The 264494-nt window shown below is 40.0% G+C and overlaps 2 protein-coding genes across 10 annotated transcripts; one reads left to right on the forward strand and one right to left on the reverse strand.

The window, feature by feature from the left end:
- Window positions 1–51536: 51536 nt before the first annotated feature.
- On the reverse strand, window positions 51537–110602 carry ILDR2 (immunoglobulin like domain containing receptor 2). Of its 8 annotated transcripts, none has more exons than XM_012527625.4 (10): window positions 110304–110602; window positions 96304–96636; window positions 95299–95418; window positions 75552–75608; window positions 72700–72846; window positions 71424–71600; window positions 62347–62460; window positions 57522–57738; window positions 55726–56401; window positions 51537–54580 (listed from the first exon to the last, which is right to left on the reverse strand). In XM_012527625.4, the coding sequence occupies exons 1-10, from the start codon at window positions 110347–110349 to the stop codon at window positions 54545–54547; spliced, it is 1923 nt and encodes a 640-aa protein (XP_012383079.3). In that variant the 5' UTR covers window positions 110350–110602; the 3' UTR covers window positions 51537–54544. The 8 variants fall into 8 exon arrangements, 7 of the variants coding, with proteins under 7 accessions (XP_012383079.3, XP_071063655.1, XP_058166046.1 ...); XM_071207554.1 differs by lacking the exon at window positions 110304–110602 and adding an exon at window positions 108040–108837; XR_011645478.1 differs by lacking the exon at window positions 71424–71600 and having other exon boundaries at window positions 51993–52531; window positions 52852–54580.
- A 308-nt stretch (window positions 110603–110910) lies between these two features.
- Window positions 110911–188181, forward strand: MAEL (maelstrom spermatogenic transposon silencer). Of its 2 annotated transcripts, XM_071207314.1 has the most exons (13): window positions 110911–111265; window positions 143684–143767; window positions 144013–144105; window positions 145335–145434; window positions 146389–146544; window positions 147734–147775; window positions 156056–156180; window positions 156902–156956; window positions 157076–157217; window positions 175285–175347; window positions 176110–176242; window positions 187211–187286; window positions 187825–188181. In XM_071207314.1, the coding sequence occupies exons 3-13, from the start codon at window positions 144049–144051 to the stop codon at window positions 188010–188012; spliced, it is 1137 nt and encodes a 378-aa protein (XP_071063415.1). In that variant the 5' UTR covers window positions 110911–111265; window positions 143684–143767; window positions 144013–144048; the 3' UTR covers window positions 188013–188181. The 2 variants fall into 2 exon arrangements, with proteins under 2 accessions (XP_071063415.1, XP_004464779.1); XM_004464722.4 differs by lacking the exon at window positions 110911–111265 and having other exon boundaries at window positions 143578–143767.
- Window positions 188182–264494: the final 76313 nt, after the last annotated feature.

The raw sequence follows: 264494 nt of genomic DNA on the forward strand, positions 1-264494 counted from the left end.
TTACTGCTTTACCTCCTTTAACCCGAGCATTACCCAATGAGCTATGCTGCTCTCCCTGGATGTCACAGGTGAGGAATCTGAGGTTTAGGAAGTTAAGTGACGCAGATTACACGATAAATGGCAGCTTTAAGGCTCTGCCCAGTCTTAACCAACACCAGGATAATAACAATATGGACTTTGCCACTTTGCCATAATACCAATAATGATTAACATTAACTCCATAGCACTTACTATATGCCGGGGAATGTGAGTAGTTTTTTTGTAATACTGTATTTAATTCAACAACACTGAGAAGTAGGTACTATTATTATCATTCTTGTTTTATTATCATTCTTGTTTTATAAACTAAGTCACAGAGAGTTAAGAAACTTGCCCAAAGTCACGCAGCTAGTAATCAGTGGAGCTGGATATGAACACAGGCAGTCCCACTCCAGACCTCACACACCACCTACAAAACTCTATCACTTGCCCCATATAGGTGCCACTGCCCACTTCTTCCCAAAGATTGCATCTAAGACTATCTGGGAAGGTGCAGAACTCGTTGATGTCCTCCAAGCAGTGTAGGTGACACCATCCTTGAATCATCCTCATTATTCCACAAAACCTCCCTACACCCCATGACTCTTGTGCCCTGGGGGGATGGAGTTCACCCAAGGCCTTGCGCTTACTCCTTGGGAGAGCCCTCTGTACTACACTGGCCTCAGCAGGTTCACATCAGCTAAGTTAGGAGATTAAAGCAGAATAAATTTTCTTTTTTCTCTCTCTCTTTTTTTCCCTTCTCTTTTAACACAAATGTCTGATGCCTTAGTTTATTGCCTTACCCTAAATATGTTGAGGAGTCCAGACTGAGAAAACAGTATCTAAATGGTGGACTCAACTTCCGAGAGATGAGGCAGGTCTCACCCAGGCTTCTTCCACATGGAAGTAGGACTAGTGATACTTCAATGTGTTGTTTGAAATGTGTACATTGTGAGATTGTGTCTGTATGATAGAGTCCTATCCAGTTGGCTTTACTCTTACTGATACTTAGTAGAGCCATTGGGGCTTGGGACTTCAAAAAATAAGACTAGAAGTATTCCTTTTGCTTCTTTTCCACCATTATGACCTGTTGGGAGCCTATAACCTTAGATTTGTCTGTGAAGTGGGTTATCTCTGGTGTAAACCAGGCTCATGAAATGTGGCTGCTTCCATGGCAAGCTTTCTAACCTTAGGGATGCTAGCCCAATACAAATAGACAGTAACTGAGGTCACTTCTTCGCTAGATATGAGGAACTACTGGGTAGCCTCATGCCTCACAGTAGTTCTGTGTAGTTCTGTAAGGCTTGGATGGCAGATTTTTGTGGAACGTCTATAACAGAGGCTTCAGCCCTCTCTGCTATTTGTCAAGAAAAAGACAGCACCATCTGTGAGTACTCTAATGTCCCCTAGAGCCAGTTCTGATCAGATAATAATGTTAATAAGCATTTACCCATCACTTAATATGTCCACACAAATTACTGTAATGTCTAGTCTGTTCCAACATTTCCATGAAATGTAGGGAATACCTAGGGACCGACTAGGCCAGGACAGTGCAACCAATTCCACCAGGGCCTCTGGAGATCCCAGAGGGGCCTCTGGAGGCACGAGTGGTTTCTGCCCTCCTGGAGTCCATCCATTTCAAGAACCTGATGTGATCAAATAAGATTACTGGACTTCACATGCTCTGAATTATTTTTGTTTAAATTGCCCCATTGGAGCTTTGATAAGAGCAGTGGTTCTTGGCCTTGGCATTAGAATCAGCTGAGGAGGTTTTAAAAATCCTGATGCCCAGGCCACACCCCTGGCCAATTAAATCAGAATGTCTGAGGAATAGAAGGCAAGCATTGGTATTTTTCAAAGTCCACCCCCACAAACACACATACTCAGGTAATTCAGATGTGCAACCAAGGTTGAGATTCACTGGTTAGTACAATTTGTGAGAGCTGCTTTGACACGTGCTACTTTCTAGTGTCCTCATATATGTTCCCCTCAGCCCCATTAGGTGATCCACAATGCAGGGCACCCACAGGGTCTGCCAGGACAGAAGGACCCATTTGGGCTGTGGACCCCAAACCATCCTGAAGTCTCTCAATGTTGACTACACTGAATTAAAGGAGGCAAGTTCCAAGATGTTTGATACAGCTCAAATTTCAAATGAGAAATTGGTTTTCCTAGAATCACTCTATTAAAAGGAGTGCAGCCTTGTTGAGAGCATTCCCAGAGTGCCATTAAGCTGACCTCTGTCACATGGAATGAGGCTGAGCCTCGGTCCCAAAAGCAGTCTCATCTGGTCACCAGCTATAAGTTTCCCTTTGGTTATCCCTGAGCTCTAAGTAAATTTACACCAAAAGACTAACCTGGTTTGAGCTGTGCTGTGGGGAATCAGGAAAGGGTCTCGGGTGGGAGTGGTAAAAGCGGAGCAGTAGCCTTGGTTAACTTGGTGGCCAGGAACTGCAGGGGAAGGTCAGTAGAAACATAAGCAGTGACCAGAGGCAGAGGCAGGAGCAGCCTTCAGAGCCAGGTGGGGTCACAGACTGACTTAGGGCCTGTGTGAACCCCTTCTGGTCCCAAGACTGCCCAAAGGCCCTGACACTCCCAAAAACGAGGCTCTTGGCTCAGAATGAAACATGTGGGCTGGGGTTGGGAGGAGCCATAATAATTTGGACATAGTGATAAATGTGACCTTGGATGTACTCATGAGCAGGCAAAGCCTGTCACATATTGTTTATAATCAAATAGCTCAAGAGTATATAGCTCAAGCCTGGATAGAATTTTCCATTAAAACTAAGCCCTGAGTGACAGAAAAGTTTTGGAAATGGATGGGGGTGATGGTAGCACAGCATGATGAGTAATTAACACCACTGAATTATATATTTGAATGTGGTTAAAAGAGAAATTCTAGGTTATATGTATGTTACTAGAATACATTTTTTAACCATAAAATTGTACAATATAGAGAACCCTATTGTAAATGATGGACTATAGTTAATAGTACAAAAATAAAAATGCTCTTTCATTAATTGTAACAAATGTACCACACTAATGCAAGGTGTTAGTAGAGTGGTATATGGGAATTCTGTATTTTATGCCTAATTTTTAAACCTACAACTTCTCTAATTTAAAAAAATAACAATAAAAACTAAACCCTACTCCCAACCACATGTTACCATTTGTCTATAGTCCTAGGTCTTAAATTTTAAAAAAGGGGCTTGATGGAAGCCCCTCAAGTTTGTCTTGGGCCTTACGTGTTGGGGAGACTTCCCTGTGGTTGCTGCAGGGAAGACCGTGTGTGAGCAGTATCTTCAGTACTCTCGCAGCCTGGGAGTCAGAGGTCCAGGACGCCAGGACACTTCATATATAATGTGTGTTATATAGTAATTCCATTGAATAAAAGGCTCTTCCCTAGCCAGTGCATTCACACAGAGCAGTGACCCAGTAAATCTTGTACTTGTCTTAATCTGTGTTGTCTTTGAACTATTTTGTCTTCATCCTTCCTGAAACAAAACACTGGGAGAATGTAAGGCAATAATGTCAACTTAGTAAGAAACAGTGTCATTTTGAAACATCTGTAACATGACTGTTTACCTTTTTCAGAATCCTCACCAATGGATTCCCTTCATCTCTCTAGTCATAATTTCAAGCACTCTGTCTCCATAGTGATGGTTCAGGCTCCTGTTGCCATGGTGATTGTTCTAGGTGCTAAATGACTTCCATCAATCCTTCCCTTCCTTCCCATTACCGTTGTCACTTCTTCAGTCCAGATCCTTATTATGTCTTCAGGACCTAGCACAGGGTCTGACAAATAATAATAAGTGGTCAGTGTGTTTCACAAATGTGTCTGACCAACACTATTAAAATAGCTCTTTTCTGGCCCTTCTGCCTCTAGCTTTTGTTCTATGAGTTATTATGTTTTCTCTTTTTCCTTTACTAGACTTTTTAACTTTCAGAAGTAAATACACACTCATTTCAGAAAGCAGAAAGCAACTGCCAAAAAGCTAACTTCCTCCATTTACAAAGAATTAATATAAGTCCATATGAAAAAGATATTCATCCAGCAAAATGTTTGTTTCTAAAAGAAAAGGAATACAACTGGCTAAAAGACATATGGCAAGATGTGTAGCCTCACTCATAATTAAATACAGGTAAATAATCAAAACAATAAGGAATAAGGAAATAGCAGATTTTCACCTTTCTGATTGGTAAATATAGATGTTTAATGAAACCTAGTGCTACAAGCCACAGGGAAAAATGAGCACTCTCATATGTGACTGGTGGAAATGGAGATTGGAACATTCTTTCTGGAAGATAATTTGGCAATGTCTGTCAGAAATAAAAAGTCACATCCCCTTTTGCCCAGCAGTCCCTCTGCTAGGAATTTATAGTTGCAAATGTTTAACAAAATGTATGTACCAGAATATTTATTGCTGCATTGTTTTGCAACAGCAAAATCTGGAAACACCTAGTATTCACAAGGAGGGAAGACTTTAACTAAATTACAGTTAATCCACAGGATGGAAACAGGATGCCCTTGACAAAAAGAATAAGGTAGTTCTGTATCCTCGAGTCAAAAAAGCAAGTTGCAGTACAATGTGTAACATTTTTTTCAAAAACAGATAAGTAGATGCGTATATGATGTAGATAAATGCATTAAAACATTTTTGGAATGAATTATAGGAAATAGTTATCAATGGAATGGGAGTCAATGTAATGAAAAGGGACTTTCAGTTTCATCTGTATCTTTTACTCTTTGTATTTTTCACTTTATATATGTTTCATATATTACATTTTTAAAATGTCGGCAGGGGTTTCTTGCCAGGGAAATAGGGGTCTTTGTTTTCATTTATTTTTTTCTTTATTTAGCTTGTGTTTTGTTTTTTCAAACTCCCAGTTAGTAAAATATATATTTGGAAATCCCCCTCTTTTCTACTTCCCCCAACTGAAATGCCTAGAAATACTGTTTATCATTCAGTCTTTTTCTATATGTATATAAGAAATATGCAAATATCAATGTTTGAATATGCACAACTACAGTTTTCTGTTATTACAAAAATGGGGTTATATGTTGTTCTACAATCTGCACTTCTCTTTTTAAATATCATGCACGTCTTTCCATGTAACGATGCAGCATAAAAGTCTATAGTAATACCAAATTTATTTATCCATTCTTTTATTGCATCCCTTCCCTTTTCTATACCTTGATTATCAATTCTGCAATGAACATCCTTTTGCATAATTTATTTGCATACATATATTTCTGTAAACTCAGTGCCCCAAAGTAGAATTCTTGATCCAAAGGTAGATGACAGAAGTGTGAGTCCAAATCAAATGAGACAAGTCATTTAAAGCCTCTGGTCTTATCACATCTTTTAACCTTCCATTGGACATAGCAGGTCCCACTGCCAAGCCCAGTCAGGGTGGGGTATTACTCTCCACCCACCATTCAGCCACGGCAAGGGCAGAGGAAGGAAGAATTTTAGACATATAATTCAATCTAGCTTAGTCTGCCATATTACTGAAAAGGATGTCTGTGTTTTCATCTTTGCTTTGTCTTTAGTGGTAATGATTTCTTCAGCAGATACTGTCCATGTTCCTTGCCTCCCCCCTTAACATCACCTCTCCAAGCCAAAGCTGCTGGCTGTGAACTTCCACAGCACACTCAGCCCAGCAAAGCAGGCAAGCAGGAAGCTCTGGACACTAAACGCCCTGGGAAGCAGCTCCCAACCAAAGATGGACTGTGAGTTGAGGAAAAAAACACTCTAGATTCTTTACCTTTCTATTGGGAAAACTGAGGCCTGCCTACCCAGTCTCCCAGATTCCCCATTAGGATGAGCTGTTATTGCCATAACCACCTTGACAATGCACTTTTTATTGTCTTTCTTCCTTTCCCTGCTTCACTTCTTACTCGTCTACCATGCTTCTTAGGATCACCACTCCAAAAAACTACTTTTCTTCAAACTCCTGTCTTGAGGTTTGCTTCCTGGGGGACCCACACCAAGACTGCTCCACACTAAACATTCATAAATTGATCTCTTATATGTTGAGATTTGGATGTAAAGATAACTACAGTCCATCTCAGGTAATTCTAATTGAAAAGATCTAGGGTAGGGCATACAAGCAATACCTTTTTTTGAACAAAACAAAAAACATCTGAGATGATTCTAATATACTTGACATTGATGTCTATTTGGAAGAAACATTAAATTCACAAGAGTCTATAACTTAACTGTAACAAGTGCATGCTGACAAAAACAACACTGACAAAAATGAACCAGACATAAGATGTTTCTAGTTTAGAGAAAAGCAAAAGGTTCATTCTTCACCTCCTGCCTGGCTTGCATCTTTACAAACTCTCTGTCCAGGCTCACTTTTACTTCTCACCAGTTATTTTCCAGGAATAAAAATTTTATTCTCGCACTGTTTTTTGAACTAAATGTATATTCAGTAACTCAATCCATTATAATAGGGTCTTTAAGGCACTAAGAGGCTAGTAAGAAAGGAAAGCAATTACCACCTCTATGCAAAAGAGACAAGGGGAGGAAATAGTGTAACCAAGTATAAAGACTGGAACTTTGCGGGAGAAGTTATTTCTACGAGGCACAACATCAGAGCAGGTACAGTGGGTTGAACTGAGACCCCAAAAAGATATGTCCAAGTACTAAGCCCTAGTACCTGTAAATATGAACTTATTTGGAAATGAGGTCTTTGCAGATAAAATTAAGTTAAAGATCTCAAGAAGAGAGCATTCTGGTTTTAGAGTGGGTCCTAAATCCAATAACTGGTGTCCTTGTAAGAGAAAGGAGAGGGAAATTTGAGACACGAGACACATAGGGGAGAAGGCCCCGGGAAGATGGAGGCGAGACTTGGGTGAAGCGTCTACAACTCCAGGAATGCAAGGATTGTCAGCAGCCACCAGAAGATAGGAGTGAGGCAGGGAACAGATTCTCCCTCACAGCCTCCGGAAAGAACCAGCCCTATCAACACCTTAATTTTAGACTTCTGGCCTCCAGAACTGTGAGAGAATAATTTTCTGTTTGTTTAAGATACACAGTTTGTGGTAACTTGTTATAGCAGCCCTAGGAAAGTAATACAGCAGGGAAGGGATAAGGAGGAAATCCCTTGGCTTCTCTCTCCAGCTACTGTCTGATCTCCCAGCGCTGTCCAGTGGCAAACTCAAAAGGCAGGACAGCGAGATGGTGCAGTCTGCAGAGAAGAACAGAAATTGGGGGTGGGGGCAAGCTGAGAGTAATCAGCACTACAAATGAAATGAAAACTATTATCAGAAATAATTATTTTTAACAAGGTGACCAAAGGTAGCAGGAATAGCTGGTGGATTGATTCAGAGAAGACGCAGACCATGAAGCCTAAGAGCAACTTATTTGCTGTGAGTCTTTCTTTGCTTTCTTTTTTTAAAGATACTTCAATTACATAAATGTTACAGAAGATATATAGGGGATTCCCATACGCCATGCTCCCCTTACCTCCCACATTTTCGCACATTAGCAACATCTTATATCAGTGTGGTACATTCATTGCAATTGATAAACACATTTTGGAGCATTGTGACTAAGCATGGATTATAATTTACATTGTAGTTTACACTCTCTCCCATTCCACTTTGTAGGTTATGGCCAGATATATAATGGCCTGTATCTGGCATTGTAACGTCATTCAGGATAATTCCCAAGTCCCTAATCTGGTATTTATGCTACCCAGTATGACAGATTTAGACTCAGCTGTGGTTTCCCTATGCATGACTCTTCTGTCCTTCTGTTTGAACCTATAGTTAGTACTAGAGTTGGTAGGTGTACATCCAAGACACTTAAATCTTGGGCTATCCATGTGCCAACTGAGCCTTGAATCTCAACGGAGTTGCAATACCTACTCTCCAGTTCAATGGACTCACCCAGGACAACTAACAGGGAGGAGATGATGGACAAACAACACATCAAGGGACCAAGAGTGCCTACAACTACAAGCAAGAGAGTTCCAGCCATCAGATGTATGGGATCAAAGTCCCCCTCAGTTAATGGTAGAATGGGCATCACTTCATAGAGTCCTCAGAATTGAGAAACAAACTATGGACTAAAATAAACTAGTATTCTACTAAAGACAAATTGTGATTCTAGCAAGGGAAGAAATACCATTGTTGTGGAGGCAAACCCATGGATGTTCTGGGGTTAGGGAGAGGGAAAAACAGGTGTAATAGGGGGGCATTTTCAGGACTTGGGAATCATCCTGTAGGGCTTTCCTAAAGCGCAAAGGTAAAAGAAAGCATAGAGGTCATCCAATCCAAGTGTTTTCTCTTTCTATTCAAAAAGCTTACCGAAGGTGATGGCTTGTTCACCTTCACATGCCAATAAGTGAAAGAGGTGAGCATGAATTGAAATCAGCCACCCAAATCCCAGGCTGTTTTCCATTGGCTGGTGTAATATTTTTCTCCTCAAGAGAGATTTCTTTCAGTTAAGAACTCTCTCCTAATATTTTAAAACTCTCCCCTTTTTTTAAACCCTTCCTTTCAGAAATAGAAGCTCTCTTTTCTAATGGTCTCTCAAGCAGAACTCAACATGATACCATAGGAAGCGGTTGCCCCTTCTTCTCAGGAGAGATTGTTACCTGAAGCACCAGGAGTCACAGATTCTAAGGTTGCTTTTTTGAAGGCTGAATTGAGAGATGATCCAGAGCTATGGCTGGACTCGAGTATTCTCTAGGGCAGCTAACTAGCACCCCACACTCACTGATTTGTAGATTGTGCACACATGCATTAAGCATCTACTAGTTGCCAGGCATTGTGCTAGGTAAGAGGGGTACAGCACTGAATCAAACACAGTCCCTGCCCTCAAAGGCTCATTGTCTAGCAGAAGAGATGATTACGTAAATGGCAGGAGGTGGTGGTGGGGTGGCTGTAGTGAGTACCTGCCTCACTGAGCCTGGAATTCAGGGAGGTTTCTGAGCCTTGGAGAGCCCATAGAATGCTTTTTCCTCAAGCACCACAGAAGCTCCTCAGGAACAGAAGTGCTCCTCATTCTATACAGCATTTTTTACATTTACTTATTTTTAATTGTAGTTAGGTATACTTAACTCTGGCAGTTTGAAAGTATTTTATGGATCCCCAAAAGAGAACCCTTACATTTGTAAACTAATCTATTCCTCGGGGTGTGGTACCCTTTGATTGCATTAAATTCAGCTGAGGGACCTTTGAATCCATTGCTTCATAAAATTTCTTTGGGGTTTTTGATTGGACTATGGAAGTGAGGCATGATTCTTGTTGAGTCCCCGACCCCTTGCTGGGTCTGATAGAAATGGAAACATAAGAAACACTTACTAAGACAGACACAGGAAGTGAGAGCTCTGCCATTTTTGATCCTGCCATGTGACAAAAAGGAGAGGCTCAAACAGCTGAGCCCTGGGGAGAAATGAACCATTTGCCTGATAGTTTACACCTGAACTTGGAAAGAGCATGGCCCTGTGCCAGGAGAGACAGGACTACAGTATCACTTAAGCACAAGGCTGGGCCCATGGAGCAGCTCAAGAGGAAAGTGTGAGCCTGAAGGGGAAGGCAGAAATCTGGGCAGAGATGAGCAGCCATCTTGCTTCACCACATGGCAACACGCCAGGATCAACAATAGCTGACTTTGGTGAGAAAGCATTTCTGATTGTGCCTCAGTCTGGACTTTGTATGGCCTTGGAACTGTAAGCTTTTACCCCAAGTAAATCTCCTTTATGTAAGCCAACAGATTTCTGGTACTTTGCTTAGGCAGCCCTTTGGCAAACTAAAACAATAACATATAAACATCATTTGAACTACTTAAAGTGAAAATTCCTTGACATTGAGTACATCGACAATACTGGGTAACTTTCAGCACCATTTCCAGACTATTTTCAGCAGTCTAAACCAAAACTCATACTCATTAACACTAACTCACCCTTCTTGCTACCCCTGGTAACCACTATTTTGCTTTCTGCCTCTATGAATTTGCTTATTCTAAATATTTTCTATAAGAGCAATGATAAAATATTGGCCTTTGGTGTCTGGCTTTTTCATTCATTTCAATTCAAATCAATAATTCATTTTAATCTTGATATTTTCAAGATTCATCCATGTTATAGCATGTACCAACACTTTACATCTTTTTATGGCTGAATAATATTTTATTGTATGAATATATCACAATTTATCCGTTTATCCATTGATGGATACTTCTACCTTTTGGCTATTGGGAATAATGCTGTAATGAACATCGGTGAACAAATACCTGTTAGAGTTCCTGGTTTCAATTCTTTTGGTATATACCTAGAAGTGGCATTGCTGGATCATATGGTAATTCTATGTTTAATTTCCTGAGGAAACAATCTTGGGGTCCAAGCCAGGCCCCTCAGTCAGAGTGAGGGAGTCAGGGCTGTTAGCAAAGATAAAGGCACAAGGAGTTGTGGGGAATTTATGCATACTGAGTTTATTCCATGCTTTTTACCATAGTTCTCTGCTCTCTCTCTGCTCCTGTTCCTTTAGGCTTTCTTTGTTCTCTCTGCTCCTGTTTACATGGGAGCTGCTTTTATGTTACTACTATCAGAATATATGATTGGCTCTTACAGTGGCATACCTATCATGTTACATACACTGATTAGCTGGCATATGGGTCAGCAGGGACCAAGTTCATCCCCAGAAGCTAAGTGCAGTTACGCTGTGTCACTGCATCCGGATATAACAAAGAAGTATGTATCCAGGACGCTTAGGCCGTTTAACTATTGGGCTCTAGCTACCCCTACATTCCACTCCTTAAACAGGCAGCATCTTAAGGGCTTGCTGCCACAGGGCCACACGCTGGGCCCAAAGACCACAGCAACAATACAAGGCACAACAAAACATAACTAAGAAAATTATAAAATCAATGCAGATTAGCACAACTCATTTCCAGATGGATCTCAGATGTTCCCTCCAATACATGGTTTGACTATTGACTACAGTATGATTACAAAGAAACTGGGGGTCCATCCTCTATTCTCCAGGAATCATTGGCACGTTGTTCAATACACTGGGGTACTATTTCCCTTAATGTTACATGTTCAGCTGGAAGCCACCCCCCACCCATTATAGGTAGCATAACCCACTGGGGGGTGGATATTGTCCTTATCTCTGAGGAGCAGTGCTTCTACTTGTCTTTGTATTATTTCCCATTCTGGTGTGGACTGGTTGGTTATCTGAAGCCATGTCCAATTAGCCTCGGTCACCAGGGCAATGGTCCACGGAAGGTCTTCTGCTCCTTCTGCTGGCAGGTCAGTGCATACCCAGCACTGGGTTATGTTGTGAACATGGACATAGGTATGAGCTCAAGACAGTTTTGGCTGCTGTCAACCTGGGTGGAAAGACAGTAGGGCCAAAGATACCATGAGAGGTAAATCATGTCCCTCAGGCAATATACATGCAACCTGTTCATCTTGGGACAGAATGGTGGCAGGCACTGGTGGCCTGGAATACCATATCTTGTCTTCCTGAACTAAAGTTGACCAGTGGGGATAGCTCCACTGGGAGCAATGGTATGGGCCACATCTGCAAGACAAAAGTTCCCCTCAGAAGGGTTCCCCCAGAGTTTTCAGGCAGTACAACTCGTACCTCAGATGGCCATTTACAAACCCACGGTGTCACAGTCAATCACGTCTTCACACCATCACCATATGGTAACAGGATAGCTCTCCAAGTGGGGACTTCAGTTATAACAATCCATGGCCATGTCCACACCACTGTTCGTCCTGACCCCAAGGTAGTGGGGGCAGGCAATACCAAAGTTCCATCTAAAACTTTAGGAAATGCAAGAAAGTCTGAGGTATTCACTATTATATGTAAGGGTAAAGCACCTCCCCATACAACCAAGTCTAGGAGTGACTGCCCTGTTCACCGCAGCTGCTCACTTAGAAGGCATACTGCCCACGACAGGCAGGTTGCCCACCCCTGCAAGGTCAGCTCCTTTGGAGACATCATACGTAATTTGTCCTTTAATAAACCATTATGCCATTCAATCATGCCTGCAAGCCTGCGGTTGATATGGAACATGCAAATTCCAATTAATGTCTTTATTTTTTTGCCCAGGTTTGCACTTTGGAACCTGTGAAATGGGTGCCCCTGTCACTCCACACTTCAAGGGAATCCCATACCAGGCACTTAAAATATTCAATGCCACAATAGTACTCTTTTGTGTTGCTATTCAGAATGGGAGGGCAAAAACTAAACCTGTCTTAGTATCCAGAGCTGTGAACAGGAACTTATATCCTTTATCAGAGGGCAGGGGTCCATTATAATCTACCTGCCATACCTGTAGGGGTTTATCTCCTCACTTTACAACCCCTTCTTTTCATGGGCACCCAATGTCTATGTGGGTATTGTTTAACACATAACTCACAGGCTGTTAACCATATTCATTGCATCTGAGTTGTTAGTGGGATACCATATCACCTGGCTATGTGCAGGAGGGTTCAAGCCCCAATATGTCCCATGTGCCTATGTAACCAGGTTGCCCATCTGTCCATTGGGTGGTATAAAGCTCTTTCTTGTGCTAGACTGTCTACAGCATCATTTCCTGGCCTTATGAGAGGCTTAAGACCTGCAACATGATAAACAGTTATACTACACTCTTGTTCTTTGGACTACAAGTCTTTTCACAAATTTTGTCCTCAGAGAGGTCTTTTACAAATCATCCATTCTTGCTGCTCCCACTGGGCAGCCATGAAGTTAGTCCTTTGTACATGGCCCAAATGTCTGTACACACAGTCGGGGGCCAGGTTTGTGCATTATCACTAGCCACACAGCTCTCAGTTCAGCCCACGGCTGCTTTGACAAAATCCAATTTCAAACCAGATATCTTCTGTATCCACTTGGATACTTACAGCAGTCCAAGACATCACCATGCCTTTGCTGGACCCATCAGTATACCAGGCATCAGCTGGTATAGTGCCCATTCCATCCATTTACGGACTAAGGTCTAAAACCTGGGGAACAGGACACCCTCTGGCCAAGGGGTCAACTCGACACTCTACTGATCCTAACACTTTCTGCAACTGTACAGACGGGGCTAGTACTCAACATTGCCCACTGTTCCAGATATGCACCCCACTTAGCCAATGAGGGCATCTGAGCCACCCCAGTTCTGGGGGCATTCAACCACAATGTACCCATCCTACCACAGGGAGGGAGGTTCATACTAGTACTCATTGTGTCCTGTAAGCACTTCATATGCTTGAATGGCAGCATACACTGCTGCTAACTGGCACTCAATGAGAGAATAGTGGGATTCTGTCCTTTTCCATAGTAGGGACCAGGACTCTTTGGGTACCCTGTGTTTCCCATGTGTTTGCCAGAGGCTTCAGCTGTACCTGGCATCAAGACAGATGACATCAAGTTGGAAAGGCATGGAATGATCAATAACTTGCAAGCCTGAGCCTGTTAACTGCCTGCTTGACAGCTTGAAAAGCATGTTCATGGGTATCAGTCCAATCCCAAACACTTCCCTTCTTCTGGAGGGCAAACAAGGGGCCTCTGTGCCAAATGAGGTATAAATACCTTCCAATATCCTAATAGGCCAGTAAATGCCTGTAACTGTTTTACAGTAGTAGGTCAGGGGTACGCTTGTACCTTATCTATAACTGCCTCAGGGATAACTTTTACCTTACCTGACCAAACAACTCTCAAGAATTTGACAGATACTCCAGGCCCAAGGACCTTTGCTTCATTGACTGCCCAACCCCACATTGCCAGCCTAGGTCCTTGGCTGCTGCTTCTAAATCTGAAAGAGAATCAGAGGTTAGCATGACATAACAGGGGATTTATGTATCCAAGTAGAGAGATCCTGTTCACTCAAAGCATGACAGATGGTTGGGCTATGAATATACTCTTGAGAAGCATCAAAAAAGGTCCACTGGCATTCTTCCCAAATAAAGGCAAATTGTTCTTGACTCTCTGGGGCAATATCTACAGAGAAAAAAAGCATTAGCCAAATCCACCACGTAATGATATTGTCCCAACACATGTGCTAGCTGATCCATGATCTCAGTCACTGATGGGACTGCTGCATGTAAAGGTGGAGTCACTTATTCAGTTCACAGTAATCTACCATCATGTGCCATGGTCCACCAGGCTTTTTGACAGGCCATACAGGGGACTATATGTGGCCTCCAGTCCACTGTCCTCCCTAATCAGGTTCCTTGGCCCACTTGCCAATTTTCAAACACTGTCCTCTGGTTCTGCCCATAAAACATCTTGTAAACAGAGAAGACATCCTGTTAGTGGAGGCTTTTCCCCCCAAAACTTAGTGTACTACTCTTCTGGCATCAGCTTTTTCCAAAGAGCTGGTAGTACTTCATTAGGTTGCTGCTTTATCTTATCTGGATTCACACTGGCATCAATGAGGTCTGCCTACATTTGCAGTCAAGACTCTTTCAGCAACTTCAAGGACATGCTCCCCTGGGTCTGCACTGGGCTGGTCTCTTGCCCTCCCATACAGCCCCCTCCTCATGCTGCTTTGGAAGGGGGAGGGACCTTTTGGACTCTACAGTCCTGTTTCATCCATGTATGAGGCTAAGAAGGCTGCTACGGAACCAAAAGACCTAGTGTAGCTGTAGCCAGAATCATGTCCTTCATACGGGTAGAAAAGAGTTCACTGTCTGGGCCCATATAATTTGCCTGGAACATCATTCAGTGTGTTCCTATCTCATGCACAGTCTGAGCCAGGTCCATGTAAGTGGCCCATTTACTCCCAAAGATTCCAGTGCCTTTGCAATAAACTCCAGAGTGGTATCCCAGCTCCCTGGAGGGACCCAGAACACTGCCACTGGATACCAAAGACCCAAAGGGGGCCACAGCCCACCCCCATCATGCACTGTTGGGTCTGCCAGGGCTGAAGATCCACTCACCGTGCTTGGTACATCCTGCCAACAACGCCAAATGTTGGGGTCCAAACCAGGCCCCTCAGTCAGAGTCAGGGAGTCAGGGCCATTAGCAAAGATAAAGGCATGCAGAGGCACAGGGAGTTTATGCGTTTTGAGTTTATTCCATGCTCTTTTCCATAGTTCTCTGCTCCCTCTCTCTCTGCTCCTGTTCCTTTAAGCTTTCTTTGTTTTCTCCACTCCTGTTTACATGGGAGCTACTTTTATGTTGCTGCTATCAGAATATATGATTGGCTCTTACGGTGGCATACCTATCATGTTACATATATCGATTAGCTGGCATACAGGTCAGTAAGGATCAAGCTCATCTTTTTTTTTTTTTTTTTATTGACTTTGTAATAATATTACATTAAAAATATATATGTGAGGTCCCATTCAACCCCACCCCCCCACCCCCCCTCTCCCCCCCCAACAACACTCGTTCCCATCATCATGACACATCCATTGGATTTGGTAAGTACATCTTTGGGCACCTCTGCACCTCATAGACAATGGTCCACATCATGGCCCATACTCTCCTCCATTCCATCCAGTGGGCCCTGTGAGGATCCACGATGTCCGGTGATCACCCCGAGGCGCCATCCAGGGCAGCAACACGTCCCAAATACGCCCCCACCTCTCATCTCTTCCTGCCCTTCCCCATACCCATCGTCCACCATGTCCACTTTTCCCAATCCAATGCCACCTCTTCTATGTGGACATTGGATTGGTTGTGTCCATTGCACCTCTATGTCAAGAGGAGGCTCAGATTCCACATGGATGCTGGCTGCCATCCTCCCATTTTCAGTTGTAATCGCTCTAGGCTCCATGGTGTGGTGATTGTCCTTCTTCAACTCCATCTTAGCTGAGTGTGGTAAGTCCAATAAATCAGATTGTAGGTGCTGGAGTCTGTTGAGGCTCAGGACCTGGCTATCACATTATCAGTCCAGAGATTCAAATCCCCTAACTATATCTTAAACCCCAACGTTAACTGCACCTCCAGCAGATTAGTATGAAAGTCTTATGAAGGGAGATCCCATCTGAGTCCAGATTCATCACACATAAACACCATTTCCAGAGAGGGGCCATCTGCCCTGGTAGTAAACCCCATCGGCCATGACCATAACTCTCATGGGTCTCTTTAGCCTTCATAGGAACCAATATCTGGGGGTTGTATCTGCTTTATCTGTCTCTCTGACTCTGCTCAGTTGTGCATGAGGGCAATCCTTCTGCCAGCCTCCAGACTCTTTTTTAGAAACTCGTAGCCATATAAACTCATTTCTCCTTTCCATTTCCCCCTTACTTTAGGTCAAACAGCATTTTAAAGTCATGTTATTTTATGTAGACATGGATATTCTGCTGATCCGCATTGAACCTTCCATATAAGGTCCTTTTCCAGTTGCATCATCAGTTGGTATTTGATAGTGGTCCCTCGTTGCCAGGGAGGCTCATCCCCGGGTGTCATGTCCCACGCTGGAGGGAAGGCATTGCATTTACATGCTGAGTTTGGCTTCGAGACTGGCCACATTTGAGTAACATGAAGGCTGACAGGAGGAAATTCCCAGGCACAATGTTGCTCTAGGCCTTGTTCTTATTTTAGGTTTATCAGCTCACAAGCATAGTCATTAGCATCAGGGGCTCACTGTTGAACCCTCACTCCCTCCCGGTCCCCGCCGCTGTACCTGGGAGACTATCGCTGCTCCCCTAGGGACCACGACAGAGCACCACTGGCCAGGAACCCAGTACCCCCCCTGCTGGGTTTTTAATTGTTGCCACTATGAGTATATCCAATCATTACCATGCACCCTGGACATATGTTCTGTACAGCTCCCTGTCAGCCATATATCACCTGTCATTGGTATCCCATACCAGTATCCCTCCATTGCCATTGTTGAAACACTCTGTGATCCAGAACTCCCCAAAATTTGAAGCCCAATATAATGTCATGGTCCCTTACTAGGGAATGGCATATAGCGATGGGTTTAAAGGATAGATAAAGAACTTGGATAAAGTTAGATAAAGAACTTAGATAAAGAATGTTGACTTGAAAAAATTCCACATCCTATCCTTTTTTTTTTTTCCCCCCCCCCCTAATTATTCAGCATTTCTTCGTAGGAGTCCTAGACCACAGCAATGCATATATATAATATACAGCACTCCCATACATCCACCACAACACCTTTTTCCTTCCACAGCGATACTCTTACACCCTATTCACATCATATTTACTTAAGGTGATGTACAGAGTCTGAGATATTAGCTTTCTAACATGGTAATATCTGTGCTTACATTATGGTGCATACTTTAGGATACACAGTTCTTTACATTTTTAGTTCTCCTATGTTTTACATTATGGTTTACATTATCAGTCTGTCGTCTCCTATATGTTATGGTGTAATATTACATGTTTTATATCCATCCTTGTGTACTCTCAAGAAACTCCTCCCTTGCCCCCCATTTACTTTGGTTCCACACATTTAACGTCCATTTTCCCTTCCACCTTGGTGCCCACATTGACAGCCAACCTCCGTTTCCTGAGGAGCCACTTCCAGAGATAGATGGAATAGTGTTTAGGGCCTAACTTGCTCATCTGCCCCAATGCCCTGGGAGCCACCCTTTCTCTCGAGGGATAGAGTTCCCTCTATTTGGTGGCATTAGTCCTCCCCAGGATGTGGGTCCACCCCCACTCTCACTACTTGGGATTCTACCCCATGGTGTCACCCACTCTGGCAGAATGAGCATTTAGACATTCCCCAGGAGCCCGTCCTGCATCAGACCCTCCCCTCCGAGCATTCTAAACAGGTAACCCTCTTTATTATATTTTGATATTATTTTCTCGGCATTTTACTCTCCACCACCTCCTAACCCTCTCCTGTGTTCGTATGCTACCCCTCCCTCCCCCCTCTTTTGGGCAACATTACCCAACCGTCCCTCCCCAGCCACCCTCAAACCCGTAAAGCCCCAACCAAAGGCAACCCCTTGCCCCCATTTTATCTCTTCTTTGTGTTCATACTTACCACCATCTCGTCTTAAGTTCCACCCCTGCAGACATCGGCTCATATCCTTCCTCCACCCTCCGATTTCCTGTAAGCCTATCGTTCAGTCTCTTGCTATCTAGGGCAGCTTGTTTATTTCATATCATTGAGGTCATGTAGTATTTGGCCTTCAATGTCTGGGTTGCTTCACTCAACATAAGGTTCTCAAGATTCATCCATGTTATCACATGTGTTTGTAGTGTGTTTGTTCTTACAGCCGAGTAGTATTCCATTGTGTGTATATACCACATTTTATTGATCCACTCATCTGTTGATGGGCATTTGGGTTGATTCCAACTTTTGGCAATAGTGAACAATGCTGCTATGAACATTGGTGTACATATATCGGTTTGTGTCCTTGTTTTCAGTTCTGCTGGGTATATACCCAGCAGTGGTATTTCTGGGTCATATGGCAAATCTATGGCTAGTTTTTTGAGAAACCGCCATACTGTCCTCCAGAATGGTTGGATCCTTCTGCATTCCCACCAGCAGTGGATGAGTGTTCCCCTTCCTTCACATCCTCTCCAGCACTTGTATTCTTCTGTTTTTTTCATAGCTGCCAATCTTATGGGTGTAAGATGGTATCTCATTGTAGTTTTGATTTGCATTTCCCTGATAGCTAGAGATTTGGAACATTTTTTCATGTGCTTTCTTGCCATTTGTATTTCTTCTTCGGAGAAGTGTCTGTTTAAGTCTTTTTCCCATTTTTTAAATGGGTTGTTTATCTTTTTATTTTCAAGATATAGGAGTTCTTTATATATGCAAGTTATAAGTTTCTTATCAGATATATGATTGCCAAATATTTTCTCCCACTGTGTGGGCTCTCTTTTTACTTTCTTGACAAACTCCTTTGAGGTGCAGAAGGCTTTAATTTTGAGGAAGTCCCATTTATCTATTAGTTCTTTTGCTGCTCGTGCTTTTGGTGAGATATTCATAAATCCATTTCCTATTACAAGGTCCTGTAGATGTTTCCCTACACTGCTTTCTAAGGTTTTTATGGTCTTGGCTCTTATATTTAGGTCTTTGATCCATCTTGAGTTGATCTTTGTATAAGGTGTGAGATGGTAATCCTCTTTCATTTTTCTACATATGGCTATCCAGTTCTCCAGACACCATTTGTTGAATAGGCCACTGTCTCCCAATTGAGAGGGTTTGGTGGCTTTATCAAATATTATGTGGCTATATATGTGAGGTTCTATATCAGAGCTTTCAATTCGATTCCATTGGTCTATGTGTCTTTCCTTATGCCAATACCATGCTGTTTTCACCACCGTAGCTTTATAGTATGTTTTGAAGTCAGGTAGTGTGATTCCTCCAATTTCGTTTTTCTTTTTCAGTATGTCTTTGGCTATTCGGGGTCTCTTTCCTTTCCAAATAAATTTCATAGTTAGTTTTTCTAGTTCCTTAAAGAAGGCTGCGTTGATTTTTATTGGGATTGCATTGAATGTGTAGATCAGTTTTGGTAGGATAGACATCTTAATAATGTTCAGTCTTCCTATCCATGAACAAGGAATAGTCTTCCATTTATTTAGGTCTTCTTTGATTTCCTTGAACAATCTTGTATAATTCTCGTTGTATAAGTTCTTTACCTCTTTAGTTAAATTTATTCCTAAGTATTTGATTTTTTTATTTACTATTGTGAATGGTATTTGTTTCTTGATTTCCTCCTGATCTTGCTCATTATTGGTGTACAGAAATGCTACTGATTTTTGCGCATTGATCTTATAACCTGCTACTTTACTAAACTCATTTATGTGTTCTAGAATCTTCGTTGTAGATCTCTCAGGGTTTTCTATGTATAGGATCATGTCATCTGCAAATAATGAAATTTTGACTTCTTCCTTTCCAATTTGAATGCCTTTTATTTCTGGTTCTTGCCTCAGTGCTCGTGCAAGTACTTCTAAGACAATGTTAAATAGGAGCGGAGACAGTGGGCATCCTTGTCTTGTTCCTGAGTTTAGAGGGAAGGAGTCTAGGATTTCTCCATTGTAAACAATATTGGCTTTAGGTTTTTCATATATACTCTTTATCATGTTCAAAAAATTCCCTTGTATTCCAATCTTTTGGAGTGTTTTTATCAAGAAAGGGTGCTGTATTTTGTCAAATGCTTTTTCTGCATCAATAGATATAATCATGTGATTTTTTTCCTTCAATCTGTTTATATGGTGTATTACATTGATTGATTTTCTTATGTTGAACCATCCTTGCATACCTGGGATGAATCCCACTTGGTCGTGGTGTATAATACGTTTAATGTATTGTTGAATACGATTAGCAAGTATTTTGTTAAGTATTTTTGCGTCTAGGTTCATCAGAGAAATTGGTCTGTAATTTTCCTTTCTTGTGATGTCTTTGTTTGGCTTTGGTACTAGGGTAATGTGGATCAAGCTCATCTTGATCTGTGTACAGCTGTGTTATGCTGTATCTCTGCGTCCCAGATGAAGCAAAGAAGTATCCAGGGTGCTTAGGCCATTTAACTATTGGGTTCTAGCTACTCCTACAAACTTCCAAACTTTTCCACAGTGCCCACACCATTTTACATTGCCACCAACAATGTATACGTGTTCCTATTTCTCTGTATTTTGCCAACACTTGTTATTTTCAGTTTTAAAATAATACCCATCCTTGTGGATGTAAAGTTGCATTTCATTGTAGTTTTAATTTGCATTTCTTTAATGGCTAATGATGTTGAGCATCTTTTCATATACTTATTGACCATTTGGGTGTCTTCTTTGGAGAAATATCTATTTAAATCTTTGCCCCTTTTTAAAGTTGTGTTGTTGGTCTTTTTGTTCTTGAGTTGTAGGAGTCTCTTACAGATTTTGGGTATTAAACCCATATCAGATATATGGTTTCTGTCTGACATCTCAGCAAGGCTGCAGCAGCTGCAACTGCTCCCTGAGCTCAGCCATGCCACCTAACAAACGCAAGAAGAAGAAAGGTATGAAAAAGTCAGCCAAGAAAGACAAAGACCCAGTGAACAAATCTCGTGGCAAGGCCAAAAAGAAGTGGTCCAAAGGAAAAGTTCGAGACAAGCTCAATAACATAGTCTTGTTTTGACAAAACCGCTATGACAAACTGTGTAAGGAAGTTCCCAACTACAAGCTTGTAACTTCTGTGGTGGTCTCCGAGAGAGTGAAGTTTTGCGGTTCCCTGGCCAGGGCAGCCCTGCAGGAGCTGCTTAGAAAAGGACTTACCAAGCTGGTTTCAAAACACAGAGCACAAGTAATTTACACCAGAAACACCAAGGGTGGAGATGCCCCAGCTGCTGGTAAAAATGCATGACAGGACCAACCAACTGTACATTTTGAAAAATACAGCTTTATTAAATAAAGAACAAAAAGGTCATCCTTTCACTTTCTTGATAGTGATGTATAAATGTTTTAAAGTTTTATGCAGTCCACTTTTTTTTTCTTTTATTGCTTTTATTTTTGGTATAAAATCTAAAACTCCATTGTCTACTACAAGGTCCTGAAGATATTTCCCTACATTTTCATGTATGAGTTTTATGGTATTATCGCCATATCTCTACCTATTCTCCTTGTGTCTCTTGTTGAGTCATCTTGTTGTAGAGTATTATCTTTACAGTGTGTTTTTGAAATGATTTAATCTCGTTCCCAGCAGTACCTATATGAGGTAAACTTTCAGAGAAAACTTCCCACCTCTTCCTAATTGGAAAATGTCTTTTTCCTGTCCTTTAAATTTCATCTTCTTAGTTTAAATCTTTGAACTTGGTCAAAATACAAATCCTAATTCAATTGGTAACAATTTTCCTTGTCATCAATTATGTATACCTTGAATAGGCATAAAAGTTCTAATAAAGCAAAATGGAGTAAAGGTTAAGAAGATACAATGTATAAAACTGACTTGGGGAGCCCTGTGGTTGGAGCAGGTGAATGCCTGCTTTCCACATGGGAGGTACCAGGTTCAGTATCTGGTACCCCCTAAAACAAAACAAAAGAAAAACAAAAAAGCCTGGCTTATATACTTCCTCTCCCAGGAGTATCTGCTGTATCCAGAGGGAGAGATTTGTCCTGTTTAATCTAATTGGTGGGGAGGGAGCTCACATTCACCAGGCACTGAACTAGAACCAGGGCTACAAGGTGAAGAAGAGCTGTCTGCGTCCTTCAGGATTCACCACCCAGGCATGTACAAACACAATTTTAATATAACATGGTAAGTACTATCATCAGGAAAACATTTATCCTTGATTTCAAACAGTCTGCCTTGTTGTCAGTTGATGTGTCAAATCATGTGTTGCAATCTTTGATGCAGACAAGATGGTTAGTTATAATAGAGGCATAAAGCATCACAGAAGCACAGAGGTGCACGTGCTGGACTCAGCTCTGAGGGCCTGAGACATTTTCACATAGGAGGAAAAATTGGGTTGAGAACTTAACAATATATTTGGCTTTTCCAGGCACAGGGAAGAAAGAAAGAGCTGTTAATGCAGTCTGGTCAGCACACGCAGAGGGCTGGGAGTGTGAAAGAGTGTGCCTGTGCCTGAAGGCTGGGGTGGCAGGAGATGGGATGAAAGGTAGGTGGGAGTCAGTTGGCATGCAAAGGAGTTGTACACTATGAGAAGGAGGTTGACCTTCTACTTCAGGCCTGTGCTGTTGGTAGGCTAGCCAGTAACTGTATATGGCTATTGAGTACCTGAAACATGACTAGTGCAATTGAGGAATGGAATTTTTAAATTTTGATTCATATAAATTTAAAAATAGAAGTACTGTAAAATATATATTATTGAGTCCATGTTGAGATGACATTTTGGAAATATTGAATTACAATATTGGATTAAAAATATATTATGAAAATGAATTGCATCTTTTTAAAAAAAATTTCCCCCCTCGTTGTTTGCACTTGCTGTGTCTGTTCATCTTCCATGTTTTTTTCTAGAAGGCACTGTGGACTGAACCTGAGATCTCCAAGGTGGGAGAGAGGCACCTAATCACTTGAGCCACCTCTGCTCCCTGCTTTGCTGTGTCTCTTATTATGTTTTCCTCCTTCTGTCTCTTGTTGTGTCATCTTGTTGTGCCCACTCAAGTGGAGTTCAGGCGACAGTCTGGGCTGGAGACAAGAATTTGGGAGCACTACCCTTATGAGATGTCAAGATGGGAATCATTCTACAGTAGTTTCCTCTAAGGCTCTTTCCTACCCCCATCCTCTTCCCACCCACCCTGAAGATTTTCCTGAGCTCCTCACTTTTCCACCAAACTCCCACCCAAAGTTAATTATTTATTTTCATGCTCTGCCCATCCTGGCCTGAAATGGCCCCCAGATGTGCTGAGGGTCAAGCCAGTGACCAAGATAACCAGGTGGCTCTACTCACCCTGGGTGCAGTTCCTCTTCTGCTCTTACTGGTTTTCATCTAACAATCTGTCCACATGATTCTTGATCTTTCCACCACTTCTGACTGGGGAAGGCACAGCTGTGAATCTTTACATGTTAAGTTTATCTTATCATGTATACTTTATATAATACTATGAGATGCATCATTCTATTTTTTTCCTTTAGAATATCTTTATTTTATTGTGTTAACATATATATGCATAAAATTTGCCCTTTTAATCATTCTAAGTATATAATCCAGTGGCATTATTACTTTTGCAATGTTGTACTACCGTTACCCACCTTCCATTACTGAAATTTTTCATCACCCAAAACAGTAACTGTTTACCCTTGAAGTAGTAACTCCCCATTCTCCCTCCCTGCAGCCCCTGGTAACTTCTAATCTACTTTGTGTCTGTGAATTGGCTTATTCTAGTTATATCATATAAGTGGAATCATGCAATATTTGTCCTTTAGGGCTGGCTTATTGCACTTAACAGAATGTTTTTAAGGTTCATCCGTGTTATAGCAGTATCAGAACTTCATTCTTAAATGCACGAATATTATTCCATTGTATGTACATACCAAATTTTGTTTAATGCCAAAGACATTCATTTTATTCCTCCAACAAATATTTGAGCACCTAGTATGTGCTTAGTGTTGAGGATATAATGATAAAAAGACATGGTTGCTACTCTCGGATTGAGGGAATTTGAAACCTTGCATGCGAACCAAATTCTTTTGATCATGAGGGTGTGTATAAGTTGTAATTGAGGAGGTAACCTAAAATACACCCATCTTATAAACTGATGGGCTAGAATATTCCAAGATGAGCCACAGACCTTTTTGCTGTCCTCTCCAGGATTTTGCTCACAGAAATAGCTCAATTTCAGAAACCAAATATTTCTGCATGTTTTTATGGCTTACAAGTTGATACAAACATTTATGTCTGCTTTTCTTTTTTAGCATTTTTCATGTCCTTTCTTTTTATATACTTATGATGCTAGCTTTCCCCTATATAATACTCTTTCCTTTGGACTAGCAGTTATATGAATATGGACAAGAGGTCTAGGGAAAGATGAAGAATCATTCTGGGACAAATTCCATGAAAACATAAGGCAAACGGATCTATGAAAGTTTCAGGAACAGCTGTTCAAGTCAAAGGACAATGCAAGGATTGGGTTTATTCCCTTGCTGCGGTAGCAAATACCATGCAGTGAGTTGATTGAAACAGTGGGGTTTTATTAGCTCACAGTTTTGGGGTTAGGAAAAAGTCCAAATCAAGGTGTCATCAAGGCAATACTTTCTTCCTGAAGATTAGCATTCTGGGACTGACTGCCAGTGATTCTTGGTCCTGGCCTTCTCTGTTCCAAGGCAATGCACAATGGTCACCTCTCCTGGCCTCTTTCTTCTTTTCCAAGGTCCATTGACCTTCACCTTCTTGCTTACCATGGCGTTCTCCTCTCTATCTGAATTTTATTCCACTTTTAAAGGACTTCAGTAATAGGATTAAGACCCATCCTGATTGAGGTGGGCCACACCTTATCAGAAGTAACTTCATCAAAAGATCCTACTTAAAATGAGTTCATACCCAGAGAAATGGATTAAGTTTAAGAACATAGTTTTCTGGGGTACAGATAGCTTCAAAAAACCACAACTGGCTCCTTTGTTCTACCTACATAACTGTAAACTCTGATTTTTAGAATTCAGTATGCCAAATGCTTCCTGAAGGAATGCAAGATGATCAGTAGAGTACACCTATTTAGTTTCCTAGGCTGCTCAAGCAAATAGCATGGAGTGGTTTGGCTTAAACAGTGAGAATTTATTCCCTCACAGCTTTGAGCCCAGGTAAATATCCAAGTCAAGGCATCATCAAAGTGATGCTCTCTCCCCAAAGACTGTAGCATTCTGGGGCTGGCTACCAGGGATTCTTGGTTCCTCTGTCACATGGCAAGACATATTGCTGCATCTACTGGTCTCTCCCTTCTCTTCAAGGTTCCATTTCAGCTTCTTGTTTCCTGTGACTTTTTCTCTCTTTGTCTGAATATCATTCTCTTATAAAGGACTCCAGTAATAGAATTAAAAGCCATCCTCATTGAGATGGGACACACTTTAATTGAAGTTACCTTATTTAAAAGGTACTACTTACAATGGGTTCACACCCACAGGAATGGATTAACTTTAAGAACATATTTTCCTGGGGTATATACTATTCCAAACCATCACAATACCCAAGGCAGACTCAAAATCAGAAATGAAGCACTAACAATTCATAGCTTTGCCTGGTCTCTTCAGCCACTTTCCAGCCATTACAATTGGAATTGATGGTATGGGGGCACAATTGGGGTTAACTCTATATGTCTGAGCAAATTAATTGAGTAGTGCCCAAATGCTTCATTTGTAGCTCCTGAGATCTTTAGATTCTTGGCAGTGACACTTGTGTCAGAGAACAAATCCTGCTCTCTCTTGGAGAAGAGACAGAGGGTTCCAACCCTTATTAACCTCACAGGCATCTGGTACTCTAAGGTCACTACCAAGGTTAACTAAGAACTCCTGAAAGCTCCTCTCCATGACCAGCTCTGAGCAGCTTTTGAACAAGTTTCTTTTTCACAGAATGGCAAATAAAGAACATCACCACCCAGAGATCGTCACCTTAGAAGATGAGGCTTTTGATACAACATCTCTTATCCTGGACCAAGGCTCTTTTTTGCCCTCAAGAGCATTGTCCCAGTTAGTTTTTCATAGTCAAGTTCTGATTTCTCAAATATCATAGGCCTAACTTAAAAAGGGAGACAGTTTTAGAATCCTTTATGATCATTCTCTAGCAGACCAAAAGACTGAGTTTCTAAGACATGGAAACCAGGACCAGCAAGAGTTTTATTTTGCTGCCTTCTGTCCTGGCTCCCCTCAGGGCTGCTTGGACTCATTAGTTGCAGACTTTGCATCTGTGTCACCAAAATATAGTCACTCTTATTCCCATTACATCATCCATGCAGCACTTTTGCTCTTTGGGTCCCTTTGATATCAGGAGGGATCTTCACCCTTGGTGTTAGTGAGATTTTAGTTGTAGTTTTCTTTCTTCTTACAGTTGCAAAAATCTCTCCTCATTTCTGAAACCCTGGTAAAATGAATCTTCTGGTCATGCTCTGTTTGCAAAGGCCACACATATGTATTCCTTCCACTCCACAGATTAGGAAGAAAGAAAGAGCCGAAGCTCATAAACATCAATTCTTAATTAATTCTTCCTCCTGTCCTTCCCAACAGTATCTGAATTCGTTTAGTGCCCACTGCTCTCCATGCAGCACTCATGACTCAGAGGACACTGACTTAAGCCTAGTTGTTATTAATCTCAGCCAATCAGAACATGGCAGGTTTAAATCAGCAAATACAGGATAAGGGGAAAGACTTGTGTACAAGCTTAGAGGAATGGCTTCTCTTTCTTCCTTGTTGAATGTGAGTGAGCAAATACATTATTCCAGTTGCTGACCACAAGGAGAATCAGCTTTAGGATGTAGCTTAAACTTGGATGGCAACGATGAAAATAGAAAGAGACTGCTAATAATATATTTAAGCCATGGAAACAACCACTATTGTAGCCTGTCCTACATTTTGTAAGCTAATAAATTCTCTAATTGTTCTTGTCACTTTGAGTCAGGGTTTCTATTTTTTACAATCAAAGCATCCTATCCCACCCACCTCAATTTTCTCCACCCCTGGAAATGGTATCACTGTTTCTTCAGTTATTCAAGTCAGAAACCTAGGAATCATATTTAGTTTTCCCTTTCCTTGACTCCCTCCAAAATTTAATCAGTTAGCAAGCTTAGTTCCTCTACCTGCAAAATATATTAATAATCAACACTGTATCTCCATCTCCACTGCCACCATCTTGTTCCATCATCTCTCACATAAAATCTGCAATAGCCTTCTGACTGTTTTCCCTTCTTCCACTCTTGCCTTCTGTTTAAGTTTTCTAGCTGTTAAAACAAATACTATCCAATGGGTTTACTTCCTTTTTTTAAAAGATTATTTATTTCTCTCCCCTTCCACCCCCCCCTCCCCACCCACTTGTCTGCTCTCTGTGTCCATCCACTGTGTGTTCTTCTGTGTCCGCTTGCATTCTCATTAGGCAGCATCAGGAATCTGTGTCTCTTTTTGTTGCATCATCTTGCTGCATCAGCTCTCCGTGTGTGCAGCACCACTTCTGGGTGGGCTGCATTTTTCACACTGGGCGGCTCTCCTTGCAGGGTTCACTCCTTGCATGTGGGGCACCCCTTTGCGGGGGACACCCCTGTGTGGCACGGCACTCCTTACATGTGGCAGCACTGCGTGTGGGCCAGCTCACCACATGGGTCAGGAGGCCCTGGGTGTCAAAACCCTGGACCTCCTATATGGTAGGCGGATGCTCTATCAGTTGAGTCACATCTGCTTCCCAGTGGGTTTACTTCTTAACAACAGGAATTTATTGGCTCACGATTTCAGAGACTACAAGGGTTGTTTCTTGTGGTTGGCCAGTAATCTTTGGGGTTCCTTGGCTTTTCCATCACATGGTAATGCATAAGGTGGCATTTTCTCTTTTCTCTTCTGGGTTCGGTTGACTTTCAGCTCCTTGCTGCTCCCCATAAGTTCTCTCTCTGTGGCCTTCTTTATAACGTCTCCATTAATAGGATTAAGACCCATCCTGATTCCACTGGGCACACCTTAACTGAAGTAACCTCATCAAAAGGTCTATTTACAATGGGTTCACACCCATAGGAATGGATTAAGATAAAGAACATGTTTTTCTGGTATACATAATTCCAAGCTACCATACCTTTCTATCATCTTTTTCTGTACAAATATCAGAATACTCTTTCAAAAGATAGACCAAGTCACTCATCTGCCGAAAACTTTCTAATTCCCCACTTAGGATGAATTCTATATGTCTCACTGATTTAATTTATTTCAGTGAAGACTAAGTTGCTATAAAAAAGATGTCAGAATACATTCACTTTAAGAAGATAGACGTTTATTCTTCCTCCACATAACAATTCAGGCTTCCAGGACAATTCTACTCCATGAGGTCATTCAGGGACCCAGGCTCCTTCCATCTTGTTGTTCCGCCTTCCCTTAGGCCACCATTGTCCTTATTTGCATGGTTGGTAACTCAAGGAAAGGGAAAAGAGAATAAGTCAAGGACAAGCACTTTCCCTTCAATTAAGTGAGATGAGTATTGCACACTTCACTTCTGCTTTCACTCCATTGGTAAGAACTTCAGTTGCATGGCCACATATCACTGCAAGGAAGCCTGGGGTACTCAGTGTCTGGCTAGGTGATCATGTGCCCAACTAAAAGCCTTAACCAAGAAAGAAAAGGAGAAAAGATTTTGGGGTATGACTAGCAATCTGCCATTCTTATCATGGCCTTAAAGGCCTAAGCGATCTGATCCCTGACTAGCCCTCCTCGTGATCGTATCTTACATTCCTCTTCGTCATTAACCGTGAACCACAATAGCTTCCATATCAGGGAAGCCATTCTCCTCTTTGTCATCTTCATATTCCCATCTATAGAATGGAGAAAATAATACCTGTTCTGCTTTCCTCACAGAGTTGTTATGAGGATGTTATGAGGATCAGGTAAACAATGCGAATATACATGCTATGGAGCAATCTAAAATTCTGAATAGAAGGTGATATTCTGGGACAGACAGGGCCAGATAACAGGAGTCAGGGAATGTCTGTGTGACATGAAGAAATTATGGGGGATCCAGAAGCCACAGCATGCAGCACGTCACCAAAACTACCAGATCCCTCTCTGCTGTACACAGTGGAGCATCTTGGTCTTTCCTCGCCTGGTTTTCATGCCACGCATAAAGGCACCTCCTCAAAGAAGCCACACAGATATACACCAAATCCCTTTGCACTATTTCACAAGGTAGAGGCCTTGCTGAGAAGGGAGATCTCATAACCACTTTAACTCATGGCCTCATCTTTGCACAAGATAAAGTCTCTCAAAAATGCCAAAGGGGACTACGTTCATAGCAAAAATAAAAGCCTTAAAATCCTCCCCACCCCACCCCCACCATCTCTCTAAAATCTCATCTGCTTGATGGGTATTCCCCCAAATCTACATTATTTTTCTTTACAACCTCTCCTAGCCCTTCCTGGTCATTATCTTTTCCCTTTTTTCTCTCTCACTCTTCTCTTTCCATGTAAATCAATTCAAACGGCCAGGCTCCTCCAGGTTCTTTACCTCACTCATTACCCTGTTTTACACCATAAAATTACAGAAGCTGAGCTGGCTATTTAGAATTTAGTGTGTATTGAAGAGGAAAGACATTGGGGAATGCTCAAAACATTGATATGTTCTACCTATCAGGTTGATTTGTTGCCTTTTATACTAAAGAAATTGAGGATCAAATATGTTGGGGGGTAAGGGAGAAGACCCAGGGACTACCAGAGACTGAGTAGGTGTCTCTATTGCAGGGGCTCTTTACCAGGGGTCCATGGACCCCCAAGGGGTCTGTGGAAAGATTTCAGGAGGTCTGTAAGCTTGAGTTGAAAAAAATCTATTTATTTTCTCTGACTTGTAACTGAAATCTAGCATTTCCTTCACTTATGAATGTATGCAATAAATTACAGTAGTGTTCATTTCATATTACAGTTGTTCCATATCTTGAAAAATTGCTTACACTCATCCATACTTCAAAATTATGGTAGTTGTTAAGACCCGACACTAGCCGAGTGTCCTAAAACTATCTGCCACTACATTCTGAGAAAGTGTCCATGGTTTTCACCTGACTAGCAAAGGAGTCCATGGAACAAAAAAGGCTAAGAATCCCTGTTCTAGTGGTTCAGTTGCCTCATCCTCACTACTGCCTGGACAGGATCATTTTTGCCCTCCCCATGCTACCCCCACTCCCCACCCCTTGATGTCTCTATCATAGGTCTACAATGTGGTTCTCTTGAGCTTGGGGTTAGCAAGTCCGAGTCTAGGCGCTAATGAAAACATCATTTGGCTTATCAACTGATTGCCTCTTCCATGCTTGAGCCACACACCATCATCGAGAACCCATAAGGCTGTAGATCACAGGTGGGAGTGCCTAGCTGAGGTTTAGGGCCTCAGGGGTTTCTCCCTCTAAAATCTGTGGCCGTGTGCCTTAGTTTGACTGAACTGCAATGATAGAGGCCACCCCCTGATTGATTTAAACAACAGGAATTTAAAGTCTCACAGTTTTGGAGGCTAGAAGTCCAACATCAAGATATAGACAGGCCAAGCTTTCTCCTGGAGTCTGTGGCCTTCTGGTGCTGCCTTGCCACAGCCCGTGGCTTGTAGATGCATTTCTGCCCCTGTCACTTGACGATCTTTCTCTCCTTCTCCGGCTTCTCCCGACTTACTGTATCCAAATTTCCCCTGCTTAGAAGGACTTTGGCCATGCTGGATTAAGGCCCATCCTGACTCTGTTTGCCCCCACCTTCACTACGAACATCTTCAAAGGTCCTATTTACAAATAGGTTCATACCCACAGGACTGGGGTTATGACTTGAACATGTCTTATGAGGGGCTGATTCAACCCTCAACACTAGACTATCTCTGAACCTCTTGCTCACGACTTGTAAGTGAAAACAACTCCCGTCTCCTATCCCTTCCAGGCTTGCATATCACTATAAAAGGGACCAGCTTCTTGGCAAATCCCACTGAAAAGTTTTCCAACCTCTACTCCAGCATATGGTTTAGAGGAAAGTCTTAAAGTGACTTACTGGCATTATTTATACTGGCTGATATGTGACCTGGGTATAAAAACTAATATGGGAGTTTTTTGCAAGTGCTCTCCATCCCTCCTGAGATCAAAGCTTTCAGGATATCACAAAGCAATTTCACTTTGGTTCAGTTGAGCTAACATTGGAGAATCTACCGTGTATTAAAGATACGAAAATGAGGAATACTTTCAAAGAACTTAAATTCCAGTAAGTACACAGATACAGAAAGAAATCATTTCAAATGAATGTGTTAAATGTAGCAACAGTGTGAACACTGCTGTGGCAGCATGATTTGGGGGCTCTTAGTTCAGGGCTTCCTAAAAAATGTGACACCAAACTGAATCCTAAAAAGTATGTAAGAAAGTACCTGAAGAGGGGGAGGAAAGTATTCTGGAATAAATACAGGGAGATATGAAATGACACAGAGTGCTTAAGGGCTACAAATGATTCTGCATATTAGAATAAAGCAAAAAAGTCCAGACTGGAAAGTAATTAAGTTGAGATGGCAGGAAGGGGCTGGGCCACAGAGAGCCTTGTGTGCATGCTAAGGCACATGGCATTGTGTTAGGAAGACTGTGGAGCAGCAAAAGGATTTTAGGCAGGGAATGACAAAATCATATTTTAGTCTTGCCAGGTATCTTAATTTCAACTGGACTGTTTGTTATTTGCGTTTTCTGCTTAGGAAATATTTGCATGTCTGGGGTTTTATAAGCGAGGGTCATTGTCAAGGTATATATGGCTTGTGTGTGAGTATTCAGGCATGCCTTCTTGGATGCACTATGTGCTGCTCTGATTTTTTGCCTGGATACAGGAGCCCAGGCACCCACCCATCAGTTCAGGGCCTCCAAGCCACTCAGTCCAGTGCCCAAGATCTCCCGACCTCTGGGCAGGTCAGTGCTGTCCACAGCCAGGCCTCCCTCTACCTCAAGCCAGTGTTAAGTAGCTCTCTTTTAACACACACCCCTTATAATTTTTATAGTGTGATTCTGTAATCATGTGCTAAGTGGTATTTTATTTATTTTTTAATAGTAAACTTTATTTCACCTTCAAAGAATAAAATAGCAGACAAAAGGCAGCTTAAATTGTGGAAGCATTACTTTTAAAAAATTCTGTCCAGGCACATTTATCTCATTTAATCCTAAAAACAAACTCAGTTGTTTCTCCAATGTTCAGAAAGATACACAGATGAGCATAGATTGGTTAGATAACATGAGCAAATTCTACTGGTCAATTAAGAAAATGAAGGAAAAAGTGCTTAATCATATTCATATCTCATAAAACTAAACCCCATATTCTTTTTTTCCTTTAGCATTGATATAGAACCTTCTTTGCATTTGCTGCAGAAATATTACAATATTACCGTTGCCCATAGTCTATAAGTTACATTAGTTATATCTTTCCCATGTATCACCATATTCTTAACACCTTATAGTAGAAGAACATTATTGTATTTATGTTAATACCCATAATCCTCATCTACCACCAAAATCACTACATTATACGCTCCCTAGGTTATCCTCTAACTTTCTTTCAATTAGCATTAAGCTCCCTAGATTATCCCTTTGAGCCACAATCACATTTATAAATCGGCAGTGTTGGTTAAACTCACTATAATGTGTTATCATCAACTCTATTCATTTCCCTACTTTTACAATCAACCTTATTAAACATTCTGCATGCACTCAGCATCAGCTCCCCCTTCTTAACCTGTCTCCTACTAACGTATACTCTATAGATGAACTCCAAAAGTTTACTTCATTATATTTAGTTCGTATCAGGGAGACCAATATTGATTGAAGTACCTGGCTTACTTCAATCAATATCCTCAAGGTTCACCCATGTTGTCATGTGCTTCCTCAGTTCGTTTCTTCTTACAGCTGAATAGTATTCCATTATATGAATATACCACATTTTGTTTATGCATTCTTCTGTCAACAGGCACTTAGGTTGTTTCCATTTTTCAGCAATTGTGAATAATACTGCTATGAACATCGATGTGCAAACCTCTGTTCATGTCCTTGCTTTCAGTTCTTATGAGTATATTCCTAGTAGCGGGATTGCCCGGTCATACGGCACTTCTATATTTCGTTTACCTTCCTGAGGAACCACCAAACTCTTCTGCAGAGGCTGCACCATTTTACACTCCCACCAACAGGAAGGAGTGATCCTATTTCTCCACATCCTCTCCAGCACTTATAGTTTTCTGTTTGTTGTTTTTAAATAATGGCCATTCTGTAAGGCGTGAAATGATGTCTCATTGCAGTTTCGACCTGCATTTCCCTAACAGCTAGTGATGCTGAGCATCTTTTCATGCGCTTTTTGGCCATTTGTATTTCTCTTTGGAAAAATGTCTATTCAAGTCTTTGTGCATTTTTAATTGGGTTACTTGTCTTTTTGTTGTTGAGTTGTGGGATCTCTGTATATAACATGGAAATCAAACCCTTATCAGTTATGTGGTTTCCAAATATTTTCTCTGAGTGGGCTGCCTTTTCACTTTCTTGATGAAGTCCTTTGAATCACAAAAGTGTTTAAGTTTGAGGAGGTCCCATTTATCCTTGCTTTCTTTCATGGCTTGTGCTTTTAGTGTAAGGTTTAGGAAACCACCACCTACCACCAGGTCTTTTTTTTTTTTTTAAGATTTATTTATTTATTTATTTCTCTCCCCTTCCCCCCCCCCCCCCCCCCCGGGTTGTCTGTTCTCTGTGTCTATTTGCTGCGTCTTCTTTGTCTGCTTCTGTTGTTGTCAGTGGCATGGGAATCTGCGTTTCTTTTTGTTTCGTCATCTTGTTATGTCAGCTCTCCGTGTGTGCAGTGCCATTCCTGGGCAGGCTGCACTTTCTTTCGCACTGGATGGCTCTCCCTACGGGGTGCACTCCTTGCGTGTGGGGCTCCCCTACATGGGGGACACCCCTGCATGGCAGGGCACTCCTTGCGCGCATCAGCACTGCGCATGGGCCAGCTCCACACGGGTCAAGGAGGCCCGGGGTTTGAACCGCGCGGACCTCCCATGTGGTAGACAGACGCCGTAACCACTGGCCAAGTCTGCCGCCTACCACCAGGTCTTGAAGATGTTTCCCTACATTTTCTTCTAGGAGATTTATGGTTCTAGTTTTTATATTTAGGTCCTTGGTCAATTTCGAATTAAATTTTTTATAAGGTTTGTGGTAGGAGTCCTCTTTCTTACTTTTAGATATGGATATCCAGTTCTCCTAGCACCATTTGTTGAATAGACTAATCTGACTCAACTGGGTGCATTTGACATAGATATGAGGGTCACATCTATGGCACTTTACCATAGATGTGAGGGCCTATTTCTGAATGCTCAATTCTATTCCACTGGTCAACTTATCTTTATGCCATGTTGTTTTTACCACTGTGGCTATATAATATGTTTTAAAGTTGGGAAGTGAGAGTCCTCCAAATTTGTTCTTTTTTTTAAATATATTCTTGGCTATTCAGGGGCCCTTACCCTCCCAGATAAATTTTATTATTGGCTTTCCCAATTCTACAAAGAAGAATTAGAGTGTGATACTTTGTATAACTTTTATTGTTCCCATATATTCAGTCATCTTTATTGTTAGGAACATTTGGCATCTTTAAAAAAAAAAAAAAGCTGGGTCTCCTTAAGTCTAGAATTTAAAACATTTAATTTAGCTCTGAATTTCTTTGAGAGAAAAATGTGTGGGCAAGTTTCTTGGAATGAAAGATATATTTGCTATGATGAGGAGCTGCTTTCCAGTTCTTGAAGACTAGTCTGTTTGAAATACTGAGAGTATACACAAGAGCCCTCACATGCCTGGAGAGGTTTCCTTTTGAAAATTCCCCATGGCTTGCTCTCAATGACTTGATCATTATGAGAATTTGCCTACATTTGATAGAGTTATTTAAAAGTGTAGAAACTTCATGGAAACATGACTACTCTCCAGATTCTCATGAGGAGTGTTTTGGACATGGTGTTCACTTCTCCCGAGGGAGCATCTCTTAATAAATGGATTTTTTTTTTTATCCAAGAATCTGCTACTCTAAATTTATTAAAGCTTGTTCAATATTTTGCTTGAATTCCTGTGCCAGTGCTGAAATGGAAAGAAAGTTTAGTGCCACGGATAATATGAGGTCAGATGAGAATGACATATTGGTTGCTTGGAAGCAATTACCAAGCTTTGGGGGAAATATATTTAAAAATCATAACCAAGTGTAAAAATAAAAGATATTGTTGGGGATTGAATCATGTACCCTACAAAAGGCATGCTCAAGTGTTAATCTGTGTTCCTGTGGGAGTAAACCCACTTGTAAATAAAGCCTTTGAAGATACTGTTATTAGTTAAAGTGTGGACTTGTTTGTGAATGGAATCTTCAAAGATTCTATTTAGACAAAGCCAAACTGACTACTGTGGATCTTTTTGCATATGACCACAGTCCTTAAAAGCAAGAGAAACTCAAATGCTGTCAGAAGTCAGCGGGAACCAGAAGAGCCGACATGAGGACAGAGAAGTGGCCATGTGACAGAGTGCTGGAATGCTACAGGCTCCAGGAGAAGGCAAGTCTTGCCAAGGCCTTGATAGTTGGCCTTCTCATCTTCAAAAATGTGAGAATAAATTTCTGTTGTTGAAGCCAACCAATTGTGTGTGTTATTTGCCATAGCAGCCCTAAGACAGATTATATATTCTTATCAATAAATTTTCCATAGCCTGTACAATATTTTCTGCTCAACAGTTGTCCTGTTATGGGTTTGGGGTAGCATAGTCCTTTTTTCCATTGCCCAATAATGCATACACATAAGAATTATAAGCCAAATGAGGGCTCACCGAGGACCAAATAACTCCTCCAATGTAGGGCTTCTGGTAATTACATTAAATATGCAGCTTTGGCCTTAAGTGGAAATGCACAGGAAAGACCCTGCCCCTGTGCACTTTCTTCTTGGGAGAAGGAAACAGAAAGGTGCTTACCATCCAGACATCAGTAAATGAAAGGGTATTTGGGGCTGGAAAAGACAGCATGCAGTATGAGAGCCCTCACCTTTACATTGTGAAATGTGGCAAATTTACTTCAGACTCTCACTAATGAAATTACTTATTTTCTGCTTTGGCAGAAAAGAATGAAAAGGTAAATTGGGAATCAAAAAGTCTCTGGAATTCGGATTGGAAGGGGGAAGGCCCCTTGCCCAACACCCAAGTATTTTTTTGGTAACCTCTGGCAACAGGGTATTATGAAAATACAGCACTGGAGGTAGGAAGAGAAGGAAGGAAAGTATTGAAATAATCCAGGAACGTAAAAACTTCTAACTAGGGCAGTGACAGAGATGGATTTCTGAGGACAGGAGATGCTGAGTGTAACGAAGGAGATGGGCTGTTCTGTGGAAGGCTTTGGTGGGATTTGTCATTGAACTGTAATGAAAAATAGCCTCCCTGAAGCCCTAGATGGAAATACTATGTCTGAAGAGTTTGGTGACAAAAAGAAGCCAGAAGGGATGGTTGTTCAGGGCTCTATGACTATAGGAGAAGAATCTTTTTGGATGCAGTAGTGGATACCTGTTGTTGTGTGTGTGTATGCACGTGTATTTTGTCTATCCAGCATCCCTTCCCCTAATTCTAACCATAACACTTCCCTTTCTTCTTTGGAGAAATGTTCCTAGCCTGCTATCCAGTCCATAGGACAGTTATTTAAATCAGAAAAGTTACCGTGAAAGAATAAGTACTCTCCAAATTTGCCTCGTTGGGGTAGAGCCTTGGACAAGGTGTTCACTTCTCCTGAGGGAACATCTCTTAATAAATGAACTTTTTTTGTGCCCAAGAATCTGCTGCTTCTGCATCTGCAATTGCAATATCACACCTTCCTGGCCACAAATGGACTTCCCTTCTGTCTGGCCACAATGAATAGTTTGAAGATGGGCACATATTTCAATATTGGTCAATTATAGTCTCCCCCCAGATTGTTCTCATGAAGAAGGGCCCTCAAATGTCTGTTCACAGAAGCTGGAAATTGTGACTTTCAAACTGCTAGTGGCTATTCCTACCCTGTAGGAAGAAAAACCTGTCCTCACTGGGGAAAATATAGATGGAAAAAAACAAGTACAAGTGGGTGATGGACAGTGAAAAAAATCCTATGTCAAGACCCACAAGCGCGCTCGGTTCCTGTAGCTCCCCTCTCATCCTGTATACAACTCCAGCTCCTAGGATTCTTCTAATAAACTACTCCATTCCCTCTACTTTTTTTTTTTTTTTAAGGTTAGCCTGCATTGGCTTTCCATCATTTACAGCCATAAGATTTTGTTGGTTTGTTCATTTTTAGGTACTGGGAGCTAGGGATTGAACCTGGGACCTCATATGTGGGAAGTCAGTGGTCAAACACTGAGCCACATCAGCTCCCCAGCCATAAGACTTTTTACTAATGGCTTTAGCTGAAACTTAGTGACTGCTTCTCTGGCATAAAGAAATGAGAAAAGCCAGATCGCTAAAACATACCAGCAACAGAAAAAGGCTATTAGGAATGGGGGTGTGATAATATCTATTGTAAATAAATCCTGTTCATTTGAACAAAGGGCTTTTCTATGAACGGTGCTCAGTAGAAGTCAGCGTATATACCTCTCTGATTTTGCTGTCCTGGAGACTGAACATCTCAGGGAAAGAAAAAATTGAGGCAGGAAGAATACATTGGAGTCAGAATGAAACAAAATATAAGAAAAGTTTCCTGAGAGCAAGGATTATTTTTTTAAAAATAAAAATACAGTGTTTTAAAGTAAAATATTTTGTGATCTTCTCTTCTGCTTGTTTTTAGAAAATGAGACCAAGAACAAGAGAAAGATTGATTCAGCTGTTTAAGAGCCAAAGGCCAGGGAATGGACTGTTTAGATTTTTGGTTGCTTGGTTCTATAACATAGTTTTTGTTTGTTAACGAGAAAATGTCTTCATTTAAATTCTGAAGAATCAGAGTCTGAACTGATTTCAGAAAGCACTTGTAATTCAGGGGTGTTACAAAGCACACTTTAAAAATAGCTTTAAGTCAAGGGAGGTGTGTGTTTCATTCCCATTTGGTCCCAAGCAAGAAGCATGATGTTTTTCCCCACGTGGTAGAAACCCACACAAGTCTGTCCTGAAAACATAACATGGCAAGTTCAAAACTTGCAAAACATACAGAAAAATCATCATTTCTAAATAAACTCCTGAGTGCATTTAATTAATTTGATTTTCCTAAAGTGAATTCATACACAGCTTTTCAAGCATACATCTCTAAAGCAATGTGAGAACACCTTTACACCACACTGTGAATCCTGAAAAGCTGTTTCCTGGATGTGAGCCACTAGATGGAGCCTCAGGCTAAGTAACTCAACTCTGAACCTTGAGAGCCACAACCCCAAGCCACATTTGGTGAGTCATTTCAGGCCACCTGATAAGCATTCAGGAAATGCTGCAGAAAATGTAACTTCCCCCTAAATGATGTGATAAGATATTAAGGCTGTCTCTGCTAAGGCTTTTCAAGGGGAAACTGAATTCAGTCTACCTCTTTATTTCTTGAATTGAAAGTATATAAAAAGATGACTTTTACATGAAACAAGTGGAAATGGGAAGATTTCAAACATAAAATAACATTTTCTCCTACAGTCACCTAATTCTAATCCATTTTTAATTAAGTTCTTCTTCTTGGATGAAATCTAGATATGAAATTTCTTGTTTCATTCAAATAATAGTTCACTTTTACTTCCAAGAATAGTAATTAAACTATCCATTCTCTTATAATGACCGAACTCTAAATAATATGAAAAGTTAAAATTTCTTTCCTTCCCCTGACTTAAACTTTTTTCTGTCTAGAAGCCTGCGTTAGAGAGATCTGTTTGTGCCTTCTTGATTTTCCCACTTGGAACTCCCACTCTTTTCCTCTTGGCTTCTCAGCACTGATGTGTATTTTGGAGTTATTATGTAAAAAGAAGGCAGGCAAGGAGCAGTAAAAGTGTTGACTGGTCCCAATGTAATCTATCATTCCACCAAACGTGTTCACAATAAAAACTAAAACATAATGAAACAAGAAAGCATAAATGATAGTCAGCAGAAGAAACAAACTTCAAAATTAGATGGACAAAGACTGCAAATATGGGAATTAGTTAATATAAAATATAAAATAATTATGGTTAATATATTCAAAGAAATAAGAGGGAGTTGAACAAAAGGGTAAGAACTGGAAAGTGTAATGAAAATGGGCCTTGAGGGATGGACAAAATTTAAACAAATCATAGAAACTGGAGAGAAAATTCTGCACAAAAACAAACAGTTTAGGATTCCTGGAGAAAGAACAGAGGAAAGGAAGCTTTCCCCTGGAGGTGATACAATCACACATAAAAGGACAAGCTTAAAAGTTACATATCTAAGGCAATAATTGGGTGGAAAGAGGCTGAGAAAATCTGAACAGTTAAACACAGGCTATTCTAAATGTCCAATGTAAGTTGGACCAAGCATCAAAGAGCCTTAACACAGACAATCTACAATAAAACCCTAGGCAAAAGGGAAAAACTGACCCTCACAGTTAGCACACGAAAATAATAAGATGCCTAGACATCAAGAAAAAATTACTAAGGAAAAGGAAGATATGACTCAGATCAGGGAACAAATTAAAATTTTAGAAGAGACAAAGAATTTGGAACAACTTATCAAAGAAGTTCAGACAAATCTCCTCAATCAACCTAAGGAGATGAAGGAAAATATGGATAGATAGAAACTAAGAGTGGATATGGAGCTAAAGGATATTAAGAAGATAATATGTGAACATGAAGAATTTGAAAATTTAAAGAGAAACATAACAGAAATTATGGGGTTGAAAGACACAAAAATGGAGATTGAAAATACACTAGAGGCATACAAGAGCAGATTTCAATAGACAGAAGAATCAGTGTGCAAGAAGACAGGATAATGGAGATCATACAGTCAGAAGAATGGATAGAGAAAAGAATAGAAAAAATTGAGCAGTGTCTCAGGGACAAGAGTGACAGCATGAAGCATACAAACATATGCAACATGGGAGTCCCAGAAGGAGAAAAGAAGGGAAAAGAAGTAGAAAGAGTATTTCAGGAAAAAAGGCCAAAGTTTTGCCAACTCAGAGATGTAAATTAAATATACATGTCCAAAAAGCACAACATATTCCATACAGAATAAATCCTAATAGACCTATCCCAAGAAATGTAATAATCAGAATTTCAAGTGTCAAAGATAAAGAGAATTCTGGAAGCATCAAGAGAAAAGCAAATTTGTCACATACAAGGGATTCTCAATAAGACAAAGTGCCAATTTCTTATCAGAAACCATGGAGGTGAGAGGGCAGTGGTATGATATATTTAAGGTACTTAAAGAGAAAAACTGCCAGCCTGAAATTCTTTATCCAGCAAAACTACCTTCAAAAATGAGGGAGACTTTGAAACACTCAAAGATAAACAGAAACTGAGAGAGTTCATATCAAAAGACCTGCTGTACAAGGACTGCTAAAAGGAACTCTTCAGTTTGAAGAGAGAGTGCCTTGGAGCAGTGTGAAGAAATGAAGGTCTTCAGTAAAGGTAACTAAAAGGGGAAATGCAAAACCTAGTAGTACTGTATCCTTAATATACAACTCTACTCTCTAATTCCTGTAAGAGTCAGAATACAATTAATAGGAAAAAGTCATATTTCCCAATAATGGACATGCAAATTATAAAGAGATGATGTGGGACAAAACAACATAAAGAGGGGAAGTGGAGGGATATTGTACCAAAGAACCTGTATGCTATTGAAGTTAAGTTGTTATCTTTTCAAATTAGTAGGTTATAGACATGGGTTATGTAATACAAACACCAGGGTAAACACAAAGAAAGTACTTTAAAAATATACGGAAACAGAAATGAGAAAGGGATTGGTCAGATACATGATAAGAAATCAACTATACATAAAAGGTGGCAGCAATAAAGGAAAAGAGAGCAAAAAAAGATAAGATATATAAAAACTACAGGACAAAATGGCTTAAGTACTGCCTTTACAGTAATAACAATGAATGTTAATGGGTTAAATTCCCCAATCAAAAGACCCAGATTACTGGCAGAATGGATAAAAAAAGCATGATCCAACTATATGTTGCTAACAAGAGATTCACCTTAGACCCAAAGACAGAAATAGGTTGAAAAAGAAAGGGTGGAAAAATATAATCCATGCAAATAGTAACCAAAAGAAGTTAGCTATAGTAATATCAGACAAAATAGACTTTAAGTCAAAAGCTGTTATAAGAGACAAAGAAAGACACTATATATTAATGAAAGGATCAATCCACCAAGAAGAAATAATAATCATAAATATTTATGGATCTAACCACAGTGCCCCAAAATCATGAGGCGAACACTGGCAAAACTGAAGGGAGAAAGAGACGCCTCTACAGTAATCAATAGATAGAGCATCTAGACAGATGATCAAAAAGGAAAGAGAAATTGAATAATATGATAAATGAACTATGAGTAACAGACATATACAGAATACTGCACCCCAGAACAGCAGGAGATACTCTTCTCGGGTGACGATGGATCATTCTCCAGGAAGAGTCACATGTTAGAGTACAAAACAAGTCTCAATAAAATTTAAAAAGATTTAAATCTTACAAAGCATCTTCACTGACAACAATGGAATGAAGCTGGAAATCAATAGCAGGCAGAGAACTAGAAAATTCACTAGTATAAAGAAGCTAAATAACACACTTTTAATCAATGGGTCAAAGAAGAAATTGCATAGAAATCAGAAAATATCTTGAGACAAATGAAAACAAGAACACAACATATCAAAACTTATGGGATGTAGCAAAGGCAGTGCTGAGAGGGAAATTTATAGCCCTAAAATGCTTACATTAAAAAAGAAGAAAAAGCTAAAAATCAAAGACATAAGTGCACACCTGAAGGAACAAGTAAAAAAACAGCAAACTAAACTCAAAGCAAGCAGAAGGAAATAAAGATTAGAGCAGAAATAAATGAAACAGAGAATAAAAAGCAATAAAGAGCATTAGCAAAATTTAATTTTGGTTCTTTGAAAATATCAATAAAACTGACAAACCTTTAGTTATATTAACAAAGAAAAAAAATGAGAGGATGTAAATAAATAAAATCAGATATGTGGGGGGAGTGTAGGGGGGTGGGGAGCATTACTATTTTCCCCACACAGAAATGGAAAGGATCATAGTGGATACTATGAACAACTGTATGCCAATAAATATGTCAACAAATCAGACAACCTAGATGAAATGGACAAATTTCTAGAAACATACAATCTACACTGAGTCTAGAAGAAATAGAAGCTCTCAACAGATCAATTACAAGTAAAGAGATTGAATCAGTCATCAAAAACCTCCCCAAAAGGTCCCGGGTGCCTCCTAAAAAAGAAGGCAAGCTAGAGGCAGTCTCCCACCACAAAAAGCTTAGATGCCACCTTCTACCACAATGAGCTAGACTCTGCCCTGCCACAACAAGCAGATGCCACAAGCCAGCAGACACAACAGCTCGTGAGGAGAAGATGTGGCTCAGACTATTGGGCATTTCCCTCCCCTCTCAGGTCCTGGATCCCATTTCTGGTGCCTCCTAGAGAAGGTGCGCAAACAAAAAGCAGACAAACAAGAGAACCATCTGGGTTGGGGGGATAAATAAAATAAAATCTTAAAAAAAAAAACTCCCAACAAAGAAAAGCCCAGGACCAGATGGCTTCACAGGTGAGTTCTACCAATCATTTCAAAAAGAACTATTACGAATCCTGCTCAAACTCTTCCAAAAAAAATTGAAGAGGAAGGAACACTACCTAGTTCATGCTATGATGCCAACATCACCTTTATACTAAAGTCAGATAATGATACTACAAGGAAACAAAATTCTAGGCCAATTTCTCTTATGAATATGATGCAAAAACCCTCAAAATGTACTAACAAATCAAATCCAACAGCACATTAAAAGAATTATATACCATGATCAGTTTGGATTTATCCCAGGTATGCAAGGGTAGTTCAACATTAAAAAAATCAATGTAATACACCACATTAACAAAATGAAGGCTAAAAACCACATCCATATGATCATCTTAATTGATGCAGAAAAGACATTTGAAAAATTCATTATCCTTTCTTGATAAAAAACACATAGTAAAATAGGAATACAAGGAAATTTTCTCAACATGATAAAGGACATATAGGAAAAAACCCCATGGCTAACATCATACTCGGTGATGAAAGACTGAAAGCTTTCCCTCTAAGAACTGGAAGAAGACAAGGAGGCCCACTGTCACCAGTGTTATTCAGCATTGCACTGGAAGTTGTAGCTACAGTAATTAGTCAAGAAAAAGAAATAAAAGACGCCCAAATTGGAAAGGAAGAAGTAAAACTTCCACTATTTGCAGAAGATATGATCCTGAAAAATCTACAATAAAGCTATTAGAGTTAATAAACAAATTCAGTAAAGTGGCTGGGTACAAGAGAAACACTCAAAAATTAGTGTTTCTATACACTAGTAATGAGCAATCAGAGGAGTAAATCAAGGGGAAAAAAACCTCATAATAGCAACTACCAGAAACTAAATATCTAGGAATAAATTTAACCACAGATGTAGAGAACTTATACATGAAACACTACAAAACTTTTCTAAAAGAAATCACAGAAGATCTAATTAAATGGAATGGCATTCCATGCAAATGGATTAGAAGACTAAATATTGTCAGGATGTCAGTTATACCCGAAATGTCTGACAGATTCAATGCAATCCCAATAAAAACTCCAACAATCCACTTTGCAGAAATGGAAAAGCCAATCATCAAATTTATTTGGAAGGGCAAGGGGTCCCAAATAGCCAAAAACAGTGTGGAGGACATATACTTACTAATCTTAAGATTTATCACAAAGTTACATGGTCAAAATAGCATGGTACCGGCATAAGGATAGATATATTGACCATAGGAATCAAAGTGCAAGTTCAGAAATAGACCCTTACATCTATGGCCAATTGATTTTTGGCAATACTGCCAAGTCCACTGTATTAGTCAGCCAAAGGGTATTTATTTTGGGTAGGAGCTTACAGATACCCGGTCATAAAGCATAAGTTACTTCCCTCACCACAGTATTTTCATGTGTTGGAGCAAGATGGCTGCTGACATCTGCAAGAGTTCAGGCTTCCTGGATTCCTCTCTTCCAGGGTCTTGCTTCTCTTCAGGCTCAGGATACCTTTCTTCCCACGGCTTGTTTCTCTTTCCTCTATGTGCTTACTTCCTGGGGCTCCAGCTTAAGACTTCAGCATCAAAAAGCCTCTAACTCTGTCCTTTACCATGCCTTTTATCTGTGAGTCCCCACCCTCTAAGGGGCCCTAATCATAATTTAATCATGCCCAGGTACAGACCAGTTTACAAACATAATCCAATATCTATTTTTGGAATTCATAACTATATCAAACTGCTACACTCCACCTTCTGAATTCTGAAAAGACATTAAAATATTCAAGAAAACCTTAAATCAGAAACAATGCAAGTACTAAATCATATCACAATCAACTTAAAGAAATACAGTTAGTCTTGGAGCAAAGTCCCTTCTGCTGTAGATCTCTGAAACTTTTAAAACCGTTTATCTGCTTCCAATACACAAGTGGACAAACAAAGGATAAACATTTTCATTACAATAAGGAGAAATTAGGAGGGGAACATGAGTCACAGTTTTTCTACTGTTCAGTAGACCCGCAGGGAATCCTCTGTTGGATTTCAAAGTCTGAGAGTCATTCTTAAGACAATGGTTTCTTCTCCTTGGTGCTGTATGGGAACCCACCCTTTCCACAGGCTTGCCTAATGGCCATTTTCTTGGTTCCACACCTCGTCAAGCATCTGGGTGTTGACCAAGCTCTGGACCTCATCCTCCAAGAGTGTTGGAGTGATTGCCACACTTACCCAATCTTTGAGTTAGAGTCTTAGCCCCCCCCCCCCCCCCCCCCCCCGTCCCAGTACATTGATGTGAAGTCAACATCTTCCCTAACCTTTGGCATACAGGCTCAACTCTCTTAGAGCAATGAGTTGACCACCTGGCCTTCCCAAAACCATGGGGGAGAGGTCCACTCCTCTTAGACCTATGGAGTCCTGACCTTAACTGCCCTAATCCTTGAGGAATGTGCTCCACCCTCTCTGTACCCTGGGGTGGCAAAATTCTGTAGAACATTGGATGGGAACATCTATCCTCCTCAACTGCTGGGGCAAACTCACCCTCTCTGTACACATGAGTAGGATTCCTCTCTTGGGCCAAGGTGATGTCTTAATTCCAGATCTCAGTTTCCATGGTTTTCCTCTTAAAGATGTTTCTCCTTCAATTTCTCCTTTCCATGTCCCTTTTAGTCCAAGTGACAATGGTTTTGTTCATCCAGTTCTCTCAAAAATCTTGTTGGTTTGGCATGCAGGAAGCAGGGGTCCAAGCCATCAGACAGTAATACTTTCCACAAGTCTTTCCTAGATAACTGCATCTTCAATCCTGATTTGCAAGTTCCAAGTTTAGTTAAGTCCTCAAATGGGGTACTTTCATCTAGGAGCTTGATTTCCAGAGGCTTGGAATTCCTGGAATCAGTTTGTTTTCCTTGTGCCCAATAGTTCAGTCCTCAGCATCTCTCTCTCATCTACCATTTTGCTATGAGCACAAGAAGAAGCCAAGCTGCCTTCTCTGGGTTTCCTTTAGAAATTTCTTCAACTAAATGCCCAGCCTTGCCATTTTCAAATTCTTCCTTCCATGAAACACCAGGAGTTAATCTTGCTAAGTTCTTTGCAACTTTAGAACATAGATCACCTTTCCTCCAGTTTCCAGTAATAGTTTCATCATTTACTTCTAAGACATCATAAAAAGTCTCTTTAGCATCCATATTGCTATCAACAGTCTCTTCAAAGTGATCTAGGCCTTTTCCATCAAGCATCTCACAATTCCTCCAAAAAATACCCCCCACCCATTTATAAAACTGTTCCAGAATTTTGGTAATTGCAAAAGCACTACCCCACTCTAGGTACCAAATTCTGTATTAGTCAGCCAAAGGGATGTTGATGCAAAATACCAGAAGTCTGTTGACTTTTATAAAGGATATTTATTTGGGGTAGGAGCTTACAGATACCAGGTCATAAAGCATAAGCTATTTCCCTCACCAAAGTCTATTTTCCCATGTTTGAGCAAGATGGCTACCAACATCTGTGAGGGTTCAGGCTTCCTGGATTCCTCTCTTCCAGGGTCTTGCTTTTCTCCAGGCTCAAGGTTCCTCTCTTCCTGCAGCTTGCTTCTCTTTCCTCTGTGTACTTACTTCCTGGGGCTCCTGCTTAAGACTTCAGCATTAAATTCCAACATCAAAACTCTAGTATCAAAAAGTCTCCAAGTCTGTCCTTTGCCATGCCTTTTATCTGTGAGTCCCCACCCACCAAGGGGCCCTAATCATAATTTAATCATGCCCAGGTACAATCAGTTCACAAACATAACCCAATATCGATTTTTGGAATTCATAACTATATCAAACTGCTACAGCCACTTAATTGGGAAAGAATAGTCTTCAATAAATGGTGCTGGGAGAACTGGCTATCCATTGCAAATAAATGAAGGAGCAAACCTATCTCACGCCATGTACAAAAATTAACGCAAAGACTTAAATATAAGAAATAGGACTACAAAACTTCTAGAAGAAAATGTAGGGTAGCATCTTCAGGATCTTGTGTTAGGAAATGGTTTCTTATACTTTACACCCAAAGCACAAGCAACAAAAGAAAAAGTATTTAAATGGGACCTCATCAAATTTAAAAATTTTGTGCATCAAAGGACTTTATCAAGAAATTGAAAAGATAACCTACTCAATAGGAGAAAATACTTGGAAGCTATGTATCCGATAAGAGTTTAATATCCAGAATATAAAAACAAACCTAACAATAAAAAGACAAAGAGCTCAATTAAAACATGGGCAAAGTTTTGAGTAGACATTTCACCAAAGAGGATGTACAATGGCTAAAAGCACATGAAAAGGTGCTTAAAATCATTAGTTATTAGGGAAATACAAATCAAAACCAGAATGAGATAACATTTCACACCTACTAAAATGGCTACTATTTGGGGAGAAAAAAACAGAAAATTACAAGTGTTGGAGAGGATGTGGAGAAATAGGAACAATCATTGCTGGTGGCAATGTAAAATTGTGCAGCAGCTGTGTAAGACAGCATGACAGTTCCTCAGAAAGCTAAATATAGAATTACCATATGATCCTGCAATCCCACTTCCAGGTATATACCCCAAAGAATTTAAAGCAGGGACTTAGATATTTTCATACTGACATTCAGAGCAGCATTTTTCACAATTGCCAAAAGATGGAAGCAACCCAAGTGTCCATCAACCAATGAATAAACAAAATGTGGTATATACATGCAATAGAATATTATTCAGCAGTTCTAATCCATGTGACATGATGAACTTTGAAAATATCATTTTGAGTGAAGACAGGCATAAAAGGACAACTCACTGATATGAAAAAATTAGAACAAGCAAACTCATAGAGCAGAATCTAGAATGTAGAATACAAGGGGCTTTGGTGGGGGGGTAATGGGAAGTTAATGTTTAAATTGTACAAAGTTTCTATTTGGGTTTATTGTAAAGTTTTGATAGTGAATGGTGGTGATGGTAGCACAACACTGAACATAATTAACAGCACTGAATTATATATTTGAATGTGGTTAAAGGGGAAATTTTAGGCTGTATAACTGTTACTAGGATAATATTTTTAAAAAACACCATTGGACTGCTCAACACAGTGAACCTTACTGTAAAAAAACAAAAAAGGAACAGTGAAATCCAGAAGGGAGTGGAATGATATCTTCAATGTGCTGAGGGGATGTAACTGTCAACCAGGATTTGTATACTTGGTAAAATTATCTTTCAAGAATACGAATAAAATACTTTTTTTAGATAAACAAAAACTGATAGAGTATCCTATCAGCAGACCATCACTAAGTAAAGCTTTCTTCAGAAGGAAGGGAAAAGGTTTTAAAAGGAAGCTCAGATATGTAACAAGATGTGTAGGAGAAAAAAACCTGGGTGATTCTAAACAAATATTGTATAAATCACTAACTATATATTTTATAGGCTGGAAAAGAAAAAAAAAAAAAAAAGAACTAAAACAATAAAATAAAGTCCAGTGGAGTTAATCGTAGGTAAAGTGTTTTAAGATCTATCATTTAGTTAAATCTGTGTTGACTTTTTTAAGTTAACTACTAAAGAGAATTCAATCTAGATGCTTCAGAGAAAGTCTTTAGCCAATTTTCCATTCACTCAGGACCTCAAAGTCTGGAGTGGGACTGGCCATCAAGAAAAGATTAATAGTTCCCTCAGGTAATTAACACTTTTCTTCCTAACAAAGGCTTTAAATTGCCTTCTTTTCATTAAGGTATTCTGGAATTTCTTAACTCTCTCTAGAACTTAAAATGTCCTCCATGAATGGTTTTCTTCGTCACTTTCCCATGTGTAATTTCTAGCAGTGAATACTTGTGTCCTTGAAAATGAGCACGGTACCATCACGTTATCTAACCTTCTTTCCTACTCATCTCCTCCTGAATGCTGGACAGTTCTATAGAGAACAGTCAGAGTGGCAACAGAATTTATCCAGGTTGTAGCTTATTAAAATCTGTAAAAACATATATTATGCTGTCAGTACCTGCCTTTCCTATAATCTCGCAGCATTTTATTCCTCCATTTTAGTACTTAAAGCAATCTGAGCAGTCTGTGTATTGTATGGTTATTTTTCCTGCTGAGGTCATTTAATGTCAGATCATGATTAATCATTCTGTGTTAATTATGAGTTCTTGATAACAAACATAGGTGAAAATGCTTTATTTAGAGAATGTAAAAGATTACAACCAAATTCACTTTATATGTCTGACACCAAAAAACTCATGGGCAACAGTGATACAACTAATTCAACTTTGATGCCACAGACAAGGCACAAAAACAACTGGGCAGGTGACTTTCATGAAGCAGACATCTGACCCCCTCTTTGTCCCATTGTTTCCTCTATTCTCACAGGAAAATCTCACCTTTGTTAATAAAGTGACTTTTACTTAAAATCAATGTGAGAAACTATTTGTGTCTCCTTTAGTCTTCCCAGAAGAAACAAGTCACACCACACTTGCCTTGTGTTCAAACCTATCAAGAAACTCTAAAATAAACCTTTTAGCTAAATTGCTGCATTTTCTCCTCACCTTACTTGTCTATATAGGTCCCATCTTCATTCTATCTAAAATCCCTACAAGTAGTGAAGATGCCAGATATTTCACTCCTAAGCAGCCTCCTCTTTTCCCTGGCCCAAATTCTGAGCCCAGAAGAATCTGTAGTTTGGCTCAGAAATTTCTCTTCAAGAAGGATTTCAAAATCTGAAACACATTTTTTTCCATCTTTTCCCCTCACAGCATGGCTCCTGAAAATGAAGTTCCCCTTCAGCAAAGTTGACTTCCTCTCAGCATATGAGAATTGGTGCTTGGCTGGGTGAAGCAGCAGCTGCATCTGTCTTCAGAGCCTCATCCCACTGATGAGAGATGAAGGATGTTTAGCTCTGAAGAGAATTATTCTGATACCAGTCCCACAGGTATTGTAGGGGTTGGAAAGAACTCCAGTCAGTCAGAAAGCCTGGCTCTGTAATTTTTAAAATCATTTAATTATAGGCAAATCACAGCCTTTTCAACCATGGTTTTAAGTTATGATGGACCACAACATTTGCCCTGACTATATCAAGGGGGTTGCTGCAAAGGTCAAATGAGATAATGCATGTGAAAGAGGTCTGTAAACAGTAACCCACCATAAAAATAATACAAATATTATTAACTTTCTTATCACAGGCAGTGTGAAAGCTCAGGCCACTGTCTAAAGCAGCTCAACATTATTCTTGCTCCACTCTGATGTTAAAAGCCCTTTATTTTGGGCTTCACTGATCGTCTTTCCAGGTGACTAGGAGGTAGAATCCTGGCAGATAAAAACTAGGCACTTTTTCCTTCTGGGACTTTAAGTATCTGGGCCACTGTCTAAGTGAATTTGAAGTTCAATACAGCAGCATTTAAATCCACTTTTGGAAGGATATATATATATATATATATATATATATATATATATATATATAGTAGATTTTTATTATTCTTGCTCACCTGACTTTGGGTTTAAGGTCGAATTGGATGTTGAATAATACTTTGAATGTTTTAAAAAGCATTAAAAAAATTTTTTTTCCCATTTCCCCAAATGCCTTTTCTTTCATGATCTAAGGGTTTGCTCAGAATGGCATCAAGGGAATGAGATAACTACTATAAGACTTGTTGTTTGATCTGAGGCTGTCACCACAAATTACTATTCTGGGAATGGAAACATCTAGAAGAGGCTCCTGGGGAGTGCCCCCTAGCGCTCCTTTCTCTTGGCCTCACATAGTTCTCCCACCACGGGACTCTGGTGACCCAGTCATGAGGGTGACTGCTAGACTGCTGCCTCCAAGGTGAGATGGACCTCAACAAGGCATTTGAAGAAAAGATTCCAGAGCCCAAGGAAGCATCAGGACAAGTAATCTGGGGTACACCAGAAAGTTATCCTAGTGCAGCATTTCTCAAATACATCTGATCATAGGACTCTCCTGAAATGCATTTTAAAAGTACAAATCCTGGTCCCAGACTCACCTAACCGCTTTCCAAGGTGGGGCCCAACAATACATGTTGAACAACAGCAATTAAGTAACTCTTATGGTTAGGTAATTTGGGGGAAACACTGATTCAGAAGAAAAGACCTAAACTAAGGATGGGAGTCTAAGGACTTATTTAGGTTTCTGACTTCACAAATGACAGTGATGGTTTTTTCCATCTATTTTTACAAAATGGGAATTACTATAATAATGTTACTCCAGTTTCTCTCAAAGGCTGCCTAAGGTCTCATCAGATTACCTATAGGAAGTTTTGCAGACTATTTAGAAATATTTACAGATGTGGCTGGGTGTGTTCAGCATGGAGTGCCTCGGGCTTGGGTGGCAGCCCCTTCTCACTTGCAGTGGGCATGGCCCTGTGCCAGGTGCAGCGTGAGGGTGAGAAGGGGGATAAGAGAGAGGCCTGGCATCTCCACGAGACCTGCCCTCGTAGGGGAAAGTGGGCAGCGGCACTCAAAGCTGTAACACCGAGCTCCTGGGAAGCAGCTGCCAAGCTCCCCGGTAAGTGTGCTTGTGGGAACAGCTGATGTGTTCCACCAGGTCCATGGAAAATGTCCCCGAATTCCTAGTGAGACTGTGCATGGCACAGAGAAGTGGCTCATCTACCAGGGGACACCTCCTGACACCTTTATCCACTCTTCCTCCTCCAGCACATCCCTGACTCAGCTGTGACTCACAAACATCATCCCTCTGGGTCCTCTGCCTCTCCCTCCTCCTAATTCACATCCCTTAAGTTCAAATTTTCAGATCACTGAGCATATCTCTAAACGGGATGGACAGACACATATAACACTTAAATATCAAAATATTCCCATTGAAATAAAAAAATCCCTTAATTTCTGGGTTTATTGTAATTTATCCATAACACTTTTTCACAGACATATAAAGTCTCCTAATTCTTCCTTGGGCATGTCTCATTTCCTCTGTTAAATTGCAGGGTCCCAAAGGGCAGAGACTATGTCTTATATAAGACTGAGTTTGCACCACCAATAAAACCTAGAAAGGAAGCTAACATGTATAAGCACTTGCTTTGCAGGACATGCTTTTTAGGGGAAAAAACAAAGGGGCATGAAGAGAAAAGTTAGGGGAGCCGATGAGCATCAGCTTTGCCGTTACTTTTCTATTCAGCCTCTCTCCTGTCCACATACCCAGAAATTTCTATTTTTCTCCCTTGACTGATGGCCCGTGAGTCTGAGTTACTTAAGCAGCCCTGCAGAGGGGAACTTGGTTCTGCCCCCACCCCACACACATAGGTTATATCAGAAGCCTGTTATCTTCTTTGTATTTTTTATTCTGGCTATAATTTTATTGTCTTTGGAATTGCAGGTTTCCAATTATAATAATTCTTTCCCATTCCTCCCTTCAAACTTAACCAAAATCATACATGCCCCCTGCTAATAAAGTAATATTTTTGGTCTCTGCAGCTGGTACTATGGGGCTCTTTGGTGGTAAGAAACCTGACACAGTGCTCTGTTTAAAGAGATAATAGCTACTGCAGCTACCCAACATTTTCCAAAATTGCCTGAGCAAGTTGAAATCTGAAGCTGGTGACTAAGAAATGATGTTTTTATCATCTTTTCCATCTGAATTGGGGCCCAAATGAACAGACTATACCTAGGCTTTCAGAGGCCAGGGAGACCAGCAAGTCTAAAACTCAGCACCAGGGTTATGGCTTGTGTCTTCTAGCCCTTGGGCTTGCCAACATTGGGCTTCTGTCCTCCTGGTTTCTTGGGGACAGGCCAGAGCCACCATGAAGTCCTTTGATAGGCCAATTCTCCTCCCAGCAATGATAGCAACTCATCCCCTCTTGATTCTCACCCAGCCTCTTCTTCCTGTCATTGCACACATAGGTCTTTTTTGGAAATGCCATGAAGTATAATGGAACTAATGGGATATACTTGGAAAATAGGGTCTAGCTCCAATCAGGTAGCTCTGGAGACCAAGTATATGCTAAAGAAGAAAGCTTTTCCACAGACTGTCCACAGATCCATAGATAGAGAATGGACAACTGCTGGGAGTAAAGGAGAGCAAGGTCAGACATCATTGCTCTCTCGTGATTTAGCCCATGCATGTATCCTCTCCCAGGAGCATGATGTGGAAAGCTCTGACAAGTCTGTCCAAGAAAGTAGAGGCTGGGAGACACCCAGGGTTGGATGGAGTCAGGGACTTAGGGCTGAACATTGAGACAAGATTGGAAAGTCAGTTTTGTCCTGTAAAAGTGCAACAACTTCTCACACCTTTAACAGGACTCAACATTCTGGTTGGGCTCAGCTAGGCAGTTCTGCGGGTCTCAGCTGGGCTCACTGTGATCGGCGGAGAGTTGACAGGCCATTGGTTGGGTGACGGGGCAGCTGGGCCCTTTTCTCTCACCATGCAGCAGGCTAGCCCACGCTCGTTGACCTGGTGGCAGTTTCAAGGTTCCAAAGAGTAGCAAGAAGGGACAAGGCCTACGCACTGGAACCTTTCAATTCTTTGTTTGTGTCATGTTTGCTGTTGTGTCATTAACCAAATCAAGTCACAGGGCCAACCCCAGACTTAAGAGGTAAGGAAACAGACTCTACTCCTCAATGAGAAGGGAAGAGTTTGTGACCATTTTTGTAATTTACACAAACTACAAAGTCAGAGAGATCTAGCTTTGGGATTTAAGTAAGGGTAGGGATGGGGAGTGCTCCTTCCTGAGAAAGCAGTATCTGTCTTCTCCCCAAATCATCTAGACCAGCCTAGTCAGGCCAAGAGATGCATGCTCCACATCCCTGGTATCCTGGAGTGGCAGAACCAGAATGGCAGAAACAACTCAGGGTAAATGGAAGTACTAAACCAGAGATTGAGTGGGGTTTGTGGGAAAAATGGCCCACAGTCAAAATATAATGAGAACATATATTACTTTCTTCTTAAATTTCTTCTCATTCTCCTCCATCTTGCATTATTGCTTTCTTCTCTTCTTTTTTAGACTTCTTTTTCATGTGCGTATTTCAAGCATTTATCAAAAGGCACCTGATGACATCCTAATCAGAGCAAAGGGAGGGTGGCACCAACCTGTGCAAAGTCCAGGAGAGGAGAGGAATGAGTAAGAAGCCCTTAAGAGCAAGATGCAGATGTTGACATGTACAGCTGAAGGGAAAAAAGCCATTTTTGTTCTTGGAATGGAAAAAGAAGTACCACTTAGATGGCTTTTCAAAAAAGTATACTCTCTTTCGCTTTGTTCCTGCCACTCAAGAACTGTCATTCAGAAGAGCAAATTGAAGTCATTTGTGTGATTGTCCAGCAGGTCACTGTCACTGAGCTCAACAAAGGCCTTCTGATTTTAGCGCAACAACAGTCATTGACTAGTGACTGGAAAGTGATGGGGATAAAAGGTATATTTTGCCTTGAAGCTATCTTCCGTTGTCAGCAGAAGGCCTTCTAAGAGTAGTAATAAATTCTTCTGTCTCTAAGCACAGCACAGGAGGTATGGAAAAGCATACAGTAGGTGTAGGCAATTTCTGAAGATTAGCAGTCCAGAGCTAACTCCCTTATGGAACAGGAAACAGAGTCTAGGACCAGCTAAGGAGGGGGCAGGATAAACTCTGTGGAGGTAACCAATTATGTATGTGGGGCTGTTCTCATGCTTAGGTAGTTTCTTGGTAACTTTCTCGAACTAGTTTGTTGGGCACTGAGGTTTGGAATCAGCCTCCCTTCAAGGCTGCCTCCCATCCCTTGCCTTTAAGATGATCAGCAAATCTTCCAAGGTGGTAGCCAGAGAAAATTCCAGGCCTGCTGGCTCTTGGATTTGTGTCTTATCCCCGTAGTCTCCTTCTGATTTCTAGTCACCCAGAGAGATGTCTTGAAAACAAGCATCAGACCACAAGGGACATCCTGGTTGGAAAGTCATTCTGGGGAAGAGCAGAAAGAACCTGACATTAAACCACAGTCTGGTTGAAGAAACAACCCACACGACAAGGGGTTCCATGGCTAGCATTCATAACCTGCTCAGAGCTAGCACACCCTGACTCTCAGGAAATTAGGATTTGATTACTATTAGGCTCAGTTGGTGCTGAAGCCAACACAAACCTGGTAAAACTTAGTTCTGTGACATCACCTTAGGGATAACTACATTTACCACTCCACAAACAGCAAGTGTGACTGGAGCACCAGAAATCACCTCAAAGTTCTTTCCCTACTCAGTGCATTTTTCTATGTAAGGAAATTTTTAAAAATTCACAAATGATGTCAAAACATTTTTTTTTCTGTTTCTTCTCCCTTTTACTACACACTGAGGAAATGCCCAGCTTGGAATCATGAAAACAAAATGGGACAGGCAGGGTAATTGAGGGGGAAGAAGCATTTGTCATTGGAAAGTGGCCTCCAAAGCAGACAAATAACTGGGCAGGCACCAAAGGATTTTTTTCCCATATACAGGGCCCAGCACTGTTTACACTCAATAAAAGTGTCAAAGGAAGAAAGACTGTAGTGAGTTGTCCTTTGTAAACAGCAGCGGCTCCTAGTCTTCTCTAGGTTGTGGACTCTTGGGAATTTGATGAAAGTTACAAAGCTCACCCCTTGGGGAAAAGTGCACATGTAAACATGCATAGAATATTTTGCACAGAGCCTTCAGAAGCTAAGCTAAAGGCACGTGGTGGTGATGGTGTCTAGAATCCCTGAGGACAGGAATAAATGTGCCTTAAGCTCTGCTTTAATTAACCTACCACTCTCTGTAAAACCATCTGCACCTCTTCTGTCTGCTTTCCGCCCTTTTTTCAACCCTCCAGGGTTCGTGCATTATTACTTCCCCTGGTCTTGAGTATAGTGGAGTTGAAAACAAAGCAGCCAATCATCCGTAGACAAATTCCCCAAAGCGGGACAACCCTGCTCCCTCTGCCTGGGTCCCCCAGCCGGCACCCTCTGCCGCGCCCCTGCTCCGCTCTCCCCCGCTGCCTCCCCAGCCCCACGCGGGCCCTAGCCCCAGCCCCCGACAGCGACCCAGCCTGCGGGTTCCCGCTCAGCCCACGTGGAGGAGGAGCGCCAGGCACGGCCTCACAGTTTTCTTGGCGGGCTCCTTTTTCCTCCTCTTCTCCGAGTTGCTGTGGTAGGGCAGGTCGCGGCTGCGGTAGGATGGGCCCCGGCTCAGCTCGCGCTCGCTGTAGGGCGGCAGCGCGTCGTCGGACGCGTCCTCGTCGTCGCCCTGCGCCGCTCCCACCGATTCATAGGTGGCCGACGGCGACCAGGCGTAGTAGGAGGCGCTGCGCTGGCTGAGCTGCGCGCTCAGCTTGGACGGCGTCTCCAGGCTGCCGCCGTGGCTGCCGCCCTCGGCCCGCGGCTTGCGCTCCAGCACGCTGCTCAGGTACGAGTGGTCGTACTTGGGCGCCGTCCCCGGGGTCCGGCTCACCAGCCGCGGCAGGTGCGCGTCCTCGGTGGGCCGACGGCGCGGGGGGCTGTAGGACCAGCCCCGGTCCGCGTCGGTCAGGGGCTCTCGGCTGCGGCTCCTGTGGCCGTAATACTCCTCCAAGGAGCCGTCCTGGTAGAAGCCCCCGTGAGCCCGGGAGTCGGCGCGTTCGAAGCGGCTCCCGCCCCGGACTTCGTGGCTGTTGCCTTCTGCCCTGCGGGGCCGCTGGCCGTAGGAGTCGGCGAAGGCCACCAGCTCGTCCATAGAGACTGCGGGCACCCCGGTGGCGAAGTTCTTCCGGGACAGCATCTCGGATTTGGAGCGCTGCTGGCTGCTGGCAGAGGAGTCACTGGTCAGTCGGCCAGTTAACACACACATGCGTCAAACATTTGTCCTGTGCAAGGCAGAGCTTGAGGCTGGGAGATAAGAGGACCGCAGTGTTCCTGGGCCTGAGTCAGAAGACCTCCATCCCAGCCCCAACTCTGCTCCTTGCTGGATGATTCATCTTGAGCAAGTCATCACCCCTCAGGCCTCAGAATTTCACATGCTTCGGTGAGGGAAACTGCATTTGTCTATCTCAGGAGGTTGTGCTAAGAACCAAAATTGATTGGGATCGATACTTTCCTGTCTAGGGAGTGCTCAAACACAGTTAGGCCAACTTTCAATCATTATGTGACCTTTAGTTGACAGCCACATGTCTTACTCCACCTACCTTCAAAGCCAGGCAGGTGGTGTGGTTTGCAAGACACACAACTATGGCCCAAGGAGCCCCTGTAGTATTCAGTGACACCAAGAGGGCTGAGAGCCAAGTTATCTCTTGGTGGTTAGAGAGAAAGGCGATGTCTACTGGTCTTGCCAGGTGAAGGAAGCTGAGAGGTTGAAGGTCCTATTCAGGAGGGGGAAATGGCCACACAAAACTCAGTGCAGATCTTGGCCTCCCACATTCACTTGCTAAGTTCCTTAGCATCTGTAAGTCTCATTTTTCCCAATGTAAAATGCAGACATTAACAGGACCTACCTTTTAGAGCTATTTGAGAATGAAATGCAACAGTATAATTTGTACCTTTCACATAAGAAGTGATCAATAAATGATAGAGATGATGGGTAGGATTTTTTTTAGAGGCTGTAGGATAAAATACATGGGAAGGACAGGGAAATGTAACCAAGGTTCAGTAAGAGGTCTAGAACACTTGTTTCAAAGGGCCTTGAATGATTTCTTCTATACAGGTGTCATCAGGCTTCCCATGTTTATTATACATGAGAAGAGGACGTTCACTAGCCCAAAGAGAGATGTGGCAGGATAGCTTGGAATTAGAGAAATGCTCTCGGGTAATAACAGCTGGGTGAGCTCTGGGAAAGCAGTCTCAGATCTGCCTCGCCTTCCAGCTCCTATATTGACATCTACCTCCCTCACATCCAGCTCCAGAGCTGCCCCTCCACAGTCATTTTACCTGTGCCTAAAGCTCTCCCGATCCTCTTTGTTATACTCCATGGCTGAGGGGCCCCGGCTGGCTCCAGTGCTGCCTGCCATCACACCTGACCAGTAGTCAGGATTGCTCTCCAAGTCCCCGGGCACAGGGAGCTGCTTGCTTCGCATCTGATGGTAAGACTGGCGGAAACTGCTGTCTTCTTCATGTAGAGAGCTGAGTTCCGAGATGGTGTTGTTATCTGCAGGAACAAAACCAGGCATGACAGAATTTTCTACCTGTTAGACAGGAAGAAACTCTGCCAAGAGTAAAGACGGGTGGTGGGTTTGGCCCAGTGGGTTAGGGTGTCCATCTACCACATGGGAGGTCCGCGGTTCAAACCCTGGGCCTCCTTGACCCATGTGCAGCTGGCCCACGCGCAGTGCTGATGCACACAGGGAGTGCCGTGCCACGCAGGGGTGTCCCCTGCGTAGGGGAGTCCCACGTGCAAGGAGTGCACCCCATAAGGAGAGCCGCCCAGCGGGAAAGAAAGTGCAGCCTCCCCAGGAATGGCGCCGCCTACACGGAGAGCTGACAGACACAACAAGATGACGCAACAAAAGGAAACACAGATTCCCGTGCCGCTGACAACAACAGAAGCAGACAAAGAAGACACAGCAAATAGACACAGAGAACAGACAACCGGGGGTGGGGGGGGAAGGGGAGATAAATAAATAAATAAATAAGAGTAAAGATGAAAGACTCTGAGAAACTCCCACCTGAGGGCCACAATCCTGTCCAGGGTGGGTTGTAGACCTGAGCTACTGCAGTAGTGTTTGTATTTTTAGGCAAGCTAGAGACCCACTTGCGTACAGATAAAGAGGCTTCCTACTTGCTCTGTTCTTAGAATTGTTATTGTTCCACCCAAAGCAGGCTTCCCAGAACTCGAGCTCTCTGTAGCTGGCCTCCTCCTGGTATATTATCATCCTTGTTCAAATGTTTGTCTTCTTCCAGTAAAATTCTGGGATAATCCATGCTGATCCAGGTATGTTGGGGCCAAAAGGGGCAAAAAGAGAGAGATGCCCCAAAGTGGGGCTTTCACAGTCAGCATTGCCCTATGCTTTAGAGGCACCCTGTTCTGCCCTCTTTTGGCTCTGCTCCCACGGAGCAAGGAGTACATAGGACCAAGGAGATGTACCCACCTAATGCCCATCTCCCCGTTCTAGACCATACTCACCCACGTACCTGGAATATCCTGCTCAAATGGCATCAAGTCACTTCTGGGACCTGTGTAGACCTTTCCCCCTCCCCAAACAGTATCCCAGGTGTACAGGGCCATGAGGGGTCAGGCCCATTGTTTGGGAGTATGGGAAGAAAAGGGAGGTGGGTTATACCTATGGCCTGTGGATCTCTATTTGTACTCTTGACCCAGGTCAAAAATGGAAGGGGTGGGCCTTGTCACAGCTTTCTCATTTCCTTAGGTGGCCCTGGTAGGTTTTTGCAAAAGCACTTGTAAACAAGGACTAGAATCAATATTTGGAAAGAAAAAAAAATATGTCTATTTATATATTTATTTTTAGAACTTTGAAATGAATTGAATTTTACTTAAGAAATAAATGTAGTGAATCTATTTGCAAAGTAACTGAATCCATTTGTTTTCTAAAACCCTTTCATTAGGACTTCAAAATATTATCAAAAGCAACAACTACAAGGTTGAAGGCCTGGTCTGTGACTGAAAGGTAAACCAAGATAAGATGTGGGAAGCACGAACATGTGTCTCAGGTTCCCCTCAACTTTTTCTCCTCCATATCCCCGACAGAGAAGTTTTGGAGGGGCAGAGAAGTTTTGCTGGCTCCCACCCACAAAAGGGAGGCAGGGCTTGCCTCCATGGTGCAAACACAGCCCACTAATCCTGTTTCACCAAGGCACAGGGTTCACCCAGCTTAGTTTTGAGTTATAATCTAGCTTTTGGTTTTTTTAAAGAGTCACATTTTCTTCCTCCTAAGGAGAATGGACTAGTTTGTACCTGTTTTAAAGGAAAATAATTCAGATACTATTGAAAGGTAAAATCCAAAGCCTTCCCTTTCCTATGGTCCCAGAGTATTCTAATTTCCTGGGAACCACACAGACTACTAAAAAGTAATGTCTCAAAGCTTTCCTTAAGCTTCAGGGAATACCTGACCTTTTTCACTTCTTCAGATAATAAGGGCTATCTCTACTTCACTATTCATGGTAAAGGATTGTCCAGGCTGTATGCTGATGTTGCACTAAAATTTTTACCAAGTCGAACATGAACATCAACATTCCTTGCTTCACATGAAATGATGTAACTCTAGGACAGGGGCAGGCAAACCTTTCTCTGTAAAGGACCAGATAGTAAATATATTTAGCTTTGTAAGCCATACTGTCACAATTATGCAGCATGAAAGCAGCCATAAGTAATAGCAGCGTATGGGATTTTTTTCTTTTGGACTAAAGGAAAAATTTCAAAATTCAAAAATTTACTGAGGCAATGACTGTACAACTCTGTGATGAGCCACTGAGAGTGTACACTTTAGATAGATTGTACAAGGCATGGGACTGTATAACAGTAAATCATATGGCAGAAGATGGATTGTGGCTAACAGTAAACATATGAGGGTGTTCTCTCATGAACTATAACAAATGTACAATACAAATACATGGTGTTAATAATAGGGAGTATATGGAAAAAATATACCACATGTACACTGTGGACCATAGTTAATGATAATAATCTGATGGTGTTCTTTCATAATCTATAACCAATGTTCCACAACAATGAAAGGTGGAGGGGTGATGATGGGAATTCTGCACATCATTCTTGATTGTTTTATAAACTCACAACTTCTCTAATAAAAATCTATATATTAAAAAAAAGAAAGCAGCCATAAGTGACTTGGCAGGCTGTACTCCAATAAAATTTTATTTACAAAAATAGGAGTCAGATCAGATCTGGCCTGGGAGCCTAATTTGCTGGCTCTCTAGGACTGCCCAGATTAAAAAGATCCTAAGAGTGATCTCCCACTTACAAGGGCAAGCAAATGAAGCGCATATTGGCTAGCAAATTCATGACTCTTGATCTTAAAGAATCTATTACTCTTTTGTACCAACTTGAAGCTATGAAATACATTTTATAATGAAATTTTCAAGACTGTCTCACTTCCATGAGCCATCCTAGGATTCACTCTGCTCTCAAAGTAGAACCTCGCACAGTAAAGTGAGTTATATTCCTACTTCATGTCTATCCAGTTATTGTATGTTGACCAGCAGGTTCTAAGAAGTCTGGATTCTGGTTGTAGCATTAGCACTGAGTACTGCCACTGGTTACTTTCCCTCTTGGCCTCAGTTTCCTCCCATGTAAAAGGAGGGAGGTGGGTTCATTAATCTCAACAGCTATGACATTTTCAAATTCTAAGAACTAGAAGGTGTGGTTTCTGAACAGAAATTGCTGCTACAGCCTTGGAACCATCCTCAGTCTGCTCAAATATTTCTTAGGTAAAGAACTCAGGACTGGGAATGGGACGAAGTGGGTGCCAGTCTTACTTCTGTCGCTTCACCTCCCTGGGCTTCAGTTTCCTCATTTATACACTGCAAAGGTTGACCTCGCCCATCTCTAAGGCCCCCTTCAACTCTGAGTTTCTATTACATTATGACCAGCCAGCCCCTCGGGACCTCTTTAATCCAGGTAGACAGACAAACTACCTCACCAAAATCAGAACCCATCCTTCAGTTTTAATCCTTTTTCTCCAAGCTGTGAGACTCACAGGTTCCCTCCACAGGCACCTAGTCCTTGATCGCCACGCTCTCTGTGTCCGGCCCCTTCCAGGGATCCATGAGAACACTGTTACAACCAGCTTGTCAAGTGCAGTGACATCTGCATTCCTGACATTCCAATCTGGAGATGGTCTTTTTATAGTCAGGGTGGTGGGAGGAGGCAGCAATGGATGCAACTCAGACAGGATGAATTTAGAATTGCAAACTGGGTGGAATATGTTGTCCTTAATCTGAATAAAGCTCCTCTAAACTGGGACTGTTTCCCCAACAATTCCATCAAGTCTCCTTGGTTCCAAGGCGAGGAAGGTTCAAAGAGAGAGATATAGTGACCTCACTGCCATGCCTGCCAGCACCCTCTGATAATTAGCCCTTGTGTCAGACCTGCCCTATGCTGTCTCTCATGAGAGATGGCAATTTGGAACCCACCCCAAAGAATTGGCTGTGTCAGCTGCAAAGGCTCCACACACTGTGGGTGAGTTAAGGGTTGGGCCCTGCCACCTACAGACTTAGTAATTAAAAAGTTCTTTGACAACAGGGGGCAATCTCTTTGCTCTCCCCTCAGTCTCTGCTATTGGGCAGCTCAGAGGAAGGTGGGCTTCTTTTATTTTTACCAGATTCATTTGGGAGACTCATTCTTTCACTTTCATTAAGGCCTCAATTCAGCAATTTGGCAGCTGGATTGTTCAATGTAGGGCCCTCTACGTTGGAAAGACCTGATACTTAAGGTTACATATCTTAAGTCATTATTTTGAATACATATTTAGGGTGGTCATGGGGAAAAGACTGTTTTAATAAAATATTTCAAGCCCCAGGATTGCATAGTCCCAGCAAAACTGGCTGCCCATGGACACAACAAAAAACAAAATGATACATGAGTGCTCTACTATTCACACCAGGAGCCCTTTCTTCTCCCCTCTCTGTACTACCAGAGACTTTCTTCAGGGCAGCATCACCAGCCTCCCTGCTAGTTCTGACCCTGCAAGCTCAGTGTTGCCCAACTTTGATAACTCAAAGTCCCCTTTAGCAACTAATATCTGCATCATGCCCAGGTGACATAAAACTAACAGATGCTCACATCTGCTTCTCATCCTTCTGGCTGGATCGAACTGAGCCAGCTCCTTCTCCACATAGTACAAGACCTTCATGGAGTCTCTTTCTTTGTCCGCTTGGATTCGGTAGCCTTTGCGAACTGTTGAGAAAAGAACAAGAAGGTGAGCTGGAAAAGGAAAGTATCAGGAGAAGGCGGCCTCTATTCATTTTGCAAAGTAGGAAATATGGCTCCTAATTACAACTCTTTTTGATCTTCAGAAGTGATAATCTATATTTATACATATATGATCCTTATCTGAGTTCCCTCTATCAAACAGTGTCATTGGAATGCAGGACCAGCAGGTCTACAGCGGAATCCCATTACAGTATATTTTTAGAGTTGCTTTTTAACCTCTGCTTCCTATCTTCTCAGCTCCTACAGCTCCACTTCAAGCTCATCTTCTTAAAGCATTTGAGTTCTACTAGGAGAGTACAGTCACAATGAAAAAAGACCATTTTCTAGATTAAAGACACATGTCCCTTTACAGTCTGTAAGAATAATACCTCCATTTGGTGGAAACGAATTTGATTGTGGCTCTAAAACAATCTCCAAACTACAATTGATTGTAGCTTTAAAACAGAGACCTTGACAAAGGTGGCCCAAAAGCCCCTAGTTGCCTGGGAGATGGTGCAAAAATTCCTTAAACTGTGTGGTGCATGAAAGCTAATTTTAGATTCTGGACCATATAGACAGTAGTACAAAACAAGATGCCAAATACATGGATTTCCAAGCATGGCTCCATTTTATTTCTTCAGCATCTTTCTTTTTAGAAAGGGAATATCATGTCTTGGATATGAATCCAACCTGCTGCTATTTGGTCACAGCAGGTATTATTTTTAGGGCTTTACAAAAAAGAAAACCTAAAGCATGCGGGATAATACCATCTCCTACATCCTCATCATTCATATTGTCAGGGACAAATACTGTTTAAGCCCCTTATCACTTAAGCATCAGTCTAGCCCAATACCAGCCCCAAGGGTGACCAGATATAGGCAGTTCTAATGCACAGATAAGAGAGAGAGAGGGAAAAAAAGAATGGGAAAAAGAAATGAATGAGATACAGACAGAATAATACTAATAAGAGACATTTACTGGGTGCCGAAAATGTGCTAGGTACTATGCATGGGCATTTGTTTCTCAAAATCACCTAAGGAAATGACGGGCATTAGCCACATTTTACAGTTGAGGAAACTTTGGATCAGAGGGGTTTAATAATTTGCCTAACTTGCCGAAGAATAATTGGCAGTGCTGGGGCTAGAAACTTGCAGTCTGACTGAAGCTTAACCGTAATGCGTAATGCGTCATCTTGCCTCTCTGGAGTCTGGGATGAGAGGTAGTAAGGAAAGGTAGATGGGAAGACAGGAAAGCAAAGCCCAGAGTAAGAAATGCTCTTATGTATGCCGTGGGCTGTGCAATCTGCTGTGCAGTTTTCTTTTCCAGCCGTCAACACTGTACAATGGGATGGAAGCCAGTGACATCAACTCCAGTGGGGCAAACGCCGTAAAGAACCTTTCATGTGCCTCCAGAGAAAGCCTGTGCATTCTGCAAACTGGCCACGTTACCCTGAATGTGGACAATCCCCACCCCACCCCACCCCCACCACACACAGACATGCTATTTACATTGAAGATTAAAATATAAAATTGCACAGCACTCTAATCACAGCCCAGGCACTGAAGACAGAGAAAGCCACCCACACACCCATTTGCAGGTGCACTAATTTTTCTATATGAGAACATGCTGGGCAGTTCACATTCATCTCACAAGGCTGAATTACTTTAAAAAAAAAAAAAAAAGAATCTCAGCACAAGTATTTTAGTGGCACCTTCTCCCAGAGGTTAGATCCATAACCCTTATGTGGAAGCAATTATTAGCAGAAATGATTTTATTTATCAAGCTACACACTCTTCCATCTCTGCAGAGGCGTTCACAGAGTAGTACAGACAGTTCAATTAAAATGCAATTATCCCACGGAACTGCTAGGTCTGTTGTGAGGCAGTTTATCTGATGGATGAGCCCTAGGGCTGGGAAGTGGGGAACTGGTTACCTTGTAGACGGCTGCCACTAGTATGTTGAGGGACCTCCGAAAATGAGGACTTGTCTATGACTCAATTTTCATGTCTATAAAATGTAACCAATACTGCCCATTATTTAAATAATCTCTTAAAGAAAAAAGGACAACTAAGGCCAAATCAGGGAATACTTTGAGTTTTCTGTTCATTATTAAGGACAGCACAAATGCCACCTCATCTACAAGGCTTTCTTTGATTCTTGTAATTAGAAAAGTCCCTTCCCCTCCCTTCCTGCCTCCTTCCCTCTCTGCCTCCTAGCTTCTAAATCACTTAGTTTGAACTTTTATTGTGACTCTTAATATGTTCTGGCTTGTTTCAAGTTATCTGTACAAATGTCTAATCTTCCCTATTAAAGATCCTGGAAAAGAATCCCTAATCATTCTGGATCTCCCATGAGCCTAGGACAGTGCTTTACACATAGCAGGCACTTCAGTGTTTGCTGAACTGAACTGCCGCCAGTCTGAGGCTGAGGCTGGGGCCAATGGTTTCTTTGGAAAGAGTATTTTCAGAGTCTCCCTATGCAGACTGTGAACCTCCTGAGGTCAAGGACCACATCTCTTCTGCTCACCTTTGGATCCTGGCACCTAGCACAGTACCTGGCACATTAGAGACACTTACCATCTGTGTTTGTATGAATGAATGAAGGAGAAATCAGGAATAGAAACCTTGTAACAACGGATTACAAAATACAGCAGATGAGGCCATGGGGGTGGTTTGTTGGAGAATTAGGACCAGGAAGGGGAAGGTTTAAATGGCACCTTGAGGGAGCAGCAAGGTTTGGGTAAGTTCTGTGGTTATTATGATGGATGATTTTTTAAGTACAGAAAACGAGCTGGTTTGTAGGCAGTAGGGAAGGGGCCTATTCTACCTGCAGCTGTGGCTTTATCTAGGTGTTGCTGACACGGGGAGCACTATTATATTAATAGTAAACAGTAAAGCCAAGACAAACGTGGTGGGGGATGGACATGTTGCTCTATGGAACAATGTACTAGCTGTTCCCCAGCAGTGACAGATTCCTAACCTGAACAACAGCTGGTGGCCCCCGGGTTAACGGCGGCTGGGACTGAGCTTAGATGGTTCTGTCATTCTGACAAATTACACTCCTCAGAGGACACGGACTTGATTATGTATGCATAGTTTACCATTTCCCAGAAAAGTTACAGTAACTATTTACAACCTCAGAGGAAGGTGGTAGTGCTGCCTTTCAGTCCTGGCAGTATAGAGTTCCACTGTACTTTCAGCTTTGACTCTGTCAACACCAGCCCATCAATTCCAAAATCTAAATTTCTCTCATTTGTTGGACAAGACAGAGGCTAGGTATTGATCTTTAGACTTTAGCAGCAGCATCTGTTTGGTTTCAGCAGCTAAAAATCAAGGAAATTCTCCCTTTGAAAGGGATTAGGTTTGATTTTTAATTGTTTGATCCAATCCAATTGTGTGTGTTTTTTTTTACAGATTTATTTATTTATTTAATTCCCACCCCTCCCCCGGTTGTCTGTTTTCTGTGTCTATTTGCTGCGTCTTGTTTCTTTGTCTGCTTCTGTTGTCGTCAGCGGCACGGGGAAGTGTGGACGGCGCCATTCCTGGGCAGGCTGCACTATCTTTCGCGCTGGGCGGCTCTCCTTACTGGGCGCACTCCTTGCGCGTGGGGCTCCCCTACGCGGGGGACACCCTTGCATGGCAGGGCACTCCTTGTGCGCATCAGCACTGCGCATGGGCCAGCTCCTTACGGGTCAAGGAGGCCTGGGGTTTGAACCGCGGACCTCCCATGTGGTAGATGGACTCCCTAAACACTGGGCCAAGTCCGTTTCCCTTCAATTGTGTTTTAACTAAACTTCTTCTCTTATCCAGGGAGATTGTGCTTAGGAGCATATAAAACGCCAGAAGATCTTTCTTGATTCCTCCAAGCAAGTGAGACTTTCCTTCCCTGAGCCAGCATCCAGGGATGATTCTTAATAAATGCAGCCTTGAATTTCCTATTCATTATATGTCTATTCACAAGCTCCCAGTCACCACCATCCCACCCTCACCCCCAGACTGTAAATTTTTGAGGGCAGGGAAAATTTGTAGGCATTCATAAAATTTTTTCTTGACTCTCAAATGGTAAAGTATCAGATTTTTATCTGTAATTTGTCTGAAGATCAGAGAACTCTCTGAGGTGTATTGATATTTTAATAAGAAATGTCCCAGACTATTGGCCAAAGTCCAGCATATTTGGAAAATGACTTTTTCTTGGTGATGTTTCAGTTTAAGATCAATGGCTGATTTATATCTCTTTTCAGCTCAGTCTAGTCCAAGTTCTTTGGTTTGTGTGGCTCTTATGCTTCGGTGCCTCTAATTTATTAACCTTGCCAAATTTGATTTTAGTGGAAAGGAAATATGAGAATATTCACCTTGAGGCCAAAATATAATTTCAAAAATTTCATATTGTTAAAGGATTCAAGCTGATACGTTTGACTCAATTAAGGCTAAACTGTTTTTCAGCTAATTTCTCCTTTACAGCCAAAATCCAACTTAGAAAACTTGCAAGAAGACTCTCTAAGGCAGATACCCATGAATATAGCCTTGTTCTTCCTGTGCTATCTTAATGAGCTAAGTCAGGCTGTATATGGATGATGGAACAGCTGCCAGATTCCACCCCCAGGATGACAGCAGCTCAGTAGTGGGAGAAGTGATGCTTAAAATATGCGTATTCTCTGTATACATACAGTAGGCATATATATAGACACACATCTTTATTAGTTTTGAAAATGCCATTTCAAAAACCTACTTGCCTACTCAATTCTTTTGTAGGAAGGATAAATGGGGGCCAGGTAGTTGTGAAAATAAAATAGATTGGAACAAGGCAAGGGGAGATGTGAACAGACCAGGTTGGAGATAGCTGCATTCATCACAACTGGAGATGGTGGCAGCTGGGACTAGGATAGTTGCAGTTGAGATGGAAGAAAGAAAAAACTAATTCAAGGTTATTTTAAGGTAAAAATCTAACGGACTTGGTGGCCAATTGGATGAAGGAAGTGAGGGAGAAGGAAAAGAGGAGGAGGATGTCCCTGCTTCTGGACTGACCAACGAGCTAGATAGTGGTGGCAGCTGCTGAGATTGAAAATGTAGAAATTGCTTTGAGGTAGAGAACAGCGGATTAATTAAACTTCCTGAAAGTTGCGTCCAAATTGTTTGTGTGACATTCAAATGAAGATGTCCAGAAGGTACCTGGACATATGGGACTGAGGCACAGAAGAGAGGCTGAAGATGAAGATTAGGAATCATCAGCATATAGATGGTGACTGAAGCCATGGGATTTGATGAAATTTCCCAGGGAGAGGAACTTGGACAAAACAGGAGCACCAACATCTGGGGCTGCATGGAGGAAGAGCAGCCAGCATATGGAAAGACAGAAGGAAACACGACAAAAGACGGTGTTGAGAAAGATAAAGAAAGATTACTGGGTCAGGGTGGCAAATGCTTTTGAGAAGTCAAAGGAAGTAAGGATTGAAATGCATCCATTTAGATTGAGAAATAAGGTGATCTTGGCAAGAGCTGATTTCTGGAGTGGTAAAGGCAATAGCAAGAGGGAAGTGTGTTGAGTTAGCGAGAGCAAAGAAAATGGAGACATTATTCAAAACTCTTTTGGCTTGGATGAGGCAAGTGAGGGAGAAGGAAAAGATGCAGCTGTTAGGAGAAAAGGGATAGGGAAGTAACATCAGAGGACCACAGGTTTTGCAAATTGTATTTTAATGGGAGAGTTTTGAGCACCTTTTGGATGGTGTTAGAAAGGAAAAAAAGGAAAGGCTGGAGATGTGAGGTGGGAACAGGTGGAAGGTGGATAATCAACTAAGAATACAACCTTGACAAGGCTGAGGGAATATAGACAGGAGGAAAGAATCTTCCTTCACTGTAACAGGAGGAAAGATGACAACAAAGGATGGAGAAGGAGGTAATTGGATAGGCAGGGTGCAGGAAATCCTAAGGCTTCTCTTTTCTTTGAGAAGAGATGAAGTTATCAGCTGTGAATGACAGGAGAGAGAGCAGGATTTCGGTTTGAGGAAAGGAGAGGTCTTGAATAGCTGTTGTGAAAAATGGGAGAAGGAATCAGGGTGCCTCTAATCGCTCTCCCATTCAGTAATCAACTGCATACACTATATATATATAGCTCTTGAAAGATGCCTTTTCAACTACACAGTGTTCAAAAGGAGTATTGTGTGCAAATGTAATCTGAAAAATTACTGTTGCTTGATGATTACCCTCAAATTGAAGTAGCATATAAATAAAAAACAGGCTAAATTTACATTTTTATAAATCAGCATCGCTTCACATTTTTAGCTGGCATTCTTTAACATGGAAAGTTGGCCTAAGCCACCTTTCTTAAAGGGGAAGTAGCCAAACTCTGAGTTCGTGGCACCGTAAGTATAGAAATGTCCCTGTGTGGGTCATGAAGAACTCTGTCCTCACTCAACCAGCCAGATGATGATGACAGGGGCCAACTAGCGATGGCCAACACTGGTTGCCTTCTCACCCCTTTTCCTTGCTAATAGGACCCTGATTTTGTTCATCTCCAAGGTGTTTAGGCTTAGGAGGTGAGTTTTGATTTGTCCCAGCCAATCACAGAAACTCCATTGCCCTTACCAGTTACTGGTTTAGGAATGGGCATGGCACACAATTCTTGCCAATGAAACTGCAAGAGGAAGTCTCCGGGTGGGGCAGGGGCTTCTGGAAATGTTTTCCTCAATCTTGAGAAGAGCAGCACAAGGAAGGGGCATACCTTTTTCTGTCTCTGAATGAATTTTTCTTTCTTTTTTTTTCCTCTATTTTTTTAAAATGTTACATTAAAAAAAATGAGGTCCCCATATACACCCCACCCCCCTCTGAATGAATTTGATACCTGGAACTCAGGCCGTCATCATGGGATCATGAGAGGGACGAGCCCAAGAGGACAGAAGGATGTGCTCAGGATGACAAAATGAAAAGATGGGAAGAACTAGGTCCTTCAGGGATGCCACATGAACTGCTGAATTAACCCACTCTGGAATCACCTCACCTTGGGATTCCTTGCTATGCGAAATAATACATTTTCCTTCTTTTTAAAGACAGTTCAAATTGCAGGTTCCATTCCATCCTGCGCAACCCAAGAGCACCGTCCAGGTGGCTTCGTAAAAGTTCACAAATACAGCAGGATGGGCCAAAGTGATTGAATTGAAGTAAGCAGGGAACTAGAAAAAGACTGAAAACAGAAAATAGGAAGTACTTGCCATTCTATGAAGAATCATTTATTATGAGAATCCATTAAATAAAAAGGAAGGAGGAAAGGATTCGAGTAGGAAGGAAGGAAAAGAAGATCAGAAAAAAAGGGAAGCAACATACACAGGGTATGAGACAACTTCCATTAAGGTTCCTTTTGCCCACTCCGTCCTTCAAGGAAATGGACTCTTTCATCTTTAATTCTCTAATTCCCTGTGTGTCCTTGACCATTAACTTCTACTTGTTCTACTTGTCTGTGACTCATTTCCCTTCTCAGACATCAGAATTCTACAAATAGTTCCATGGAGAGAAGAACACAAATACCAATTACCCTCTGAGGATATCCACTCCGTCCAGTAAGGCACTGGCCAGACACTCCACCCCACCCCACTTAGAGGTAGTCCAGATACTTCCAGGGGAGAAATGTCTGTTTTACCAACACTCCACTCTAGCAATTTAAAAATCACCACCTAAATCTCCACTACATGCACAGTCCTACTCTTCACCATCCTGTAATCCTGTTCATAGGCCTCCAGAAATGCTACATTTTAAAGTCCCTCCACGTGTCCACCTCTTCACCCTTCCATCCCTGCCAATAATGACAAATTCATCATGCCCCAAATGGGGCTTATCATTACAAATCAGCTCTCCTTACCAATTCTTTCATTTCTATGATTTGCAACATCATAAACTAGGCAACTTGAGGTCATCTTGAAGCCTTACTTTCGTTCATTCCCTAAAGTCTCATTGCTACTTCTTTCAAAGTATCTCTCAGATTATCTACCTATTGATTTCAACTCCTATTGCCTCTAATCTAATGGAGATGTTCCCCTTTCACAGTTGAACCACTTCAATCACATCTCATATCGTTGTCTCTGATTCCACTCTCTCCCACTTACCACTCACCTGGTTCACTGATGCCAGATTACGCTGATGCCAGATTAACAGTCCTAAACAGCTGTCATCATGTCATGTCTCCACTCAGAATCCTACCTGCACGACCTCTCAAGTGCTCGCTAGACTGAGCCCCACTCTGATGGAGGACTTTCAAGATCTTCCCTATTCCGGCTCCACCATGTCCTTCCACCTTCTTCCAGTCAGGTCAGACAGATTGGACGCTGTCAGAGGCAAACACTATGTTCTCCAAGCTCTGGGCTTTTGCCCTCCTGACTCTCCTACATGGGGTGCACAGCACCCTCTACTCTGCCTTCCTAAATCTTATTTTCTGCCTCTTGGCCTAGCTCAAATCTCACAGCTGCCCTTAAGACTTTGTAATGACTCCAGCTCTCTCTTCTTTGAACTCCCAGTAACACGCTCTTCAGCACTTAATTGTCTTCATAAATTGTCTCTCTCTCTGCCTAGGCCATAGTCTTTGTTAGTAGAAACCATGGCTGACATTTCTTGGGATCCCTCCTGATGCTGATCACAGGCCTGAGCAATAAATAGGGATGAGAGAAGTATTTATGACCTGAATGAGCAGCATGAACTATCTAAGGAACCCCTGCCTCTTTTTCTTATGTTTTTAATTTTTAAGAAGCCTGGGAGGAAAGCAGGGGGCAGCAATGTCCCACCATCCTTGGAAAGCCTGACATGCATGCTAGGAGATTTCTGATACAGTTGGATGGCTCCCATTTCTGGAATGAAGACAAACATTTTCCAAAGAAGCATCACTGAACTGATCAGCCAGCTGAGCGAGGAATCAGAAGTGGGGGACCATGAGGAGGCTGGGACAGGGCAGTCTGGAACTACATTTACCACTGTGGCTTCCTCCAGTGGAGTCACTTGGTGCCAGGGGAGGTGGATGCGGCTTGTCCATCAGCATGCCAGATGAGGGGGCTCCTCCCAAAGGGACAGGGGGGATGGAGTAAGGGCCGGGGACACCGGAGACAGAGGGAGGGTACCCGGCCTTTGCTGCTTTCCCTGCTTCATACACTGTGAAGGGAGATGAAGAGCAAGAAAGATTATGTAGCCCCGCCCTCCACAACCCTCACACCCCAAATCCCTGAGGACGCTCTGAAGGAAGCGCCTGGTTTTAAAGCCCAATAAGGAGTGCCTGTGGGTGTGTGTATGTGTGTATGTGTATATGTGTGTGTGTTCTCCTAGGCCTGAGCTGATTCATCAGACCCACTCTCCCCCACTCCCTTGTACTTCTCCAGCTCTGCCAAAAGGGAACGACATAAGGAATTACAGTGTTTAGTAGCTGGCAACTGCATCATTAAGTGGTACTGGGAGTTGTCACAGCAGCACCCCCAGTGACAGTAGCAGCCCACTCCTAACCACATTGTCTGGAAGCCGCCTCGCCCTCTGGAGGAGGCCTGGCACAGGGGGTCCTTGACCTCCTCCAGAGGAGCAGAGCAGAGATGAGCTTGCACGTGGCCCCTGCTCCATGATCCCAGAGGCACAGCAAACAACCCGACTCCTCCTAGAAACTGCTTTATTCCTAAAGACACTAAAGATATATATTGTGTGTCTCTCTCCTTCAAGATGTGTAAAACTTAATGCTTTCCTTGGCTCAGTAAAGTAAAACTGTGAATCCCCAAATGAGGACTATCCCCTATTTGGCCCCTTTCATCATGGGAGTAAAAAACATCTCCCCTAGGGCTGGATGGTACCCAAAGGCTGCCAGATTGCACACTCTGGTTTTTAAAAAGAGGAGGTTCCTAGCTTGCAAGGGGTATGGCCAGAGAAGGTTGTCTCTGGTTTGAACGCCCTGAGAAGAGGGCAGAAGCCTCACCCCCAACCTTACCATCCTAAACCTGCCCTTCCTTCCATCAATAGCATCAATGAGAATTCAAAATGCAGGGGTGATGGATGTGATGAACGACGTGGCGAGGTGTGTGCGGGTGAGAAGGAAATCAGGAATGGTCATTTCCGGAAGCCAGGGGCACCCAGCTGAGGTGAGCGTCTAGAACGACCAAATTATGGGATGGAGGGAAAGGAGGTGGAGAGAGAGTTGGGGACAGACAACTGTCAGATGGAGTGGTAACATTTCCCGCGCTGGCCCCAGTCTTCCCGCAGGGGCTCCACTCACAGGCCTGTGGGCAGCAGCAGGAATCCGGGCAGCACGGGCAGCGGACGTAGCAGCAGCAGCTGTGAGGGCAGCACTGGCACCAGCAGATCCCCACCAGGACGAAGAAGAGGAAGGCTCCCAGGATCACCAGACCAACAAACACCCACTCTGCAAGGACACACAAAGAAATCCATGCTCCAGGCAGCTGGCCCTCGGGGAGCGGCACATGCTTAGCCGTAGCCGGGTCTGCTCTGGGAAAGGAGGTGAATGGGGGGGGCCTGAAGGGGAGCGAGCGTCTCGTTACAGTGCCCAGAGCCTCCAGACTCAAGGGGAGCTCTGGGAGTGAGAAGCACAGGCCCTGCCAAGGCTGGAACATACAGACGAGGGCAGAAGTTTACCTCTCCAGTCACACTAGGTATGACGTAACAGTCAGCGCAAAGTGAGAGGAGAGCTTCAGGGTCACCTAATGGGGAAAGGGTTTACCAAATTGATGGTAGCATCAGAGCAAGCACAGGACAAGAATGACTCCCGGTTGGGGAGAGGGAGAACCTTGCTTACTGGGCTATGAAGTGGTGAATTCTTTTAATACATCTCTTTTGTAGTCAAGTTAATTCTGTCTATTCAAGTCTAAGTCCTGAGAAAAAATTCTCTGTCTGAATGGTCTAAATGTAGAACATATTTAGGTGGCCCCGTGTAATGTACTCATCTGCTTCCCCCGCTTAGCACCTTTCCTGTATTTAGCCTATACCTACACAGAGAAAATGGGAGACATCGTATTAGAAAGAGAAGACCTTGCCCCCATCCCAAGAGAATGGGTTTGGCTTGATCACACTCAAGCCAACCATGCTGGACAGCGCCCCAGCCAAGGGCTGCTGTGGCTTACAGCTTAGATGGATGGCAAGGCTGACAAGGGTATATGTGGGTATGTATGTTAATTTCTGCCCTTTTAATAGCTCTGCCAGCGGTCGAACCAGAATTCTACTTCATTTGCTCACCCAAAAGATCAAGAGAAAGGAAACCAATTTTGTTTTGGCTTAAACAAAAATGACCATGGCTCTCAAGGGATTGAGTGTCTGAATCTCATGCTTTTGGCAGTTGGTTCCATGGTCTGACTTCCCACAGAGACTGGGGACAGATTGGAATGAGCCATGCTTTCTTCAAAAAAACAAAAGATAAAAGTGACTCATTTTAGTTGAAAGCCATCTACCCCAAACCCCTTTACAATGATCCCCAAGTACACAGTGCTTTTCTTGAATTTTGGTTATTAAATATTCCTTCATTAAATGGCCATTCCATTGGAACTTGAGAATATGACATTTGTGTCATATAAAGGGCTTTGTGATAATAGTTAAATTATTTGACCTTTGTTTGGAACATAATTTCCTCAGGGAGAAAAGAAACAACTTATGCTTCCCCAAAGACGCCTCATTCATCCATCTGAAATTCATTGAAGTTAACCAGATCAAACCCTCTCAGGCAGGGAATAAGAAGGCCTTGTTTCTGGCTGGGATGGCATGGAGAGCATCTGGGCTGAGGACAAAGAGAGCTGAAGGCACTGGCCTGGACCTTAGCAGTAACATCACATACAATGTAGCCTGAGAAAGATAGGAGCCCTGAAGATTAGGTAAGCTGTGTCTATGGGTGGCTACAACTTGGGCCAGGCAGTCGAGGATAAAGACCAGCTGAGTACCTTTGAGAAACAAAACAAGGTTATCCCTGATTGGATACTTAGAGTCAAGGGAGGGGAGTAGATTCAGGCCTCCAGGATTAGATGTGAAAAATACAGTAACTTTTCCTTGAGACTGGGAGCATAACATCTAATTTGAAGCAATGTAACATTGTTTTTCTGTGATGAACAAATGCTTACAAACTGAGGGAACTCTGGTTAAAGACATAGGTATATGTGTCCTTGGGATCAACACCAATAAAAAGAACGTCAGTATTTTGTTTGGTTAGCAGATAGGAAAGGACTAGAAGGATTCGTGGAAGAACAAGCAGTGAAGCTCAAATGTGCAGAATCTGGATATTTCTTATAATTTGAATCAAGTCAAAACCAATGGCCAGGAATATTTTAACTCCCAAATACTAGGCAGCTCTGAAACCCTTAGCCAAAGCTCTCCAAAGCAAGAACTGAATCATACCCTTTCCTACTCCTTGAGTATGCCATCTCCCATGGTTCATTTTTGCTTTCCTGTGAGACTCCTTTATTATGGACTATAGGGCTGCCCAAAACTGATGCTGGCTTGTCTAAGCTGACATTCAACTGAAGCTGCCTAAGGAGACACAGGTGGGCATTGGCATATGGTACCTTTGACATTTGGTCCATAGATCTCCTGGGAACTTGGGGGAAGTTCCTAAGAAGCCATCCTGAAATTTTATGCAAAGCAATATAGATCTGTAAATATGTATTTTTCAAGGGAGGAGGGATACAGGCGCATAGCTTTCTTAAGATTTGAAAAAATGTTTTGATAAAGTTATAAATGGCAATTCAGAATAAAAGAATTGTACAATAATGAATGGGTAAATATCTAACTAAAGGAATTTGGAATACAGATAATAATGACTATGTTAAGGACAGTACTGCTGAGATACTGAGATGGCCATGGAAATTGCCAAAGAGTCTACATGCCTGACACTAAAGGACTAGTCCCCATTTTAGCCTATTTTTATTTCTTCTTCTTCTTTTAGGGCCTAGTTAAAAAGGAATGACATTTAAAGGCTCTTCCAGTGGCCTTAGTTCATCCTAGAAAAGATCACAGATGTATTTAGACAAACGTGCAAATAAATTAAAAGAGCAATTAGTGACTAATGCAGAGGCAAGGTAGATGGAACAATAGCAAATTAAGCAAATAAAGAGTTAAATGACTGAATACCTGGCATAATCTCCACAGCAAAACTGGGCAAGAGATCAGCAAGCAGCCCTGTCCTGCCTAGAAGAGGTGGAAGGAAAAGAAGAAGGAAAGAGGTTACTCCAAAAGAACATACAGCCTGAATCCTGGCTCCGATTGGTACCATCCCTGTGCAAGGCCAGTGGTCCACTCTTATTCCACTATGAGAGGCCCAGTCAAGAGGCTGGACTTCCCGCTGTCAATGTTTAGCAGCCATGTCACTGAACCTGCACCTAAACCAGGTGGAAGCAGAAATGGAACTTTCTCTCCAACTATTTCCTGGAGGAAGAAATCTCTGCTTCAATATGAGAACCACTGCTTGAGCAAATTGACATACAACATCTCCATTCATTTATACATCTTTGCCTCCACACTTCACTGGAAAGTCAAACCTGTCTGTATACAAATGTTCAGTCTACATTTTCATATATCCATACACTTACACAGACAGTCCTATGTCCATATAAAAACAAAAGTACATATTTGGTTTTAACTCAGAATTATCTCACCACATGGTTCTATTTAGGTCCTAAAGACATTTCAGTGATTAAAATTTCAAATGCAAGGAAAAGATAAAGCCAGATGAGTTTCTATACTCCTTCTGGCTTCAGAAACACTCTGCACATATGTATATGGTATGGCTTTTCCATACGGTACCCACAGCTGGCATTGCACAGACCTGAGTGCCTTATGGATGGCACAGCATAGAAGCTTAAAGGCTGATGTGAGAACAGATGCCCTTCAGGGGCTCTGGAAAGCAAAGAACTGTAAAGGAAACAAGACATAGAGAGATGCAGGGGGGATCACTCCTTTTTAAAAATAGCTTGATTTATAGGAGGAAGTACTGAAGCTTTCACCGTGTTCTCACATCAATGTAAATGTGAAGGCCCTGATAGGACTTCTGCCCCTGTAGATTTCTCTACCACACTGAAGCCTTGCTAATGAACTAGAAAGTTGCACTTACAAACAACTCGCAAATGGCTGTCCCTTCAAATACGTGATGGTAATAGTTCACTGTGGTACATAAGTATGCAAATGAATCCTACTTTAAGTACACGGTATATGACTCTAAAATAGCACTGTTCAATAGAAATACAACTCTAGTCATATGGATAATTTTAGGTATTCTAGCAGTCACCTTAAAAATTAAAGAGAAAAAGATGAAATTACTTTAATAATATTTTGTACTTATACTGGTATAGCCGCAACATCATAATTTCAAGATACGGCACTAACCACATTTCAAGGGTTTAATAGCCCCATGTCACTGTGCACAGCACAGCTCTAGATGTATTTTATGCATATAGATTTGGCTCATTTAGAAAACAACGTTTTCCTATTAAAGTTTTCTGAGATACCTTAGAGAAAAAAATTGCTCATGTCTGTGGATTATATTTTGAGACTAAAGGTCATGGCTGGTCACCAGGTCCCCTCGTCATTCAAGCCACCCCACAGAGAAGCAAAGAAAAAGTGGTTCCTCCAGGACATAGGGGAGGATGCTGTAGCAGGGGCAAGAAGTTAGTGAGTGGGGTAAAAAGGATCTCTGCTCACTGTACTTTTTCTTGTCTCTCCTCAACTCCATGAAGCTAGTAAGGAAAATGTGAACTGCTCATGTCTCTCATATGGGTGATGGCCTCATTTTTGGAGTACTAATTGAAACCAGAGTGTATTCCAAAGGAAAAGAAGCATGGAATGAGGGACGTAAGCCAGCTCTGCTTCAGTCCTTGGCAAAGGGCTTCCTTCCTTCTGTCTTCCATCTTGTGTAGCTGACATGGTAAGATGGATCTGCCACTTGGGAGGTCCCTTGGAAGGACATGTGGGAGCTGAGGTGAGGGAGAATTGGAGAAAGGGTTCCTAAATGAGGCTTCTCAGGCTAAGAGATACACTTAAGACTCACACAATTCCCCAGGGTAATAGACCAAATAGGAATTTGAGGCCAAAGTCAGAGGAGGGATAAAAAACAAGTATTTCTTGAAAACTCAACATGGCAGTAGAGAGCTGGTTGAAGATTTGGGAATTTGGGAATCTCAGACATTTCTTAAAGATATACTTAATGTGCATTACCAGACAATAGTAAATGATCAGGAAGTCAATGTTACAGTGTTAATTTTTTAACAAGCCAGTTATCTGATACTTAATGGTATTTTTTGTTTATTTGTTTTAATCTGAACCATTAGCACTTAATAATATATCTCTTGCTGTTTCTAGCAAATGAGGAGTTTGCTTGTGTTTACTCTCTAGTTCTCAAGCCTACTGATGTTCTAAACATCTCTAGATATGCGGGAGCCCATCATTAATTAGACTCATAAGAGAAATTGCCATAGTTTATATAAACTACCAATTTTGTAGGCTCTCACAGGAAACTATGTGACATCGAACTATAAATAATCCATACATTTAAAGGAGAATATAGTACTCATAAATATAAGAGAACAGCATGTTATATAGGAAAAAGCAGTAGCCTAGGTATTAAGGCAATTTGGGCAGCTCTATCCTTTGTCATAAGACAAATGGTTTTACCTTTCTGTGTCTTGATTTTCTTATTTGTAAAATGAAGGCATTGAATGAAGTGGTCTATAAATGAGAAGACCAGAGATCCTTTTCACTCTCAAAAGAATCCTAGTTTGGACAATTAATTATATATGGTCACCCTAACTATAACATTTCTAGTTCTCAAATCTAAGAGTTGGTGACTGGAGTTACAAACTCAAATGCTTATAGAGGCCAGCTGGTAATGCAAATGAGTCCAGCTGGCCAGATGCAAGATAGAGGGGAGCAAGGAGGATATGGTAGACTACAGAGTATGTGTTTCGTCTATAGATGGTAACTATTGCTTACCTATAGCCAATTGTTGCCTCAACAGGAATGTGTCCTGAATAGGTCATCCCATGAATCAATATTAGCCAGAATCACAGATTTTTATATGAAATATCCTGATTTTCAAATGCTGGCAACTAAATCAAATATTTTTAGAAACACTGGGTAATCCAAACAAAATACGTCTATAAGCTGGATACAGCTCAGGGATTACACATTAGCAACTTCTGCAGAGTATATATGTACAGATATATTTATGGGATAATAAAACAGAAAAGTTGGGTTTACCCATAGGCTGTTTATGTTACCTTCATGGTGTTATAGTATTGCCTCCACACACAGAATGATAATAATTATAAACTCTAGGCACTCATGTTCAAATTAAAATTTGAAAGCTATAGTATGGCATTAGATTGTTAGCCCTTCTTTCTGGAGAGCTGGATTGAGCATCATGGAAGAACCATGAAAGTGCTTTCACTTTTTACTTTCAATTTTATTATTTTTATAGTTGAAAAACTAAAATAAGGATAGGGTGATATCAGAAATATGGACAGTAGACTCACAAAGCTTGTCACTCCAACAGGAAGACGTGCATCGAGCTTCTCATTTTCCCTCAAGCAAGTCAGTAGTTGATGCTTCAGAAGGAGGTGAAAACATCCCATAATGCACCTGCATAGTGTTAGCCTTAGGGTGGCGTGGGTGACAGACTCTTGCAGTAAAGTGGATGAAATTAAATGTTCAGAATTCAGAACATAGTAGGAGTTTTGGGGTAGCAGATAATACCAGTATATCATGTCAATAACAGAGAATGTGCAAAACTCTCTGGCTTTTACACCATGATTTGTATTTTATTGGTGCTAAAGCTGTTCAGAAAGTGGATTTATACTGGAATCCTATATTTCTGAAAGTCAACTTGCTTCCAGCTTCTTGCCTAACAATTCCTAAGAAATGCTGTCAGTTAGAAATGTTCTGTTCCTTCTTTCTTATTCTATTCTATCCTATCCAATGAAGGTCTGATCTTAGAGAGTCTAAACAATTGCAATAAATATTCAAGATTTCAGTAGCACTTTATAACACTTATGAATCACTGTCATTCTCCCAGGATTCAGTTTGAAAGTGGTAAGTACAACTTACTTTAACATCTGAGAAAAGGATGGAAAGCAGACCCTGCAAATAGAAGGCCACATTTACTCTTTTCAAACACTAGCTCAAACTATCAGTAGAAAACACAGTTTAATGTAAACACTCAATAGTTTTTCCCAAACTTTTGCAGATCCATTACTTTAGAGAAAATTTCCACATGAATAGATCAAACAAACCAGGCAGACGAATAATATGTACAGGCGCACACATAAATGCCAGTTTTACAACATATTCCCACCAACTTCATGGCCAAACACACTCACATACTTTCGGTTGCATGACTACGGTAGAAACTAGCACTGTGAATAAAACAATCTATATCTCTTACTTTTCCCATTCCCTATTTCAGCTGTTTCCTGCCACTGACATCTTGAAGTTATCCCCAGTTGAACTCCTTGTGCATATTCCTGGGAATAAGCTCACTTCTGGGATGTCTCCAATTCTGTCAATTCATTTAATAAACAAATGTATATTGTGTCAGGTGCTGAAGACAGAGAGAAGAACAAGATTTGGTCCCTGTCCTTGAGGGGCTTGCAGTCTATCCCATGCTGCTTGTCCATCAGGCTGAATTTAAGAATCAGTTTTAGTTATCTGCCTCTGAAAGACAAGACTTACTTAGGACAGAGGACTTTCTTCCTGCCAAGTCCAATATTCTCATCAACCCTCTTTGCACTTTTTGAAGCCAGTTTCCACCTGGTCATGAGCCTTTTCCCAGGGACAGAGTCCTTGCCTGGTCTCCTACTCATAGCATTATCTTTAGGGCATTTCACAACAAACCATGCCCTAGTGACACTTCCCCCAAGGTTCTAAAAGTCTTTTTTTTCTTAGTAGACCAGGCCCTTTAAGACAGAGTTTACTTGCCTTGTTTACTAAAATAACCAGCTAATCCAATTCTCCAATGCTTACCACACGCAGTCTACAAGACTTTGAAATATGGTCTGATAAAGCCCTATAGGCATACTGCACTGAGAATGAGCTTCCTTCTCCCTCGGACCACTGTACGTGCCTCCTTCATTAAAGCATTCATCTGTGGCTGCAGTGATTCCTTTACAAGTGCCTGCACTAGCAGATCTGAACCCGCCCCCCCCCGCCCCAAGAAGGGATTGTGTTCTGCCCTTGGCACCTCCAGTCACCTGGCATGGGAAGGCACCTCACCCGTCAGGACTGTGAAGGGTTTCCAGCAGCAAATCCCCACTGTTGGGTAGGCTGGGTTTCTGGTTGGACTTCTTTTTTTTTTTTTTAATTAGAGAACTTGTGAGTTTACAAAACAGTCATGCATTCAAAGAGAAGATTCCCATACATTACCCCACCACCAACACCTTGCATTGTTGCAGAACATTCGTTACAAATTATGAAAAGAATATCATCAAAATATTATTGCTAACTACAGTCCATGTCTTAAATTTGATGTATTTTTCCCACAAACCACCCTATTTTTTTTTAGCATTTTAATTTTTTTCTTTATTTTTTAAAGTTTTAGATTACATAAATGTCACATAGAAAATTCAGGAGGATTCCTATATACCCTTCCCTCTCCCTCCCACAATTTCCTCCATTAACAACATCTTTCACTAGTGTGGTACATTTGTTACAATTGATGATCACATATTGAAGCACTGTTACTAATGCTATAGCATAATGTCTATAGTTTACATTATGGTTTATACTTTGCACAGCACAACTTATTGGTTTTGACAAAATGTATAATGACCTGTATCCATCATTGCAACAAGTAGAACAATTCCAATGCCCCCAAAATGCTCCATGTTATACCTATTCTTCCCTCTCCCTCTCCTCAGAACCTTGGTGATGACTGTCTTTATATCAATATTACAAGTTCTTCCAATTACTAGAATAATAAGAAGTCTAGTTTAGTCCATAGTGGCATTCCCAACTTATGTTTGTTCATTCGTCAATCTTGAGGATATTGGGATGGTGATGTACACTGTTTCTGTTTGAGAAATCATCAGATTTCTTAGATTTCATGGGGCAGATGGATGGAATTGTCTTGCTTAGTTATAGATACTCTGTTTTTTGGGGGATGGCCATTGTCCATCATCATCCTTTTGTTAACTGCACTCATCCTGGGTGAGTCCGATGAACTGGAGAGTAGATGTTGGCTGCAACTCTGCTGAGATTCAGGGCTCAACCAGCATATGAACAGACTGAAAATTTAAGTCCCTGGAACATACATTCAACGGATATAGTGCTAATTACAGGTTCAAATAAAAGGGCCAGAAGAACCATGTGTAGGAAAATTATAAATGAGCCTAACTGATAGATCGGGGAGATAGGTTATCATATATTCCAAGGTAAGACCCACCAAGAGGGTGCTGGAATTTCCTGGGGTTGCCTTCCCTTCATAGTGCCTAGATGGCCCTAGAGCCCTCAGGAGCACCCTGCTTGAGGCACTCAGCAGTTAGCGAGAACCTTTGAGATGTGCATAAGCATAATCTCTGGAATAGCCTCCTGATTCACTTTGAAATCTCTTAGCCATAAAAACTAATTTGTATTTATTATTTCCCCCTTTTGGTTAAGGTTTTTTTCCAAATGCATCACTAGGTGGCGCTTGGTAATAATCCCTTGGTACCAGGGAGGCTTATCTCTGGGAGTCACGTCCAATACTGGGGTGGAGGGGGCGGGAAGGTAGTGACTTTATATGCTGCATTTAGCTTAGAGAGGCTGGTCGGATTTCTGACCTACCACTCATTATAATGTCTTCTTTGCAGATGGAAGTAGGTTCTTAATATTGTTATTATGAAGGAACCATTCATTCATATAGCATAATTCTATGTATTATATAATGTCTAGTTTCCATGACCTCAGGGTTTAATGCCAAAGAGCCAATGAGACATCTAAAATGCCACCCTGCTATCTAAGGAGATGGAAGTGCTTTCCCTCCAAACTGAGAACCACCAGACTAGGATATTTTTAAGGTAGCCATTACAGAGTTACAATAAGAACTCACATTTTAGCCAAAAAGATTGTTTCTGTCTCTACTGTCACAACTTAAATCCAAGCCTTGATTATTAGTGCAGCCTTCAATCCTAAGAAGGTATAGATTGCAATGGAATATACAGAAGTCCTGGACTCAGGACAGTCTTGCTTTCAAATCCTAGATCTGCTTCTGAATCATTTGGTGACAAAAGACATGTTGTTTAATGCACTGGAACTTATGAATAGTAGGGATAACCATACTTCCTTTGTACTTAGGATGTCACCACTGCCATTCATTCACTTCTTTGAACATACTAACTTGGAGTCTTTCTGGGGTTTGCCAATATTCTGTACAAATGAACCTTCTGTTCAGGACAATCAAGTCTGCCTTTCTACCACAGCTCCTTGTGGTTCCGTTCTTCTCCGTTCTTTTTAATGCACATCCAGCTTTATCCCACTTCCAAGCTTTCCTCAGATGCTCTAGATCTGTTTCCAGGGATCTACCATATCTACCGCCTGTTCTCTCAGTTCCTTACTTCCCAAAACGCTTCTTTCCACTTTTTTTTTTAGGAGAACAGATGCTTTCTCTGGCCCTTTTAAGTGTTAAGTTGTTTCTATGGCTATACTTTTAAGTGTTGTTTCTATGGCTATTTGGAATCCCAAATTGATTGGAAATTTCCCAACGGCACATACATCCCTATTTTTATGCTATTTTCCCATGGTAACCATGCATTCAATAAATATAGTTTATGACTATCCACCATAATTGTGGATATAGCTTTCCTATATATATATATGTGTGTGTGTGTGTATATATATGTATATATAAATGTTATATTTAAGCATTTCATGTGCTGAATTTTTTTGTGTATGTCGTCTACATTTTAGTTCACTTTATATTATAAACTCCTAGAGGAGAATAATTCTGACAGTGATTTTTCTTTTTAAAACGGCTTGCATTAGACTATCTGCAATTAACTGTTAATACTTTGGGCTTTTTGGCAGTGCTTATAAGTCACATAGAATTCTAGAATCAGTTCTCTAGCTAGAAAGGAGCCCAGAGATCATCTAACCCATACCCCATGCTATATTTTCAGGAACCCGAGGGTCAGAGAGGTTAAGGATATCTCCAAAGTCTCACAGCTGGCTATCAAGCCAGGAATAGAATCTGAGTCTCCTCACTCTCATTACAGTATTTTTCCCCCAATACCTCACTGTCCTTTGACATTTTAAAATGTGCAGCAACTGCTTTCTAGTCTCTGAGTATTTGCAGTGAGCAACCCTTAAATTTGTGTTTGTGGCATTATTGCTCAACTTACATAATGAAAGCATAATTTTTGGATGTAGGAAATGAAGATCAAGGAAAAATCTCCACACCTTTTAAAGTAGTGACCAGAATGATTACTGAATACATCATAACACAGTATGATCTAATTAAACGGCATTCAGCATGCTGCTACAAACTAATAATAATAAAAATGACTGCGAAAATACTCTGTATTTGCAAAGTATTATAGTAATTCAAACCCCACCTCCAGTAAGTAGATGCAAAATAGTATTAATAATACAACATGCTGAGCTTGGCTTCAGATGAAATGGTGATGACAACTAGATATGACTCAAAATTGATGCGGAGGAGGCCGCGATTTAATGGAAGGAGGAAATTGCGGTTCTTGGTGCCCAGTGTGATATCCTGAGTTCACTACTCCACCCACCAGGCTCGCAAAGCCACCTCAGACACAAAGCTATGGAGAATGTCTACCTAACAACAAAGCTCTGGCGGCCTCGGGCAGACATGGGTTGTCAGATTTCCTGTCCTTTCCTTCGCGGCCAGCCCCCTCGCTCTGTGAGGGGCTTCGACCACGAAGGATTTCCCAAAGCCCTCTCATGAGAAACCTGCTCAGCAAACCCGGAGGCCCAGCTCCCGCGTGAACGCAAACCTGCACACTTGACTAGCACCCGCTGGCTCTGGAGAAAAACTGAATGACTGTCTCCTGACCAGCTTTCAAGGGCTGCTGTGCGTGCTCTCCAGAGGCTGAACCGATTTCTCGGTAACCCCCACTCTCCCACTTGCCCCCAGTTTTCTCCCACTTTGCAGACCCCAGTCCCTCCCTTCCCCGCCCCTGGCGCCTCATTTTTAAGGCTGCCGCCGCGGGCTGAGGCGACTACAATGCGGCGCGCGGCTGACCCAGCTGCTCCCGCGCTGCCTGCCGTAACCACGGCAACCGCGGGGCGGGGGAGGCGCGGGGCCGCCAGGAATGCGCACTAATTGAAGGCCGAGTTTCCTCCCACAGGGATGAGCAACAAGTGAAGCAAAAATAGTGAGGCGGGATAAAGGCTGGGAGCAGGGGGAGGCGAGGGGGAGCGGCGCGGGGGAGGGGGCGGCAGAGTCACCGCGCAGGATTGGGTGGCTCACGGATTAGGTAAGGGACGGCGCCTTCAAGACCTCATTGGTTCTCCTAACGACCCAGGGCAGTCAAGAGGCGCTACTGTCGTCCTTTACAGTTTAGAAATCTTCCGGCAGATTTTTCAGTGAACAACTATTACGTCAAACCTCCATCTCTTTTTTGGGGGTTGGGGGGGGGTGGGGGGTGTCTTTGCTTTGTTCAGTAGATGAATGGAGATGCAGACATCCAGTGAATAAAATGCCAGCTATCTGCAAAGGTTCAGCAAGTGAAAGGGAGCTGACACTAATTTGGCCAGCCCTCTCAAAGACCTCTGGATCTTCTGTTCTCAAACAAAAGGAGTCCCTTCAAGGTGGTCATTATCTAAAGATGGAGAGACCATTCCTACCAGTTTGCCTGGATGGTCCCATTTGATGCCCATTGTCTTGGCATAATTATTAAGAGCCCCCATCCTCACCCCCCCAACCCCCCCCCATCCCCGTACACACACGTTTTCAATCTCAAAAGTATCCTAGTTTGGACAATAAATTGCAAGGTCACCCCATCTAAAGTCTTCTCATCCAGACTTCAGCCAGATCCTAATCCAACTCTTAGGTGTTCTCCACACCCCTCCAAAACCTTCAGCTAATGGTCTGTGTGGCCTAATTGTTGCATTCAGGTTAGGCAGCAAACTTCCTGTAATTAACTAAGGGTCAACCACAGAGAAATGGGGGCTTCCAACAGCAACCAAAGTAAAGCATGCTGGGAGAGAATGCCCTGAAATCTATTAGCAGCAAGACTCCCACAGGGCTGATGAGGGTCACCTCTGGCAAGGCACAGCACAGATGTCATTGAGAAAATGTGAATCTATTAGTAATAGGCTTGCCAATTCACAAATGGCCCATTAAAGCTTCTGCCCATGGAACCGGCTAAAGGAAAGTCTGCTCTCTAGCAAGAGGCCCTGAAAACAATTCCCTAAAGAGGGTTCCCTCATTAGGGATGACACACTGGCAATGAGATGTGCGGGGTGGAGGGGGTGAAAGAAGGAAACTAGCAGTCATTGAGTTCTTAGGATGTGTCATTTAATCCTCACCATGGGTATTCCATGTTACTCTTTATTATCCCTTCCTCATTTTTACAGATAAGGAAACAGAGGCTCAAAGGCACTGACTTGTCAAAGGGCATATTGCTATGCTGAGTCCAGGGCTCTCTGACCCCAAAGCCCATGCTGTTCACATTGAACCCTGTCCAGCATCCAGACTGACCTTTGGTCAAGATCAGGGTTTCCCAACCTGGGCACTATTGATATTTTGGGCCAGATAATTCTTTGCTAGAGGTAGGGGTGTCCTGTGCATTGCAGGATGTTAGGAGCAATAGCCAAAAACATTTCAAGACGTTACCAAATGTCTCCTCAGAACCGATGACCTAGATCGTTTTAAAATCCAAGTACAGTTGTTAATCTTCTCTTGTATTGTCCTCTAATTGCTTCAGAGATATAACTTTTATCTTCACCCAAAGCCTGTTATTTTAATGGGGACAAGACAGTGTCATTTATTTTCTATCCTCACTGTGCTAGGGACATAGTATGCAGAAATTACTAGTTAAATTCAAACCATATTTGAAGCAAAACTGACTCCATTCTACCATGCCTTTCAGAGAGCAAGTCTGAGATTACACAATAGAGGTCTGAAGCCCTAGAAAACTTCTTAGAAAGATGAAGGGGCATACCACAACTCCACTTCATTTCTCATACAGTAGAATGCTTGTTACTGACCATAATTAACTGGAGCCACATTTTAGATGATGCCTGGCTAACTTTTCTGGCACACAATCCCCATCCCACTTCCCATCCCCCACTTCTCTTCTGTCCCTTACTGCTTCATACATTTTAGCGGTTATTCCGAAAAAGAAAAAAAAAAAAAAAACAAGGCCAACAGAGGCAGAGCAGGTGAGGACCAGGAGTGGGCTGAGGAGAAGATATTGGGGGCTGAGGCCTGGGAAGCCCATCCCTTGCTAGTTTTCTGTCACTCCTTTTGTGTAAGGCTTGGGGTTAACTGTGCTCTCCTGGAGATCTGAAGGCACAGGTGTCTACTGAATACAGAAAGGAGGATTCCCATTCTTCCAGGGGAATAAAACTCTTTCCCGTGGGGCCAGGACAACCGATGCATAATCCAGTCTACAAATGAAAATGTGGGCACAGCCCAAATCAGAAGATGTTCCAAAGAAGTAATCTCCAGATTTATGGGTAGAGTGTGGCTCTGTAATTAATGCCTTCTCTCCCTTCTGCTGGGAGTAAACTTTTTCTTTCTTTTCCCCCAATTCTTTTTCCCTCTTCCTCTGTTTGTAAATCTTCAGGAAAACAGCAGCAGCCACTCTCAGAGATCAAAGTTTTAGCAGGCAACAAAGACCTCCAAGGAGGCTGTTGCCATGGGAACTCTTCGAGCGGAGGCCCTTTTAATCGGCAGATCTCCTTGGTTAGCAGCACCGGGGCTTGGGCTGGCGAATAGGAAGAGGAGGGGGAGGGGGAGCCTTGGCAACAAGTAGCCTTTCTAAACAGCATGAACTAAAGTCACGGGGCTGGGAGGTGGGACGGGATTCAAACTGAGGCAGCAGTGACACCCAGGGAAATGCTAGAGCATCTCTACAACAACCGTAGGAAATATGTTCCCATCAAAACTCGCTAAAGGCAAACAGAAGTTCTGAGATGGCCCCTCCCAAGAATTCACTGGTTTCTTATTATGTCCTGAATGGGGTGTTTCTGTTTGTTTGCGGTACTGGGGATTGAACCCAGGACCTCGTACATGGGAATGAGGCACTCAACCTCTGACCTAGATCCACTCCCCAATGAAAGTTGGTTTTTCATTTGTTTTGTTTTTCTTTTAGGAGGTACCAGGGATCAAACATGGGACAGGTGCTCAACCACTTGAGCTACATCAGCTCCCCCTAAATGGCTTTTTAACACAAATGGGCTGAAAAGTTTATTTTCAACCAGAATAACAATTTCAAGCATAGTGTTTTGAATAGCTTAATTTTTAAAAATTCAAGCACAGCTCCAGCTTTCTTTTCTAGCCTGTTTCTTCACCCTTTGTCTGGGTTATATACTCTATACTTCTGGGTAAGTCACAGGAGGAGATGGAAGGGAAAAAAGAAGCAGGAAAAGAAAAACAAAGGTAATTCTGTCACATTACATTCATGGGGAAGAATCAATCCCAAGTCAGTGCCTACTCACAAGGACCTGCTGGGAGCATTCCTATTTCTGGCTTCCTGGAAGAGCACTCCATTTGGCCCATAAAGAAACAGAAATTGATGTTTGTAATAAATTCCATAAAATGTTAACAGTGCTTCTTTTGCCTGCCTGGCGTTCTTCTCTTCATTTGGAAACAACAACCCAATTTTCCTTTAGGGAGGTACCCCTTTTCCCCTTTCTTTTCATTTCATATGGTTGAGTTGGGTCTCATTGTATACTATGTTCCCACACACACACACACACACACACAGAGCCCACCCCCAGCAATAGGACAAGTGCTCAAATTAGGGAGAAAAAGGTGCTTCATCCTCCTGAGATAGAAGTTGCCAAAGGCCATAAGCCTGGACCTGCGGAGGGCCATCTTTGACCCATATGGAGAAAGCCTGCCTGGGAAGGAAGTTAACACGGGAGAGAACAGAGCCAAGAGATAACAAGGCAGAGAGTCTTAAAAACAAAATTTGAACACCTGGATTCAACCATGCTTGAAGCTGGGAATACTCTTGACTCATCGGTTTCCTGAGCCACAAAGTCCCCTCAAGCCAGTTTGAAGGTCTGTTCCTTGCAACCGAAAGAGTTCTGAGTAATACAACAGTCACCTCTGAATGAGATGAGGCAAGACTTTCTTCTTTTGTACTGTTCTGCTTTATTTGAAATTTCTGCAATTAGCCTCATTTTTTTCTAAAACAGAAATGATATCAAAACAAAAGAGCAGTATTTGAAGCATCACTCTTCATAGAGAATTAATTCTGTAATCTGTGGATCATGGATCATTAAAGTCAGAATCATAGAAAGGACTCTGAAAAGCCATCTTGTTTATCCTAATATGTGAGACAAGAGAACCTGCTTTCATGTTTAAAACTCGTCAGAGAGGGAGTTTCTATAATTTCCTTCAACCGCCCACAATTTCCAAAAATTGTTATTTACCATTAGGGAAGTCTTCTTTCGCTTTATTCTAAACACCCTTTGGCTCACGTCCTCTTATTCTATTCTCAGTCAGTGCAGGGGCAGGAGGAGTGTTCATCCAGCCACATTTCCACCAGGGCCCTATTTTCTACTTGAAGGCCCTTAAAAACAAGCTACCACGTGGAACATCAGAAAGAAGGGGTCAGGCCCTCATATTGTACGTAGAAAGAAGTGAGAATAAGGCAAGCTCCTTTTAGATTTTAAAATAATAACTTCCCTGCTGGGGCCTTCCTGAAATGGTGAGTCCTTTTCCTGCCAGCTGGAGCTGTCCCAGGGAACTTTATTCCTATCCAAACAGTGGCATGGTTCCAGGGTATAAACAGCCTGTCCTGGCCAGTGATCCTAGACCAATGTCTAATCTCAGGATGGCAAATTTTTGGACACTCCTACCTGCTGTGACTGTCTGCTGGTATGGCCCTCCAAACCCAAAAGTCTGTCCAAATATTTCTAAGGTACCTGTCGCTTCCATCTCAAAGCACCCAAAATACTGTGTGCATTTCCAGCTTCAGAATGATTTTACCCTCTGAATCATCAAAAAGAGATGAAAGGGTGTTGGTACAGTTTTTGTGTTTAGTGTTGAATCAGTGGTTTTCCTCTCATTTCTATGAATCACATGTCTGTGGATATTTCTAAAACCTGAGAAGCATCTATAGTGATTTGTAGATGGTTCAGAAATAGAAGGTGGAAGGAGGGGTGGGCCATGTTCAAGGGAGAGGCATACAAGGGAGACAAGAACAACTAGACCTTTGAAGTAAGTATGGGCCTAGGTCAATGGTTATAGGCAGTTTCACTAAGAAATAAAATGAAATACTGAAGTAAACCTGGGGCAAGTAAAAATCATGACCTGTGGCCTCAGGCAGCAACTGCAGTTCTGACATGGCTTTTGCAGGGGAGTATTCGATAGCTACTTAATATAGACAGATAGTGTGGAATTGTGGAAGGAGGATGAGCCTAGAAATCAAAACATTTGGGTATGACAATTAACAATCTTCTTTAATGGAATAACAGTCATAAAACCCGAACATTAATTTCTTCACTCAGAAAATGAAAAAAAAAATGCCTACTCTTCTACCTTGCAAGGTTATTACAGAACAGTTTTGTGAAACATAAATTATTATTAGTTTATATTAAGTGGTAGTAATGGCATTGCTTTGGTGGACATTTGCTGCTTTTGGGCATCTCACAACCATTCTTCCTTTTTTTCTCTAACAGTGCCCTAATTTACTTTGGGGAATTAATTCTTCTCTACATTTTGATGGATTAGCCATCAAGAGCCTCTGATCTTCCAAGGCTGAGCAGTGGATACCTGCTCAAACTGGGCCAGTTGAATTCTTTCCTGAGATTTTAATTTTGAATGGGAAAATATAAGAACAGAAAAAAAAAGTTGAGTCGATTTTTCCTGGCTATGCATCCCTAAAGAGACTGTCCATTATTTTCCTGCTACATTGACCCTGGGTCATTGTTGGTAGGTCAGAGACTGTGCTGTCTTAATCAAACCATTTTAATTTTCTTCCTGGGCACACATAAAATTACAGCAGAAGTGATCCATAGCATCATCAGACCTGGCCCCCCAAAGTCCCACAGGATCTTCCTTTCTTTCTTTCTTTCTTTCTCCCTCCTTCTCTTTCTCCCTCTCTCTTCCCTGTTCATCTAGGAGCAAATGTGTTCAGGAGCCAAACAATGAGAAGTCTAGATCCCTTTAACACCACTTGAAAGGGAGCCACCCAGTTGAACCGCCAAACTCAGAGAAGCTAGAAAGTGTAACCCTAATATATAGTATCCTTTTCCGAGGCTGGTTCTCTGGCCTTCCTTTCCATTCTAATATCCTTCCAATAAATTCATGTTCTTATGTCAGCCAAACCATAGTACCTGATGGATCTATCATTAGTAATAATAACTTAAATCACCAAATAAACAATTTTGACCAAAGAGATTAAACTATTCTATCTCATTTGAGTGTGTAGAGGTTTATAGTATTGACACTTTACAAATCAATAAATATATACTCGACATTGGCTAACATTTAAGAGACACAAGGTAAGTATAATTTATAGATCTTACCCATTTATCATTTTTAAAAATATTCACTAAGGCTTCTATATTATAGACACCATGCATGACATTGCAGATATAAAGATGAATGAAAACTGGTCCTTGTCTCTGAAGAGCTCACAGTCCAGTGTTATTGAAAAGGTTCCAATTTTGTAGGGAAATTAAGACAAGTCCACATGCAGTATCAATGTTACTATTTGCACCGAGTAAAACTGGGATAGAGGCCCAGGAGGCTCTGTCCTCGGCCCTCCTACCAATGATTTTATAAAATTTTCCTGAGTGACTCATCTATTCTCTTATGGTTTTGAGTATCACTCATGATTCTCAAATCTATCATCTCTAATTCTTACTTCTCCCCTGAATTTCAGGCCTACATTTTAATTGTCAACTAGACATCTTCACATTGGTGTTCCACAGGCATCTCATATTCAACACGAGGAGAGACAAACTTATTCTCCTGCCTTCCAGACATGCTTTTCCACCTAGGTTTTCTTTCTCAGTTAATAGGATGGCTACTAGCTAGCTAGAGATCATAGGATCTGCTGACTCCTCTCTCTCCCTTCCTTCCTTCCGTCACTAAGAGCCAGCGTTTCTTTGTTGTCTCCTCTCAATTCACCACTCTGGTTCAGAATCTCCTAACCACTCAGCCGTAGTGCTGCAGGAGCCCCATAACCAATCACTCTGTCCTAGTCTCCTCTCTGCAGTGCATCGTCCACTCCACTACTAATTATTGCACTTGACCCTGAGATCTAACCTTAATGTTTCTTCACAGGCTTCCCCCAAATCATCTGGATGATGTCCAAACTTCTCAGCCTGATTTTATAAGACACTTCACAGTCTTGCTCCATCAACTTTTCTATCTTCACCTCTGTTAGTATAGTGAGGAAACCAAATTCTTCTTAACGTTGCCTCTAACTTATCCCTTTAACTCATCTTTCCTTACTGATTTGTTATCTGAAATTCCAACCAATTTTCTATTCCCCATCTTAGGATCATTTCCAGAAAAAGCTAAAGTGGTAAACTCTTTCAAGTTACCATCAACAATTCCTTTTTCTCACTCTGGTGGGCTTTGTCCATTGAACCCTGATCTACTGCAAAAGATCACAGCTTATTTCCTCTGGTGTTGACACTGGAGAATATGCATCATCCCGTATTTTATAAACCAACCTGTATCCCCTTTTATCTCTATCATGAGGACAGAATTCCTGGGAGGTCATTTTCTCATTATCAAGAGAGCCACATCATTCATGTTCATCTACTTTTAAATCCAAGGATTTTAGAACTGAAATACAGCCCAAAAGTACCTTAGCTGAGTACCTTTTCCTATGCATAAATGCCTGATGTAATAACTCTGATAAGAAATTTTCCACCTCCCTGAATACCTCCAGGCACATGGAATTCTCTCCTTCTGAGACTACCTATTCCAGTCTCAGATGTCTCCAGCTGCTAAGGGTTCTTCTTCCTTTACACTGAGATGGTTCTATTTTACCTGGCCACATAGTCAGAGCAAAATTCCAGTCCCTCTTCTACACAATTTCACTTCCAGGTCCTCCTTCACTAAAGCAAATTCTCCCTGTAGCACACGGACATTAAAATTAGCAAACTGTGGACTCTGCTGTCTTCCCACCAAAGGTCCTCATCCTTGTGGGGTTGACCTCTTAAGTCAGGTTGCTTTCCTAGTTTCATATAAAAAGAATACCTATCAAATAGGCCTGTAGGATATAACTAAACAACTAGAATTTTTAAAACTGCAAAAGTATTTTGAAAAGTTTTATAAAGGAGTGTCAAGATAAAGAAGACTAAGAATTGACTGAGATGGAGACAACATGACATCCCTGTGTAGGACTGATGGACTGTGGTTAACAGTACAAATATGAGGAATGTTCTGTCATCAACTGTAACAAATATACAATACTAATACATTGTGTTAATAATAGTGTAGTTAATGGGAAAATGACACCAAATGTAAGCTATGGACAATAGTTAGCAGTAATATTTTGATGATTTTCTTTTGTCATTTGTAACAAATATTCCACAGCAATGCAGGGTGTTGGTGGTGGGATAATATATGGGAATCTTGTGTGTTATGCATGATTGTTTTATAAACTCACTACTTCTCTAATAAAAAAAAATTAAAAATAAACTTAAATACATTTTGTAAAGGAGTGTCAAGATAAAGAAGACTAAGAACTGTGATTACTCTAAGTGCATTTGGAAACTAAATGCAGTACTTTATGCACCCAAAAAATTCCCACAGATTTTATACTAACTCCTTTAAGTAAATAACACAACTAGTGTTGCCCTAAAAAGTTTACAAAGCAACTTTACTCTGTTTTGAATATTTCTAATTAATGTGAATCATAGCAGAATTATGTGTTTCCCTTCCCCAAGAATTTTAGCACATATCCATTTATCTCTTGGAGATCCTGCTTCAACTGTGATGAGTTTTGATTTGCATCCTCCCAGGTTTTCCTTTGCAATTCTTTTGATTTCTGTTCTTCATTTTCCTCCCATCATTGATGATCATTTCATCTGTGCCTTGCTTTCACCTACCTCTCTGCTGTTGACCTCTTTCCATCCCAGGAATAGCATTTTCACACAAGTTGCTTTGTATGTTTGGCTTCAGAGAAATGTCCTTCATACAATTTAGCACATCCTCAGATGACAAGGCTTTCACTCTATTCATTTCCCCACATTTGCAGAACTGGGATCAAATTATTTAAAGTGGTTTTTACCTGGCCTCCTTTTCCTGCACAGACAATTACTTCTCTGAAAATGGCTGTATTGGCCAAATAACTGTATTCACAATTAGCTAATTGCAGGCTCAATGAGCCACTTGTTCCTTCAAACTTGGCCATTACAGTTGTGTGATTAAGCAGAAATTTATCTTTATATTCTCTTCTGGTTTACAGAGTCACAGCAGATCCCAAATCTGATTTTCCTGTGTTCTTTTGCAACACTGAAATAAGACTTTCACTTCATTATTTCCTTTTAAATATCTGTAATGTTTTCATTCCTTCACAAATCACAGCATACATACTTGATATATCGGACTCAAGGATTATGGAGTTGAATTAAGACCACTCTCTAATAATGTAGACCATTATTACCTTAATCCATTTCGCAAAAGATAAACTAAAGTGGCAGAAGAATAATTGCTTTGCCAAAGTCACACAGTCATGATAGAGACTAAACCTAAAAATCCTAAACAGCAAATATCACTTTCTCCCTGAGGATTCAGTTCTCTACACAGGATAAAAATCAACCTCCAATCCCAATTGCCTTTAAAAGAAAGTACCATTTGAATAAATTGCTTGATACCTGATTTCTTGGAAGCTACCAAAAAATGTATTTTCTTTTGAAAGATGGCTGAGCTGTATATTCTGAACTACCTTTCCTCCTACAACTAACATGGTTTCTTTTTCAATTTTTGTCTGTTTTACTCCAATTTTCTTTTTCAACCAACATTTATAAAGCATGAAATATATGCTCAAGTTTCAGTTTCATATAATGAGATAATCTCCCACTGACACGCCTCCAATCCATGACAGAGGCAAAGGAGCTAAAAGTAATGAATCTTCACTTATGAGGAAATTAATATTAATAAGGATTAGATACATTTGATCTGAGAGTAACTCAGATACTTTTAGGTTTCAAGAAATTTGCCTTCCAATTAAACACCAACATACTTCCCAACAGTTCTCTTCACTGGGCACCTTTACTTACAATAAACTCTCCCATTTATAGTCATCTTTCATTATAATTGTCTTAAGTGGAGGTAATTGGATGGGGAAAGAGTCCAGAGGCTCCGAAGAACCTGACACACAATGAATTCTTATATCTCAGTAATCTCTAACCTGCTTCAAAGGCCTCTTGCATTTTCTTCAATAATTAAAAAGACTAGTAAAAAGTAAGAGAAGAGAAATACCAGGATTAAGGTGAAAGTGGAAGAGAAAAAAAATAAGCAAGCAGAAGAAACATTCAGAACAATGCTAAAAAGGGGTCCATAGCCTCCAAGAAACAATATATAATAAATACAGCTACTGCTCATAAAGAGCATATACTAAAATGAGTTTATTTCTGCACAAAGTTAAAGACTGTGTTTGCAGCCTACTGAGGTACACAGGGAGGAGAATAGACATGATGCAAGCTGTCTAAGATGAAAATGTTGCTAGTGGTTTTCACTTACCCAACACAAGCATTTCCACTGAGTCCTCATTTTTGCCCTCTAAGTCATCAGGGGTGGTGATTATACAATAATAGAGTCCGCTGTCTCCCCACATGAGTTTTCCAATCTGAAGATCTGCATCTGATATCACAAAAAGAAGGGCTCAGTCCTCAAATTCTGTTCTCTAAATGGCAAATACTGAACACAGAGAAGCAGGGGTGGGTGTAGGGGAGGGAGGGTGGCGGCTTCTGGTGTAGCTGCAATATTCTATTTCTATATCCCAGTGGTGGTTGAAAAGGTGTCTACTTTAAACAAGCAAACAACAACAACAACAAAATAACAAAAACTAGAATAGCTGAGACTGGCAAATAAGAGCAGACCTGAAAACTGGCTCATTCTAGCCCAGTGTCAGGAGTAGAAGACTGCTTTGAACCAGGCCTGAAGAGGCTCCTGAGAGGCAGATAAACTCCAGAATTATTCTGGATTCCTGGTAATGAGCTGACTTCACAGGAGTTCTTCAAAATTCGAATAATCCAACAAGTCATGCCAAACCCTGAGGGCCTTTTCTTGTCCAAAGCTTTAGAAGCAGGAGAAAGGGTAGAACTGATGCAAAGCCACCTACAGCTGGGGTCCTGGTACCCACCTGTACACATTCCTTCTCCCAGTGCAGAACCTTCTAAGGGAAGTCTGCTTTCTGAGATTCGGGAAGAGCCATAAAGGCTGATGCCAAGGTAAAGGATGTTTGGCTGAAGGAGTTCTTTCAACAGAAACCATCTCGATTTGGTTCTGAAAACAAGTCTTTGAGACTAGAGGTCAGGCCCTGTAAAGACTAATTCCAAAGCTTACCTTGGTCTTCTCGAGATTCAACACCCTCCACCCTTCTTCCCATCTACTGGATCTCTTGATGCTTCTGCCTTCCAAAAATCAGTCTTGAGGGGTTGAAGGGGTGAGAGGCAGATAGCCCCTTGTCTCTGGAAAGAATGGAACTAACCTCCCCCATTCCACAGGTTCAGGGGGCTTTCTTACCATGGACAATTGTGATCTCTCTGCCCCTGTAGAAATCTCCCAGGGTGACAGTAGAGCCCTGTTTTGAGGCAACCACTCGGACAGTCCTTCTGCTATCCAAACAATCCAGGTAGGGGTCCCATTCCAGGTTTCTCTTGCTGAGAGGCTGGGCCCGGGGAGAGGACATGCCCAAGGACTCCCCCATGCGATCCTGGCAGTAGGATTTGAACTTCCACTGCACAACTGCAGGCTGATGGGAGGATGTGGAGAAGTGGCAGCGAAGCACGGTGGGCTGGAAGAGCATGGCCACCTTCTTCTTTTCGGGCACTGTGACCTGAAGGCCTTCAGCCATGGCTGCAAAACAGAATGAACGTGTCCTAATGGGATCCATAATTCTGATCTCACCTCATGCCACATGGTCACTCATTTCCATCTCACCTCTCTAACTTGTTCCTCCTCCAGTTTTCTCCATCACAATTAAAGGCATCTTTATACATCAGGTTACCTTATCTAGACCTCACCGCCCATTTCCAATCGGTCACTAAGTCATGTCAACTTGATCTCTTAACATCAATATTTTTTCCCTCCTCTTCAACCTCACTACCATTGCTTTTGCTTAGGCCCTCCTCATTTCTTGCCTACAATATTGTAATCATCTCTTGTCTGGTCTCCCTGCTTGCAGTCTGCCCATCCTATACATTCTCCTTGCTATAGTTAAGATGATTTTTCTCAATTTGGCTGTTGTGATTCTTATTCTTAAAACCCTTCGCTCATCCTCCATGGCCTTGAGGATCAATTCCAAATGCCCTGGCAAGGCATCCGAGGTGCTCCATCATCCAGCTCCTCTTGCCTGCCTGGCCTTACCCCTTGTGACATCTCTATTTGAACCCTAAGATGCAGGAATACCACACAACTGACGGTTTCCAAGTGGGCCATGCTATTTCCACTTCTTTCCCTGGGAAATTCTTTATATCTTTCACAACCCAGTTCAAAGGCTTCTTTTAAAGCCTTCTCAGACCAACCAATCAGAGTTTGCCACTTCCTCTTTTGTGTTGTAAGTAAAACCAGCACTCCCCACTAGACATTTACTATAGTAATTTTGCAAGTATTTATTTTCATGCAAATAGGAAAAAAAAAAAGCTCTGTTAGACTCATCAGGTAAGGACTGGTCTTATTTTGCTGCCCTGGCTTATGAAGCACATAGGTACCGAAAAAATATGTGATAAATAATGACAATGGAGCCAGAGGTGTGACTTCTGGAGGAAGTAACTTCCCTTCCAGCTGGTGACTAAGCAAAGGGGACAGAGATGAAGGGGGAAGAAGGATTTGACAGAAATAGAAAATTTCAGATCAAAAGCAGCAGACTAAGTTCAGAAGCTTTGAAGGGTAATCAAAAAAGAAAAAAAAAAAAAGGCTAGAAGGTTGATGAGAAGTTTAAGTGGTAAAAGGAGCCAGCCTGAGGCTTGATGTCCAAGCAAAAGGGAAATTTCCATGAATGGAAGACCAGAGGAGTGTTTGAGAGGCCAAGTGTCTTTATGAACTTAATAGTAAGATATAGAAATTCCTAGAAAAGAAGACAGAACTTCCGCCAATGAATGGTAGAAGTCAGAGAGTTTCTACCTGGATCTGAGGTTTGAAGCAGAAATAGACTCAGGATGAAAGGCAAAAAAAAAAAAAAAAAAAAAATCAGAACTGAATAGCAAGACATGATAAAGAGGTTTCTGAACTGAATCTGGGAACCTGCCAAATCAGCTTCAGGTAAGTTGAGGAAGACAGTTTCCTCCTAGAACCACAGGGTGGAGTTGGGACTTGAAAGAAAGGGGCACTAGTTCCTTGGGGTGTTTCCTTTCCTTTCTTAGTGCCAGCGTTCCCAATCATATCCCATAGCACAAACTCACCCTCACAGCTCAAATATACTTATTTAATTTATGAATTCACCTCCTTACTGAAGCACCTTTGACAAGAGCAAGATGTTTGTGCTCACATCTTCTGATTTCCAGACTACAGTCTCTTTTCAATGGGACTCTTCCTATGAAAAAACTAGGTTCTAATTTCTGTAAGAAAAGGTTTCTGCATTCTGTGGAATTTGAACTGAATGCAACAGTACCTGAGAGGTATCAGCAGAGTGTTTTGGACCTACCAATAGCTTTCTGTGGAATGAATGGACGGTTGAGCTAATGAATGACTACTAATAAGGGAATTTCTAGGTAAAATGAGTCATAGATAGCACGGCATAGTGAGACAGCTTTGGCATCAAACAGGCAGGGCTTTGTCTCTTACCCAGTTATATACTAGCTATGAGGGCTTAATGAAGTCTCTAACTCTCTGAGACTTACTTTCTTCATCTATAAAATGAGCATCATAATCATTACTCATGGTTTTGCTAACAAATATTATTTTATTAGGTGCCTGCCGAGGACTCTAGAGCAGAGCCCTGCGACTGGCAGAGAACAGGGTCTCAAATGCTAGTCCTCCCTCTCCTCGCCTGACTGCCCTTCACCTCCAGTTCTGCAGCTCCTGAATCTCAATGACCATCCAGCACCAAGAAGTTACAGCCAGATTATATAGATCAGTCTCATCAAGGGGAAATAATTTCTGTCTGGAAGCTCACTGGAGAACACCCAGTTCTCTGGCACTTCTGCTTCCGACCAGACCCCTTTCCCACCCTTATGTTGATGGGGCCCATTTCATTCTCCCTGATTCACAGCTGGATTAGGAAAATAAATGTCTTCTTTGCAGTGTCTCCTTAAATTCTATTGCAATAAAATTTTAAATTAATTGCAATTCTTCAAATACTTAAACACCTATTTTTCTGAGTGACAAAAATGGGACTGAGATGGAGTGACTTCAATTAGCAGGAGCTGAGGTTGGGTAATCACAGATATTGTTTCCCATACAATGCTGTACACTTGACCACACCACCTTTCTGTTCTGCTACCTAGTCAGGCTCTTCTTGGGAAACCACATGCCCTCGCCTTTCTAGGATAAATAAAACCAGCAAAGAAGGCAGGTGCTATACAGAAATGTGGCTGGTTTTATGTTGTTGTCATTCTTTCTTTTTTGAGAGTTAAGAATGGTGTTTTGTTCATAAGATTACTAAGAATAACCTCAGTTCTGTTCTCTGTTAATGAGATTAGCCACTTGGGCAAGTTGTTGGACTTCCTTAATTATTAACAGAGGCTAGTCAATTCTCAGCTTCTTCCATGACATGCACATAAACTCATTGTCCAAGGAATAAGAAGTTCATTCTCAGAAACATCTGCCTTTTTCTAGCATGATAGATAAAGGCATGGATTTTGGAGTAGACCCTAAATTAGAATCCAAGTCCTACCATTTCCTAGTTGCAGGCAGATTACTCACCTCTTAAGTTTCAGTTTCCTCACTGGTAAAACCAGGATAACAGGAACTACCTTATGGAATTGTCTGAAGGTTGAATGAGATTTTATCCTCAACACTAAGGATATGATGTGGATTTATGGTAAGTGCTCAAACATCACTGATGCTGTTGACTGGGCTAAGCACTTCTGTGAAGATATAAACCTAGAGCTAACCAAGAATAGATAGCAGGGCTTGAGACACTATGTGTATATAGGGCAGAAGGGCACAGGGATGCTAGAATATGTAATCAGTAGTTCAGGGACAGTTCCTTCATGTGCTCATCACTGCACAATCACACATGTACTCCTGGAAGTCAGAAATAGAAGAGTTAGTGTGTGTGTGTTTTGCCTAGGGATATGTACATGTGCAGGCTTAATGGGAACCCTAAGGATAGATCTGGATAGATACAGAGGATGAGGCTAGAAATTCTGAAGGTTTATTGAATCTTTGGAGAACACAAGATCAAAGAGTTAGAGATAAAGTTGAAGAATGCCAACCCCTGTCCCAGCTCTAAAGACATCAATTCCCAAGCACCCTGACCAAGCTTCTTAGGAACCCCATTCCTTCAGCAGGGTGTGGTCTAGAACTGCTCTTCTGGTCCTAACCCTGGATCCTGGGTGAGGGGTTGGGTAACTTGTACCCATTGAGCTGCATCTCTTTCCCTTCACCTATTCAGAAGACTGTGTTTCCATTTTGATGTCCTGATTTGCAATCTGGTTGCCCCACTGGGACTGAAGCCTTGCTCTGAACTCCAGTCTGCTTGCCTAGGGCCCCAATACCAGCCCCTTCTCAGGTGAGTTGGGTATTGTTTTCCATATTCCTCAAGCATGGCTGATCCAAATCTGAAACAGTGACACTGCTACCCACCCAACTTCAAAAATACATTTCCCAGGGAAGTGGCTGTGGCTCAAACAGTTAGGGTCCCATCTACCATATGGGAAGCCCTGGGTTCACATCCCGGGGCCTCCTTGTGAAGGCAGCTCACCCTCATGCTGCGGAGAGCCGCTGGCCCGCAAGCACCAAAGAGAGCCCACTCAGCAAGGTGACCCAACAAAAAGGGAGACAAGTTAAAAACACAGAAGTGTGCGCAGTGAATGGACACAGACAGCGACAATAAGCAAGCCACAAGGGGGTAGGAATTAAAAAAAAAATACATCTCCCTGATCAGGCTGCTCAGAGATGGTAGTTGATTGGGGTGGGAATCAGAATTTCCAGTCCCCTATGGACACTGAGATTTGGCCTGGGAACACCCTCCCTTTGGCTGCCACTCCAAAAGATCTGCACTATAACAGGTCAGTGTCCTGAGCTTGGACCCCACCTCTTAAGGCTTTTTTGTTTTTCTAGTTCACAGTTTGACAGATGCCAAAAACCTAGTGGTTTAGAGTGGACTTACTGGTATTCTACTATAGAGTAATTGTGACACTAACAATGGAAGAAATTATATCATTGATGTGGAGGCTGTGGCCACAGGAGTTACTGAAGGCAGGGAGAGGGAAAAAGAGGTGAGATATGGGGGCATTTTCTGGACTTGGAGTTGTCCTGAATGATATTGCAGGGACAGATGCAGGACATCATATATCCTGCCATAACCCACTGAATGGACTGGGAGAGAGTATAAACTATAATGTAAACTATATTCCATGCTTAGTGGCAATGCTCTAAAATGTGTTCATCAATTGCAATAAATGTACCACACTAAAGAAAGAAGTTGTTGATGTGGGAAAGATGGAGGGTGTGGGGAGTGGGGCATATGGGAACCTCCTATATTTTTTTAATGTAACATTTTGTGTGATCTATGTATCTTTAACAAATAAATTAAAAACACATTTTAAAGAAACCTAGTCCTTTATGCTATAAATACTTCTCACAGCCTATATAAGTTTTTATAGGCTAATAAGAATATATAACTATAACTTAGAATATCAGGTAAATATATTAAAATTTATCAGCCTCTTTGTAGTTTTAATCTGTGCATTTGATCTAAGAAATCTTATTCATTTCCATGTTTCCAGCTACCATTTAAGTCTCAGGCCCTCTACTCCCTTGAGCATCATCACCTGTTTAACAGACATTTGAAGTTTAATGCATCTAAACCTCATTCGTCATCTCATCTTTATCCACATCTAATATTGCTTATAAACAAGTTCTTCCCCCAGTCCCAGCTCTTTTGCTAGTATACCACTTATCCTTTCACTCCTGACAGAACTCTTAGTGTGTTTGAAAATTTCCTGTCGCTGACCACATTCAGTAAGTCACTCTAAAAATCTCTCAAATTTATCCCTTCTCTATTCCCACTGACACTCCCTTAAATCAGGTGTCTATGCCTGCTGCTGGCTAATTGTTATTAAGTACTTATTATGTCACAGAGACTGTACAAAGTGCTTTTCATGTAATATCTCAATTAATTATCTCAAATCCTATAATGTAAGCATTATTACAATTACACCCATTTTATAGATGAAGAAACTGAATCTCAGCAAATATCTATAACTTACTTAACATCTCAGAGTTAACAGGTGCTAGGCAGATTTGAACCCAGGCTGACTGTTTCCAAAGTTCTGAACCATCACTTTACAGAGGTCCTCATTACCTCCTAGGTTTTATACCACCCTTTAAGTGGTCTCCCTACCTCCAGCCCAATCCACTCTCCACATTCTTTCCAGAGTATTATTTTTAAAATATGTATCCACTTATGTCATTCCACTGCTTTAAGGTATCCACTGACTCTCCATTCCTTCCAGGATAAAATCCCAATTCCTTGACAGGGCACACAAGGCCTTTTCCATGATGTGGCCCCAACCACATTCTAGCCTTCCTGAAATATTTTCCATCCCTTGCCTAAGAACATGTTATTCTCTCCACCTCAGGAAATATTAGGGAAAGTGAAGGAGTTCCAGGGAGTCCAAAAGAAAGAAACACTGAGTGTGGGTCATTCACACATGTGAATGCACACCCGTGCCAGCACAGTGGGTAGGTGGGACTTTGAATCCAGGCACTGGTGACACCATAGAGGGTCTGAGTTTTCAAAGTTCTTATAAAGAAAATTACAGAGGTACAGAAAGAATCTGTGCTTTGTCTTATAAGCTAAAGCAGATGTTCCAGAAACCTGGAGAGTCAGCTTGTGGAAGAGAACAAAAGATAGCAAAAGCAGTGGAGTGAGGCAAGGGATTATACTGTATAGAACACACCTATAAAAATTAGAACCCTTTAAAAAAGGGGGGGGGGGGGGGAACTCCTAAAAGAAGCACTAGATGGTATATTATGGATCACAGGTTATGTGCTATATTTGCAGAGGAAGATGTCACTGCTGATAGGCCACAAGACCATTCTTACCATTTTTATTGTACACCTGCAGAAAACTGTCCTTAGCTATCTAATTTAAATCCAGTTAAAAACATATTTGAAAACACTATGCTAAGTGCTGGGGGAACATTCAAAAGACCTCTCCCTGATCTTGAGAAATTCAATATAAATTTGGTTCCTAACTATAAGGTCCCTGAGGGCAGGGATTTAGTTGGTCTTAAATCCCAGTGTATAGAAAAGCCATAAAACATAGATGCAGCTCAAAAAATGTTTGTGGAATGACTGAATGACTGAATGGATGAATGAATGAATGAACGAACAAATGAATGAAAGAACAAGTGAGTCCAAGGGGCCTTTCTTAGGCAGTACTGAGTGCAGAGAAAGAACTCTGGCCAATAAATTCAAAAGCTGCCTAAAGACAGAGTGGTGAGTGACAGCTCAGAGCAGCAGCCCCAACCTCAGCTGTGGGCTAACTAACTAGTCACCAGGCCAGGGCAGATGAGCTCCAATTGCAGACAATGCTTCCCTGTATGTGGTAAAATCAGGTCCTGCCCCAATTTTCATGTAAAGAAAAGGATTCTATATATGACAAACTATGTTCTTGAGAGAATAACAAAAGCAGTATCTAAAGCAATGCTGTTCTTATTTTAGCACTTTCATTTTTTCAAAGCAAGTTCCTTTTCCCCACTAGTTGTAAGCTATGCCTGCCAGCATCTTTGAGAGGCAGATCCATAAGCACAGCCCCATTTTAGAGAAACAGAGTTTGCTAAAGGTCATGGAAAATTATCATCATTATAGACAGGCATCTTTTGAAATTTTGGATAAAGCTCACTCTTACCTTAACCCTTTAAATTTCAGAAGCAGGATAAGACCTCAGAATTTGCTCATTCCCTAGCATATCTTGGCCTTTTGTCTCCTAAGGTTTTCCTTCCACTCAGTGTAATAATAAAAATCTTCTCTTTCTCGCCTTCATGTTAGAAGTTCTTCAAGAAATTCATCTTTGTCTTCATATTTTTAACCTATTTGCCCAATTTCCTAAGGCACTTTTTAGGAACAACTGATAGGCAGGACTTCTAAGCAGAGAAGATGAATAGAGTATGTCCAAACATCTCCACTAGATTTGGTGCACAGTCCAGACAAGAATAGACAAATTTGTCCATCCCTTAGTAGTACTGCCAAGATAGGAGCAAAACATTTTGGAGAATGCTGACCTACAGGTTCAAGGTTTAAAGCCAAAGGGAACGTAGCTGCAGATCAGCTGTGGAATGGGTGAGCTGCTGAGATTTGGGGGCTTTTTGTTGCTGTACCAAAATGCTGACTAATACACCTAGTTTGGCTGGGATGAGGTCAGAGATAGAGATGGGGAGGTTTATAATAGGTATTGAGGGCCTACTGTGTACCAAATGTTATGCTAGGAATTTTATATAATTTCACCTTAATTATCACAACAACCCCACAACATAGGTAAGCTTCACATTTTAAAGCCAAAGAAAATAAAGTTAAAAGAGGTTAACTCTAGGTAACTTTGAGTCCATGTCCATCCTATGTGCCTGTAAGCCTGCCTCCTGATGAGCCAAGGGTATGGAAGATACAGGATTTCAGCTGAATGCAAGGATCCTACTTCTAACTCAGAACTGTACTTCCTGCAGGGCTCCAGACGCTGAAGCAGAACAGAGGAAGCAGCATGTTCCTCTGAGTTCATCCTTGTGTCTTGGCCCATAAAGAACTCTAGGCATCCAAAATTTCTCCTTTCATTTTCAGAGAGCCAAAACCTGTCTCAAAAACCAAGATTTTAAGGACACATATGCCACAGCTTTATCTTGCATGGCTCTTGGGTGCACAGCACCAGCTGGGCTCTGAAGTGCCTCAGTATCTGCTTTATCACTGGGTCACATCCTCTGTCCTCCTGTGACTTGCAAGCAAACTCCTTTCCCATGTGTGATAGTTCGAAGCTGTCTGTACCTCAGAAAAGTATGTTCTTAAAGTTAATCCATTCCGGTGGGTGTGGCCCCATTATACGTAGGATCTTTTGGTGAGTAGGATCTTAAGTTAAGAAGTGACCCACCCAGAAGAGAAGGGAGAGACCAGCAGACACTGCCATGTACCTTGCCATGTGCCAGAGGTATCCAGAATCACTGGGAGCTATCTTCCAGAAGAAAGCATCACCTTGATGATGCCTTGATTTGGACATTTTTCTCAGCCTCAAGCTGTAAGTTTGTAAGCTAATAACTTCCCATTGTTAAAAGTCAACCTATTTTATGGTATTTGCTTTGAACAGCTTCAGCAAACTAGAATACCGCGTATCTCAGAATTTAATTAGAAATACTAACTGCCATTCTTTCTCACTTTTTTTCCTGCAATATTTCCCTGAATTCTATGAACTTTAAGCCTTAATACTCAATGCCCTGTAATAGACACCATGTGTATTCATCTAAAGTTCTAGTATGATCCTCTGTAAATGAAAAATGTTTCCCTTGGATCCAGGCACTTGAAGCAACCAAGGCATATTAAGTCAGTGACACTGTTTGATAACCAAGAAGACACTGTGATAGCATGAGCAATGAAAGAAAAAAACAGATAAATGGGACCTCCTCAAAATTAAAGACTTTTGTGCTTCAAAAAAAAAAACAAAAAACAAAACAAAACGAAGAGGATACCATGGACTTGGACAAGTCACTTATTCTCTCTGAGTTTTGGTCTCATGTATCAATAGGTAATGCCAGCCTTGCTTACTTAGAAGGGTCAAATGGGATATTGTACACAAGGGCCATTTAACACATAGAAAAGAATTAAAGTATGTTAAAAAAAAAAAAAAGTACAGCAACCTTTTTCATACCTCTCTTCATATTCCTGATTGGGAAAAGGGATGTGTAGGAGATAAGATAGCTGGAAGGAATGAAAAAGAGAGTAAATCTGGAGCAAAAAGTTTAGACTGAAAGAGACATTCTAGGGCCTTGTTGGCTAGAATAGGAATTGTGCCATTTGGTCCCCAACATGTCTTTACCAGTCCCCAACATGAACACAGTTAATTACCCAGAGCGGACCCTATCCTGTCCACCAAAAACTGGATGCTACTCCATTTATTCCTCCAAAAATTCTAGTAAGAGCCTAGCTGATATTTTTCATTCTAATCATTAATGGTCTTGGAAAGACTGAAGAAAATTGGGGTTCCCTGAAGGCTCTTCACTGGATGAATTCTAAAAAGAAGCCTGGCCTGTTGCTCTTTAGTTTGGATTTCCAACTTCCATATGATCATCAAAATGACATGGAGAAAAGCTCAGAAACATAGGATCTTAAAGCTGAATGTGACCCTAGGAGTCATATCATTCAACAGATTATAAGACCAAGACCCCAACTTGCCCAAGGTTATACAGTTAATATTTATAGGAGATGGGACTGGAACTCAGTTCTCAATTCCCAGGCCAGGGTTATTCCCCACTAATCAAATACTAGTATTAATATTAAACATAGTACTAGTTTATTCCATGACTACTAGTACTAATACCCAAGGCTGTATAAACTAGCTACCCAGCAGAATCATGTGAATCTAAAATCTAAAGACTGATGGAAATACTGAAAACAATCCCTCTCTTCTAGTCCAGAAAGAAGCAGCCAGGCGGGAGGGGTGGTGGGGAGTGGGGAGAGCTGTGAAAAAGTGTTGAAAGAAGGTGCTCTAGCATGAACAAGGCCAATTCCATGGGGCAAGTAGAACAGAGAAGGGAGAGCAAATGGAAGGTATATAGGACAGGAAAGGAGCTCATGGAAGTTGAAGTGTCAGCAATCTCTAAGGGACTCTTCATTCTCCAGGGCTAATAACTTTAACTCAGATTCATGCCTGTCCTCACATGGTCATCAGACATCTACCCAAATGCAACCAGACCAGGTAACAACCACTCCCAGTTACCTCCATCCCTGCTTTAGGAGCCCCTCTGAGGCACCCCATTATACTTGGTGCAGATCTCTATTAGTGCTACTTCATAATTGTCTCCACCACTAGACTGTGAGCCCCTTGAAGGCAAGGCTTGTGTCTTAGTCACCTCATTAACCCAAGTACAATGCCTGGGACATGGCAGAAATTCCATGACTGACTATACACGAATAAATGCCTTAACCCTGCCATCATCTCTTCTGCTTTCAGAGAGGATCCACCCACCCCTGGCTGGGGCTGGATATGCCTCCTCTATGTTCTCATGGCATGTGTGGCTCTCACAATAGGCCTTCCACCACCATATCAAAATTACCCGCAAACTTGTTTGAGTCATTTACTAGACTGACAACTCTTTGATCACACGAACTGTGTCTCCTTAATCTCTTTAGTCTCAGCACCTGTCAGAGTACTTAGAAATAAAAGGAATTTAATACATACTTGTAGAATGAATGAATGAATGAATGAATGAATGAAACCAAAAGAAATGCTAATAGAAAAAGCAGTCTTCATCAGAGAGAGACCCAAAAGAATCTCCAGGAAAACACACTGACAGTTTAGGGAGTATATTTCCAGTGTTGCTACAGCTCTAGTGTTTCTCACAGCCTCTGTCTCCAGGAATGGATGAAATACCACCCATATTCAGGAACAAAGAAAGAGTGAACCCTCCTTCAAGTCTGATTGCTTGATGGCACCTGTTGCTAAAATAGCAGCTGGTAAGCATTTTGCTTTATTCAAAACAACAGCAACAAAACAATCTATTACAGGAAACAGCATCACAATGACAATAAGAAATCATGAGGCTAAATATACAGCAGAAAGATAGGGAATTTTAGCAATGAAAGACAAGGAAGGAGCTGCTAGAGCCTGAAGAAAAAACTGAAGTGTTGATTAGAAATTGCTCAGCCTGCATTAAAAGAGAAGCAAGTGGAGGGGGGTGGAAGTAGAAAAAGAGAGAAGGGGAGAAGGGGGAAAGAGAGAGAAAAAGGAGGAAAAGGAGAGAGGGGGAGAAAGAAAGAGAGGGAGGAGGGAATGAATGTGTTTCTTCCCTGGCTCTGTCTCATTTTTAACCTGTATTTTCCTTTCTCCCTCCCTTTCTACCACCCCCTCAAGAAAGAATTCATTGATTGAGCCAGGCTAAAATTTCTTACCTTTCCTCTGATGGTTTCTCTGTGAAGAATGAGTCCAAATCTATCTCATCCTTGACTGCTGCTCCCTCCTCCCTCCTCCTCTCCGGTCACCATTGTTAGCTCCTCTACTTTGCTCCAGCTAAGAGGCAGCTTGTCCACTGGCACCTCTGACAACAGTGATGGCATGGGGCGGGGAGCGGAAAGCTAGGATTGCGGGACACCAGGGGGTGATGAGTGGGATCTCTGAAGCCAGCCTCACTTGCAGAGCAAAGAAGCCAGGACCATCTGACAGCTGAGATGGCCCTGCCAACTAACCTGTTGCCTGCTTCAAGGTAGAAGCAGCCTCTCCAGGTGCAGAGGGCAGAAGTCATGGAGAAAGTATCACCTCCCCTCAAAACAAAAACAAAACAAAGCAAAAATCCAGAGAGGCAGTTAAGAATACAAACAGGACTGGCCTGGGATTTGAGAAAACCGGGCCCTAATGCCTGCTCTACCACAAGTCCGCAGTATGCATATGGCCTTGTTGGACTAGATTTCCTGTGCTTCCTTCCAGTGATAAGATTCTACTGCACTAAAAGCTGTTAAAAGTCTAGCAAGGTCTGTGGGTTCCCCTTCTTCTCCCCCTCACCCCCTCCTAGCAAATGCCCAGAATGCTTCCCTTGGGCAGACCCCAGGATGACTGCAAAAACATGTTCTGACCTGGAGATACTTCCCCAAATGCCTGGCTAGCCTCAGTGAGGTGGTGGCCTGCTGGCTTGAGTCCTAAGTTACCCTTGAAAATAACTGAGAAGTAGAGGCAAATTAAGGACATTCAGAATCAGTGAGGGTGGAAGTGGAAAGCACTGGGCCAGGGGAGGGGGAAGGCATGGATCAGCCAAACCCTGAAATTAGAGATGATTCATATTTGAATAATGTGGGAGGGATGAACTCAGAGCAGCCAAGAGAAGAGGCTATGCTGAGTGTCCCCCACCTCCATCTAAACTCAGCAGGGAACAAGAGCCAGTGTTAGGGGCCCTATGTGTGAAATAGTAAAAAAATTCAGGCAATCAATAATCTCAATCTGAAGCTAAGGGAAATGCAGTTTGGCCTTTCTTTCTTCTTTAATGTATTTTCCTCCCTTGCAATTACTTGCCTTCAATATTTCAAAATTCTTTTCTCTTTCTCCCGTTGACATTTTTCCAAATCTTCTGACTGATGTCCCAAGAGGGGGAAAACTTTCATTTTTCTGGTGCAATTTTCCATTTTCTCCCCTGCCCTTCACTGTCCCTATCCTTTCCTCACAACCTTTCTGACCCCCTCACCCTTGTTTCCTCCAACACTTCGTCTCCTTGCTTTGAATTGTTTCCCTGATCCAGTCCAAGCCTCCAAGCCACCAAGTTCTCCTCACCCTTCCTCAGCAGGAAGGAATCTCTCAGGGCCCTGAATCTCTCCCTGCGGTCCACCTTGCCCAGCCAACTGTGCCTTAACTGCACAGACTCATCATGCAGGACATGTTAGGGGTAAGAGCCTTTCTTGACCCCAGGAAGAGAGTAGAAAGTTCACAAAAAGAGAAGGGGGAGGACACAAAGGACCCAGCTGGATGCTGTGACTGGTTCTGGGGGAGAAGCTCAACTGCTCTCCCAGACACTTTGAACTGTCACCCTGAATCTCTCTGCAAATTATCTGCATCTATTAGGAAAGCTCTTCTTCTTTAACTGTAGGACCATTCCCCAAGTGATAGCAAGTGAGAGAAAGCCGGGCCCTAAACTCACAACCAATCAAGTCCCCCATCCCTGTCTCTTTCCCCTCTCTGCTTCCCGGCACCCCTCCAGAGAGCCACAGAACAAATGCCCAGGGCCCCCCATTTCTTTAGGGAAGGAATTAATGAGATCTAAGTCCCCTACCCCAGGAATTTCGTTGTCTTAATTAATCAGTCTCCTCCGAGCTTTCGTTTTTCCAGTCAGGTTTTCCTCCGGACTCACGGCATTACAAACTCAGACTGAGGAAGGACCGTTGCACAGAGGGAGAATTGCACGTTCGAAAGAACCATCTAATATCGTCGAGTTAAACACCTGCATCTCGACCGTCTCCCTTAGAATCGGGCTTCTCCCTCGCCTCCCCCATCTCACACACACACACACACACACAGCCCCCTCCCCCACTTAACACCAATCTGTTAAGCAGCTTTAAACGCAGTCTGTGGTTGGGGGGAAGGAATTGGGGGGGTGGGGGGGTAGAGTGGGGTGAGAACATGTCACTACAGAATACACATAAAGTTATTCGTCTCTACAGAAAATGACCCTTACCTGTTAGCCAGAAGAGAGCAATCCACCCCAACATGACCCCGTCCATTTTCCCCAACTTCCCATCCAGGTTAAGGAGTGAGGAAAGTGGGAAATAGCAAAAATGTACGGATCTATAGAACCGAGAGGCACAAGGCAGCTGCGGGGCTGCGGGCGCGGGCACGAGCTTGCCCCGGGCGTCCCTCGGCGCCGCCGCCCGCCGGGCGGAGCAGGCGGGGCCCGGGGCTGGACCGCGCCGACCGCCGAGCGCGTGCTGCCGCGGGCTCCCGGAGACCGCGCGGCGCTCGGGCGGTGCATTCCCTCCCGGCGGCCCGCGCCGACGCCGCCGCCGCCGCGGCGCACCCGCACGCCCAGGCAGCGCGGCGCGGAGCGAGCGCCTCCCCGCCGCGCAGCCGGCCCGCGCGGGGGCGCTCGGCTGTCGCGCCGCCTGCTCCCTTCCCGGGCCGCCCCCCGCCCGCGGCGCGGGGGCCTCCAAAGTTCCTCGATCATGTGCCCGCCCCAGGCAGCCCAGAGGTCACCGTTGAGTAACAAGAACACAGGGCCTGAGGGAGCCAAGGGGGTCAGGGGCGGGCAGAGGCGACAGAGAGGACAGAGCGCAGGGAGAGACACGGGGGAGGCGGCCCGTCCTGCTGCGCAGAGCAGGAAACTAACACCGCGGCTTCCCGCGTGCAAGCCGGCGTTCGCGAAGACTGGGCGCTTGTAACCAAGCAAGTCCCGGGATTTGTGTGCCTGATGGGAGACTCGAGAAGGGGGGAGTGCTATGTATGCATGTGGCTCCAGCCATGCTGAGCTGGGAGAGAGAAAGGCGGGGGGCACCTACCGGGACTTGGCATAACTGTTACGGGACTTAGACTAGCATGTCCTCTCTGCAGGATTGCTAGGTTTTGTTGCACACCCCTCTCTTCCTTCTGTCTGGTTCCCTTTGACAATGCAAGGAATCAGGAGGCTCAGCAGAACTGAGAAAGGTAGGCGGGAATACTGCGTGAAAACTTTTTTTCCTGTTCAAACATTAGGAGGTAGAATAAGGGCATACAGCCCTGTGACTGAAAATTCCTAATACTGGAATGAAACGATTATAACAGCTTACCTTTGTTCAACACTTTATAATTTGCAGGACACATTCACATGGATTGTTTCGCTTTTTAAAAATGGATTTGTTTTCTTTATGTTGGAAAGGAGTTAAAGTGCAGGTGTTATGAGAAAGCTGAGAAACGTAGGCTTTGGTTAATGAACTTACATTAAGCATCTACTATGTGCTCAGAACCAAGGCTACAAAGATGAATGACACAGCCTGCCCTTAAGGAGCGTCATCTTGGATCTAAGGAAGGGAGGAGGTTCAGACCATTAAGCATATAATACATATTCACAGAAAAAAAGGGGTGAAGACCATAATGAAGTTATAGAGAATGTGAAGTGGGAGCATTGAGGACAAGGCAATTTATTCTGCAGAGATGGAAAAAGCACAACAATAAAGAAGGAGTTATACCCAAATTGGCACTTGCAGAATGAGCAAGGTTTGGGCAGTTCAGGGATTGGTGGTGGAGAGAGGGCAGGGCAGGGAGCTTCCTGGGCAGAGGTGAGAAAGGAGACAAAACAGAGAGGTATAAAATTGCCTCTGAAGTCCTGAAAACAGAAGAGTTAGTCTAGGCTTGAGAGAAATTCCTGAAGCAGAAAGACTGCGCTTCAGAATGATTGCATGTGTGAAACAGGGATGATAAGTGAATGTTTGAGAAAATGAAAGAAAGAAAAAGAAATTTTTTGTTTTTGTTTTTACCATTATGGCTGCCTGGCATCTGAATTCTCTTTTTTATTTTTGAAAAATTCCAACTACAGAAACCAAAAGTCTAGATAAACCTCCCTGACAACCCCAGCTGGAGTGCAGGCCCAGGTCCCAGAAAGGGCTAGGCTGGGCCAATTGCTCAGAGCTGTTTGAATCTAGAGCAGGTCATGCAACCGTGAAAAATCAGTGCTGCCACTGGGGCTGCAGTGACATCCAGTGACCAGGGTCAGCAGTGGGGGAGGTGCAGCCACCACCCTGCTCTGAGTTATGATTTTGGCTGTGATCCTGGTTGTGTAGCGTCTCTACGTTCCAGCCCATTTTCTGAGCCAGGTTCTTCAGTCTTCCTGGCAATTCTGTGAGCTATCCAATATCTTCCCACAAACTATGCTTATTTGGACCAGAGAGATTTCTGTTGCTTACATATGAGAACTCTAATAAGCTGTGTGAGAGAAATCTGGAGGACTGTTTCTTCTCATATACACAAAAATAAAAATAGAAAATTAAAATGAAGGAGGTAACAAACATTTGTGGGGTTCCCATTAGGTTCTAGGCACAGTTCTAGATATTTTACAAATTTTTTCATTTTCTATTAATGAGGAAACTCCAGCCCAGAGAATTTAAATGACTTATCTAAGAGGACATAGTTAGTAAGTGGCAGAGCTAGGATTTGAACTCAGGTCTTCTGATTCCAAAGCCTATCCCTTGTGCATCATACAGTAAGGCACCTAGACCAGAGAATCATTGTGATAATATATTTATTTGTATTATATTCTGTCATTTATTGTGCTGTATGTGCATTTGTGTGAAAGACTTTGGATAGTGTTTTGTATATAGGCACACATAAAGATTTCTACAAAACTTGGACGTAAGGACAAATTCATATGGCTGAGAAATTGGAAATGGGAGATGGACTAAGTGAAGAGATGTGCGTGTGAATCACACAATGCAGGATGCCTTATGCACCATCCCCAGAATGTGTTTTCTGGGTAGCACCTTGCATGTCTACCCTATATCTAAAGAGGTATATATAGCTGGTCTATCCTGTACCTTCCCAAGTGAGTGGACTGGAATAAACTACACTGTGTGCCCCTCCCAAATACATACTTTTAACAAGGTGATTAAGGGATAATATAAATCCCAAACTGTAGTGTTTTTTCAAGTATGGTTTTTGAACCTCCAGCATGAGAATCACATTAAGTATTTGCTTAAAATACAGATTCTTAGGATCAACCAAAAACTGTTATCAAAATTTCTGAGTGGGGACCTGGACATTTGCATGTTGACTGCCTTCCTAAATTGTTTCTGATGCATATTAGTGGTTTAGAAACTTTACCTAATCATCTTTTAGTTCTCCTGGAAACTGTTAAGTTGATAATTGCATATGAGCTTCAAGTTTCTCATTTGCCCATTTATCCTGGACCCCCAAGTAGAGACTGATTTATCTAACTGCGGGGGAGGGTGGGATCTGGTCTCCAAAACTTCAAACTTTTGGCTGAAACCAGAGACAGATATGTCAGAGCATGGTCCTGTGTGGGACTAGAGCAGGAATCCCAGGAAGCCACAGCTGGGATTGTGTGCACTAAGGAAGGGGAGTGGACTAACACGCTGCTTCATCAAAGATGCACACTTTAGAACAGAATTAGAACATGGAGAAAAGGGAACTGTACCATCGCAAAGAGACATGCTGGTATCTGGTAGCAACCACACAGTTATAAATATAATGCAGCTGAATCCTCTTTCAAACATGATTTCATTACAGACATACAGGCATGCATGCACAGGAATTCTGCTGAACGTAGGTCTTTTTAAAGCATACAAATAACATCAGATTTCTACTTCTCTCTGATCTTGAGCTTCAAGGGGAATATATGAGGTGTGACTTTAAAACAGATACTGTGTTTATCCAAGTTCTGTTCATCTTTCCTCCCCTTGTGCTACTTTTAGGATGTTTATCCTCCCCATATCTTCAAAACCTCTCTCAATGAATTACAAATTAATATATATAAATTAAACCAAGGAACTAAAAAACCTGGAGACTATAGGCACCATATACTGGAAACTGGAACATATTTTCAATCTGGAAGCCCTTTTGTAGTGAGGAATAAATTGGTTCATTAGGAAAATAGTTTAAAGAAAGGAAATGCAAATGTAAAGTATATTATGAAAAAAAAAAAAAAAAAAAAAAAGCTGAACTGCCAAGAAGGGTGGTAGATATATAATAAGTAGAAGATTGAAAGAAAGTGCTGAAAATTCCACTTACAAACCTGCTGTCTCAGGTTTCAAATCAAACTGCAGTGGTGCTGGGTACTGAATTAGGCAATATTTGCTGTGCCACATCCTGGAGTTTGATCCCACTGGAGAACAGGGCAGCACAGCCTCCACCTGAGTTAGCTCTTGAACAATACTTTCCCTGGGAAAGTCCTCATTGGAAATTGAATCAAATCCCCCACATGAGGTATGTTCAGGTTCCAACCCCTGGGCCCCTGTGAACCCATTGGTAAATAGGACCTTTGAGGATGTTCTTAAAGTGTGCCCAAACTGAATGAAGGTGAGCCTTAATCCAATAAGGCTGAAATCCTTATAAGAAAGGAAATTGGACACAGAAGGAGAAGCCTCGAGAGAAGCAAGAAGCTGGAAGTCAATAGACCCCAGAAGAGAAAGAAGACAAGGCCATGGGCATTGCCATGTGATACCAAGAAACCCCAAAGATTGTGGCCAGTCAGAAGATAACAACCTGGGAGGAAGCAAGCTTTTTAGCCTCTGAGACCAGGAGCCAATAATTTCCTGTTGTTAAGCCAACCCATTGTATGGTATTAGTTAGGAAACTAAAACAGTCTTCCCAAGGATACTGTGAAGAAAAAGGGACAAAACATAAAATTATATTTATGGCAAGATCTCAAATATGGAAAAAGAGCATTTTAAAGAGACAAAAGGAAGCAACAAAACAAAAGAGCAACAGTGTTATCTCTAGGTAATATTGCCATTCATTCATAGTCTTTATAATTTTCTATACTTTAATATTTTGACAGTGTAAAAAAAATTCTGGACAAAAAAGATATTGTGCCAAAACTGTCTCTGGACATCCCTGGAGAAAGGAGAGAGGCAGAGCGAGTGGGTGACAGGTGTTTTGTTAGGCCTGTATCTATAGACAGATTCAAAGCCCCCAGATGCACACCTGCTCTCCCTTGGTCTCATAATCATGAGCAGTTTATCGAGGTAATTATGAGCAGGTGAAGCCCTGGACACCATTCCCAAACTGACAATCCAACCTAGAATTTATAAGTTACACAGCCAAAGATGAAGTAAGGCTGCTTCTCTTGTGAGCGTTGCCTTCGATTTTTGCTTTTGCTCAATGTTATCATCCTTTGGAGACCAGAACAAAATTGAAAACCCCCAAAATGAGCAGCAGAGCTGATTTGATTCCAGTGATCATTAGCATCCTTCAGACCAAAGGGGAAAGAAGAGAAGAGGCCTGGCTGCCTGTAGGTCACCCAGGCCTTGGGCCGTAGGTCTTAGCGATCAAGCCAGACGTTTGCTACACAGAGCCCCGAGTTCTCCAGAGGCCTTCTCCCTGGCACTGACAGAACTGAAGGGAGGGAAGTGAGCCAGAACAGGTGTGCCATCTGATGACCTCACCCTAGAGAATGGGCAGCCAAGGGAGCTGGAATGAGAAGTACAGAACATTGAGCATCATGAAAGGCAACAGCTCAAAGAAGAGAAGGCTTATTAGTGGGCTCTCAAAACCCAGTGCTAAGGAACAGCAGCCTCGACTTTTGTGTTGGAGTTGGGGTGATAATGTCTAAGAGAAGTGTTACTTCTTTACCTCTATTCCAACTCTGAGTGGGTTCCTTACACATAAAGATGATCAGTATTCATTTGTCTAATTCATTCCAAACTGCTTCCAGGTTTTCATATTACATTTTCTTCATCTTCTCTTCTCTTCCCTGAATTCATTCACTTATTCCACATACATTTCTTGAGTGCCTACTATGTGCTGCCTTGAAATTCAGGGTTAATAGGGATTCAAAAATGAATGAACTACATCAAAGAGTTTACAGGTGAGTTGTAGCCCTGGTGGGCAGGCCTGTGGTCTCTAAGTGTGATTATGCAACAGAGCCTATGTTACGACATGTACCAGGTGTGGTATCTGCACGAAAGAGGAGAGTCAATTATCTGTGAGGGGTGCTGGTCAAAGATGCCTTCATGGAAAGTGTAACCCCTTAGCCAAGTCTTAAACATGACCTATGCAGAATTTCTTAAGGCAGAAAGGGAGCAGGAGGTCATGCAGGTACACAAGCCATTGGCAGAAGTGACAGTGGGGTGCGCTGGCCTCAGCATGGGCTCACCAAGGGTAGAGTCAGCAATAAGGCTGGCAAGGTAGGCAGAGATCAGACCAAAGGAAGCAAGACTGTCAGGTCTGGATGTCATTCTACAGGAAATGAATCACTCACATGGATTTCTGTGCAGAAAGCCAATTTCATACCTGTGTTTCAGCAAAATTAGTCTGGCCACAGGGCATAGGATGGATTGGTGGAGAACAAGACAACAGGCATAGGCCTTTTCCATAAGAGAACCCTTTATAAGAACTCAGGAAGAAGGAATGAGCACCAAACTAGGCTTTGGGGTAGCAGGAAGGGAAGCAAGCAGCAAGCAAAAGAGACATTACAGGGAGGCATAAAAGGTAGAATTTGTACAACCTGATAAGAGTTTGCATGTATGTAGATAGAGCAAGCTAGAAGAATCAACCAGACCTCAGGTTGTGGTGGTGCATTCAGGAGATGTCCAGAAAGTACTTGAAAATTCCCATTTCTGCTTTGGCAAATAATGATGTAATAAACATGCATGAGTTTAGAATAAGAATTACAAAGAAGCAGGGATCTCATAGAGCTCCAAGCCACTCACTAGCTATGTGGTCTGGGAAAGTCTTAAGCCTCAATTTCCTTTTCTCTAAAATGGGATGATCATAGTATCTATTTCATGGGGTTGTTGTAAGGAGGAGATGAGGTAACTCTTGAGAAGTGTTTAGCAGAGTCTTACACATAGCTTTCAATGAATGTTTGTTATTGTTATGATTAGCACAGGTTGGAGGATGTATTCTGAATAATGTCAGGAGCTTAACTTAAACTAGCATCAGGGAAAAAATTTTTAATTCTGAGGTCTTCTTGGGTGGTCTCCAAATTATTCAGTCGAAAATCACATCATATTTTATATGAAAAAAAGTAGAAGCCATCCAAATCTACAATGGCTTTTCACCTATTTAGTCTAAAATCCAAAGTCTTTAAGATGGCCTTATAAGCCCTGTATGATTTGGCTCTAGTTCCCTCTCAAATATCCTCTCTACTTTCGCTCTGGCTCACTTTGCTTCAGCTACAAGACTTGGTCTGCTGTTCCTCAAATGTAACAGGCATGCTCGGAGACTTTGCGCTTGCTGTTCCCTTTGCCTGAAAGGCCCGTTCCCTGATATCTTAATGGATTGCTTCCTCACTTCTGCCCAGTCTTTGCTCAAATGTCATTTCTTCAACTAGAGGCTCTTCTCACCAGCCTTAAGTTGCACCCATCATCAGTCCCTAATCCTTATCCTGCCTTGTTTTTCTTCATTGGACTTACTGTTACCTGATATCATCTTATACATATATTTGTGTATGTCTTTATTGCCTGCCTTCTTCATGATGTTATAAGCTTCATGAGACAGGAACTTTGTTCCATTTAACCTTTTCTTGTGCCTAGAATAGATTCTGACACTTAGTACACTCTTAATAAATATTTGCTGAATGAATGATGAATGAACCACTCCAAAACACTCCTTTCTCCTGGCTTCTCTGATTTTCTTCCTGCTTCTTCAGATCATCTTTCTCATTCACCTTAAGTGGGTCCTCCTTCTCTACTTGACTTCGAAATGCTGATGTTCCTCAGGACGCCATCCTGGAGCCTTTTACTCTCTCTTCACTCTCTTCCTAGGTGATCCCATCCATTGCCATGAATTTAAATCCCATCTTTATGTGGCTTGTTTCCTAATTCCGTCTCCAACCAGGACTCCAGGCTTGCATGGCTATTTGCCTAATTGATATCTCCACTTGAATGTATTATAGCCATCTCAAAATTAACATGTCTATAACTGAACTCTTGACCATCCCCCACATGCACATACCACCAAAACCAACCAAAACCTGCCACCCTCTAAACTTTTGGAATAAGAATATCATTTGGTTGGAAAGGGGGAAGCCTGTTCTGTTTATATAGGATTTGACTTAAATAAAACTGGAAAAAATAAATTACCTGTATCAAATAAGAGGAGAAACAGATCATGGAAATTATGGGGAGCTTTGAACCTCCCTTGTCATTACCATTGCCCTGTCCCAGTCCTTCCTATTTTGGTTAAGTACACCACTTTCTTTCTGTCACTTCCTCATCCAATCCATCAGTTAGTTCTTTTTCCCCAAAATACATGTTAAACTCTCCATTCCCATCCATCTCTGCTGCCTCTTCTCTGTTCCAGGTCACCATTATCTCTCCCATGAACTCCTAGAGGAACTTTTTAACTGGTCTCCCCATACTTATTCTTGCTGTTTTGAATCCATTCCCTAAATATCATCAAGACTGAGCCTCTTAAATTGTAAACCATATCATGACACTTTAATTTTTAATTCTTTAAATGACCACCCACTGTACTTGAAGTAATACTTTAACTCCTTAAAACGGTTCTCAGTGCCATGCCCAAATCCTACTGATCACTCCAACCTCTATATGCCCCATTCTCCTCCAGACTCACTACTCTAGAGCAACACCAACTAGCCCTCCAGCTGTTCTGAGGATACACCCAGGTTTTATTGTCTGAGGCCTTTACTTATGCTGTTCCCTCATCTGGAATGCGCTTCTTTCAAATCTTCACATGACTAGTTCTGATCCTTTGTAGCCTTGATCATTTTAAATGTCAATGGCTCTTCAGAGAGGTTTGCTATGGTCACCTATCTAAAAATTAGCTGTTAAATCTAAATATTGTTTTAAAATGTTAAGATAAAAATAGTCTTAGCCCAGAGGGAAAACTAGGGAACTGATAAATTCAGCAATGTGAAATAACTAAAAACTGGACTAAATATTTGAAACAGTGTTTTCAGACACGGGACATAAGGGAGCACACGTGAGTAATCCCTGAAAGAACAGAAACAAAGTGAGCCCTGTGATTGCCCCAGCTTGCTGCCTGGAAAGTTTCCAGAATGCAGCATCAAGCGGAGTAAAGTTGGCTGAGCCCGGTGGTCTCCTTGGGTGGAGGAGATGGTGTCCGGTGTTCAAGTCGGCTACAGTGTTTAGAGTTCACAGCGAAGAGTATCAGAAAAGAGTCAAAACAAAGAGCAAGCTCTGGAAATCTGCTGAGGATCTCCCTTGAAGCTTCAGCTGAATACTGATCAGTGCACATGTGGGAGGAAACCAAACAACATCAACGAAAGAACAACCTGAAAGGATTTTAAGGAACAATCCTTGGAACTCACACCGATCCAGAAATAGTTTGTGTTCTCATAGGCCAAAGTGAAAAATCTCCAGATTCATCAGATAGTGGGTAGGATACTCAGAAAGGGGTTACCAGGAGGGGAAAATTAATCCTAAAATTTGCTCTGAGCCTGAATGGCAAAGTATAAAAGCAAGCCTCAAGAAGAATAAAAAAGCAAGTCTCAAACTGTTTCTGAGTATTGTAACTGTGTTTCAGAACAAAAGAAGAGGATATTTATAAGAAAACAAAAATATCCAGCATTCAACAGGGTAAAATTCATAACTAACATGCAATCAAATATTACCACACATGCAAAGAAGCAGAACAATACAACCTATAAAAAGGAGAAAAGTCAATCAGAAAAAACAGACCCAGAAGTGACATAAATGTTTGAATGAGTAGACTAAGAGATTTAATGATTACTCTAACTTTATTTTGTATGTTAAAGAAAATTGAGGAAAGCTAGAACATGTTAAGTAGAGATATGGAAGACATAAAAAAGACCCAAATCAAACTAAGTCATCTGATATGAAAAAAATATGCTGAATGGGATTAATAGCAGATGAGATATAAAGGGAGAAAAGATTAATGAACATCATGACATAGAGTTTATGCAAAATGACACAGAGGAGAAAAAGGACTGAAAGTAAATGGACAGCGTATCAGTGAACTGTGGGGCAACTCCAAGTGGTCTACAGGGGTAATGCAGAAAATTTTGCAGGTGATGGATATGATATGTTCCTTATTCTGAAGGTGATGATGGTTTCACAGAGGTATACATAAGTCAAAACTCATCAAATTGTATGCTTTGTATATTTATGCAGTCTTTTATTCATCAATTATGTCTCAAATTTGGCTTGAAGAAAGTAATCTGGAACTAAAATTCCAACTAGTTTCAACATGTGTGATATGGTGGAGAGGTGGAACATGAAACAGCTTGGGAAGAGAGAATATGGATACCTATTTACTATAGAAGTTGTTAGAAAAATGTGTTTTTTAAAGCAGTTTTATTGAGATATATTCACATACCACACAATCTATCCAAAGTGTGCAACCAGTGGTTTTTAGTACAATCACAATGTTGTGCATTCATCACCATGAAAATTTTAGAACATTTTCATTACTCCAAAAACAAAAACTCCACACCCCTTAGCAGTCACCTCTCAATCCTTCTATCATTCCCCAGCCCTCCATAACCACTAATCTAATTTCATCTTTTAAATTTATTTATATTTACATTTTACACAAATGCGATCATATAATATACAGTATTTTGTGTCTGGTTTCTTTCACTTAGCAAAATATTTTTTGTGCCTGATATTAACATCTTATAAATTAATATACATTTGTTCAGGTTCAAAGAAAAATAGTCTTATAGATGCAATATTACATGTATTCACATTTCACATGAGGTTTTACTATGCTATATAGTCCCATGCTACACTTTTTAACTTTCTTTTTCATAATATACTTGACCCTAGACTTTCCCTTTCCACCAGTCATACCCATATAATAACACTGCTAGTTACAAACATTATGTTGTGCTTTCACCTTTGCTATTAACTAGCAAAGATTAACACATACCCCTTTAACCAATTCAGCACAAGTTAACCCTAAGCTTTCCATTCTCTAAACTCATTCTATTTTCTGGTGACCCATATTCAAGTTATTAACTCTATGAGATAACATAATATATTTAGTCCATAGGAGCACAATCATACAGTATTTGTCCTTTTGTGTCTGACTTGCTTCATTCAACATAATGTCCTCCAGGTTCATCCATGTTGTCACATGCTTCATGACTTCATTTCTTCTCTTTCAGGTGCATAATACTCCATTGTGGGTTAACCACATTTTATTTAACCATTCATTGGTTGAGGGACACCTGGGTTGTTTCCATCTTTTGACAATTGTGAATAACGCCACTGTAAACATTGGTGTGCAGATGTCTGTTTGTGTCACTGCCCTCAGTTCTTCTGGGTATATACCCAGTAGTGGCAAATCTATATTTAACTTCTTTAGGAACTGCCAATCAGTCCTCCACAGTAGCTGTACCATTTTACATTCCCACCAACAGGGAGTAAGTGTTCCTATCTCTCCACATCCTCTCCAATACATGTAGTTTTCTGTCTTTTTAATAGTTGTGAAATGATATCTCATTGTAGCTTTGACTTGCATTTCCCTAATACCTAGTGATGGTGAACATTTTTTTCATGTGTTTTTTGCCATTAATATTTCTTCTTTAGACAAATGTCTATTCAAGACTTTTGCCCATTTTTAAATTAAATTGTCTTTTTATTGTTGAGTTATAGCTTCTCTTTATATATCATGGATATTAAGCCCTTATTGGTTATATGATTGCCAAATATTTTCTCCTATTGAATCAGCTTCCTTTTTACCCTTTAGACAAAGTCCTTTGAGGTACAGAAGTGTTTAATTTTGAGGAGGTCACTGTATTAGTCAGCCAAAAGGGTGCTGATGCAAAATACTAGAAATGGGTTGATTTTTCTAAAGGGTATTTATCTGGGATAGGAGCTTACAGATACCAGGCCATAAAGCATAAGTTACTTCCCTCACCAGAGTCTATTTCCACGTGTTGGAGCAAGATGATTGCTGACGTCTGTGAGGGTTCAGGCTTCCTGGGTTCCTCCCTTCTGGAGCTTGCTTCTCTTTCCTCTGTGTGCTTACTTCCTGGGGCTCCAATTTAAGGCTTCAGGATCAAACTCCAACATCAAAACTCCAACATCAAAAACCCTCAACTCTTTCCTTTGCCATGCCTTTTATCTGTGAGTCCCCACCCAATGGGGGAACTCAGTGCCCTGATGACATGGCCCAATCAAAGCCCTAATCATAATTTAATCATGCCCAGGTACAGGCCAGATTACAAACATAATCCAATATCTATTTTTGGAATTCATAACCATATCAAACTGCTACAGACCCATTTATCTATTTTTTCTTTTGTTGCTCATGCTTTGGGTGTAAAGTCCAAGAAACCACCACTTATCACAAGATTTTAAGATGTTTCCCTACATTTTCTTCTAGTATTTTCATTGTCCTGACTTTTATATTTATGTCTTTGATCCTTTTTGGGTTGATTCTTGCATAGGAAGAGAGATAGGGGTCCTCTTTCATTCTTTTCATTATGGATATCCAGTTCTCCCAGAGCCATTTGTTGAAGAGGCAGTTTTGTCCTGTTAACATGGATTTGGGAGGGTTGTCAAAAACCAGGTGGCTGTGGAGGTAACAGTTTATTTCTGGGCTCTCAATTCTATTCCACTGATAGACATATCTATTTTTATGCCATTACCATGCTGTTTTGACCACTGTCGCTTTGTAATATGTTCAAGGTCAGGCAGTGAAATTCTTCCAACATCACTCTTCTTATTTTGGCTAATTGGGTGCACTTTCCCTTCCAATGAATTTGGTAATTTCCCTTTCTATTTCTATAAAGTCATCTGTTGGAATTTTAAATAGATATTGCATTGCATCTATACTATAAATCAGTTTGGGTAGGATCATCTTCACTATATTTAGTCTTCCAATCCATGAACACAAAATGTTTTTCCATTTGTTTAGGTCTTCACTGATTTCTTTCAGCACCGTTTTGTAGTTTTCTGCATATAGGTACTACACTTCTTTGGTTAAACTGACTCCTAAGTATTTGAGTCAGTTGTTGTAAATGGATTTTTTTTTCCAGAATTTTCTCCTCAGATTGTTCAATACTAGGGTACAGAAACATTACTGATTTTTGCATGTGGATCTTGTATCCTACCACTTTGCTGAATTTGTTTATTAGCTCTGTCATAGACACTTCAGAATTTTCTAAATATAGTATCATGTCATCTACAAATAGTGAGAGTTTTAATTTTTACTTCCTCTTTTCCTATTTGGATGCCCTTTTTTTTTCTCGTCTAATTGTTCTAGCTAGAACTTCTAGCACAACGTTGAATAACAATTGTAATAGTAGGCATCCTTGTCTTGTTCCCAGTCTTAGAGAGAAACCTTTGAATCATTCCCCATTGGGTACGGTGTTGGGTGAGGGTTTTTCATATATGCTCTTCATCATATTGAGGAATTTTCCTTCTATTCCTATCTTTTCAAGTGTTTTTTTATCAAGAAAGGATGCCAGATTTTGTCAAATGCCTTTTCTTCATTGATTGAGATGATAATGTAGTTTTTTCCTTTTATTTGTTAATGTGGTATATTATGTTAATTGATTTTATGTTGAACCACCCTTACATACCAGGAATAAATTCCATTTGCTTGTAGTGTATAATTCTTTAGATATGCTGCTGGATTCAATTTGCAAATATTTTGTTGAGAATTTTTTCATCTATATTCATTAGAGAGATTGGTCTGTAATTTTCTTTGCTTGTAGTATCTTTATCTTGCTTTGGGATTAGGGTGATGCTGGCTTCATAAAATGTGTCAGGTAATTTTCCCTCCTCTTCAGTTTTTCAGAAGAGTTTACAGGATTGGTGTTAATTCCTCTCAAAATGCCTGGTAGAATTTACCTGTGGAGCCATCTGGTCCTAGACATTTCAGTGTTGCCAGATTTTTGATGATGGATTCAATCTCTTTAAATGTGATTGCTTTGTTAAATTCTTGTATTTCTTGTAATATCAGTGTAGGTTGTACATTTCTAGGAATTTTCCTCTAGGTTGTCTAGCTTTTTGGCATACCGTTTCTCATAATATCCTCTTATGATCTTCTTTATTTCTGTGGGGTCATTTGTAACTTTGCCCCTTTCATTTCTGATTTTATTTATTTGCCTCTTCTCTCTCTTTTTCTTTGTTAGACTAGCTAAGGGTTTTTCAATTTTATTGATCTCAAAGAACGAGTTTTTGCTTTTATTGGTTTTCTCTCCCTTATTTTTTTTTCTTTTAAAAAAATTTATTGAAGTATATCACTCATACATAAACATACATAAACAGTAGTGTATAGTAATAGTTGTGAACTTATAAAACAAACATACGTAACATCATACAGGTTCTCATATCCCAACAATACTTTGCATTGTTTTGAAGCATTTTTAACTAATGATTAAAGAGCATCCTCAAAATATTATTACTAACCAAAGTATATGATATTTGGTGTATTTTTCCCCCAACACAGCCTATTATTATCATTATTTTCATTATTCCTCTATCATTTCTACATGAACATGCATAAACAATGTGTACAGTAAAAGTTGTGAACTTACAAAGCAAACATACGTAACATCATACAGGGGTCCCATACATCAGCCCACCACTAACACCTTGCATTGTTGTGAGACATTTGCTACAAATTATGAAAGAATATTGTCAAAATCTTACTACTGCTATAGTCCTTATTTTACATTTGGCATATTTTTCCCCAACCCACCCTGTTATTATTTTTTAAATATATTTTTATAACAGAAGATGTAAACTTACAAAACAATCATGCACATGTGCAGGATTCCCATATAACACCTCACCCTTTTATCAACAAACCACACCGTGGTAGAACATTTGTTACAGATTGTGAGATAATATCATCAGACTATTACCCGGTCCATAGCATACATTTGGCACACTTTTTCCATACTCCCCCTTATCAACACAGTACATCTTTAGCATAGATGCATGAATATTACATTATGACTTTTAACCACAGTCCATAGGTCACTCCAGTTGTATTTTTCCCATGCTTCTCCACATACCCACCACTCTGCAATAGTAATGGACACCTGCTCTAGCTCACAAAGGACACTCTTGCATCTGTACCATCAACCACAATTCTCATCCACCTCTCTGTTTACTGTTAGTCCCTAGATTATTCTCTCGCTATCTTTCAAATGGAATTTATATCTCTAGACTACCCTTTTCAGCCACAATCCCATTTATAAACCAGCTATTACTCACTATAATGTGATACCATCACCTCTGTACATTTCCATGCTTTTACAGTAAAGTTAATTAAAACTTCTACATACATTAAACATCAGTAGCCCATCTCAGTCCTCCTTTTATCTCCTTTAAGAATCTCCCACCAACCACCAAGCCTTAAAGATATATTCCTACATTTTCTTCTAGAAGCTTTATGGTTCTTGCTTTTATATTTAGGTTTTTTTGTCTATTTTGAGTAACTTTTTGTATAAGGTGTGAGATAGGGGTCTGCTTTCCTTCTTTTGGCTATGGATATTCAGTTCTCTCAGCACCATTTGTGGAGTGGACTGTTTTGCCCAAGCTGGGTGGGTTTGAGAGCTTGTCAAAAGTCACTTGACCATAGATGTGAGGGTCTGTTTCTGAACCATCAGTTTGGTTCCATTGATCTGTGTGTCTGTTTTTATATCAGTACCATGCTGTTTTTAACCACTGTAGCTAGGTAATTTGATTTAAAGTCCAGAAGTAAAAGTCCTCCAATTTTGCTTTTCCTTTTTAAGATGTTTCTGGCTATTCAGGACCCCTTACCCTTCCAAATAAATTTGATTATTGTGTTTTCCATTTATTTAAAAAATGCTGGTGGAATTTTTATCAGGATTGCATTGAATCTGTATATCAGTTTGAGAAGAATTGACTTCTTAAATGTTTTCATTCTTCCAATCTGTGAGCATGGAATGTTCTTCCAATTATTCAGGATTTAGGGCTTTTTAAATTTCTTTAAACAATGAGTTGTAGTTTTCTGAATATTTGAGTTTTATCTGTCATATTTTATTTTCACCTCTCTTTTGAGAGTTTTAGCTACTTTTACTGATATAATCTTCATTTCTAGACTTTCTTCCAGGCCTCTCTTTCCTGTCTTTTTTTTCATACAGTAACACATCCTTTAATATTTCCTGCAATGCTGGTCTCTTGGTTACATACTCTCTCAGCTTCTGTTTATTTGTGAATACTCTAAATTCACCCTCATTTCTGAAAGACAATCTTGCTGGATATAAGATTCTTCACTGAAAGTTTTTCTCTTGCAGTATCTTGAATATATCATACCACTATCTTCTTGCCTCCATGGCTTCTGATGAGAAATCGGACTTAATCTTATTGGGTATCCCTTATATGTGGATGCACTTCTTTTTGCTTGCTGCTCTCAGAATTCTCTCTTTGTCTTTGGCATTTGACATTCTTATTAGTATGTGTCTCAGAATAGGTCTATTCAGATTTATTTGGAAGGGAGTAAATTGAGCTTCTTGGACATGGGTATCTATGCCCTTCAATAGGGTTGGGAAATATTCTACCAATATTCCTTCAAAAATTCCTCTGCCCCTTTTTCCTTTTCTTCTCCTCTGGGACATCCGTGACATGTATGCTTGCACATCTCTTGCTGTAATTTATTTCCCTGAGAACTTGTTCAATTTTTCCATTCTTTTCTTCATTTGGTCTTTCTATGTTTGCTTTCGGAGGCCATTTCTTCAAGCTCACCAATCTTTCTTCTGCCTCCTCAAATCTGCTATTATATGAGGCTTATTCTAGAGCTGCAATCTGATCTGGATGGAAAGAAGCCAGTCCCTATCAGCACTGTCATTTCAGTCTGCTCTGCTTCCCCTTGTGCCAGGCACGGAGTTAAGATGGTGGCTACTGGCTCTTTCTGACTTGGACAGGTTCAAACTTTAGCTGTTCCTAGGATTATACTTTAGCCCACAGAATTTACTCATCAGTAGCTGAAGTTGGTGCCCAACCATCTCTTCTCCCCTTGTTTTTGGGAAGTGGAGCTTCCAATTCCAGCTGCAGAATGTGCCTCCAGTGGAGGATGGGCACCGGCCTCCGTGGAGTGGAGAGCTCTACTTGTAAGTCTTCTCTGCAGATGGGCAGTCTCCTCCTTCTACTCCTTCAAGGATGTTGCAGGGTGCTCTTCTGGTCTCCTGGAGCCCCCAAACAGGTGCTTTAGATAGCTCTGAGTGTTTGCTAACTGCCCTGTAGCACAGGCTAACTCTAGGAGCTCCTTACTCTGCTGTCATCTTGCTGGTTGTCTGTCTCCCTTGTTTGTTTTTTTCCCCTCAAATTCATTACTGCTCTAATCTTTATTATTCCTTTCCTTTGCTTGCTTTTGGAATGGTTTGCTGTTCTTTTTCTAGTTTCTCCAGTTGTTCACTTATATCTTTGATTTTAGCTCTTTCTTCTTTTTTAATATAGGCACTGAGGGCTAAAATTTCCCTCTCAGCACTACCTTCTCTGTATCCCATAAGTTTCGATAAGTTGTGTTTTCATTTTCATTCAACTGAATATATTTACTGATTTCACTTACAATTTCTCTTTTGACCCACTGCTTATTTAGGAGTATGTTGTTTAGCCTCCACACATTTGAGAATGTTCCCCTTTCCTGTCTATTATTGATTTCCAGTTTCGTTCCATTATGATCTATCTTGGAGATAGGTCTATGAGCACTTGAAAAGAATGTATAACCCGCTGATTTGGGTGCAGCATTCAGTATATGTATGTTAGGTCCACCTCGTTTATCATATTGTTCAAGTTCTGTTTCCTTTTTGATCTTCTGTCTAGTTGTTCTATCTAATGACTATTTTGCCTGCTTCTTCCTTTGGTTTTGCCAGAGTTTGCCTCATGTATTTTGGGGCACCCTGGCTAAGTACATATATATTTATGACTGTTATTTCTTCTTGGTGGATTGTCCTTTTTATTAATAAATAATGGTCTTCTATATGTCTTATAACTTTTTTGCATTTAAAGTCTGTTTTGTCTGATAATCAGTATAGCTACCCCTGCTCTTTTTTGGTTACAGTTTGCATGGAGTATCTTTTTCCAACCTTTCAATTTCAGATGTTTGTACCCTTGGGTCTAAGGTGAGTTTCTTGTAAGCAGCATATGGATGGCTCATATTTTTGTATCCATTCTGTCAGTCTATATCTTTTGATTGGGGAGTTTAATCCATTCACTTCAATGCTATTACTGTAAATACATTATTTACTTCTACCATTTTATTCTTTGGTTTTCATATGTCATATCTTATTTTTGTCTTTTTACACTTTTGGTTATCCTTTCTGCTATTCTTGCCTTCTGTTCTCTCCTCTAAGCCTTTCTCTCCTGTCTTTTTCTTTCATGCTGTAAGGCTGGCAGTTTTTCTCTTTCAGTATCCTAATTGTATCATACCACTATCTTCTCCTCTTCATGGTTTCTGATGAGAAATCCACACTAAATTTTACTGGGCTTCCCTTGTATGTGAAGGTTTGCTTCGCCCTTGCTGCTCTCAGAATTTTAGCTTTACCTTTGACATTTGCTTAGTAGTATGTGTCTTGGAGTAGGTCTATTTGGATTTATTCTAATTGGGATACACTGCGTTTCTTGGACATGTAAGTTCATTTCTTTCATGAGAGTTGAGAAATTTTCAGTCACTATTTCCTCAAATACTCTTCTTCCCCTTTTCCCTTCTCCTTCTGGAACTCCTATGACACATTTGTTATTGTGTTTTGTATTAACATTCAATTCCCTGAGCCCCTGCTCAGGTTTTCCATTCTTTTCTCTCTCTGTTCTTCTCTCTCTTCAATTTCAGCTGTTCTTTTTTTTTTAAAAGATTTATTTTTCATTTATTTCTCTCCACCTCCCCCCCCCCCATTGTCTGCTCTCTCTGTCCATTCACTGTGTGTTCTTCTGTGTCGGCTTGCATTCTTGTCAGTGGCACCGGGAATCTGTGTCTCTTTTTGCTGCATCACCTCTTGTGTATGTGGTGCCACTCCTGGGGCAGGCTGCACTTTTTTCACGTGGGGTGGCTCTCCTTGCGCGTGGGGCTCCCCTACATGGGGGACACCCCTACGTGGCACAGCACTCCTTGCATGCATCAGCACTGCACGTGGGCCAGCTCACCACATGGATCAGGAGGCCCTGGGTTTGAACCCTGGACCTCCCATATGGTAGGCGGACGCTCTATCAGTTGAGTCAAATCCGCTTCCCAGCTGTTCTCTTCTTTATCACTTATTCTTTCATCTATCATTTTGAGTCTCCTGTTGTTGCCTCTAATGTGTTTTTTATCTCAACTATCATGTCTTTCATTCCCATGAGCTCTGTTACTTTTTTATTCAGGTTTTCAAATTCTTCTTTATGTTCATTCAGTGTCTTCTTGATGTCCATTATCTCTTTAGCCACATTATCTTTTAACTCATTAATTTGATTTTGGAAATTTGTATGAATCTGATTAGTTTTCTCAAATCCTGTGTCTCATTCTTGGGCTTTGATATATTCCTTTGCTTGGGCCCCTTCTTCCATTTTCTTACCATGGCTAGTAATTTTTTTCCTGATATATAGGCATCTGATTATGACAGTGAGTGTACTCTGATGCTCAATTTCTCCCTCTTTCATAGGGAGTTAGTGGCAGGAGGCTGTGTGTTACTGCTGTTCTTTGATTCTTGGCTCAACTTGTTCTTCATTTTTAGGCTTGTCCATGTTAGTTGCCCAAATCAGGGGTCTGGACCCGGTAATGGGTTTCAGACCTGCTTCCAAGGGACTTGGGAAGGAAGGTTGTAAAGACTGGACAAAGCCTGTCTTATTTACTTTTAGTTTCTTCACACACAGTTCCTTGGTCTACCAGCAGATGGTACTCTTTGGCAGGCATCTAAATTCAAAGGCTTGCGGGAGTATGTTCACTGCAACATGGACCAGATCAATGTGACAGACAACTGCCTGGAGACTAAGAGCCTCACAATTCAAACTTTCCTAGATGTTGCTCTCCACCCACCTCTGGCAGCCCCCTCTCTTTTCCCTTTTTCTCCCATTTCCTGAGGAAGTGGATCCTTGCAGCCCACTTTGCCTGTAGTTGCTAGCAGAAGCCTGAGAATTCAAAATTGTCTATAGGATGGGGGAAGGCACTGGCAGCTGCAAGTAAAGCTTTAACTCAGTTTTGCTATTGAGATTCTTTTCCTTTGTCCCCTCTCTTCTGGGAAATGTTCACCCTACCCCTGATGTCCTAAACCCTAGAATATTTTTTTCCTGGCCACTTCTACCTGTTCTCCAGCTATTTTTCAGGAGGGGGACAGGAGCCCTGTGTCTTTCTAGTCCACCATCTTCCTGGAAATTCTCCCTGAAAAATATAACTTTTTAAACAAGTTTCTTAAAAATTAAGGGTAACCACTGAATGAAGAAAAACAGAATGTATAACTTTGAAATTAGTGGAAAAGAAACTAGAGCAAGAAATATTGATCAATTCAATTATAGCAGAAAAGGGAAAAATCAGAAACCTAGAAACATGGTAAATAGACATTGAAAAGAATTGAATTAAATTTTTTATTCAAGAAACTAAAAAACACAAAATAGCCTGACCTAAGTGATAGGAAGAAATTAATAACTCAAAGCAGAAATAAATGAAAATGTTACTGTAATAGTAGGGCCTGCCTGATCTGGCTCCACAAAGGAGAAACACATCTCTCAGTGCAAGGTAATGTATTGCAAGTGCACAAGCAAGGAACTGGGAGAATCTTTCCAAAACCAGTTCAAAGTGGGAATGGGAGCTACAGTTTTTATAAGCAAAAGGAAAAGGGTGTGGGAGAAGAAAAGCAAGTTATGCCAGGGTCTTATGAGGTCTATGCAATTTCCTAGTCCTGCGTCGCCTCAAGCATGTTCAACTTGTCCTTGGTTTCACTGGCTAATAAATCACAGTTTAGATATTGTTGTGCAGGTGCAAGGTTTTCATGGCTCCTTTCTCAGTGGACCACTCAAGGATATCAAGCTTTTTGTCTCTGAGAAAAGTTACAGATCTACTTGGTTCATAAGGTGCTTCTGACACCATTCTGTCTGGATTTTCTCTGAGACATTATCTTATTCCTGTAAGCAAAACTGAGAAGTTCTGGTTAATATTCTTCAGTGAACTAAGTGAAAAGAGTAAACTTCTAACATTAGATTAATAGAAAAACAGTTCAATTAGTGTTTTAGAAATTTCAGAACTGCTTAAGTGAAGAAAGGTTTAGTAAGCACCTTTTCCAGCTATCAAAAAGTAAAAGGAATAAAAAGTTTAAAGTTTATCAGCAAAACCAAAACCTAGTTTTTCTGAAAAGATCAATAAAATAGACAAACTTTGGCAAGTATTAAGAAAAGATGGAAAACAAGTAACAGTAAGAATGAAAAATATGTTATAGTATAAATTTATAAATAATGAAATTATATATTAGAATGTTTTAAAAATGATAAACCTATACATGTATTTATGTCAACAATTTGTTTTGCTTTATATTTCAACTTTATTGAGGTATAATTTATACACATTTATGCATGCAATAAAAGGCACATGTTTTTTCAAATATATTTTTTACTGAAGTATATCATTCATACATGAACATGAGTAAACAATAAGTGTATAGTAAAGATTGTGAATTTGCAAAAGAAATATATGTGACATCATACAGGGGTCTCATACATCACCCCTCCACCAATACTTTGCATTGTTGTGAAACATTTGTTACAAACTATGCAAAAGCATCATCAAAATATTACTACTAACTATAGTCCCTATCTTACATTTGGTATATTTTTCTCCCCAACCCAGTCTATTTTTTTAAAATAAATTTTTATTACAGAGGTTGTGAACTTGCAAAACATTCATACACATGTGTAGAATTTCCATACAACACCCCTTCACCAACACACCACACTATGGTGGAGCATTTGTTACAGATTATGAGATAATATCATCAGACTGTTACCACCAGCTCTGGTCCACAGCATACATTTGGCACACTTTATCCATAAACCTCCATTATCAGCACAGTACATCTTTGGCATTGATACAAGAATATTATAGTACTGCTGTTAACCACAGTGTATAGGTCACACAAATCGTAGTTTTCCCATGCTTCTCCACATTCCCACCACCCTGCAATAGTGATGTACATCTGCTTTAGCTCACAGAAGGACACTCTTGCATTTGTACCATCAACAACACTTCTCATCTGCCTCTGGGTTCACTGTGTTATTCAGTCCTATATTATTCTTTAGCTTTCTTTCAATTGACATTTACATCCCTAGACTACCCTTTCCAGCCACATTACCATTTATAAATCAGTTGCTATTCACTATAATGTGTTACCATCAAGTCTATACATTTCCATGCTTTTATAGTAGAGTTAATTAAAACTTCTACTTACATTAAGCATCAATTCTTCTCAAGTCTCCTCTTATCTCCTAATAACCTATACTATAGGTTTTAACTCCCCGTGTTTAGTTCATATTAGTTCATATTAATGAGACTATGTAATACTTGTCCTTTTTGTCTGGCTTACTGTGCTTAGTATTAATGTCTTCAAGATTCATCCATCTTATCATATGTGTCCCAATTTCATTTCTTCTTACTACAGCTTAGTATTTCATTATATGTATATACCACATTTTGTTTATCCATACATTGGTCAATAGACACTTGGGTTGTTTCCATCTTTTGTCAATTGTGAATAATGCTGCGATGAACATTGGTGTGCAGATGTCTATTTGTGTCATAGTTTTTAGTTCTTCTGGAGATATTCTTAGTAGAGGAATTGCTGGATCATATGGCAATTCTCTATTTCCAAATACTTTTTCCCATTAAGTGGGCTGCCTTTTCACCTTCTCAATGAGGCCATTTGAACCACAGTAGTGTTTAAGTTTAAGGAGGTCCCATTTATCCATGTTCCATTCATTGCTTGTGCTTTCAGTGTACAGTTTAAGAATCCACCACCTACCACCAGGACTTGAAGATGTTTCCATACATTCTCTTCTAGGAGCTTTATGGTACTTGTTTTTATATTTAGGTCTTTGATCCATTTCGAATTCATTTTTCTATAAGGTGTGAGATAGGGGTCTTCTTTCTTTCTTTTGACCATGGTTATCCAGTTCTCCCAGCACCATTTGTTGAATAGATTATTCTGTCCCAGCTGGGTGGGTTTGACCGGCTTGTCAAAAATCACTTGACTATAGATGTGAGGGTCTGTTTCTGAATCAACAATTAGGTTCCATTGGTCTATGTGTCTATCTTTCTGCCAATACCATGCTGTTTTTACCATTGTAGCCAAGTAATATGATTTAAGGTCTGGAACTGAGAATCCTCCAACCTCACTTTTCTTTTTTAAGATATTTCTTGCTATTTGAGGCCTCTTACCCTTCCAGATAAATTTGATTATTGTGTTTTCCACTTGTTTTAAAAAATGCTAGTGGAATTTTTATTGGGATTGCAATGAAACTGTATAACAATTTGGGTAGAATTGAGGCCTTAATGATATTTAGTCTTCCAATCCATGAGCATGGAATATTATTCCAATTGTTTAGGTCTTTTAAGATTTCTTTTAGCAATGCATTACAGTTTTCTAATACAAGTGCTTTACATCCTTGGTTAAGTTTATTCCTAACTATTTGATTCTTTTAGTTGCTATTGTAAATGGAATTTTTTCCCTGACTTCCTCCTCAGATTGTACATTACTAGTGTATTGAAACACAACTGATTTTTGCATATGCATCTTGTATCCTGACATTCTACTGAAATAGTTTATTAGTTGTAGCAGTTTTCTTGTAGATTTTTAGGGACATTCTAGATACAGGATTGTATCATCTGTGAATAGTGAAAATTTTACTTCTTCCTTTCGGATTTGGATGCCTTTTATTTCTTTTACTTGCCTGATTGCTCTAGTTAGAATCTCTAGTGCAATATTGAACAACAGTGGTGACAATGGACACCCTTGTCTTGTCCCTGATTTCAATAGGAAAGCTTTCAGTCTTTCACCATTGAGCACAATGTTAGCTGTGGGATTTTCATATATGGCCTTAATCATGTTGAGAAATTTTCCTTCAATTCCTATCTTTGGTAGTATTTTTTTCAAGAAAGGATGCCGTTTTTTGTCAGATGCCTTTTCTGTGTCAATCGATAAGATCATGTGACTTTTCTTCTTTGACTTATTAATGTGGTGTATTATGCTGATTGATTTTCTTGTGTTGAACCACCCTTACATGCCTGGTATAAAACCCACTTGATCATGATGAATAATTCTTTTAATGTGTTGTTGGATTCGATTAGCAAGTATTTTATTGAGGACTTTTGCATCTGTATTCATTAGAGAAATGGGTCTGTAATTTTCTTTTCTCGTAATATCTTCATCTGGCTTTGGTACTAGGGTGATATTGGCTTCACAGAATGAGTTTGGTAACATTCCTTCTTCAATTTTTTGGAAGAGCTTGAGTAAGACTGGTATTAAATCTTCTCTGAATGCTTGGTAGAACTCACCTATGAAACCATCTGATCCTGGGCTTTTCATTTTGGGCAGCTCTTTGATGACTGCTTCAATGTCTTTACTTGTGATTGGTTGGTTGAGGTCTTCTATTTCTTCTAGAGTCAGTGTAGGTTGTTTGGATGTTCCTAGGAATTTTTCCATTTTGCCTATATTGTTTGGTTTTTGGCATAAAGTTGTTCATAATATCTTCTTATGATCTGTCTTATTTCTGTGGGGTCAGTAGTAATGTTCCTGTTTTCATTTTTTATTTCATTTATTTGTATCTTCTCTCTTTTTTCCTTAGTCAGTCCAGTTAAGGTTTTGTTGATTTTATTAATCTTCTTGAAGAACCAACTTTTGGTTTTGTTAATTCTATTGTTCTCAATTTCATTTATTTCTGCTCTGATCTTTGTTATTTCATTCCTTGTACTTGCTTTGGGATTAGTTTGCTGTTCTTTTTCTAGTTCCTCCAGCTGTGTAATTAGGTCATTGATTTTAGCTCTTTCTTCTTCTTTAACATAAGCATTTAGGGCCATAAATTTTCCTCTTAACACTGCCTTCACTGCATCCCATAGGTTCTGATATGTTGTATTCTCATTGTCATTCAAAATATTTATTGATTTCTTTTGTAAGTTCTTCTTTGACCCACTGATTATTTAAGAGTGTGTTATTTAATCTCCATACATATGTGAATTTTCCCTTTTTCCATCTCTTGTTGATTTCCAACTTTATTCCATTATGATCAGAGAAAGTGCTTTGTATAATTTCAATTTTGTTGAATTTATTGAGATTTGCTTCGGGACCCAACATATAGTCTATCCTGGAGAAAGATCCATGAGCACTTATAAAGAATGTATATTCTGCGGTTTTGGGGTGTAATGTTCTGTATATGTCTACTAGGTTTACTCCATTTATCATATTATTCAAGCTCTCTGTTTCTTTATTGATCCTCTGCCCAGATGTTCTAGCCAATGCTGAGAGTGTTGTATTGAAGTCTTTAACTATTATTGTAGAGATGTCTATTTCTCCCTTCGGTTTTGCCTGTATTTGCCTCATGCATCTTGGGCATCCTGGTTAGGTGCAAATACATTTATGATTGTTATTTCTTCGTGGTGAATCATCCCTTTTATTAATATATAATGTCCTTTCTTGTCTCTAATAATAGTTTTGCTTTTAATGTCTATATCATCTGATATAAGTATAGCTACCCCAGCTTTTTGTTGTTGTTGTTGTTACTGCATGCATGGAATAACTTTTTCCAGTCTTTCACTTTCAATTTTGCAGGTAGCATATGGATGGCTCATATTTTCTTATCCATTCTGCCAGTATGTGTCTTTTGATTGGGGAGTTTAATCCATTAACCTTGAATGTTATTGCTGTAAAGGCAGTTCTTATTTCATCCATTTTGATCTTTGTGTTTTATCTGTCATTTTATTTTTGACATTTTTAGTTACTGTTACTGATACAGTCATCATTTCTTGACTCTCTTCCAAGCCTCTCTCTCCTATACTTTCTTTTCAGGCTGTATGACCCCCTTTAGTATTTCCTGCAAAGCTGGTCTTTCTGTTATAAACTCTCTCAGTTTCAGTTTATCTGTGAATATCTAGTACTCACCCTTATTTTTGAAAGATAATCTTGTCAGATATAAAATTCTTGACTGGCAATTTTTCTCTTGCAATATTTTAAATATATTATACCACTGCCTTTTTGCCTCCATGGCTTCTGATAAAAAAAAAATGGCACTTATTCTATTGGGTATCACTTATATGTTACGTATTGCTTTTCTCTAGCTCCTCTCAGAATTCTGTCTTTGGCATTTACCATTCTAATTTTTATGTGTCTCAGAGTTGGTCTATATGGATTTATTTGGATGGGAGTATGTTGTTCTTCTTGGACATGGATATCTACGTCCTTCAATAGGGTTGGGAAATTTTTCACCATTATTTCTTCAAATATTCCTTCTGACCCTTTTCCCTCCTCTTCTCCTTCTGGGCCACCTATGACACATATGTTTGCATGTCTCTTGCTGTCATTTAGTTCCCTGAGACCCTTTTCAATTTTTTCTCTTCTTTTGTCTTTTCTTTTGTATGTTCACTTTTGGAGGCCATATCTTATAACTACCGATCCTTTCTTCTACTCCTCAAATCTGTTGTTATAAGCTTCAAGTGTATTTTTTTTTTTTAATTTTTTTTTTTATTGACTTTGTAATAATATTACATTAAAAATATATATGTGAGGTCCCATTCAACCCCACCCCCCCACCCCCCCTCTCCCCCCCCCCAACAACACTCGTTCCCATCATCATGACACATCCATTGGATTTGGTAAGTACATCTTTGGGCACCTCTGCACCTCATATACATTGGTTCACATCATGGCCCATACTCTCCTCTATTCCATCATGTAGGCCCTGTGAGGATTTACAATGTCCGGTGATCACCTCTGAAGCACCATCCAGGGCAGCTCCATGTCCCGAAGACGCCTCCACCTCTCATCACTTCCTGCCTTTCCCCATACCCTTTGTCCATTATGTCCACTTTTCCCAATCCAATGCCACCTCTTCTATGTGGACACTGGATTGGTTGTGTCCATTGCACCTTTATGTCAAGAGGAGGCTCAGATTCCACCTGGATGCTGGATGCAATCCTCCCATTTTCAGTTGTAATCACTCTAGGCTCCATGGTGTGGTGGTTGTCCTTCTTCACCTCCATCTTAGCTGAGTGTGGTAAGTCCAATAAATCAGATTGTAGGTGCTGGAGTCTGTTGAGGCTCAGGATCTGGCTATCACATTGTCAGTCCAGAGATTCAAATCCCCTAAATATATCTTTTTTTTTTTTTTTTTTTTTTTAAATTTTTTTATTTTTTATTGACTTTGTAATAATATTACATTAAAAATATATATGTGAGGTCCCATTCAACCCCACCCCCCCCTCTCCCCCCCCCCAACAACACTCGTTCCCATCATCATGACACATCCATTGGATTTGGTAAGTACATCTTTGGGCACCTCTGCACCTCATATACATTGGTTCACATCATGGCCCATACTCTCCTCTATTCCATCATGTAGGCCCTGTGAGGATTTACAATGTCCGGTGATTACCTCTGAAGCACCATCCAGGGCAGCTCCATGTCCCGAAGACGCCTCCACCTCTCATCTCTTCCTGCCTTTCCCCATACCCTTTGTCCATTATGTCCACTTTTCCCAATCCAATGCCACCTCTTCTATGTGGACACTGGATTGGTTGTGTCCATTGCACCTTTATGTCAAGAGGAGGCTCAGATTCCACCTGGATGCTGGATGCAATCCTCCCATTTTCAGTTGTAATCACTCTAGGCTCCATGGTGTGGTGGTTGTCCTTCTTCACCTCCATCTTAGCTGAGTGTGGTAAGTCCAATAAATCAGATTGTAGGTGCTGGAGTCTGTTGAGGCTCAGGATCTGGCTATCACATTGTCAGTCCAGAGATTCAAATCCCCTAAATATATCTTAAACCCCAACATTAACTGCACCTCCAGCACATTAGCATGAAAGTCTTATGAAGGGAGATCCCATCTGAGTCCAGATTCATCACACATAAACACCATTTCCAAAGAGGGGCCATCTGCCCTGGTAGTTAACCCCATCGGCCATGACCATAACTCCCATGGGTCTCTTTAGCCCTCAAAGGAACCAATATCTGGGGGTTGTATCTGCTTTATCTGTCTCTCTGACTCTGCTCAGTTGTGCATGAGGGCAAACCTTCTGCCAGCCTCCAGACTCTTTTTTAGAAACTCGTAGCCATATAAACTCCTTTCTCCTTTCCATTTCCCCCTTACTTTAGGTCAAACAGCATTTTAAAGACATGGTATTTTATGTAGACATGGATATTCTGCTGATCCGCATTGAACCTTCCGTATAAGGTCATTTTCCAGTTGCATCATCAGTTGGTAGTTGATAGTGGTCCCTCGTTGCCAGGGAGGCTCATCCCCGGGTGTCATGTCCCACGCTGGGGGGAAGGCATTGCATTTACATGCTGAGTTTGGCTTCGAGACTGGCCACATTTGAGTAACATGAAGGCTGACAGAAGGAAATTCCCAGGCACAAAGTTGCTCTAGGCCTTGTTATTATTTTGGGTTTATCAGCTCACAAGCATAGTCATTAGTATCAGGGGCTCACTGTTGAACCCTCACTCCCTCCCGGTCCCCACCACTGTACCTGGGAGACTGTCGCTGCTCCCCTAGGGACCACGACAGAGCACCACTGGCCAGGAACCCAGTACCCCCCCTACTGTGGTTTTTAATTGTTGCCACTATGAGTATATCCAAACATTACCATGCACCCTGGACATATGTTCTGTACAGCTCCCTGTCAGTCATATATCACCTGTCATTGGTATCCCATACCAGTATCCCTCCATTGCCTCAAGTGTATTTTAAACTTCATTTATTGCACCTTTCATTCCCATAAGGTCTGCTACTTTTCTTTGTATGCATTCAAATTCTTCTTTGTGCTCCCCCAGTATCTTCTTAATATCCTTAATCTCTTTAGCCAACTCAATGAATTTGTTAAGGAAATTTGTTTGAACATCTGTTATTAGCTGTCTCAACTCCTTTATATCATCTGCAGACTTATCTTGTTCCTTTAAATGGGTCATATCTTCCTGTTTCTTGGTATGGATTGTAATTTTTTGTTGGTGTTTTCACATCTGGCTTGTTAGGTGTATTTGTTCTGGGTGCAGTTTCTCCCTTTAGTTTAGGGATTTCTTTTCTTTTCTCCCTTGCTTGTTGTGTAGTGGGAGTCGGAGGATGTAGTTGGTACTGTAAGCTATGGAGGCTGAAGCTGACCACTTTGCCCCAGGAATTGATGAAGCTTCTCCCACCTTTCTCCTCTGTCAGGGGTAGGGAGAGAGCTGCAGCTGTGTATAATAATCCAAGTTGGACAGGACAAGTCTACCTCTAGTTGCCCGGAGACACTGATGAAGCTTCACACTCCTTCCTCCTCTACCTTGGGCAGGGATGGAGCTATAGTTGTGAGGAGCAATCTATGCCATCTGGGTCCAAAGTGACCACAGTTGCCCAGGTAAATTGATATAGCACCAGACCACCTCTCTGTTGGAGGTAGGAATGGACTCTCTGGAGTGCCCAACAGTCTTATCTGGGTGGGCCGAATATGCCTGCAGTGCCCTGAGAGGCTGAGGGAGTTCTGTCCCTTCTGCACTATAGGGGGTGGGAAAGGAACCACCAACACCCAACAGTTCAGTCTCTGTAGGCTGAAAGTACCTGCCGTTGCCTGGAGAAGCTGAGGAAGCACCAGTCCCCTCCGATTCTATTAGGGCATGGGGTTGGATCCACAGACACAAAACAGCTCAGTCCCTGTGGACCAAAAGTACCCACCATTGTCAGGACAGACTGTGGAGACACCAGACCCCTCCTATCCTATTGGGGGTGGGGGTGGATCCATAGGCATCCAACAGTCCAGTCCATGCAGGCTGAAAGTGTCTGCTGTTGCCCAAAAAAAGGCCGTGGAAACACCAGGCCCCTCCTTTTCTACTGGGGGGTGAAGGTGGAACTACTAGTACCCATCAGTCCAGGTTGTGTGGGCCAAAAGCACCTGTAGTTACCTAGAGAGGCTGGGTAAACACAGTCCGTTTCTTGTCCTATTGGGGATGGGGGTGGAGCCACAGGTGCCCAATGGCTGGGTTTGTGTAGGCCAAAACTGCTTGAAGTTGCCCTCAGAGGCTGGGGGAACACCAGTTCCCTCTTATACTAGTGGGGGGAGGGACAGAGATGGAAATGGACTTGAAAGCATGCAACAAACCAGTTCCTGTGGGCTGAAAACATCTGCCATTATCTGGAGAGACCAAGGATACCCAGCTCCTCTTCTATCCTATTAAGTTGTGGGGATGCAGCCCCAGGTGATTGAGTATTCAGTCTGTGCCTGCCAAGAGCACCTGCAATTGCCTGGAGAGCCTGGTGCAGATCCTGCCAGCTTCCTCTCTGCTGGAGGTGGAGCTGGAGCCTAGGCTAGGGCTGCAGTCCAATCTTGGTGGAAAGAAGCCCGTCCCTAACTTCACTGGCTTTTCCGTCAGCCAGGCTTCCCCTCATGTTGGGGGAGGAGTCAAAATGGTGACTACCGGCCTCTTTCCAATTTGGACAGGTTCAAACCATAGCTGTTTCTAGGACTATACTTTAGCCAGCCGAGTCCACTAATCAGTAACTGAGGTCAGTGGACAACTGTCTCTTTCTCCACCATTTATAAGAAATGGAACTTCTAAATCCAGCCACGGAATAGCTGCTGAGGCTTCTTGCACCGCTGGAGTAGGACAGGCACTGGCCTCTGCAGCGTGGCTTGCAGTTTCCCAGAGAGGTAGTGCAGGTCCCCCCACTTTCCTCCCTGCAGGAGGTGGGGCTGGGGTTTAGGCTAGAGCTGCAATCTGATCTGGGTGGAAAGAAGCCAGTGCTTAACAGCGCTGTGTTTCAATCAGCCCCACTTCCCCTCATGCCAGGGGCAGAGTCAAAATGGTGGTTACCAGCTTCCTTGTGAACTGAATAGGCTCAGAGTTTAGCTGTTGCTGGGAATATACTTTAACCTGCCAAATTTACTAATCAGTAACTGAAGTCAGTGCCACATTATGTCTTCCTCCTCTGTTTTCTGGGAAATGGAGCTTCCAACTCCAGCCATGGAATAGCTCCTGAGGTGGCACTGACCTCTGTGTGTGCGGAAGACTCCACTCACGAATCCTCCCTGCAGACGGGAAGTCTCCTCCTTGCCTACTTCTGGGGCCCGGGGCCCCCAAACAGGCCCTTTACATATCTCCGGGTGATTACTAACTGACCTGTAGCACAAGTTGACTCCAGGACCTCCTTACTCTGCTGCTGTCTTGGCTTCCCCCAAAAGGCACATGTTTTAATGTATAGCTTGATGACTTTTGACAAATATATAATCCTTGTAACCATGACCATCACAATCAAGGTATAGAATATTTCTACCACCCAAGGTGTATCCAGTTCTTAGTCAATACAATCTCCCTACTTCCTGGTCCCAGGTAATTGCTGATCTGATTTCTATAACTACAGTTTTACCTTTTCTTGAGTTTAATACAAATTAAAATCATACACTATCCTTTCATATATGCCTCTCTTCACCCAACAAAATTATTTTGAAATATATCTGTGTTTTTCAATAATTCAATTTTTATTTCTGAGTAGTAGTCTACTGTATGGATATACCACAATTTATCAATTCACCTATTGATGAACACTTGGGTTGATGCCGAGCTTGGGACTCTTATGAATAAAGCTACTATGAACTCTTATGTATAGTACAAGTCTTTATGTGGATATATATTTTCATTTCTCTTGAATGAGTGAATTGCTGGATGCTAATGTAAATATATATTTAACTTTATGAGAAACTGTCAAGCAGTTATTCCACCAGTAATGTATGAGAGTGCCAGTTGCTCCACATCCTAGCCAAGATTTTATACCAATACATTTGAACTTAAAGGAAGCAACTTTCCAGGAAAGAATAAATTACCAAAATTGGCTTGGAAAAAACAAAGAAATCTGATGAGACTAACAACCATGCAAGATATTGAAATGGTGGTCAATGATCTACACCATTCCCTCCCTTCATCTCTCTCCATGAATACCAGAATCAAATAGTTTTATTAATAAGTTCTACCAGTCAAGGAATAATTCCCATCTGTTCAATCTGAGTAAAGATGGAAGTTTATTTTATAAGGCTTTCATGACCCTGAGATCAATACCAACATCTGGTAAGGAGAGCACACACATACAAAATCTATAATTCAATTATCAGTATGATCAAAGAAGTAAACTCTTAAATATGTTTAAAAATATGCAATGCCTCATTATCAAGAAGTGTTTATACTAGGAATGATAGGATACTTCAACGTTAGGAAATCTGTATCATTTATTATATTGAATTAAAAGGTAAAACCATATGCAGAAGATGCAGAAAAAGCATTTAATACTTTTCAATTCCCATTCTTGATTTTAAAATATATACATAGGATGTGTATAGATGCAACGTGTATACTGCATGTATAGTAAAGCAGAGAGGAATTTTCTCTGGGAAAGACATTTAATAATAAAATCCAAGTAAACCAACTGGCACTATTTGAACCAATATGAGAGTTCAGGAGGGTGGCTAAATATACAGATTTCTAAAATCAATACCTTCTCTCCACACCAGCAGTAATCAATTATAAGATATAATAGAAAACAAATCTCTTTCAAGGCAGAACCAAAAATAGGTACCTAGAAATAATACCAGGTAATGAAACAGACCTTTATGAGGAAATCTATAAAACTTTATTCAAGAATATTATATCTCAGTCTCTTACTGTACATGTTTCCTTCCTAATACTTATTAAACCTGCATTTAAAAGTATCTGTTGGTTCACTGGCTTTTGTCATCTATCCCCACCACCACCACCAGGCTGTAAACTTCCCGAGGGTAAGGCTCTTGTTTGTCATGGTACCTACTCTATCCTCCATCAGGCACTTTTCACAGTATTTGGCACAAAGTTGCCTTTCTATGATTATAAAATGTGGAAGAATCTAAAACACCTGCTAGTTTCCTTCTCTCTGCCTACTTTGGTGAATATTACGCAATAATGTACAGAAATTGCTCCAAGCCGTCCACTGACACCGCCCCCTCCAACGACTCATCCCAGCCAATCAGGATGCTTCCCACCTGTGCTCCCCCTCCCCCGCTCCGCCTCACCCAGCTGCACGAGGCAGAATCTTCCGGCCTCCGGCTGTTTTTCTCTGAGCTGCGCCAATGCGGCTGCGCGCCGCGTTCTGATTGGTCGAGAGCTGTCAGCCCGCGCGTGCGGGCGTCTGCCGCTGTTACTAAGGGTCGGAGCCGGGCCAGGGCCGGCGGCTGGTGCGGTCCGTAGGCCTACGTCGAAGCTTGATCGCGCCCGCCATGCCGAACCGCAGGGCCAGCCGTAATGCCTACTATTTCTTTGTGCAGGAGAAGATCCCTGAACTGAGGCGGCGAGGCCTGCCCGTGGCTCGTGTAGCTGATGCCATCCCCTACTGCTCCGCCGACTGGGCGGTAAGGCCGGAGGGGGTGAGCAGACCCAGGAGGGGCAGTTGGACCAGCGGGAGGATGACTGCGGGGCGAGGCGGATAGAAAAGAGGTTCAGGAAAGCCAGTGGTGGCTTGGCCCCTGCTGGAGGGAGAGGGATCCCCCCTCCTCCTCCCGCCTTGTTCCTGGCCCAGGGCAAACGCACTCCGGAACCGCCTCCCGGGGGCTCATGTGTTGCTTCTTCTCTTTAATTCCCCCTTTGATGCTCCAAGCTCCTGAGTGAGGAAGAAAAGGAAAAATACGCAGAAATGGCTCGAGAGTGGAGGGCCGCCCAGGGAAAGGAAGCTGGGCCTTCAGAGAAGCAGGTAAGGTTAGCCAGAGAAGAGCAGCCACCTGCCTGGGCACACAGGCTTGCTGGAGGAGTGAGTAGAAGAATGTCGAGGGTAGACTACTGGGTGAATTGGGCTAAAGAAGAGTATTATTTTTTCTCCCCTGGTGTCAGATGTCTGTTTAAAATGAACAGAGTCCATAACTAGGACACATCGTGATTTCATTTATTTGGTAAAAGGGCGGGAGACTCCTTATTAGGAAACCTGCTGCCAGTAAACCATGATGAGCCATAGCAGTGTTCGGTATTTAGGAGTTCTTATAGATAACTTCAAAGGATCCCTTTCAACTCCTCTGATTAGAGTCTCGTTTAGATGCTTAAAGGCTGTTTGGACCGTTCTCTCTTTAAATGACATTTTTGGAACCAAGCCAGCTACTATGTTTAAAATATTGAAATAAAAGGACTTGGAAATGTCGGTGAATGTTTGTTGCATGCCTTTCAGGTAAAAGAGTTGAATAAAGTTTATTTCGATACGTTTCTGTGTAGTAGAATGTTAAAATCCTAGATAAAATTGATTTTCTTATTTTGTATCAAGAAAATGCAGGGTAATTGTGGCTTTTTTTTTTTTTTTTTTGCTTCTAAGTTGTTTCCATTCTTACACAGTAAAATTCCATTCTGCTCTTTCAAACTGTCAACACTGGATCGAAATTCAAGAGAGCTTTGCTTGCTTTAGGTTTGAAGGGCTTAAATTTTGGGTGGACTTATGTTTGAGTAGAACTTCTAGTTGGATGAATTTGTACTTGCAAGCTTTGATTTTCTTCTTCTTCGATTTCTTACGATATTTTTTCTCAATTTAAAATGTTGCATGTGTAAGTCATATAAGACCTGGAAATCAGCATGATATAGTTCTTATGGTAAGTGAAAAAACAGCAAAAGAGTACTTTAGCAAGTGTTTTGGCCATCTGGCACATAATAGGTGGTTCAGTGAGATTAACTATATCAGTATTGGCCAAATGACTTTTAAGTACCAATTGAATTGGTATTTACCACGCAACCTTCCAATTTAAAATATTTCTGGATTTTGCTTTTGTCTGCCTTTGGGTGTTGGTGTTATTGACAAATATTTATTTACTTATTGGGTTCATTGGCTTGGAGAGGTTACTGAAGTAAACTGGCTGTTTTGCATTCATTTGCTAAATTAAACATACAGTATAAAGTGCACAGCATGAGTTTAAGTATATGGACAATCATCTTCTTCCTCTTTAGAAACCTGTTTCCACACCGCTGAGGAGGCCAGGCATGCTTCTGCCAAAGCAGAATGTTTCACTCCCAGATATGTCAAGCTTGTCTCTAAAAAGTGACCAAGGTACAGTAATCCCAAAATATTTTGCTTAAATTTGCTGGCTGAAAACACTATGACGCATTGATCAGTAAAAATTTTATATCTATCCTGCATTTCAAAGTAATTGAACGTAAGTATTTAAATATGATGGCATTAAAGCTATAAAAGAGTAGGTAATCTCCCTTTGAGTAATACCGGAGAGTTTTTAACAGAAATCCTGGGTTCTTGGTTTCTACCACTTCATATGTTATTAAATTAGATAATTTTTAGATTTAAGTGATTGTAACTTAACACTTAAATGTATTATAATTAGGAAAATAAAGATGAGTTCTTGGTCTGGTCTAGAAAAGATGATAACTAATAAAGATCCTTACTATTCCTTCTTGCTGTTTTTAATTGTATTCTGACTTTTTAAAGATTAATAAACCTTTAACAGTCTTAAGTGTGGCCAGTCCTGTAAATAAAAACTCCTTTCACTGTTCTCATATTTCTTTCTTTAGGGAATTTGTAGGTGGTTTCAGGTATATTTAATGGTAAAAAGTAAAGAAGAAATGAATTAAATTGTCAGTAATTATCACAGAGCTTTTCTATACTGATTCTGTTTGGCTTTATATCTCAAACCCTGCATTTGTTAAATGTGGGTCATAGCTTTTCTTTAGTCATTTCTGAGATTGAGGGTTTGTGTAGAGCTGAATTTTGTAGAGCTGGCTCCAAGTTTGAATAATTTTGTTTCATTCAAAGAATGGTTGGTACTTTATTCTTGATAAGTGTAATTATAAAAAATTCAGTTCATTTGTCTGCTATAGCTGATTAGTTTTCTCTTTTCTAGCTCATTTGAGAATATAGGAACACAAGGAATATTGTTCTAAAACTTTTGGTTTTCCCTGAGGTAAAGAGACTTTTGTAGAAGGGGTATATTTGAGACATTTATTTGTTGGTTTTATCTTATGTTTTTGGTGTTTTGTTTTTTGTTTTTAGCCCTCCTTGGAGGCATTTTTTATTTTTTAAACATTTTTAGCCATGGCGAGCTACCTCCTCATTGTGAACAGCGCTTCCTCCCTTGTGAAATTGGCTGTGTTAAATATTCTCTCCAAGAAGGTATTATGGCAGATTTCCACAGTTTTATAAATCCTGGTAAGTAGCCAGATAGAGTGGATAGGTTGGTTGTGTTTTCTTTTTTCTTTATTCTGACTCAGTTTGATAATAGTATTTGTTTTCTTGATAGCTGATGCACAGCTGAGTCCTTAGAATGTAACAAAGCTTCATAAGAACAATTGAAAAATGGTTAGGAATGAGGTATTGCCAGAGGGTTTTTTGGTTTTAGGCTTTAGAAAAGCTTTATAGACTTGGGTGGACATTTTACTACCTGTAAAATGCATAGCCTATTCTTTCACCTGGGGCCTTATACCTTGGGATTTCTAAAACTTTGCCTTTTTTCTCTACCCTTTACCTCAGCTGGCACTAGTTTTTTGTTGGTTTTTTTTTTTAATTGTTACTGCTCTGTGACCTTGAGCAAATTATTTAAGCTCCCCAAACCTATTAGCTCTTCTGTAAATGTTTGCTGCCCTAAGGAATAGATGAGAATCTGTAAATAGCTGAGTACTTGATAAGTTCTCAGTTCTGTTGGTATCTCCTCTTCCCACTGTTCCATCCCATTAAAAACAAGATAGTTGTGAAAAGGAAGGATATGATTTGGTTTCAAGAGTATGGGCAATGGTAGGGGAACACCTTGCCCTCAACAGTATGTAGGAGAAATATATAGGGGAGAATACATCGGGGAAATAATTTCATCTTTAGTTTGTCAATTGCTTTAAAATCCATTAGTATGTCCCAGGATTTTTTTTTCTTCATTATTTTAAGATGCCCAAACTACTAATCATCCTACTCACACTTGTGAGGTAGCTGCTTAAGACAAGTAAAATAACTATTCTGTTAATGTTGATACACATAAAGCAAGAGAGAATTTGGAGACTTAGTCCCCTGAGAAATGCTTCTTATACCTTACTATGTCAAGCGCCTAACGACCTCTGGAGCCCCATTCATACTTCAGTCCTTTAGCATACAATTTCTTGACCTAGTGTTTCTTTCTCTGTAAGGGATATTTTTTTAAGGTAGCTTAGGCAATATGCTAAAATTCTTTGATAGCCATACCTTTGGTTTAAAAAAACAAAAAACAATATGAAGGCTTACTCTGTATTTGCACATTGCAATAAAAATTACCTTACTGTGTTATGGCCTGGTCATCTTATGAAATGTTACTGTAATACAACTAGAGACTATTCAGATTTCTGCTTATTTAGTAAAATAATTTATTGTATTATAGGTGAAATTCCACGAGGATTTCGGTTTCATTGTCAGGCTGCAAGTAAGTATAAAAGAATGGAGTACAATGTATGTGCTCCTAGTAAAGACTCACTGTTTTATGTAGACACACAAAACATAAGTTGGGAGAAATTATTGTTGAAACTATCTTCATAGAAGTGGTAGATAATGCATGTTGATCTTTAAAATTTTTTAACTTTTTATAAACTTATCCTGTTTTCCTTTATGGGGATTGTGGTTTTATTTTCTCTCTACATTTATCTTTCGCCCTCAATGGAAGCTGCTGTTAGTCATCAGGTACTTAGATAAGCCTTCTAAGAGTTCTCAGATTATCTAGATCTAGGGCTTTTTACAGGGATATCCTTTCATAATTTTAAAAAAAGAGAAGAAAAAGTTGATGCTTTAAAAATAGTCTGATAGTGGTAAAGAGAAAAAACTTAGCCCTGAATTAGTTTTGTAGATGAGAAAAGCAGGTTTTTATTTTGTAACCAAAAGACATTGTATGTACCTAAGCTCTTGAAATAAACTGTTTTCTAAAAATAAGTTTTTTCTGTTGTATTAGAATGTAAATGATCATGGGTTTTTTTTGCTTAAAATTAAAACAAAAACATAGTTTTTAAAACCTGCCATGACAGGCAATTATATTGTAATACTTATGACACTCTCTTGTTTAGATGAAGATATTTTAGATTCATTTTTGGTTGTGAACTTTTAATTTTTTTTCCAGTTTTAGTGTAAAATATGCCCATTTTTGTTTACTTGGAATTGGTGTTGGAGGTTCTAGTGTTTAATGGTGAGTTTATCTGGTAGTTCCTCTTATATAGTTTTGAGTGAAATTTGTGATAAGATTAATTCTATAGTTGCTTTGTACTATAAACATAACTAATCTCCCCAGTTGTTACATTGGGGACATTACTGAATTAAATAGATGGTAATAAAAATAGAAATTGACCTAGCTGGTGAATTAATTTCTATTTCTGGTTTGTTCATCTCTTGAATTCATTTTAATACCCACTGTGCGCCAGGCACTCATTTGAGACACTCACTGGATTTACTTTTCTTTGCTATTTGATTCTGATAAAATTTTAAAAATCATTTCTTTTTTAAGGGCTTAATTTTTACAGCCATTTCAGATTAACCAGATTAACAAAGTGTAGTTTAACCAGAAAGTGTGGTTATTTAAAAAATACGTAGTAAAGATCTCAGGAATGTTTTCTTAATTTATTATTCAAACTTAATTGAAACTGAGCACAATATTTCTCATTCAGGAAACTTAAAATATTTGGAGCTCACCAGTTTAAGCATGTGTAAATTGCCAACTTGATAACCCTGGGAAATGTGCCTATTAAGATAAATGAATGTGAATATATTTAGTGACAGTTATATCGACATAATTGAAATTACCTATGCTAGTGTAATCAAACTGATGAGAAGACCATGTTTCATATACTTAACACTGAAGCAAATTTACATATGGGTATCACTTTAAGTATTAACAGTAGTAAATGACATGTATATAGATTTATCACAAGCTCCTGTGCCTTCTGGCCTTTTATGAAGTTTATGTAAGTGAAGTCAAGTGAATGCTTTGTGTATTATGGTTTAGCACATTAGAATCAAAGAATCTCAGATTGGAAGAGATTTTGATATAGAGTTTAGTGGTTCCCTTTCTCCTCTTCCATCTGGGTTCCTTTAGATTCCGTATGAGTGGGGCAGGTAGGAGATCTTAGCCCTTCTCCACTTATACAGGGGGAGCTCTGCTTCTGTCCATTTCTCTGTAGAGAATTTCTGCTTTAAATTAAGAAAAGCTTTGAAAGCTGCTTGCTTTCAGTTTCCCATAAAAAGGTCCATCAGGTTTTAAAATTCGGCTTTATACACAAAAAGAATGACTCATTTAAGGTATCAAGTATATTAGTGAACAGCAGTGCATCAGCTGAAGAAATAACACATTGCCACTACCATTGAAGGTCACGATATCTTTTCCTGATTGTGTCCGCTTCCCTTTTTATGAGAGAACCACAGTGTTGAATTTTGTGTTATATATTTCCTTTCTTTTCTGAATAGTTTTAGTATGTATACATATTTATATAAATGATATGTTTAATGTTGCTTGTTTGAACTTTATATGTGTGTTTTTTAATATCAATGATCGCTTTCCTCTTCTCAGATTGTTTTTTATTAGCTTATGGAAGTTTATTATATCTGTTTATTGATTTTTTAAAATTGTGTGCATGTGTTTGTTTTGTTCTTTGTATTTCTTACTTTATGATGTCTTTTTATGAACAGAAGTTTTTATTTTAACTTAACAAATGTATTGATCTTTCCCCTTATTATTTGTTATTTCCTGTCTTAAGAATTCTCCCCTACCTTGAGGTCATGAAGATAGTATGGATTTTCTTCTAAAAGTTTCAGAGTTTTATTTTTTGTGTCTAAGTCCTTATTCTACCTGGAATTGACTTGGTATGGTGTGAGGTAGAGATTCAGTTTCATTTTTATCCCATGTGGATAAAATTGTCTCAGAATCCATTCCCCAATATGTAGTGTCACCTGTATCATGTTTGTTTATATGTGGGTCCTTTTGGTTTCTCTCCTGTTCTATTGAACTACTTGTTTTTGGTGTTAATACCATATATACATATTTTTTAAGATTTAAAAAAAAATTTATTACTCCCCACCCCCTTGTTATTTGCATTTGCTCTGTCCATCTTCTGTGTTTCTTTAGGAGGCACCAGGAGCTGAACCTGGGATCTCTCTGATAGGAGAGGAAGGTACCTAATTGCTTGAGCCACCTCCACTCCCTGCCTTGTTGTGTCTCATTGTTTTTCTTCCCCAAGTCTCTTGTGTCATCTTGCTGTCTTCTTGCTGTCTTTTTTAGGAGACACCGGGATCTGAACCAGCAACCTATGGTTGGTGGGAGCCCAGTTGCTTGAGTCACATCCACTTCCCCATACCATATTCTTAACCACAAGAGTTTGATAATATATATTTACAGAAATCCCCTGACTTTGTTCTGTTAGATAATCATAGCTTTCCTTGAACCTTTGCTCTTCTGTATGCAGTTTAGGATCAGTTTATCACATTTCACAGAAAGCCTTGTTGAGATTTAAATTGGATTCATCTTTAAGTCTATAGATCATTTGGGAGAAAATGGACATCTTCATGATATTGAGTCTTTCAGGGAACATGAGGTTACTCTTTTTTTAGGTCTTTAATGTCATATATATATATGACATTTTAGGTATGTGATTTTTTATCAGGATAAACGAGTTACCTTCTCTTCCCAGTTTGGCTAGAGCAGTATCAGTTGCAAATTTTAATGAATGCTCTTTCTGTAGCCAGATGATTTTGTGGTGTTTTCGTTGTTGTTCATATGGTGACTAGCTAATGTTAAACTAATCTTATATTATAAACCCTCTATAGTCACAATATATGTTTAATTGCTGAATTTGGTTTGCTAATATTTTGTTTTAGGATTAGTGCATGTATATTTAAGACTGAGATTACCTTGTCCACTTTTGTTATGAAGGTTGTTTTGCTGTCTTAAAACTGGTTGGAAAGTGTTTTCTCTTTGTAATCATTGGAAGATATTTTTAACATTAGTATATGTTCCTTGAATGTTCCATACAATTTACCTGCAAAACGTTGTTCTAGATACTAAGATCTGGGGAGGAACTTTTGAAACTTGGAAAAATTTGTACAAAGTGCCCAGTAAGCAATCAGAACCTTTCATATGAAGAAGTGTTATTGTCTGAAGATAAAGGAAGCGGATGTGGCTCAAGTGATAGAACGTCCGCCTACTGTATGGGAAGACCTGGGTTCAATCCCTGGGGCCTCCTGGTGAAAGGAAGAGAAAGCGTGCCCACGCATCAAGCCAGTGCCTGCGCAAGTGCCCACATGGTGAGCCAGTGCCCCATGCAAGTGAGTCACAGAGGAGGATGATGATGCATTAAAACAGCAAGGGGAGAGTCAAGGTGAAGTGCAGCAGAAACCAGGAACTGAAGTGGCACAAGTGACAGGGAACCTCTCTCCCCATCGGAGGTATCTGGGATTGAATCCCGGTGAATCCTAAAGGAGAGAAAATGAGAAGACAACACAGACAGCAAAAAAGCAGCAGTAAATAGTAAAACAAAACAAAACAAAACAAAACCCTAAAAAACCTTTATTTGTAAAGGAAAGTCATGATAACTTAGAGCAATTCTGTCTCTACCCTTTGGACTAGTGGAAAGTGGTCCTTGGCTCTAGTAGGTATTCAGGTTTGGAATAAGTGTTTAGAAAAGAACATGCAGAGTCACCAAGAAATGCTTGCAAAAAGAACCATAATAATTGGAGAAAAGGTTTGACTATCAAGCCTTAAAACTGTAGAAATTTAAACACTGTGAAATGGGAATAGGAATTAATAAACAAATCAGGCACTCTAGATTTGATTGTTATAAGACCATGTAAATATGGGAACTTAATTTATTATAAAGTTGGCATTTCAAATTAATGGAAAAGGAAGGAGGACCTAGCTCAATCCATTTGAGAATAAAAGACTTTTCTACCACATGCAAAGTAAATTTCAGATAAAGAGTTAAATGTTTAAAAAGAATAAAGGGGACATAATGGACAAAGGGTATGGGGAAAGGCAGGAAGAGATGAGAGGTGGAGGCGTCTTCGGGACATGGAGCTGCCCTGGATGGTGCTTCAGAGGTAATCACCGGACATTGTAAATCCTCACAGGGCCTACTTGATGGAATAGAGGAGAGTATGGGCCATGATGTGAACCAATGTATATGAGGTGCAGAGGTGCCCAAAGATGTACTTACCAAATCCAATGGATATGTCATGATGATGGGAACGAGTGTTGTTGGGGGGGGGGGGGGGAGAGGGGGGGGTGGGGGGGTGGGGTTGAATGGGACCTCACATATATATTTTTAATGTAATATTATTACAAAGTCAATAAAAAATAAAAAAATTTAAACAAAAAATAAATAAATAAAAAGAAAAGGATTAAAAAGATTAAAAAAATAAATAAATAAAAAATAAAAAGAATAAAAAATTAAGTGTATTTAAGAGACTTTAGGAGACTGTTTATAATCTTAGGATTGAGAAAACTGGAGTAGGCCATAAAGGAAAAGACTAATTGATAGACAAAAAATGTATATGCTTATGTTATATTCATTTAACAAATGTTTGCGACTACCGTGCATTAGGCAGCTGTTCTAGATATTGTGAATAAATCAGTGAACAGTAAAGTCCTTGCCTTTCTGAAATTTACGTTCTCTTGGAGGGGGCAAACTAAAGTAAATATATGTTAATGTGATAAATGAGAGACAAAAATTTTAACAGAATGAGGGGGTAGGAGGAGATCAGTGGTATCTAATCATCCTGTTGGAATAATTTTCATTCTGTCTGAAGAACATTTAGTATTTCCCTTAGTGAAGAGTTTGGTGATAAAATGTTTTGTCTGTCTATAGCAGGGGTTCTTAACCTTTTTTATTCCATGAACCCCTTTGCCAGTCAGGTGAAAACCATGGACCCTTTACTAAGTCCACCCTATACTCTGTATTATTTAATAAATATATCACACTCACCCAACACATCCCCACAAGAGTAATGTGTTTTTTTAAAATTTTGTTTCAAGCTCATGGACCACAGGTTAAGAACCCCTGGTCTAAAGTGTTTTTATTTAACTTTTATTAGAAAAATGTTCACTTTTATTCTTGAAAGATATTTTTTCATTGGTTTAGAATTCTAGGTTGGCAGTTATTTTTATTCAGCACTTTAAATACATGATGGACTTGTCTCCTGGCTTCCTTTGTTCCTGCTGAAAATTTAACTATTTTACTGCTGCTCCATTAGAGATAATCCTTCTTGTTTTTCTGGTTGCTTTTTTGATTTGGTATTTGGTTTCCAGCAACCTTTCTTTGATTTACCTAGATGTGGTTTTATTTTGTAATATATCATTCTTGAGGTTTGTTGTAGTACTTGCTATCTTTCATCAGTTTTGGGAAAATTATCACTATTTATTGAAATACTGCTTCTAATTTCCTGTCCCCTTCCCTTTGAGATCTCAATTATAGTGAAAAGTTCTACTATATACGTATCTACTCCCTTATGTTGTTTTCTGTTTTCCATTCTTTTGTCTCTCCATTATGCTGGATGTTTTCTTCTGCCCTATCTTCTAATCTGACCATTATCTCTTAATTGTGTCAAGTCATCTATTAAATCCAGTCTTTGAGTTCTTAATTTTTGTTGTGTTTTCTGTTTTTTAATTTGTATTGGTTAAGGCTCTGCTGAAACCGATTTTTACTTCCCTGAACATAAAAAGCCTAGTTATTTTAAAGTTTTGTGTTTTATAACCCTATTAGAGGGATTTTCTTTTTGGATATCTTTTATAATCTGTTGGTTATCTTGATGTTCTGTGAAGTTCAGATGTATTCATATGTCTGATTATTTTTACTTGAGTGCTAAATAGTATATATGAAAACTTATTTTTCCTCACCAAAGAAGATTTATGATTGCTTCTGGCAGAAAGCTAGAGTCTCTTGCCATCTGAAATTACCTTAATCCAATTTCAAGAATTGAGATAATTTAAAATTAGGCTTCAGGCCTTAGAAAGGGTCAGTCTATTTCCAACTGAACTTTATTAAAAGTTGGGGAGGGCAACGGACTTGGCCCAGTGATTAGGGCGTCCGTCTACCACATGGGAGGTCAGAGCTTCAAACCCCGGGCCTCCTTGACCCGTGTGCAGCTGGCCCATGCACAGCGCTGATGCACGCAAGGAGTGCCCTGCCACGCAGGGGTGTCCCCCGCGTAGGGGAGCCCCACGCGCAAGGAGTGCACCCCGTAAGGAGAGCCGCCCAGCGCAAAAAAAAGTGCAGCCTGCCCAGGAATGGTGCTGCACACACGGAGAGCTGACACAGCAAGATGATGCAACAACAAAAAAAAAAGAAACACAGATTCCCGTGCTGCTGACAACAACAGAAGTGAACAAAGAAGTCGTAGCAAATAGACACAGAACAGACAACCAGGGTGGGCAGTGGGGGGGGGGGGGGGTGGAAGGGGAGAGAAATAAATAAATAAATCTTAAAAAAAAAAAGTTGGGGAGGGTGGACTGATTTTCAGCAGAAACAGTGGAAGCCAGAGGAAAATGGAATAATATTTTAAGTATTTTTTCTCTCCAGCTCTGGGTCTTTGGAAAACTCGCTCGGTTTCTCGGCTTCTAAATGTTTTCTTCCCGACTTGACTCAGGCACCTATGGGGAAAAACAATCACAAATGCCAGATTCAGCTCTCTAGGATCTCTTCTCCAAGATCTTGGACACATAATGCCTTATTGCATTATTTTTGCAATATTTTCAGGCAGGTGTTTTCTTCTATTTGTCCAGCTTTTACCTAGTTTCTTGTTATCAGAAGCAAAACTCCTCATCCTTTTTTATAGTTTCCAATTCATAACTTAATCTCCTCAATTATAATGACATGATTTTTAAAAATCTGCACTAATAAATTCAGTATCTGGATTTACTATTGAGTCCCTTTCTGTCCACTTTGTTTTGGTTCTTGTTTTTTTGTGTACCTGGTTATTCATGTTAAGTATTTGGGGGGAAAATGATTCATCACTTGAGGCTTGTGTTGTTAACCTTCTTCCAGAGAGGATTTATATTTGCTTCTTCCAGGCACATGGGGACACTAGCAAGCCAGGTTCCAAAAGCTGTCAAGCGTGTTCCTCATATATTCACCTCTCTGTTCTGGAATGGGAAAATGACACCAGGGGGAATAACTTCCCCCAAATCTAGGCTCATCTATCTGGATTTCTTTATCCACTTCAATTTTGACCCAATAATTTCTCTTTATGTCTGCTCTTAATATCCTTAAGCTTTTTTATTTTTTTTGTGGGAGGATTGGTCTGAATTACCTGGTCCTTTCTGTTTTTTTTTTTTGCTGGAAATCTTTTTTATCATACCACCTTTTTAAAAGCATAAAAATTACGAAGTTCTCTGGCCTTATAAAACAGATTAATAAAAGGTGGTATGGTAATAGTGAAAACATTTTACAGGCTTGGTCGCTTAAACTGGGTTGAGTCCTGACTCCACTATTCACTAGCTGTTACTAACTTATGTGATTCTCAGTTGTCTCTTTAACACGTGTATACTGCTTACCTCATGGGGTGACTATAAGACTATGGGATAAAATAGGTAAAGTTCCTAACCATAACCAGACTTTTGCAAATGCTTGAATAAGAGTTACCTGTTAACCTCTTCCTGTACCCTCCTCCCCATACATACCCCATAATCTTTGTTCTCATTGAACTTTAAACTCCTCCCTCTTCTTTATTTCCTCAGGTGATTCTAGTCACAAGATTCCTATTTCACACTTTGAATCTGGGCATGACCAAGCAACTGTGTTACAAAACCTTTATAGATTTATTCACCCAAATCCAGGGAACTGGCCACCTATCTACTGCAAGGTAATTTCAGCCTGGGAATTTCTTTTTAGATATCCAGAAAGCAGTTTTGCCTGAGTATTAGCTGTGTGTGTGTTGAAATATGTTCATTCAGAATAATTTTAAATGTAATTAGGTATGATGCCTTTTATTTTTTTATGGTTTGGGAGGGATTTTGGAGATTGCAAAAGCTGAACTTCTTTCTGCTTTCATAGATCTCATGGTTTTGTTTTTGTTTTTTAAAGTTCATCTTTCTGCAATATCTTCAATATCTTTATTAATACTTTAAAGAGTGGATGTTCTAGTCTGTACACCCATCCTTCCAAGCAAGATCATCTTATATTCAAAACTGTCATTGTAGCAATCCTGTGCCCCTCCTTTTATAACCTTTAGAGAGATTATATTCTTATTTTGTCTAGATTCTTGTAGGTTAAGAATTGAAGAATTGGGTTCTCCTTGCTGCTGATTAGTGTAACCATGAACAGATTACCTAATCTTTTTCTGAATATTGGTTTCTTCATTTGACTACTCTAAGTCTCACTTGCTTTTCATAAAATGTTAATTGTTACATAAATATAACTGGTTATTAATAGCAGTGGTCTTTTCTAATGTTGCTTGGTTTTTTTTCATTCAGTTGTCACAGACTCTTAAGTTCCTTCCATCCCCAGTTTGAAAGGTCAGAATTAATTAAAAGTAGCTCAAGACTGAAAAAAAGTAACAAGTGATTTTATTTTTCCTTCTCCAGTCTGATGATAGACCCAGGGTTAATTGGTGTTTGAAGCACATGGCGAAAGCATCAGGTAAGAAATTATTAGTCATTTCTAAAGTGTGTTATATTATCTGTTATTTTCATTTTGATCATGTTCTCAGTGCTTAAGTTTGCACTGATTGTGTGTGTTTTTCTATTTACTAATGGAAGAAATCAGGCAAAATCTAGAACTTCTCACCGTAGAGGACCTTGTAGTGGGGATCTACCAGAAAAAATTTCTCAAGGAGCCCTCTAAGACCTGGGTTCGGAGCCTTCTAGATGTGGCTATGTGGGATTATTCTAGCAATACGAGGTATTTATAGTGATTTTATATTTCTGAACGGAGAAAATATAATGGGACTAGTTGTTTGCCTTTTAATGCATTATTTTCCTGTAAAACTTTAAAAGTAAATTTCCTTGAATATGCCACTGTAGAATACTTTTATTTTTGTACCACTAAAAGAGTTTTTAAAATTGTCAAATTGATACTTTATCATTAGAATTTTTATACTGATAAGAGTTTAAGATTTCTTTACACAGATTTTAAAAAATTATTTAGAACTCTTGTAAAAAAAGAATATAGGTGAAATGAAAGTATTTTTCGTTGTGAAATATTTCAGACTTACAGAAATACTGCAAGAATATTGCAAAGAAGTCCCATATACCATTCTATAGGATTCCTTAATTAACATAATATATTTTCTTTATAATTTTCTCTATAAATATGCACTTAATCCCCTACTTCTAAATACTTCAGGGTGTGTTTCTTAAGAACAGGATATTCTCCTACATTACTACAGTACTATTATAAAAATTGGTGTATTGCCGTGGATGAAATACACTGTAAATAATCGGAGGAACATACTCATATTTTGCCAGTTTCCTTAGTAATATCTTAGTAGCATTTTTCATTTTCACATTTTTTTATAAGTCTACAAAGTAATTTCTCATGATTTTTAAATTTTCTTTTTCAATGGTTATTTCATTTATTTTGTTTTCTTTCAAGTTAGTGTTTTGTCTATTTCGATTTTTTTCCAAAATAACAGAATTTTAATTTATTACATCTGCTGTTTTTGTATGCTCTGTCTTGTTAACTTCTGCTTTTATCTTTTCTCCTTGGTACTTTGTGGGGTTTTTTTTCCCTAGTTTTTTGCATTAGGAATTTAATTAAACTTTTGTTTCATTTTTATTAAGTGCTTAATAGGGTGGATTTTCTAATAATTGCTTTCAGTATATCTCATAGATTCTGACAAAATATTTTCATTGACATTTTAAAAAACTTTAGGGAGCAGATATAGCTCTAGCAGTTGAGCGCCTGCTTCCCATGTACAAGGTCCTGGTTTTGATCCCTAGTACCTCCTAAAAACAAATGAAAAACCCAACCCTCATTGGGAAGCAGACGTAGTTCATGGGTTTTACTGCCTACTTTCCACGCACAAGGTCCTAGGTTCAATCCCTGGTATCTCCTAAAAAATAATAATTATTTCAATTCTTTTAACCCAGTAGCTGTTTAATAGAAGGCTTTTAAATATCCAGTTGGAAAAGCCTTTCTACTAAAAGTTTTGTTAGTAAATTTTAGTGTTTTGTGTTGTGATCAGAGAGTAGTGTTTGCGATATTTATACTTACGGAATTTACTGGGTTTCCTTTTATTTTTCCCTAACCTAATATATAATCAGTTTTTGTGAAGGTTTATGGGCATGTGTGGAGAACATGTATTCTTATGATAATGTAGAGATTTATATGTTTGGAATTAGGAATTAGTTAGGTTGGGCTTTTAAATTTGGGGTCTAAGTAGAAGTCAACATAATGGGCAGCTGAGACCATGAGATGATCTTGGGTGGCTCAGCCAGCATGCAGGAGCACACAGGCAGAACAAGAGAGACCTCTGGGCTTCTGCTTTATTGTGGTTCAGGGATGGAGGTTAGTAGATTTTCTGTAGGAGCCAAGGATTGGTTTAAAGCGAACATGTACAAAAAGAGAAAGGGTTTGGGGATCTAAGGGCAGTAGGGGATGGTTAGCTTACCATTTGGGGCCATCTGTGGGTTCTGGGTGTGGGTGGTGTGGATGGTGTAGGTTGTAGCCACAGATGTGGGTTGAGCTCTGGTAAGTTGAGGCCCCAGTGGTGGAAATAGGCTTATTAATTAGGTCAAAGGTCAGTGTTGAGGCACGTGATTTAGCCGAAGTGAGATGGAGGCCAAGGCAGCACACAAAAATTTTGATAGTTATGATATTTCACCCCTCAGTGCCTCAGCAATCATTTATTTGGAGGGTTTTGGCAGTTTGAGTAGCTGATGTATTTACTGTCAGGGGCATAGCTTTATTGAGCCAGTGCATAAGACATTTGATATTGGTTATTATAAAAATGCCAGTAAATAGTAAAACCAAGAGCTAGAAGCCTTTGTGTAGCTATTCCCCCTCACCCTTCAGGGAACAGCCAGAGAAGATGTTGGAGACTTTTTAGGGTCTAAGGTATCTGTTGAAAACCCTTAGTTATATTGTAAAATGCCTTAATCTCTTGAGCCCTCTTTTATAAAGTGATTTTGACTTGTCCCAAATTATTAATATATACGCAGCAGAAGGTGCTTCTTGCGGCTCAGACAACTCCTTCTTTGGCAAAGAGATAGTCTAAGGCTAGACTATTATCCAAAACTACCTGGACTAGGAAATTTGTTGTATCAGGCCCTATTCACATACAGAGAGATGGGCTATCAGGCAAAGGACTGTGGGTGGCCTCAGATGTTAGGAGGTTGTCCCTATTGTGTACAACATTTAGCTTGTCAGTGGGGGGCAGCAGAGCTCAAGGCAGTCCTGCAGGATGCAACTCAGGTGACTAGCATTGCGTAAGGACTACGGCCCGTGATTAGAGAGTCTCATTTCAGGCAAGTGGTTATCTAACAGTTCTCCCATTTCTCAAGGCAAAGTCTTGGTTCATAGCGTAGGAGTGATTCTGTTTTGTTGGTGTTACAAGAGTAACTGTGGGTGGCTCTATGGTTTGGGGTGATGTCTCTATCTGTGAACATCTGGACTGAGGTGATGTCCTCTGAGGTGACGCAATGATGCTGGAGCTGTCCTAGGGGGTGGGTATCCTTCCAAGTAACCAACTATAAAGGATAGGGAGTTTTGTCATGTGCTTTTAAAATACCACTGGACAGCTCTAGCCTTGATATTTCTGCAGGTTTCTGTAAAACGGTTATCACAGAGCTCCATGACTTTTCAGGGGTTTCCTGGGATGCACTTAGCAAAGGCAGCTGCATGTTCTTGCATGGCCCCACTTCTTCCCTCCACAGGGAAAATAAGTTTTGTACATGCATATATGCCAGTTGGATATTAATTCTCTGCAAGTCCCCTTAATAATCCAAGCTCTTGCCTTGAAACAGTATATCTGGCAGTCTAGAGCAGAGGGAAATTAGCCATGTAGTCTTGATTTGATTATATTTGTGAAGCCATAGGTGCTATATGAGAATCTTATTTAGGTTACGCTCTGGAGTGGGAATCATTAATGCATTGGTGTCAGTGGGTAGGTATGTTGGATAGGTGTAACTATGAGCCATTAGCCATGCTTTATGGGATGCTGTGCACAGACAGTTGAGTGATAGCCAGCGATCTCCTCTTTCCCATTCCTGGGTACAATTTTAGGTTTAGCTGAGTACTGTTTGAGCGTTCCTGGGTTTGCATGGTGAGGTCTCATGTATTGGTAAGTAAGCCTGTGATCCATGGAGCCAGCAAAAATACTAAAATCCAGAGCCAGGGTGATCATTGACATTACATTAGTCAGCAAGGACCAGTTTCTGAGGCTGCTATTTGTATCATGACGTCCATATGTGGTTGTGTTCCTCTTGAAAGAGAAAAGTGAATGAAATACATGATCTCCAATCGGATCTAGAATCCCCTCCCCCATAATGTTTTAAAGGTCATGTATAAATTGGAGAAATTGAATTTGGAGTACATTTATTAATATTAGATAATATTCTATTATGGTTAAACTTCTTGGGAGTGTTAATGAGATAGTGATTATATAGAGAATGTCCTAGTTCTTAAGAGTTTTACCTGCTGAGTATTTAAGGGTAAAGTGTTGTCTGCAACTTCCGTTCAGGGAAGGGAAGTGGGAGGGAGATTGTACCCTGGTTTCTCTCACAGCTTGCTCTATGTCTGGACTTGTCAGCCAAGGCATTTGTGCTTTGTTTAGGTAATAGGCACTCATGGCAGGGAATAATGAGGTAGTTTTTTGTGTGTGACTGACAGCTTCTCTTCACCTGTAAAGGTGACAGAGACAGTTACACTGCTTGATCTGGGAACAATCATCTATACTTCCTGGTCGCTCTGGCAGTGTTGGGAAGTGGTCCTGTGTAATTAATATGGCAGCAGGAGAAGGGTTTATTGCACTCCCATTCTCACTCCTTCTGTGCAACATGACCCATCTGTGCGATACCAGTGTTTGGTTTGGAGCACAAGTTATGTAACGATCTTCGTCAGTGATAGGCCTAGAGACAGTCCCTTTTTATGTGCTAATTCTACCAGGGCCAAAGAGCCTCTGAGCCCTGAGGTATCATAGGCCCAGACCACCAATTGGTGGTAGAAGCTTTGGGAGCCTGAGTGGGCAGTCTGAGAGACCTGCTGGGTATGCTATGTAGGATAGGATGTTTAGGTAGTTTGCCAGCAGTGTCATTGAACAGTGACTCCAGTGCGGTGAGTTGAGTGGGTGGAAATGGGTGAGGATACAAGCTGTTTCCAAATGTGGAGCCCCTCACAAGGGCCTTCCTTGTGTGAGAAAATTGTTTCCAGTGGCCCCCCAACACTGCCAACCCCTTGGCTGCCACCCAAGAATCAGTGAAGATTCAGAGATTAGGCAAATGGCAGCATAGCCTTTCTTGGAGGGCTAATTGAACTACTTCCAGCTCCAGCAACTGCTCAGACTCCAAACACCCATCTTTGGTTAAGCTAGGTGTTGAGACCAGTGATATACTATGGCCCTCCGGTAAGTTGTGTCATGTAGTACAATATTGTTGTCATTAGTGAGTTATATTGACTCCCTTTCCATGTCAGTTTTCCCAAGGGGCTTCTCCCTTGGCTAGAAGAGGCAATGGGGGCATCTCAAGATCCATGGGCAAGAGACTGAGCATGTGAAAAGCAACATGCTCTTATTAATTTGGAAAGACCCTATTTGTTATGTACCATTTCTGTATTACCATTGAGGCTTCAGTGGCCATGCTGAGCTTCTGCTAGAAATTATCTCTCACCTACTACATTATGGGAATTTGTGTGCACAGGATGACTGGTGGTGGCCCTGTAAGCACCTTTGTCTCTAGAAGAGAATAAGCATCCAAGATCTGCCCTTTCTAATGGGGTATGTCAAGTGGCAGACAAGGGGAGCCGTTTAGTCCAAAAAGCCCATAAGGAGCTAATGTTGGCTATGCTTTGTCCAAAAATTCCAAAAGGTGTAGTTGAACATAGCCAAGATCTCTGGTGTAAAATCTATTCCTGGTGGGACAAGGAATATGGCTTGAAAAATGGCCTTTTGTGCCAGTTCTGAAGCTTATTGTTGGGCTCTTCAATGGAAAGCAGCAGATCGACTTGTGATTTTGTATATGAGCTGTAATGAAAGTACCAGGTGTGGGATGTTACCTCCAGAACATGAAAATCCTAATAGTTTTGCATGTCTTAGTTGGCTTGTGTTTGGTGATGGGACTCTGTCTGCCCTTAGGGGGGGACCAGGTGATCTTCAGGAATTTGACAAGAGTTTGGCCCTTGAATTTGCTGTGGCTCTGTTGCCCAACCTCATTCCTATAAATGTTGTATGACTGTGGCTAAGTCTTCAGAGGCCCTCTTTAATGTTCCCCTTAATTGGGTTGGAGGTCAGTTGTATAGTATCAGTATTTAGTGGTTTTGTTTTTAGTGACAGTTTATGATCTTAGTGGCAGAGATTAGGATTCTGTAGTTATTAATAACATATTAGCCAGGTCTTTTATGTCAAAGCAATTGCTTATGTTCCTGTGTATCTCTTTTATTAACTAATGATGATAGGATTAGGAGCTTTGGTTTGAATCTCCAAATAAAGTAAAATTTCAAGTTTCAGTTACCAATTCAGTCTCCCTTCAAAGGCCTTGGGGCCCTGCTTAACCTTACATATGATGATAGGGAAGATATATAGTTCCCCCTGTCGAACTCAGAGGCAGCCACTTCTCACTGGGCTTGTATTGAACCACCTCTCTCTTTAGGGTGTCCCAATCAACTGCTTCAAGTTTGGGGACTGTTTCCTCTAGTGTGATGGTGGTGGGTTATTAAGGAGTAGTTCTCCTAGCCCACAAGAGCACAGTACTAGGGCCTTGGTGTGCTGCTGGCAGCAACACTTAATGGAACCTGAGCACATTGCATGGGCATTTTACTTTTTTTTCTTTTTTTTGTAATTTTGAGACCTTGAGTTGTAGGGAAGAGCTGGCACCCAAGCTCAGCCTCTTTGTTTTACCCATAACTCTTTAGTCACCTTGTGCCAGGGATTAGACTGATAATCAACCCACAGAGTCAGGAGACAAAGAGTAACAGCAGAGACAGCAACAGCGACAGAGGGACCACGGGCCCCAATGACACCATTATCAGTGGGTGCCATGTTATACAACTTGTGGAGGGGATGCCTCTCTTGCTGTTATATATGTACATGTGTATGTATACTATATGCACACACGTCTGTATGGTCTCCAATGCACAGTCCACCAAAATAGTTCTTGGTTCCTGGTAGCCCACCAGATACTACAGACCAGGCCTCCTAATGTCTATTGTGTTTTTTCTAGAAATCTAGGAAGTAGCATTTTTTGGTTTTTTGCACTTCATTTTTTTTCCCCTCCAACTCCCCTGTCCTGCTATTTTTGCTGTGTCCATTCACTGTGTGATCTTCTGTATCTATTCCTCTCTTTTTCTTCTCATCTTTCTCCTCTAGGATTCACCTGGATTCAATCCTGGGGACCTCTGATATGGAGAGAAGTTCCCTGTCAATTGTGCCACCTCAGTTCCTGGTCTCTGCTGCGCTTCACCTTGACTCTCCCCTTTGTCTCTTTTGTTGCATCATCATTTTGCTGCATGACTCATTTGCATGGGCACTGGCTTACCATGCAGGCATGCTTTTTCTTCTTTTTACCTCGAGGCCCCAGATAGCGAACCTGGGTCATCCCATATGGTAGGCGGAGGCCTCATTCCTTGAGCCACATCTGCTTCCCTTAACATCTATTTGTTTCTTGCCCTAGCAGCCCTAGCACCCCCAGCCCCAGGGTGAGGGTTGCCCAACTTCTGCCCCTGTACTAACTGTGGAACCAATTGGACTTACAGATACTAGTCAGTTTGAATAAGTTAAAGTAAACGTGTAAAAGGAAAAGGGACTGGGGTTCCAAGGGCATTGGGGGTGGATAGCTTATCATTCGGAGCCAGCTGTGGGTTTAGGGTGAGGCATGTGGATGGTGTGGGTTGAGCTCTGGGCAGTCAAGGCCACAGGGGTAGAAAACAGTTTATTAACTACACAGAGGCCAATGTTGAGGCAAGTAGCTTAGCTGAAGTGAGATGGATGCCAAAGCAACACACAAAAAATTCGAAGTTATGACAATCTATGTCTGTAGAATGTAAATGGATTGTTGTTTGGTTTACCTGTTTCTTTAGTTATATTTTATCCACTTCATCTGTCTTATATTGAGAGTGTTGTATTAAAGTCTTCTGTTATTATTGTGTAGCTGTGTCTCATTGTTTCTCCTGTAGTTTTAAGCTGGTTGCTATATAACTTGGTACATAAATCTTAAAAAATGGCATCTTCATGTTAGAGTATGGCTTTTAACTTTAAAAAGTATCCTTTGTCACACTTAATACTTTTGGATTTGAATTCCATTTTGATGTCAGGATTGACCCCTGCTCCCATTTTGTTTCCATTTACCTGAAATACCTTTGTCTATGTCTTTTTTTTTTTTTTTTTTTAAGATTTATTTATTCATCTCCCCTTCCCTCCCCCCACCCCAGTTGTCTGTTGTCTATTTGCTGCATCTTGTTTCTTTGTCCACTTCTGTTGTTGTCAGCGGCACGGGAATCTGTGTTTCTTTTTGCTGCATCATCTTGCTGTGTCAGCTCTCCATGTGTGCGGCACCATCCCTGGGCAGGCTGTACTTTCTTTTGCGCTGGGTGGCTCTCCTTACAGGGTGCACTCCTTGTGCGTGGGGCTCCCCTACGCGGGGGACACTCCTGCATGGCATGGCACTCCTTGCGTGGCACTGCACATGGGCCAGCTCCACACGGGTCAGGGAGGCCCGGGGTTTGAACTGCAGACCTCCCATGTGGTAGACGGACGCCCTAACCACTGGGCCAAGTCCGCCGCCTGTCTATGCCTTTATTGTTAGCCTTTCTTAATCACTTTGTTTTGGGGGTTTATCTTGTAAACAGCATTTAGTTTGGGTTTGTTTTTTAAGTCAAATTGAAAATTCTTTACATTGGTTAGATAAGCCTGTCTGTTATTATGACTGATATGTTTGATTTCAAGTCTATCATAATGCTTCATAACTATGTGCATTTTGTTACATTGCTGATGATTCTTTCTCTATGAAACGTGTGTAATTATTAAAAATGTAAGGTCAGTGTCTTTGCTGTAGTGGTTACTTTGCACTTATATATTTTTAATTGCTCTTGCTTTTTTTTTAAAGATTTATTTATTTTTATTTATTTCTCCCCCCACCCAGTTGTCTGCTCTATGTGTCCATTCGCTGTGTGTTCTTCTGTGACTGCTTCTGTCCTTATCAGTGGCACTGGGAATCTGTGTTTCCTTTTGTTGTGTCATCTTGTGTCAGCTCTCTGTGTGTGCGGTGCCATTCTTGGGCAAGCTGCACTTTCGCGCTGGGCGGCTCTTCTTATGGGGCGCACTCCTTGTGCGTGGGGCTCCCCCTACACGGGCGACACCCCTGCGTGGCAGGGTACTCCTTGCATGTATCAGCACTGCACATGGGCCAGCTCCACACGGGTCAAGGAGGCCCAGTGTTTGAACCGTGGACCTCCTATGTGGTAGGCGGATGCCCTATCCATTGGGCCAAGTCCACTTCCCTGCTCTTTTTTTAAGTCCCTTTCAACAGTCTGAAAAGTTTTCATTCTTGGTCCAGTTTCTTAGTTTAAGGTGTGTTCTAGTTTGTTAAGCTGCTGAAACCAGATACCATGAAACATGTTGGCTTTAATTATGGGAATTTATTAGCTTACAAGCTTACAGTATTGAAGCTATGAAAATGTCTGAATCAAGCATCATCAAGATGATGATGCTTTCTTCCTAAAGACTGGCTGCCAGCAATCCTGGACACCTCAGGCACATAGCAAGGCACATGGTGGCATCTGTTGGTCTCTCCCTTCTCTCTAGGTCTTGTTGATTTCAGATTCTTGCTACTGTATCTTAATTCTTTTCCTTATAAAAGACACCAGTCAGAAAGAATGAGGTGGGTCACATCTTAACTTAAGATCCTACACATCAAAAGATACACTACTCACAATGGGTCCACACCCACAGGAATGGATTAACTTTTATAACATATTTTCTGGGGTACATACAGCTTCAAACCACTGCAAAGATGGGAGAGTAAGTCTGTTCCCTTCTACTTCATCATGGCCAGGAATAGGTGTCTATGATTTGTCAGTTTTCCAGTGCTATCTTTTGCCTCCCACCTATTGTGTGTACAATTATCAGTAAATTTAATCTACTTCCTCTTCTTACTCTCTTATTTAGTTGTTCATTTCTGCCTTGTTAGAAAATTTTTATCCCTTCATCTTAATTCACACTTTATTTTAGCTTATATTCTAAAAGCTCACTATTGGTTCTTTTGCTGAACTTTTCCTCAGTTATCTCTTGGTTATATGAAGTTCATTAACTAGTCCAGGGGTCAGCAAACTATGACTTAGGGGCCAAATCCATGTCACCAGCTTGTTTGTTTATTTGTTTAAGTGAAGTTTTGTTGGAAAATAGCCACACTTATTTGTTTCCATATTGTCTGTCACTGCTTTCACACTAAAATGACAAAATTGAGTGGTTCCTATAGACTGCAAAACTTAAAGTATTTACTCTCTGGACCTTTACAGAAAAAGTTTGCTGATCCCTGATCTAGTAGATTGATGAAAAAACATTCACGGGTATGATATTCCCTGCATTCTTGCATGTTTAAAATGTTATTGTGTTGATACTTGATTGGAGATAAAATCCTTGGTTTACATTTTATTTCCTTGAGTTTCTAGAAAGTGCAGCTCCACTGTTGAATTGCTTAGTGTGTTGCTTTTGAGAAGTTTAGTTAGTTAATTCTCTTAACCTTTTAAGTTATTTGCTCTCTATAGTGGCAGACCTTAAAGATTATTTTTTTCATCTCTAAAGTCTAAATCATTATACTAGGATATTCATCGAGTTTATTACAGATCAGTTTTCCCAAGTACTTGGTGAGCACTTTCAATATGTAGAATTTGGTCCTATTTCTGGAGATTTTTCTAAGTTTGTCCTGTTGTTTAATTTTTCTTCCTAAGGGAGTCCAGTGTATGTACATTTGATCTTTCTTATCTGTCTTTCATTTCTGTCACTTCCTCTGACCCTTTCTTCTTTATTTAATCTTATTTTTATTTTCATGATTATTTTCTACTTTAAATTTCTCATTAACTTTTCATTTAAATTTCTTCTTCCTTGGAAGGCTTGTATTTTAGTTCTTTTATTTTATGATATGATTTGTGTCTTCTATTTCTTTCCTGAGTTTATTCAACTTTTGTTTAAGCTCATCCTATTTTTTGTTCATTTCTCAGTTTTAAAATTTCTTATTCAGGTGTGTGTTCATAAATTCACAGTCTTGTCTGAGGAGATTTTAATTCAATATGGACTGTTACAGGGTTTTTTCCTTCACTTTTTTGGGGGGAGGGGTGTAGATTCATTATCAGCTGAAGTGTTTCAGTTCTCATCTGTTTTCTTGTACTAGCTTTCTCTGGATGAAGATGAATTTCCTTTGCATTTCTTGGACAGGGATGATGATTTGGGGAGATTTATGAGATTCTTAGTTCAAAAGTTCCTTCTACTAAAGTGGTGAAGTAACTTTAATGGATGGTTTCAGAGGAGGTTATGGATTCTTCCATTTCTTTTATTTTGTCCTGCAGGATCCTAAATTTCCTCACTCCTCCTTTTTTTCCGTTTTGGTTTTTTTCCCCATCATGTGCTTTAGTTTCCTAAAAGCTGCTAACACAATATACCAGAAAGGGGTTGGCTCTTAGAATGGGGACTTATTAAGTTGCAAGCTTATAGTTCTGAGGCCATGAAAAGTGTCCAAATCAAGGCTACATTATGCGATGCTTGCTCTCTCTGAAGACTGGCATATAGAGACATCTGCTTGTTTCTCCCTTCTCTTTTGGGTTTTGTTGTTTCAGCTTCTGGCTTCCTCTTTTCCAGGTTCCTTTGATTTCAGCTCCTTGCTAACGTGGCTTTCTGTCTGTGCTCCTCTGGCTTTCTCTCTCTCCCTGCTCTTGTGGCTTTCTATGTGTGTGTCTCTCTCTATATTCATCCCATTTATAAAGGACTCCAGTAAGAGGATTAAGACCCACTCTGGGTCACACTTTACTGAAGTAATCTAATCCAAATAGGTTCACAGCCACGGGAATGGATTGGCTCTAAGGACATGATTTTATTGGGTCCATACAGCTTCAAACTGTCACACCAAGCAGTTTCCAAATGGCTCTTCTCCCTTCTTCTTACCATCTTCTCTCCAGAAACACTACCTTCAAAACTGCCTCCTTGAGTTCCACAGGCACATTTAAGTTCCTTTTCTGTAGTCATTTCTCTGATCTCCAATACTGTTTCAATATTTACAAACCTAGAATGAACTTTGTCATTGCAGAGATGATTTTAATTAAATCTTAAGTGCTGCATTTCCTTTTTCTCTCTTCCCCACAGTTTCTCCTGACTCCACTTTCCTTATAAAGCCTATAAAGGCTTGAGGAATGTGGCAGTTTGACATTATTTTATGAATCCCAAAAAGAGAAATACTATGTTTTTAAACTAATCTAGTCCTGTGGGTGTGAGACCCTTTGATTTTATTAAAGTCAGTTGAGAGTCCTTTGATTAGATTACTTGATAAAGCCACTTTAGGGCTTTTGATTGGACTAGTCAGTGGGGCACCATTCCTGTTGAGTCTTGCTGGGTCTGTTAAAAATGGAGACAGAGACAGACACAGGAAAAGGAAGCTGCCATTTTTTTATCCAGCCATGGGAGTTAAAAACTAGATGATTGCTTAAGCACAGAGCCCCCAGCCCAAGAAGCTGGGCCCATGGAGCAGCTCAGGAGGAGATGGTGAGCCTGAAGGGGAAGGCTGAGACCTCAGCAGAGATCAGCAGTCATCTTGCTTCGCCATGTGCCAAGACAACAGAATCAATAGTAGTTGACTTTGGTGGAAAGCACCTCTTATGGTACCTCGGTTTAGACTTTCCATGGCCTTGGAACTATGAACTTTTACCTCAAATAAATCCCGTTTATAAAAGCCAACCCATTTCTGGAACTTTGCATCAGGAGCCATTTGGCAAACTGAAAGAGGGGAGGAGGTTGAGAAATCACTCCACTTGAAATGAAGATTTACATTTTTCTAATTATAGGTAATTGAGTTTTGTAGTGTTCTTTTAGTTAGGCTATCAGTATAGATTTTGGTTTGGTTTTGTTGTTAATCTGTAAAGTTTATGGATGATGTGTTAGTGGCTGCATAAATCTAAATACCCTATAACCTCAGTTACTGGCTAATGTATTTCTAAAACTTCATATTCAATGTCATGCATTGTCTATGTTTTTTATACGTTGTTAAGTCTTTTGTGCCATGAAGAGTGTTAGTAATATATCGTTTTTAGTGAAAATACCACTATTGTCTTAGATTTTCTTCCAAGCCACTGACATCCTTTCTGCAAGTTTTAATGCTGATTCCTTCTTGATGTTATCAGAAGTTATCCATATAAAGTTTTCAGAGACTTTATAAACTAATACTTCCTCAAATGATCCTTAAATGGGTTGTTGATTAAAATATTGAGGGATTACAGTAGTCTGATCATCAAGAATCATCATATTTGTACATGGTCAGACAATGACTATTTCCAAACTGTCCAGTAGCAATTGTAGAAACTTCAGTTGTAAGATACATTCCAAATTCAGTTAAAATATCGAGAAACTGTTTTAGAATTGAAAATACAGTAGCGAGTTAAATAGAGTAAGTACAGGCTATAATAAAATCAGAGTAGCTTTTTGGTGTAAGGTATACTTTAAGGTCTGTGCCATGGAATTTTGTTAAAAGTAAAATTGTTGTATAGGACTTTAGGCACTTTAATTACTACTTTGGACACAAGGATATTTTACTGACCATAATGTAGTAAGAATCCAATATATAGTATATCACAAGGGAGTTTGGGTAGTAATGGACTTGGAAAATATTGTTAGATTCACTTAATATAAGCAGATAGGACTCATTTCAAACACTATTCTTATTCTCAAAATCTATTCAAATACCTTAAAGTTGGCAATAAATTTTTCTTGTGTTGTCTCTATCGCTAGGAGAAATAGGTGGAACTTATATGGTTGAAATTGAGTACAGTTAGACAATGTAAATATTAGAATATTTAGTAAGCAAATTGTTAATAGCCATTGTGTTATTTTGGAACCTAGAATACAACTTTTATATATCCCCATTCTCTTTGATTCTTCTTTTCTAATTGTCCTTGGATTAATTTGCTGTCTATGACCTGATGTCTGAAACAAGCAACAGCCTTTATCTAATTAACAAATATTTACTGAATATCTCCTGTATGTCAGGCACTGTGCTAGGTACTGTACTGAAGGTACAATGGTGAACAGGGTCAGTGTGGTTCTGTTTGCATGAAGCTAACATGTAAGTGGAAAGAAAGGTATAACAATAAATAACAAAGTGTTCATTTTATCTTGTGATAAGTACTGAAAAGGAAATCTGGATACTCTGATAGAGAATAGGGTAGAGAAAGGTAGGCTACTTAAAATAGAATGATCAAGAAAGCCTTTTTTTTTTTTTTTTTTTTGAGCTGGTAACAAAGCTGAGATCTAAAGCAAGAGGAGAGAGATATAGCTATGCAAAAAACCCTGGACAGAGAGATCAAAGACCTTGCTGTAAAATTTCTTGCTTGCTGGAAATTGTTAGATAATCTGTATGACTTGGGGTATAGTGAGCAAAGGGGAGAGAGGCACAAAAGGAAGTTGAAGAAATGAGCAGGGTCCAGAAACAAAGGGCCTTGCTAGATATTGGAAGGAATTTTATCAAGCAGGAAAGTGATAGAATTAGATTTAGGTTTCTAAACTAGATCAGAATTTTTAGTACATTAGAATGAGGCAAGAAAGGAAGTTAGGGGTCTAATTATTACATCATTTCTGTGGTCCAGGCAAGAAATGTTTTGGACTAGGGGTAACAGTTAAGATGGAAAGGAATAAATGAATTTTGGATTGGTAAAAGTCAGTAGATCTTGCTGATGGACTGAATTCAGAAAGAGAGAGTATTAAAAAGAAACCAAAAGCAATGCCTGGGTTTCTGTTGTGTACAACTGGGTAGTAGGGGAAGAAAGAGAGGAGCAAGTTTAGAATGGTCTGAGGCACTGGTGAGGCATCAAGAGCTGGCAATAACAAGTATGCATCTGATTGTCCTGGTCCAGAGCTTGGTGGGGAAGTTTGGGCAAGGCTAACATAACTTCCTTATGTACCAGGCACTGTTCTAGGCACTGAAGATGCGGTGAAGAGAGACAAATTCTCAGCCTTGATGAATCTTACAGACTGTAGATGAGATCACTTAAGGCAGACTTAAGAAAAAGAAAAGCACCCAGCACAGAACCCTAACAAGTTCTGACATTTAGAAACTCAGGCACAGGCATACCCTTTGAGGTCCTAGTACCTCTGAGCCCACAAATTGCTCATCTTAAATGAATCTTCATAGTGATCATCAGTGTTGATGAGAGTTGAAGATATGAGAAGAAAAATTAAGTGATGGATAAAATAATTTTGCAAATTTCCCTGAGATATATTTTGGTGGAGAAGAGTTATTCATTTGTTTTCATTCCTGGCTTATCTCATTTTTGGGGTTGTGAGTTATGTTTCCTTGATCCTTCTCAAGTTGCAGGCTTTCCTTGAAGATCTGATTGACCCTTAGTTATCTGTCCATATTTTGAAATGGGCTGTAAAGTCAAGTAAGTGCCCTATTAGTTCAGTGGAGATTACCAACTGATTAGGCTTTGTGGTAGGGAAAACCAACAAAGGAGCTGACTGTTAAGCTGGAGTCAGAATCCTAAATGCTGGAATATGAACAGCTTTGCTATGAGGTACCAGCATCCACTCTTGCTGCGTAGTCCTCTAAGAGCTCACTTCTTTGCACAGGATTGGGAAAGTTGACTATTCTTTACAGAAGTAGTTCAGCCTCATCTCTTACCCCTGTCCTCTGGGTAGGGATATGTTCACAAGTTCAGAGCCTTTCAAAGTTCTGAAAGGCAGATCTTCTCCCTCTTCTGCATCCTGTTCTGTAAGTATTGAAGGCAGAGATTTCTACTCTTCAGCTTCTTCAGTTACCATTCCTCCATTTACTTCCTGTTTCCCACAGATTCATTTAAATCTTTCCTATGGAGATAATCTTCTGTTTTCTTCTTTACTGGACATCTACCATTCTTTATCATTTTGACAGAGTCTTGAGAGCAAAAGGACATAAATTTATACATTTTTCAGTTAACTACCTTGAACCAGAAGCCCCAGCAATAGCAATATTAAGAGATGCAGTTTTATATTTGACATCACTTTAGAATAATTTTTCTTAGTCCAATTTAATGAGTTTTTGATATTCGACAAAATTTTGTGCTGCCCTTGTGTATAAGGCATTAGACTAGATTTGGCAGGAAATATAAGAGTGACATGCTCATCCTTGACTTCAGAGACTCGTGTCTGGTAAGAGCAGTTTAAGTATGTGAAGATGCTACAGTCTTACAGGATAATTTCTGGTAACATAAGAGTTTCAAAGGATTGTGGTAGATGAGATGAGGGAAAAATCGTTTGTGAGGGTTAAAAGTAAATGCTTTACACAGTAAATGTTTTATATGGTTCTTATGGAAAGATGGATAGAAGAATTTCTGGGAGCAGAGGTTAGGGTTAAAGAGAAGACCTTTCTAAGAGAAGGAAATGGCTGGAACATTGTGACTCAGTGAAACAAAAGCACTGAGACTAAGAAACCAGTGAGTCAGTTTGGCTCATAAGGCAAGTGAAGGCAGGGATTACTGCTGAGAAGAAGGAAGAATATCTCTCAACCCTGATATAACTGATATAGGATGAAAAGAGATCAATGTGACCTTTTTTTTTTTTTTAATGAACCGAATTCCATACTATTTGCATTCCCTTCATCTTTTTTTTTTTTATTCATTTTTAAAAAATATTACATTCAAAAAATATGAGGTTCCCATTCACCCCCACCGCCCCCACCCGACCACTACCCCCACAGCCACACTCTCCCCCATCATTATGACACATCCATTGCATTTGGTGAGTACATCTCTGGGCATTGCTGCACCTCATGGTCAGTGGTCCACATCATAGCCCATACTCTCCCACGTTCCATCCAGTGGGCCATGGGAAGATCTACAATGTCCGGTAATTGTCCCTGCAGCACCACCCAGGACAACGCCAAGTCCTGAAAATGCCTCCACATCTCATCTCTTCCTCCCATTCCCTGCACCTAGCAGCCACCATGGCCACTTTTTCCACACCAATGCCACATTTTCTCGACTTACTGATATTCTATTCATGAACTATTGTGGTTAGTAATCAATGTGACCTTTTGAGGTAGAGGAGGAGAAGAGTGTAAAGACCTTTATGCTATATATCTTCTGAACTGGTGGGATATAGTGTTGGAGCTTTGGGAGTAGGCTGTGAACTTACCAGAAGGCATACCTGTGACTTGGTATTAGAACTTTGGAGTGGATTTTCATAACATAAATTTGTGATGAGTTAAAGTTGGAGCTAGATTGAGACTGCAAGTGAACATTAATAACTAACAAAGTGTACAAAACAGTTTTGGTTTTTGACAGATTTGTAGAATGAGCAAAACCTTCCTTTACTAGAAAATACACTTATATTTTTAGGAGGATTGGTAGGATACTCTTGGGGAAGAAAATGAATGAGTATGAACAGATTACAATGTCATTTTTTAATAACTGTAGATTCTGAGGCATAATTCTCTGGGATCAGGTGTGTGTGTTTAAACACATGTGACTTGTTTTAATCCTGGACATGTTGTTAGTTTTTCAATTGCTTTCCATTTCAAATCTGATCTTCAGTGAAAAAATGTATATTTGCGATGAGGTAGTCTTGGAGTTGAAGGACTAGACAAGGAGCAAACCCAACTATAAACTAAAAGTTTCTTGACTCTCGAGTTTTCTGAAGACTTAGATTTAGTTTTAACTTCAGGCTTCATTGTAAGTTAGAATTTTATGAAAATCTATATTGTGTCACATTTCTTTGGAAAGCAATGTGAAATTCTTAATCTTGTTTTTAATCGTCCATTTAGTGACTAAATGCAAATTGTTTTTTACACTTTTTAAAAAGCATGTTTGTAATTTTCATGAAGATTCTTGCTAAATTCAGGCAAGCTTAATATTAGACAAATAGTGCTGTTCCGAGTCCAAATAGATTAAGTATATACTACTCAGTGACGAGATATTCCCAAGTTTATAGTGGCTTATCATGAATATGTCTTGTTTCAGTGTAAGTGACATTGTATTGAGTTATACAATTTATGTTCTTCAGGCCTCTATTCAAACTTCACCTTCTTAATGATACCTTTCCTGGCCACCTTACATAAAATGCCACTGTCCTCCAGTATTTCATATCTTTTTACTTTCTCTTTTGAACTTAACTAATACTGTGTATCATATACTTACATACCTTCTTTGGTCTGTCTTCCTCACTAGAATATAACTTTTGTGTGGACAAGAATTTTTGTCTTTCATTCAGTACTGTATCCCTAGTGCCTAGAACAATGCATGGCAAATAGTGTGAACTCAGTAAATGTTTGTTGAATGAGTGATAGTTAATAATGTGCACCTAGAAGACTCATTTTTCTTCAGGGTAAAATGTAACTGTTAAAGTTATGTGTAGATCACATAGCATCCTAAATTTGCATCAGAGGACCTGACAAGGAAACTTTGTTCCAAAAAAATCTTTTTTTTGTGTGTTAAATTTGAAACCTTAATCTTTAAGTAATAGTGTTAATTTTTCTTAAATGATTTCACTAGTTAAATCTAATATCTGGCATATTAAAAAAAACAACAACCCTTAAGTAGTGCTGCTTCAGTTAGATCAGTGTATTGAAGGCTTTTTTTTTTGGTACAGATGCAAGTGGCATGAAGAAAATGATACTCTCTTCTGTGCTTTAGCTGTTTGTAAGAAGATTGCGTAAGTAGGGGAAAAGAGCTTCTTTATAATGCTGTTACTATATTGAATTCTGTGCCATTTTGCTTGCTGTTGCTTTGGAAGTTGGGGTGAATCCCTGTTCACCTTTGTTTTCATAATTCTCTTTTAAAACAAAGGTTAGTTTTTATCATGTTACTTTTTATCCTTATGCTCAATGACAAGTGTCACTACTTGTCTGGTACAGATACTTCCTGAGCAATTTGGATAAACCCTCAGAAGTATTTACTGAAAACTTTCCTTCTAGGACTCCTGTAAGAGTGAAATTCCCTATCATTAAGGACTGCACTTCCTTATAAGGGTGCTCAAAAATACAGACCCTTTTCTTATTTTGCAGTGAAAGCCCCTGGAGCCCCATACATCCCTGGGGGCTCTGGTACTTCCTTTCCATGGCAGATGATTGTTGGGTCTGAGGACAGATAAGTGCTTATGACTGTAGTCTTATTTCTGTGCTGCCCTTTCCCTGTGTTAAGCATTTGAGAGTCCTGATGATCTTTACCCTCATTCCCATACTTTTATAATAAACCTGAAATTTTATCTGATAGAGTATTGCTTACCAGTTCGACCTGAGTTATGGTGTGTATTGCTTCCTATTCCTCTTCTCCAATTCTCTAAATTTATTTTTTTCTTCAGTTTAAATCAGTATCTCCCAGATACTTTGTTAAACAAAAATTTTAAAGGTGTGAATGCTGTTAGAATGAGTTAGGTGGGATTCTGATAGTGAGCTTTCCTTATTTCCTTTTAAAGGTATTGCATTAGTAATTCTCTAGCCACTCTGTTTGGAATCCAGCTCACAGAGGCACATATCCCACTCCAAGATTATGAGGCCAGCAGTAGTGTGACACCCAAAATGGTTGTATTGGATGCAGGACGTTACCAGGTAAGGAGCTGACTTTAGGAAATTTTAGTGATTTCAAAATGTCATACTCAATGTGGGCCTGGACAGTAGCAGCTAAAGGTCAAAGCTTTGTTTAGTTCTCTCTTAAACTTTTGAAGAAATCTTTCATGGACCATAAAACGGTTCTTAGTTCTGTTGGATCTTGCATAAAATTGTTTTTCATTCCTGGTATATTTTCTTCTACATTTAACAAAGTTTTAAGGAAATTTAAATAAGCAATTAGTCATTATGCAAAACACATTCAAACATTTATTATAAAAATTAAACATCTGAATATATTTAAAATTTAACTCAAAGTATAAAACCTGATTCAGAATTTGATTAATAGCTACCTAATTTCTCTCCTCTTTCTTACCTCTTTGCTTATTGGTTGGCTTCTCTACATTAAGGGCATTGCAGTTGAGAGTGTGGGCTCTGGAGTCTGATTTCAGACACTACCACATGCAGCCAGAGTGACTTTATATAAATTACTTGAAATTTCTATACTGATTACTTATTTATAAAATAATAAAATAAAAGAATAATATGGTCTACTAATTGTTAGGATTAAATGCAGCAATACACAAAATGCCAAGTACTCTGCACTGGAACATAGTAGATACTAAAATGTTGTTATTTTAAAATAGTTAATAAAATGGTTACTGAAAAAAAACCCAAAAATGTCATGAACCACTGATACAAACAACTACTTAGATGAATCTCAAAGATATTAATTATGCTGAGTGAAAGAAAACCAGTCTCAAAAGATTATATACTGTATGGTTCCATTTATATGACATTCTTGAAAACATAAAACTGTAGGGATGTGGTCAGTGATTATCTGGGTTTAGGGAAGAATGTGAGTGGTAGCATGAGGGAGGTTTTTGTGGTGACAGAACAGTTGTGGTGTTTGTTACACAGATCTATACATGTGTTAAAATTTATGGAAGTGTATACCAAAAAAGGTCAATTTTATTGTATGATAATTTTTTTTTTAAGGAAGGCCTCTAGAGCTCTCCATATAGACTCACTCTGGGAAAAACCTCTCTCTCCCCTTCTTCTTGGCCCTTTGCCCAGTAAGTAGTTCTCAACTAAGGCCAGTTTTGTCCCCAGGGAACATCTGGCAATGTCTGGAGACATTTTTGGATGTCTCAACTGAGGAGGGGTTGCGACTGGCATCTAGTGGATGGAAGCCGGGGACGCTGTGCTAAACATTCACAGAACAGCCTCCACAACAAAATGTCAGTAGTACCTCGGTTGAGAAACCCTGCCTTAGCCCCATAATCACCATATTTCCCTTTTAGTTGTTTACATCAGTCAGACTGGGAATCCCAGGATTCCTCGATCCTCTCATAATATCCAAGATTTATCTTATATAACTGATCCTGCTTCCTAATCCTTCCCAACTCCATGAAAAACATTGCAGTGAGGCTGCTCGATCTCATGTATCAGTAGAATCTCAGATATCCTCAACCTTTTTTGGAAAGGTCTGTCTATTTCTTGGTTCTAACATTTGACTGTCCTCCAAGGATGTTGCTTCCCTGTTAGTCCTTTCAAATGGTCATAACTTTTTCTCCCTGATTTGTCATGGACCTAGATTCGAGATAGTAGTCTTTAATGTGATGACTTGCTGACTTCTTCGTACCTTCTCTCTAAAATTCCTAGGCTTTGAGTTTTATGTCATACAGGCTGGGTTACCTTATTATGCCTTTTTGGAGTCAGTAGACCCTGAAGTTGTTCCTCATTATTTGAGTTCCTGGCTGAGTGTTGCTCTAACAGTGTTCTTTTCAGAATTCTTGATTTCAGCTTCCTCATAAATTATCCTTTATATCAGGTACTCATTCCCATGATCATATCCTAGACCCCAGTGGCACCTCTTCCATAATATTGATTTCAGGCATCCTACTTTCTAACTGCCATTCTCTTCTTCTAATATGCTAGTGTCAACAATTTTTTGACCCCTACTGGGACCTGTAATTCATTAATGCCTCTCTTGTTTTTACCCTCCCTTACAGAGCCACTGCATTGCACAACTTCAGGCACAACTTTCATACATGTACAATGCTACAGTCTCATGTTCCCTTTTAGATCTCCTTACCCCACACCTTGCTGCCTTCCTTCCCAATTTAGATTCTTTACTCTGTCATTTCTACTCCTCTTGCATTCACCCTCAACTCCATTGCACTTCTTTTTCATTATCATACTTAGCTAACTAACACCAGCCCTGGTTAAACCTAACTCTCCATCTGCTCTATTCCTATACCTGAGAGGCTAAATGAGGCTGTAATAAACTACCTTTCTAACTGGTCTTACTTAATCTTCATCACTACCAACTTCATGTGGGTTCTTAGTGTTGCCTGGCAGTTATCCATTTCTCTATCCTGATTAATCTCCAACTCTGCTAGACAGCTGTTTCATACCTTCCTTCTTCCTTCACCTTCTATCACATCTTTCTTCACCTTTTTTTCTAGCTGATGACCTTGCCGCTTCTCTGCAAAAAAAGCAATCCGGAGCGATTTTCCACATGTTCCTACAGCCACATCTACCTGAATCTGTAACTGTATATGCTTTTATTCTTGTCTTAATGAATGAATTGTCTGTGTTTATATCTAATTCAACCTATCTATATTATAGTCTGTGCTCTAACCTACTCAAGGATATAGTTCCAATAATTTTCTCCTCCTTCCTACATCATCAGGGTTTCTTTTTTTTTCTGAATCATTAGCAAGCATTCTATAGTTGTATCTTTTAAAAAAATGTACAAAAACCCTCTGTTAACCTGGTAATTGCCCCCAAACATGATTCTGTTTCTCTGTTTTCCTTTACAGCAGTACACTTCAAAAGCATACTTACTGTTCTTTTTGAACCTACTCTCAACACAGGTTTTTGCCCTTACCACACCATTGAAATAGCTAGTGTCAAAGTAACCAGTGACCTCTGTGTTGTTAAATCTAATGGTTAATTCTAAGGCCTCTTGTACTTGACATAACAGCAGCCTTGACCTGGTAATAATACTTTTCTCCTTGAAACATTTTCTTTATTTGGCTTCTAGGATAACATATCCTTCTACCTCATGGCCATAACTTCCTAGTTTTCTTTGTTGCTGCCTTCTCAGCTCTCCAGCCTTGAAATGTTGGAATGTCCAGAGTGCTAGGACATGTCTCTTCTCTAGTCATGTCTACTCCCTAGTGATCTCATCTGCCTTATAGCTCTATAAACCAAATAATTCTGATGGCTCCTAAACTTATACCATTAAGTCATACCTTCCCCATTAACATAAAACTTGTATATCCAACCCACTTGACACCTTCATTTGGATATCTAATAGGTAGTCTAAAATGATCATTTCCAAAGCTAAACCCCTAATAATCCCTCAGAACTCTTCGCTTCCCTTGGTTTTCCCCAGTTCATTAAAAGCAGTACCATCTTTCAGTTCTTTAGACCAAAAACCATGGAATCATCCTTTTTCTCACATTCTGTCTTCAAAATATATATACAGAATTCAAGAATCCTTCACCTCCATCTCCACTGCTATCACCCTGGATCAGGCTACCACGATTATTGTTATAACCTCTAAGGTAGTCTCCTTGTATTCCCCCTGCCTCCTTGCAGGACTGTTTTCAGCGTATCACCAGCTATAAATATTGTTAAAACCTAAATCAAATAAAGTGACTCCACTGTTCAAACTTGTAAATGCTTAACATCTCACTCCAAGTAAAAGTGAATTCCTTACAGTGGCCTACAAGACTGTATATGGTTTGTTCTCTCAGTGTCTCTCTGACCTGATCTACTATCACTCTGCTTCCTGCCTACTACATTAAGCTTATCTTAATGGGTTTATTCTGTTGGTCGGTTTCTCTCTCTTGTCTAGGGTTTTTTTTTGGCTTTGTGCTAAAGGTCTTCTTTGAAATTTGGTTTCTCTTATTCTCAGTCTTTCAAGTTGCCCATGTTTAATTAACAGCAGCTTCTGGAGGAGGAGTACAATCTGCCATTCCCTATTATGTCATTTTTTATCTCAAGCCTGTGTTACCTACTACCAATTAAATGAAATCATATGAAAACTACCTGCCTCTGAATGCATTTGATGGTATAAATTAAACAAACAAAAAAAAGTTTTGGAGAGGATGTAGAAAAATGTGCAGCCACAGTGAAGGACAGTTTGGCAGTTCCATGGAAGCTAAGTATAGAATTGCATATGGTCTGCAATCCCACTACTAGATATACCCAGAAGAATTGAAAGCAGAGACATGAACAGGTACATGCACACCAATGTTCATAGTAGGGTTACTCAGTTGCCAAAAGGTGGAAGCAAGCTAGGTGTCCATCAACTGAATGGATAAACAAAATGTGGAATGTACATACAATGGAATATTACTCAACTATAAAAATGAAGTATTTACATTGTGTGACAACTTGGATGACCTTATGTTGAGTGAAATAAGCTAGACACAGAGCAAATACTTTATGACCTCACTGATATTAGCTACGGATGGTCAGCAGACTTTGAAGGTAGAGTCTGGAAGGTAGGTTACCAGGAGATAGAAGGGAGTAGCGATTGGTGAGCCAATGCTTAATCTATGCAAAATTTATAAGTAGGTTGATTGTAGTGGTTTGGAAATGGACAGAGGTGATGGTGGTGTAGCATTATGAATATAATTAACAGTGCTGAAGTGTGAGTGTGAATGTGGTTGAAAGGGGAGGTTTTGGGCCATCCCTGATACTTGAAGGAAATCTAGAGGATAAATTGGATGTGGCAGTTGAGGTTATTTTATGAATCTCAAAAAGAGAAAGACTATGTTTGTAAACTAATCTATTCCTCTGGGTGTGATATCCTTTGATTGCAGTGAATTCAGGTCAGGGCCTGTTGATTAGATTATACTTGATGAGATTGCCTTAGGGCTTTTGTCAGTGAGGTGTGACTCAGGTTGAGTCTTTGCTCCTTTCTGGGTCTGGTATAATTGGATGGTCATTCAGAAGGAGGAAAAAGGAAGACAGCCTATTTGATTCTGCAATGTGAGAGAGAGAATTGCTTAATTGCTTTTTTTTTTTTTAAGATTTATTTATTTATTTCTCACCTTCCCCTCCCTCCCCCGCCATTATCTGTTCTCTGTGTCTATTTTGCTGTGTCTTCTTTGTCCACTTCTGATGTTGTGAGCAGCACAGGAATCTGTGTTTCTTTTTGTTGTGTCATCTTGTTGTGTCAACTCTCTTTGTGTGCAGCACCATTCCTGGGCAGGCTGCACTTTCTTTCGTGCTGGGTGGCTCTCCTTACAGGGCGCACTCCTTGTGCGTGGGGCTCCCCTACGCAGGGGGCATCCCTGCATGGCAGGGCACTCCTTGCACACATCAGCACTGCACATTGGCCAGCTCCATACGGGTCAAGGAGGCCTGGGGTTTGAACCATGGACCTCCCAAGTGGTAGGCAGACACCCTAACCACTGGGCCAAGTCTGCCACCCGAGAATTGCTTAAATACAAAGCCCCCAAGAGGCAGGGCCCAGGAGCACCTCAAGAGGAGACCAGCCCTGCTCTATGCCTGACAGCTTACAGGTGAACTTGGGAAGAGAGCAGAACAGCTGAGACTGATACAGGAGGCCCAGAAAGAGACAAGTTCTATGCCTGGTTCCTCAGAGCTGAGCTCTAAGAGACAGTAGATTCTGGAGGGGAAGTCAGACCATGTCACACTGTGTGGCAACAACACCAGGATTAACAGTAGCTGACTTTGGTGAGAAAAGCACCTTTTATGGTACCTTGAGTTGGACTTTTCACAGCCTTGGAACTATGAGCTTTTACCCCAAATAAATACCCTTTGTAAAAGCCAACACTTTCCTGGTATTTTGTATTGACAGCCCTTTGACAAACTAATACACTGAGCTACTGTATAACTCAGTGAATTCTGGGGTGGCTGAGGATTATCGTTAAAAATACAAATAGAATGTTTTTTCAGGATCTTAAACACTCTGTACATTCCTGGTATAGGATGTTGATAGTGAGGTAATATATGAGAGGAAATGCACCTAAAGCATACTTCAATGGGATATGAATGTATTCATGTTGTCATAATGCTTTGTCAGTAGGTAGAGGCCCACACAGTAGCAACAAAATATTAAACATCCATCCTGGGGAAGTCCTGCTGCTTTCTTAAATAAAATGGCAAAAATCTCTGAAACATGTAAGCTATGCCTAACGAAATAGGACAATATGTTAAGCTCTTGATCTTAATGCTTGTACTTATGAACCTTATTCCTGTAAAAATGAAACTTAGCCTTATTATAATTAATGCCTAAGAGTTACCTCCTGAAAAACCTCGTTTTACCCAAACATGGCCTTTCTCTAAGCCAAACTCAGTAAATGAACTCAACTACCTTCCCCCTGACATGGGGCATGACTCCTGGGGATGAGCCTCCCTGGCACCAAGGATTACCAAGTGCTAACCAGAAAAGCATTTTGAAAAGACCTTGACCAAATGGGGGCAACATTAAAAAGTTTTTATAGTAAAAGATTTCAAGGTAAGTTGGAAGGACATTCTGGAGATTAACGCTTATGCAGGTCTCAGATTTCAGTAACTGCCACAGTAAACAAAGCCTCAAACAAGAGGGCTCTATGGACATCTGGACACCAGAGGCAAGGCACACAGCCTCATAAAATCAACACCCCCTTGGCGGGCCTTATTTGGGAATATATGATAATCTATTTTCCCAATATAACAGTTGTACTCATTTATAATTCTGCTATTCATGATTCTTCTCCTTTTATTTGAACCTATATTCTCTAAGAGCCTTAAATCTTTGGATTGTTCATATGTTGGTTGAACCCTGAATCCCAGCAGAGTTTTGGCCAATGCCTAATCTCCAGTTCTTTTGGCTTGCCCTGGACAACTGACAAAACAGTGATGGACAAACTGCATCCCAAAAAAAGAGTAGCTACATCTGCAAGCAAAATAATTCCATTTACCCCATAAAATCTAAGTCCCCTCTCAGCATGAAGCAGCCAGAGCGGACATCATCCCAAATCCCTCAAGATTGAGGAATGAAATAAACGTAAGGGAGGAGTCTAACCATGGACCAAACTAGATTTGTTATTGTAGTTGTTTTTTTGTAAGTGGAAGAAAGTGTAACATAAAAAGATAGTAGTTGCCAGTGGTTCAGAACGGACGGGGAGGGATTACTAGATGGGACATGACATTTTTAGGGCAGTGAAATTGTTTGGTATGGTACTGTAGTGATGGACACATAACAGTATATGCTTGTCAAAGCCTATAAAATTGTACAGCATGAAGTGCGATAATGTAACCTCTAGACTTTGGTTAGCAGCAGTGCTTCAAAATTTGTCCATCAGTTTTAACAAATGTACCACACTAATGTAAGATCTTAACAGGAAACTATGTGTCTGGACGTGTGTGTGTGGGGTTGCATTATATGAGAATGCCCTATACTTTCAGTGTAATTTTTATGTAAATCTAAAACAAAACAGGCTTTGAAGCCTGATTGCATGTGTCTATATATGTTCATATACTGGCTTTGCATGCACTTGTTGTGGACCTTGGGAAACTGCTTAATTTCTGTTCCTTAGAAGAAATAATAGTACCTCCTTATGGATTATGAAGATTAAAAGTTAAATGTTATGACATGGACTGGAAGTTTAATATCTTTAAGATATCAGCTCTGTCCAGACTGATCTACAGCTTCAACACAATCCCAATAAAATTCCTAACAGCCTTTTTTGTTTTTGCAGAAACACAAAAGCCAATCATCAGAGTTAGAGGCCCCAAATAGTCAAAAGTGCTTTTAAAAAGAACAAAGTTGGAAGGCTCACTTTCTGATTTTAAAGCATTTTACTTAGATACAGTGGTAAAAACAGCATGGTACTGACATAAAGATAGATCAACCAGTGGAACCAAGTCGAGAACTCAGAAATAGAACTTCTCATCTATAGTCAAATAATTTTTGACAAGGCTTTCAAATCCACCCAGCTGGGCCAGAGCAGTCTAGTCAACAAATGGTGCTGGGAGAACTGGAAATCCATATCCAAAAGAAAGAGGACCACTATTTCACACCTTATACAAAAATTAACTCAAAATGGCTCAAGGACCTAAATATAAAAGCTACAATTATAAAACTAGAAGAAAATGTAGGGAAGCAGATGTGGCTCAAGTGACTGGGTTCCCATCTACTATATAGGAGGTCTGGGATTCAATTCCCAGGGCCTGCTGGCTAAGGCAGAATGGCCCATGCAGGAGCGCTGGCCCACATGGAGAGCTGATGCAACAAGATGACACAGCAAAGAGAGACACAGAGGACAGACAATGGGATACACAGCAGACCAGGGAGCTGGGGTGGTGAAAGAGATTGAGTACCTTTCTCCTACTTTGGAGGGTCCCAGGATTGGTTCCTGGTGCTGCCTAAAGAGAAGACAAGCAACACAGCATGCAGTGAATGGACACAGAAAGCAGACAGTGAGCGCAAAAATGAGGAAAATAGATAAATCTCTAAAAGAAAAAAAAATGTAGGAAAACATCTTCAAGATCTTGTGGTATGGTAGTTTCTTAAACCTTACACCCAAAGCATGAGCAACAAAAGAAAAACAGAAATGGGACTGCCTCAAAATTAAACACTGTTCTTCAAAAGACTTGGTCAAGAAAGTAAAAAGGCAGCTGACTCAGTGGGAGAAAATATTTGAAACCCACATGTCTGATAAGGGTTTGATCTCCATGTTACATAAAGAGATCATACAACTCAATAAAGACAAGCATCCCAACTTAAAAATGGGCAAAAGACTTGAATAGACATTTCTCCGAAGAAGAAATGGAAATAGCTAAAAAGTATGTGAAAAAAATGCTCAGTATCACTAGCTCTTAGGGAAATGCAGATCAAAACTACAATTCCATTTCACACTTTAGAGAATGGCTATTATGTTTAAAAAAAAAAAAAAAACAAGTGCCGGAAAGGATGTGGAGGAACAGGAACACTTCTTCACTATTGGTGGCAATGTAGAATGGTGTTACTTCTGTGGAAGACAGTTTGGCAGTACCTCAAGAAACTGAATTTAGAACTGCTGTTTCATCCAGCAATCCTGTTACTAGGAATATATTCAGAACTGAAAGCAGGGACACAAACTGACATTTGCACACTGATGTTCATAGCATTATTCACAATTCTTAAAATATGGAACCAGCCCAAGTGTCCATAAACTGATGAATGGATAAAATGAGATATATGTATGCAATGGAATACTATTCAGCTGTAAGAGAAAATGAAATTGGCATGCGTATGACAACACGGATGAACCTGGAATATATATTGTGTTGAGTGAAATAAGCCAGACATAAAAGGACAAATATTGTATTTTTTCACTAACGTGAACCAAGTACCATGAGTAAATTCAACAGAGGTAAAGTTTAGAGTATAGGTTACTAGAAAATAGAAGGTGGGTTGAGAATGGGAGATGATACTTAATGTAGCATTATTAATAAGGTTAATTGTAAAAGTGTGGAAATGAGTTGAGAGTAACATGTTATAATGAGTGTGACTAACACTGCTGATTTATAAAGGTAATTTTGGCTAAAAGGGCTAGTCTGTGGAAGTAAATATTAATTAAAGGGAAATGAGTACAATCCAGGGCAGGGGTTCTTAATTAACAAGGGTCCTGTGAGCTTGATTTTAAATTCAAAAAAAACAATTATTGGGACGTGTTGGGTTGGTGTTGATGTATTTATTAAATAATATCCAGTTGATGTATTTATTAAATAATACCCAGTATAGTATGGACTTAGTAAGGAGTCTGTGGAAGAAAAAAGGTTCAGAACCCCTTATAATAAGGTATGTATAATACAGTGATTTTGGTGGTGGATGAAGATTGTGATTAATAGTATGAATGTAAAAATGCTCTTCTTTTACAAAGTATTAAGGTGGTGATACATGGGAAAATTATAACTAATCTAACTTAGCATTGATAGGTAACATTAACATTGTAATATTTTGCAACAGAGGCAAGAAGATACTTTTTCAATACTAAGGGACAGCAGGGATACAAGGAATGGGATATTTCCTTTTGAAGTAATGAGACATTCTAAAATGGAGATGATAGCACAAGTCTGATAAAACCGAAAGCCACTGAGTATATACTTTGAATGGATTGTACAAAAACATGGGACTGTATAACACAGGCAATCCAGTGGTGGATGATAGACTGCAGTTAAGACAAATATGAGAATGTTTTCTCCTGAATGATAAATATTATAATACTAATATAGGGTGTTAATAATTGAGTGGGTCGGGGGAAAAATACACCAAATGTAAGATATGAGCTATAGTTAGTAATATTTTGATGATGTTCTTTCATAATTTGAAACAGTTGTTTCACAATAGTGCAAGGTGGTGGTGGGGAGCTGTATGATGTATGATGATATGCATGTTTGTTTTGTGAATTCACAGATTTTACTGTATTTTATGTTCATATATGAATGATATGCTTCAATAAAATAATTAAAAGTTAATGTGTGATACTTAGAATAGTACTCGGCATGTAAGCATTGAATAAAGACAGTTGATGGTACTGCTTTATATAAATATCCCATTGACAAATGATGTATCAAGACTTAAAAAAATGTTACATGATGGTAGTGATGATTTTAACCCAAGCAGTCTGATTCCAAAGCCTATTTTCCATTATACTACACTGTTTCTGTGTTATTAACCCCAACCCATTAGAAAGTACCAATTTAAGCCAGACTACTATTCTAAGTGTTTTCTGGAACAGAACTGATTTAAATACTTTAAGGGGTTACTGTGGAGATGGAAGCAACACTTAAACTGAGTAAAAAGGACTGTGAAATAACTTAAGCAACTTCCAGAATACAAGGAATTTAACTGTGAAAGTTAGTTGGACATTTTAAAAATATTTGGGCATTGGTTTGCATTTTTAACAAGTAATTTGTAATTTAAGTGATTTCTTCAATTTTTGTTTCTTACAGAAGTTAAGGGCTGAGAGTCCGGGATTCTCTCGTTTCAACTCTTCTAATCTGGAACAAAGATCACACACACCCACAGGTAAACATCTTATTTTTATAAAGATGCACCTCAGGAAGGTTAGGGCCTAGAGCTTATTAAGATCTCAGTGTGTGGTACTGAAACAGATGCTTTTTAAATTAGCTTTAAGATATAAGGAGCTTGTTGAATTGGGGGGTTAATTGGCATTAGCACCTTTAAGCGATTTCAATATGTACATTTTTGTGTATTTTATACAATTTAACTCCTCAGACTTGGTTCAGGGCATTTAAAAGAAAATCTGTTTTTCTTGTAAGTATAGTATTTTGGGGAAATGAGGACGGTTAAAATCTAGGGACATAAAATTTCATATAGTGCGTGATGAACATTAATTAAATTTCCAGGCCTAAATAAGTCCTGCTAGAAATAGTCTAGCCAGCCTTAAAGAATTTCTATCCTGGCTAATTTAGTCACTTGAAGCAATTAATTTCTTTAATTAAGACTTTCCTAGTAAGAGGCCTACAGTAGGATGAGTCCATGAGAAATCACTCTACAATAAAATTCCAAAATTGCTACATTTCTTGTATTTTCAATATCCTAGGTGACTACCCATCTGGGATGAAGATTTCTGGCCAAAACAGCAGTGTTCGGGGAAGAGGAATTACCCGCTTATTGGAAAGCATCTCCTTTTCCGCCAGGAACATCCACAAATTCTCCAGCTGTGAGACTTCACTCTCACCTTACATGTCTTCAGAAGATGGATACAAATCTTTCTCTTCCTTATCTTAATAATGGTACTTTTTCAATTTCTGGAAATAAAACTGCCCAACCTCCCTTCTGACTACAGTCATATTAAACAAAGATATCATCACATCAGTGATAAATGTCACTACTGTAAAAACTAATTTATAAAAAAATTCTGTTGCATAGATTAAAAATAATTGTGATTGGAGAAGAACTTGGCAATTTTGCTTTTTTATTGAGGGCTTATTCTGCTTCCTGACTGTAGGATGGGAATGCCATAGAAGTTTTGAGTCCTATAAGAACAAAACTATTCAGAGTTGTATTTTGGGGAATGTTTTAAGTTGATAGTTCTTTTCCTATACAATAAAGGTATTGAATATCTGTTTTGAAAGATTCTGAGGTAGTGTTAATATATTTCTTTGCATTGTGAAAGGTGGAACCACACTTTACACTAGAGACCTGCGGACTATTTTCATTGCAGATATCTAAGAAAATTAGCCTTTAGCAAAAAAAAAATTTTGCTACTTAAAATATTTTACATACGCTGACATTGGTAGTCATTTGAAGGATTTGAGAAGCCAAAATAAGGGAGATTATATACTTTGCCCCAAATTATATGTCTAGAAAGTGATAAAATTCCAGGTCCATTTGACCACAAAGCTCTTCAGATTATACCAAGTAGATGTCATATTGAGTCAAGTATTCACCTTGTTTATAACTTAAACTGGCTCACGTTCTCAATCTGGGATATTATGTGAGCGCAGATGGAAAATGGATGACGTTTGAACCACAACCCAGGACCACACAAGGCAGTGAAAGACAGCATTCCAATTTATGTCTGTTCCTCATTCAAAGTCCTGGTCCCTTTTGATTACAAGGAATCACTGTATCTCTGTCAGGTGACTCTGGTTTTTCTTAACATCGACATTCTCCTCTAATAACTATTTAGTATCTGCTATATGGGCATTGACATATATCCTCTTCTGAAATCCTTATAATAACTTTAAGGGAGGAGATACCTGTTTTACACACAGACTCAATCTACCAAAACTCATACAGTGAGAAATAGATAATCTAAGTAGGCCTACATCTGTTAAAGAACTTGAATCAACAATTAACCTTCCAAAATAGAATGCACCAGGTTTCACTGGTGGATTCTATCAAACATTTAAGGAAAAAAAATACCATTTCTCTCCAGTCTCTTCCAGAAAAATAGAAGCAGAAGGAATACTCTATAATTTATTTTATGAGGCCAGTATTACCCTAATTTACCAAAACCTAACAATAGAAGGGGAAATTACAGACTTGATACCTCCTGTGAATATAGATGTAAAAATCTTTGACAAAATACTAGCAAACTGAATCCAAAAATGTATAAAGAAAACTAGACTCCATGACCAAGTAGGATTTTTTCTAGTTTTGCAAGCCTGGTTCAATGTTAAAAATCAAATGTAATCCATCACATCAAGACTGAGAAAGAAAAATCATGTATCAATAGATGCAGGAAAAGCACTTGACAAAATTCAACCTTCATTCATGATATAAATTCTCAGCAAACTAGGAATAGAGGGAACTTCTTCAACATAACATTTACAAAAAACCTACGGCTAATATCAAACAAGACAAGGATGTTCCATCTCACCAGTCCTATTCAGCATTGTATGGGAAGTCTTAGCTAATTCAGTAAGACAAGAAAAAGAAAATGTATACAGACTGGGAAGAAAGAAAACATGTTTTTGTTCACAGATGATAGGATTATCTGTGTAGAAAATCCCAAAGAATTGACTAAAACTTCCTGAAACTAATAAGTGACTAGAGCAATGTTGCATGATACAAGATTAATGTTCAAAAGTCAGTTGCTTTCCTATATGCCAGCGATAAATGTTTCTATTTGAAATTTAAAACACACATATAGTAGCACCAAAAATATGAAATAAAATATGGTATAAGTCTTAAATGTATAGGCTCTATATGAGGAAAACTACAAAACTGATGAAAGAAATCAAAGATCTAAATTAGACAGACCATATTCATGGATAGAAAGATTCGGTATTAAGATGTCAACTCCAAACTTGATCTATAGATTTCAACACAATCCCTATTAAAATTCCCTAAATTGTTTAATGGATATTGACAAACATTAAAATGTTTATATGGAAAGGCAAAAGACCCAGAATAACTAGCATAATACAACAAAGAGGATTGACACTATCTGACTTCAAAACTTGCTATAAGACTACAGTGATCAAAACAGTATGATATTGATGAAAGGACAAATAGATCAATGGGTACAGAATAGAGAACCCAGAAATAGATCCCCACAAATATCATAAATTCATCCTTAACAAGGGAGCAAAGGCAATTCATTGGAGATAGAATAGTGTTTTTAACATATGATGCTAGATATGCACATGCCAAAAAAAAAAGTCTAGACCCAAACATTACACTTCCCACAAAATTAACTCAAAATGGAATCATAGCTCCAAATATAAAATGCAAAACTACAAATCTAGAAGATGTGAGAGAAAGTCTTAATTGACCTCAAATTTGGTGAAGACTTTTTTCTTTTCCAACCTTTCACTTTTAACTTGGTTATGTCCTTATATCTGAGGTGAGTCTCTTGTAGACAGTAATCTCTCATATTTGCCATTCTGAATAGTAGGTGTCTTGGGATAGTTCTCTTTGAATTTATTCTGTTTTGGGTGTGTTGTCTTTGGATATTGATATTTATGTCTTTCATAAGGGTAGGGAAATTTTCAGTCATTTTCTAAAATATTCTTTCTGCCCCTTTTCCATATTCTTCTGGGACACCAATAAGTGTGTTTTTGTGTTTCACATTGTCATTCAATTCCCTGAGGCCCAGTTCCATTTTTTTCCCCATTCTCTCTGTTCTCCTGTCATTTCCAGTTCAGATGTTCTGTCTTCGAAATCACTAATTCTGTCTTTGAACAAGTCAAATCTGCTCTTATGTACCTCTAATGTATTTTTAATGTCATTTGTTATATCTTTCATTCCCATAAGGTCTGTTACCTTTCTTGGGAGATTTCCAAATTATTCTTTATGCTCTCCAGTCTTGTCTTAATATCCTCTGTTTCTTTAGTCATACTTTCAATTCTTTAAATTGATATAGGAGAGTTGTGTATCATTAATTGCCTAAAATCCTGTATCTTGCCAGGATAATTGGTTTTTCCCTTTGGTTGGGCCATCTTTTCCTGTTTCCTAGTGTGGTTTGCAGTTTTTTGCTGATGCCCAGGCATCTGAATATGTTGGTGAATTTACTCTGATGGCCAATTTCTCTCGCCTATTATTATTTTCTCACAGCTCTTCTCTGTTATTTGGTTCATCTTATCCTAAGTCTTTAAAATTGCCCAGCAATTTAATTTTAAAGTTATCAAAATTGTGCCAGGGACTCACTAATTGGTTGCACATTTTCTCCCAGAAGTTAGAGATCAGAGAGACCAAAGTACAGTTTTTGTCCATGCAATTTCCAAACTGGCCAGCAGATGGCAGTGCACCTTTCCATGGAGGCGTGTCAGCCTGTTTAGGTCTGGCTGGATCTGAGATTCAAAGTGGGCTCCACTGATCAAAGTCACTGAAGAAAAGCTCCCCAACTGCACTTCCCTTTTCCCTTGACTAGCTGATGGAGTAAGACGTCTACTCCCCTTTCAGTCAGTTGCAATGACCTAGGGGTTTTACTCCAGCTTAATATCTTCTGGTGAGGGGAGCTTCCTGGTGACCAGGAGGTTTAGTAACTCACGGTTTGTTGTTCTGGGTTCTTTGTCTCTCTGTCCCTCACTCCTGGGAGTTGTGGAGCACTGTCCTGGTCTGAAGAGTCCCGAAGCAGGTCCCTTGGGCAGCTTTTGGCTTTTTCTCCATTGTTTTCATGAGAGAGCTGAACCTTGTCTGCCTAATCCTACACCATATTCCCCAAGAATCAATGACTGTAGGTGCAATACAGCAAGCATGAGCCATGAAAAAGAAAATTGATAGATTTGACTTCATTAAAGTCTACCCTATTAAAAAACACTGTTATGAATGAAAAGATGAGCCACAGACACTTCCAGGAAGATAGCAGACTAGAAAGACATGGGAACTCTATTCTTTCCCAGAAAAACAGCTAGAGGACAGGCAGAAGCAGCCTAGGAAAAAATATTGTAGGGTTTAGGACACCAGGGGAAAGGCTGGACACTGCCCAGAAAAGGGGCAAAGGAAAAGAATTACAGTGGCAAAACTGAGAAACGGTAGTTGCAACTGTTGGCATCCTCCTCCGCACTATAGGTACTCTGAATTAGTTCTCTGGTCTCACAGGGTGGCGGCTACAAACAAAGAGGGGCCCAGGGATCTGCCTCCCCAGGAAAAGGAAGAAACAGGAACACAGCTTAAGGCTGCCTCAGCATTTGACCCACAAATTTGGTCTACTGTGTCCCAGGAGACTTTGCAGACTGGGTGGGGTCTTGCCATTGTTTGCCTTGAGAGCTGACAATTACCTCTCTACTTACTGGGACTGGTTGTTGAGGATATGGAGGAGAGTAGAATTAGTTCATACCCAGATAAGGGAAGGGGCTGCCAGTAAAATGTGAAGAACTGCCTCTGAGAAAGTTTGAAGGAAAAGGCTCTTGGCCTCCAGTTCGGATCCTCTGTCACACTGATCTTTCTCCAGGATAGACCTCATTAGGTCACAATGCAGCTCTCAATTAAAAAGACTGAAATTATACAAAACACCTTGGATCATAATAGAATGAAACTGGAAATCAATAATAGATATAGAGAGAAATTTGCAAATGTGTGGAGGCTAAACAGCACGCTCCTAAATAATCAGTGGGCCAAAGAAGAAATTGCAAGTGAAATCAGTAAATATATTGAGTCAAATGAAAATAACTCAACTTATCAAAATTTATGTAATACAGCAAACACAGTCTTGAGACAGAAATGTGTAGCCCTAAATGCTTATATTAAAAAAAGAAGAAAGCTAAAATCAAAGGTCTAACTGAACTGGAGAAACTAGAAAAAGAACAGCAAACCAATCCCAAAGCAAGCAGAAGGAAAGAAATAATAAAGATTACAGCAGAAACAAGTGAAACTGGCAACAACAACAACAACAACAAAAAACCTAGAGAAAATCAACAAAACCAAAAGGTGGTTCTTCAAGAAGACCAGTAAAGTTGACAGCCGCCTAGCTAGACTAACACAAAAAAGAGAAGATGCAAATAAATCAGAAATGAAAATTACAACTGACCCAACAGAAATAAAAAGGATCATAGGAGGCTATTATGAGAAACTCTATGCCAAGAAACTAAACAACCTAGATGAAATGGACAAATTCCTAGAAATGCATAAACCACCTACCTTGGTGCTATAAGAAATACAAGAACTTAACAAACCAATCACATTTAAAGAGATTGAATCTGTCATCAAAAATTTTCCAAGAAAGGAAAGATCAAGACCAGATTGCTTCACTTGTTAACCTATCAAGCATTTCAAGAAGAATTAACACCAATCCTGTTTAAAGTCTTTGAAAAAATTGCAGAGGAAGGAAATTACCCAACACATTTTATAAAGCCAACATCATCCTAATACCAAAGTCAGAAAAATAACTAGAAGAAAAGAAAATTATAGGCCAATCTGTCTAATGAACATAGATGCAAAAATTCTCAACAAAATACTTGCAAATAGAATCCAAAAGCATATAAATAGACTTATACATCATGACCAAGTGGGATTTATTCCCAGTATGCAAGGCTGGTTTAACATAAAAATCAATCAATGTAATAAACCCCATTAACAAATTGAAGGGAAAAGACCACATGTTCATCTCATTGATGCAGAAAAGGCATTAGACAAAATCTAGCATCCTTTCTTTATAAAAACAATTTGAAAGATAGTAATAAGAGGGAAATTCCTAAAATGATAAATGGCATATATGAAAAGCCAACAGCCAATATTATACTCATTGGGGAAAGGTTCAAAGCTTTTCTTCTAAGATTGGAAACAAAACAAGGATGCCCACTGTCACCCCTGTTATTCAGTATTGTGCTAGAAGTTCTAGCTAGAGAAATTAGACAAGAAAAAACAAAAGGCATCCAAATAGTAAAAGAAGAAGTAAAACTCTATTGGCAGATGACATGATCCTCTATTTAGAAAATTCTGAAATGTCTATGGCAAAGCTAGATGAGCTAATAAATGAGGTCTGCAAAGTGGTAGGATACAAGATCAACATGCAAAAATCAGTAATGTTTCTGTATGCTAGTATTGAACAATCTGTGGAGGAAATCGGGAAAAAATTCCATTTACAACAGCAACAAAAAGGTTCAAATACCTAGGAATCAATTTAACCAAAGGAGTATAGGGCCTATATATTCAGAAAAGTACAAAACAATGCTAAAAGAAATCAATGAAGACCTAAATAAATGAATAGACATTCTGTGTTCATGGATTGGAAGACTATTGTGAAGATGTCAATCTTACCAAAACTGATTTATAGATTCAATGTAATAACAATCAAAATTCCAACAGCTTACTTTACAGAAATAGAAAAGACAATTACCAAATTCATTTGGAAGAGAAATTGCACCCAAATAGACAAAAGCATTCTAAAAAAGAAGAGTGATGTCAGAGGAATTTCACTGCCTGACCTTGAAACATATTACAAAGCTACGTGGTCAAAACAGCATGGTACTGCCATAAATTTAGAACACACAGATCAGTGGAATAGAATTGAACGTTCATACATAAACCCTCACCTCTACAGCCACCTGGTTTTTGACAAAACTACCGAAGGGACAAAACAGTCTCTTCAACAAATGGTGCTGAGAGAACTGGATATCCATAATCAAAAGAATGAAAGAGGACTCTTTTCTCACTCCGTATGCAAGAATCAACTCAAAATGGATCAAAGACCCAAATATAAATGCTAGGACCTTAAAAATACTACAAGAAAATGTAGGGAAACATCTTAAAGACCTTGTGGTAGGTGGTGGCTTCTTGGATCTTCCACCCAAATCACACGCAACAGAAAATAGATAAATGGGACCTCCTCAAAATTAAACACTTTTGCACCTCACAGGACTTTGCCTAAAATGGGGAAATGAAGCCAATTCAATGGGAGAAAATATTTGGGAATCACATGTCCAATACGGGTTCAATATCCATGATATATGAAGAGATGCTACAACTCAACAATGAAAAGACAATTAAAAGATAGGAAAAGACTTGAATAGACATTTGTCAAAAGAAGAAATACAAATGGCAAAAAAAAAAACACATGAGAAAATGCTCAACATCACTAGTGATTAGGGAAATGCAAGTCAAAGCTACTATGAGATCATTTCACACATACAAGAAAGGCCACTATTAAAAAGACAGAGAACTACAAGTGTCAGAGATGATGAGGAGAGAATGGAATTCGTATTCACTGTTAGTGGGAATGTAGAATGGTACAGTCACTATGGAGGCCTGGTTGGCAGTTCCTAAAGAAGTTGAGTATAGATTTGCCATGTGACCCAGCAATACCACTACTGGGTATATATCCAGAAGAACTGAGAGCAGTGACACAAGCTGACATCTGTACATCGATGTTCATAGTGGTATTATTCATGATTGCCAAAAGTTGGAAACAACCCAGGTGTCCATCAACCAATGAATGGATAATCAGACTGTGGTGTATTCACACGATAGAATATTATGCAGTTGTAAAAATAAATGATATTGTAAAGCATATGACAACATAGATGAACCTGGAGGACTTTGTTGAGTGAAGCAAGCCAGACACAAAAGGAAAAATACTGTATGATTGCACTACTTTGAACTAAATATATTGTATAATCTCATGGAGTTAATAACTTGAATATGGATCACCAGAAAATAGAAGGAGATTAGGGAATGGAAAGCTGAGTGTTAGCTTGTGCAGAACTGGTAAAAGCAATGTGTGTTAATCTTTGGAAATGAATAGAAAAGGTGAAAGCCCAATATAATGTTTGTTACTAGCAGTACTATTATGTGGGTATGACAGCGGTTGAAGGGAAAGTCTAAGGTCATGTATATTACTAAAAGGAAAGCTAAAAAATGTAACATGGGACTGAATAGCATCGTAAAACCAATGTGAAATATGAATATGGGTAAAACTGCATTCATAAGATTGGTTTTCTTGGAACAAATGTATGCTAATACTACAAAATGTTAATATCAGACAGAAAAAAAACTTTATGCTAAGTGAAAGAAACCAGACACAAAGTACTACATACTGTGTTATCCCATTAAGGACTGCTAAGGGGTGTGGAGTTTTTCTTTTTGAGTAATGAAATTGCTCTAAAATTTTTTGTGGTGATGAATGCACAACATTGTGATTATACTAAAAGCAATTGATTACACACTTTGGGTAGATCATACGGTATGTGACTATATCTCAATAAAACAGCGAAATAAATAAATAAAAGACAAGCCACAGACTGGGAGAAAATATATGTGAATCACATATCTGATGGAGGACTTGCATCCAAAATAAAGAATAAAACTCAACAATAAGAAAGCAACTCAATAACAAAGTGGTCAGAAGATATCTCACCAAAGAAAATATACAGATGGCAAATGAGCTTTTGAAAAAAATGATCAGTATTATGTGTCATTAGGGAATTCCAAATTAAAGCAACGATATGCCAGTACACACTCATTGGAATAGCTAAACTTCCAAACTTTGACAATACCAAATGCTGGTGAAAATATGGAACAGCAGTAATTCTCATTCCTTTTTGGTGGGAATGAAGTGTTGCATCCGCTTTAGAAGACAGTTTGGCAGTTTCTTACAAAGCTAAACATAGCCTTAGCATATGATTCAATAATAATGCTACTTGGTATTTAACCCAATGAGTTGAAAACTTAAGCCCACACAAAAACCTGCATGTGAATATTTATAGAAGCCTTATTCATAAATACCAAAAACTGGAAGCAGCCAAAGTATTCTTCCATAGGTGAATGGATAAACAAACAATGGTATATCCATACAATGGAATATTATGCAGTGATAAAAAGAAATGAACTATCAAGTCATGAGAGGATAGAGAGGACCCTTAAATGTATATTGCTAAGTGAAGACAGTATGAGAAGGCTATATATTATATGATTTGTGGGAAAATTCTGTGCTTTCTGTGCAATTTTTCTGTAAACCTAAAACTACTCCAAGAAATAAAGTCTATTCTTTTTATTCTTTAATGTTACATTAAAAAAATATGAGGTCCCCATATACCCCCCACCCCCTCACCCCACTCCTCCCCCCATAACAACCTCCTCCTCCATCATCATGAGACATTCATTGCACTTGATGAATACATCTCTGAGTACCGCTGCACCTCATGGTCAATGGTCCACACTATAGCCCACATTCTCCCACAGTCCACCCAGTGGGCCATGGGAGGACACACATATGTCTGGTAACTGTCCCTGCAGCACCATCCAGGACAACTCCAAGTCCCGAAGACGCCCCCACATCACATCTCTTCCTCCCACTCCCTACCCCTGGCAGCCACCATGGTCACTTTCTGTACACCAATGCCACATTTTCTTCAATTACTAATTACAATAGTTCATGAATAGACTATCAGTAAGTCCACTCTAATCCATACTCTATTCCTCCATCCTGTGGACCTTAGAATGGTTGTGTCCACTCCACATCTATATCAAGAGGGGCTTAGATTCCACATGGATGCTGGATGCAACTCTCCTGCTTCCAGGTGTAGGCACTCTTGGCTCCCTGGTGTGGTGGTTGACCTACTTCAACTCCATGTTAGCTGAGTGGGGTAAGTCCAATAAACCAAAGGATAGGAATTGCAAGTCTGCTGAGGCTCAGGGCTCAGCTATCACAGGATTCTTAAAAAAGCACCATGATGAGATACCACTTCATACCAACTAGAATGAATATAACAGGAAAAAAAAGGAAAATAAATTTAATGAAGATATGGATAAATTGGAACTCTCATACATTGCTGGTGGGAATATAAAATGGTACAGCTGCTGTGGAAAATCGTTTGGAATTTCCTCAAAAGATGAAAAATAGAGTTAGCATATTATCCAGCAATTTCACTCCTAGGAATTGAAAATATGTTCATACAAACCTTGGGCCCAAATGTTCATTGGAGTATTATACACAATAGCCCCAAAGTGGAAACAATCCACATGTCCATCAACTCAGAGATGAATGAACAAAATGTACTATATCTATATAATAGAATACTATTCAGCCATAAAAAGGAAAGACATATTATTACATACTACAACATAGATGTACCTTGAAAACATTATGTTAAATGAAAGAAGTCAAACACAAAAGGCCACATATTGTAAGATTCCATTTAGATGAAATGTCCAGAATAGGCAAATCCATAATGAAAACATAGATTAGTGGTTGCCAGGGATTGAGGGTAGAAAAGAATGGGGTGTGACTAATAGGTATGGGATTTCCTTTTGAGGTGATAAAAATGCTCTGGAATTACATAACGATGATGATTGCACAATCTTGTTAATATACTAAAAACCACTGAATTTTACACTTTAAAACTATGACTATTATGTTAAGAATTACATCTTTAAAATGCTATTAAGTATACAAAAGGTAGAGTAATAAGACAGAGAGAATGATTAACTCACTTTTTGGTGGTGAAAGGAGGATGTATGATATATGAGAGGTCTGGGATCATTTTACAAGAGGAGATAATGGATTGGGGCTATGAAAACAGAGGACATTTCCAAACAGAAGAAGTGTTACGGATTGAATCATGTCCCCCTCAAAGACATGTTCAAGTCCTAACCTCTGGTTCATAGACATAAATCATTTATTTGTAGATGGGATTTTTGAAGATCCTATTAAGATGAGACCAAAATGAATGAGAATAGTCCTTAATCCAATATGACTGGAGTCCTTATAAGCAGAGGAAATTTGAACATAGTAGTGGGAGTAGTAGGACACAGGCCATGTGACAGGTAGAGATTGAGTTATGGATTGCTAGCAAGCCACCACCTGAATGTGACAGACTTCAGAGAGCATGATCCTGCCTACACTTTGATTTTGGACTTCAAACTCCCTAAATGTGGGAAAATAAATGTGTGTTATTTAAACCACCAGTCTGTGGTACTTGTTATTGCAGCCCTAGCAAACTAAGACAGAAGGGAATGGAAAGAACAGTATTTGCTAAAGCATGACGATTTGAAATGAAGTGACACATGTGAAGCATTTCTTATTGAATCTTTGGATGCTTATAAGGGAGAGGTGGCAAAGAATATATCATGCTATGCCAAGTAGTTTACTTTTGTGCTGATAAAAAGGAGCCAGGAAACCAGATTTTAAGATAAGAGCACATGTCTACCTCACCTACCCCAATATCACTGAAACTAAATATAAGTAAATGATTATACAGGTTACACTCAAAAATAAGGTAAATTCTCAGAAGATCAGAAATTGAGAAATAGCTAATGTAAAGGGCCCAAGTAGGGCCAAGTGGCATAAATAAGAGAAAAACTATACCACGACCTGCTTTCCACATCTTTTTTCTATTGTGTGTAAAGAGAAGACCCTAAAAGTTACTAGAGACAAGAAAAAATTTGCACAAAATAGAAATGAGAATCAGATTCACCTCAGACTTCTTATCAATACTGGATGCAAAAAGACAATGGAGTAATAATATCTTCCAAGTCTTCAAGGAATTTAGCAATCTATATCCAGCCATTCAAACATGAGGGTAAAATAACATCATTTTCACTGTACAAATATCATTTTCACTGTACAGTTATAGGCTCTTTTCTGAAAGAATTAAGGATGTTCTTCAGTAAGAAGAAAAATGAAACTGAAAACAATACAAGGATCAATATTTAACAATTAAATTGGTAATACTCTCTAAAACAGGGGTTGGAAAAATATGGTCCTCCAGCCAAATCCATATCACCACCTATTTTTGTAAGTAGTTTTATTTAAACACAACCATACTTAAGTATTTAAGTTGTTTGCCTTCACACTCCAACAGCAGAATTGAGTAGCTGCAAATGTATGGCTTGCAAAATTGGAAATATTTAGTACCTAGCCCTTTACAGAAAAAATTTCATCAACTACTGGTCTAAATTATTAGTTATTAAAAGGCTTTTAAAAATAACATTCTGGAAGTAATTGCATACTATATCTAAATGAGATGTGTGACAGGCAGGGGAGAGTGAACAAAGGGGAAAATAAAAGCATGCCAAGAGTTCTTGTCTTGTTCAGAAAAAGATGCAGATACTTTGTTAAACAGAACTATAATTAGAAAAAATAAGCATTTGTTGCTAGTTTAAGGATAAAAACAACTAGAGAAATAGAATATGTAACTTGCAAATTGTAGCAACTTTACTATTGAAAGATATTTTAATATTAGCCTACATTTCCCAGAACTCAAAATCAAGGTTGCCCAAGGTCAGACTATTAGTTAAAGACAGAATAATCAGTACTGAAATACTACTTGCCCTACTTCGAGTTGAAGGCTGATTCCACTAAGTCAGAGAAAGTAAGGCAAAACAGACAAATAGACTTCCACTATTTGCATTGTAGCTGACTAGATGCTCATGGAATCCTCCCACCACAGAATATATGTTGCACAGAACATGCATTCTGAGGTTTCAATTGTTCCCATGAAAGATACTCAAGACCTCCCTCTGCCAAGAAAAATAAAATACACATATTAGCTGGGACTGGAGGTGGGGTTTCCTGAGGGTAGATTATTCATTCAGCAAATATTTTTTGAGGTGGAAGCAGAGATTAACTTTAAATAAGCATGAGGATCTTTTTGGTGTGATGGAATTATTCTAAAATTAAATTGTGGCAATGGTTGCATGACTCTGTAAATTTACTAAAAGTCATTGAGGTGTACACTTAAAATAGGTGAATTTTCAGTATGTAAGTTTTACCACATTAAAAATCTCAAAATATTTATTGAGCACCAGTTATACACCACACACTATTCTAGGTGTTTGGAATATATCTTCACAAAGCAAAGGTTTCAGTCCTCATGGAGCTTATAGTTGTCAGAGAATTGAACAATAAATACATAAATTATATAGTATGCTAGAAACTGATTAGTACTATGAGAAAAAAGAAAAATAGAGCTGTGTAAGGAGGATAGAAGTGTTGGCATGTGGGTGAATAAGAGGAGGATTACTGTATCACAGAAGGTGGTCGGGGTAGGTCTCATAAGGTAAGATTCAAGAAGTCTTGAAGTAGGTGAGGACCTAACCGAGTGGCTATTGGGGAGAGTAGCATTCCCAGCAGAGGGAAAGTGCCTGGTGTGTCTGATGAACAGGAAGGAGGCCTATACACTTGTAACAAAGTGAATGAAGGAGAGTGCAGTGGGAGAGAGAGAAAGTTAAAGGGGTGGGAATGATCAGATAATGAAGGACATTAGAGGACATAGTAAAGATTTTAGCTTTAACTCTGAGTGAAATGGAAGCCAGTGAAAATTTTTGAATAGAGTAGTGAAATGATCTGAATTAGGGTTTCATAGGAATGTTCTGCCTTTCTGTGTTGAGAATACATTGCAGAAGTAAAAGGATAGAAGCAGGTTGACCAGGTGGGAGACTCTTGCATTAATCCAGGTGAGAGATTGATGATAATGGTTGTTAAGGTAAGGAGAAGTAGTTGGATTATTGATATATCTTGAAAGGAAAGCCACCATGATTTCCTCATGGGTTGGATATGGGATAGGAGGAAAAAAGAGAAATCAAGGATGACTTTAAAATGTGGGACCTGAGCAACTGAAAGGCAGAGATGCCATCAACTGCGATGGAGAAAGCGGTAGTAGAGCAATTTTGGAGAAGATGATTATGCGTCAGTTTGGACATGTTGGTTTTGCGATGTCTGTTAGCATCTGTGATGCTTAGGCTAATGTGTCAACTCAGCCAGGTAATTGTGCCCAGTTGTTTGGTCAAGCAAGCACTGGGATAATTGTAATATAAGGACATTTATGGACTTTAGTCACCAGTGACGTTACTGGGTAGATAGCTGATTACATCTACATCAATTAGGGAGATTGCCATTAGCAATGAATGATGGTCTGTCCAATCGGTTGAATGCCTTAAAAGGGGGGGTGATTTCAGCATTCAGAGAAAATTTCCCAGCTTGTCTTTGGACAGCCAATGTCTTCTGGAAACTCATCAAGGACCTTCATTGGACTGTCATCAGAGCCATAGTTTGCATCCTGCCATTGGAACCTGTACTTGTACATCCCCATGGTCTGATTTGTACATCCCCATGGTCATGTAAGAGACTTATAAATCACATACTATTGACAAATATCTCCTCTTGATTCTGTTCCTTAGAGAACCCTGACTAACACAGCATCCAAGTGTAGATGTCAAGTAGGCAGTTGGATATGCTAGTCTGGAGTTTGGGAGAGATGCCCAGGATAGGATAAAACCATGAACCTGGATGAGGTCACCAAGAGAGTGAGTGTAAATAAAACATGAGACCAAGATCTGAGCCCTGGGACTTTCCAACTTTAAGGAATCAGGAAGAAGAAGAACCAATAAAGCAGATCAAGAAGGAGTAATGACAGAGGTAGGAAGAAAACTAAGTGTGCTACCCTGTAAATCAAGTGAAACTGTATCAAAGTGGGAGAGGGTGATCATTTAATTCAAATGTTGCTCTTAGGTTAAGTAAAATGAGGACTAAGAACTGACCACATGTGGAGGTCTTGTGATCTAGACAGTGACCATTTCTGTGGAGTGATGGGGTGAAAGCCTGACTGGTATAGGTTTTTAAAAGTTTGGTAGAGAGGAATGACCACTAAGAGTATAACTTCTCTTGGAGGAGTTTTTCTACAAGAGGAATGAAGAAATGGAGTGGTAGTTGTTTGATATGGGAAGTGGGAGCATGATTGTATGCTACTGGAAATGATTCCTAGAGAGGCCAATTGTTGTCAAGATATCCTGGAGCAAATCAACTGAAATTTATCAGCTGATGTGATCAGGTGAGAATGAATAAGTGAAAACAAGTGTTCAAAGTTTGGGGGTTGAGAAAATGGTCTAGGAGAATGGGAGAGGGAATTGACAGCATTAAGGGCACATTTAGGATTTGGGGGTCAAAATTGAAAGTGAGACTAATGAACATGGTTGGGTGTTTTTCTTCAGCCATGTAAAGCTACAGAGGTGCAGCTACAGAGCTGGGGGAGATCTGGATTCTCCACAGTTGTGGTTTTGTTAAGAAGTACATTGGCCAGATAAGGACTGGGAATCAAGAGTGCATGCAAGGCAGCAATTAAGATTTTTCATGAAATTTAGGCTGGGTAGGAAGGTCAATGCAATATCAAGGTGATTAGATCAATGGATTGGAGGTAGGATTGAAGGCTCGATTGGTTTTTGAAGTACCAGAGAGAGTGAGCTAGAAAGATAGATGATGATTAGAGAATAGAATACATGAAAGGTATACTATAGATAGGTTATAATTACTCATAATGATAAAATCTAGGTATGGCCCTGGGAATGAGTGGCTGAGGTAGGGTGGGACAAAATCATTGGAGGAAAGGAGTTCAAGGAACTGAGAAGTCATAGTGTTGGAAGAATCATCTCTATGTATATTGAAATTTCCAATAATTAAGACATGGGAAATACGTGAGAGAGTTGAGAATGAGGGGGTTAACCCAAGAGCTGGTTGATGATATCAAAATTGGGAAAGAAAAATATCCCACACTTGAAAAGGCTGCAGGGGAAACAGTGTTCTTAGGGGAGAGCAAGTTTTCAGTTATGGCAACGAGGTGAAGGGAGTATTCAAAAAATACGTTGAAATTAAGGCAATTTTTTTCTGATAACAAACCATGAATTCTAGGGGATGTGGTGGAAGGATTTAAGGAATTGGGAAAGAATAGAAGAAGGGAGTGAATAGGAGATATATAGAACCTTAGGTGAAGCTGAGCAATGGCCTAGGAGGAGTCTGGTGGTTCTTGTGGTAAGTGACATAGATAGGGATTTAAATTAAAAGCATAATAAAATTGGTCCTGGTGAATTCAGGGCAGGTAGTGATAATAAGTCTATATTGTAAGCAGACTGGGAGAGGTTATTTAACTCTTTCTTCACTCGTGATGACGGGGGTAGAAGGGCTGTGGGATGTGTAGTCCTAGATTCAGTACATTGGTTCATGCTAGATCTCTATTGAGGGAGAGGTGATCACTATAAATTTGTGTCCTGTTGATTGACAGGAGGAATTCTAAGGAAGTTGAGAAATTGGGCATTGAAGACCTGAAGGTAGAAGGTGTGAAGTAGGCTTAGTGCATATAGCAGAATACCATTTGTCTGAGCCTAGGGCCAGCAGCAAAATTGAGAGTCTGAACCTGGAACTTCTACTGCTCAAGGTACTGAGTAGTACCAGGTTGGTGGCACCCCCTAGACACCATCAGAAACAAAGAAATTCTCTCTGAAGGATTGTTTGCCAAATTTATCCCCAAGCTTCCACAGATTAAGATAAAGTAGTAAGCTCATTAAGCATACAGAGCCTAGGAGAAGATGAAACATTCCGTTTGAGAGCAGAATCTGCAAATAAGAGTTACCCACACAGACTACAGATACTGGAATTATTGGGTGTAGAATATAGAACAGTTACACAAGAAATGTTTAAATAAATAAAAGACTCATTCCAGAGAATAAGTAATGACTATTTGAATGAATAGCATATTTGAATAAACAAAGAAATTTCTAGAAAAGAAAATATACAATTTTGGAAGTGGGGGGAAACCTCAATGTATGATTAATCACAGCCAAAGAAAAATTAGTGAATTGGAAGACAGTTTTGAAGAAATTACCTAGAATATAGAAAAGAGATAATAGAATGGTAAATAAGAAAGTGGTGATAAGAGATATGGAGGAAAAAATGAGAAGGCTAATGTATGTCTAATTTGAATCCCTAGGAGAAGACAATAGAATAGAGGAGAGGCAATATTTAAAGAAAAAATGATTGAAATTTTTCAGATATGATGAAAACATGAATCTCTAGATCTGGGAAGCAAGAAGAATAAAAACAAAAAATATATCCTAGAGATATTGAAGAGCAACTCATGAACCCCAAAGTAGATCTTGAAAGAAGCCAGAGAGAAAAATTATCTACAAAGGAACTAGAATGACAGCAAACTTCTACTAGCAATAATGGTAGCCAGAAGATGTGGAATATTATCTTCAAAATGCTGAGAGACAATTATTATCCAACTAGAATTGTGTGCCTAGTAAAAGTAAATAGAAGGGAGGAGGGGAAAAAGAGTAAATATCAATGAAATAGAAAACAAACATACAATAGTGAGATTCAATAAAGTTCAAATTGGTTCTATGAAAAAAAATATTAGATAAAATCCTGGTAGGAGAAATCAACCAAAAGACAGAAAACACAAACAATATTAGGAATGTAAAAGAGGATTTAACTAGAGATCCAGGAGAGGTTAGAGAGATAATACTATGAGCATTTCATACCAATATATTTGTAAACTTAGATTAATTGGAAATAAATTCCTAGAAAAATATAATTCACTAGAAGTGACTTGAGAAGAAATAGAAAGTCTGCATTTTCTGTATTGGTTTAGTAGGTAAGTTCTACTCAACTGTCAAGAAGGAACATCTATTTCAATCTTATACAAATTCTTTCACAAAAAAGAGAGAGAATGCTTCCTAACTTATTTTATGAGGCTAATGTAGCAAAATTAAAGAAGGAATGCATGAAATAACAAAATTACAGGCTAATTTCATTCATAAAATAAAAGTCCTATACAAAATCTTAGTAAAATCAATCCTCAATATACAATAATAATAATAAGCGGTGTCCAAGTTGGGTTTATTCAGGGGTGCAAGAGTAATTTAATATCAGAAAAATTTTAAGTGTCATTCATCAGATTAATATGTTAAAGGGGAAAATGTGTTATCATGTAAATAAAGAAATGCATTTGACAAAATTCAACACCTATTCATGATAAAACTCTAAACAAACTAGAAATAGAATTAGAACTTCCTTAGTCTGATGAAAGGCATCTACAGAAATTCTACAGCAAATATTCTTAATGGAGACATTAAAAGCATTTCTTTTACTCTCAGGAACAAGAAAAAAATTCCCTCTCTTGCTGCTTCTATTCAACATTGTATTGGAGTTTCTAGCAAGTACAATATAATAAGGAAAAACATAAATGAAAGCACAAGAATTGGAAAGGAATAAAGAAAATTGTCATTATTTACAGATATGGCTGTCTATATAAAAACTCAAAATAATAAACAGATAAAAATTATAAATAATATGAAGGTTTGACTATAAGACCAATATAAAAATTTCAAATGTATTTCTACATACCAGCTACAAATAGTTTAGAAAACATAATTCAAGAGAGAAAGAGAGAGAGACCATTTACAATAGCAAAAAACTGTGAAGCAAGATGGTTGCTGATCTCTGCCTGGTCTCTCAGGGCTTCCTATATCAGTCTCTGGCATAGGGTTTGTTTCTTTCAGGCCTTCTCAGCTGGTGAGCGGCTCTGTTCTTTTCAGCTGCAAACTATCAGGTGAATGACTCATCTCTCCAGGATCAAACCTGACAGAGCTATCTCTCTCTCTTCTTGTGTCTTCTTGAGTGAGTGTTGACCAAGGGGGTGGGGACTCAACCTGAGTCATGCCTTACTGATGTGGTCCAATCAAAAACCCTATATTGGTTTTATCAAGTAAATTTAAATCCTTTGAATCTAATACAACCAAAGGGTATCACACCCAGAGGAATAGATTAGTTTACAAACATAATCTTTCTCTTTTTGGTATTCATAAATAATCTCAAACTTCCACACCTGTATACAGAAAATTATAAATTTTTATTGGAAAACAAGAACTAAATAGAAATTCATATGCTCATGGATAGAAAGGCTCAATAATGTAAAGATTTCATTTCTCCCTGGATGATACAATTCCAATCAAAATCCTAACTTGTTTTGGGGGGGACTTTACAAGTTGGCTCTAGGATTTATATGGAAAAATTAAGGCCAAGAAAAACCATTAGTCGGCAAAAGGGGTGCTGATACAAAATACCAGAAATCTGTTGGCTTTTATAAAGGGTATTTATTTGGGATAGAAGCTTACAGTTAGCAGGCCATAAAGCACAAATTACTTCCCTCACCAAAGTCTGTTGCCACGTGTTGGAGCAAGATGGCTGCCGATGTTCAGCCTTTTCTCTTTCTCTTAAGACTATGTGGTCCCAGCTTCTTCCAATATTAGCTGTAGGCCATCAGGCTCTCTAGGCTTTGTCTCTTTCCCAAGTGCTTGATTCTTTCCAAGTTCAGCTACTCTGCTTTCTCTGGTGTGTTTACTTCCCAGGCTCCAGCTCCAAGCTCCAAGCTGTGGTGCAGCTTCTCTGTTAGTCTCCACCCACCAAGGGGGCAGGGACTCAACATCTTACTGATATTGCCCAATCAAAGCCTTAATCATTATTTAATTAAGTAAAAGTGAAACCACTGACAGACCAGTTTATAAACATAATCCAATATCTATTTTTGGAATTCATAAATAATACTAACTGTTCCATTCCCATAGAAAAATAATATGGAGAGGGGGGGTGTGGGTGTGAGGACTTACTCCACCAGATCTATGATTTACTTTAAAGCTGTGGTAATTAACATTTTGAAATAGTGAAGTAAGAATAGGCAAATTAGCCAATGGAACAGAATAAAAAAGCCCATGCATTTGCAGAATTGTGATATGTGACAGAGGTGACATTTCATTGTATTGGGGAAAGATTATTTGGAAAATTGTCCAGGGACAATTGATTAATGCATAAAGGGAAAATTTAAAATTGGACCCAACCCATTCACAAAAATCAATTCCACTTGGTTTAAAGATTTAAATAGGAAAAACAAAAACTTCAAAGGTTTTAGAAGGAAATGTAAACTAATATCTTTTTTACTTCAAGTTTGTAAAGATTTCTCAAGCACATAGCACAGAACAAGTTCACTGTAAAAGAAACTGTTTATGTATGTGGCTACATTATTTTTAAGAACATCTATTCAGTTAAAAACAACAACAATAAGCACTATAGGGAATGTGGGAAAATAAGCCACAAACTAGAAATTAAAAACACTGAATTCATGATAGTGATTGCCTATGGGAAGTAGGAGTTGGAAAGCAAAAGGATGTATGTGTCAAATTTAAACATTTAAAAGGGTAATAAAGAGCAAATTTTAATACAGGTGTTTTGGTGACAGGCAATAAATATAATTTCTTTCTCTCACTTGTGTTAATCTTTCTTTTAAAAAGTTTCTCTACTAGATATGGAAAAGAGCTGGTTTTAATGAATTACCTGAACTTTTCTTCTATTTTAGAAAATAAAGACGGGAGAGTCCTCTGTGTTTTATGAGTAAATTTAATGTCTTTATCAGAAACTGAGCTAAAAATTTATGTCCTTTCTTACCTTATAAAGATAAAAAAGAAGAAGAAAGAAACCCTCCCAGTTGGATGCCACCTTGGGAATTTATTCAGCCACTATGGCACAATTTGAGGAATCTGAAAAGTCCATTTCATCATTTTAGATGACAAGCAAGGGTGGCAATTTAAATAATCTGGCTTGCCAGGAGCTGAGAGGCAAGTCTGCCAGCAGAGTCCAAAAAGCAGCTACCATTTGTATGAGTTTGCTAAAAATAACAGGCATTTTCTGTCTCCTGCTGGCACACCATGGTGTTAAGCACAGTTCCTTTAACACCGGAACAGTCAAAATGCTTAAAAAGCCTGTAACTAGTAGCAGTAGACCCTTGACTTTTACCAGATGCTATAAGCGCTCTTTGAGAACTCTTCAGATTTTTCAGGCACTTGCTTTTAACCAGAAAATTTTGGGAGTCCAAAGTACTGCTGAACATGACCAGAACTTGGAGATTAATGTAGTGTACTCATTCCAGTTCTACTTACACCTATTTAAACGAAATCCAAGATCAGACTCCTGCCTAAATTTCTACCATCCCTGGTAGTAATCTCTCTTCTCCTTTATGTCTCTTAACACTTTCCATTTTGTGAAGAAGTGTATGTATATTTTATCTCTACAACTTAACATAAAGACACATACTTTTAACTTATTATCATTTGGAATAGGCACTAAATTAATACCGCCCTCATCTACACACCTAATTCTTTTCCCAGGCAACCAGTGTTGCCAGTTTCTTGAGTATCCTTCCAAAGTATTAATATTTCACACTTATAGAAGCATATCAAATATTCATTTACTCATATATTCTTTACCTCCCTTTAAAAAAATACACTGTTCTGTACTTTGCTTTTTTTTTTTTCCAATTGATATAGCTTGGAGCTCATTCTATTTAATCTTATGTAGAGACTTCCTTGCACTTTCTAATAGGTGTATGTTATTATATTGTATGGGCATACTGCATTTAACCAGTCCCTTTTGTGTTCATTTAGATTGTTTCTATCTTTTGCTGTAACAAAAGGTGCAATGGATATCCTTATAAATATATATTTCTGCACACGTGCAAACACATGTGTGTCTGTTCTCCACAGTCTCACTGTGCAGTATGTTATCAAACTTCAGGATTTTTTGCCAATGTGGTAGGTAAAAATTGTATTGCAGTGTAATTATAACTGCATGTCTCTTATTAAGAGTCAGACTGAGAAAAAAAATTTTTTAAATAAAAGATAAACATTTTTAAAAAGAGCGAGACTGAGAATATTTCATATGACTAAGAACAATTTATATTTCCTTTCCTGTATTCTTATCCTTGGTCTACTATGCTATTGAGTAGCTGGGTTTTATCTTGATTTATGGAAACACTATATATATTAACCCTTTTCTATGACATGAGTTGCCATAGTTATACAAGTTATACCAACTTGTTGTGCATCTTTTTTCTTTGGTAATTGTACTTCTTGCCATGTAAAGATTTTTTATTTATGTTGGTCAGATTTATCAATCTTTTATGTTTTGGGATTTTGTATTACATATTTTTAAAAATTTCCCCTCTTTGAGATGAAAGAAATATACATAGCATGTTTGCTTCTAGGACTTTTAGGATTTCATTGTATTATATTTTAATTTTTGAACCATATAGATCATATACTAGTGGTCATGCAAGATAGAGATTCAGATTGTATTTTTCCAGGTGTTTAAACAATTTCTTAACATCATTTACTGCATAGTCCATATTTCCACACTGAATTCATAAATGCTACTTTTTCATATAATAGAGTCCTATTATATTTGGGTCTAATTCCTGACTTTTACTTAATATAGCCTTATAACAAGTTACTTATATAATAGCTTTATAACAAAAAAATATAGCTTTATAACAAGTTTTTAATATCTTGAATAACAACGGATGGATGATCTCTCTCTCTCTGTTTGTTTTTACTTATATTTTCTTTATTAGAGAAGTTGTGGGTTTACAGATTAACCATGCATAAAATACAGGATTCTCATATGTATTAGTCAACCAAAGGGGTGCTGATGCAAAATACCAGAAATTGGTTGTTTTTTTTTTTATTGTTTTTTATGAGCATTTTTTAATGTATATTTTTGAAAATACAGAGATCACAAAAAATGTTACATTTAAAAATGAAGTTCCCACATACCCCACCCCCCACCCCCCACACTCCTCCCTCATCAACTGCTTCAACATTGCAACACTTCCATTGTGTTTGGTGAATACATCTTGGAGCACTGCTGCTCCTCATGGATTGTAGTTCACATTGTAGTTTACACTCTCCCCCAGTACATTCAGTGGTTTATGGCAGGATATTATAATGTCCAGCATCTGTCCCTGCAATATCATTTAGGACAACTCCAAGTCCCAAAAATGCTCCCACTTCATATCTCTTCTTCCCTCTCCCTGCTCTCAGCAACTACTATGGCCACTTTCTCCAGATCAATGCTACGGTTTCTTCCATTACAAGTCACAATAATTCTGTAGTAGAATACCAGTAAGTCCACTCTAATCCATATTTTAGTCCTCCATCCTGTAGATCCTGGGATGGTGATGTCCACTCCATCTCTATATCGAGAGGGGGTTTAGACCCACATTGTTGATGGATGTGATTCTCCTGCTTGCAGTTGTAGGCACTCTTGGTTCCCTGTTGTGGTGGTTGATCATCTTCACCTTCCTGTTAACTGACCTGGAGAGTAGGAGTTGCAACTCTGCTGAGGCTCAGTGCCCAGCTGGCACATGGACAGACCAGAGATTCAAGTCTGCTGGGTATACGCAAACCCCAGCACCAACTACAGGTTCAATAAAGGTGACAAAAAAGGCATGTGTAGAAAGGTCACATCTGAGTCCAAGTCCATCACATTCAGGAACACAAATTCCAAAGTGGGACCCACTGACAAGGCACTGAACTCCAGAGCCAACTGCCATGACCATAGAACCTGTGTGTCTCCATAACCCACCAGTACCTGTGGTTGTATCTACTTGGGCTATCTCTGGGATCCTGCTGAGGTGTGCATAAGCATGGCCCCTCTGATGACCTCCTATAGCAGTTTGATATTATTGATGAATTCCAAAAAGAAATATTGGATTGTGTTTGTAATCTGATCTATACCTTGGAGTGATTGAGTTATGATTAGGGGATTGAGTTCCCACCCCTTGGTGGGTGGGGACTCACAGATAAAAGGCATGGCGATGAACAGAGTTGAGGGTTTCTGATATTGGAGTTTTGATGTTGGAGTTTGATGCTGAAGACTTAAGCTGGAACTCTGGGAAGTCGGCAAGCAGAGGAAAGAGAAGCCAGCCCCAGGAAGAAAGGAACCTTGAATCCAGAAAAAAGCAAGCCCCAGGAACGTAGGAACCCAGGAAGCCTGAACCCTTGCAGACATTGGCAGCCATCTTGCTCCAAATAGACTTTGGTGAGGGAAGTAACTTATGCTTTATGGCCTGGTATCTGTAAGCTCCTACCCCAAATAAATACCCTTTGTAAAAACCAACCAATGTCTGGTATTTTGCACCAGCACCCCTTTGGATTACTAATACACCTCCCAACTCTTTTGAAGACTCTTAGCCATATAAACTCATTTGTCTTTACCATTTCCCTCTTTTATTCAAGGTCTTTTTCTAGTTACATCACCAGTTAGTGATGGGTAGTAATCCCTCAGTGCCAGGGAGGCTCATCCCCGGGAGTCATGTCCCATGGTGGGGGGAAGGTAATGCATTTACATGCTGAGTTTGACTTAGAGAGTGGCCACATTTGAGCGACATGGAGGCTCTCAGGAGCTCTAGGCCTAGTTGAAATGTCAGGCACACAGACTCATAAGCATAGTCATCAGTATCAAGGGCTCATCATTGGGACATCCTCACTGGTTTTTGCCCTTGCACTTAGGGGATTGTTGCTATTCTATTGGGGAATGTGACAGCTACCTTGGCTAGGAACTCAGTTCTTCCTCAGTTGTCATTTGTAACTGTAGCTACTATGAAAATACCCAATGAATATATGAACATTTTTATATACCCTATATACATACCCTGGAGAACTCCCTCCCAACTATGTGTCCCCCATCAATAACACCCCACACCTGTGTTCCTCCCCTACCATAGTTGAACCCCTCTGTGGTCTGAAACTTCTTCAAAAGTGAAGCCTATTATATTGCCAAATTCAATTAATAGGAAAATGAAATAGTAATGATAAGTTTAAAGATTAGAAATAGAATACATACTAATTTAGAAAAACTAAAATAAAGTAAAATAAATTGGGGTATTAAAAAATGAAAAATATCATAAAATTTTGTTTTTGACATTTTGCCTTTCATCACTGTAATAGGTGTTGCCCTGTATGTACAGTGGCAAGGCAATTTCTTTCATTTCTTCCTCAGTGTGTACATCTTTATTTTTCTTCTAATTTTTAATTTTGTCCTTGAAAAAGTTTTAAATCACAGTAAAGTCATATATACAGTCAAGGGGATTCCTATATACCCAACATCAAACCCTTTTCCCCCTTCCCAGCAATGATCTTTTTACATGCTCATGTTATATTTGCTGCAGCTGATGTACAGATATTGAAACATAGCTATCAAACATGGCTCCATTTTGGTTTACATTATGGTTTATATTTTAGATTGTATAATTTTCTAAATTTTTAGTTACATTATGGTTTACATTTTAGCCTATAAACTTTTATACATTTTTGGTGAAATTTAACTTGTCCTAAATCCATCATTCCATGATCTTGTGGAACACTTCCATTGCCCCCCAGTTACCCTGCTTCCATCTATTCTACTCCTCTCTCCTCCTCTCCTCAGGGCCCACAGTGACAACCATGCTTCACTGCTTGAAGGACTAGAGTCACAGATACTTGCATCAATGCTGAGGGCTTGACATACTAGACAGTCCTCCCCCATTGAGAGCCACCAATTCTCTCAAGAGACACAATTCCCTCTCTTTGAGAACATCAGGCCTCCCCAGGATGTGGGTATACCTTTCCACTCATTGTATGGGTCTCCACCCAATTAATATAACACGCTATGACAAGATGAGCACTCACACACTCCCTAGAATCCTGCCCCTGTGCCAGATGCCCCCCTTAAGCACTTTAAACAGGTAATCCTTCCTTATTATATTTTTCTAAAGAGTTTTCTCAACATTATAGTTTCAACCACATACTCAACAATCTCCCATGTTCAACTGTTCCCCCCTACGCTCCCCACAATTCCTTGGGCCATCTGACCCAACCCTCCAACCCTAGCCCCCCTCAAGCCTGCAAAGCCCCATCCAAAAGTATCCCTATGTCCCCGTCTTATCCCTTCCCTGTACAAATACTTACCTCCACTTTATCATAGATTTAACCCACAACCTTTCTCTCCCCACCCCACCCCCAATTTCCTGTAAGCCTATCATCCAGTCTGTAGCTCTCTGAGACAGCTTGGTTTGCTTATTTCATATCAGAGAGGTCATGTAGTATTCGTCCTTCAATGCCTGGCTTGCTTCACTCAACATAATGTCCTCAAGATTCATCCATGTTATCACACGTGTTTGTACTGTATTCCTTCTTACAGCTGAGTAGTAGCCCCTTGTATGTATATACCACATTTGTTTATTCATTCATCTGTTGATGGGCATTTGGGTTGATTCCAACTTTGGGCAATAGTGAATAATGCCACTATGAACATTGGTGTGCATATATTGGTTTGTGTCCTTATCTTCAGTTCTTCTGGATATCTACCCAGCAGTGGAATTGCTGGGTCCTATGGCAAATCTATAGCTCATTTTTTGAGAAACTGCCACATGGTCCTTCAGAATGGCTGGATCGTTCTGCATTCCCACCAGCAGTGGGAATCCTCCACATCCTCTCCAACACTTGTAGTCTTCTGGTTTTTTTGATAACTATCAGTCTTATGGGAGTAAGATGATATCTCGTTGTAGTTTTGATTTGCATTACCCTAATAGCTAATGATTTCAAGCATATTTTCATGTGCTTTTTAGCCATTTGTATTTCTTCTTTGGAGAAGCATCTGTTCAAATCTCTTGCCCATTTTTTAAATGGATTGCTTGTCTTTTTATTTTTGAGATATAGGAGTTCTTTATAATTGCAGGATAGTAGTCTCCTATCAGATATATGGTTACCAAATATATTCTCCCATTGGGTAGGCTCTCTTTTCACTTTCTCGACAAACTTCTTTGAGGTGCAAAAGGCTTTAAATTTGAGGAGGTCCCATTTACCTATTTGTTCTTTTGCTGTTCATGCTTTGGGTGTGAAGTTCATGAAGCCATTTCCTCCTACAAGGTCCTGTACATGCTTCCCTACATTGTTCTCCAAGGTCTTTATAGTCTTGCTCTTATATTTCCATCATTGATCCATCTAGAGTTGATTTTTGTATAAGGTGTGAGATGATAATTCTTTCCTTTTTTTGCATATGTTGTTGCAAGCACCATTTGTTAAAGAGGCCATTCTCTCCCAGTCAAGTGGACTGTTGGCCTTGTTGAGTATCAGACAACTCTATATATGAGGATCTATATCAGAACTCTCAATTTGGTTCCATTGGTCACTGTATCTATTCTTGTGCCAGTACCATGCCATTCTCACAACTGTAGCTTGTGAAAGCTGACAACAGTTTTGAAGTCAGGTAGTGTGATTCCTCCAATTTCATTTTTCTTTTCCAGTATGTCTTTGGCTATTCTGGGGCCTCATTCCTTTCCAAATAAATTTCATAGTTAGTTTTCTAGTTCTTTAAAAAATGCTGTGTTGATTTTTACTGGGATTGCATTGAATCTGTACATCTGTCAATCTGGGTAGGATTGACATCTTAATGATATTTAGTTTTCCTATCTATGAACAGGGAATATTCCTCCATTTATTTAAGTCTTCTTTGATTTTCTTGAACAGTGTTGTGTAGTTGTCTGTGTATAAGACTTTTACATCTTTTGTTAAATTTATTCCTAGGTATTTGATTTTTTTATTTGCTATTATAAATGGTATTTGTTTCTTGATTTCCTCCTCAGATTGCTCATTATTGCTATTCAGAAATCTACTGATTTTTGCACATTGATCTTATAACCTGTGACTTTACTGAATTCACTTATAAGTTCTAGAAAAGTTTTGTTGTAGACTTCTCAGGGCTTTCTATGTATAGGATTGTGTTGTCTTCAAATAGTGAAATTTTTACTTCTCCCTTTCCAATTTGGATGCCTTTTTTAACTGTTTTTGCCTCAGTGCTCGAGCAAGTACTTCTAACACAATGTTAAATAGAAGAGGTGATAGTGGGCATCCTTGTCTTGTTCCTAATCTTAGAGGGAAAGATTATAGGATTTCACCATTGTAAATAATATTAGCTGTGGGTTTTTCATATATACCCTTTCTCATATTCAGAAAGTTTCCTTCTATTCCTATCTTTTGCAGTGTTTTATCAAGAAAGGGTGCTGTATTTTGTCAAATGTTTTTCTGCATCTATAGATATGATCCTGTGATTTTTTCCCTTCTGATCTGTTTATAAGGTGTATTACATTAATTGATTTTCTTATGTTGAACCGTCCTTGCATACCATGAATGAAACCCACTTGGTAATGGTGTATGATTTGTTTAATGTGTTGTTGAATATGATTAGCAAGTATTTTGTTGAGAATTTTTGCATCTAGATTCATTAGAGAGAATGATCTGTAATTTTCCTGTCTTGTGTTTTTTTTTTTTGTTTGGCTTTGGTATTAGGGTAATGTTGGCATCATAGAATAAGTTAGGCAATTTTCCTTCTATTTTGATTTTTTGGGAAGAATTTAAGCAAGATCGGTGTTATTTCTTTCTGGAATGTTTAGTAGAATTCATCTGTGAAGCTGTCTGGCCCGGGCCTCTTCTTAGCTCTTTAACGACTGATTCTATCTCTTGTGATTGGTTTGTTGAGATCGTCAACTTCTTATTTTGTCAATATAGGCTGCTTATGTGTTTCTAGGAATGTGTCCATTTCCTCTAAATTGTCCTTCTTTTTGGCATATAGTTTTTCAAAGTACCCTTTTATGATAGTCTTTATTTCTGTGGGGTCAGTCATGATAATTCCTTTCTCATTTCTTAGTTTGTGTATTTGCATCTTCTCTCTCTCTCTCTTTTTTGTTAGTCTAGCTAAGGATTTGTCAATCTTATTGATCTTCTCATAGAACCAGCTCTTTGTTTTGTTTTTTTCCCCCTAGTGCTTTCTTATTTTCTCTTTCATTTAGTTCTGCTCTGATCTTTGTTCTTTCTTTCTTTCTTCTTCCTTTGGGGTTAGTTTGTTGCTTTTTTACTAATTCCTCCAAGTGTGAAGTTAGGTCTTCAATTTTAGCTCTTCGTTTTTGCTGTATGAATTTATGACTATGAATTTCCTGCTCAGTACTGTTTTTGCTGCATCCCATAAGTTTTGATATGTTGTGTTGTCATTTTCATTAGTTTCAAGGTAGTTACTGATTTCTTTTGAGATTTCCTCCTTGACCCACAGTTTGTCTAAGAGTGTGTTGTTTAACTTCCATATTTGGTGCAAAATCTGGGTCTCTGGCCCTTGCAGATTTCCAGCTTCATTCCACGTGGTCAGAAAAATTATTTTGTATGATTTCAATCTTTCTGAATTCACTGAGACTTCCTCTGTGGCCTAGCATGTGGTCTATCTTGGAGAATGATCCATGTGCACTTGAGAAGAATGTATATCCTGCTGTATTTGGGTGTAATGTTCTGTATATGTCTATTAGGTTCAGCTCCTCTAACATATTGTTCAAAGTATTTGTTTCTTTATTGATTCTCTGTTGAGATGTTCTGTCCAATGGTGATAGTGATGAATTAAAGTGCCCCACTATAACTGTAGCAGCATCTATTCCTTCACTTAGTTTTTCCAGTGTTTGCCTCACATATTTGGAGGCACCGTGGTTAGGAGCATAAATGTTTATGATTGTTCTTTCTTCTTGAAAGATTATCCCTTTCACTAATGTGTAGTGTCCATCTTTGTCTCTCACAATTGTTTCACATTTAAAGTCTATTTTATCCAATATTAATATAGCTACTCCTGCCCTTTTTTGGTTATTGTTTGCCTGTAAGATTGTTTTCCAGCCATTCACGTTCAACCTCCTTGAATCCCTGGGTCTAAGATGTGTTTCTTGTAGACAGCATATAGATGGGTCATATTGCCTTATCTATTCTTCCAATCTGTGTCTCTTGACAGGTGAGTTTAATCCATTGACGTTCAGAGTTATTACTCCCAAGGAATTACTTATATTAGCCATAATTTCTTTGGATTTGTGTTCATCATGTGTTGTTGTTTTTTCCTATTTTTGTCTTTTTAGTTGTTCTTACACTCTCCTCCAACTCTGTCTCTCCTGCTTTTTTCTTTCCTTCTGCAGAACTCCCTTTAGTATTTCTTGAAGAGCAGGTTTTTTGTTGGCATACCCTCTTAGTTTCTGTTTATCTGTGAAAATTTTGAACTCTCCATCATTTGTGAATGCAAGCTTTGCTGGATAGAGTATTCTTGGTTGGAAATTCTTTTCTTTTAGTACCTTGACTATGTCATACCACTGCCTTCTTGCCTCCATGGTTTCAGATGAGAAATCAGCACTTAATCTTATGGAGTCTCTTATGTAATGGCTCTCTTTTCTCTTGCTGCTCTCAGTATTTTCTCTTTGTCTTGAGCATTGGATAATATGACAAGTATATATCTTGGGTAGAACTGTTGGGATTTATGCTGTTTGGGGTGCATTGTGCTTCCTGGGCATGTACATCCATCTCCTTCAATAGGTTTGGGAAGTTTTCAGCCCTTCTGTCCCCTTTCCCTTCTCTTCTCCTTCTGGGATGCCTATAATGCATATGTTGGTGTGTTTTGCATTGTCTTTCAGGTCCTAAGACCCTGTTGGATTTTTTCTATCTTTTTATTGATCAATTCTACTATCTGTTTGATTTCAGATATACTATCTTCCACATCACTAATTCTTTCCTCTGCCTTTCAAATCTGCTGTTATTTGCTGAGAGTGTATTTTTGATTTCTTGGATTGTGCTGTTTATCACCAACATATCTGTTATCTTTTGGTGTATGTTTACAATTTATTCTGTATGCTCTCCAAGTGTTTTTTTTTTTAAGATTTATTTATATTTATTTCTCTCCCCTTCCCCTCCCCCAGTTGTCTGCTCTCTGTGTTCATTTGCTGTGTGTTTTTCTGTGTCTGCTTGTATTCTTGTCAGTGGCACAGGGAATATGTGTCTCTTTTCTGTTGCCTCATCTTTCTGTGTCAGCTCTTTGTGCATGCAGCACCACTCCTGGGCGGGCTGCACTTTTTTTTCACATGGTGCAGCTCTCCTTACAGGGTGCACCCCTTGCATGTGGGGCTCCCCTATGCAGGGGACACCCATGTGTGGCATGGCATTCCTTGCATGCATCAGCACTGTGCATGGGCCAGCTCACCACCTGGGACAGGAGGCCCTGCGTATGATAAGCAGATGCTCTATCCATTGAGCCAAATCCACTTCCCTCCAAGTGTTTTCTTAATGTCCTTAATCTCTTCCTTCACTTCATTAAATTGGTCCATGGTATATGTTTTGAGTACTTTGATTAGCTTTTCAATGTTCTGCTCCTCTTCCTGGTTTTTAATTTGTTCATTGGATTGGGCTATGTTTTCCTGATTATTGGAATAGTTTAATTTTTTGTTGCTGTCTGGTCATCATTTTATCTTGATGGGTTTATTTAGTTGGTTAGCTTCTCCATCTAGTCTTGGGGTTTATTTAAGTGTTGTTTCCATGTGTGTGTTAAGTCTTCTCTTTGACACTTTGTTCTTATTCTGTTTCCTTGCTGTTGTCTAACTTCCCTTGAGCAAACTCTTCTTTTTCCACAGTCTCTCCAGATCGATGCCCAGATACCTCCTGCTTTGTAGGTTCCTAAAACTGCTCACTCAGGCAGGATTCTGTCCCCACTCAGCTGGATTTTTGCAGAAGAGATGACGAGGGTGCACTCACTTGGACATCATCTTGCCCCACCTCATCTGGCTGGTTTTTATAAAGGGTGCTTACTTGGGGTAGGAGCTTACAGATACCAGGTCATAAGCATAAGTTACTTCCCCCATCAAAGCCTATTACCACATGTTGGAGCAAGATGGCTGTCAATGGTTGTGAGGGGCCAGGTTTCCTGGGTCCTCTCTTCCAGGGTCATGCTTCTCTCTGGGTTCAAGTTTTCTTTCTTCCCAGGGCTTGCTTCTTCCTGGGGCTGACTTCTCTTTCCTCTGTGAGCTTACTTCCTGGGGCTCCATCTTAAGGCTTCAGAATCAAAATCCAACATCAAAACTCCAATGTTAACAACCCTCAAATCTGTCATTTGCCATGCCTTTTATCAAGTCCCTTTGGTGGGTGAGGACTCAACGCCCTAATGATGTGTCCCAATCAAAGCCCTAATCATAACTTAATCATGCCCAGGTATAGTCAGATTTGCAAACATAATCCAATATCTATTTTTGGAATTCATAACCATATCAAACTGTTGTGGGAAACTGGATTACCTATTTGTTGCTTGTTATTGTACAAGATGTTCTAAGTTGCTTCCTGTTATTGTAAATTACCTTATTGTAGATGTTGCAAGTTGCTTCCTGTAGCCCACAGCTGCTTGTTAGCTTTCAAATAAATACAATAGGGAAACTAGGGTTGAGGCTCTCAGTTCCAGAAGCTGTTGAGTCCCCTGGTCCCATCTCTACCTCCTCTCTTGTCTCTCTCTCTGTCTTTAATTCTGTAAGATTCTGCATCACCTTCACTTCAAGGCAACTGATAGCTGACTTAATACAGCAACTGGCACCCAAACAGGGACCCGAAGGGAAGAAGTCTCGCTTGGAGTGAAACTAAAAGGTGGTGTAACAGCATAAAGCCCTGAGTGGTACAGAAAACCTTCCAAGTCTTCGGTAAATAAGGACACTCTCAGGTGTTTTTGCAGGGTTACAATGGGAAACAAACAGTTCACCAAAATATTACCCATATGTATGTCTCTTGAAACAACTTCTCAAAGCAAAAGGAGCTAAGGTCACTGAGCCTTATATTTTGGAACTCTTACAGGTTATAGAACAATATTGCTCATGGTCCCTAACAATAGGAATTTAGAGTTAAGAGACTGGGTAAAAATGGGAAAAGAGTTAGAAAAATTACTTGTATAAGGTGTTCCACTCCCTATTACTATTTGGCCCACTTTGATTATAATTAAATCTGTTTTGGAACCTTTGTAAAGAGAAGATGAGGAAGAGAAAAAAGAAAATAGTGAAAGTAAGTACCTCCCTCTGAATTTTCTTATACTAAATCTAAAGTTATTTTGTCTTCAGCTCCACCATTAACTGACTTTAGAAAGTCACTTTCCCCCCCACCAACACCTCCTCCCCCTCCTATGCCTGGAGATGCTCAGCCAAAGTTGTCAGTTTTACAACAAGGCATTTTATAGGCTAGAAGGGAGGGTGACTTGGAGGCACTTCAAATGGCCTTTCTGGTCACTGTATGAGAAAGAATAGCTCCTGGAGTTGATCCTCAAAATCTGAATGAGTTCACTTATGAACTCTTCCCATTTAAAATTTTGACAGAGTTAAAAGCAGCTGTGCAACAATATGGTCCAAATTCTCCTTTTACCTATGGTACTGTGCAAGGGCTTGCTGAAGGCTCTAGGCTGATCTCAGCTGACTGGTTTGCATTAGCATGCATCACCCTAGGGTCTGGAGAGTTTTTACAATTCAAAACCTGGACTGATCATGCAGAGACTCAGGCTGCTCATAATAGAGCCCATAATATCCCCATTTCCTTGGATCAGTTGGGGGGGTGGGGAATTGGGTGGGAGTAGATCAGCAATTAGAGATGAATGATCAAGCCATTGCACAGGTTCAGTGCTGTTGCTTAAGAGATTGGGAAAAGATTGATGTTAAAGTCCAGCCTCCGATATCATTCCAAAAAATATTACAGGGACCTAAAGAATCCTACCCTGACTTTATTGCTCAGTTACAAGAGACTGTCAAAAAATAGGTCAATAACGTAGAGGCTGCAGATACTATTTTGCAGCTAATGGCCTATGAAAATGCTAATCAGGATTGTCAGAAGGCTATAGGGATTTGACTGGATATATTAAATTGTGCCAGGATGTAGGGATAGAGGGCCACCATGCTACAATGATAGCTCAGGCTATGGCAGGGATGAAAATCATTAAGAGGTTTTCTGGAAATGCTTTAATTGTGGAAAACCTGGTCATGTGAAAAAAGATTGTTGGAAAAGGTCTGAGGGAAAAGCAATGCCATTAAGACAGAATATTTCGGCTCAGAAATGACCTGAGCTGTGTCCCCGCTGTGGTAAAGGATATCATTGGTCTAACCAATGTTGGTCTAAATACCATAAGAATGGCATCCCCTTGTCAGGAAACTTTCAACAGGACCTGCTCCCAGCCCCACTCCAAAAAGGGGTTTTCCTAGTTCAGTGGAGCAACCCTGGTACTCCCCAACACTCTGCAGTGTCCTGCATTTATCCCCCACCACAGCAGGAAGCATAGCCATAGATATTCCTATGACAGAACCTGTTACCTTGCTTCCAGGGGATACCCCTATCTGTGTAAAAATGGGAATAAGGGGACATGATCTTTTAGAATAGTGGCAGACTGAAATTTATATTCCCCAGGAGGGCCAATATAATAAACAAAGACCACAATTAATGAGGAAACAAGGACATATTCCGGGATTAGGGTTGGGTAAACCCTACCACGGAATTATTAAGCCAATTGATCCAACAGCTCATGGTAATCATGCTGTAATGGCCACTGCTCAGTCTAGCCTCCTTGGATCACCCAGACCCATCCCTCTCAAGTGGACTACAACTTCTCCAGTTTGGGTTGAACAATGGCCATTAACTCAAGACAAATTGGAGCCACTTCATAAATTAGTTAAGGAACAATTAGACAAGGGGCATATTGAAGAATCTTTTAGTCCTTGGAACTCTCCAGTGTTTCCTATAAAGAATAAATCAGGCAAATGGAGGCTTTTAAGAGACTTCCAAGCAGTAAACACAGTCATTCAACCTATGGGTGCACTGCAGCCAGAGTTGCCCACACCAGCTATGATCCCTCGTTACTGGTCACTTGTTATTGATTTAAAGGATTGTTTCTTTAAAATACCTTTGGCTCCCCAAGACTGTGATAAATTTGCATTCCCAGTGCCTTCTCTCAATAACAAAGAACCCATGAGATGGTTTCAATGGAAATAGCTTCCTCAAGGAATACTTAATAGTCTTACTACATGTCAAAATTTTGTGGCTAAAGCTTTAGATCCAGTCAGAATGGCTTTTCCTTCCTGTTACATTATACATTATATGGATGATATATTATGTGCTGCTCCCTCTTCCCAGACTCTAGTTTTAGCATATCAGGCCTTAGAAAAGAGTTTAACTACAGCAGGGTTAAAACTTGCCCCTGAGAAAATTCAAAAGGTTACCCCTGTTTCTTATCTTGGGACTATTGTTGATAAAATTACAATTAAGCCTCAGAAGGTTCAGATTCGTAGAGACTCTATTAAAACTGAATGATCTACAGAACATATTAGGAGATATAAATTGGCTGAGGTCCAAAGTAGGCATTTCCACATGTGAACTGTCTAATCTCTTTTCACTATTATGAGGAGATCCTCAACTAAACAGCCCCTGGGTTCTAACAAGAGAGGCAGAAAAAGAACTAAAACTCACAGAGGAAAAAAATTCAAAGTGCCCAAATTGAGCACATTAATCCAGAACGGCCACTGCAGTTGGTTATCTTGCCTTCCTTACACTCCCCCACAGGAATCCTTATGCAACAAGATCATATTGTGGAATGGCTATTTTTACCTAACAGTATTATTAAAACTTTATCTCCTTACATAGATTCTATGGCCCAAATTATACTTAAAGGCCATGAGCGCACTTGTGCCCTCCATGGACAGGACCCTTCTCACATCATTCTTCCACTTTTGCACAGGGAAGTTGAGGCTTGCCTCCAAAACCACTTACAATGGCAAATAGCCTTTGCTAATTATATTGGACAGATAGATAATCATTACCCTAAAAATCCTGTATTTCAATTCATTAAAAGCTCTCAATGGATTTTACCTAGCATAACTAAATTTTAACCAGTACCTGATGCCCCTAAAGTCTTTACTGATGGGTCTGGAAATGGCACCGCTAGGTATACTGGGTACAAAGCTAAGAAAATTCCTATTCCTGGATTTTCAACTCAGCAAACTGAATTAATAGCAGTACTTACTGCTTTGCAAGACATACCAGAGTCCATAAACACCCTTTCAGACCCGGCGTATGTCGTCCAATTTACTCAATTGATTGAAACAGCTCTTATCAAACCTAATATAAATCAGTTTCTTTATAAGCTTTTTCACAAACTTCAATAAATAATTAGAAATAGAAAAAGTCCATTTTTCATCACTCATATTCAATCTCATTCAAACTTACCCGGACCATTTGAACAAGGCAATAATGCCATTGATAAATTAGTTACCCTGGTTTTACAAGAAGCTATTCAATTTCACAACCTAACCCATATAAATGCAGCCAGTTTCAAAGCTTGTTTTCCTTTAACATGGACACAAGCTAGGGACATTGTTCAAACTTGTCCATCCTGTCAAATTCTTAATAATCCAAAACTATTGGAACCTGGAGTAAATCCCCGCGGTTAAACTGTTAACTCTCTGTGGCAAATGGATGTAACTCGTATCTCCTCCTTTGGAAAATTATGTTATGTTCATGTCTCTGTAGATACCTGTTCAGGATTTATTTGGGCTACAGCTCAGATGGGAAAAACCACTCAACACGTAAGACAGCATTTGTTAGCTTGCTTTGCTGTAATGGGACTTCCCCCGTCTCTAAAAACAGATGTTTCTGCTTATACAAGCATCTCCCTTAAAAGGTTTCTAGATACTGACTATTTCACACACTACAGGACTTCCTTATAATTCCTGGGGGCAAGCTCTTGTCGAGTGAGCAAATCAAACCCTCAAACTCATGTTACAAAAACAAAAAGGGGAGGACAGGGAGACACTGCAGGTGCAGTTACACAAAGCATTATTCACTCTTAATTTTCTTAACTGTGGAACAACCCTGGAAGGGACAAGAGCTGAAAGTCATTTCCAAACTAATTCTAAAACTCAAACCCAAACTCTGTCTGAAAAACTTTTATTTGGTGGAATGATCCACTGACCAATTAAAGGTCAACAGGGAAGCTGTTAACTTGGGGAAGACAGTTTGCTTGTATCTCTCCAGGAGATGGAGAACCTCTTGTGTGGGTACCAGCTTGTCGGATAAAGCCATACCAAGAACGCCAAGAGATGATGAAAGTTCCTATGGAACCCAGAACCTCCAGTCGTGCAGATGGAGAGACTGATGCTGAAAACTGACTGCACAGCTGGGTCCCATTCTGAAGGTTAGAGCAGCTTCACCTCCCACCTGGGGGTGAGTTAAAAATCTAAAGTCAAGAAGCTGAACAACAGCTGATCAAGAGCTCAGTTATATCTTATATCAGGATTGAGTCCTTGCCTGATATGTATGCTTTGCTAGTATTCTTACAAAAGATGTTTAAGCACACAAAAAGCTTTATAGGCTAGAATGGCTTTACCTTAAGTATTAAACAAAAGAAAAAAAGGAAGAAAGGACTGCTTTTTGTGTTTATCTGTTTGTTCAATGTCAGTGTGTGTGTGGTAATTGTTTCAGTTGTAATGATTTTTGTGATTGTTCTTTGTCAGTGTATACCTCCAGATGGTGATATAATTTGAAAAATAAAATTTTCTGAAAGAGCTCTTTCAAATGGCCAAAAAATTAAATAAGCGCGTGTATTATTACCTAAGTTCAAAATGTTAATGAGATCTCTATAGTTGTAAGTCTTGATTAATAGAATTACTATAAGTCTTTTCATAAAAAATAGTTCTTGCTTAAACTAAAATGAATAATTTGTTTTTCTTCATCGGATAAAATGAAAGATGTAAAAGTTAAGCAAATATTGAAAAAGGTAAACTGTTTGTGGGCATGCTAACTGAAATTTAATAAGGTGTATTTTGTCCTCAAATAAAATGGTTAGTTTTATAAAATCAGAAATGAAGATATACAGGACAAAACTAGTATGCATATAGCAAGTTGTAAAAGTATTGTGGTAGCATTCAGTGAAATAATGTGTTTTGTAGAAGTAAAATAAACCTAAATAATATAAAAAGTGCAAAAACTGTGTGAAAAGGGCAACAATGGACTTTTGCAGTTCCTGAAGGCTTTCTGCCCTGGCTGGATGGCAATGAATCTGGCTGCATAGGAGAAACCTGTGGCAGTGACCCTACTAAGAAACATCAGAGACAATGATATCTTAAGGGCCTGAAATAGGCTAACAATTGGGACAAGCTGTAAGGTCCTTGCTACTCTATCAAATTCTTAAATATTGTTTGGTTGGTATGACAAAACTATACTTACTGCTGTAATTAATGAAATACAATGTTTTCTCATGTTAATAGAATTTGTAATATTGTTGGAATACTAAAAATCTTTTATCCCTCACTGAGATGTGTTAATTTGGAAAGGTCCTTCATGGGAGTAGGAGGACCTCAGCAGACTGCTTAAAAATAATAATAATAATAATAATAAAAAGGGGGAGAAGGTAGATACTGACTTAGCCTGTCAATTGGATATGGCCAGCACCAATATTGGCTTTGGGTGGGGTTTGTGGCAAAGGCAACATTCTAATTGAGTACCCCTCAGGTTTTAGTCACAATTGTGGGAAAAGGCAGTAAGTCCAATATAAAAAAGCAATTGTGTGCAGCATAGGAAGCCTTGCTAAGAGTGAAAGTCTTAACCCAACAGTGTCTGGTTACTCTGAACACTGGCATCACTACCCAGAGGAGGATTGCAAATACTAAAAGCCAGACAAAAATGTGAATCACTCTCTATGGGGGAGAACTCTGGAAGAATATCTGGGACACCTGCCAGCAGTGACAGGTAACTGTCATGTCCCTGCCCACGCCTCTAACATCCTTCTCAGGACTGTTGAGGCAGATGCCTCATGAAAATCCAGAGCCATACAATTGAGACCTGAGAAGAAGCAGAGTGGCTCCACTAGAAAGGTGAACATTGCCTAGCCCAGTGGTTCCAGCTGCCTGTTGTTCACCAGCAGTTTGTGGACATCACCCATGGGTGTCCTTCATTCTTATTTCAATGACTGTGGCATCGGTCCTCTCCTGATCTTGGGAAGCAAAGGATGTGCTTTCACTGCTATAGACACTACATCAGGACCCTTATAACAAGCCAGCTATTGTTTTCTGCCTGGAAAATGAGTCCTCACAATGATAGACTAAGCTTATTCAACACTGAATTGTGGCCTCAGGTTCAGTAAAGATGCCATGAGCAGGACCAATGAAGGCACTGAAGTTATGTGATAAACTTCCAGCTGTCCCACAGTCCAAAATGGGGAAGTAATAATAATTTGTCATTGTCTATGCCTCAAACTATACAAATTGGGGGAAATGAAGTCATTTTTTATCAAGTACTGGCCCATATAATCTTGCTGGGAAGAAATCTTAAGCCCATGAGAAATAAATCATCTGTTAGTTGGAAGTTTGTATAAATCTGCTGTAGTTATGGATTATGTATAAGATGCTGTTTTCTGATTTGACATTGTTACTTAAACAGCAAGCACACAATGAGCCCTTCAGGGTATGAGGCAGTAAGAATCCACCTAATCTGCCTTTATTGCTTTATAAAAACAAAAAGGGGGATATGTTGTGGGAAACTGGCTTACCTATTTGTTGCTTCTTGTTATTGTACAAGATGTTCTAAATTGCTTCCTGTTATTGTAAATTAACCTTATTGTAGATGTTGCCAGTTGCTTCCTGTAACCCACAGCTGCTCGTTAGCTTTCAAATAAATAGGATGGGGAATGTAACCCACAGCTGCTCGTTAGCTTTCAAATAAATACGATGGGGAAACTAGGGTTGAGCCTATCAGTTCCAGAAGCTGTTGAGTTCTCTAGTCCCATCTTTACCTCCTCTCTTGTCTCTCTCTCTGTCTTTGATGCTGTAAAGTTCTGCATCGCCTTCACTTTGAGGCAACCGATAGCTGACTTAATACAGCATCAAACTGCTACACTCCATCCCCTGAATTCCAAAAAGACATTACAATATTTGAAAAAACATTAAATCAGTAACAATGCAAGTACTAAATCAAACCACAATCAATTTAAAGAAATACAGTTTGTCTTGAGGCAAAGTCCTCTCTGCTGTAGGCCTCTGAAACTTACAATTTCTCTGTTTCCGATATACAAATGGACAGACAAAGGATAAACATTTTCATTACAATAAGGAGAAACTGGGAGGGAAACATGAGTCATGGGTCCTCTACAGTTCAGCAGAGGCATCCTCCATTTGATTTCAGTCTGAGAGTCATTCTTAAGATGATGGTTTCTTCTCCTTGGGGCCATATGGGGACCCACCCTTTCCACCGGTTTACCCAATGGCCATTTTCTTTTTCCACCCTTATCAAGCATCTGGGTGTCAACCAAGCTCCAGACCTCTTCCTCCAAGAGTGTTGGGGTGATTGCCACCCGTTACCCAATCTTTGGGTTAGAGTCTTAACCCTCCTAGTACAGTGATGTGAAGACAACATTCTCCCTCAGAGCAACAAGTTGACCACCTGGCCTTCCCTAATCCTGGCAAACAGGTCTACCCCTCTCAGACCTGTGGGGTGCTGACCTTCACTGCCCTAATCCTTGAGGAATGCACTCCACCCTCTCTGTACCCTGGAGTGGCAAAACTCTCCCGTAGCATTGGATGAGAACACCCACCCTCTTCAACTGCTGATGCAAACTTACCCTCTCTGTACACATAGGTGGGGTTCCTCTCTTGGCCCAAGGTGATGTCTTAATTCCAGATCTCAGCTTCCATGGTTTTCCTCTTAAAGCTGTTTTCCTTCAATCTCTCCTTTCCATGTCCCTTTTACTCCAAGCTGATGGTGGATTTGTTCATACTGCTCTCTCAAAAACCTTGTTGGTTTGGCATGCAAGAAGCAGGGATCCAAGTCATCAGACATTAAGACTTTCCACAAGTCTTTCCAAGATAACTGCACCTTTAATCCTGATTTACAAGTTCCAAGTTTAGGTAAGTCCTCCGATGGGGCACTTTCTTCTGGGAGCTTGCTTTCCAGAGGGTTGGAATTTCCAGAATCAGTTTCTGTTTTCTTTGTGCCTGACAGTTCAGTCCTCAGTATATCACTCTCATCTGGCATTTTGCTATAAGCTGCAAGCAGAAGCCAAGCTGCATTCTCCAGATTTACTTTGGAAATTTCTTTAGCTAAATACCCAGGCTCACCATTTTCAAATTCTGCCTTCCATAAAACACCAGGAGTTAATTTTACTAAGTTGTCTGTAACTTTAAAACACAGATTGCCTTTCCTCTAGTTTCCAATAATAGTTTCATCATTTACTTCTTTTTTTGGAAAAAGATTTATTTATTTATTTCTCTCCCCTCCCTCCCCACCCTGCCCCTGGTTGTCTGTCCTCTGTGTTTATTTGCTGCATTGTCTTCTTTGTCCACTTCTGTTGTTGTCAGCAGCATGGGAATCAGTGTTTCTTTTTGCTGCATCATCTTGTTGTGTCAGCTCTCCGTGTGGGCGGCGCCATTCTTAGGCAGGCTGCACTTTCTTTTGCGCTGGGTGGCTCTCCTTATGGGGTGCACTTCTTGCACGTGGGGCTCCCCTACGTGGAGGACACCCCTGCATGGCCCAGCACTCCTTGCGCACATCAGCACTGCGCATGGACCAGCTGCACACGGGTCAAGGAGGCCCGGGGTTTGAACTGTGGACCTCCCATGTGGTAGACGGATGCCATAACCACTGGGCCAATCTGCTTCCCATCATCTACTTCTAAGGCATCATAAAAAATCTCTTTAGTATCCATATTGGTACCAATAGTCTCTTCAAAGTGATCTAGAAATGTCAAAAACAAAGTTTTATATTTTTCATTTTTTAATACCTCAATTTATTTTTACTTTATTTTAGTTTTTCTAAATTAATATGTATTCTATTTCTCATCTTTAAACCTATCATTGCTATATCATTTTCCTATTAATTGAATTTGGCAATGTATTAGGCTTCATTTTTTAAGATGTTTTGGACCGTAGAGGGGTTCAATTATGGCAGTGAAGGAACACTGGTGTGGAGTGTTATTGATGGGGGACACATGGATTGGGAGGGAGTTCTCCAGGGCATAAATATAAGGTATATAAAAATGTTCATATATTTATTGAGTATTTTCACAGTAGTTACAGTTACAAATGACAACTGAGGGAGTGCTGAGTTCCTAGCCAGGGTAGCTGTCACATTCCCCAATGGAACAGCAACAGTCCCCAAGTGCAAGGGCAAAGACCAGTGAGGAAGGATGTTCCAATGATGAGCCCTTGATACTGATGACTATGCTTATGAGTTTGTGTGCCTGAAATTTGAACTAGGCCTACACATGCAGGGTGCCTAAGAGTTACCTTCTGAAAACCTCTGTTTTGGTCAATGTGGCCACTCTCTAAGTCAAATTCAGCAAGTAAATGCATTACCTTCCCCTCAACATGGGACATGACTCCCAGGGATGAGCCTCCCTGGCACTGAGGGATTACTACCAATCACTAACTGGTGATGCAACTAGAAAAAGACTTGGAATAAAAGGGGGAAATGGTCAAGACAAATGAATTTATATGGCTAAGAGTCTTCAAAAAAGAGTCAGGAGGTCATCAGAGGGGTCATACTTATGCACACCTCAGCAGGATCCCAGAGACAGCCCAAGTAGGTACAACGGAGACTCACAGGTTCTACAGTTATGGCAGTTGGCTCTGGAGTTCAGTGCCTTGTCAGTGGGTCCCATTTTGGAATCTGTGTCCCTGAGTGAGATGGAGTTGGATCAGATGTGACCTTTCTACACATGTCTCTTGTGTCACCTTTACTGAACCTGTGGTTGGCGCTGGGGTTGGTGTATACCCAGGAGACTTGAATCTCTTGACTGGCCATTTGCCAGCTGGGCACTGAGCCTCAGCAGAGTTGCAACTCCTACTCTCCAGTTTTTTGGACTTACCCAGGTCAGCTAACAGGGAGGTGAAGATGGTCAACCACCATAACAGGGAACCAAGAGTGCCTACAACTGCAAGTAGGAGAATCACATCCATCAACCATGTGGGTCTAAGTCCCCTCTCAATATAGAGGTGGAAAGGACATCACCATCCCAGGGTTCACAGGATGGAGGACTAAAATATGGATTAGAGTGGGCTTTCTGGTATTCTACTATAGAACTATTGTGACTAGTAATGGAAGAAACTGTAGCATTGATCTGGAGAAAGTGGCCATAGTAGTTGCTGAGGGCAGGGAGAGGGAAGAAGAGATGTGATGTGGGGGCATTTTTGGGACTTGGAGTTGTCCTAAATGATATTGTAGGGACAGATGCTGGACATTATATATCCTGCCATAACCTACTGGGGGAGTGTAAACTACAATATGAACTTAAATCCTTGTGGTGCAGCAGTGCTCCAAAGTTTATTCACCAAATGCAATGAATATGCCACAATGATGAAAGAGGTTATTGATGTGGGAGGGGTGGGGGGTGCAGTATGTGGGAACCATTGATATTTTTTAATGTAACATTTTTTGTGATTTATGTATCTTAAAAAAACAATTAAAAATTAAAATATATTGAAAATAAAACAAAACAAAGTGATCTAGGCTTTTTTCATCAAGCATCTTACAATTCCTCCAAAAAATAGCCCTTACCCATTTATAAAACCATTCCAGTACTTCAGTAATTGCAAAAGCACTTCCCCACTCCCTGGTACCAAATTCTATATTTGTCAGCCAAAGGGGTGATGATGCAAAATACCAGAAATTGGTTGTTTTTTTATAAAGTGTTTTATTTGGGGTAGGAGCTTACAGATACCACCAGGCCATAAGCATAAGTTACTTCCCTCACCAAAGTCTATTACCTCATGCTGGACCAAGATGGCTGCCAATGGTTGTGAGGGGTCAGGCTTCTTGGGTTCCTCCCTTCCAGTGTCATGCTTCTCTCTGGGTTCAAGTTTCCTTTCTTCACAGGGCTTGCTTCTTCCTGGGGCTGACTTCTCTTTCCTCTGTGAGCTTACTTCCTGGGGCTCCATCTTAAGGCTTCAAAATCAAAATCTAACATCAAAACTCCAACATTAAGAACCCTCAACTCTGTCCTTTGCCATGCCTTTTATCAAGTCCCTTTGGGGGTGAAGACTCAACGCCCTAATGATGTGGCCCAATCAAAGCCCTCATCATAACTTAATCATGCCCAGGTACAGATCAGATTACAAACATAATCCAATATCTAGTTTTGGAATTCATAGCCATATCAAACTGCTACATGATACCACACCCCACTAACAACTTCATTGGTGTGGACCATTTGTTACAATTGATGATAGCACATTTTAAAAATTGTACTATTAATTGAAGTCCATGGTTTAACTTAGGATTCATAGTTTGTGTAGTGTAGTTCCATAGATTTTCAAAAATTTTCTTTGTTACCATAAATACAATCTAACATTTCCCCTTTTAATTATATTCAGATATATATTTCAGTGCTGTTAGTTGCATTCACAATGTTGTGCTACCATCACCAGCAACCATTACCAAAACATTTCCATCATTCCAAATAGGAACCCTGTGTATTTTAAGCCTTAAATTCCCATTCCCTATCTCCAACCTGGTAACCTATATTCTAGATTCTGATTCTATGAGGTTGCTTATTCTAATTGTTTCAAATCAGTAATATAACATAGTATTTGTCCTTTTGTGTTTGGCTTATTTCACTCATGTGATGTTTTCGTGGTTCATGCATGTTGTTGCATGTATCAGGACCGCATTCCTTTTTATGACTGAATAATATTCCATTGTATGTGTATACCACATTTTATTTATCCATTCATCAGTTAATAGACTCTGGGTTGCTTCCATCTTTTGGCAAATATGAATAATGCCACTTTGAACATCCATATGCATATATCGGTTTGAGACCCTCAAAAGAATTGAATTCCTCAGTTCTTTGGGGAATATACCTAGCATTGGGATTTCTGGGTGATATGGTAGTTCTATTCTTAGCTTTCTGAGGAACTGTCAAACTAGCTTCCACAGTGGCTGCACCATTTTACATTGCCACCAGCAATGAATGAGTGTCCCTATTTCTCCACATCCTCTCCAACACTTGTTACTTTCCATTTTTTAAAATAGCAGCCTTTCTAAAGGGTGTGAAATGGTATCTCATTGGGGTTTTGATTTGCACTGTCCTGATAGTTTATGATGTTGAACATCTTTTCCTGTGTTTTCTGGCCATTTGCATATCTTCTTTGGAGAGATGTTTTCTCAAGTCTTTTGCCCATTTTTAGAATTGAATTGGTTGTCCTTTTGTTGTTAATTTGAAGGATCTCTTTATATGTTCTGGATATTAATCCTTTATCTGATATGTGGATTCCAAATATTTTCTTCCTTTGTGTAAGCTGTCATTTTACTTTCATGATAAAGTCTTGAAGAAAAATGTTTTAAATTTTGATGAGGTCCCATTTATGTATTTTTTCTTGTGTTGCTTCTGCTTTGGGCTTAAAGTCTAAGAAATCATTGTCTAACACAAGGTCCTGAGAATGCTTCTCCCTATTTTCTTCTAGGAGTTCTGGCTCTTATATTAAGGTCTTCCATTCATTTTGAGTTGATTTTCGTGTATATGGTGTGAGGTTGGGGTTCTTCTTATTGTTTTTGCAAATAGAGATCCAGTTTTTCCAGCACCGTTTGTTGAAGAGACTCTTCTTTCTCAATTGAGTCTCACTCAATTTTTAAACCTGTCTCTACCCTTCCCCAAAATTAAATTTATCTGTTTCATTAATCTATTCATTCATTCAAATATTTATTGAACACTTTCTAAATACTAGTTATTATGCCAGATGCAAGAGAGAAAAGATGGATGGAGGCACCCATTCTTAGGGAGCTCCCAGCAAAAGGGGTACACAGATGACCCCCCAGTCAATGGTCGATGAATGTCAAGTATTGGTAGAGTTTAGTGGTCAAGAACATGGACCCTGTAGGCAGATTGTCTTGTCCAAATCTGGGCTCCATTGCTTATTGATGTTGTGACCTTGGGCAAATCATTTAACCTCCCTGGGCTTGTTTCCTCATCTAAAAGTAGGGGTAATAGCACCTACCTTACAGGTTTCTTAGGAGGATTAATAAAGTTAAGGCAGTAAAATACTTAGAACATTGCTTGGCACCAGGTACGTATTAAGTAAGACAACACCACATCGACCTCTATACCTCCAGAGATCTCTGAATGCTCTGATCAGATGACCTCTCCCCCCAGCCTCCTCATCCCTGAGGGCAGGAGTGTCACCACAGCCCCAGATCCTTCCACTCCCTCACACCCAGCTCACCCCAGCTTCCCCATCATATGCCTTGAGACCATCAACTCCAATCTCATAATGCCCTTTATTCTTGTTTACATCACACCCTCTCCTCCCTGTCCTCCAAACACCAGACTCCTAGGTCATCCCTCTTCCCCTACATTCAAATCTCAACACAGCTTTGCACATTTCTTTTCAGGGCCTATCTCCCATCCCTTCCCATCTTATAAAATCCCTCCTTTGGGCCCTCTGGAGCTCAAAAGAAGTTGCTGGCTCATCATCCTGTATCCACTACCTCCTCTCACAATATCCCCCTCACCTTTTTGTTCCTTAGATCTCTCTACCGATTGCTGGTTTCCCCCACATTTTTCATACCCACAGGTCTAGAAGATGAGTGTCCCTGGCTCCTAATTGTTGCCCACAGACCATTTTCCTTCCCTAAGAGCCTCCAGGTTTTAGTGTCTTGTCATCAGATTATATTACACATTGGCCTTCCTCGCTGTCATCTACTACACCAGATCGCTCCCATTTACTTCTGGACGATTTTAGCTCTGGGCACCCCATCACACTTCAATACATTTACCATGATTTTTATGACTTCATTATTCATGGAGATGATGTTTTCTATTCCTGATGTCTTACTTCTTTGATTTTGCCTTCTCTGGGGAATTGTCCTTCATCCAGTATCAACTTCCTATTCCCTAGTCATAGCCTAGTGCTTGTTACCAATAACAACCCTACTGTACATTGCATTTCAAGTATTCCACTCTTGATTTCTTAGCTCATAACTTCTGGCTGCCCAACTTCAACAACTTTTCTATTGCACATGGGCCCTTCAACCCATTGATACAATCACCATTTTCCCCTATCTTTTACCACACCTGTGTACTCAATTTGCTCTAACCCTGTGAAAGTTCCACAATCAAGTGTTAAATCAACTCCATTGCATACATTCTCACTTCTCTTGGTTATCATTTCCTTTCTTTGTCTGGCATAATCCAAACCCTTTCTAAATCAGCTCTTTTTGTACTCTGTGCCTACACCACATACCTGGATATAGCTAAAGAATAATGTGCAACCATGCTGCCAGCTATCACTATGATTTCATGACCACTACCCTCAAAGAGGCCCTGACAGGCTCTATTTCCCTAGTGTACTCAATCTCTAAACGTACTAGATGACTATTCATAATTTCTTAATTTCTTTATTTAAAACCTTAGCACCTCCTTCCCCATCCTTACTCCTAGCCTCGTACCACACTGAGAGAAAAGGAGCAACTAGAAGAGAACTTCCAAAAGGTCCCACCACCACATTTACCCAGCCACCTGCATCTATCTCCTGCTTTGTGTCTCACCTCCCTCCACCCTATTAAAGTGGATGGCCTACTCATGCTATTCTCTAAGGTCAACCAGAGCCCTCTACACTAAAGCTCATCCCTCTCACACTTACCAAGAGCACTGTACCAGAAATTCTCCCTTCTTTCTCTGTCATCAATATTTCCCTCCCTATAGGATCATTCCTATTACTGTACAAACTTGCCATTCTTTCTCCCATTAAAAATAAAAGCTAATAGCTAATGCGCCCCTGTAACTACTGCTGCATTACAGCTCCCTTTCAAAGCACTATTCTTCAAAATAACTGTCTATTCTTCCTGTTATCATTTCCTATTCTCACATTGTCTTTAAACCCAGTCAGGTCACAGTAAATAATGCCTCAAGCAGGGATGCTCCCAAGGGCTCTAGAGACATCTAGACACTATAGGCAGGGCAGACAACCCCAGGAATTTGGCACCCTGTCAGTGATCCTTACCTTGGAATATATGAACCTATCTCCCCAATGTATTGGAGTTGGACTTATTTATAATTTTCCTACACATGGTTCTTATGCCCCTTTTATTTGAACCTATAATTAGTACTATACCTGTTAAATATGTGTCCTAGAGACTTAAATTTTTTAGTTGTTCATATGCCAGTTGAGCCCTGGATCTCAACAGAGTTGCAGCCAACACTCACTCTCCAGTTCACTGGATTTGCCCAGAATAACTAATAAAAGGATGATGATGGACAACACCCATCTCATAAAACAGAGTATTTACAACTGCAAGCAAGACAGTTCCACCCATCTGCCCCAGGGGACCTAAACCCCCTCTCAATCAGAAGCAGAGTGGGCATCACATCCCCAGATCCTCAAGATTGAGGAATGAAAAAACATAAGGGGGAATTGCAGCTATGAACTAGAGTAGACTAATTGAAAGAACTTGTAAAATTGATATAAAGACACTGGTCACCAGGGGTTCTGAGGGGAGGAGAGGGAAGAATAGGTGTTAACATGGGGCATTTTGGAATACTGGAATTGTTCTGCATGACATCACAATGATGTATATGAGCTATTATACATTTTGTCAAAACCTATAAAATTGTGCTGTGCAAAGTATAAACCATAATGTAAACTATAGACCATGGTTAGTACAATGCTTCAATACATGTTCATAATTGTAACATATGTACCACACAAATGAAAGATGTTGTTAATGAGGGAAAGGGGGGTGGTATATGGTTTTCCCCTTTATTTTCGATGTAACATTTATCTAAAGCTTCTTTGAAAATAAAATAAAAAACCAGTCAGGCTTTGTCCCTGTGACTCAACTGTGATTGTTCTTATTAAGGCCATCAGTGACTTTCACGCAGCTAAATCCAATGGTCACAGTCTCAGTCCTCATCTCAAGCTATCAGCAACATTTCTCAGTTAAAATACATTCTTCAGGACACCACATTCTCTTGGTTCTCTCCTATCTAAATGGTTGTTCTTTCTCAGTCTTCTTAGCCCTTTCCTCATATTCTCCTTTCTCAATATTTTGTAGTCCCTCAGCACTCAGTCCTCAGACCTGCTCCCTAATTGCTCTTATACCCTTGGTGATCTCATTCAGCCTGATGTCTTTAAACGTCATTTATATGCCAACAAATCCTAAGTTTCTATCTCTCACCTTAACCTCTCCCTTGAACTCTAGACTTTAATGTCCAATTTCCTATTCAGCATCTTCACCTGGACCTTAACATGCCCAAAGTGGACCTCATCTTCTCCTATAAATCTGCTCCTCTCCAGATTCTCCCAATTGGGGAACTCAAACCTGGTTTACTGAAAATGACAAAACACTGTTGAGAGGAATTTTTAAAATTTAATTAAGTGGAGAAACATTCTATGTTCATGGATTAGAAGACAGAATATTGTTAAGATGTCAGTCCTCCCCAGCACAATGCCTATCAAAATCCCAGGAGAACTTTTTTTGTAGAAATTGACAGCTGATCCTAGTATTTATACGGAATTGCGAAGGATCCTGAAAAGCCAAAACAATTTTGAAAAAAGTAGGACTTACTATTCCTGATTTCAAAGTTTATTGCAAATGTACAGTAGCCAAGAGAGCATGGTACTGACACAGTGAGAGTCATACAGATCAATAGAACAGAACTGCAAATCCTAAAACCTTTACATTTATGGTCAATTGATTCTCAACAAAGATGTCAAAGCAGTGCAAAGGGGAAAGGATAGTCTTTTCAACAAATGGTGCTGGGGCAATTGTATATCCTCATTTAAAGGGATGAATTTAGACCTTTACTTCACACCAGACATGAGAATGAATGCAAAATGGATCATAGACCTAAATGTAAAAACAAAAACTATAACACTTCCAAAAGAAAATCTTTGTGACCAAATTAGCACCACTGTTAATATATGTGAATGTGGTTAAAAGGGGAAAGTTTTAGGTCATATATATGTTACTAGAATAAAAATTAAAGGATAAACATAGGACTGTTCAACATAGTGAACTCTATTGTAGATGAAGGACTATAGTTTATAACACAAGTATAAGAATGTTTTTCCATGAATAATAACAAATGCATGACACTAATACAAGTTGTTCATAGGATGGTATATGGGAAAAAACATAACCCTAATGTAAACTATGGACTATAGTTAATAGTACAATTAATATTCTTTAATCAATTGTAACAAAGGTATCACAGTAATGCAAAGAGTTAACAATAATATATGAGAATACTGCATTTTTTATATGATATATCTCTAAACTATATTTCTCTAATTTAAAAAAAATCTTTGTGACCTTGGATTGAAGAGTTTTTAGATATGACACAAAAAGCATGATCCAAGAAAGAAAAATTGATAAATTTGACTTTATCAAAGTGAAAAACTTTTGAATTCAAAAGAATGGGAGGAAGAAAAGAGATGTGGAGGCATTCTCAGGACTTGGAGTTGTCCTGGGTGGTGCCCCAGGGACAATTGCCAGATGTTGTATGTCCTCCCATGGCCCACTGGATGGAACATGGGAAAGTGTGGGCTATGGTGTGGACCACAGGCCATGGGGTGCAGTAATGCCCGGAGATGTACTCACCAGACACAATGGATGTGACATGATGATGGGGGAGAGTGTTACTGTGGGGGAGTGGTGGGGTGGGGGTGGTGGGGGCGAATGGGGACCTCATATTTTTTTAAAAATGTAATATCTTTTTAAAAAATGAATAAATTGAGTAGAATTTGGGGGAAAAAAAAAAAACTAGCTATAGATTTGCGATATGACCCAGCATTCCACTACTGGGTGTATACCCAGTAGAACTGAAAACAAGGACGCAAACTGATATATGCACACCAATGTTCATAGCAGCATTGTTCACTATTGCCAAAAGTTGGAATCAACCCAAACGCCCATCAACAGATGAACGGATAAATAAAATGTGGTATATACATACAAAAAACAAAAAAACAAAAACAAAAAGACACCATTCTGATCCTGGGGCAGAGAAAACAAAAAATGAGCCTGGAGTATCTTGTAATAGCAGAAAGTAAGGAAGCACTCAAAAACAACAACAACAACAATAACAACAGCAACAACAATGGGCGCATGTCAAAGAGACAGAGGAGCCCACCTGGAAGAGCTCCCAATGGCCAAAGTTGGAACAATTTATGTAATATTGGGTTGGATTATAAACCAAACTATAGCTCAAAGTATAAAATAAATACAAGAGTCTATACTGATGTAAGTAAATAATTGAATCAATAAAGGTGAAAGACACATCTTCCTTACAAAAGAATATCTGATAATATATGTAGCTGCATCCCTCTCCAGGATGTGGCACTCCATTCCTCACCACAACCACCACCCAGAACTCCTCAGGGTAAAATTCTATGCATTTTCATAGAATAGAGTAGGGAAAGGGAAAAGGAAAACCAGTCACTTTATAGTGGAGGAACTTGGCAAACACTTCCTTAACCAAGTGGTGAAGGTTAACATCAACACTGATGTCCCATGGAAGGCATGTACCCTCTGATATAATAAGACAAGAAGATAATTTCACTTCTGTGGTGGGCATTTCACTTCTGTGGTAGTCTTTCCAAAAATCCTTGACCTCAGGCTAATCATGAGAGAAACAGAAAATCCCCAGAAAGGGAGAACTCTACTGGAGACCTGGCCAGAACTCATCCAGACAATCCAGGTCATGAAAAAGAAGGCAAGGCTGAGAAACTCACAGAATGGAGGAGACTGGGGACACATGACAACTAAATGTAAAATAGCACCCTGGACTGGATCTTGGAACAGAAAGAGGACATAATGGAAAAACTGCTGAAATCCAAATAAAGTCTGGAGTTTAGTTAATAGTAGTGGACCAATGTAAATTTCTTAGTTTTGAAAAATATATCATGGTAATGTAAGATGTCAACAATGGAGGAAACTGGGAAGGGTGTATGGGAAATCTCTGTACCATCTTTGAAACTTTTCTGTAAATCTAGAATTATTCCAAACTTAGAAGTTTATTTTCAAAAACCACAATTAAGAAAATTAAAATACAAACCACAATAAACTCAAATAAAATATTTATAAATCATGTATTTGTTGAAATACTTGTATCCAGAATATATAAAGAATTCATATAACTGTAATTATAAAGACAATCCAACTTTCTTAATTGGCAAAAGATTTGAATAGACACTTTACTAAAGAAGATATAAGAATGGCTAATAAGCACATGAAAGATGCTCAACGTTTAGTTATTAGATACATGTAAATTACACCTACTAGAATGGCAATAATGAAAAAGTCAGCAATACTAAGTGTTAACGAAGATGTGAAGAGATTGAATCCCTCATTCATTGCTAGTGAGACTGTAAAATAGTACAGCTCCTTTTAAAAAAAATGTTTTTAAATTTTATTGAAGTATATCATTCATACATGTATATAAATAGAGTAAGAATGTAGTAAAACTTGTGAACTTACAAAACAAACATGCATAACATCATACCATGGATACATCAACCACCACCACCACCTTGCATTGTTGTGAGACATTTGTTACAAATTATGAAAGAATATCATCAAAATCTTACTACCAACTATAGCCCATATCGTACATTTGGTGTATTTTTCCTCCAACCCACCCTATTATTATTTTTAATATATTTTTATTACAGAAGTTTTGAACTTACAAAACAATCATGTACATGTGTAGAATTCCCATACAACATCCCTTCATCAACAAACAACAACATGGTGGAACATTTGTTATAGATTATGAGACAATGTCATCAGACTATTACCACAAACCATGGTCCATAATGTACCTTTGGCACACTATTTCCATACTCCACCACTATCAACACAGTACATCTTCGGCATAGATGCATGGATAGTACAGTATTGTTGTTAATCATAGTCCATTGTTACACCAGCTGTATTTTTTCTGTGCTTCTCCACATTCCCACCACCCTGCAATTGTGACGTACATCTCTAACTCACAGAAGGACACTTGTATCTGCACCATCAACCACAATTTGTATCCACCTCTGGATTCACTATGTTATTCAGTCCCTAGATTATTCTCTAGTTTTCTTTTAATTGATATTCACATCCCTAGACTACCATTTCCAGTCACATTCCCATTTATATACCAGCTGTTACTCCCTATAATGTGTTACCATCAACTCTATATATTTCCACACTTTTACAGTAAAGTTAATTAAAACTTCTGCATACATTAAGGATCAGTAGTCCTTCTCAACCCTCCTCTTATCTCCTTAAAGATTCCACCACCAGAAGAAAACAAAAACAAAAACAAAAAAAGAAAAGGAAAAAGAAAAGAATTCATCACTTACCACCAGGTCTTGAAGGTGTTTTCCAACACTTTCTTCTAGGTGCTTTATGATTCCTGCTTTTACATTTAGGTCTTTGAATCATTTTCAGTTAATTTTTCTATAAGATCTGAGACAGGGGAAATCTTTCTTCCTTTTGACTATGGATATCCAGTTCTCCTACCACCATTTGTTGAATAGACTGTTTTGCCTGAAGTGTGTGGTTTAACAGATACGGGGACATCATATTTTTTTAATGTAACATTAAAAAATTAAATAAAGAAAAAAAGATCAGTTGACCATAGATGTGAGGGTCTGTTTCTGAACCATCAAGTCGGTTTCATTGGTCTATATGTCTCTCTTTGTGCCAGTACCACGCTGTTTTTACCACTGTAGGTAGGTGATATGATTTAAAGTCCAGAAGTGAGAGTCCTCCAACATTGTTCTTCCTTTTTAAGATGTCTATGGCTATTTAGGACCCCTTGCCCTTCCAAATAGCTTTGATTGTGTTTTTCATTTGCTTAAAAAATGCTGGTGGAATTTTTATCAGGATTGAACTGAATCTGAATATCAATTTGGATAGAACTGACATCTTAGTGATATTTATTTAGTCTTCCAGTCCATGAGCATGGAATGTTCTTCCAATTATTTAGGTCTTTTTAAAATTTCTTTTAACAATGCATTATAATTTTCTGAATGCAAGTGCTTTAAAATACTTAACTAAGTTTTTTCCTAATATTTGATTATTTTAGTTGCTATTGTAAATGGAATTTTATTTTATTTTTTGTTGCCTTTTTATTTTATTTTTTATCTTTATATTTTTAATATTACATTAAAAAAAATGAGGTCCCCATATACCCTCTACCCCCTCACCCCACTCCTCCGCCCTTAACAACAACCTCCTGTATCATCATGAGACATTCATTGCATTTGGTGAATACATCACTGAGCACCGCTGGACCTTATGGTCAATGGTCCACATCATAGCACACACTCTCCCACATGCCACTCAGTGGGCCATGGGAGGACATACAAGGTCTGGTAACTGTCCCTGCAGCACCACCCAGGACAACTCCAAGTCCCGAAAATGCCCCCACATCTCATCTCTTCCTCCCACTCCCTACCCCCAGCAGCCACCATGACCACTTTCTCCACACCAATGCCACATTTTCTTCGATTACTAATCACAATAGTTCATGAATAGAATATCAGTAAGTCCACTCTAATCCATACTCTATTCCTCCATCCTGTCAACCTTAGAAAGGTTGTGTCTACTCCACATCTGTATCAAGAGGGGGCTTACATTCCAGATGGATACTGGATGCAATTCTCCTGCTTTCAGTTGTAGACACACTTGGCTCCCTGGTGTGGTGGTTGACATTCTTCACCTCCATGTTAGATGAGGGAGGTAAGTCCAATAAACCAGAGTGTAGGAGTTGCAAGTCTGTTGAGGCCCAGGGCCTGGCTATCACATGGTCAGTCCAGAGATTCAGATCCCCTGGGTATATATTAAACCCCAGCACCAACTACAGTTCTAGTAAAAGTAAAAGGAGAGACTTGTGGACAAAGATCACATCTAAGTCCAGCTCCATCACACAGAAACACAAACTCCAAAGTAGGGCCAACTGACATGGCACTGAACTCCACCTGCCATGACCATAGAACCTGTGGGTCTCTGTAGCCCTCAGAAGAACCAATACCTGGGGTTGTATCTACTTTATCTTTCTCTGGGACTCTGCTCAGGTGTGCATAAGAGCAACCCCTCTGATAACCTCCTGGCTCTTTTTGGAGACTCATAGCCATATAAACTCATTTGTCCTTTCCATTTCCCCCTTTTCTTCAGGTCAAAAAGCATTTTTAACTCCTGGTATTATATGTAGACTGAGATATTCTGCTGGTCTGAGTTGACCCTTTTATTCAAGATCATTTTCTAGTTACATCATCAGCTGGTACTTGGTAGTAATCCCTTGGCACCAGGGAGGCTCATCCCCAGGAGTCATGTCCCACGCTGGGGGGAAGGCAACACATTTACATGCTGAGTTTGGCTTTGAGACTGGCCACATTTGAGCAACATGGAGGCTCTCAGGAGGTAACTCTTAGGCATCCTGCAGCTCTAGGCCTTGTTCTTATTTCAGGTGCACAGGCTCACAAGCATAGTCATTAGTATCAAGGGCTCATTGTTAGACCTTCCTTCTTCTTTGGTCTTTGCCTTTGCACTTGGGGCATTGTTGCTTTTCCTTTAGGGACTGTGATAGAGCTCCCTGGCTAGGAACTCAGCACTCCCTCAGTTGTTGTTTTTAATTGTAACCACTATGAAAATAGCCAAACATTTTTATGTACTCTGGATATATGTCCTGTAGGACTCCCTGCCAACCATGTGTCCCCTGTCAATAGCATCCCACACCAGTATTCCTCCCCTGCCATTGTTGAACCTCTCTGTGATCCAAAACTTCTTCAAAAGTGAAGCCCAATATATTGCCAGGTTCCATAAATGGAATTTTAGATTGTGCATTACTTTGAAGTCTGTTTCATCTGATATAAATGTAACTATTCTAGCTTTTTTTGTTCGTTTGTTACTACATGCATGGAATACCTTTATCCAGTATTTCACTTTCAGTCTGTTGATATCCCTGGGTCTAAGGTGAGTCTCTTGTAGACAGCATATAGATGGCCCATATTTTCTTATCCATTCCACCAGTCCGTGTTTTTTCATTGGGAAGTTTAATCCATTAATATTCAATATTATTTCTGTAAAGGCAGTTCTTTTTCCACTCATTTTGACCTTTGGGTTTTATCTGTCATATTTTATTTTCACCACTCTTTTGACACTTTTAGTTACTTTTACAGATATAATCTTCATTTCTAGAATCTCTTCCAAGTCTTTCTCTCTCCTGTCTTTTCTTCTCATACTGTATCACACCCTTTAGTATTTCCTGTAAAGCCAGTCTCATTGTTATAAACTCTCTCAGCTTCTGTTTATCTGTGAATATTCTAAACTCACCCTCATTTTTGAAAGACCATCTTGCAGATATAAGATTCTCAGCTGGAAGTCTTTCTCTTGCGTATCTTAAACATATCATACCACTGCCTTGCCACCATGGATTCTGATAAGAAATTGGCACTCAATCTTATTGGGTATCTCTTATATGTTATGCATTGCTTTTCTCTTGCTGCTGTCAGAATTATCTTTTTGTCTTTGACATTTGACATTTTGATTAGTATATGTCTCAGAGTTGTTCTATTTGGATTTATTCAAATGGGAGTATGTCATGCTTCTTGGACGCAGATATCGATATCCTTCAATAGGATTGGGAAATTTTCTAGCGTTGTTTCTTTGAATATTCCTTCTGCCCCTTTTCCCTTCTCTTCTCCTTCTGGGACACCCATGGCATGAATTTTGCACATCTTTTGCTGTTGTTTAGTTCCCTGAGACCCTGTTCAATTTTTTTCATTCTTTTCTTCATCTGTTCTTTTCTGTTTGTTTTCAGAGGCCATGACTTCAAGCTCACTGATCCTTTCTTCTGCTCCTCAAATCTGCTGTTATATGCCTCCAGTGTATTTTTAATTTCATTTATTGTGCCTTTCTTTCCCACAAAATCCGCTATTTTTCTATGTATACTTCCAAATTCTTTTTTAATAATCAATTTTTTTTATTTTTAAAGAAGTTTTAGATTACAAAAATGTTACATAAAAAAATATAAAGGATTCCCATGTGCCCCATTTCCTCCCCCTCCTATTCTTTCCACATTCACAACATCCTTCATTAGTGTGGTGCATTTGTTACAATTGATGAACCCATGTTGAAGCATTGTTACTAACTATGGACTACAGTTTACATTACAGTTTACACTTTGTCCTGCACAATTTTGTAAATTATAACAAAATATACAATGGCCTGTATCCATCATTGCAATGTCATGCAGGGCAAATCCAATGTCACCAAAATGTCCCCAAGTTACACCTAGTCTTCTCTCTCCCATTCCTCAGAACCTCTGGTGGCCACTGCCTTTACATTGATGGTAAGAGTTCTTCCATTGCTGGAATAATAAGTCTGTAGTAGAACAATAATAAGTCTACTTTAGTTCATTGTTCATTCTGCAATCTTGTAATTTGGGGATGGTGGTGCCCACTCTGCTTCTAACTGAGAGGGGACTTAGATACCATGGAGCAGATGGATGGAATCATCTTGCTTGCAGTTGCAGACACTCTCTATTGCTTGAGATGAGTGGTGTCTATCATCCTCTCCTTTTTAGCTGTCCTGAGTAAATCCAATGAACTGGAGAGTAGGTGTTGCAATTCTGCTAAAATTCAAGGCCCAAATGGCACATGGATGGACCAAAGATTTAAGTTTCTGGGACACATATTTATCAAGTATAATGTTAATTATGGGTTCAGATACAAGGCGCAGAAGAGCTGTGTGTAGAGAACTTGTAAATGAGTCTAACTGTTACACTGGGGAGCATAAATTCCAAAGTAAGACCCACTGACAGGGTGCCAAATTCCTGAGCTGTCTACCCTGCTTATAATTTCTGGATATCTTTAGAGCTCTCAGGAACCCCTTTCAAATTCTTCTTTGTGCTCACCCAATGTCTTCTTAATATCCTTAATTTCTTTAGCCATCTCATTGAATGTATTAAGGAGATTTGTTTGAACATCTGTGGTTAGTTGTTTCAACTCCTTTATGTAATCTGGAGGCTTATCTTGTTCCTTTTACTGGGCCATATCTTCCTGTCTCTTGGTATGGACTGTAATTTTTTGTTGGTATCATGACATCTGGCTTACTAGATTTTTGTATTCTAGGTGCAGTTTCTCTCTTTATTTTAGAGGTTTCTTGCCCTTTCTCCCTTGCTAGTTGTGTAGTAGGAGCTGAGGATGTAGTTGGTGCTGTAAGCTGTGGAGGCTGATGCTTCCTGTCTTGTCCCAGAGACCAATGAAGCTTCTCCCACCTTTCTCTTTGCCAGGGGTAGGGACAGAGCCACAGCCATATGTAATAATCCAAGTCATGCAGGTCAAGACCATCTGTAGTTGCCCAGAGAGATAGATATAAAGCTTCATACCCCTTTCTCCCCTGCCTGGGGCAGGGATGGTGCTGCAGGTGTGGGCAGCATTCTATGCCATGTGGGTCCAAAATGACTGCAGTTTCCCAGGTAGACTGATATAGCACCAGCACCCTCTACCTGACAGGGGTGGTGATGGACCCTCAGGAATGCACAATAATCTAATTCTTTTGGGCTGAATGCACCTAGAGTTTTCCTGAGAGGCAGAGGGCATACTGTCCCTTCTGCCCTATAGGGGGTGAGAACGCAACTACCAATGCCAAACAGGTTAGTCCAAATAGGCTGAAAGTGCCTGCAGCTGTCCAGAGAGGCTGGGAAAACACAGTTCCTCTCCTATCTATTTAGGTTCAGGGATGGAGCCCCAGGTGTCCGATTACTCAGTCTGTGCCAGCCAAATGTACCTTCAGTGACTCAGAGATGCTGGTGCAGGTCCCCTCAGTTTCCTCCCTGCCAGAGGTTTAGCTGGAGCTAAGGCTGCAGTCCCATCTGGGTGGAAAGAAGACAGTCCCTGCCATCACTGCCATCACATTCATGCTAGGGGCAGAGTCAAATGGAGGCTACTGACATCTTTTGGACAGGTTCAAATTCAGCTGTTCTAAGGTTATACTTTAACCAGCTGAATTTACTAATCAGTAGCTGAAGTTGGTGCCCAACCATCTCTTCCTCACCATTTTTGGGAAGTGTTCCAATTCCACTCACAGAATACCTCCTAAGGTGGCTTGTGCCACCAGTGGATTCTGGGCACCAGCCTCTATGGTGTGGTGTGCTCTACTCATGAATTTTCTCTGCTGATGGGCAGTTTCCTCCTTCTATTCTTTCAAGGATGTTGCAGGATGCTCTTCTGGTCTCTTGGAGCCCCCATACAGGTGCTTTAGACAGCTATGGGTGATTACTAACTGCCCTGTAGCATGAGATGACTTTGGAGCTCCTTACTCTGCCACCATCTTGCTGGTTGTCAGGTACAGTCACTTTTAAGAACAATTGGACAGTTTCTTAAAAGTTAAACATAAACTTGCCACACAATCCAATAACTCCACTTTGAGGTATTAATACAGAGAGGCAAGAGAAATGAAAACATATATCTACATGAAGACTTGGTTGCAAATGTTCATAGCAGCATTATTCATAATTGCCCCAAACTGAAAGCAATCTAAATAGCCATCAGCTGACAAAAGAATAAGCAAAATGTAGTATACTGTTCAGTGAAATACAACTTAGTGATAGTAAGGAATGGAATGTTGATAATTGCTACAACATGAGTGAACCTCAAAAACAAACTAAGTGAAATAAACCAGATACAAGGAAAATCACATATTGTATGATTCCACTTATATGAAATATCCAGAGAAAACAAATCTATAGCAACAAAAAGTAAATTAGTGGATTAGCCTGGGGCTGGGGGTGGGAATAGGCATTAATTGCAAATAGTTATGAAGGATCTTTTGCCGGGGGCGGGGTAGTGGTGGTAGTGGAGCTGTTAAGAGAACTATTGTAAAACTGGCATGTGCTGATGGTTGCATAACTTTGTAAATATACTAAAAACCATTGAACTGTACACTTAAATAATTTAAAGTGAATTTTAAGGAAGGCAAATAATTTCTCAGTAAAGTTTTTTTAAAAACAAACAAACCTCTAATGGTTTTCCATCTTAATTCATGGAAAAACCCAAGTCCTTTCCTTTCTACAGCTGCCAAAGTGCCCCATGACCTCTCTGACCTTGTTCCCTGCTCTCTTTCTACTCACCCTGCTCCAGCCACCCTAAATCTTGCTGTGCCTTGAGGGCTTGGGTCCCACTCCTGCCTTAAGCTCTCTGTACCACCTGGTCCATCTACCTGGAATGTACTTCCCACAAATACCTGCAAAGCGCTCCTCTCACTTCATTTATTTTTTTCCTCTATTTATTTTTTTAATGTTACATTAAAAAAAATATGAGGTCCCCATATACCCCCACCCCCTCACCCCACTCCTCTGACCTTAACAACAACCTCCTCCATCATCATGAGACATTCATTGCATCTGGTGAATACAATGTCTGGTAACTGTCCCTGCAGTACCACCCAGGACAACTCCAACCCCCGAAAATGCCCCCACATCACATCTCTTCCTCCCACTCCCTACCCCCAGCAGCCACCATGACCACTTTCTCCACACCAATGCCACATTTTCTTTGATTACTAATCACAATAGTTCATGAATAGAATATCAGTAAGTCCCCTGTAATCCATACTCTATTCCTCCGTCTTGTGGACCTTAGAATGGTTGTGTCCACCCCACCTCTATGTCAAGAGGGGGCTTAGATTCCACATGGATGCTGGATGCAATTCTCCTGCTTTCAGTTGTAGACACACTTGGCTTCCTGGTGTGGTGGTTGACCTTCCTCACCTCCATGCTAGCTGAGTGGGGTAAGTCCAATAAACCAGAGTGTAGGAGTTGCAAGTCTGTTGAGGCCCAGAGCCTGGCTATCACATGGTCAGTCCAGAGATTCAGATCCCCTGGGTATACATTAAACCCCAGCACCAACTACAGTTCTGGTAAAAGTAACAGGAGAGGCTTATGGACAAAGATCACATCTAGTCCAGCTCCATCACACAGAAACACAAACTCCAAAGTAGGGCCAAATGACATGGCACTGAACTCCACCTGCCATGACCATAGAACCTGTGGGTCTCTGTAGCCCTCAGAAGAACCAATACCTGGGGTTGCATCTACTTTTATCTGTCTCTGGGACTCTGCTCAGATGTGCATAAGGGCAATCCCTCTGATAACCTCCCGGCTCTTTTTGGAGACTCATAGCCGTATAAACTCATTTGTCCTTTCCATTTCCCCCTTTTCTTCAGGTCAAAAAGCATTTTTAACTCCTGGTATTATATGTAGACTGAGATATTCTGCTGGTCCGAGTTGACCCTTTTATTCAAGATCATTTTCTAGTTACATCATCAGCTGGTACTTGGTAGTAATCCCTCAGCGCCAGGGAGGCTCATTCCTGGGAGTCATGTCCCATGCTGGGGTGAAGGCAACACATTTACATGCTGAGTTTGGCTTCGAGATTGACCACATTTGAGCAACATTTGAAAACATTTAAATGTTTTCTCAAATGTCACCTTCTCAGTAAGGTTTCCCTGGATCCCTTTTTCAAAATCGCAGTTTCCTCACATTCTTTAGTCCTCTAGCCTGATTTATTATTCATCTTTGAAGTTATGTGTTTGACATATTTTGTTTCACTTATTCATGTTATTAACAATTCCCTTTCCCCATCACTAGAATGTAAGTTCCATGAAGGCAGAACATTTTTCTCCCTTTTTTGGTTCACTAATGTTTTTATATCACTTAGCATGGAGTGAATGCCCAATAACTTTATTGAATGAATGAGGCTACATATTCTTTCAGGTTTCAGGCATAATACTAAGACCAACTTGGCATATGGCAAGGGCTTTTGGTTTTGTTTTGTTTCTTTTTATTGTAGAAATTTTCAAATATATAAAACAATGAACTCACTGTTTCTATTGTCCTCCTTGATCAGTTATTAAATGTTACATGGAAATTCTTTGGGTGCTGAGGCACAGCTCACAGAGAATGTATGTAAGGATGGCTTTGTTAGTTCAAAGGCACTGGAGGGAGAGAGGGGAGAATGAGGGCAGTGAAGGGGTCCAGGACTTACCTGACATAGTCTCCTACAAGGGTCCAAGGGAAGGGGGAGAAGAGCACACCTGGGTCCCAGGCTCTTGCCTTTATTGTAACCCAGAGGGAAGGGAGCAGGCTCTCCCATGGATCCTGGGGATTGGCAGTTTCCATTTTTTTGGCATGAAAAACAGAAGCAGCAAGGGCTGTTTAGAGAAGTTAAGGCAGCTCTCACCATCCAAACATTTGGAGGTACATGTCTTGCTAGTTGTGGTTATACTCAGAGCAGGGCTACCTGGGGTATTCGCTTCAAAGCGAAACTTATGACTAGGCAAAAATGATGAGGCACCAAATATAATTTCTTTCATGCCATTACAATAAGGATGCCAATTTTATTTCATCCACACTCCCTGTACATCCACATTATTTTAAGGCAAATCCCAAATTTATATAATTTTATCTGTATTTCAATATGTACCTTTAAAAGATAAGGACTCAAAAAACCTCACATCATTAGCACACCTGAAATAAAAAAAATAATCCCTTAATATCATCAAATATTCAGTCAGTATTTGTATTTCCCCAGTCATCTTACAACTGTCTTTGTTGTTGCTTTTTTTTTTTTTTTAACACTTTGGTAGTTTGGTTTGGGATTCAAATGAATATCATACATTCTAACTGACTGATGGGTCTCTTTTGTTCCATAGATGCCCCTCCATCTCTTTCTTTTTTCCCCTGCAATATTTTGTAGAAGAAATAAGCTCAGTTTTTCTTTTATTTCCCATAGCCTGGATTTTGCTGATTACATGACTGCATTCTTGGGGATCATTTAATGTGTTCCTCTGTCCCCTATTTATTCCTCTATAAACTGGTAGATCTAGAGGCTTGGGCACATTTCTGTTCTTGTTTTCTCAAGACTGCTTTAAATGTAGTGTTTGTACTACTAATAGAGGAGTATAGTATCTGATTATCTTTCTTTTGGAGGGGTAATGGACATTGCCCAGATCCACTAGTTTAGCATTCTTTGAAAAATAGTGATATTCTAACTATATCATTCTTTCTTCTTTTTTAGCTAAATACTTCTAAAAGAAAATCACCCACCTGCTCTGCCATTAACTATCTGGTTGCCTTGATCATTTAGAAAGAGAGGGAAAATGCTTGATTCTTTCCCTTTATTTATCCATTTTCATATTAATGAGTTAGGTTGTTTCTAGCATCTTCCAAAGGGGACCAGTAAGTTGTAGTTGTGTAAGTATCATTATGAACAATGAATATAAGCATTATTACATGTTTTAATCTACTGCAATAATTATCTTAATTCTTGCTCAAATTGTCCCATCTTTGGCCAGTGGAAACTTATTTAGATTGACTTTTGAATCCTATTGATACAATTCTAATTGTCGTTGATAATTTCCTTACTCTATGCCATGTCAATATATTCTCAGCTCACCTTGCACATTTTCTGCCCAAGACCTAAATTCAGCCATTTCTCCTAAAAGACCTATTCCCTTTTATTTATTTATTTTTTAAAGATTTATTTATTTATTTCTCTCTCCCTTCCCCCTCCCCTTCCCCTCCCCCTCCCCTTCCCCTCCCCCTCCCCTTCCCCTCCCCCTCCCCTTCCCCTTCCCCTCCCCCCTCCTTCCCTGCCTCCCCCCCACCCCAGTTGTCTGTTATCTGTGTCTATTTGCTGCATGTTCTTCTTTGTCCGCTTCTATTGTTGTCAGCAGCACGGGAAACTGTGTTTCTTTCTGTTGCATCATCTTGTTGTGTCAGCTCTCCATGTGTATGGCGCCATTCCTGGGCAGGCTGAACTTTCTTTCATGCTGGGTGGCTCTCCTTATGGGGTACACTCCTTGTGCGTGGGGCTCCCCTACATGGGGGACACTCCTTGCGCATATCAGCACTGCACGTGGGTCAGCTCCACACGGGTCAAGGAGGCCCGGGGTTTGAACCATGGACCTCCCATGTGGTAGATGGATGCCCTAAGCACTGGGCCAAGTCTGCTTCCCTCCTATTCCCTTTTAATGGCAAGGGTATTTAAAGACCACAGCTGGGTTGCTAGTGGTGCTTTATTGCTATATGTCAGGTAATGTAGAACTCTTGAGTAAACAGAACTAGAAAATACGTATTTCCTACTCATATTCCAAATGAAGTACAGGGCTACAAGGTCTTTAACTCATCAATCTTGCATCTGTATTTCCTTTCAACCATATAAAAAACACTTGGTTCTCAATGATATCCAATGATTATTTATTTTCTTTATTCTACAAAATAGCAATCCCAGAATTACAATACCAACTCTACCATGAACAATATGATTACTGAGAAGAATTTAAGGTTTTGTTTTGTGGTTATTTTTTACCTTAGGGTTGATCACAGGGACTATATAGTGAAATTATTGTTTTAAAGTCATTTAAAATAGTTACTCTTTGTTGTGACTATGCTGCTACCTGAACACACAGATATAATCACTTATTTCATTTTAATTTTGCTTTTTAGAAGTTATGTTCTTGTTGTGGCATCAAGGAGGATTCTATGATAACAGTATTGAAAGCCAGGACTTGAAATCTTCGTGGAAGGAAGTTTATTACAGCTGGCCGGGCTTTGAGTCCAAAAACCCAACCCTGAGTGGACTTTTCAGGTTGCTTTTATACAAGAGATACATGGGGTGGGGCCAGGAGAGGTTTTGGCACAAAAGTATGAGGGGGGTTTTCTTATACAGTTAGATTTTGTTTTCTCAGAGCCTAGGGTCCTTTGCAGGAACTTGCTGAGCTTGAAAACACCCACAGCCAGTATCATCTTTGAATACATATACAGCCCATATCACGCCCCTCTTTGATGCATGTTTAAATTTGTTAAGCTTTGGCATTACTATTATCAGAGTCCTCTTGGACTGGCTGATATGTATACAGGCCATGACGTGGGTGACTGTGTTCTTATTGCATTATTTATCAAAGCGTGTACCCTAGCTATTATGGAGGAAGTGGGAGGAGGAGTTCCAGCTGCTCTCTGCTTGACTGCTTATTTTTCTGATCAATCTTCCAGGAAGGCCCGATGATAAAGTCCTTGGGGAATATCTGGGGCTTCTCCTGGCTTCTGGAGGAAGTCTTTTTCTGAGTGGCAGAATTTTGGGGAGAGTCTACTAGCCACTATTTTGGGAGTTATTGATGTCTGCATGGACTTCTTGCCAGGTTCCAAATCCATCTATTGATTCCCTATTTTACCAGGCTGCTTCATTTCCCCCTCAGGAAGTTTACAACTTTAATCTTAAAGGGGTGCTGAAGGGAGATGATCTTTCTTTTTCGGTAGCTACTTCCTGCTGGTTAGGGGCAGTAGGCCCTACCTGACAAGGTGTAAAACTCTCTTGCTATTCAATCTCGGTTGGAGGAAGACAGATCTGGCATTCTGGTGAAGCTGAATAAAGTTTCCATATGGCTAACAAGATGTTGATTCTGGAAGAAATAAACTTGATTAGAATTTTTCCACTGAGGGAACACTGGACCACAGCAGTAGAATAGGTCAGGTGCCTGCAAAGGCTGCATTTTTGGACGTACTTAGTGTACCACAAATATAATGTTCAGCATCTTATTTATACCAGGGTTTAATAATTCTTAACTAGAAAACAAAGGTTAAGTACCTCTGTTTGGATCTGCATTTTTCTAAAGTTGGTAATAGGCATTTGGTATAGAGTTAGAGGGAACAACTGACTTTGATGTAGACATTACTTAGCTTTTTTTTGAAGACATATTTCAGACTGTCCAGTGACTGGCATTCATAACATCCCATCAGGTGCTTATGGTGAGCTGGCATTTTTTCTTAAAAGCTATTGCAATTGGTTAAGGATTTCTAGTTGTTAATTAAGATTTCAGGAGAGAAATAAAACAGAAAAACATGTTTACATTACAAGACCTCAATGACATTTTAAAAAGGAAACCTCTAAGAATTAACCACTGTGATTTAAAATCAGGAATTCTTGGCCTTTTTGTTAGTCCACCTTTACTGTTGAAGCTTTAAGTTTATTACAAAAATTAAGTTTATTACAAAAATTTATTATAAAAAATTAACATTAATTAGTCTGAGGTATTCAAACCATGGCTCTACTCTCAAATCTAATGGCAATTTTTTCAAAAAGTGGTTTTATTTTTACTTTAGTACCATAACTAAAGAAGCATTTACTACAATATAGTCATGTAAAATACTTGAAAAATTTAAAAGTTGTTCATCCATTTATTTTTATTAAAATAAGAGTGACACAAAGATGTGCAAGAGTGTTGCCTGCTCAGATCCAAACAGAGGTACTTAACCTTTGTTTTCTAGTTAAGAATTATTAAACCCTGGTATAAATAAGATGCTGAACATTATATTACTTTGCTTCTTATTTTTACACTTTTACCATTAAGACATTAACTAGCAGGTATTCTTAGTTTAGCAGTAGAGGAAAAACTACTTTTTCTATTTTTAAAATGAAAACTGAAGATTCCCAATGGAATCAAGGTAACTTTTCATTACCACCACTTGAATATGCACACTGAGGTGACTTCTAGACAGGTTTCACTGCTATGAAGTTACTTTTTGCTGTTAACATTAATTTAAGATTCTAGTTAAAAATGGCTTCTTAAAATTAGCCATTTAAATGCTTTAGTTTGGAAAAGTCACTTTCAAACTCTTTATAATTAACCATAACCACATAGACTGGTTAATTTACTTTAGATTACAATTAGCAACTAATGAATTTTACTTTATGCATTTAAGAGAGGACAGATCTACATTTCTTTAACTTAATTTCATTAGATATGAACTTAGAATTTTCAGCATTTTAAAGATTTAATACATATAATGTTAATTTATTACTTGGTATTTTGTAAACCAAAGAGATAACACCCAAGCTAACTAAATTGAAACTGTTATAGTTTATACAAAAAAATGTTTTTTCATTTCTTTACAGTGGGCTAAACCCCTTTTCAATACAACCTGATTCTTAATTCCTTCTGCTTAGAAGAGTTTTAATCTGTTACATCTGGCCCCTCCTTCAGAGCTCTTGCAAAGAGAAGGCCCTGGGGCTGGGTGGGTTAAAGAGTTCAGGAAAACCCTTTTTCCTTTTTCAATTGTTGCTATATTTAGATTTCTCTATGACTTTTCTGTTTTAGCCTAATTTGGGCTCTAGGAATATTCATCACATATATAACTGTATATTTAATTTTTAACAATTTGAATAGAGCTCTTTTAAGAATTATTTGTTAATTTGATATTATCATCCTGATGTATGAAGATATACACTGAACAAATAGACATTAATAGTTTGACATGGAAACACAACTTAGTTACTCAAAACTTTGGTTCCTTTACAAAACAAGTTTAACTGTAAAAGAATATTTGAAAGATCTCCTTGCAGGCTTTCCTTTGTGGGCTTCCCCAGACTAGGGGTTCATGGTTTCCCCCTTTTGTGGCTTCCTGTAAAGGGAGGTAGAACAGTTTGCTGAGGTCCAGGAGCCCCAGGCTTGGTGCTTCCAAGAGGGCTCACTTGAGAGTGTTGAAGGCTTTCCTTTAATTTTCACTATGGCCACGCAGTTTTGCACAAGAATTTTGTTTCTTAATTAATGACTTATAACTAAAATGTCTCCAGAACTTTCATACAATTTTATTTTGTTTTAGAACCTTGTATTTTACTTTGACTTTAGCAGACTTTGGATGAGCAAGACTAATAACATGTATATTCACTGAGACTATTAAAGCTTCAGGGACCAATAGGACAAGAGACAGATCTTTTTTTTTCAAAGATTTATTTATTTATTTATTTAATTCCTTCCCCCCCCCACCCCCCCCGGCTGTCTGTTCTCTGTGTCTATTTGCTGCATCTTGTTTCTTTGTCCACTTTCGGTGCCATTCCTGGGCAGGCTGCACTTTCTTTCACGCTGGGCGGCTCTCCTTATGGGGCGCACTCCTTGCGCGTGGGGCTCCTCTACGCGGGGGACACCCCTGCGTGGTGCGGCACTCCTTGCGCACATCAGCACTGTGCATGGGCCAGCTCCACATGGGTCAAGGAGGCCCGGGGTTTGAACCGCGGACCTCCCGTGTGGTAGACGGACGCCCTAACCACTGGGCCAAGTCCGTTTCCTGAGACAGAGCTTTCTTAAGTTTGTTTTCTCCTGAGCCATAAGGGCAGAGGCTGTTAGGTAAATTTACCCAAAAATAATTTTAGTTATTATTTTCTGCTATTTTATAATCTTAACTCTGAAACAACTATAAGCAAAGGCAATGGGTGAAGCTGGGCTTGAAGTGACCATAAATGAAGGTAAGGTCAGTTTAGAATTTAGTTACATTTTTTAGTAAATTTTTACCTTAAAGTGAATTGGGTGCTTTTATTATCTAAGCCACAAGAATTTTATCAGTAACAACTTTGTGAAGTTTCTCTGCTATTCCAGCAATTAAATAAATTCTACTTGTGATTTATGCATTAAATCTACTAACAAGACAGTATTGACATTTAAAGATTCATTTTTCAGTTACCTTTCATCATTATCCAATTTCTAACAGGTGAAACCCAAATCTAATTTCCTAGGCATAAGCGAACTGACAAAGTTAAATGCAGATTTCAAAGTTGAACACAGAGTTAAGCACAGATTAAAACAGAAGAGAGAATCTTATACCTTTAGCATTTTTAGGAACTTTAAAAATCTTAATTGATGGCATATGAGGTCTCCTTACCTTGATCACTATTCATACCTTTTATAGGCACAACTGAGTTTAAACTGAGAAGTTTGAGGTATATTTCCTCGTTTCTTTAAGGAGACATGACCTGAGGTTTCTGGGCTTCAGATTTATCCATTCTCTTTTCTTACACTGGTTTAACTGGAATTCAGTGTTTTATACAGAGGCTGTTTTTGGCAATACTGTAGCCATGTGGACCAGCAGTAAGTAGAATTTCCTGATTCCTGAGAATAGACTCCTATGGGGGAGTTTGCTGGTATGCTAGAGGTCACACCCATTACTTTAGGAAGAATGAAGAAGCACTTTTTTAGTCGACTGATCTGGTGTCCCAGAGTCCTAGTCTGACTAGAGTTCCCCACTTCACTTAATTTAATATTACCATCCAGAGGTTTGAAAATATACACTGAACAAACAGACAAACAAAAAAGAGTTAAAATACAACAACAGAAACGTAAAGTTTGCTAATTTGATTCATAATTCTTACTCTTTTGGTATGGCTGTTTTCAAGCTTTCCATCATTTCACATTTTTAGTTTTTATTGCTTTTAAGATCTTTGACTGGGGCTAAAGGGGACTCACACAGACAACTTTTTGGTTTCTTTATCTTTCTACAACTCAAAGAAGATTTGAACATATGGCACCTTTTGCTTTTCTTTTTTTTTTTTTCTGTTCACAAAACAAGTTTAATTGCAATATAGTATTAAAATTCAAAGACCCATTTCTGGTCAAATTTTTCTGTCATCTAATTTATATCTAGACTAAGCTTCATTACAAAAATCAATTAATTTTTCTGTAACCAAGATTCCCCAAATTTAGACCAATTTTTCAGGATGCATCCTAGTGGGAAGCACTGGGATACTGATGCCTCATTTTCCATGGTGGTGGAAAGAGAGAGAGAGAGAGAACAGCCAAAATAAAGGCACAAAAGGCAGCAGGCTTCCCCTTAAAGGGAGTGAGGAAATGAGATTCTAATGCATGAAACCTCTCCCACTACTGCCAAACCTTTACTACCTTACCAAAGATAAACCAAATGCTAACTCATGGTGTCACTATTTTTATTAAATGTTTTTAAAACACTCCAAAGCATTCTAACACAAACCTTTAAAGAGAAATTCAGTGGCAAGAAGTAGGAAGGTGAAAATGTGGGTAAAGTTTTTCAGCATGCAACCTAGCAGGGTCCTGCTTTGTGTGTTTCCATGTTCCTGCCCTGCATCAGTGCTGTGCAACACATGTTCAGCCTTTTGCTTCGTCCATCTCAGGCCACTCCCCTTGTGGGGACTTCGAGCACCTCTTAGTATGGCAAGATGGTATAAATGCCTGTCTTGGATGAAGGGTCCTTAACAGAGCTCCTCCACTGCCTCTAACCATATGAGGTCACTACAGAATCATGGATTTGACTCTGCACTTGTCCTGCAAAGTTCTTTGCATCTCACATATTCTTCTCAATCACATGCACACAACCACCCTCCTGCCCTTTCTTTCTCAGACCTGGAGAAGACGGTTTCCTTTCCTCTTGGGAGTACTAGGGCCTTCCTGGGAGGTGATCAGGCCCCTTCTGACTTTCAGAGTCAGGCTTTCCCTATGCACTTGGGGGACTTACCAGTCCAACATGTGGAGTTCCTCTACTTCGTTCCTAGTGTCTCCTCCAGACCTGAACCGGGGAAGCCTCAGTAGAGCCTGCTACCTTATCTGAACTAAGAGAGTCCAGGGGTGCCTCGGGCAGGGGGTTTGCCGGGACCCTGGGCAACTAAATGTTATTGTCTAGTACTTTCTCAGTGATCCCAGATGAGCCCCCAGAAATGTTGCCGCATCGAGGAAGGTTCTATGATCGTGGTATTGAAAGCCAGGACTTGAAACCGAGCCCCGAAGGGGGTTTTCAGGCTGTTTTTATATAAGAGACACACGGGGTGGGGCCAGGAGAGGTTTTGGTGTGAAAGTATGAGGGGAGTTTTCTTATATGGTTAGGTTTTGGTTTCTTGGAGCCTAGGGGCTTTTCTGGGAACTTGGTGAGCTTGAATACACACACAGCCCATATCATTCTTATGTAATTTTGTTTCATAATTATGTAAAATGTTTAAGCTTCCAAAGACAAATCTTTGGAATATTCAAAAAAATTCTTCCCTCTTCTCATTTACATAACCATTTTAAGATTTTATATTATTCTTTTATTGGCTTTCCAACATGAACAAATATCTATATTTGATATATATATATTCAAAATCTCCCTTTCTTATATAAATGGTAGCATACTATACACATTTTTCTTCACTTTGCTTTTTTCACTTAACGATCACTCCAGTCTATTTTATAGAGATTCTCCTCATTCCTTTTTACAGCTGTCTCATATTTCTTGGTGTAGCTGGAGCACTGTTTATTGAACTGTTTTACTACTGACGGGCATTCAGATTGTTACAAGTATTTTGTTATTACAAATAATGTTGAAATAGTACTTCATGCATATGTCTTGCCATTTTTTGCTAATGAGTCTTTGGGGTAGTTTTTTAGAATATAGATTCCTAAAAGATAAATTTCCAGTTTGATTGCTGGGTCAAATTGTCAATGCATATATAGTTTTACTAAAATATTACCAAATCCCCCTCCATTGCGATGATGCCATTTTGTACTCCTTCCAGCAATGTATGAGTATCTCACCATAGCCGCAACAATATAATATGTGGTCTAAATGCCAGTCTTCTAGGTGAGAAAAGGTATCTTAGTGTGTTTTGATTTACATTTATCTTATTATGAGTGAAATCGAGCATCTTTTCACATGGTTAAGATAATTGTCGCTTTCTTTTCTGTGCGTTGTTCCTAATCAGATGTTGCTTTTCTCAGGCTTTCCCTTAGGTTTCAGATTACCATCTTTTCTTCCTATTAACTTTAGCATATCAAAGAAACCGCAGGTTCTGGTGAAACTACAGTTGAAGGGTGGGTTGGGGGCCATGGAGAATCACAGACATGTGCTTAACATGGACAAAAGCAAAAATATTTTCAAATATTGATTAGGGTTCTGAATCATGAGATAAATACTGAGTTTCTTGGCTGCTTAAATTGACTTCATTTATTCATCAATTCAATTAATATTTATTAGGCACATGCTATGTCCAAATACTGTTCTAGACACTGAAGTTACAACAGTGAACTTATTCCCCTACCTCAGGAAGTTAATGGAGCAGAAAATGGCATTATTCTCCTGATTTTCAGGCTGAACTCATACCTGGAAGAATATATGCTTCTCTCATATGATTTTCCCCAGGTTTCCAGTTGAGTATCGCCCCTACTAGTAAGTCAAGAGCAATGGTGAAAATCCTGGTTTCTGCCATAGAGATGAATGTTAGTGCTGGAAGAGGACCTTAGACCTCACCTTGCCTCATTCTCTTCTTTTATGGATGAGGGAAAAACGATCCAGTGATCTTGTCACTGCTCGGTCACACAGTTAGTTAGTGTCAGAGCCAGGGCCCCTGATTTTCCAGTCTTCCTGAGTTATTTCCACAGCATCAATCTTGTAGAGAAGTTAAGAGAGCACAAATAATGCCATCGCAACCCTGCCCTTGGCCCAGTGTGGTCTAGAAAGCAACTATTGTTAATGGGGTGGACCCACCGGTTCCCAGCCTCACACTTAGGTGCCAAACCACGGAACCCTCCTGGGCCAGGAACTGGCTCAAAGGGACTGCAGGATGTTTTTAATATTACGAGGGAGACAATGAAAGTCAGGGGGGAAAATGGGAACAGGAACTTCAAAGCAACATGCCAGGAGAGGAGGAAGGCTGCTCCCAGCTGATAATCATATAGATTGTCCCTGAAGGGACGGACTAAGGCTCAGAGAAGGAAGAATTGCACTTAAGCAACTTCACCATCTTTACCATCTTTATCAGAAAGGGAACATTCCGTAATAAAGCTCAGAACTTAGACCTGGGTTTGGACCCCGGGTCTGTCACTCATCCGGGGCACGATTCTTAACCAGCCCCTTCAATATTCTGAGCCTGGGTTTTTTCATCTATAAATGGAGACTCGCAATGCCTAGCTGACGTGTAACTGTGAGGATTAACATGGTCATGTCTGAATATGCTGGATAAAGTTCGATACTTCTTTCATTTCCTGAGCTGGCTATTCTTGAACCTCTGCTAAACTTTACCCACCCCTGGCAACCTCAACCACGTGTACACACACCGGAAAATATTCAGGTAAGAGGACTAGCTGTGATTCATCGAGGCCGATTTTTCTAGGAAGTTGCCTAATTCGTCTTTCAGCAGGGTCTCTGAAAACTCTTCCAGGATGCTGAGGCGAGATGAGCCATTAAATCCACCTCCAGAAGCTCCCGCTCCAAGGCAGCTGCAGCCTGCGGTCTTTTCAGTGCGATATGAAGTAATCGCCCATTGGCACAACGAGCCTATCTACTCTCTGGGCAGCACAAAAGGAAACTCAAAAGCGCCTCCGGTTTGGATTGCCAAGTGCGGGAGGGAGCGAAAGTAGCCTAAATTATGCGTCCAGGTGTCTCTGCACAGAAATTCACTTCCGCCTCTGTGCCCCCGCGGAGAGAAGCAGTGGATGCTGACGGCACCGTCCCCTGCACCTGCTTCGAGAGCCCTGGGCTCGGGCTCCCTGGGACGTCCGAGTGTGCCCGCGGTGCCAGCCGGCCGCAGCTGCCGACGCAGCCGGGCGATCCAGGGGATGCGCCTGGAACTACTGCTCGACCTGGAAAGGCTTGTGGCAGGACAGGGGGCACAGACTCAGCCAGCAAGCCCCGCTAGTCCCGGGCATGCTGTTAGATTGAAAATACTGGAAGGCCCACTAAACCTGCCCATTAAGCAGCCAGACAGGGGTCTGTCAGGGCTGCTGGGAACCTGGGAAGTAAACTTTAAGTGGAAACAGAAAGGCTTGTCTCTTTGTGGCTAGCTGTGCTTTGATTACAAAAAAAAATTCATAGGACAGTGTCACACTGAAAAATCTATGCCCAGTTAAGGCTTTCGACTGTGGAAAGCCTCTTGTTAATATTATGAGGGAAAAGATGGAATAGAAGTATACTGACTATTTTAAACAATACTTTAAAAGGAAGGAATCTATATTCAGTCCTTCACTTAACCTCTGGAAGGATGCCTAGGAAAATAGTGTCAATGGTTAACTTGGGAGAATGGGGGCAGTGGGTTGAATTAGACACATGGGCACAAGAATGGGAAGATTTTCCCTGTGCAAGTTTGTATGGGTTTGGTTGTTGAACCCTGTGATTATATTACCTCTTCAAAAAGGCAGATAAAAATAAAAAACTAAATAAGGTAAATTGAAATCCCTTGGAAGCTTTCATGTATCTGCGTTTCTTAAAGATATTGGCTAATATTTTCTTAGTTCTATGCGTATCCCTCACTTTGCAATTTCAGAACCTCTGAGGAAATCAGGTGGCTGCTTCGTGGACCAGCCTTTCTCCAGCCCTTTCTCACCCTTACCTAGGGCATCTCCTCCTGCCCATGACCTCATCCTTCTCCTGGGTGCCTGAATCGGCCAACCTCTGTCTAGAGTTCCAGGTATATATACCTCACTCTCCACAGCTGTTTATATAATTTTTATTTATTGCTAACCGACCACATCTTGTTTCCAAAAGGACTTAAGGTAAATTACAAAAATACATAGAAGATTAAAATTAAATAAAGACAGTAAGGAAAAGCAAAATGAATTTGAAGATAAAATGAGGGCAGAAAAAAAAGAAAGACTAAACAATAGAACATGTTGTTCACCACATCATTTAGAAAAGTTTATAGAATTGCTTATGTTCACCCAATAGCCGTTGCAAGAAGGAAACATAAGTTACAGATACTGTTTTAGTTTCCTTGGCTGCTCAAATACTAAGGCAATGGCTCAGCTTAAACAATGGGAATTTATTTGCTTATACTTTTGAGGCTAAAAGAAAATCTAAATCAAGGCATCATTAAGATGATGCTTTCACCCCCCAAACTGTAGGGTTTTGGGGCTGACTGGTGGCAATTTTAGGTCCTTAGCTTGTCACGGGACAAGGCACATGGGGACATCTCCTGGCCTCTCTATTCTTTTCTGGGTTTTGTGGATTTCAGCTTCTTACTTCCTTGGCTCCAGATAGGTTTTAATCATATTATTTGAATCATTCTTAAAAGAAGGAAATTCAAACACAGGGGAAAAAGCAACAGGAAATAAGATGCTGAACAGAATCCACAACAAGCAGGAGCGGAGGGGGCTCTAGCCATTGGGAACCTCCCTCCCATATGGGAGGTCCTTGGTTCAGTTCCTGGTGCCTCCTAAAAAGAAGATGAGCACACAATGAACATATAGAGAGCAGACAGTGAGTGCAAACAATGGGGGAAGGGAATAAATAAATAAAATAAATCTTTAAAAAAAAATAACCACGTTGTGGGGAGCAGATGTAGCTCAGTGGTTGGGTGCCTGCTTCCTGGGTTCATTCCCTGGTACCTCCTAAAAAAAAAAAACCCACATTGAGATAACATTTCACATCCATGAGAATGGCTACATTAAAAAAATAGAAAATAACAAGTGTTGGAGAGGATGTGGAGAAATAAGAATACTTGTTCATCCTTAGTAGGAATGTAAAATAGTGCAGCTGCTTTGGAGAACAGTTTGGCAGCTCCTCACGAAGTTAAGTACTGAATTAACATGACCTGGCAATCCCATTCTAAGTATATACCCAAAATATTGAAAGCAGGGACTCAAACAGATATTTGCACACTGATGTTCACAGCAGCATTAATCATAAGTGCCAAAAGATGAAAGAAACCCAAGTGTCCATCAACTGATGAATGGATAAATAAAATGCAGAATATACATATTAACACAACAAATTATTCAGCTGTAAAAAGGAATAATTTCTGATATGTGCAACAACATGCATGGACCTTGAAGATAACATGTTTAGTGAAATAAGTAAGACCACAGAAGGACAAATATTGTATGATCTCACTGCTCTGAAATAATTATAATAAGCATATTCATGGTGTCAGAAACTAGAAATACAGGTAACCAGGGGTTGGGATGGAGGGTAAGGAATGGGGAATTAATGCTTAATTGGTACAGATTTTCTCTTTGGGGTGATGGAAAAGTTTGGCAATGGTAGCAGAATAAAGTGAATATGATTAGCACCACTGAATTATATATCTGAGTGTGGTTAAAAGGGGAAATTTTAGGTTTTACATATGTTACTAGAACAAAAATTTTTTTTAAAAATCAAGAGAAATGCACAATATAAACAGTGAACCCTAAAGTAAACTCTGGACTATAGTTAACAGTATAATTATAATAATATTGTTTCATTATTTTTCACCAATTGTAACAAAGGTACCAAATTAATGTCAAGTGTTAATAATAGGGAAAAGGGTGTGTGAGGTGGGATTCAAGAGAACTCTATGCTGTGCATGATTTTTTTAAAAATTTTATTTTATTTATTCATTTTTTAAAAAATATTACATTAAAAAAATATGAGGTCCCCATTCACCCCCACCGCCCCCACCCCACCACTCCCCCCACAGTAACACTGTCCCCCATCATCATGACACATCCATTGCGTCTGGTGAGTACATCTCTGGGCATCGCTGCTCCCCATGGCCTGTGGTCCACACCATAGCCCACACTCTCCCACGTTCCATCCAGTGGGCTATGGGTGGACATACAATGTCCGGCAATTGTCCCTGTAGCACCACTCAGGACAACTCTAAGTCCCGAAAATGCCTCCACATCTCATCTCTTCCTCCCATTCCCTGCCCCCAGCAGCCACCATGGCCACTTTCTCCACACCAATGCCACATTTTCTCAATTATTAACCACAATAGTTCATGAATAGAATATCATTAAGTCCACTCTAATCCTTACTGTATTCCTCCTTCCTGTGGACCTTGGCTTGGTTGTGTCCATTCCACATCTATGTCAAGAGGGGGCTTAGAGTCCACATGGATACTGGATGCAATCCTCCTGCTTTCAGTTGTAGGCACTCTAGGCTCCATGGTGTGGTGGTTGACCTTCTTCAACTCCATGTTAACTGAGTGGTGTAAGTCCAATAAATCAGAGTGTAGGAGCTGAAGTCTGTTGAGGCTCAGGGCCTGGCTATCATATTGTCAGTCCAGAGATTCAAATCCCCTAGATATATCTTAAACCCCAGCACCAAATACAATTCTAGTAAAGTAGCATGAGAGGTTTGTGAAAAGAGATCACATCTGAGTCCAG

The sequence above is a fragment of the Dasypus novemcinctus genome, chromosome 13 (assembly GCF_030445035.2).
Source record: "Dasypus novemcinctus isolate mDasNov1 chromosome 13, mDasNov1.1.hap2, whole genome shotgun sequence".
NCBI lineage: Eukaryota > Metazoa > Chordata > Mammalia > Cingulata > Dasypodidae > Dasypus > Dasypus novemcinctus.

Bases quoted from the DNA above. Each gene is read 5' to 3' on its own strand.
- ILDR2 (XM_012527625.4), bottom strand. From the start codon at position 110,349: ATGGACGGGGTCATGTTGGGGTGGATTGCTCTCTTCTGGCTAACAG. The intron at 71,601-72,699 runs GTGAGTGGAGCC...CTCCCTTCACAG, and splicing joins CTGCTGCTGCCCACAGGCCT to TGTATGAAGCAGGGAAAGCA. The intron at 62,461-71,423 runs GTAAATGTAGTT...TTTTCTCAACAG, and splicing joins CACTGGAGGAAGCCACAGTG to TTCGCAAAGGCTACCGAATC.
- MAEL (XM_004464722.4), top strand. From the start codon at position 143,636: ATGCCGAACCGCAGGGCCAGCCGTAATGCCTACTATTTCTTTGTGCAG. The intron at 146,545-147,733 runs GTAAGTAGCCAG...ATTGTATTATAG, and splicing joins CCACAGTTTTATAAATCCTG to GTGAAATTCCACGAGGATTT. The intron at 147,776-156,055 runs GTAAGTATAAAA...TTATTTCCTCAG, and splicing joins GTTTCATTGTCAGGCTGCAA to GTGATTCTAGTCACAAGATT.